General features: G+C 38.1%; 1 protein-coding gene and 1 non-coding gene across 6 annotated transcripts; one reads left to right on the top strand and one right to left on the bottom strand.

Annotated features, from left to right (window-relative positions):
* Positions 1–21,368: 21,368 nt before the first annotated feature.
* SPHKAP (SPHK1 interactor, AKAP domain containing) lies at positions 21,369–216,993 on the bottom strand. Of its 5 annotated transcripts, none has more exons than XM_063648026.1 (13): positions 216,685–216,993; positions 165,943–166,048; positions 146,007–146,067; positions 142,729–142,836; positions 68,066–68,125; positions 65,997–66,131; positions 62,396–62,651; positions 57,092–60,842; positions 37,089–37,268; positions 35,114–35,200; positions 32,852–32,904; positions 32,578–32,762; positions 21,510–23,432 (listed from the first exon to the last, which is right to left on the bottom strand). In XM_063648026.1, exons 1-13 carry the CDS (start codon positions 216,710–216,712, stop codon positions 23,289–23,291), a joined length of 5,154 nt encoding a protein of 1,717 aa, XP_063504096.1. In that variant the 5' UTR covers positions 216,713–216,993; the 3' UTR covers positions 21,510–23,288. The 5 variants fall into 5 exon arrangements, with proteins under 5 accessions (XP_054334436.1, XP_063504096.1, XP_063504097.1 ...); XM_063648027.1 differs by lacking the exon at positions 146,007–146,067 and adding an exon at positions 207,556–207,674 and having other exon boundaries at positions 21,516–23,432; positions 216,685–216,992; XM_054478460.2 differs by lacking the exon at positions 146,007–146,067 and having other exon boundaries at positions 21,516–23,432; positions 216,685–216,992.
* LOC129032354 (U6 spliceosomal RNA) lies at positions 204,881–204,983 on the top strand. Its single transcript, XR_008501344.1, has one exon. It is a non-coding gene; the product is annotated as a U6 spliceosomal RNA (small nuclear RNA).
* Positions 216,994–288,358: the final 71,365 nt, after the last annotated feature.

Consider the following 288,358-nt stretch of genomic DNA (forward strand, 5'->3'; position numbering starts at 1 on the left):
CTCTAGATTTGGTCATATGTTCGCCGTTAAATCAACCTCTTGGCCAAAGAAATACAATGCAGTGACTGGTTTAATCTAGGTACATATCTACCCCTCTAGGCTGGAAAGCCATTAGTTTCCCTCTTAAGCAAGCAGATACATAGATGAAAATTAGCAGTCATTGGGATGTGACAAATAGACGCGAGAAGAGTCACCTTCAAGTGTCCATGATAGGAGAAGGTGTATTCCAGGCAGAGAAACAGCTTATGTAAGGTTCTGCAAGATCATCAATCATTTGGGGGAAAATGGCAAGGAAGTGTTATGACTGGAGTAAATAATATCTAACATCCTTGGCCACTGAAATCACAGGAACCAGACTATAATTATGTCACACTAAAAGGAGATTACCTAATTGTTTCATTAACAACACTTTTTCAAAATAAACCAGAAACCTGTATTCTTATGGAACTGAGATAGGAGAAATCTCATAAATATTCTCTGGAAAAATATAGAGAATGAGAGGGTACAATGCAAACTTGTTATATAAAGGCTTAATTCTTAAAAACCTTATTTATGTTCTCTAAGATCTTAGTAACTTGGCTTCAAGCTAACGTTGACTCCCCTCAATTATAGACTCTATTCATGGGTCCATGAATCTGACACTTGAAAGCTTCCCTTGAAAATTACCTGTCAAAAATATGCTTTACCCAAGTGAAAACTAGGTTTATAAATACTTCAGCCTGTTTTTAACTCTGTCTCTGTAGACTAATAATATGGCATTTCTGAGCAGACATCATTTAGGGTGACCTTTTCAAAATAGAGTCAAGGGTTCAGGAATCACATTGGCTCTGCACCTTGCTGCTTACAAAGTGTGTTTGTGAATGTTGTTGTATTGATTACTTACAACAACCCTGTAATTGAGGTATACTGATACCCCTTTTACAGAAAGATAAACTGAGGCTCAGGAAGGTGAATAATTTTCTCAAAGATACACAGATGGTCAGTGACATATGAGAATCAAGGTCACACTTCTTACCCCAAGTGCAGCCCTCCTTTGGCAGGTGCTCTTTCCTGTCATCAGTAAAGCAGATGTTAGCCAGGCATGGTTGCTTACACTTGTAGTCCCCAGCACTTTGGGAGGCCGAGGCAGGTGGACTGCTTGAGACCAGGGGTTCGAGACCAGCCTGGGCAACATGGCAAACCCCATCTCTACAAAACATAGAAAAATTAGCTGGGTGTGGGAGTGCATGACTGTGGTCCCAGCTACTTGGGAGGCTGGGGCGGGAGGATCACTTGAGCCTAGGAGGCAGATGTTGCAGCGAGCTGAGATTGTGCCACTGTACTCCAGCCTGGGTGACAGAGTGAGACTCTGTCTCAAAAAATAAAATAAAATGAAATAAAATAAAGCAGACATCACTAGAACTTCTCATTTGTCAAAGTACAATTTGAATCACAGAACCCACATCATATATTAAGCTACTCTGTGTAACTGGAATTATGGCAATAGTTTGTCTATACCCAGAATACTAGAATAATAAAAAATATACATTACCTATTTTTATTGTATAATTGGCCCTTGAATAATTCAGGGGTCACCAGTGCTGACCCCCAGGACAGTCAAAAATCCATGTATAATTTTTGACTCCCCAAAAACATTACTAATAGCCTACTGTTGACCAGAAGCCTAACAATAACATAGTCGATAACACCTATTTTGCACAGTATATGTGTTATATATGGTATTCTCATAATAAAGTAAGCTAGGGAAAAGAGACTGTTATAAGATAATCATAAGGAGACTTCCCAGCCTTTAGAACTGTAAGAAATAAATCTCTGTTCTTTAAAAATTAAATAAAAAGAAAATTATAAGGAAGATAAAATACATTTACAGTATTGTGCCATACTTTTTGATACAATATGTTTATGCAATCTGTTTATAAGATGAATTGTCTGTCTGAAATAGTGGGCAACCACAGTTGTAGACCTCCATCTATGATACATATCAAGAAATTCAACTTTTTCTTGTAATGTCATGACTTTTCTCTACTTTTTGCAACCACTTCCAGCGTCACTAGTGGCACTTTATATGAGTCTCACGCCGTTAGTGAAGGTTTACAGTACTGAATTAAATACAATGAAAATCTAAGAGAGATCATTTTTTACTGTGCTATGCAATTTGCTGGAGAGATGAACTGCTCACACAGAGATGATTGGCATCACACGGCTTTTTAAGAGGCTACTTGCAACACTTGAGCTATCTCAATAACAGGAAGTGAACACAAAATTGTTATGGTAGCACAATAAATACTACAGTTATTTTTATGCAGTTATGATTCAATACTGCACGTTTATGTTTGTTTACATTTTTCTTGATGGTGAATGACATCACGTACAATCTGTGTGCGTAAGTTTTGATAAATTTTTTTATAATAGGTTTGTGTATATTTTATGCTAACAAATGATATAACGAACTAGTATTTATATATATTTTATGCATTCATAACATACCTGACTTCTTAATTGTGTCCATATTTCTAGGCTATGCAGTTTGCATGCTTTTTCAAATTGTCACAAAACTCCAAAATAAATATATTTTCCAATATTTTTATTGCATGGGTCCACATATAAGTGGACCTATGCAATTTGAACCTGTGTTATTTGAGTCAACTGTAATTTTTAGTTGAACACTAAAGTTTCAATAAAGAAAATTATCAAAACACATATACAAAGCAAAGCAAAACAAAAACCACACAAGTGTGAATAAAACACTGCATTGTATGGATGGATCCTACGTTCTTAGTTGTTTGTTCAAGGCTGCCTACATTTTGACTCCAAGCACTTCTGAATCATGAGTCCTCCCATTCTCCTACTCTCTGTGTCCCATATTGTCTCAGCTTTGAGTCCCCCTACTGTGGCCTACACTGTTTCTTTTGTATCTTCGCTACACCTCTTCCATTTCTGATTTCCTACATCTGACTTGAGCTTTCAGGCACAGTCTACATAGACTCTAACAGTCATTATTCCCCACTGATCCCTCAAACTATCTCACTGTAACTCTATTTATGTCTAATCTTTGTCTCAGAATGTATATGTGACGAGAGCAAGGCAGATGGCAGCTTCATGGTTTCTCTGGTGTAATTCATAAATTACCTTTTTATTTGTCTTCAAACCAAGCTTCTTGGCTTAGGTTGCAGAAGTAAGTCCAGCACTGCCAACTAGGCCAGATGGTTCTTAATTGGTTAAATGTAACTTTCTGTAAGAGGTATAAAGTTATTTGTGTACATATCTTAATAATGCTGCCAAAAATGTCCCCCAAAGCTTTAGCATTCTGCATTTCCATCAGCATTGCATGAGTACTTGTTTCCCTCTACCTTTGCTAGCACTGAATGTTATCAATGATTTAAATTGTTGCTAATCATATCTTAGTTTTATTTTTATTTGCATTTTCCTGATGGCTGAAGAAGCAGATAATTTTTCCATATGCTTTTTGGTCTTTGTCTTTCACTATTAAATTTATTAATTGTCATTATTATCTTCTGTCCACTTACTGTGGAGATTTTTTTATTTATCAATTTTAGGAGCGTTAAATGGCATGATTTGTTTTTGTACAATATGGTATACATTACAAATATAGTGTTTTGTTATACAGTTTATAACATTTTAACTAAATTTACCTACATATACAATTTAACTGAATTTATTTAGTTAAATATGTGCTTATTCTCTTGTCTCATTTAACAGGAGTACCTCTGACAACATAACTCAAATTTAAAAAATAACTTCCATTATTTTAAAGATATTTAAAATATTTACGTTTTATTAAATATTTTTCATTTTTTATGGATAACTGTGATTTGGTTATCAATTGCTAAGTAACATACTGTTTTACCCCCAAACTTACTGGCTTTAAATAACACCATTTATTTTTTCTCATGATTTGGTGGATGAGGAATTTGAGCAAGGCTCAACTGAATAGTTCTTCTGCTCCATGTGGCATCAGCTGGTCACTGTGTTGGCAGCATTCAGCTGACAACTGGGCTGGACTGGATGGAAGATACAAGAATGAGTCCCTCCCATATTTGTCACCTCGGTGCTCCTCCCCATGACCTCTTTTTTCACCTGTCCAGCTTGGGCTTCCTCACAGTATGGTGGTCTCAGGATAGTGATACTGTTACAGTAGGCAGTCAGACAGAAGCAGGGCAGGAGACAGGCCCCCTGCCCCCACCCGACAACTCCAAGGGATGTCAGGCAACCATCAGGTGATGGTCAGGTGGTCGTTAAACTGCCTCTCTGAAATAATAGTTGGGTCACAGCCGGTGCCAGGGAAAGGTAGTCTCCTAATAGATAGAAACACCAGGAACTGATGATCAGCAGCTTCCAGATAAGATCTCAGGAAATGGGTGAGTAGGCTCAAGCATATGCACTAAGAGACAAAATGGTGGAGTTTAACTGGTAACTGGTAACTTGACTGGTAAGGGAAAAATGCACGAGCACGTGCATAGCTTCAGCAAACACTGTGCACAAGGCCCCTCCCAAGTGCTAGAAGGCCACTGTGCATGTGGACAGCCCACCCTAAGGGGAGAGTCAGGGGAGAAGAGATGCAACCCCCTGCACCCATGCCAAGGTATAAACCACATGTCAAAAGTCAAACCATGCGCTTGATCTCTCAAGTTGCCTGCTTGGCCCTGTTCCAAGAATACTTTACTCCCTTTGATTCCTGCGCTAAAGCTTTTTAATAAACTTTCACTCCCACTTTAAAACTTGCCTTGGTCTCTCACTCTGCCTTATGCCCCTTGGTCAAATTCTTTCTTCTGAGATGGCAAGAATTAAGGTTGCTGCAGACTCGTGCAGATTCACCACTGCTAACATACTTTGGTGCTGCGTGACTTGGATACGTTTCCCTAGTGCTGACAATACTTATATTGCTGCTAGTTTTCCCCAAGAGAATATGAAGACTGGCAGGCCTTTTGCAGGCCACAACCAGAACTGTGTAGCATCATTTCCATTGAATTCAAAAAGTTACCTCACTGAACTGGTAAGCGAGGGACAAATAAACTTACATTGCTTTGAGGTTCATTTGTTAGAGTAGTTAGTGATACTAAAATATGTGTATTTCTACTTATAAAACAATAATGAAGACTTTTATGATTTTATATAGGTAGACATAGGGCAGCTGTGAGCAGGGTAAGTTGAGGGTTTAGATCTGATCCTCTGTAGCTTTCTCAGCAGTACCTGTCCCCAAATTTTCAGTCTTGACCCCATCTACATACACACTCATGCCCAGAGGAAATTGTTTAAAGGCATTTTGTTCTTTCTTGTCTTCCTTGTAGTTTGTAGATGAGCTGATAAATTATCTAAAATGTTATCACAAGTTGCATTTCTTAAATGTGGATATTGTCCTCAAACTGATTTCATGCATTTATAATTGGGTTTATTAAGCAATATGAAATCTGCAGGCTACAAACATACAAGTATTTAATTGTTGTCCATTTACTTTTCCAAACCAATTTTAAATACCTGTCTTACTGCCTCCTCTTATCACTCAGGTTTGATTATGCCCTGAAGGAACTATAAGGAGAAGAGGGCATGGTTTTATTTGTTCCTTTACTTTTCCGCAGGCTTCATGGGTGTGCCGCCCATGTAGCCACCTAGGCCCTACACTTTGTAAAATCATGCACTTGGTTTAATGCTCTGCTGTTGTCATCTTGAAATTCTTAATAATTTTAGAAAAAGGGGCCCTACACTTTCATTTTGTACTGGGGCTTGCTGATTATGTAGCTGTGCTGTTTTCTTGGTTTCAAATTTCTCCAACAGGTTGGAGGGAAAGGGAGGCAGAAGAAAAAAGAACAAAATTCTACTTATCTAGCCAATTTTGAAACACTCTGTGTCTTGGTTGTCACTGTTTCTCTGACCATTGAAAATCTTCTCTGAACATTGATCCTGTCGACCTAAGAAGGAAACTAAGACAAAATTAATATAAGTAGAGGGTTTATTTGGGCTAAATCTGAGGACCACAACACAGGAGAAACAGATTCAAATTGCCCTGAATATATTGTCCAATTAGCAGCAGTTACAAGTGGGTTTTTAAAGGAAAAAATAAGAGACAGTTCTCACATTGATTCATTAAAATAGCATAAGCTATTGATTGGCTATACATTGTTCTTTGTATCACAAATTTCAGGAACATGAAGATAATGGATGAGGGTCACTTTATGCAACTCTTAAGACAATAAACAACAAAATGCCTTTAAACAATTGACCCTAGGCATAGGTGTGTATGTGGAGGGGGTCGAGATTCAAGTCTCATACTTATGCCACTCTGGGCATGATACATTTTTCATACCTCATGTAGCTCAGACTGCTTTGAGCTAATTTTCTTTTCTTTCTTTTTAATTTATTATACTTTAAGTTCTAGGGTACATGTGCACAACATGTAGGTTTGTTACATAGATATACATGTGCCATGTTGGTTTGCTGCACTAATTAACTCATCATTTACATTAGGTATTTCTCCTAATGCTATCCCACACCCTGCTCCCACCCCACGACAGGCCCTGGGGTGTGACGTTCCCCGCCCTGTATCCAAGTGTTCTCATTGTTCAGTTCCCACCTATAAGTGAGAACATGTGGTGTTTGGTTTTCTGTCCTTGTGATGGTTTGCTCAGAATGCTGGTTTCCAGCTGCATCCATGTTGCCACAAAGGACATGAACTCAACCTTTTTTATGGCTGCATAGTATTCTATGGTGTATATGTGCCACATTTTCTTAATCCAATCTATCATTGATGGACATTTGAGTTGGTTCCAAGTCTTTGCTATTGTGAGTAGTGCCACAACAAACATATGTGTGCATGTGTCTTTATAGTAGCGTGATTTATAATCCTTCGGGTATATCCAGTAATGGGATCTCTGGGTCAAATGATGTTTCTAGTTCTAGATCCTTGAGGAATTGCCACACTGTCTTTCACAATGGTTGAACTAATTTACACTCCCACCGACAGTGTAAAAGCATTTCTGTTTCTCCACATCCTCTCCAGCATCTGTTGTTTTCTGACTTTTTAATGATTGCCATTCTAACTGGTGTGAGATGGTATCTCATCGTGGTTTTAATTTGCATTTCTCTGATGACCAGTGATGATGAGCATTTTTTCATGTGTCTGTTGGCTGCAAAAATGTCTTCTTTTGAGAAGTGTCTGTTCATATCCTTTGCCCACTTTTTGATGGGGTTATTTGTTTTTTTCTTGTAAATTTGTTTAAGTTCTTTGTAGATTCTGGATATTAGTCGTTTGTCAGATGAGTAGATTGCAAAAATTTTCTCCCATTCTGTAGGTTGCCTGTTCACTCTGATGGTAGTTTCTTTTGCTGTGCAGAAGCTCTTTAGTTTAATTAGATCCCATTTGTCAGTTTTGGCTTTTGTTGCCATTGCTTTTGGTGTTTTAGTCATGAAGTCCTTGCCCACGCCTATGTCCTGAATGGTATTGCCTAGGTTTTCTTCTAGGGTTTTTATGGTTTAGGTCTAACATTTAAGCCTTTAATCCATCTTGAATTAATTTTTTATAAGGTGTAAGGAAGGGATCCAGTTTTAGCTTTCTACATATGGCTAGCCAGTTTTCCCAGCACCATTTATTAAATAGGGGATCCTTTCCCCATTTCTTGTTTTGGTCAGGTATGTCAAAGATCAGATGGTTGTAGATGTGTGGTGTTATTTCTGAAGCCTCTGTTCTGTGCCATTGGTCTATATCTCTGTTTTGATACCAGTATCATGCTGTTTTGGTTACTGTAACCTGTAGTATAGTTTGAAGTCAGGTAGTGTGTTGCCTCCAGCTTTGTTCTTTGTGCTTGGGATTGTCTTGGCAATGCAGGCTCTTTTTTGTTCCATATGAATTTTAAAGTAGTTTTTTCCAATTCTGTGAAGAAAGTCATTGGTAGCTTGATGGGGATGGTATTGAATCTATAAATTACCTTGGGCAGTATGGCCATTTTCACAATATTGATTCTTCCTACCCATAAGCATGGAATGTTCTTCCATTTGTTTGTGTCCTCTTTTATTTCATTGAGCAGTGGTTTGTAGTTCTCCTTGAAGAGGTCCTTCACATCCCTTGTAAGTTGGATTCCTAGGTATTTTATTCTCTTTGTAGCAATTGTGAATGGGAGTTCACTAATGATTTGGCTGCCTGTTTGTCTGTTATTGGTGTATAGGAATACTTGTGATTTTTGCACATTGATTTTGTATCCTGAGACTTTTCTGAAGTTGCTTATCAGCTTAAGGAGATTTTGGGCTGAGACAATGGGGTTTTCTAACTATACAATCATGTCGTCTGCAAACAGGGACAATTCAATTTCCTCTTTTCCTAATTGAATACCCTTTATTTCTTTATCTTGCCTGATTGCCCTAGCCAGAACTTCCAATACTATGTTGAATAGCAGTGGAGAGAGAGGGCATCCTTGTCTTGTGCTGGTTTTCAAAGGGAATGCTTCCAGTTTTTGCCCATTCAGTAGGATATTGGCTGTCAGTTTGTCATAAAGAACTCTTATTATTTTGAGCTACGTTCCATGAATACCTACTTTATTGAGAGTTTTTAGCATGAAGCGCTGTTGAATTTTGTCGAAGTGGTTTTCTGCATCTATTGAGATAATCATGTGGTTTTTGTCATTGGTTCTGTTTATGTGATGGATTATGTTTATTGATTTGCATATGTTGGACCAGCCTTGCATCCCAGGGATGAAGGGGAGTTGATCGTGGTGGATAAGCTTTTTGATGTGCTGCTGGATTCAGTTTGCCAGTATTTTATTGAAGATTTTTGCATCGATGTTCATCAAGGATATGGGCCTAAAATTCTCTTTTTTTTTTGTTGTGTCTCTGCCCGGCTTTGGTATCAGGATGATGCTGGCCTCATAAAATGAGTTAGGGAGGCTTCTCTCTTTTTCTATTGATTGGAATAGTTTCAGAAGGAATGGTACCAGCTACTCTTTGTACCTCCGGTAGAATTCGGCTGTGAATCCATCTGCTCCTGGACTTTTTTTGGTTGGTAGGCTATTAATTATTGCCTTAATCTCAGAGCCTATTAGGAGATTCAGCTTCTTCCTGGTTTAGTCTTGGGAGGGTGTATGTGTCCAGGAATTTATCCATTTCTTCTAGATTTTCTAGTTTATTTGCTTAGGGGTGTTTATAGTATTCTCGAATGGTAGTTTGTATTTCTATGGGATCGGTGGTGATATCCCTTTTATCATTTTTTATTGTGTCTATTTTATTCTCTTTTTCTTCTTTTTAGTCTTGCTATTGGTCTATCAGTTTTGTTGATCTTTTAAAAAAAACTAGCTCCTGGATTCATTGATTTTTTTGAAGGGTTTTTTTGTGTCTCTATTTTCTTCAGTTCTGCTCTGATCTTAGTTATTTCTTGCCTTCTTCTAGCTTTTGAATGTGTTTGCTCTTGCTTCTCTAGTTCTTTTAATTGTGATGTTAGGGTGTCAATTTTAGATCTTTCCTGCTTTCTCTTGTGGGCATTTAGTGCTATAAATTTCCCTCTACACACTGCTTTAAATGTGTCCCAGAGATTCTGGTATGTTGTGTCTTTGTTCTCATTGGTTTCAAAGAACATCTTTATTTCTGCCTTCATTTTGTTATGTACCCAGTAGTCATTCAGGAGCAGGTTGTTCAATTTCTATGTAGTTGTGTGGTTTTGAGTAAGTTTCTTAATCCTGAGTTCTAATTTGATTGCACTGTCATCTGAGAGACAGTTTGTTAAGATTTCTGTTCTTTTACATTTGCTGAGGAGTACTTTACTTTCAACTATGTGGTCAATTTTGGAATAAGTGCGATGCGGTGCTGAGAAGAATGTATATTCTGTTGATTTGGTGGGGAGGGTTCTGTAGATGTCTATTAGGTCTGCTTGATGCAGAGGTGAGTTCAAGTCCTGGATATCCTTGTTAACTTTTCTGTCTCGTTGATCTGTCTAATGTTGACAGTGGGGTGTTAAAGTCTCCCATTATTATTGCGTGGGAGTCTAAGTCTCTTTGTAGATCTCTAAGGACCTGCTTTATGAATCCGGGTGCTCCTATATTGGGTGTATATATATTTAGGATAATTAGCTCTTCTTGTTGAATTGATCCCTTTACCATTATGTAATGGCCTTCTTTGTCTCTTTTGATCTTTGTTGGTTTAAAGTCTGTTTTCTCAGAGACTAGGATTGTAACTCCTGCTTTTTTTTGGTTTTCCATTTGCTTGGTAGATCTTCCTCCATCCCTTTATTTTGAGCCTATGTGTGTCTTTGCACGTGAGATGGGTCTCCTGAATACAGCACACTGATGGGTCTTGACTCTTCATCCAATTTGCCAGTCTGTGTCTTTTAATTGGAGCATTTAGCCCATTTACATTTAAGGTTTATATTGTTATGTGTAAATTTGATCCTGTCATTATGATGTTAGGTGGTTATTTTGCCCATTAGTTGATGCAGTTTCTTCCTAGTGTCAATAGTCTTTACAATTTGACATGTTTTTACAGTGGCTGGTACCGGTTGTTCCTTTCCATGTTTAGTGCTTCCTTCAGGAGCTCTTGTAAGGTAGGCCTGGTGGTGATGGAATCAGTCTAAAAAACATCTCAAAAAGCCAATCTTAGATTCTACAATAGTGATGTTATCTACAGGAACAACTGGGGAAGTTACAAATCATGTGACTAGAGCCACATGACTCCTGAGACTATAGAAACTATGCCTACATTTTAGCAGAATTCAGGGCCCTTCCATAAATCTAATATTGTGGCCTTTCACTAGTCTTACAAAAGCAATTCAGAACAGGCATGGTGGCTCACACCTGTAATCCCAGCGCTTTGGGAGACCAAGGCAGGAGGGACCACTTGAGCCTTGGAGTTCAAGACCAACCTAGGCAACACAGTAGGACCCTGTCTCTCCAAAAAGAAAAAAGAAAGCCAGTCATGGTGGCACACATCTGTAGTCCCAGCTACGTAGGAGGCTGAGGTGGGAGAATTGCTTGAGCCCAGGAGATCAAGGCTGCAGTGAGGTGTGATAGCATCACTCTACTCTGGCCTTTGTGACAGAGTGAGTCTCTGTCTCAAAAATAAATGCATGAAAAATAAAAATAAAGGTGATTTCAGCCCTGGAGAAGGGAGGTAATTTTTTTCTAGGGAAAGAGTTTATTATTCTTGCTTCAAAGTTATACTATAAATTCCTCCCAAAGTTAGCTGGGCCTATGACCAAGAATGACCAAGGACAGCTTGGTGGTCAGAAGCAAGATAGAGTCAGCTATGTCAGATTTGTCTGTCATAATTTTGCATAGGTGATTTCAAGAAGATGGATATCTTTCCCTTCCTTCACCTTTTTGTTCTATTCAGGCCCTCAAAGGATTGGGTGATGCCTGCTCACATTGGTGAGGTGGATCTTCATTATGCAGTCTGCTGATTACAATGCATATCTTTTCCAGAAACACTGTGGCAGACACATGAGAAATAATGTTTTTCCTATCTGCATATCCCTTAATCCAGTCAAACTGACACATAAAATTAACCATCACACTGTGCTTGAGAAGTTTTGTGTGTATCCTGCCCAAGAGGGCTGCCTATTGGGTGCTGGGGGAAATGAGAGATGGGGATTGCCGGGTCATCAGCTGCAGGGAGAAGGGGTAAAGCTGGAGTTGGGGTAGTGTCTCCCACATCAGAGAAATGGTAAAGAAGTGACCCCACAGGGCCCTCCACAAAATGCACACACATATTCCTGAGATGGCAGACATTTGGCTTTCTGTCCCAAGGAGAACATTGCCAGCAATTGTATTAACCAGGGAAGCAATAATGGCTATCAGAGAATTGCAGTTGCACTTCCAGATAAAGAGAGAAATATTTGCTCCATTTCCCTTCTGTCCCCCCAGTGCCCACTACTAGTGGAAATAGAACTAGAGAAGGCAGGAGAAGAACAAAACCACAGATACCGCCCCTCTTCCTATTTCGAGCTCCTCAGGCCAAAGCCAGCCAGGTGCTTAGGAAAGGGAGACGAGAGCGATAAGCTGCGTGTAAAAGCCAGGTCTATAAATTGGATTAGACTGACTGAAGATTTTAGTAATGCAAGTGACCAGAGGATATGGGATCTGCCATAGATTCATAATACAACGGCAGAAAAGAGATTTGACAGAATATGGTTGGCCTCATAGTTGGTGAAATTTAAAAATGCATCATATTTTTGTCTGCTTCACATAATTTGAGTTGTTTAATAAACCATTTACATTTGCAAGCTGACTGCTGAGGAAATGATTCCCTGTTCAATATTCCCAGGGAGTTGGAGCAAGAGGGGAAAGAGAGAGAAACAGAGAGAGAGAGAAAGAGTGAAAGAAACAGAGAGAGACAGAGAGAGAGGGAGAAAGAGCAAGAACCTTCTGTATGATTCCTTCCCTTCAGATTGGGACAATTTAGGTCCTATGCCTATTTCTGGGCTAAATGCTCTGATAAGGGAAGACTCTTGTGGGCTTGGTCCAGCCTGCATCCACCCTGGGAGCTGGGATAGAGTCAGCTTCTCTTGCATCGCATAGGTTATGTGCAGGAAGGTGGATACCTCCAAAAAAAAAAAAAAAAAAAGGTAAAAAGGAGAGAGAGAAGGCATGCTGCTGACTAGGGGACAAAAAGCCTCTACTACATGGTGTCACCATATGTGATAATCATCTGCTTCCATTTTGGCAATGACCCATGTAGCCCTTGGCAGTGTAACCAATTTTCTTTGGATTGCTTCATGCCAAAGATCCCCTCCATTACTCACAGTCACTATGAATGCCCAGATTGGGACAGGACAGTTGTCATTTTCAGTGTGTAATTAGTGACCAACAGGTCTGTGTACTGTGGTGATGTTGTAGATACCCTCTTTGCATTGGCCTGTCTAAAAGGAAGATTCCTCTAACTCCTAGACGTGTAATGAATTCACGTTGGCATTTGTTACTTTGAAAAATAACCTCCTGTTACTTTTTCTCTTTTCTCGCTGCCTCCTGGAGTCAAGTTCTAAAAAGAGAATTTGAAAGTCATCTCCCAGTGTGTTTAGGATTCGTGCATTCTTCCCATGCTGAGTGTTTGGCTTGTGCACGCTTCCTCTGCGATTCACTGAACAATTCTGCTTTTTGGTTTGCTGCTTAATTTTCCATGTTGAACAGATGAATGGCACAGCATTATTCATTGAGTATTTAAGATAATATAGCGTTTTAAAGGTTACATATAATATAACATTTTAAAAATACTTCTAAAAGCATTATGAGGGAAGCCAAACTTTTTTTTTTTTTTGGTGCCTTATGAAGAAACTTTTATTTTAAATTGTAAATTTCAAAGTTTTGGATAACATAACCTGGTGTTCTTCCAGATTGAGGGCATCTTTACATGTTGCAGTTAAATGCAGTGTTTGCCTGGAGGCAGCTTATATGAACGGTCTAGAAGTAGAGGCTGCTTCCCTAGTGGTGCTCTCAAACAGTCAACCCAACCATATAAATAGCCATGAGCTCCACTTTCCCAGCCTTAATTGTGCTCAATGTCAAGTAAGTAACACAGTTTTATTCACTGTTCTCTCTTCTTACTTTAGAAGAGTCATGGTGGCTGAGAAAATACATAATACAATCGAGAAAGAATGATTTGTGGGTTATGACTCTGCTTCTTTTTCTCTCTGCATTGTCCGTCCTCTGACCTCCCTTGCTTCTCATGCCTCCAACTTATGCCAGTTAACAACCTTGCAGCAGAAGCTAAGAGTGCAGCTTCTGAGGCTCATCTGCCTGGGATCAATCCTGCTTTGCCTGTTTCTGGCTCTGTGACCTTAAGCAAGCCACTTATTCTCTTTGTGCTCCAAGTTTTTCAATAACAAAATGATAATAATAATACCTATTTCAGGGAGTTATGGTGGAGAGTAAATCAGTCAATACACGTACAGCACTTCAAATCGTGTCTGGAACATGGAGCAAGTGCTCACATAAATGCTAGTTGTTGTCTCTGCTTCCTTGCTCAGGTCCTCTCAAATCTCTGCATCTTGATTTGCTTACCTATAAAATTACATTCAATTTTTTCCCCCACGTTCAAATAAGTACATGGACCTGAACAAGGAGCACAGAGGAAGAAATCTTTAATAAAACACTGGCTAATTAGCATCGGTAAGCTTCTTGTCAAGGCTGTCCTGCTTTCCAGAACTATTAGAAGTTGACTCTTCTCGGACTTCTGTGAGATACTCATTAGCGGATGTCACTATCTTAACTGAAGTGCTGGCCAAAACCTCCATGCTGAATCAGGAAACTTCATTTTCTTCCATGAATAAATTTATTTATTTATTTATTTATTATTATTTTTTTGAGATGCAGTTTTACTCTTGTTGCCTAGGCTGGAGTGCAATGGCGTGGATTCGGCTCACTGCAACCTCTGCCTCCCAGGTTCAAGTGATTCTCCTGCCTCAGCCTCCCCAGTAGCTGGGATTACAGGCACCCACCACCACGCCCAGCTAATTTTTGTATTTTTAGTAGAGACAGGGTTTTACCATGTTGGCCAGGCTGGTCTTGAACTCCTGACCTCAGGTGATCCACCTGCCTTGGCCTCCCAAAGGGCTGGGACTACAGAGTGAGCCACTGCGCCTGGCCAAATTTGTTTATTTTAAAATGATGTTTATTCATCAGTCAGGGGAGTTCCAGCGATGATGGTATTGCCCTTGACGTTCTGAAGGATGAGACCCCATGACTCAGGCAACCTGCGCTTCTGTGTCACCCACCCATGTGGCAGCGCAGGACAAACAAATGCAGCATTCAGGGACAGAAAGTGCTGGAGACAGCTGGAAAATGTTAGGAGAGAATAAAGGTGGGAAAAATATATCACCAAAGAGACATGGGGCTGAGAGGAAAAAGTGTCCAAAGAATAGAGATGTGTTGGCTCTGTGTACACTACTGTCCTTTGATATACAGTTTACTCTTTCATCCCCGCTTCCAGCATTGTTCTCATGGTTATAACAAGCAAGCACAGACCCTCTCAGTTGATGAAGTGCGGGCAATAGCTGGCTTTCTCACCACCACTTGGTACCAACAATCACATGCTGAGATTGACTAGCGAGTCAGTCCTCAGGGGCCATCTCAAGTGTCACTCTTTGACTTCTTCAAAAACTTTCAAATTTATTCAAAGGCCCTTGGAAACACTGAGGGGAGGCATGACCTAAATGAACACTTTTCACTATCCTTTAAACCTTACTCTGCTTTTAAATTGAACTTTTTTTTCCCAGCATTTTTTATTGTTGCTATACGCCCAACTAAGTTTTATATATTATTAATATATTATTGTTATGGCTCATCATTTATGTCCTTTACTAGAGTGAAAATTCTCAAATGTCAAAAACCCTCTCTGCTCTCCATTGCATTTCTTTGCGTCACCTAGAACAGTGCTCAGCATGCTTGGTGTTGAATAAGTACTGGTGGAATGAGTGGCTAATGAATGGAATGAGTTTTTCTCCACAACCTTGCCAGCATCTATTATTTTCTGACTTTTTTATTTTTATTTTTTTGAGATGGAGTCTCACCTTGTCACCCAGGCTAGAGTGCAGTGGTGCAATCTCAGCTCACTGCAACTTTTGTCTCCTGAGTTCAAGCAATTCTCCTGCCTCAGCCTCCCAAGTAGCTGGAATTACAGGCACGCTCCACCACACCCAGCTAATTTTTGTATTTTTAGTAGAAACAGTGTTTCACCATGTTGGCCAGGTTGGTCTTGAATTCCTGACCTCAAGTGATCTGCCTGCCTCAGCCTCCCAAAGTGCTGGGATTACAGGCCTGAGCCACCATGCCCAGCCCTGACTTTTTAATAATAGCCATTCTGACTGGTGGTATCTCATTGTGGTTTTAATTTGCATTTCTGTAATGATCTTGATGAGAACATGCTCTACACACACCAAAAAACAAAAACCTTTAAAATAGTATTACTTCCGGTCAGAATCTGAGTTTTGATCTGTCGTCCTCATAAATGAGGGTGGGGTTTCTTCAAACAAATAAGAATTGACGATAGGAACCAGAGGCAGGGTCTGGAAGGTGAAAGCAAATGAAGAAGACATGAGCCCTACTATTCAGAAACTAGAACCGAGTTATGTAGAAGGCTTGAACAGCACCCTGAAGTTCTACCAATAACCCCTAAATTTTGTGTATTTGCAGCTTTCCTCAGGTTTTCAAAAGAGCCTTGATATGGTTTGGCTGTGTCCCCTCCCAAATAATCTTGAATTATAGCTCCCATAATCCCCATGTGTTGTAGGAGGGACCTGGTGGGAGGTAATTGAATCATGGGGGCGGTTACCTCCATGCTGTTCTCATGATAGTGAGTGAGTTCTCACGAGATCTGATGGTTTTATAAAGGGCTTGTCCCCCCACTTCGCTCTACACATCTCCTTGCTGCCGCCATGTGAAGAAGGATGGTTTGCTTCCCCTTCCACCATGATTGTAAGTTTCTTGAGGCCTCCCCAGCCCTGCGGAACTGAGAGTAAAACTTCTTTCCTTTATAAATTACCCAGTCTCAGGTATGTCCTTATAGCAGCATGAGAAAGGACTAACACAAGCCTATGCCATAAAAATGTTAAGAATTATAGCTACATTTTTTCTTTGTCTCACTCAACACTCTCAGAGTTTTCCTCACCGCTTAGGGAATAGTTGTTCAAAATTTGATTTCTCTGCCTCTTGCCCGAGGCATTTAGAAAGCAAAGAAACAAACTGTTCCTGGATGTTTAGGAGCAAGCTTCTTCTAACCTTCACGTTGTTTAGACACCACACCCCAGACAATTGCTTTGCTCCTTCCTTGGTATCATCTCTCTGACAGACAGCAATGTATAAAATGTTCAGTTAGAAATGGCCTTATATATCAGATTATTCACAACTTTACTTGTTATATTAAAACATACATTAAAAAAATGAAGTATCAAAAACATTTGGTAAATATATTGGAGAGCCTAGAACTCTCCAATACTGTATACCTGCAATGAATATTTAAAATAAGATTCTGCTGTCAAAAATAGAGGGTAATGACTGATCTAATTCAGTGAGGTGGGTTTTTTTTTTGGCATTTCCGTGCATTTCATAAAAGGTCATCATGTGGTCTACTGCCTTGATTAGTAAAAATATTGCCAGGTTTAAAATAATTGTGTCCTGTTGCTTGACATAGTCGGCAGAGTATCCTTCACAAATGTCACACATGAGCCTGGAGAAGGATCCATGGCATTTAAAGCTAGAGGCTGCCTTGGTTTCATCCGCCTTTATTCTGTCTCAACAAACAGCCATTAATTCTGCTTTCCTCTGTAAGAACAAACTCTTGTTTCTGCTTTATCTGTCCTGCATGTTGTTGTTTGTGACATACTAAGAGAGAGACAGGTTGTGTGTGTATAAATATTTGGGCCAGATGTTCAGCCCAAGGACATCACAATTTGCCATAAAACAATCTTTTTACCTGGGTTTTGAGTGCTCAGAGCATCATTTTAAGATCCGGAGTCCCTGCCATGTTCTGGACCAGAAACTGGCAGAATGAAGGGTATAGTAATGGGATGGAGTTCAACAAAGTCATGGGAATCTTCCAAAAAGGAATAAAAACATGTTGATAATTGTTTAATGGAAGGCCATCTCCAAGGAACAGAAGGGCTTCCCTTAGCTTTTTGCAGAAAGAAGCGTGAACACTGAACAGAAGAATGAGAAATTAGAGGACTTTCAAGAGGGCATTTTTGAAGGAACTATTCAGGAAAAATTTAGTTGGTTAAAGGATCTCTGAAACAATAAAAATAGATTAACATTTTGTTTGTGCACAAACAAGTTTTGCTGGGAGCAAGGGAGGCTCAAAGGATGTTTTTCTTCCTCTGTTCATTTCATTAGAACCTGCCTGCACTTGATTGGATTCCAAGTTCTGCTGGTAATGTCCTGGATATCACTTAAATTCATTCTAATACCTCTAAAATATTCTCAGTTTTGTGGTATTAAAATATTTTACATCAAACATTCTTATACAATTCCAATAACATGCAAATGTTTGTGGAACGCTTCACTTGCCTGAATCCAAAAGTAATTTCATAAGAAATTCTGAGCAGCTTTATATGCCAGGTAGCAGTCTCTAATAAGCTAAGAAGAGCATAAAAATAAAACTGTAGTTTTAGAATTAATGGCTGAACTTTATCAGATATAAACCAAGGCCTCAGTTCCCCAAGGTCTATTAGTTTTCCAGGTCTACATAACATCTGCTATTGTGCTAGGGACTATGGCAGAATTCATAGATGAGTAAAATGTGGTTTCATCCTCCAGGAATTCACAATCATCAACGGAGACCACCTGTATGCAATGTGCCATGCTAGAAGGCAGATGGTGATAAGTGCTTGGGCAGGAAAAGGTTAACTCATGATGCCTGGGTTGTTCCAACCCTGCACATTCCCCAAAGAGGTCTATTTCCAGGATTTACTTTTGGCTGGTTCCTAAGAGCTAAGCACTGAGCCTTGGGAATGTTTTGCCTGGTAAGAGTGTTTTGTATGCCTGAGGCCTTGGGCCATGCTGTACCACTTTGGCCACATAATTTACTCTAATAATGGGATGTATCATAAACATCCATTTTTGGTGTGTAGTGGGGGCTGGAGTATGAGTAGCCGAGGTCAGTCACGTGGGTGCTGCATGCCTACATGACTGACCTCCAGTACCAAACCTGGACACTAAGGCTTCTCTGGTTGGTGACACTTCGCATGTGTTGCCATGTATCATTATTGGAGAGTTAAGTGCATCCTGTGCAACTCTACTGGGAAGGGACACCTGGAAGCTTGTATTTATTTCTCCTGGACTTTGCTCTATGTGCCCTTTCCCCTTGCTGAGTTTAATTCATTCCTTTTTGCTGTGATAAATCATAACCATGGATACATGGTTTCTGAGTCCTGTGGGTCCTTCCGGCATATCATTGAGTCTGAGGTTGGTCCTGGAGACCCCGATGCAGAGTGCTATAGGAGAAGAACAAATCATATCATAGAACTGTGGGGAACCCCTCTACCCATGAACATGCCCATGAACAAAACTGTCTTCCATGGCATTGTCTCAAATGTAAGATAAAACTCAGTGGCCCACACGTGTATTCACATATATAATTTTTCTTACATGTACATCTGATTTTCCATCTCCTTTGATTAAAAGGATTCATGCTCAAATAATACATTTTGGGACAAATAGAGTGGCTTATGCTTGTAGTCTCAGCACTTTGGGAGGCTAAGGCAGGAGGATTGCTTGAGGCCAGGTGTTTAAGACCAGCCTGGGCGACATAGCAAGACCCTGTCTCTATGGGGGAAAAAAAAGAAGAATATATTTTGGACTCCTTCGCATAGATGGAAAGCCTCTTAAAATGTGGCTTCGATTTCTATTCCCAGCTTCACACCTGGTGCCTCTCTCAGCTCATAGCTGTGTTACAATTGTATCAAATTTCCAGCGGTGTCTCAGGCTGCATATCCAGACTGCTGCTAATTATCTTTCTGCTCTGAATGTCTTCTCTTCAGCAGTTTGGGGTCTCTTCTCCCTACTTATTAAATGACTCCTTCATACCCCAAAAGCTGAGCTGAAATATTTTCTCCACCACATAGCAATGAATATTCCCCAGTGTTCCCTGCCTTGCCAGTCCATATAGAGTTGCATTATAGCCATTATTATGTTGTTTTGTGAGACTTTGATGTGTACATTTCCCCTATAGTCTGTGAGCTCCTAAGTGCCGTGCCGCGTGATTCAGCTCTTCATTCCAACTGTCTAGCATGGTGCCCAGCACCCAGTAGCTCCTAGGAAAATGTTTATTAAATGAAGGGACATGCGCTTACACTGTGAAAGGAAGACAATGGGCCCCAAGAAGATGTCAAGGACAGTGGTTTCCTAAGGACTATCTGCTGAGTCTTTGATATGGACAACTGAGATGCTGGTAAACAGCCATGGTTAGGGAAATTCCCCAACAAGTATGTTCCAGAAATAGCTTAGTGCAAGGAATCATCTTTCCACAGACGACTTAAGACTCGTGGATCACTCTCTGGTTTACTTCTAACAAGGCCAGACACAGACCCTCCAAATTTTCGTTTTTTGTCTCATAAAGAATTAGCCAAACTGTATCCACTGACCAACTGGAACAAATGCTTGTAACTAAACTTTAGTTAAGCTTCTCTCCCTTCCTTGGTTCCCTGAACTTTGGCCCCTTCTCAGTATAAGAAGAGACCCCTCCTGAGACCAGGCTGATCTCAGGATAAAACATTCTCTAATCGACTGTGTGATCACGCCACCTCACTGGCTCACCCTGTGCATCCCATGCCCGCACCTGGTTCATTGTAGCCTTATTTACTCCTCTAACAAAACAAACAAAAAACTCCTTTTTGCCTAACCCTTAACACATTTGCAGATCTTGTGGTTGGAGCATTCTTGTTATTGCACTAGTTCTATCCTCCATTGAAAGAGTCCCCCAACCCCGCTTGCCATAACAAGAGACCCCTCCTGAGACCAGGCTGATCTCAGGATAAAACATTCTGTAATCTACTGTGTGATCATGCCACCTCACTGGCCCACACCTGGTTCATTGTAGCCTTATTTACTCCTCTAACAAAACAAACAAACAAAAAACTCCTTTTTGCCTAACCCTTAACACATTTGCAGATCTTGTGGTTGGAGCATTCTTGTTATTGCAATAGTTCCATCCTCCATTGAAAGAGTCCCCAAACCCTGCTTGCCATAATCTGTTTAAATAAAGCCTCTCTTTGCCAATGTCCAGAGTTTGTTTTTATTTAATAATATCCCCTGGCTGACTGGAGAATTCAAAGCATGTTCATGCTTCCTTATTAGTGAATAAAACAAAGTGCCCATGATTCTCAATGTTCTATTTGCATATATTCTAATAGTTTATTAGTTTATTTGCTGAATTCAAAGAGCATCATCCACTTACCTCTAACCCTGATGAGTTTACTTTGAGTTTACTTGAGTCTATGTTGGTTTATCCCCAGGTTTGTAGACTCCTTGTCTGTCTTGTGCCTCTTTCTCCTATTCCCCAGATTTAAGGTAAAAGCCACACTCCATGGGCCTTGGGTAGGGAAATGCTCAGTTTTCAGGCTCCTTATGGGGATTCCCTAGGCAGCTGAAGGCACCTCCTCCTTTAACACCTCATAGAGACTCAGGCCCTGGTCCTTCAATGCATTCTTGACAACAGTGGTCCTCAACCAGTGATGATTTTGGCCTCCAGGGGAAATTTGGCAAGGCTGGGAATATTTCCGGTTATCACAACTGTGAGGGGGTAGTTACTAGCCTCTAGTGGGTAGAGGCCAGGGATGTTGCTAAACATCTCACAATATTCAGGATAACCCTCTGCAACCAAGAATGATGTCCCAAATGTCAATAGTGCCAGGTTTGAGAAACTGATTTCCATGAATCTTACTGATTTTAACAAATTAAGCCAAGAACATTTACTTTTTCAAAAAAATGAAAGCAGGACAACACAACTTTTCTAAGGGATATATAGGCCTTTATCCAATTGTACTGGGACTGTTTTTTCTATGAGGTGCTTAAAGCTCTTGCAGAAAAAATAATCGACAATCTGACAGAGATTTATTGATTAATTTGCAATGTTAGGTACAACATAGATAACTTCATCACATGGTTACAATCCAGTATTTGTGCTTTGTAAGATAAGTAAACATTTATTTGAGCACAACAAAAGTCTACACACAATATTCTGGGATTGTTTAAAAAATAAGTGTATTCTATTCCATTTGATAGCACAAAGAAGCACATTTCAGCGTGAATTGATGGATATATTTTAAAACTGGGCATTTGGTTAATGTGTCAAATTAAGCATAATAACCTAAATTTGGACTATTTGAATAACAAATGCCTAATGAGCACTGGGCAAGTATCCTAGGATGGGAGTGGGGAAGGAAGTATGGCTTACAAGGGAGCTTTCTTTGCATTTCAAAATGTGGATGATAGAGCAGGTGAGGCCAGCATTCATGGTGTGGGAACCTGTTCACATTTAAAATTACTTTGTGATCTTTAAAAATAGAGTAAAAGTATAGTATATCCAGAAATCCTTAATAAACACCTCTTTGATCAAGAAAATAAAAGTCCGTGTAGGTCATTTAGTTGGAAGGAAAGAAGATTTATTAGGGGGACATTAGATACCTTTATTTTTCAAAAGAGTAAATCTCTGTTATTAAAATAACTAAAATGTGACAAAGTCTTCTTTTCCCCCAATTCAAGGCTGATATCTACGAGTCAGGGAAAGTCTATGATCCTAACTGATCATGTCAAACACAAGACCATTACCCTGCTTCTGTCATTATAAATGTCACTGGAGCGGTGTGTCTGCTGTACAGGTAGCAGCACATACGTGATGAAACAGGCCACTGAGCTCAATGTCAATATGTGACTTTAGACAACAATCTCTTCATATTTTAGGAAGCTCGAAGCTAACTCAATATATTATTTAAGACAATAATCTCTTCATAATTTACAATAAAATAAAGTGAAAGTTTGTATTTCATATTATTCAAGACACAAGCAGATTTTATCTGAAAAGACTTTTTTTTTTTTAAATATGAAAGCTTTCTCTTAGGATAAGAATTATGTAATCATGTTACGCAAGTAATACAGTGATGGAAACAAGACAATCTTTTATCTTCTTCTTCTTCAGTTGAATGCCAATTGACAATAGTTTTCTGCTTAGCTGGGAGCCCACATACTATTTGGGAGAAGTGGGATATTTATCAGTGGCTGCAGGGAATAAATGAAATCACCTCAGTAGAGGACACTGCTATACTTTTATCAATGTCCACTGACATTGATTTGAAAGTGGAAATCTTTTGTATAAAAGCCTGGGGATTTCTCACCCATATCTTAAGGATTTCTCCAGGCTGGCAGCCCCTTAATATAATCAGAAAAGTAAAATATAGGTTACAGAATACTTTTAAAAATTATTCTGACCACTAAGTTTGTTTCTAGTTGATTCATCTAATTAGAGACATTACAAATCATTTTATGTGATTAAACATATGTGAGTGTTGTTTTCCTGGAGACTAGGTCTCATTATAAGCGTTCTAATTTGGGCCCCATTGAATTTTTTCTTTGTCCAGCCCTTCTAATCCAAGCTCTTTGGAACTCACCCACAAGTTGTATGAATTTGGACAGACCTATATTTTGCTTTTCCTCTGACTTATTCTGTATGCAGTGGATTTGAGTAGCAGATTTTTTTTTATAGTTCTGCTAATGTGATGTGATGTTTTGAGAATGTTTAGAGCATTTAGAACAAACCACTGTAATCTAACTTGGAATAAAGGGAAGGAATGATCTATAGGGCAGACTGTCTTATTATCCCAGTTCCAGGAGCCAGTCAAAGAGACTCAGTCTCCCATCCTTCTGCTCCTCATGCATTTTGCAGTACTGGACAACTGCATGGAAGATATCACCCACTTTCCAGGACTTCCGATGAACCAGCCGCACGACATCTAGAAACTAAAATAAAACAGAGAGTTAGGGCTCACAGAGTACAGGGGGTCCTCAAAGCTACCTCATTGAACCACTCTCACGAAGCCAATGGCTCTCCAGTCTCTATTTAAATGTCTCTAGTGTCAGAGGACTGTTTTCCAGGATAATCTATTTTCTTTTTAAAGATTTCAGATTGTTACTGAGCTTCATCAGTTGAATTTTTTTTTTTCACAGCAGTTTGCCATTCATTGATTGCAGAGGATTATGTGGAATGAGACTAATTCTTTTTTTTAAGAGCCAGTCTTTTAGATATTTAGTGTTTTCTCGGGTCTGCTTTTTTCTTGGTTAGACTTTCTGTAATAGGACTGTGTATTACAGCTCCCAGTCCCTTCTATTTCTATCACAAATAAGATCTCATTGGGTGTGTAAATTTAGACCAAATAAATCAAGTGGTAAACTTTGAAGCAGGACCACCTATTGGTTCTTCATTCCATCCTGAGAAGCAACTCCCTCACCCTGCAGGCTAAGATCAAGGATCAAGAAAGCCTGGCTTTCCACAGCCACAGGATCAGGAAAGATGGAGGAAACACCTTATCTTTGTCACCTGGTTATTGGTACCAGTTCTATCAGCCACAACCTAGAGAGAGAGTCTGGATTGCATGTGAAATTGAGGGCTTGAAGGGAGGAAAAATGGGGAAATAATTATAAATCATTCTCTTCATGGAACTGATGAAGTCCAGTGTGAAGGACTCTCTAACTCCTTAGGTACTTTTTTGAGGAAAGATGTAATGAAAGCCAGGAACTGTAGGAAATATTTTAACACATGTAATCTCATTCAATTCTGTCACAACTCTATGATGTGAGCATTTGCAATGAAAAAGATGTGGGCTTGAAAGATTAAAAATTGTCAGTAGGATCATGGTCTTCTAACACTTCCGTACAATGCTCTTTCTACCACCGTACCTTTCTGCATTTTGGTGTCAGAAGAACTATGAGCCTGCACATAGTAGGGGCTCCATGCATATTTGCTGAACGACAGAAGGGATGCAAGACCAAGTGCGAGTCAAATACATTCAAAGATCTCAAGGAGACTGTTTGGAATATGGATAAGTAAATTCTGTGTTCTTGATATTTACATGGGGCACTGGAAGAAAAAATAGGCTGGAAATTTGGCACTGTTTTATGAGGAAGAGAGCCTTATTTGCTAAAAAGATGAGGATTGTGGTTCAGTTACTATTTCTTCAATTTTTTTTCTAGGATTTTTTTTAATTAATTATTTTTATTTTTATTTTTTTTTGGTATTTGTTTGCTCAAACTTTAGAGATCAGCCAGGAACTGGAATGCTAATTTCTTTCCAGTTTGAGTATGTTAATTCATTTCAGTTACTGAGAAGTTGTCTCATAGAGATCCGCTGTTAAATGATGTTTCTTCTCCCAGCTGTGATGGTACCAACTATTTGCACAGTTACAGTAATCAGTGCTTTATTGTACTCACTTGGCTTGTATTGGCTGAATCAAAATAAAGCAATTTCCTAGGCTGGAAAACGACATCCTTAACTTTTAATACCTGGAAACATAAACATTGTCTTAAAGAGTGTTAGGATGTTGTGAAAAGGGAGACAGATAGGAGGCAGATGGCAACCATAGACAGCAATCTCCCAGCAGAAGGACATCTTAGCCATCTTTTCATATCTCGTGCCTGCACATAGTAGGCGGTGCATGCATATTTGCTGAATGACAGAAGGGATGCAAGACCAAGCGTGAGTCAAATACATTCAAAGATCTCAAGAAGACTGTCTGGAATATGGATAAACATTTAGCATCATTGAGGATGAACTTTCACTAAGTATTTATTCTTGAGTTTTAGGTAATGTATTTTCACATATATAATTTAAACATGCATATCTTGAGGATGTTGCTCAATAATTTTCTATTGCAGGAGTGCTCCTCAAAAATGAATGGAGGTTATAGATCTAGGAAAAGGCTGAACAGAGCCTGGAGTAGGAGAGTGGTGGGCAAGCAGCAAAATAAAAGCTGGTCATGGGGCACGTTTCTTATCACGTGGTGACTGAGTGGGAATTTATGTTGTGGGGGTGAGATGTGGGGCTGCTTCATGCTCATGGTAACAGCCACGGTGGGCCAGCTCATTCACTCCCATCAGTCTCAGTGTCAGAATTTCAGAGAGGCTGGGCGCGGTGGCTCACGCCTGTAATCCCAGCACTTTGGGAGGCTGAGGCGGGCTGATCACGAGGTCAGGAATTCGAGACCAGCCTGACCAATGTGGTGAAAACCACGTCTCTACTAAAAACACAAAAATTAACCGGGCGTCGTGGCGTGCACCTGTAATCACAGCTGCTCAGGAGGCTGAGGCAGGAGAATCGCTTGAACCTGGGAGGCGGAAGTTGCAGTGAGCTGAGATCTCACCACTGCACTTCAGCTTGGGTGACAGAGTGAGACTCCATCTCAAAAAAAAAAAAAAAAAAAAAGAAAGAAAGAAAAAAAATTTTTAAATTTTCAGAGAAAGTATTCATTGCCTGGGACCTCTCACCACCCTTCTTAGCTTCTTGTCTATCTGATTCTTGACATTTTAGGAACAGGCTAAAAACCCTTTAGGTTAAGGCTTTGCTAATGAGGAAAATACTCTTGGGAAGGGGAACATTTCAAGCAGCTATTAGTGATTTATGGAGATCCACAAAAATAATTTTGTGAGCTGTTACTTATATCTAAGAGTGTATGTAAGATCCAAGCCATGATTTTGATTGAACAAAGGAATGATGACATGCGGCTTCGGAATAGCGGTCTTGAAGGGAATAAAGGGGAGAAAGGCTAAAATGACAGCTTTTGTATGATTCCATTAAGCAGGCTTTTCCTCACTCTCCAGCTCTTACTGGAAATCTAGAAAGTAGAGTTCCTAGTGCAGAAGGCCTGGACATTGAGTTTCTGAGGTCTCACTGGGAGAGGCTCACAGGTTGTTGATTTGTTTCTCGAGACTTCTCTAAGGTATCCCCAGTAGTCTTGGCGCCTCCTTTCACTTAGCAAGTCTGTAAAGATTCCATTGATGGAAACATGACATTTGCCTTGGCTCCTTTCTGTAAACCATGGCTCACGGGACCACCTTATCCCCAACTTTTATCTCTCAGTCATTTTCTGGGTGGGGGAAGAATCAAAGCTCTGGAGCAGATGCCAATATTTGCTAAACTCTTCCCAGAATTCTCTCTGCCTTATACCTTTCTGGAAGCCCTAGCACCAGCTTTCTTCCAACTATTTGGGGCCTGGGAAGGAGAGTCTCTCCAAAGTTGTCAAAATAACCCACCAGCTAGGCCACTCTGTGTATAGTTTGTGGTGTGGTCACAAGCTGGAATCTGTCATAATTTCTAAGTCCAGGCTGATATCCCAATAAAGTGGCATTTAAAAATGGTCTGGCCCCACTAAAGAGAGCATGCTCTGAGGCTATGATGACTTAATCTTGGATATTGAGACCTGGAAACATCTTTGGGGCTGATGAGCAAGATCTCTTGTTTTCTTTTCTTCCATTAAAAAAAGGTAAGAATGAAAAAAGATTGTGAAGAAGTCAGAAAAGGACATTCTAGTTCTTTACTGGGCTTTTAAAACCACGTTTTATTTAGCAGCGAGTCCTAGAGCTCTCATTGTGCCTGTTCATGCTATTGCCTGGGTATTTTCACAATCAGCTTTAGCAAGTCAGGATCTGAGTTTTTCTTTCCACTGCATTGAAAAATAAAAATGAAAATAATTTCATTTTCTGCCATTTCACAATCAGTAATAATTAGGTTCCCTTCCCATAGATCATAGTTGGCATTTCTTTGAGCAAATATTTTGTCTTAAGAAACTATATGATGGTATATCATCTGTAGACTCATTTGAAGAAAAGTATAAGATAGGAGATAACTTTTATATTCTTAGGTGCATTTAGTAAATTAGATTAATTGTTTACAAAATTATATCATGAAATCTATGGGAGTTGTTGCAAGTTGTGCAATTTTTTGGAAACATTCAACTTAGATTTCTGAAAGCAACTACCTTCTTTTGCTCCAAGGCAGAATTAGATTGCATTAAGAGTAAGTGAGTTGGTCCGTATATTGCTCCTGCAATTAAGGCCTGTAGAGCTTACTAGCCTTAGCCTTGGCTGCACCCTGGAACCCCAGGCACCTTTACAAAACCCTGATGCCTGGGCAGCATCCCCGGAGAAGATTCTGACCTAATTGGTTGGAGCACTGGAGTCTGTAAAACCTCCCCCACGTGACTCTAACATGCACTAAATCTGACTAAAGGACTCAGTTCAAGGCACTTTCTTATGATTACAGATGAAGAGCCTCAGTATCGAATTCTTCTAATTTTCCCCTTCCTTTCCAATGAGTTTCTTCGAAACTGATAACCTTAACTGTAGTTTTTTTTGTCTTTGTATTTGCAAAGGTAAGTCAAAAGGCAATACCATCAAACTGGAGACTATTATTCTAAGTTAAGTAACTCAGGAATGGAAAACCTAACATCGTATGTTCTCACTCATAAGTGGGAGCTAAGCCATGAGAATGCAAAGGCATGTGAATGATACAATGGACTTTGGAGATTTAGGGGAAAGGGTTGGAGGCAGGTGAGGGATAAGAGACTACAAACTGGGTTCAATGTATACTGATCTGGTGATGGGTGCACCAAAGTCTCACAAATCACCACTAGGGAACTTACTCATATAACCAAATACCACTTGTTCCCCAAAAACCTATGGAAGTAAAACAAATTTTTAAAGTCAATACCATCAACATTTTCTCCTTCATTTTTCTTCCACCACTTTGTATGTAAAATAGAGTAAGAAATTAGAGGGGGGCACTCCTTTTCTGACGCCCACTTTCTTAGGAAGGTAAGCACATACCCCTTTCCTCCTTGGGCACATTCCTTTCTCTTCACTGCCCCCATAAAAAGGACATAATTCTCAATGCAGGCTCAAAGATGAGAAAAATACCAATTTACTGTGAGAGGCAAGTCATCGGCTACCCCAGCTCAGAGAAGCTCACTGAATTCAGAGAAGAGCTGGAGAGCAATGATCTTTGGATCTAAAAAACCGGGACCATTAGCCATGTGCGTGTCTTTTATTGGCCTTGGATTAATTAGATTAAAGTTAACTGATGTCAACGTTTACAAAGTGTTTTGGATTATCGGATGTTAGGATTTTCAGCAATCTTTCCCCTGGGATTTAGGATACTTTAAGGCCACCACAAATTCTGCCGCTTGTCTAAGATATTTCTCTGGAAGGAGGTCTCAAACTTTAGTGTTTATCAGAATCACATCACTTGTGGGAAGTTGTTAAAAATGCATATTTCTAGGCTACACTCCCAGAAAGTGACCAGGTCCTAGAAGGGGCCTAGCAATCCGATTTGTGAATAAATGTCTGTCCCACACAACTGTTTCATATCCACGTGGCTCATGGGAACAGTTTGAGAAACACTGTTCCCTGTGTGCTTCTTATTTCCCTTGTCCAGAACAAGTTCCCATCATATCTCAAGATTGCTGTTTACAATCTGAGCCTCTCTCCATTTATATTCTTCTTACCTTTGGTCTGTTCTAAATTGGAATGTAAAATCTAAGAGGGTAGGAAGTGATGTCTCTTGCTCACTGTATCTCCAGGGCATATAACAGTGCCTGGCATTTGTAGATGCTTAAGACCTGATGAATGTTCTGAATGTATGATTTTCAGGTGCATTTAGCTTTTTAATAATTAGATAAAACATAAGTGAAAGGGAAAATTTGAAAATGAAGTACCATTTGTCACGAGAGGAGTATATTAGGCACTCAGAATGTTTGGAATTTGCCTTTTAAGTTGAACAAAGGATGGAATTAGTGGTGAGTTGCCTTTAGGTGCCCTCCAACTCCAAGGCCAAGTTCCTGGGCAGTGGTGGGAAAGATGAGCTGTTTCATTATGAATTCCTGAGAACCTGTTCCCTAGCACATACCTCCCTTTTCACAAGGCAGGAAGGTTAGTAAATTGGGAACACCGTAAAATAAAACACATAGACTAATTAGCCCAAAAAAATTTTAGGATTCACACAAATAGGAACTCAGGGATTCATCTGTGAATATTGTCCAATACCCTAGTGACAGTGGGAAGATGACATTTTCTGGACTTTGTAGAGACGTTTCTTTAACCTTATCTAAGCGGATGAGAAACTAATGAGACACCGCTGTTCTCTTATGACACAGCCTCCATGGAAGACATGCTCTCTTTTGTACACCACTTGAAAATGGCCATTTAACTACCTGGCTAATGATATAACATCCAGAATAAGGTCCCCAAAAGTACTATTGATAAAAGAAAGATTATGAAAATGTTGCTTAAGGGTTTTTTTTCTTTAACTAGTCCAGTCACAGACAACAAATGGTACTTGTATTTGTGGAAAAGCCACTATTTGCAAAGAGTCTCAGATGACTCATAAGAAAAATTAGGAGACTTTGTTCCTAAAATTACATTATTTAGAATTAAGGTTCTTGAGCTGGTGCTAATTGAATAAGTGAAATATCATTTAATATCCTTCTTAATAACATTAGCAGAATGTCTATTTTCTCAGAAAAATAGTTATATCCAAAAACAAGCATTCTCTTTGAGAATCGAAAATCAGGTCGAGATAAATACCAAGTCAGGGCATGATTTGTGTAACTCAGGTATTTGTGAGTCACCTCTTACCCTTGTACCGAATGGGGATTTATGAGACATATATTCACATAACATTGTTTCTTCAAGAAGATACATTGTACAAACATCTATTCCATTCAGATACCACCTGAAAATCTACCATGTCATGCTCTTATTCAGGGAGTGGCAGGAGATAGAGTTGGAACCAGCTCCTCTTTCATTTTCCCGTGAGCCTGGGAATGTATTCCTGAGAATGTTTTTCCCTCCTCTACATAGCAAGGGGTCTTTGGGACAGTGTATGGCATGGGGGTAGGGTCACACGTGATTATGCTTTTTTATTGCACCCTTTGCTGCTGAGTTGTAAGGTCAGAGGAGAATTTATCAAATAGCGAACCGCTCAACACCTTGTAAATGAAAGTATGACAAGTATAGGAAGGTGCCTAGAATAATTTTGGGTAGAACAGCAGGCAGACATAGGCATGAAGGGAAGTGTTAATTACCAGTTGGAAAAAGGTTGAAGTGAGAAAGGGTATGAAAAATGAATTAGGTCTCCTTTTCAATTTTTCCTGTAGTCGATCCCATGGACTAGTGATGCAGAAATAGAGAAGCTGTTCTAACTACTGTAAGCAGGGGCAAGAAGGTAAAGAACATTTCATTTCAGGTTGCTAGATTTTGGCACTGAGAATTGAAATGCAATTACACAGTTAAAAAAATCCAGATTGTAAGCCCAAGGTCATTTAACTTGAGAAAGATCCTTTTAAAATAAAGAACTACTGAGAAGTATTTTATGGAGAAAACAGGGCACAGGGGCTTGGCCTGGGAAATCGTTCATGTACCCGATTTGCTCCTTAGTCAAAAAGCTTCAATAATATCTGTTCTGTTTTTTCACAGGCTTGTTGAGAAGCAAGTAGGATGAGGCACATGGAGGCACTTTGTGACAATAAGACATGAAAATCCTACCCGGTGGCTTGATAGGCAGGATCCTAAAACAGTACTCAAGGTTTTTCACCCTAATCCCTGGGACCATGAATAGGATGAGATATCATGCCCTTATTATGCTACCTTACATGGCAAAAAGGATTTATCAGTTACCTTTGAGTTAATCAGAAACCTATCAGGTGATTATAATCTAAAATCTAATCACACATATTCTTTCTTTTTTTTTTTTGAGACAAAGTCTCACTTTGCCACCCAGGATGGAGTGCAGTGGTGGAATCTCAGCTCACTGCAACTTCCACCTCCTGGGTTCAAGCGATTCTCCTGTCTCAGCCTCCCAAGTAGCTGGGATTACAGATGCCTGCCACCATGCCCTGCTAATTTTTTTTAAAGTAGAGATGGGGTTTCACTATGTTGGCCAGGCTGGTCTCAAACTCCTGACCTCAGGTGATCTGCCCACCTTGGCCTCCCAAAGGGCTGGGATTATAGGCATGAGCCACTGCACCTGGCCTAATAACACAAACTCTTTAAAGACAGAGCTTTTTCTGGCTGGTGGCTGAAGGTATCAGGGAGACTGACACCAAAAGGACATAAAGGAGCCATGTGACAGGGAATATGGGTGGCCTCTGGGAGCTGAGAGCGGCCCTCTGCTGACAGCCAGCAGGGAAACAGGACCTCAGTCCTACAACCACATGGAACTGAATTAGCACAACAACCTGAACGAGCTTGGACTCTTTCTCTTCCCTGGAACTTCTGGGTAAGTGCCCAGTCAGGCTAATGCCTTAATTTCCACCTTGTAAAACCTAAAGCAAAGATTACAGTCGAACTCACCCTAACTTCGGACCTACAGAGCTGAGTGCTGTTTTAAGCTGGTAAATTTGTGACAGTTTGTTACACAGCAATAGAAAACTGCTATGTTATTATTAACTTGAAATCTTTTAAAACGAGTCTACTTTTAAATTATGGAAAATTGAGCTTGAAGACATTGGGAGACAGATTCATGCCTTACTCTTAATAGCTAAGATTCTACCACAGTTAATGGTAGGTCTTAGAGATATGGAATTAGAGTGATAGTTACTATTAATTTTGATGTTGGCCAAGAATCTCTTCCCTAGCTTTATATTTCTGGTAGGTGAAGAATAACAAATAAAAGTCTTCCTAACATGAACCTGTTTGGAAGGGAATTAAAAATGCCTTCTCTTGGCCTGTTTTAGATGTCAGTGTGGCCTCACTTTGGTTTCTGTTATATATCAGGTTCTTCTTTCTTTCTTTTATTTAAAGGAGTACTGTCAAGAAGTTTGTCCCAGAGCAAGAAAACACCAAAAAACACCAGACTCTAAAAAAGTTCCCATCCCCTCAATTTACTTTTCTCATGACCACCTACTAACCAAGACAAAGTAAGGATCAAAGAAATGCTAAGTATATTATATTTACACAGGTGGAAGATTTCAGTGTTCTAGCCACAATTTTAAGATCAAGAACAGTCAGGATCAAACAATTCAAATGGAAATAGGTTAACTGAGCATTTACTGAGTTTCCAGTGGTGATAAAAACACAAAGCTTTACTGATACCCTACCCAAGCCTGGAACATGATACCTTTTCAATTCTGTTTTCCTGAGATTTCTTAAAGTAGATGGTGGGAATCCCAAGTTCGGAGGCAGCTATCCACTGCAGAGTGGCTCGGAGCTCGGCATCTGGACACTCTGGCTCCAGGTCAAAGTTGATCACCAGCAGGCTCCTCTGGGGGCTAGCTGTTCCCATAGGCAGTCCAGATGCAGGTGCTGAGAACAGACACAACCACAGCCTTATCCTTCTTTGCAAAGGGAGAGCCCAGGCAATTGTGTGTCAAAAGTATGGGAAGGTGGCTTACCCTCTATGCTTTCTGACTGTCCTTTAAGAATCTCCTTTTCTTCTACTAATTCACTTTGGGAGAAAACAACAGTATATGGTTGGTAATGTTTAGAAGAGTAAGCTGTAAATGAAAGATGAGGCGATGGGTCTTACTGATCTAAAAGCTTCTGAAGTTCATTCTGGATTTATTGTTTTTGTAGAGTGGAGTAATGCTGGGAAAATACCAATGTGGCTATTATGTAGGATCATTGGGTCTGCAATAAATGTCCTCTTCCAACAACAACAACAGGCCAGATAACTCAAGTTACTTTAGTTAGGAGAGCTGGTATGGGAGACTGAGAGATGCATCCTTCTCTTCAACCTCCTTACCATAAACCTTCGTAGGTTTAAACAATCAAAGAGAGATTTTGTGGGTAACTAGTTCTGATTTGGAGATTTATTCTTTTGCATTTTACTTTCATTTTAATGAATCACATGTTCCCATCTTGTCACAATGTTTTTCCTATACTACAATAGCAACATAGCTTTTATTTTATTTAAAAAATAATTTTACATGTATATGGTTCTTTGATCTGAAATAAGAAAAAAGACAACCAACAAACTGCAGAACTTAAATTTGACAGCAAAATATCACAATTAAAATTTTTCTTTTTCTTTCTTTTTATTGGGGAAGTGTCGTAGGCTGGGTGGTTTAGAATGAGGGACTCATAACTGAAGTATTTCATTAGATATGGTAGAGTTTAATATTGGAGGTGTTTTCATATGGTGTGTACTTGTTACAGAGCCTTGCATGTAGTGGGAGGACTTGGTAAATGTTACTAAAGTAAGAACATATGGCCAGCAGCTGAAAGGAAGTGGCTATCCTGGGAAGCCTATGGTTGTCCTATATTTTTGTCATGTCTAGAAATTAGAGTACAGGAGCCCTTAAAAATGTGTTGTTTGACGATAGATGATTCTCTCATTCTGCTACTGCTAAGATATGGCTGAAAAATTCCATTGTGTTCCTGATGTTGAGAGAAAGAGTATAGTAATTCTTTCATTCATACATATTTATTTGCAGAAATGCTAATTTTTCAAGGATCTGGATTTTCTTCTAGATCTCTATGCCAGTGACATAGGGGGTATGACAAATGGGAGGCACAGTTTCTGCTGTTTTGGAGCTGCAGGATGCTGACCATGGAGGTGATTTCTTGGCTTCCTCAGAATACAGATTTTCCCTGGGGTCATAGGGTCATAGGCTCATATTGCAGAGAAGGTTGGGAAAAGTAGCTAAATAAATGTTTCCTGAAAGAGAAAAATAAATTTACCCCAAGGTAGTTTTTGTTTGTTTCGGTTTTTGGTTTCTCCTTAAAACAAAAGAAAAGAAAAGAAAAGAAAACAAAAAAAACAAAATGTGTATGTTCATCTCTACTTGTGAATAATGGCTGTGTGGAGCAACAAAGGAGCCACTGTCACCCTCAATCACTGAGGAACACAACTGGTTAAATGGTGAAATAAAAGTGCTGTAGTTATAAATAGTGATTGAGAAAATAGGTCAGGGAACAACTTTAGCCTATACTTATTTATCATTGCTCTGAAATTTCAGAAATCTCCAAATCATAAGCTAAATCACAATGGTCAAAAATAGATTTCAATCATTTTAATTTTCCAGAATAACCACATATTCTAGAAGTAGTCCCGACCTCACGTTGCCCTCTCTTTTTGCGCCATATTTTAGGATGTATGTACTTCCTAAAAGTACTTGTCCTTCTCTAAGTCCTTTTTTCCTTTCGTCTTAAGGAAGTCCCCATATTGTGGAGAACATAGTCACTGGGTGGGAATGACACATATCCAGCATGACAACCATGTAATATTAGACACATTTAGTGGTGATAATCCCAGGTTTCTACTTGTAAAGGAAAAGCCATTCACATTTGATTTTATTGAAATGATTATGTTTTATAGTGAAGACTATTGAGTAGTCTTCTTTAGTTGGCATGGTATAATTTAAATGGATTCTCACTTCTGTTTCTAGGTAGGTAAAATGACATACACTTCAGATTATATTGATAAGTTTTATCTGAAATGATTATTCCACAGGGGGCAGATTTGAAACCCAGAAAGCAGGTGGTGGTAGGGCAGGGCCTATTCTAGGCTCGAGTTCTTGCTCCAGTGACATGGAACCACAGCAGTACAGACATGATAAGGTCAGGGGTTGGGCACAACCTGAATGATCAAAATGGATTGCCAGATGGAATTGGAGTAGTGGTCTCACAATCACTGCATCTCAGTGGCTACTTACTTAATCATGGGAGAAGATGGCATGCTTTCCTGATAAGTGTCCAGGTCCATAATGCCAAGACTGCTAGTGGCACTACTGTTGCCATTGCTGACAAAGCAAAAGTTTACATATTAATGCCCATCTCCACCCTCTAACATGCTGCTGACAGTGATGTTCCATTATTGCACAAGCTCCTTCCTTTGGTCCACAGAAAAATATTGCTTTGTGCCTAGGACACCTCAAGTCATATTTATTTCTGACCAAATTAACAGAAATCATAATGAGACATAAGCCTAACTGGCTCAGCAGATAATAATAATACTAATAATAATTTGTGAATAATAATAAGTTGTGATACCACTTTCTGAAGTGGTATCACACCTGGTAGATCACACCTGGGGGTAACAATCAGTCTGCCTCTTTTCTTCATTCTAGTTACAGTGAAGGTATTTATCTATCGGCAAGAGATTTCTTGCTGCTGGGGACACCTGCAGAGACGAAGGAACTTCTGAAAACATGGGCTGGCAGGAACCAGTTTTGACAGAAACCAGTGGACTCATGTTCTCCCTTTGACATTTGGGGGATTTTCTCAGGGACATTCCATAGGATTTCATAGGCTGAGCATCTGGCTTGTTATTTTCCCATGAGACTACAGAACCATAAGTACAAAGTTGGGCAATGTCAATGTTTTATCACTCCTTTATCTTACAATCTTCAAGAAAGAGCAACACCTGGTACCTTTTTTATTGTAGAGAAGGAGGACCGCAGATTGCATCATGTTCATAGGCTGCACAATCAACATATGGTCTAGTTACTAGCCTGGAACTTACTGACTGAAACACAGCAAAGTTGAGCCAATTTTTAGGCTCTGTTTGTGCTTGTGAAATGAAATATATCCAATTTTACCAAACCACTCAGTCTCCTCACACCTTCTCTGTTTCCAGTGACATCTCTTTCAAGCAAGGCTTTCAAAGGGCGAGTGGTGGTGCGTCGTGTAGTGGGACAGTTTTCTCCTGGATATACCAAGAGTAGATGGTACTCTAAAAGTAGAAAATATCAATTGGATGCCCTCAAATTTAAATTCTTGTCTTAGCTTTTGAGGGGGGCACCAGGCATATTCACGTATTGAAACCTGATGACTCAAAATTGCGCTGGAGTTAATCAACCCTATAAACCTTACTGTTGAGTCCAAAGATTCGAGTTCTCTTTACTTTTTGTTTCTATCTTGTAATACTTTCCACTAGTTTTAGAAGTTTTGACAAACTGTTTAACATTGTGAAATATTAAGTCTAAATAGACTAAACTCCCAGAAATAAAACTTTCCAAGAGTCATACATACACCCAGATGCTGATCCCATTTTCTAGTTGGCCTCTGTGCAAAGTTTGTGGTCCAGTACCAAATGAGATTTTGGGCAGAAATACAGGGAGTCTTTTTAGAAGTTCCACCTCAGTAAGGAATAGTTTTTAGTTAATGTCTCCTGACTGGCTTGAGCCCTTCCAAATCTGATGTCTCCTAATCTCCTCTCTAGCTTTGTGGGAGGAACAACACAGAGGGCAGGGGAGGTAGAGGGAGGAACAGTCAGGCCAAACAATACAACACAGTGTGGAAACACTTGCCTCGTGTAAACCCAGCCTGTGTTGCATCTGAAATACAAATGAACCAGAGACAGAGTATCAAACACACCAGGTGTAAAAGCAGCTCACCATTTAAAAACATTTACAGTTGTCATCATTGAATGTTCTAGCTGGGGCTTGCAGGGAAGGGAACATGGCTCATTCTTAATCACGGCCGAAGTAATTTAAGCCACAACTGGATATTAAGATACCTCTCAGCACAAATCATGACAGGCAGGCCCCTCGACATAGTGGGAGCTTTCCTTTTTTTGTTCTCTCCTTCTCTGTTTATTAGGGACCCTTTGCAGAGAACCATTAAAATGCATTTTTAGAATCTGTGTTGAGACCAATTTCCCTGGGAAGTCAAGGGAAGAGCAGGTACCTCATGGATCGCTCACTGAGCTGGAGAAAGCTACTTGTGTCATCCGGGTTGTCCTCCTCATTGGCAAGCTGGGTCCAGCTGCCTGTGCTCTCCTCGCTGCTGCTTGGAGGGTTGGGGGACTCATCGGGGGCTCTGGCTTCTGTGGAGGCTTCAGCCTCTGGTACATCTCTGGCATCAAGGCTGTCACCGTAGAGGAGAAGATATTATTACCAAGAGAGGCAGCACACACACACACAGAAACTTCACAGAGCCACTTTGTAGAGTCCCAATAAACAGGATGTCACTGGATACAGGCAGAGTCTCCCTGGGCTGATCCTTCTGCTGGTGCCCTAGGTCCCATTTGCCTTTTCAGGATTACTCTCCATCGGCCAGCTTTTCCATCTCTTCTATTAATCTCTTTCTACTGACTCCCTCCAATTATTTGAAAAACAGGTTGAATGTATGTAGCCTGGCCTACACACAAAAGAATTATCGAGGGACAATGATGTTTAAAAAGAAGATATACAAAGCATTCACCCGAGAGATTATGATTCAGTGTTTCTAGAAGGAGGTCCACAAATCTGCATTTTCATCAATCACTCCTGGTTGATTCTAGTGCAAGAGGATCATTAGAAAAATACCTACCCCGTTTCTGGTGCTTTTTACCAAGTCATTTTGCACTGACTTGGTAAAAAGCAAGATGCCTCTATATTTTGATATTCATGCCTCTGTATTTTGCACTTGCACTGTATTTTGTGCTGTATTTTACCCCATCTCCTCCCTCTGAAACCCCTGATTTATATCAGCACCACTCTTCTGGATGAGCACTTGCATTTTTAGACCAAGGAGCTCTCCAGAGCATTTAACCCTTGATCTGACAGGCCTTTGTTCTTGAAGCTTCTCCTCCCTGGCCTCCTGTGAATTTCTGTCTCTCTGGTCCCTTCTTGCCTGGAATGCAGTTCTCTGTTTTTCCTTTAAGTGTAGCTATAGCTGGCTCTGATTGATTTCCTGTCCTCTTTTCCACAGTCGGTTCCTAAGCAATCTCATCTACTTGCCTGTCTGTGAAAATAGCTTCCAAGTCTGGATCCCAGCCAGGACCCTTCTTCTGGATTCTGGGCTCTTTTATAAGCGGGTCTTCTGCATATCTCATTAACATCTCAAAATCAATACATCTAAAACGAATTCTAATTGCCTTCCCACCCTCTTCCCGGGCTTCTTATTTCCATTGACTTTTCTGTGTGCCTAGGCTTAAAATCTTGCAGCCTTCCAATTTCTCCTCTTTGCCCTTTACATTCAATAAATTTCTTTGTTTATTCAGTTCCAACTCTAAAGATTTTGCAATTACTTTTAATGGCAAAACCCTCAATTACTGTTACACCAACATAATACTTGAATTTGTCTTTCTAAATTGCTAGAATTCCACATTTGGAAGGAAGATTTCCTGTAGATGAAGATCCAGTGAGACTGGAGGGCTTATCCTGAAACAGGAGTTGGCACTAGGCATTTAGACCTTGTGTGCTTGCCTGGACTATATTGCACCAGCCTTCCAACGGTTGTGCCTCAACTAGTCATCCACTTTCAAAACCTTCTTAACCCTGGTGCCAGATTAAAGTTCCTAAAGCATATTGTTGGTTGCTCTTGTCAGGAGCCTTCAGGAACTTCCTGAAGCCAAACTATCCTTCATGGCCTTCCCTGCTTATCAAGTTTCATGTGCCTCAACCCTAATCACTACTTAACAAACAAAACTATCTACTGTATTTCAAAAATGCAGGGATTTCTTGTCTCCTAGCCTTTGCCTAGTTGAGTCCTCTGACCAAATGGTGAAGTGTGCTTTGAGCATACTTTCTGCCATCCACCTGCTGTAGATTCCTGTTCCACGACTTGTCACCTGTTCAAACTAAGTTAATAAATCTCTCCAAGAAAAGTAATAACATCTCATAAAGGTTTTTGGAAGACATAAATTAGAAAAAAATTCATTTAATGCATTTAGCTTAGTGCCTGTATATAAGTATCCAATAAGTATTCTTCTTTATTAATAAATTATATAATTCATTAAGTCTAATAACATGCTTTTGTTAAGAATCATGTCTAATAACACGCTGTTTTGATCTTTGCTTCTCACTACCCCTCAAGCCTCAGCCAAGACACCCCCACCTCCCCAAGGCCTTTCTTAATCTCCTTAGCTGGAGCTCTCTCCCTTGAATGGTTGAAGCAATCTATTTGTTTTTCTTTCTTTTTGGTGAAATGGAAGGCTTCCTGACTCACATTCTAGTACATATAGTTATTTGTGTATATAATCGTTATTAAGAATGTTTGCACTTTTTTGTATTTTAAGAACAGAGCTGTGAACACATTCTTCAGAGCTGTGAAACTATTCTTCAAATGAGTATGTTATTGCTAAAAGTGTCTAGTTTCATAAGCAGTGTCACACTCTCAGTCTAGAGAGCTCCACTTGTTAAGCTGTAAACTGTGAAAGATCTGAGATGTTGCACTACTTGCAAGCTGATAGTTTTTTGTTTGTTTGTTTGAGACAAAGTCTTGTTCTGTTGCCCAGGCTGAAGTGCAGTAGCATGATCTCGGCTCGCTGCAACCTCCATCTCCCAGATATAAGCAATTCCCCTGCCTCACTCTCCCAAGTAGCTGGGATTACAGGCATGTGTCACCACGCCTGGCTAATTTTTTTATTTTTAGTAGAGATAGGTTTTGCCATGTTGGCTGGGCTGGTCTCGAACTCAAGTGACCTGTGCTCCTGGGCCTCCCAAAGTGGTGGGATTACAGGAATGAGCCACCGCGCCCGGCCTTTAGGGTTAATATTCAATCACCCTTTAATTCAGGTATCAGTGCCCTTTGCTCAGAAAACTCTGATGTACAGAAATGTAAACATGTTCATGGAAATTTGTCTGCCGACTACTTACAGGGTCATCAAAAACTAACAGTATTTATGTTTTTGACATTAACAGACTTAAATGACTACAAACAAAAAGCAACAGCATATTTTGCTATTGACAGTAAAAATAGAGTCTCTTGATCTAGCAGATGTTGGAATGTTTTACTCCAGGCCATGGTATCCTGACTGTGGAGAACACAGGCTGCTGACTGTACACACTGGGAATTACCCTCAGTAAAGGAAGTGCCTTGCCAAGATTAGACCCTTTCCCAGTGAGGATCCTAATGTCTGGCCAATACAGAGATAAAAAAGCCCACTCCTTGCTTCCATTTGCATCAAAACTGACAGACCATCCCATCTTCGGGGTTTCCTGCAGGATGTGCCAAGGCCTCAGTTGCAAACACATTTGGGAAGGACCTCTCCTCTTGGCCAATCTTGCTTTTCCCACTTCCTTACATGTGTATGCATATCTTTCTGCAGAGAACTCCCTGACAAATTATCTGCCTGCAACTCTCCCTCTCAGAGTCTGTTCCCAGGGAATACAACCTAAGACAGTTGGCCTCTGTCATTTAAAGTAAAATATTGCCTCCAGAAAGGTCTCTGTAATTTTGCTCAATCTTAGAATTAGTACTGTTATCCCTTCTCTGAGAATGGTTATATTTTAAAAATTTAAAAAAGTTCTCATATAGAGAGTACAGTTTCAAATGTGTAGCTTTTTGAGTGTGTTTAAAAATCTCCTTTTTGATGTATGAACTTGTCACCTAAGGAATTTTACAAAAGGCTTTGGATGCTTGATCCTGACAGTCCTCACAGCATTCTGGGTAGGTTTGGCATTGAGGTGTGGTTACTTCTAGTATGCTATGCTGCTAACACTTTGTGAAAGAAGGTCCTTGCTTGGTTTTTCTTTTTGAAATATTGAGATTTTTCCAAATTGTGCAGGGAGGAAGGAGGAGAACGGTGCAGCCAAAGAGGCAGCATGGACTTAAATTCAAATGAAAGAAAAGTTCATTGATGACAAATGGAAATAATACACATATCCCCAACACAGTGCAAATGAGCCAAGGACCAGATACAAAGGAGAAGCTTCCCAAACCATTCACTTGCCTAGTTAAAAAGTCATTTCCTGGACCAATTTCTTATTAAGTTAGAATCTCATGTTATTAGAAACATTTATTCCAGGCTATTTCTTACTAAAGAAGTTAAATCTCAGTGATTGACATCCAACATCCTTATTAAAAAATGAATCTGTCAGTGTATTTTACTTTATCTCAATTTCACGCTCTATTTAAAGTAAATCTCACATTCCATGTCACATAACTAGGAGTTCAGAATGAATAATCATTATCCACAACACTAGTTTTCATTTTGAGAGAAATTTATAGTTCTGCTCATTTATTTATTAATAATGCACAGAGGTGTTGTGCGGATGCATGCAGATGGCTTCCCCCTTCTTATCTTACATGTCATCCACAGAGATTCAGAAGACTATGTCCTATCAAATTCCATCATAGAATCTAATCTCTCACTTGGCAGAGATTTTAGAGACCATCTAGCCTATAATTTCCGTTACGGTTCACTCTTGATGTTGCATGTTCTATAGGCTTTGACAAATGTATAATGACTAATATCATACAGTATAAGTTCACTGCCCCAAAAATCCTCTGTGCTCTACCTATTCAACCCTCCTGCCCTCTAACCTCTGACAACCACTGATCTTTTTATTGTCTCCATAGTTTTGCCTTTTTTGAGACTGTCATATAGTTGGAATCATATAGCATGTAGCGTTTTAAGATTGGCAACATTTGGCCAGGCACGGTGGCTCACGCCTGTAATCCCAGCACTTTGAGAGGCCAAGGCAGGTGGATCACCTGAGGTCAGGAGTTCAAGACCAGTCTAGCCAACATGGTGAAACACCGTCTCTACTAAAAATATAAAAATTAGTTGACCGGGCGTGGTGGCCCATGCCTGTAATCCCAGCACTTTGGGAGGCTGAGGCGGGTGGATCACGAGGTCAGGAGATGGAGACCATCGTGGCTAACACGGTGAAACCCCATCTCTACTAAATATACAAAAAATTAGCCAAACATGGTGGTGGGCACCTGTAGTCCCAGCTACTCGGGAGGCTGAGGCAGGAGAATCACTTGAACTCATGAGGTGGAGGTTGCAGTGAGCTAAGATAGCGCCACTGCACTCCAGCCTGGGAGACAGCAAGATTCCATCTAAAAAAAAATAATAATAAAAATAAAATAAAATAAAAGATTGACAACATTTAATAATATGCATTTAAGTTTCCTCTGTATCTTTTCATGGCTTGATAGTTCTTTTTTGTTAGTGCTGAATAAAATTCTATTGTTTGGATGTACCACAGTTTATCCATTTACCTACTGAAGAATCCCCTGTTGCTTTTAAGTTTTGGCAATTCTAACTAAAGCTACTATAAACATCTGTGTGCAGGTTTTTATGTGGGCATAAGTTTTCAACATATTTGGGTAAATATCAAGGAGCAGGATTGCTGGGTTGTATGGTAAGAGTATCTTTAGTTTTGTAAAACACTCCCTAAATGTCTTCAAAAGTGGCTGCTCCATTTTGCATTCCAATCAGTAATGAATGAGTTTCTGTTGCTCCACATCTTTGCCAGCATCTGGTTTTGTCAGTATTTTGAATTTTGGGATTCTAATACGTATGTGGTGGTATCTGATTGTTTTGATTTGCAAGTTCCTAATGACATAATGTTGAGTATCTTTTTATATGCTTATATGCTATCCATACATGTTCTTTGGTGAAGTATCTCTTCAGGTCTTTTGATCATTTTTCTTTTTTTATATATATATATATTTATTATACTTTAAGTTCTAGGGTACACGTGCACAATGTGCGGGTTTGTTACCTATGTATACATGTGCCATGTTGGTGTGCTGCACCCATTAACTCACCATTTACATTAGGTATATCTCCTAATGATATCCCTCCCCCCTCCCCCCACCCCACAACAGGCCCCAGTGTGTGATGTTCCCCTTCCTGTGTCCAAATGTTCTCATTGTTCAATTCCAACCTATAAGTGAGAACATGCAGTGTTTGGTTTTTTGTCCTTGCGATAGTTTGCTCAGAATAATGGTTTCCAGCTTCATCCATGTCCCTACAAAGGACATGAACTCATCATTTTTTATGGCTGCATAGTATTTCACGGTGTATATGTGCCACTTTTTCTTAATCCAGGCTATCATTGTTGGATATTTGGGTTGGTTCCAAGTCTATGCTATTGTGAGTAGTGCTGCAATAAACGTATGTGTGCATGTGTTTTTATAGCAGCATGATTTATATTCCTTTGGGTATATACCCAGAAATGGGATGGCTGGGTCAAATGGTATTTCTAGCTCTAGATCCCTGAGGAATCGCCGCACTGTCTTCCACAATGGTTGAACTAGTTTACAGTCCCACCAACAGTGTAAAAATGTTCCTATTTCTCCACATCTTCTCCAGCACCTGTTGTTTCCTGACTTTTTAATGATCACCATTCTAACTGGTATGAGATGATATCTCATTGTGGTTTTGATTTGCATTTCTCTGATGGCCAGTGATGATGAGCATTTTTTCATGTGTCTGTTGGCTGCAAAAATGTCTTCTTTTGAGAAGTGTCTGTTCATATCCTTCACCCACTTTTTGATGAGGTTGTTCGTTTTTTTCTTGTAAATTTATTTGAGTTCTTTGTAGATTCTGGATATTAGTCCTTTGTCAGATGAGTAGATTGCAAAAATTTTCTCCCATTCTGTAGGTTGCCTGTTCACTCTGATGGTAGTTTCTTTTGCTGTGCAGAAGCTCTTTAGTGTAATTAGATCCCTTTTGTCTATGTTGGCTTTTGTTGCCATTGTTTTTGGTATTTTAGACATGAAGTCCTTGCCCATGCCTATGTCCTGAATGGTATTGCCTAGGTTTTCTTCTAGGGTTTTTATGTTTTAGGTCTAACATTTAAGTCTTTAATCCATCTTGAATTAATTTTTGTATAAGGTATAAGGAAGGGATCCAGTTTCAGCTTTCTACATATGGCTAGCCAGTTTTCCCAGCACCATTTGTTAAATAGGGAATCCTTTCCTCATTTCTTGTTTTTGTCAGGTTTGTCAAAGATCAGATAGTTGTAAATGTGTGGTATTATTTCTGAGGGCTCTGTTCTGTTCCATTGATCTATATCTCTGTTTTGGTACCAGTACCATGCTGTTTTGATTACTGTAGCCTTGTAGTATAGTTTGAAGTCAGGCAGCATGATGCCTCCAGCTTTGTTCTTTTGGCTTAGGATTGACTTGGCAATGCAAGTTCTTTTTTGGTTCCATATGAACTTTAAAGTAGTTTTTTGCAATCTGTGAAGAAAGTCATTGGTAGCTTGATGGGGATGGCATTGAATCTATAAATTACCTTGGGCAGTATGGCCATTTTCACGATACTGATTCTTCCTACCCCATGAGCATGGAATGTTCTTCCATTTGTTTGTATCCTCTTTTATTTTGTTGAGCAGTGGTTTGTAATTCTCCTTGAAGAGGTCCTTCATATCCCTTGTAAGTTGGATTCCTAGGTATTTTATTGTCTTTGAAGCAATTGTGAATGGGAGTTCACTCATGATTTGGCCGTTTGTCTGTTATTGGTGTATAAGAATGCTTGTGATTTTTGCACATTGGTTTTGTATCCTGAGACTTTTCTGAAGTTGCTTATCAGCTTAAGGAGATTTTGGGCTGAGACGTTGGGGTTTTCTAGATATACAATCATGTCATCTGCAAACAGTGACAATTTGACTTCCTCTTTTCCTAATTGAATACCTTTATGTCTTTCCCCTGCCTGATTGCCCTTTCCAGAACTTCCAACACTGTGTTCAATAGGAGTGGTGAGAGAGGGCATCCCTGTCTTGTGCCAGTTTTCAAAGGGAATTCAGTATGATATTGGCTGTGGGTTTGTCATAAATAGCTCTTATTATTTTGAGATACGTCCCATCAATACCTAATTTATTAAGAGTTTTTAGCATGAAGGGCCGTTAAATTTTGTCAAAGGCCTTTTCTGCATCTATTGAGATAATCATGTGGTTTTTGTCTTTGGTTCTGTTTACATGCTTGATTACATTTATTGATTTGCTCATGTTGATCCAGCCTTGCATCCCAGGGATGAAGCTCACTTGATCATGGTGATAAGCTTTTTGATGTGCTGCTGGATTCGGTTTGCCAGTATTTTATTGAGGATTTTTGCATCAATGTTCATCAGGGATATTGGTCTAAAATTCTCTTTTTTGTATGTGTCTCTGCCAGGCTTTGTTATCAGGATGATGCTGGCCTCAAAAAATGAATTAGGGAGGATGCCCTCTTTTTCTATTGATTGGAATAGTTTCAAAAGGAATGGTACCAGCTCCTCGTTGTACCTCTGGTAGAATTCGGCTGTGAATCCGTCTGGTGCTGGGCTTTTTTTGGTTGGTAGGCTATTAACTATTGCCTCAATTTCAGAGCCTGTTATTGGCCTATTAAGAGATTCAGCTTCTTCCTGGTTTAGTCTTGAGAGGGTGTATGTGTCGAGGAATTTATCCATTTCTTCTAGATTTTCTAGTTTATTTGCGTAGAGGTGTTTATAGTATTCTCTGATGGTAGTTTGTATTTCTGTGGGATCGGTGGTGATATCACTTTTATCATTTTTTATTGCGTCTATTTGATTCTTCTCTCTTTTCTTCTTTATTAGTCTTGCTAGCAGTCTATCAATTTTGTTGATCTTTGCAAAAAACCAGCTCCTGGATTCATTGATTTTTTTTGAAGGGTTTTTTGTGTCTCTATCTCCTTCAGTTCTGCTCTGATTTTAGTTATTTCTTGCCTTCTGCTAGCTTTTGAATGTGTTTGCTCTTGCTTCTCTAGTTCTTTTAATTGTGATGTTAGGGTGTCAATTTTAGATCTTTCCTGCTTTCTCTTGTGGGCATTTAGTGCTATAAATTTCCCTCTACACACTGCTTTAAATATGTCCCAGAGATTCTGGTATGTTGTGTCTTTGTTCTCATTGGTTTCAAAGAACATCTTTATTTCTGCCTTCATTTTGTTATGTACCCAGTAGTCATTCAGGAGCAGGTTGTTCAGTTTCCATGTAGTTGAGTGGTTTTGAGTGAGTTTCTTAATCCTGAGTTCTAGTTTGATTGCACTGTGGTCTAAGAGACAGTTTGTTATGATTTCTGTTCTTTTACATTTGCTGAGGAGAGCTTTACTTTCAACTATGTGGTGAATTTTGGAATAGGTGTGGTGTGGTGCTGAGAAGAATGTATATTCTGTTGATTTGGGGTGGAGAGTTCTCTAGATGTCTATTAGGTCCACTTGGTGCAGAGCTGAATTCAATTCCTGGATATCCTTGTTAACTTTCTGTCTCGTCGATCTGTTTAATGTTGACAGTGGGGTGTTAAAGTCTCCCATTATTATTGTGCGGGAGTCTAAGTCTGTTTGTAGGTCTCTAAGGACTTGCTTTATGAATCTGGGTGCTCCTGTATTGGGTGCATATATATTTAGGATAGTTAGCTCTTCTTGTTGAATTGATCCCTTTACCATTATGTAATAGCCTTCTTTGTCTCTTTTGATCTTTGTTGGTTTAAAGTCTGCTTTATCAGAGACTAGGATTGCAACCCCTGCCTTTTTTTGTTTTCCATTTGCTTGGTAGATCTTCCTCCATCCTTTTATTTTGAGCCTATGTGTGTCTCTGCATGTGAGATGGGTTTCCTGAATACAGCACACTGATGGGTCTTGAGTCTTTATCCAATTTGCCAGTCTGTGTCTTTTAATTGGAGCATTTAGTCCATTTACATTTAAGGTTAATATTATTATGTGGGAATTTGATCCTGTCATTATAATGTTAGCTGGTTATTTTACTCATTAGTTGATGCAGTTTATTCCTAGCATTGATGGTCTTTACAATTTGGCATGTTTTTGCAGTGGCTGGTACTGGTTGTTTCTTTCCATGTTTAGTGCTTCCTTCAGGAGCTCTTGTAGTGCAGGCCTGGTGGTGACAAAATCTCTCAGCATTTGCTTGTCTGTAAAGTATTTTATTTTTCCTTCACTTATGAAGCTTAGTTTGGCTGGATATGAAATTCTGGGTTGAAAATTCTTTTCTTTAAGAATGTTGAATATTGGCCGCCACTCTCTTCTGGCTTGTAGAGTTTCTGCTGAGAGATCAGCTGTTAGTCTGATGGGCTTCCTTTTGTGGGTAACCTGACCTTTCTCTCTGGCTGCCGTTAACATTTTTTCCTTCATTTCAGCTTTGGTGAATCTGACAATTATGTGCCTTGGAGTTGCTCTTCTCGAGGAGTATCTTTGTGGCGTTCTCTGTATTTCCTGAATTTGAATGTTGGCCTGCCTTGCTAGTTTGGGGAAGTTTTCCTGGATAATATCCTGCAGAGTGTTTTCCAAGTTGGTTCCATTCTCCCCGTCACTTTCAGGTACACCAATCAGACGTAGATTTGGTCTTTTCACATAGTCCCATATTTCTTGGAGGCTTTGTTCATTTCTTTTTATTCTTTTTCCTCTAACCTTGTCTTCTCACTTCATTTCATTCATTTGATCTTCAATCACTGACACCCTTTCTTCCAGTTGATCGAATCAGCTACTGAAGCTTGTGCATTCATCATGTAGTTCTCGTGCCATGGTTTTCAGCTTCATCAGGTCCTTTAAAGACTTCTCTGCATTGGTTTTTCTAGTGAGCCATTTGTCTAATCTTTTTTCAACATTCTTAATTTCTTTGTCATGGGTTCGAACTTCCTCCTTTAGCTCAGAGAAGTTGTATCATCTGAAGCCTTCTTCTCTCATCTCGTCAAAGTCATTCTCCATCCAGCTTTGTTCTGTTGCTGGTGAGTAGGTGCGTTCCTTTGGAGGAGGAGAGGCACTCTGATTTTCAGAATTTTCAGTTTTTCTGTTCTGTTTTTTCCCCATCTCTGTGGTTTTATCTACGTTTGGTCTTTGATGATGGTGATGTACAGACGGGGTTTTGGTGTGGATGTCCTTTCTGTTTGTTAGTTTTCCTTTTAACAGTCAGGACCCTCAGCTGCAGGTCTGCTGGAGTTTGCTGGAGGTCCACTCCAGACCCTGTTTGCCTGGGTATAGCAGCAGAGGCTGCAAAACAGCGAATATTGCTGAACAGCAAATGTTGCTGTCTGATCGTTCCTCTGGAGGTTTCGTCTCAGAGGGGTACCCAGCCATGTGAGGTGTCAGTCTGCCCCTATTGGGGGGTGCCTCCCAGATAGGCTACTCGGGGGTCAGGGACCCACTTGAGGAGGCAGTCTGTCCATTCTCAGATCTCAAACTCCGTGCTGGAAGAACCACTATTCTCTTCAAAACTGAGTTGGAAATGCAGAAATCACCTGTCTTCTGCATCACTCACGCTGGGAGCTGCAGACTGGAGCTGTTCCTATTCGGCCATCTTGGAACCACTTTTGATCATTTTTCAAGTTTTGTATTATCTTTAATGGACAAATAATATCTATTTATGGGGTACCATACAATAATTTGATATATGTATACACTGTGGAATGATTAAATTGGGGTAATAAGAATATCCATCATGCCAAATATTTATTATTTATTTTTTATGAGAACATTTAAAACCTTCTCTTTTAGCTATTTTGAGACATATGATACATTATTATTAACTGTAGCCACCTTTCTGTGCAATAGAGCACCAGAACATGTTCTTTCTGTCTAACTATAGCTTTTTGCCTATTGACTAGAATCTTCCTTTCTCTGTCCACCTCCCCCAGTCCCCAGCCTCTGGAAATCATCATTTTACTCTCTCCTTCTATGAGTTTGACTTTTTACAATTCCATACGTGAGATCAGACTGTATTTGTCTCTCTGTGCTTGGCATATCTCATTTAACATAACATCCTCTAGGTTCACTCATGTTGTCACAAATGACGGAATTTCCTGATTTTAAAATATATTACAAAGCAATGGTAATTAAAACAGGATGGCAATGGCATAAAAACAGACACATTGACCAGTGTAATAGGATAGAGAGTCCAGAAATTAACCCACATATCTATGATCAACTGATTTTTGATGAAGGAGCCAAAAACACATAATGAGGAAAGGATAGTCTCTTCAATAAATGGTGTGGGAAAACTGGATATCCACATACAGAAGACTAAAATTGGACCCTTTTCTCACCTCTTATATAAAAATCAATTAAAAATGGATTAAATACTTAAAGGTAAGGACTAAAACTATAAAACTACTAGAAGAAAACATAGCTGAAAAACTCCATAACTTAAAAACTTTAAAAACTCATTTTTAAATCAGTTTATGTTGTTGAGTTTTAAGAGTTCTTTGTATATTTCAGGTAGTAGTCCTTTATTAGATATGTATTTTAGAAATATTTTCTCCCAACCTGTGGCTTATCTTCTCATTCTCTTGTGTCTTTCACAGAGCAAAAGTTTTTAATTTTAATAAAGTCTATCTTATCAAGCCTTTCTTTTATGGATTGTGCCTTTGGTGTATCTAAAATGTCATTGCCATACCCACGATCCGTCTAGATTTTTCTCCTACATTATCTTCTAGGAGTTTTTTTTGTTTGTTTGTTTCTGAGAGAGAGTCTTCCTCTGTCACCCAGGCTGGAGTGAAGTCATGCGATCTCAGCTCACTGCAACCTCTACCTCCCAGGTTCAAGAGATTCTCCTGTCTCAGCCTCTCGAGTAGCTGGGATTATAGGCACACCACCACACCCAACTAATTTTTGTATTTTTAGTAGAGACAGGGTTTCACCATGTTGGCCAGGCTGGTCTCAAACTCCTAACCTCAAGTGATTCACCCACCTTGGCTTCCCAAGGTGCTGGGATTATAGACTTGAGCCACCACACCCAGCCATTCGAGGCGTTATATAGCTTTGTATTTACATTTAGGTCTGTGATCCATTCGTGTTATTTTTTCAAAGGGTGTAATGTGTCTGGATTCATTTTTTTGGCATGTAAATGTCCAGTTGTTTCTGTACTGTTTGTTGAAGAAGCTATCTTTTCTTCAATATATTGCCTTTGTTTCTTTGTCAAAGATCCATTGACTGTATTTGTGGGTGTCTATTATTGGGCTCTCTGTTCTGTTCCATTGCTTGATTTATCTGTTCTTTTGCCAATACAACACTCTCTTGACTACTATAGCTGTAGAGTAAATCATCATGTCAGGTAGTCTCAATCCTCTAACTTTGTTCTTCCTCTTCAATCTTGTGTTCAATATTCTTGGTCTTTTGGTCTCCATACAAACTTTGGAATTAGTTTGTTGATGTCTGCAAAATAACTTGCTGGGATTTTGATTGGGATTGTAATGAATCTATAGATTCAACTGGGAGGAACTGACATCATGAAAATATTGAATCTGCCTATTAATGAATAGCCTTTATTTTTGAAGGAATTTTTGCTGGATAAAGTATACTAGGCTGACAGTTTTTTTCTCCTTCAGCATAATATAGTTGTCATACTTTGTCTTTTATCTTACATTGTTTCTAATAAGAAATCTGCAGTTTTTATTTGTGCTTCTTAGTATATAATGTTTCTTTTTCTCTGGGCTGCTTTTAAGACAATTTCTTTATGATTTGTTTTTAATAATTTGATTATCATGTGCCTTGATGTGATTTTCTTTCTGTTGATCCTGCTTAGAGTTCATTATATTTCTTAATTTGTGAGTTTATAACTTTCATCAAATCTTACATTCATGTGTGCATTTAAATCCTTTGGCATATTTATAAGAGATATTTAATCTCTTTATCATGTTTGTTTCCCTTCGCTCAAAGTCCTTGTCTGCTAATTTCATCTTCTCTGTAATTTCTGGATATGTTTCTTTTGATGATTATACTCCTTATTATGAGTGATATTTTTCTTCTTCTTTGTGTAGCAGTTTTTGCTTGGATGTTACATTGCAAGTTTATGTTGTTGAGTGCTAGATTTTCTTGTCTTTTCTTTAAACAATGTTGAACTTTATTCCAGATTAAATTAGTTTCAGTTCAGCTTGATCTTTTTGATGCTTGCTTTTAAGTTTTGTTAGAACAAGTGTAGATTAGCCTTTATTTTTAGGACTAGTTTAGCTTTAATTCTATGATGTGATCTTTTTAGGGTCTCTACTAAGTACTGTGTGTATGTAACATGGATTCTTCACTCTGGCTAGTTGGGACTAAACATCTTCCAGTACTATGTGAGCTTGTGGCATTGTCCAGCTTACAACTCTCTAGCGTCATGGGGCTGTACCTATAGATTCATGCCTCAGTGTCCAGCAACAGGTCAAGGGGCTTCCTGTGCAGATTCCTCTTCTTTCTCTGCATATCTCCCTCTAGTCTGTGTCTCCTCATCTCATTGTGCCCACTAAACTCTGCTCAGGATTTCCCTCTTGGCATTATTGTTGAAAAGGCAATCCAGATAGAAAGTGAGGGCAATTATAGGGCTAATCATGTTTGTTTCCCTTCGCTCAATGTGCTGCTTGTTGTACAATGTATGAAATCAGTTGTTTAATTCTGACCATTAAAAAAATTATTCATGGATGGGCCAGGCACAGTGGCTCATGCCTATAATCCCAGCATTTTGGGAGGCAGAGGCAGGTGGATCACTTGAGGTCAGGAGTTCGAGACCAGCCTGGCCAGCATGGTGAAACCCCATCTCTACTAAAAATACAAAAGAAAAATTAGCTGGGTGTGGTGGCATGTGCCTGTAGTCCCAGCTACTCAGGAGGCTGAGGCAGGGGAATCACTTGCAGCTGGGAGGCAGAGATTGCAGTGAGCCGAGATCACACCACTGCACTCTAGCCTGGGTGACAGGGCGAAACTCCATTTCAAAAACAAAAGAAAAAAATTATTCATGGATGGAGGGCAAGTTGAGTTTCAATAACTTCATTGTGAGTAGAAACAGAAGTCCTTTCACATTTATCTTTAAAGCTCTCTCTGTAGGTATGCCATTGTGGTTTTGATTTCGATAATTAATATGTTTTTCTATCTAGTGGTTTTTAATTTCATTATACTTTTCGTCTTTGTAGTAGTAGTTTATTGATTTTTATATCTACCTTATTCTATTCTGATGGTAGTTTGTTTCTTGGTCCTATTTTGTATGTCTCATTTTTTCCAAATATTAAACATAAGTACTTTACATTTTGTATTTAATAATTCCAGTGTCTGAGAACTTCGACAGGGCTAATTCTGCCTCTTCATGTTTGTGCTGAGTCTTTCTTACAGTGCCTTGATTCCTTGTGTGTCTTTCAGTTTAAGACTCTGAGCTTATACTTGATGGGGCTTTATTTGTTGAAATCCTTTAACACTGAGCTTAACTCTCCAGAGATTTTACTTTTGTCTCTGCCAAGCTCTCACAGGGTTGTTAACCTGAGATTGCTTTAAGGTAACTTACCAGCTTGGGATTTCCTGGACCACAAGTATAATGCAAATTAGAATGTCAAGAATGCATTAGGGTAAGCTGTGTTTATAAATTCTCAAAGGGATTGTTTTCTCCTCGTATCCAGAGCCTGAACCCTGAAAGATGCCTTTTTTTTTTTTTTTTTTTTTAATCAGTTCACTGTTCTGGTGGGTGAACTTTTTCCATAGTTCACACCTTTACTGAGGTTGTAACCCTTCAGGATGTGGAAGTCTGCCTCAGTTCCAAGTCTTCACCATTTGCAGACCCTCATTTCCTGGTTTCCACTAGCCTTTAGAAAAGGAATTTTTAGGCTACAGAGACTGGTAGATGCCCTCAAGGGCAAGCACAGAGTCAGCTTTAATTTACTACCTTTTCAAATTCTTTCTTTTTTTTAACCTCTGAAATTTCTATAATTACTATTATTAAGATTAGCCTTGCACATAAGGGTAAATAAAATAATTCCCGAGGATATAGAAATGAGGGTAAATCATAAATGTCAGACAGCATTGTATTTCCATCTCTCCAGATAAGAGTTCTTATCTGGAGACGGGGGTGCCAAACATCCAGATCCATGGGGAATATATCACACTTGCTTGTCAATTTTTTTAATTGACAGTAATAATTATATCTATTATATGGGGTATACTGTTATGTTTTCATATAGTTTTACCTTGTGGAATGATTAATCACGCTAATTAAAAAATCTAGCACCTCACATACTTTATATTTTGTTGTGGTGAAAACATTTAATATCTAATCTTTTAACAGTTTTGAAATATACAGGCCAGGCACAGTGGCTCACACCTGTACTACCAGCACTTTGGGAGGCTGAGGTGGCAGGATCACTTGAGCCCAGGAGTGTGAGACCAGCCTGGGCAACAGAGTGAGATCTCCATCTCCACAAAAAAAATAAAAAGTTGGGTGGGCATGGTGGTGCACACCTATAGTCCCAGCTGCTTGAAAGGCTGAGATGGGAGGATTGCTTGAGCCTGGGAGGTTGGGGCTGTGGTGAGCCATGGTTGCACCACAGCACTCCAGCCTGGATGACAGAGTGAGACTCTATCTAAATAAAAAACAAAAAAACAAAAAAGAAAGAAATATACAATGCATTGTTATTTATTATATTCACCATTCTGGGCAATAGATCACTAAAGCTTATTTGCTTGTCTTCCTTTAAAAAAAACGATCCGCTTCATACTTAAAAGGATGTTTATTATACTTAATCCAGGATTTCTAGGTGATTCATAGTGGGAACATTTTTCAGGCTGGCTAGATCACCATAATGCTTAAAATGCAAGTCTTTCACTCTAGTTCTTCTCACGGCTGGCAGCTTCTCTTCGTTTAGGTCTCATCTCAATGCCAACATCCTGTGTAAGTATCCACTTTCCCTACCAGTTATTTTCTAGCACATTGCTTTTTATTTTTTCTCTCATCACAATGTACAATAATATTTTTTCAAAAGGTTTTCCTATGTACTCTCCTTGTCTCTCCCACTAGTGTGTAAGAACTATGAGAGTAGATATCAAGTCTTTCTATTTTCTTCTGTGTTTTCAGCCCCAAGGCCAACTGCTTGTCAGAATAAGCACTCAAATATTTGTTGAATAATTTTTTTTCTTGAAGCAAATATAAATGGATACACAACCTAAAATATGTTTCTAAAACTTAAGATTATGTCAGTAAGTACAGCATGTGAATGCTCAGAATTGTCAGTTTGTTGTTTATACTTTGTGGTCTCAACTTATCAAGAAGTCCAATAAATTCTGAAGTTGTTATTCTTTTATCAAAAAAGTAAGAAAGTGATTTTTATTTCAGTATATTGAGCATAAATAACTTTTTTTAAAGTAAGAATCATGAAAACATGCCTAAAGAAAGTAGCCTAAAATTATTTTCAGGACATGACACCTCCCCATCTCCAAACGAAATTAAGAGTGCATATGCCACTTACCTTGTTTGTGTGTAAGGGAGTAGAACTGTTTCACAGAGAAGTGAGTTTTGTACTTAGCTATTTGACTAATCAAATCCCATAACATCTCTGAGCTTAGAAAATGTAATCTAAATATGGTTAATTTTCCCTCTAGCAAATCCTGGAAATCCTCTTGTTTTAATAAAATCTTCATAATGTTTATAAGATATTCCTTTTTCTTTTTTTTTTTTTTTGAGACAGAGTCTTGCCTTGTCACCTAGGCTGGAGTGCAGAGGCACGATCTTGGCTCACTGCAACCTCCACCTCCCAGGTTCAAGCAATTCTCTGCCTCAGCCCCCCAAGTAGCTGGGATTACAGGTGCCTGCCACTACACCTGGCTAATTTTTATATTTTTAGTAGAGACGGGGTTTCACCATCTTGGCCAGGCTGGTCTTGAACTCCTGACCTCATGATCCATCTGCTTGGCCTCCCAAAGTGCTGGGATTACAGGCGTGAGCCCCGCCCCCAGCTTTTAAGATACTTCTTTTGGAAAAAATTTCCTGGAATAAGGGTAATCATATACCCTAACTCCAAACAGCAATGACAACAACCAAAAAGCAAGCATTTATTACAACAGGTGAGGCCCTGTGTTGAGAGATTTATGTGCATTTCCTTATTAAAACCTTAAAGGTCCTCTTATAAGATAATTATTATTCCTACCTATAGCTGAGTAAACTTAGGTAAACAGAGAAGTTGCTCATAGTTACAAGGTTAGTGAAATCCATGTTCTTTAATAATTCTTTATATTGTTCCACAAAGAAAAACATTTTCAATATTTAGTCCTTATGTTTTGGAAGCAGATGTAGGTCTTGAATTTCTAGGGTGGATGACTCCACATTGTTTCTTGTTTTATTGGTGGAAAAACCAAACCAGAAATCATGATTTGAGAGGGTGTGTTCTTGGGTCATTCTATGTAATACAAACCTAAGTCATTTGGGGACTTTATTCATACATATTTCCAATATATTTTGGAAACAGCATTGAATTGTACCTATTTTAAGGATAATATCAGTGACATTTAAATCATAATTGTATAATGAATTTTATTCAACTTCAGTGACAATTGCTATTTGATCTCAGCCTACAACCATAAATCTTGTTGAACTACTATTTCATGAATGTTCCCTAACTAGTCACTCTTTGGTTAAAAATCTCAGCTGGGTTTAAGATATCTGTGTTGAAGAAGACTCCAAGTCAGGCATCTGGATTCTCTAAGAAGGGTTTTCCATTTTCTTGTATTTCAGGTTAAGGTAATTCTAAAGAATTACACATAAGCTAATTTGTTTCTTTAACTCTGATCACTTTAAAAAATTTGTAATTCTCCATACGACCTAGATAAAATTCTTTGATAAATATTGTCTACAGCTGGAGAACTACTAATGTATAAAAATGTATCTTCTTGATTAGCTCTGCCTACGTCATTTGATTTAGCTTTGTGTTCTTTTGCTTTTATGTTTTCATGCTTTCTCCTTATTCTTCCAGGATTTCATCCAATTGGAAAGTTAAGTTCTTAGTACTGAGTGGCTAAAAAAGAAATATTTAAATCCACTTAGACACTATGTACCAAATACACTCAACCATAACCACACCAGTAATGATGCCCTCTAATGGGGGAGCACTGGTACCTGAGGATGAATCCCTTCTCCTTCCCTGGTGGAAGGGGCAAAGTATCAAGGACTTTCAGAGAGCTGCTGAAATTTGATGAAGGCTATGTTCAATTTGTTGATTGCCACTAAACATTTAAAAATCACAAGCTCTTGGTAAATCATAAACAATATAGGCATATGTCTCTGAAAAGATTTCTTCAACTTAGGTTTTCCAAGGCCAGTAGCTTAATTTTTTATTTTGTTTTCCTGTTTTGTTTAACTACAAACCAAAGCTAAAGAAATGATACAATGGTCTCATATTCAAGAATCTTATAAATTTTCTACAGAAAATATAAGTTGTAAAAGGAATGGAGAATTCTTTAAGCAGCCTCAGAGAAATTATTACCTTGTGTCAAATTCAAAATGGATTGTCAACTACGTCATAATTTTCTGGAAAAAGCTGTTTAAATAACAATACTTCAGTATTGCTTTGCATTTACACTGCCAGAATTATACCAGGTATCTAAAGGGCAGCCCTTGTGGGACACAGTGTCCTTGGCGAGAGCTTTAGAAAAAGACAAAGAACAAAAACAGAAAGCAAAACTTGAAAGGAAAGACTCTATGGAGAAGAAAAATTAGAGGAGAGAAAAATGATGCCAAAATATTTAAAGTCAAATGCCAATACTAATATTTATTTAAATTCAACTGTTTTCAAATGAATAAGTTGCATCATTTATTATTAATATTATTGCATCATGTATTATTATTATTATTATTTGCTTAAAAATTGCCATGAATGAATTTTAAAAGGTAGGAAACCATAGGAGATTAATTTTAATGGGAGGAATGACATCTTACTTCTTTGGTTATATAGATGAGTCTAATTTGTTTTGGAGATTTTAAGAAGAAATTTACTTTCAACTCTATCATAAATGCATATTAACTTAGGAGGTTAATAAATTAAAAAATATATTTTTTATTATACTTTAAGTTTTAGGGTACATGCGCACAACATGCAGGTTTGTTACATATGTATACAGGTGCCATGTTGGTGTGCTGCACCCATTAACTCGTTGTTGTTTTTTTTTTTTTTTTGGTCTTGAAAATTTAGTTCTTTCACCAATCAAATTCTTTATGTCTAAAATTTAGACTAAACACTGATTAAGATGCAAACTCCAGTCACATGCACCCTATGTAGTCTAAGAGATGATTCACTCACCTATGGATTTGACAAGCGCTCACAGCTGTGTCTCCACCTCTCACCACATCTGGGATGTTTTTGTCATTCGAATGCTCTTCTGCTTCCTCTAGGAGGCTGCTTTTGGAAAGGAAGGGTTCAGGTTCCCCAGCGCAGGCTTCTCTCTGATCTGTTTCAATCTGAATCAAAGGTACTTCCCTCGAGCAAAGTGATCGTCTTTTGTGGTTTATTGGTACAGGGTCCTGGCACGAGGAAGTTTCTTTTTTAGAATCTGAAGGGCTGTGGTTTGTAAGAGAAGCAGTTTTGCTCAAAGATGACACTGCGGGCTGTTTACATTCGGTAACAGAATCTTTCCTCGGGTAATCGAGAGACTCCTGAACAAGCAGAGTTGGCCCACTGCACATCCTGCTCGCAGCTAATCTATTTGCACACTTCTCTGCTTGCGAGGGAGAGCCACCAGAAACAGGCTCAGTGTCAGCTTCCCCCGCATCATCCACAATGATTTTGTTCTTGCGCATGAGAGCCTCAATGGAGCTAGCCCACGTTTCGTGAATTAACATGTTCGTGATGTGGTCAGTCCCACCTCTCCGATACAAGCAAGAGTCAGATTTGCAGAGACCGGATGAGGACGCGCTACTGACCGGCTGCACGCTTAGGAAATCTTGTGGGCAGTTCTGAGCAAAGCCATCTAAAGAGTTGGCTTTGATGGGCACATTCACTGTCAGCCTGGAACATGGGGATCTGCTGTCTGGCATGGATGACTGTCTGTGGCACACTGGGGATCGCAGAGAAGGAGACAGCAGGCCGGCTGTCCAATCCTGGCTGCTCCGTCTGGAGGAGGCGCTTTCTCTGCTGTCTCTTTCGATGTCCCTCAGCATGTACCTGTAGAACTCCTCAGTGATGCTCTCTGTGCTGGACTGCTTAGAGGGACAGCTAGGCCTCACACTGAGGTGGTCACTTTTCCGGCACGCCTGTTGCATTGCTGAGTTCAGAATGCTGCTGGCATTCTTGCCAGCATAATAATCCAGCAGTAACTCAAATCCTCTCCCTTCGTTTTCCATCTGGTTCACCATGAACCTGGAAAACTCATCAGTGATGCTCTCACAGCTCGACTGCTTGGAGACAGAGCTGGCCCTGCTGACCGGCTGGCTCAGCGTGCTCATTAAGCCCAGGCTGTTGACATAGGCCCTGGCCTCGGAGTCTTCCTCAGGAATGCTTTCGCAGCTGGAGGTCTTCAGCCGGCTCCACCTGTCGCCACTCAGTAACCGATTCCGGGGATAGCCCTGCGCCTGCCACATGCCGTCCACCATAGAGAACTCCGTTAGGTTCATGATCTTGGCTGCCACTTCATTGGCAAAAAGACTGACAGAATCTGGGACATCTTCAAGGTTCATGGACTCATCCACAACTCTGTTCATCAGCTTTTCTTTAAGTTCAGGGTGCTCGTCCGTCTTCCTCTTGATCTCACTGAGCCGGGGTGGCTTGTGTTTCCTCAAGGCGGCCCCGCTCCCCTGGCTCTCTTTCTTCCTCTTCAAGGATCGGCAGGGTATGTTGGGTGTCATCAGAAACTCACTCCCTCTTTTCCATGCACAAAACCAGGGTTGTTTTCCACTGGAGTTGTCAAGGCAAATCGCTGCAATTTCAGTTGCCATGGAGACGACCGTGTCTGCTAATTCTTCCGCAAAGTCTGTAATGCAGTAGATGTCTGGATGCTTTGTTTGAAGCGTGGATTGAGCAGGAAGCAGCAAGTCATCCCCTAACAAGGACAGGTTGACTTGAACTTCATTGATGCGAGATGTGGCACAGTTGTACTTTTCTTGGATGTTTGGGTGGATACTGTCCTCAGCCTCCTGGGAACCACTTCCGGACTGGCCCACCGTCGGGGACCTTTGTCCTTCAGAAGAGGCTCCGCATTCATTCTCACTGTGATGAGGGCTTTTTGTATCCTCTCCTGCTGTTCCTTTCAGATATATTTCCTTGGAGGATGTTGTAGCAGTCGAAGAATCGGGCACTCTGTGACTACATGATAATTCTGACTGCAGCGTGGGGTTCTTGAAGAGGCCTGGCCTCACTCCACCCTTGTGTTGTTTTGAATACATGCCATCCACAAAATTGTTGATGACAAGACTCGTGTTGTGTGAATTGCTAAGTGGAGAGCTGCTGGAGGATTCAGTGGCTTTTGTCCAAGCTTGACTAGCACCCGGATCAGATGGCTGGCAGCTTGGTTCTGTCTCCCTCCTTCTGATGGTCTCCTTAGAAAGGACAGCAGGACATTCACCAAGCCGTACAATATGACTCATCTTCTTGAACGTGAAGCATATCACATCTAAAAGCAGTTGATTTGTACTTTCCATTAAGGTGTCCAGAATTTCAGATGAATGCCTGTTGTCATTGGGGTCGATTATCATATTTTTGTGGTGAACTTCGTCAATTGAATGCCTCAGGATAACATTGGACAGGGTATGTGCCAGTTCATTCCTGAGGACATTTTCTGAGCACAGGGTCTGAGACTTTGAAGCAGTTTCCATGATTCTCCTGTTCATGGAGTCCAGAAAGTCTCCAATGCTGCTGTAGGTATTAGGCCTTGTTAAAACCAGAGCAGCCTCCTTGAGCAATCCCTCGGCAATGGCTTCCTTGCCAAGCTCCATGCTTGCTAAACTACAAAGTGGGGGCATGGCTTCAGGAGCCTCAGCTGCAGGCGAGAGGCCACCACTTGGAGCCACTGAGCACATCACCTCTTCTCTTTCACCCAGACCACAGACAGCCACGGCACTGGCCACCTGAGTCATGCCACACAAAGCAGATGGAAAGGAGTACTCATTGATGGAAGGTTCCTTGAGTCCTTGGGGTGCTTGAGTTTGCAGTGCACCACTGCCCCCTAGGGGAAAGTTTGAGTCCACTTGCTCCATTTTGAGTCTTTCTGTGGCCTGCGGACTGGAAATGGTTCCAATCACAGTGGCTGCACAAGCTAACGCCACTTCTATAGCACTCTGGGGTTGTCTGCTGGAGTTCTCTCCAGAGAGGATGCTTGAGGTTTCAACAGAGACTTCCATCTCAGGCCATGAGGAGATGCCTGGCTGTGGGGCGGCATCACTGCCATCTGGACTCTGAACAACGACAATTTTGGGGAGCTCATTCCATGACCGAGAAACCACTGTATCTTTTGTGGAATAGCAACTGGGAAGCAGAGAACTTCCTACAGAAACACTGACAGCAGATTCCTGGGGTAATGTGGGCTGAGATTGAGATAATCTAATAAATGCATCCTGCAGCACGGATTCTGCTAAATTTGTAGCATACTTGCCAGTGGTGACTTCTCCATCTTGTATAGGAGGGAGAGCATTTCTTGTGTCTTCATGGTCTCCTGGGTTTAGGTTGCTTCTCTGCTCAGCCACAGCACATGCAGAAGGTACATCTTTATCCATCATGGAGAAATAAGCATCTTTTGGAATATACAGTGCCTGTGATTTTTCCATTTGACCTTTAAAAGCTTCTGAATAATAATAATGTGTGGCTTGTCTTTCATTCCCCACAGCTTCACTTTTCCACTGTGATGGCTTGGCTGAGGGATCTAGACTCTGCAAGGCTGTGTTCTTTGTTAGGTTTTCTGGAGATTGTTCTGTTTTAATCAATGGTGTGGGATATTTGTTGATGTATTTGTCTTCCAAACCATAAAGCCACTTTTCCTTGTTGCAATTCCATTCCGCCTGGGTGGCTCCCTTTAGCTGTTTACTTTCCAAAACATTGGCTGAGACATTTATATTTTCATAACCTAGTGAGGAGAAAATGAGGGGCACTATTACTTTTTGGATAGCAGGTTACCATAAGTCTTAAGTAATAATTACTTTCTAAAAATAAAGCATCAATAAAGACACATGCACACGTATGTTTATTGCGGCACTATTCACAATAGCAGAGACTTGGAACCGACCCAAATGTCCATCAATGATAGATTGGATTAAGAAAATGTGGCATATATACACCATGGAATACTATGCAGTCATAAAAAAGGATGAGTTCATGTCATTTGTAGGGACATGGATGAAGCTGGAAACCATTATTCTGAGCAAACTATCACAAGGACAGAAAACCAAACACCACATGTTCTCACTCATAGGTGGGAATTGAACAATGAGAACACTTGGATGCAGGGTGGGGAACATCACACACCGGGGCCTGTTGTTGGTGGGGGGAGTGGAGAGGGATAGCATTAGGAGATATACCTAATGTAAATGACAAGTTAATGGGTACAGCACACCAACATGGCACATGTATACATATGTAACAAACCTGCACGTTGTGCACATGTAGCCTAGAACTTAAGGTATAATAAAAAAAAAATAAATAAATAAAAATAAAGCATCAACTTTTTTTCCCCCTTCAAGAATAACAGTTTGAATGGTTTTCCTCAAGAAAAATGAATCTGAAAAGGCTTTCAAATTTCATGATAGAATGCCACCCAACAAAATGGCTTTCCATATGGGACACAAATGCAAGTAGGAGGTGTTTGAGGGCTGAGGGCTGCCACCATTTTTCAGGGGAAAGCAACCCAGACAGTTGCATCTTAGAGCTTCCCACTGGGTACAGGAGGAGAAGGGAGGATGTTTACAGCAACCTCAGTAGTGGGACTTGTTGCAAAGATTTGTTCTAAAGTTTGCATGAGACTTGTCCCAGGGACAGTGGCAACAACATCTGGGGTACCCCTTCCTCTGTGGCTAAAAGTGGGGAGGAGGAACGCATTGTTCTTTGAGCTCTGTGAATGGGTCAACAGGAAGAGCTGAAGAAATGGGTACTAAGAACTTTCCTGGATTATCTCTTTCTGTCTTCACAAAAGTCATTAGCTATAGGCACGATCATACTCCCAAATTAGACAAAGAAACTAGGCTAGGAAAGATTAGATAACTGGCGCCAGATCTCGCAGCCTCAATGTGGCAGTGCTGGGATTCAAATCCAGGCTGGTCCAACTTGGCTTCAACTAATATATGGCTTTTATGGAAATCTTAGGGAAGTTGACTTTCCTCCCAGTGATAGCCTCCATCTCTTGGCAGGCAGGAGGATTTTCCTTTAAAGTACACAAACTCCCTTCAGTATCCCTAAGGCATCTTTTGGGAGTCTGGATCCATCCAACCATTAAGGCTGCTAAGTGAGTTTGTCAGTATCTTCACCAGTGTTCTCGTATCCTCCTTCCTTCCTTCCTTAAAATTCAGCAAGTAAAGATTGTGATGTGTCAGCCAAACTGATGTGGCCTGGAACTTTTCTAAAATCTCACCCAGACATTTTTATATGGGGACTAATTTCAGGAGGCACTAATTGGAAAGTTCTCACCGTTCCTAGATTCGTCCACCTCGCTTTCCTCCTCCAAGTGCTCAGAAGCGGTGAGAAAGTCTTCCTCGATTGAGGATAAGGAACAGTTCGTGTCATCCTCCAGTTTCAAGATGTTTGTTTCCAGGTGGAGCTGTCGCTCCTGCACCAGTTCCAGACCAATCAGAAATTTGTTGATTTCAAAGATGATGCAATTGGTACTGTTTGGTCTGTTCCCTCTTGCACATTGGACCAAGCAGATATCTGGCAGCCAAGGGCACTAAAAGTGGAGAGAAAAGAAGGCATTTATTCAAAAGGGAAGATAAAAGACTATTGCCTCTGACCTTTCCTTTTCCACCAAGCTCTCCTGTTAAGAGGAGTGGGGACCTTTAAAATATTTGAAATGGCTTCTGGGATTATATTAATAAACTGCTTGAAAAAAATTCAAGTGATGTTTGGAACACAAGGTACCTAGGAGAAAGCCTGACTTAGGGGAAAATAGATCGGCTGTATCACACATTTTAGTTTCCCTTGGTCAAAGCAAAAATTCAACTGGGCAAAGTTAAACAGGCAAAGAAGATTTTTATTCGAGGCTATTAAAATAGGGAAGAGAGGCCAGAATTAAGTTGGACCACAACTCCACTGAAACAAAAGGCAATAGGGTTTTTAAGGGCTAGAGTGACGGGGGAGATCGTAGGTCATCTGTGTTTGATAATTGGCTTTACCCAAAGAAACAGTAAACTTTCTTGTATCTTTATGACAGGAGGTAGTTTTACAACCTGGAGCAAGATGCCCAGTGAAGTTAGGTTCTTATGCTCCCATAAAGACTGGGGACTTTAAGGGAACTATCTTCCTTGATGATTACATTTCAAAGAGACAGCTCCCAGGTCCTTGAGAAAGACATTTCTGGGTATAAAGCTGGCAAGAGGCTTTTACAAAAGGATTTACATCTCAAAAAGGCAGAGGAGGAATTTACAATTATAAATTTTCTAGATTAAATGCTCTAAGAAAAGGGAAGTCAGGGTCTAAAGTCAGGAAGGAGCCTGTCTAAATTTTGGTCAAGCTGAAGGGAATGTCAATGCTGTCTTGGTTACCTTTCTTGATTAAATTGAGTCCCAGTTTCTCAGATCAGTATCTTTCTCTGCCTTGAAGATACTCAGTAAAACCTCTACTAGTACTTCAGATGTACAGTAAGTGTTCTATCAACTACAGTTAGATTCTATAATTTGTATTGCTTATCTGAAGAAGCAGTCAACATGAAATTAAATGAAATCCATAGGAAGTGAACTAATTATCTCTAAAAGACCAGTGTATGGGAAAAACAGTGATAAAGAGGCCCAAATTATAGAATCATGTACTAGTCAGACCTGTTAATTCTGTTCAGTTCTAGGGTTACAAACCATATCCTCATTCTCCACTACACATTGTCACTATTCATATTATTTATTGCTCATTGGAATCATAATAAAAGGTTGCAATAATTCTAGGAGAGATGATTATAAAATGAAAAATTCAATCCTTCTCCAAGGGGTTTAGGAATCCCCTGGGGGCTCAAAAATAGAATTCCCCTAAATGCATATGTGATTAGGTCTATTTTTCAAAGAAGGTGGTCCATTGCCTTGCTTTTCTAAGTGTGGGTATGGACCTGCAGCCATGGCATCACCAGGGAGCTTGTTGGAAATATTTACTCTCAGGCCTCAACCCAGATCTACTCAATCAGAATCTGCATTTCCAAGGAATCTGTTGGAGATGCGTACATGCATTAGCATTTGAGACCCACTGGTCTATAGCTTTTATTGAATTCACAAAGTATCTGTGATCCCCCGAATGGAGAGGAACTGCTGTTGTAAAGTAAGCAGAAGTTGGCTTAATTTTCTTTCCACTGAGTTTAGACACACTACACTAAACTGAAACTTACCCGGTATTTTCCGAGTGCCTATTGTATGCAAATTACGCAAGGAGGTGCAAACATGAATCAGACAATTGCCCTGAGGAGAAGGGTACACTATACTATCAGTGAGTCAACCTCATCAGAGTCCAAGTGATTCACATGGAGTTGATTCACCTCCAGCTCCAGGGGTGATCATGTGACTCAACCCTGGCCAATCTGAACAATGCATTCCTTGGGTCATAGTGATTGGTTCAGAAATGGGCATGTGACATATGAGAGCCAATAGGATGCAATGAGACTTTTGCTGAAAACCACCTGGAAATGACGTCCCATTCACTCTTTCCCGACTTGAACCCAAAGAGATATTGCTTCCTTGTGGGAGGAGCTTGTCTGATAATGGGGCCAACGGAGAGAAAACAGGAAAGAGGCCACAAGAGAAAAATCCATGTCTTGATGACATTGTTTAAGTCTCTAATCTACTCCTGGATTTTTCTGGTTACATGAAACAATATGTTCTCTTTTTGCTTAAGCTAATTTTCTGCCATGTTAAATTAAGCATCCTAACTGGGATTAATCAGGGTCTAGTAAGTTAAACTCAAGGTCAAGTCCAATTAATGTCAATACCAATTTTCATAGAGATAGTGAAAGAAAGCTGGAATTTCTCAGTAATACCTGTACTTGCCAAAAACTAGGAAAAGTGTTCTATAATGCAGAGGCAGTTTTTAAAAAAAAAAAAAATCTGTGAATTCTAGAAAGAAAACGGGAATAAAGTCTTCACTCTCAAAGACATAATATACAATTATTTGACAAGCCACAAATTACCTAGGATTCATGTAAAACTTATAGGACACAAGACTTGTTAGTAGCTACAAAGTCAGGGAGATGTGATTACCTGGAAATAAAGCCTCCTCGTTTATTAATTGATTTATCACACTGTATTATGTTTCTCGAAATTTGGAGACTTTTGGGCTTTTTGAGATTTTGAAGAGTTGAAGGATAAAAGAAGACTTTAAAAATTGACAGTGAAATTAAAACCCAAGGAAGAACAATTTGTGGAAAACAAATGCTCATCATTTTAATCTGGAGCTGTTACATATCACTGTAATATACTTTATAGGTATTTTTCTTGTAAATTAATTAAACAATTTTACTTACGTATCTTTAAATAAATAATGTTATAGTGATTTATATAATAGGAGTGAACATAAGTGCACGGAATGATAATAGTAGTATTTTAGTTACTGTTTATTTTTAATAACGTTTGTTTTGGAGGAGGGATATTTTATTCATTGGGCCCAAGACACTCTCTTTCCATCCTTGAAGCTGCCATCCTGGATTTACTAGCTTGGCTAGTTTGGTACCTCCTAAGGAATACATAACATCTGAAAGATGATATTGTGGGATTCTGAAATCGAATTTTCGTACTGCTCCTAAAAGAGAAGACGATTCTGTTTTTGTTTATCCAGTAGATTTGTAGAAAACCAAGCTAAGTAACCAATGCCTACTCTATCTGCTCTAGTTCAAATACAACTTAGGAATTTGAGAAGATAATAGAAATTAGGAGTTGATGTAAGAAAAGCTCTGTCAAACTTTAAGTGGCAATATTTAAGAGAAATACAAATGCAGACTTTTCTCAAATGTAAAGACACTTTGATTCTGTTTGGGGTTTACACTGATCTGTGCTGAGCTAACTATAGATGTAAGTGAATGGTTTATCAAGAACTTATGTCTTACCTGTGAAACTTCAAAATCTGCCTGGAGATTTCCAGAGGCTAACCCACTTAGGACGACAATTTCATTTTCTTTTGGTTGTTGGACATTCATGGAACTGATAAGTTTTGGAAGATCTGGTGAAACGTTGACCAGTTTCTGTAAAGCAAGAATCTTTATTAGTTTAGCCAATTTCTTTTCACCGACTACTACTCACAAACTACTTTACTTTCAGAAATAATACTCATAACTGCTCATATATATAGATTGCTTAATCTACTAAGATTCTTACTAGAAGAAATTTTATAAAATGGAAGCATGCAAGTTTAGATTGAAAGAGAAAATATAAGCTTTAAAAACTCTTTAGTTCTACATTTTACAAAAGTAAACATTTTACAAAGTAAACATAAAGTAAACATTATGATAGTAATTACTATCATACCTCAGGTATAAATAGTAACTTGGAAAAATTTTCCCTTTTAAGACCTTGCATAAAACATTTTTTGTTTTAACTAATAATCTTCCGATACGGCTTGGCTCTGTGTCCCCATCCAAATCTCATCTTGTAGCTGCTATAATTCCCATGTGTTGTGGGAGGGACCTGGTGGGAGATGATTGAATCATGGGGGCGAGTCTCTCCCACACTGTTCTTGTGATAGTGAATGGGTCTCATGAGATCTGATGGTTTTAAAAAGTGGGAATTTTTCCGCACAGGCTCTCTCTTTGCCTGCTGCCATCCACATGAGATGTGACTTGCTCCTCCTTGCCTTCCATCATGATTGTGAGGTCTCCCCAGCCAGGTGGAACTGTAAATCCAATAAACCTCTTTCTTATGTAAATTTCCCAGTATCGGGTATGTGTTTATCAGCATCGTGAAAATGGACTAATACCTCTTCTTTTCTAATTTTGAATAATAATAATTATAATAAAATGATGACTAGCATTGATTTTACTCTATGTACTAAGCGCTATGCTAGAGCCTGTATATATGTTAAATCTGACTACATTTAATCTTCACAATAACCCTACAGGATTAGGTACCATTATTCCTTTCATGTTATACACAAGCAACCTCAGGACCAGGACCAGTAACTTGCACAGTTCATGTAGCTAAATCAGTGCCAAGGTGTCTGTATGCTCTTAGCCATAGCAGACGATTATTTCAAATCACTCACGTAAACTCTTCAAACATACTACTCTTAGATGCCAATTTGCTTTGGCCCTCCCTGCTCTCTCTTTGACGGACTCTGCACCATAATTCTATCAAATACAATTGTATGTGTAATTTCTTTTGAAAATCCCATAGTACTACACAGATGATAATATTTGGGGCTCGGTGAAAATTTGTAATATATTAGCTGTGTGGGAAACTGGGTTTGAGAAGCTTGAAGTGCAGCGTTGTCAATATGGGAATAACTGTCAATAACCGAGTAATTGCAGTTCTACTGTTCTGTGAAAATCAAGTGGCAAATCGTGTGCTGTTATACATTAAACAGTATTACACCAAATGGTAAATTCAAACCATTGTCAGGTTTTGGCATGGAATGGCAACCTTATTACAGCACTTAATTCTTCCCATTGTATCAGCAGGCTCTAGTTCCAGAGGACTGAATAGATCTTCAAGTCCTTGCATACTTTCAAGCATTTACATCAGGGCCCTCACTGCCTTGGATGTGCTTGGGGAATTTTAGCTGCAACAGGATGCAAAAAGTTCAAGCCAAGGGTACAGGTAAAACATTTGATGAAAGCAGCAGGAAAAAGCAAATCTGAGAGACAGAGGGGAGGGTTGGCTGGTATCAGCAGGTTTTGGAAAATTCTTAGAAAAGTCATCTACAAATAGTCATTTTAAGGCACTGATGGGCAAGAGGATGTGTGCCTGTTTGGACAGTTCTGCCTGCATGAGAGAGCAAGTTTCACAAATGTAAAAAGAGCAAATGATAGAGGGTAAGTGCTAGGGAAGGGGTCGGGGAAATGGCCTGTAATGAAACTATCTAACTGAAGAGTCTGCTACAAAATGAGCATTATTTACAGATGAAATCAAGTTGAATAGTCCTTGTAATGACCTCCCGGACAGCTTGAGTTTCAAATGTTACCTGTTGCAGGTGCTCTGTGCTGCATTCATCCTTGTTCACATCAAGATTCACAAAGCAGACCTGGGAAAGAGGGCAAAAATAGTACATTAAAGTCAAAAACCTGACTGTCTTTTTAGAAGGAAGAAAGCAGGAATCAGTTGGGGCAAATGCTTTGGGAGTCTTCCACATCTTAGACAGTTTGGCATAGAAATAGTCATTTCAGGGCTGGCGCAGTGGCTTATGCTTGTAATCCCAGCACTTTAGGAGGCCAAGGCGGGCAGATCACGAGGTCAGGAGATCGAGACCATCCTGGCCAACATGGTGAAACACTGTCTCTACTAAAAATACAAAAATTAGCTGGGTGTGTTGGCACGCGCCTGTAGTCACAGCTACTCAGGAGGCTGAGGCAGGAGAATTGCTTGAACCCGGGAGGTGGAGGTTGCAGTGAGCCGAGGTCGTGCCCACTCCAGCCTGGCGACAGAGTGAGACTGCATCTCAAAAGAAAAAAAGAAATAGTAATTTCACTTTTAAGCCTCTAAATAGCTCTTCAACACCCTGCTCAGCTTCCCACTGGTTACAACAAATGCCCACTTCCTTTCATGGCCCAACATACAAAAAAGTCTGCTTGTATTAGAGCCAACAGAACAGTTACAACAAAATCTTCAAGTTTATAAGGTGTTATCAGATCTCATGAAATATGAAAATAACTTTTTATGCTCTAAGTCTCTGTTTGTAATTGCAATAAATACTTTTCTCTATTTTCTCCTTTCCTCTTCTCATTTTTGCTCCTTTTCTCTACCCACTTTTAATGTAGTGCATAATAAGCCAGGACTCCTCTTTGCCACATTGTTTTAGTTCATTTTACTTTATGTAACCTTGTTATACAATTTGCCTCTTTGTTAGCTATGTTGGATAAACGTCTGAATGGGTTAGTCTAAAAACAATAGCCATAATATTAAACAATAAATCTGAACAACAATGAAACATTGTTATAAAGTCATATGTTGCATAATGAACAACATTTTGGTCAAGAACTGATCACATATACAACAGTGGTCCTTTAAGATTATAATACCGTATTTTTACTGTTTTTGCCTTTTCTATGTTTACATATGTTTAGATATACAAATACTTAATGATTGTGTTTCAGTTGCCTGCGGTATTTAGGATAGAAACATGCTGTACAGGTTTATAGCCTAGGAGTAATAGGTTATACCATATAACCTAGAGGTACAGTAGGCTATGTCATCTAGACTTGTCTAAGTACAGTCTATGATGTTCAAACAGTGACAAAATCACCTAATCATGCATTTCTCATAACATGTCCCCAACAGTAAATGACTCATGCCTGTAATTTAAATCCCAAATTATCACATAGTTAGAAAACTACTATGAGCATTCAGATGGGGTTGGAGAAAAGAAAGTTAAAGTTTTCAAAGAGGTTAGCTATGTTTTTGAAAGATAAAAAGACTTTTGTTGGGTAGGGAATGGGTGGGGACCATCACTAGTGGGTTGGACAGACAGCATGATTAATACTTTGAGGTGAGAAAGTGTAATGCTGTCAAGCCACAGGGAATAAGAGAATCTGACTGCAGGCAGGCCTAGAGGAAGGGAAGTATTGGTAATTAGGTCTAGTTAGGTTTGTGCTAAATGAGAAAATGCAAATGAGGTTCTCTAATACTTTGCTAGCAATCATCCAAAGGTTTTTATTTCTAACTAGGTGATTTGATGATACAAAACTGAGAACATTAATTACCTGGAATTTAGTTAGACATTTGAACTTTCAGATGCCTGCAAATATATGGGGCTTTCTGATCTTAGTTACTTTTTGAGATCATGGTTTCTTAGTCCATCTTTTTTCTTTTTGAGGTTAAAAAAAATAATGGAAAGGTTTTGAGAAAGATCTTAAAAACTGAAATAGAAGTGTAAAGATCACTACTGCTTTAGTCCCAAAGAATAAGAGATTTCTTCAAGTTTCATGGGCTCACAAGATCCTTGAAGTACAACCCTAGGATGCACCATCTGCCTGTTAAGAATAACTTGATGGGCAATAGGGGGAAGAAAGGGCATGAAAGGATCCACACTCCCATTCAGAAATTCTTTTTGCTCTGGGTTAATAAGATGGAAAAATAGGAAGAAATTGGCATGAGTCCCTTTGCAGACAGTGCAAATGGAAGCATAAATAGAAGATGCAGCTCAGAAGCAGTTCATGATCTAGGGAAGTTTGAGAATATTCATATAATAATTGAAACTTTGCCCTTGGAAAACTAGTTCAATATCCATCAGTACTCAGGGACTTTTAATAACATGTAGCTGGCACTGGAGGTATTGAATTGATGAGAAGATTTTACATTCACCTTAAAGAAAGGCCCATTACCTTGCCCCTGGGCATGACAAAGCTTTTATTATCGTGCATCACAGTGGGAGAGGGAAAAGCAGAGATTAGAGAGCAAAGAAAGGCCTCTATAGTAGCAATTTGTCTGCCCTCCAATATTTTCTTTAGTTCTCTGAGGGTGAACTCTCTTTTCACCCATTTTAGGCTACTATATGAAACTCTGCCTACACCTGGAGGACACTCTCCACATTTGCTAGCTGAACCAAGATAAAAACAAAGCAAGACACAAACCAACTTCTTGCTTATACTTCTCATGCACATCTTGCAATATCTTGGTAGTAGGGGATGATCCAGGCTTCTTAAGGCCTGATGTGCATGCAATGTGGAGAGGCCTTCTTTAAGAAATGGAATAACGGCTGGGTATGGTGGCTCACGCCTGTAATCCCAGCACTTTGGGAGGCCAAGGCAGGTGGATCAAGAGGTCAAGAGATTGAGACTCTCCTGGCCAATGTGGTGAAACACCCTCTCTACTAAAAATACAAAAATTAGCTGGGCGTGGTGGCGCAGGCCTGTAATCTCAGCTACTCAGGAGGCTGAGGCAGGAGAATTGCTTGAAGCCAGGAGGCGGAGGTTGCAGTGAGCCAAGATCACACCGCTGCACTCCAGCCTGGCAACAGAGCAAGACACTATCTCAAAAAAAAAAAAAAAAAAAAGACTAACAAAATTAAAATATTCTAAATTAGGTGTGAGAGTGAATATTTACTTATTTAGAAGGAAAAAAGGAATCACAAGAAAGCTAGAACTTAAAAGGGCTGGCAAATACTAAAAACACAAAAACTGCCAGGAATATGATATCTAATCGACTGCCCAATGCACCTCCATAATATATATATATATTTTTTACATTTTTGACTAACTACTCTTTGGTCACCTCTTCATGTGAAAGTAATATTGAAATATTGTCTTCTCTAGAGAAACTAGAAAAATAAGCTAGTTTTCCTCTGATATGGGTGACTGATTTTTTAACTTCCAAATTTTTATTGAAAATATGTTTTTCAGCTTATTGTCAAATTCAGTGGGAAACTACTGTACAGTTTCTTTCATATATGAGTTGTTATACTCACTCTTTGTAGTACCTTTACAGTTTTGTACTCTAAAGACATAATTTGGATTGATTCTCTTTGGTGTGATTTCCATGAAAAAAATGCATCATGCATTTCTGATTTTCAATGCTGTACTATCAAATGAATGCCCACAAGGAGGAAATTTCTGGTTGACTAGGCATCAAAGAGGACCCAATCTTGCACTTAAGTTTTACATGTCTGATGATTGGAAGAATTTTACACAGAATAGCTTCTGACATGTAAACCTTGTTTCCTCTCGCTGCCTACATATTTTTGGTATTGGAAACTGTAGGATATGCTCACACCATCCCTGACCTGGCACATTCATGTTGCAATGTCTGCTTGAGTTACCACTCTTGATGGGAGAAGCATTCCTGGAAGTCATTCCTATATGTGGATGGCTAGCAATCACTTAACTATATACAAAAGTGACCTGAAGCTACATAAATGTATCTCATGTCAACAGAATCCCCTTCAATTTCCCTTAAGCCAGAGCCCAATAACACCTGTGGTCACTCCAATGACTCTCAGTATGCAGGGAGATAAGAGGTAGTAGGAGTCAAAATGGAAAGAGATAAACGTAGTTAAAATATCTTACTTTGAATATTTTACAAAAACACGTAGCCATGTAAATACATTGATAGGCCCTGTCCCAAGGGCCTTGAAACTGGGGCCTATGCACATTAACAGCCCTGAAAACTAAATTTTGGTAGTTTTACAGTAAATCCACTTCTTGATGAAATGGACAATGTAACTGGATTGCTCTTAGCAAGTTTTCAATTTCTACAAGTTTGGGCTATTAATTGAGATTTAAGCAACCACTAATGCTGAAGTCCAAGTAGAGAATACAGGACCAGCCTCTGTCTAGTAGAGATGGGGAGTGGTGAGCCTGGATTAGGAGGCTTTGATGAGGAGATCGAATGTCTTCAAAGTGCCTGGTGTCAATGCTGGGTGCTGAGAAGACAAACAATACAAGGCATTGTTTTTGCTCTTGGGAGTTATGATCTGTCTGAAGGCAGGACATGTCCTTAAAGTGACAGAAACATCATGGGCCATGTGTGCTGGAGAAGGGAGTTGGGAGAACTGGATCAATCATGAATGGTATCCAGGAGAAGGCTGAATTCGAGGTGAGCTTGGAGGTCAGGAGACATGTTTACAGTGTTATTATAGGAGGAAACTTTTGGTAGTGGGAAGCTGAAATAAAGTTTTTATATTTTTTTGCAGGGGCAGTTAGGGTGAATGTTATGTGTGACTAAAATGATAAAACCTGGAAGATTCTGCGTTACGGTTGCATGAGCTGGAGAGAAACCTGTCGGTGGGGAGGCTAAGTCTGCATGCTGGAGCCACCAGCCAATGGAGAATAAGGCATAATTACTGTGATGTTATTGCATTATCTGTAAAATGCGTGCATGAGCAAATCCAAATATGCCAAATGACCTAGGAAAGGATTTTTTAAAGTATATATTTTTGCATAATTATCCTTTTTTCTTGAACATAAAAGTAGTTGATTTTCCTGCAGCCTTCACAACCTGTTAGTTCATGAGGGCAGGCCCTGTCCATCACTGGATTCCCAGTGCTCAGCATGGTGCCAGGCATCTGGTAGATGCTCAATAAATTCTTGTTGGTGAGTGCAGGTGACATGTGTACAAGAAAGGGACATTTGTAATAATCATTTCCCTTATTTAAAGAATGAATTCCAATGTAGTCAATAAACAGTTTTCTTCCCATAAAGGTATAGGGAATACGTAGAGAAGCTACAGGAGAATTAAATGAGCTAATAACCCAGCTATTGGCTACTATTTGCAGTACTTAGATTGGCTTCTTTTTCTCACAAAGAAGGATTTGCTAAAAAATAGAAAAAGACAAAATGTTGAGAATCATAATTGGTAATAAAGACACATAAAAGGTGCTAACATTTTTCTTGGGATGGCAGCTCCTTTCTCTTCACATAAACTACATTTCTTTTGTGTGTTTGTGCACGTGTCCTTACTGAGACCATCTGCAGACATACTCAGCTGAAGCAGATGGAAACACACATCATTCCAAAAGAACACAAGCATTTCTTCCCTTCTTCCTTAACAGAGCTAATCTTGTGGTTGTACTCTACCTTTTACACTCAAATGCTGCTCTTCTATCATTATTATGGGTTTTAAACAAATCATTGCAGGAATAAATGTCACTGAGAAGATGATGCCATCTTATGATTTTGACTTTTATATAACCTAATAAAATATTCCTCACAACTACTTATATAGAATAAAATTTGAATGTCTATAGGCAATATACTGTTTCTTTTTTTTAGTATTATGGGATATTAGCCAAGTAATCACAGTGATTACTCTTATTTATGACTCTCTTTTCATAAATGAAGTTCTATGTAGGTATTTGTAAAACTAAAATTTTGTTGTGAAATTTTATTAACTAGTGATATAAAATATATTTTTGTGAAAAGCTAATGTGAGGAAGAGGATGACATGAAAATCTAGTATTCAATACAAAACACAGTAATTTTTAAGTGGATTGTAATTCACAGCAACTTTTGCGAGGCAACTGTATTTCCTAAATAGTTTTATTTTGACACAAATAAAGTCAGACAAAATCAGTGCTTTTATATAAGATAAAAATGAGTTTGACTTTTTGAATTGAAAACACATAGAAAGAACTGATGATGACAATTGTTGGGATCAAATCCATATCATAAGTGCAGTTTTATGTTTTCATGTATTAATTTTAGTCAACATTTTAGACTATTCTGATAGTGAAATGTAATCATCAAGAAATGTCATTGTATTCTGCGTCCACTAGGGGCAAATCACTGTGCAAGAGGTCAGATGACAGCAGGGTTTTAGCCTAGGAGGTGAGCCCTTTGATTTCCTCTGCTTGATTTTTTTTCATTTTTCCTAAAGTTAGCTAACATCTACTAAGAAAACCTTTTGAGAAAATATTAGCCAAAAGCATGATGTTGAATTGCCTTAAAATCTAGGCATTTGAATGTTGAATATGACCAAATATATGCTAACAGTTTTTCTTAGAAGAAAACCAATTCCTTCTTTGAGCAGCTTCTAACAGTACAGCCATCTGGCCATGTGGGATATGACAGCATCTCTTAATTTGATGGCATCAAAATGCTGATCCACAAAGCATCTAAAGAAAACATTGCCTCCTTTCTTTTTCTAACAAAAAGGCTTCTGTTAGATTCAGAACCCTGGACCAAAATTACCTTCTAAAGAATATGACATTTTTTTCTGCCTAGTACTGTAGGCAAGTTTTTCATCAATGGTGTTATGCCCCCCATGCTGTGGATATTCTGGAATATATTTGACTGTTTGAGAAAATACTGCATTTATATCCAGTCATTGCTTTGAAGTGATTGCAACAATTACACAAAATGAAATATAAAGTTTTATTTACATTTAAGACTGTCCAGCTTCTCTCCTTTTTTTATTGTCAACATTAAAAATAATTTTGAACTGCAATTCTGGGGGAAGCTCTTCAAGCAGTTTGTGATAAGAGATACAGCAAAAGGAGTACAAATGTCTAAAATACTAGAGATCTTTTAACCAAACATACCTGAAGCCAATTGTATTGATAGCTTAAAAAATAAAATTAAAAAAATAAGTACGCACTCAAGATAATTATCTATTTTGCCATAAAAATTTAGTTACTGTCTTAGACATTTCATTTGAATCGAGGATACACTTATATGTAATGTCTGATGTACATTTACTAGATATGTAACACATTATATTTATTTTAGATTTCCATTTTAAAGATCTATTAGTAGCAAGTGTTTCCTTCCTGAAAGTAGGCCCTGAGTAATTATTTGGACCAGATGAAAACTAAAGAATCAGTAGAAAAATGTGTTTTTACACTTCACCTGCTTGGAAAAATGTGCTCTGGATTATGTAAAGTGGTAATAGAAAATTAGCATATTAAAAATACACAATACCATAAGATGTTTTCCTATATGATTTTTTAGGAATAGCTTTCTTGTGTTTTATCGGCCACTGGCAGTTTCTCTAGTGTGGCTATTCTCTGTTTTCCATCAATCAGCAATTTTTTGTTGAATTCTACTACATGCTAACACTAGACTCTAAGTTTAAGGCAGATATTCTAGGCACTAATTTTTTTCTCGGGGACAATCATTTTTACCTCCAAGGGCTCTTAGGAAACTTAAATCAGGATTCTCCAAGTATTTGTTCGGAAGACAGTTCTGGGCTGGGCACAGTGGCTCACACCTGTAGTCTCAGAACTTTGGGAGGCCGAGGCAGGCGGATCACATGAATTCAGGAGTTCAAGACCAGCCTGGCCAACATGGCGAAACCCCATCTCTACTAAAAATACAAAAATCACCCGGGCGTGGTGGCGCGTGCCTGTAGTCCAGCTACTCAGGAGGCTGAGGCAGGAGAATCGCTTGAACCCAGGAGGCGGAGGAGGTTGCAGTGAGCAAAGATCGTGTCACTGCACTCTAGCCTGGGTGACAGAGTCAGACTCTGTCTCAAAAAAAAAAAAGAAAACAGTTCTACATTTTCGGAAATCTTATGATCACTAGAGGGTATAACCTTGGCTTAGAGTAATTGTATTACTCTACGTAATACAGTGCAGATTTGCTGAATGAATCTAGGTGGTCATGAGGAGCGGAGGACACTGGCCGTGGGAGGGAATGTGCAGATGCCGACTCTGCTCTCAGCTCCTATGCTGTTGTGAGGAAAGGAGATGGGAGCCATGTCCCGTGGCTTGTGAATTGTCAGGTGAGTCTTAGAAACAGAGCAGCTAATCATTTTTACTAGTCGGCAGTCCTAAGGCTGAACCATAACTATGAGGACTACTCTTGTTTTCTGGAAAAGGGAGAAGAAAGTGAAAGTGGAAATTCAAGGGCCCAAGTAGGAGAGAGCAGAAGAAAAAGAAACAAACAAACAACAACAACATAAAAACAAGCAATCGTGCAAACAAACAAACCACCAATGGAGCATCACAGGTACCGGGTTACTCCTGGAAGGAGCTGCATTTAGGTCTGAAGACCAACTGGTTCTGTGAGTAGGAGCACTTAACCTGCCTGCATGGCACATCAGAATCATCTGGACGGAGTTCTTACACTTATATGTTCCTGAGCTCTGAACCACAACTATTTAATCAAAATCTCTTGGGTTGGGGCCTGAGGATATTTACTCAATTATTTATCAATTCTTACTATTATTATATATTTATTTTTTAAAGACAATGGCTTTATTCAGATCTAATTTACATATCATATGACGTATCCATTTAAAGTGTGTGATTCAATAACTTTTAGTATATTCATCATTTCTAAAAGAAGCTATATCCATTAGCAGTCATTCTCCATTTCCCCCAAATACCCTCTTCCCAGCCCCAGGCAACTATTAATCTACTTTATATTTCTATAGATTTGTTTGTTCTGGAAATTTAATATAAATAGAATAATATAATATGTGGTTTTTTGGTGGCTGAGATAGAATATTTATAAAGAACCGCCATTTCTGAGAACATAAAACAATTAAAATTTGGCTCCTTGCCTGTAATTATTTTTTCTGCCACCCAAATTCTATTTACTTGGCGTAAGTATTTATTTCTGTTTAATTATATAAATGTTATCTACTGACCTGAGACATTAAATTGCCTTTTCTAAACCTTTATTACTCATGTATAAGAACCGAATGTTATTTTGTTTTTCAGGGCTATGGAACATTTAATTAAGAAATGACTTCCATCTTATTCCCAGAGGCGTTTATGACTGAATGGATATAAGTGGATGCCAGCATTATGGGTGTTGCCTGTTATCATGTGTTATAATACCAGGGCATGATTGCAAGAAATGTGCAATAGGCATCCAACTACATACATGAAATTACAAAAAGACTGCAACTTAAAACGGAAATATAGACATGTTAAAAATATCAACCATTCCCTGGTCATTATTACTGATTAAATTTCAAATATGAATAATGCTGAGAGAACTTATAGCACTGCAGACAACAGATCATTTATTACTAGAGAAAAAAATATTGGATCAGAATGAGCAAATGCCAGCTTGTATGTGCCGATCAAATATGTGAATCCAAGGCGTAATTTCAATTTCTCAACACAATGTATGAAAGGATATATAGGTTAGCTTTATTTTAAACATTTAAAAGAGTTAGTTGAGGATGTACTTTTTCGTTTTGTTTTGTTTTGTTTTGTTTTGAGATGGAGTCTTGCTTTGTCACCCAGGCTGGAGTGCAGTGGCACGATCTCGGCTTATTGCAACCTCCGCCTTCCAGGTTCAAGCAATTCTCATGCCTCAGCCTCCCGAGTAGCTGGGACTACAGGCATGTGCCACCATGCCTGGCTAATTTTTGTATTTTTAGTAGAGACACGGTTTCACCATGTTGGTCAGGCTAGTCTTGAACTCCTGACCTCAAGTGATCCACCCATCTTGGCCTCCCAAAGTGCTGGGATTATGGGTGTGAGCCACTGCGCTTGGCCGAGGATGTAGTTTTCATTGATGTTAAAAAGCTAATCAAATAATTGACAAAAATCTTCCTCAGGTACAATGAGACAACCTAACTTTGACTATGGTGTAAGAAAAAATGCCATAGACATGATAAATTGAACATAAATATTGCATGCTTTACAATTTTGTAGAATTTTATGTTTTAACTCTTCCACTAAGCTTCCATTAAAGACTTTTTTCACCTTTAAAGTAATAAAACATAATAACATCTAGTGGTTGCTTTCTCCCTTTTCTGAAAGTCACACACATTTGCGCAGAGAAAATACGAAAAAAGAAAAGGTAGAAAGTCATGTTTGTAATCTGAACAGCTCAATTATTTTAGAATAGATAAAAGACAATGAATATACTTAGAATCATGGTGAATAAGTTATAGCGAACTTAATTTTAAAATGCAAATATTTTATCTAAACTAAACAGCTAACGTTCATCTCTCATATGTTTGACAACCAAACTACTAAATAGCTCTAAACTTTACCTCTCCAAGAAGCCTCAGGTATAATTGAGCAAACACTTTGTGCATCTTTAATAATTAACTATGCTGCAATCTCATTGGTTTAGGTAAAATTTATTAAAAATCCCAACAACTCAATAGCAATGACTAAAGGCACAACTTGAGTGACTCTACATAGGAAGTAGAAAAAATATTTAGAGGATTTAGTCCTAAAATATAGCTGCAAATGCAGGAGAGGTGCTTCTTTTTTTAACAGAACTATCCAGATTGAATATCTATATTAATAAAAGACATCAACTGGTTCTTAGTTTCACGGGTACTCTAAGAACCACTCTATTTGGCCTGCCCCAGGTTTGCATATGAAAACTTTAGCCCATGGTGTGTATCTGAATTACTATCCCTTTAGATTGGATGCTTTAGGGACTCATTAATTTAAATCTTCTAACAGACTGCCAAGTGTCGAGAGGTAACTCACTTTTAAAAAAAAATGACCATTAAATTCAAGCCTTTGAAAAATGGAATTCTGCGAACTATAGTTGACACATAATGAATAAATACATAGAAAAAATAATTAGAGAAAAACAAAACAAAATATGAGAGGGAACATCTATTACAGTGAGTAGGATAACAACTAGTTTTTCATATTTGTTTCCTTTGACAATGATGCTAATGAGTTATTAAAATAGAATCTGGAGAGTGAACAGGCAACCTACAGAATGGGAGAAAATTTTGGCAACCTACTCATCTGACAAAGGGCTAATATCCAAAATCTACAATGAACTCAAACAAATTTACAAGAAAAAAACAAACAACCTCATCAAAAAGTGGGCGAAGGATATGAACAGACACTTCTCAAAAGAAGACATTTATGCAGCCAAAAAACACATGAAAAAATGCTCGTCATCACTGGCCATCAGAGAAATGCAAATCAAAACCACAATGAGATACCATCTCACACCAGTTAGGATGGCGATCATTAAAAAGTCAGGAAACAACAGGTGCTGGAGAGGATGTGGAGAAATAGGAACACTTTTACACTGTTGGTGGGACTGTAAACTAGTTCAACCATTGTGGAAGTTGGTGTGGCGATTCCTCAGGGATCTAGAACCAGAAATACCATTTGATCCAGCCATCCCATTACTGGGTATATACCCAAAGGATTATAAATCATGCTGCTATAAAGACACATGCACACATACGTTTATTACGGCACTATTCACAATAGCAAAGACTTGGAACCAACCCAAATGTCCAACAATGATAGACTGGATTAAGAAAAGGTGGCACATATACACCACGGAATACTATGCAGCCATAAAAAAGGATGAGTTCATGTCCTTTGTAGGGACATGGATGAAGCTGGGAACCATCATTCTCAGCAAACTATGGCAAGGACAAAAAACCGAACACCGCATGTTCTCACTCATAGGTGGGAATTGAACAATGAGAACAGATGGACACAGGAAGGGGAGCGTCACACACCTGGGACTGTTGCGGGGTGGAGGGAGCGGGGAGGGATAGCATTAGGAGATATACCTAATGCTAAATGACGAGTTAATGGGTACAGCACACCAACATGGCACGTATATACGTATGTAACAAACCTGCACATTGTGCACACGTACCCTAAAACTTAAAGTATAATAATAATAAGAATAATAAAATAGAATCTGGAGGACATTATGCTAGATGAAATAAGCCAGGCACAGAAAGATAAGTACTGTATTAACTCACTTATACATGAAATCTAAAAAAGCCAAACTCACAGAAGCAGAGAGTAGAATGGTGATTGCATGGGGCTGGGGGATGAGAAAAATGGGGAGAAATTGGTCAAAGGGAATAAACTTTCAGTTTTAAGATGAATCAGTTCTGGGGAGCTAATGTGCAGCATGGCAACTATACTTAATTGTACTATATTGTTTACTTGAATTTTGATAAGAGAGCAGATTTTAATTGCCTTCACCCCACCCCCTACACACACACACACACACACATACGGTAATTATGGGTGGTGATGGCTGTGATAATTAGATTGCAGTAATCAGTACACAATGTATACATATGTCAAATCAAAATGTGTACCCTGAATATATGCAATTTTTGTTTGTTCATTAAATATTTCAAAGTAAACTAAAACAATAAAAATCTATGTTTCAAAACATTTTCTGCATGCTGAATACTGTTGTTATTCTTTTTTTTTTTGTCTCTGTTGGTAAAAACGATATATAACCTGATTTCTGTGTTCTTCGTCTAATTTACTCCTTGAACTTCACTTGTTTTAGGCAATGACTTTTAGAAAAATGGCCTTTATGATGCAAGCAGTAGCTTAAGTGAGCTCAGGCTGTTAAGTTGTGGTGAATAAATTTTGCACTTAAATTCCAGTTGTGGAACCAAGTACTAAAAATAAATAGGCGATTTGAAAAGCTTGCCAACACTTCATATTCTTTAATGCTACCAAAAATCATTGACAGCTACAGGACAGGAAACTGAGTTTTTTGTTTCTTTCATATTTCAATATTTCTGACTTTATTCCCTGAAGCACTCATTAATCTGGCTTTAGTATATTCGGAAAAAAACAACAACAAAAAGAACAAAGAAAAATTCTTTGCAATATCATTATATTTTCCGTCTGAGACTTAGAATTCCAGGAGGCAATTGAAGGATATGTGAACCCTCTATTGAGGACCTTCAGAAAAGCCTCAAAAAGACCCCCTCCTTGGGTAAGAAGAGACAACACTATCTGGGCAAGGGCAGCTGAGCATTGAAGTTTATCCTTTTGGCATTCCCCAACCTCATTATGATTCCACATGTTAACTTCTAGTTAACATTTTCCCACTTGAAAGCAGAATAAAAGCATAAAGAATATTCTTGGGCTTCAAATAGCTCTTGCCAAATACATTTTTAAATTTCACTATCAGTACATGAATGAGACAACAAACAAAAGTGGAATAACTCTCCAAAATATAAGTGAGTATATGTAGGAAAATGTGTTTCTTGTATTTTTATTTCAATATAAAATTTGAATTTTATATTGAATTTGAGAATTTGAGAACAAGAAGTGACTTTAAAAATTACCTGGTTCAGGCCAGGTGCAGTGGCTAATGCCTGTAATTTCAGCACTTCGGGAGGCTGAAGCGGGCGGATCACCTGAGGTCAGGAGTTTGAGATCAGCCTGGCCAACATTGCGAAACCCCATCTCTGCTAAAAATACAAAAATTAGCTGGGTGTGGTGGCGGGTGCCTGTAATCCCGGCTACTTGGGAGGCTGAGGCACAAGAATCACTTGAAGCCAGGAGGCAAAGGTTGCAGTGAGCCGAGATTGCACCATTGCACTCCAGCCTGGGCAACAAGAGCAAAACTCCATCTCAAAAAAAAAAAAAAAAAAAAAAAAAAAAAAAAAAACCTGGTTCAACTCTCTCATGTTATCTGTAAAGAAACTGAATTACAGATAAGTTAAGCCAAACATGCCAAGCCCCACAGCTACTTCATTCATTAATTTGTGTCCATTCATTCATTCATTCACTTTACTCACTCACTTATCCCTTTAACGAACACTTAAGGGCAGCCCCTCTATGCTCACAGAGCTAGGTGTGGCATGCAGTGATGAGATGAACGAGATGGTCATGGTTCCTTGTAGTTTGGTGGGCTAAACTAGTCTGTTTGATGATCTGAAACTTGAAATCAGACAGCTGTAAATGAAGACAGACTCCAGTGAGTGCTACAACAGAGGTACAAACTAAATTGATACTGAAGTCTGGACAAAAGAAAATGGGTGTGCTCTAAGATATGGAAATTCAGAAAGACCAGCCGGGGTTTTGAATGAGTTAATCTAGGATTCAACGTGGAAAGGAGAGTACACTGGGAGAGAAAGTTGGTAGGCGAAGTTTCCATTGTCTTGATAAGATTCTGTGCTTTCCATTTTAAATACTGGAGAGTGACAGAAGATTTACTTCTAAAGACAGCGAGGAGGAGAAATAAGTTGTATCTTATTTTTGCCTAATTGTCCGCTGGGGCTGAAGGGGACTCCATGCTCCTTGAAATCCCTTTTGATTACCTTTAATTCATCAGTTCGCTGCCATGAAATTGGAGCACCCTCGAAAGATTTCCACAAGGTTAACTTGCTTGCAGATCAACCCTGATGTAAAACTCAGTCACTTCTTTGGTTTACATAGAAAAACAAATCATTCATTTCAAGTCTTTGAGTTTAGCAGGTTATCTGAACACCTTTTGGTGAAAGAGTGGGGGTGGAGATGGGTGGGGAGTATTGACCTATTTACCATCACCCTTTGCTCTTTATTCTTTCACCTCCACCTCCTCTCTCATCTACTCCCTCCTGGCTAGTCCTTGACCTCTAAATTCTCTTCTCTTTATCATGTAGAACTGTTTCTTTGCTGAAGTACAGTCATGCAACTCATAATGACATTTCTGTCAACGACAGAATGCATATATGACTGTGTTCCCATAAAATTATAATACTGTACTTTTACTGTAATATTTTTAATGTTCGGGTATCTTTAGACTCACAAATACTTACAATTGTGTTACAATTGCCAACACTATTCAGAACAGTAATCTGCTGTACAGGTTTGTAGCCGAGGAGCAATGGGCTACAGCATATGGCCTAGGTGTGTAGTGGGCTATGAGGATTAGTAATGTTCATTTCTTCATATGTTTGTGTGCCACTTGTATGTGTTTTTTGAGAAGCGTCTGTTCATATCTTTTGCCCACTTTTTAATGGGGTTGTTTTTTCTTGTTGAGGTGTTGCGTTTCTTATAGATATGTGTAAGCGCACTCTATGTTTGCAGAATGACAAAATCACCTAATGACTCAATTCTCAGGATGCATTCCTGTTTATAAGCAACATGCGATTGCACTGACACCAACCCAGGCCAGGAAAGGGAGTGTGGGACAGTGCTTGAGAGCCCAGCTCCAATCTCAGCTCTGCTCCTATTGATTGTGTAAATCATACAACCATTAGGAGGCTCCATATCCTTGCCCATAAAATGGGGAAAACAACAGTACCTATCTCATAGGATTTTTGGAAGGGTTTTAACACATACAGCTTATAAAGTCTAAAACACAGGAAGTGCTCAATAAATACTTTTGTTGTGTTACTGTTACTTCTCCAAACACTTAGCAATGTATGTTTAAACATAATCAACTTTAAAAAATCTGTGCTATTTAAAATCTTTTAAATAACTATGCAAGTAATACACATGCACAGTTTGCCTCTTAATGAAAAATATCTGCCTTCTGCCCCACCCTTTCTAAAGTGTGATTCCCTTCCCAAACTAACTTCTCTTTCTTCCAGTATACTGTTGTTTATTGATCACAAATGTGAGACATTGCCGCATTATAAACAATGAGGTTTTTAGCATTTCAAATTATTTATGTATTTATTTACAATAATTTTGGCTTTTATTTCAGATTTAAGGAGTGCATGTGCACCCAGGCTTGTTACATGGGCTTACTGCATGACGCTGAGGTTTGGGGTATGAATGATCTTATCACCCAGGTGGTGAGCATAAGACCTAATAGGTAGCTTTTTGAGCCCTTGGACTCCCACCTCTCTCCCTGCTCTAGCAGTCCCCAGATCTTCCCATGTTTTATGTCCATATGTACCCAATGTTTCGCTCCTACCTGTAAGTGAGAACAAGTGGTATTTGGTTTTATGTTCCTGCCTTAATTCACATAGGATAATGACCTCCAGTTGCACCTATGTTGCTGCAAAAAATATAAGTTCATTGTTTTTTATGGTTGCATAGAATTCCATGGTATATATGTACCACATTTTCTTTATCCAGGGTAAACAGACAACCTACAGAATGGGAGAAAATCTTCACAAACTCCAACATCCAACGAAGGTCTGATATTCAATGTCTATAAGAAACTGCAATAACTCAACAAGAAAAAGCAAATAACCCCATTAAAAAGTGGGCAAAGGATATGAATAGACACTTCTCAAAAAAACACGTACAAGTGGCCAACAAACATATGAAGAAATGATCAACATTACTAATCCTCAGAGACATGCAAATCAAAACCACAATGAGATACCACCTCACATCAGTCAGAATAGCTATTATTAAAAGGCCAAAAAATAGCAGATGTCAGGGTTTGGAGAAAAGTAACACTTATAAACTGTTGGTGGGAAAAATACATTAATTCAGCCACTGTGAAAAGCAGTTTGGAGATTCTCAGATAATTTAAAACTACCATTCGACCCAGCAATCCCGTTGCTGAGTATAAACCCAAAGGAAAATAAGTCATTCTGCCACAAAGACACATGCGCTTGAATGTTCATAGCAGCACTATTCACAATATTTCCTTTACCTACAATTTGTTCTTATCAATTTAATTTTTACCATATGTGGATGGAATCACCCTAGGTGCTCATCAATGGTGGATTTGTTAAAAATTTATTTTTACTGATACATATTAGATGTGCCTGTGTTTAGGGTACATGTGATAATTCAATACATTCACATAATTAAATCAAAGTAATTGAAATATCTATCACCTTCAATATTTATATTTTCTTTATGCTAGAAACATTTGAAGTCTTTTCCTCTAGCGATTTTGAAATGTAGAATTGATTAATGTTAACTCTAGTCACCCTACTGATCTATTGAACACCAGGTCTTACTTCTTCTATCTAAGTGATCTAAGTGTATACTTTTTACTTATTAAGCAGCGTATTACATTCCCCCACTCCACCTTTATTTATTTATTTTTTTTGAGACAGGGTCTCATTCTGTTGCCTAGGCTGGAGTGCTGTGGTATAATCTTGGCTCACTGCAGCCTCAACTTCCTGGGCTCAGGTGGTCCTCCCACCTTAGCCTCCCCAGTAGCTGGGACTACACGTGCCACCAACACACCAGGTTAATTTTTGTATATTTTGTAGAGACAGGGTTTTGCTATGTTGCCCAGGCTGGTTTTGAACTCCTGGGCCCAAGTAATCCTCCACCTCGGCCTCCCAAAGTGCTGGGATTATAGGCATGAGCCACTGCACCTGGCCACCCATTCCACTTTCTTTACCTCTCCTCGGAATTGTTATATCACAATTTTGGGCAAATGAATATTTAGTGTTTGCCTTGTGGTGATCAGGTAATTATTGTTCAGTAGGGACTACATTGTATATTGTAATATTTCCTTTACCTAAAACTTGTTTTTATTGATTAAATTTTTGCCTTATGCAGCAGATTGACTTATTGTTCATTCAATATTCATTCTTTTCTATATCCATAGGAAGAAATCTACTTTTCTGCCCCTTAACTTTGAGTTTGGCTGCATGACTTGCTTTGGCTAAGGGGACGTTAGTCAATGAAATGCAAGCAAGAATTTGAAATATGCCTGTGTGGTAGACTTGTCCTTTTTGTGCTTATGCCTGCCATTGCCCTGATAAGAACATGCTCTGAGGCTAGACCACTGGTTCAAGTGGGGTTGAAAGACACACAGAACACCCAGATCCAGAAATGCCTGCCTAGCCTAGGTAAGCTGCTCCCCTGACCCCACTGTAAAACAACCTGAAGACCCAGGTGAAGTACACTGCTGGTCTACTGCTATTATTAAAACTCAATGGTTGATTCTTGTCTTAGTCTGTTCAGGCTGCTATAACACAATACCTTACACTGGGTAATATTTAAATAAAATAAATATATTTCTCAAAGTTCTGAAGGTTGGGAAGTCCAAAATCAGGACACTGTCAGATTTCCTGTGTGGCGAGGGCCTGGTCCTCATAAATGCCTTCTTGCTTCATCCTCACCTACTCACCTAGCAGCTCCCTTAGGTCTCTTTTGTACTGGCACAAATCCTATTGATGAGAGTTCAGCCTTCATGACCTAATCAACCCCCAAACGCCCCACCTTCTATCTCCACTGCCCTGGAGATTATTTTGACATATGAATTTTGGAGTTACACAAACATTTAGACCATACCAATTCTCACCAAACAAAAGCAAGCTCCAGTAAGTATTTTTCTCTATTTTCTGTTTCAATATAATAAAAGGTGGTGTGGATTTGAAGATTACGAGAGCCAAACATGTAAAATTTAATTGAAGTATTGGAAGATAAAGTCAAGGGGGATTTTCCAGAAAGAACAACAACAACAAAAAAAAACAACAAAAAAAGAGGAAATAATAAAAAATCTAAAGACCAATTCAAGAAATCCAACATCCAATCTATTTTCTGTTGGTGATGGTAGAGTTAGAACATTGGAAATGGAGGGGACAAAATGATTAAAACATAAGAAAATATTTCAGATCTGAAAAGTTTTGCTTAAAAGAGCTCACAAAATAGGCCAATGCTAATTCTTAGCATCATGAAATTCTAGAATACCAGGGATAAAGAGAGGATTATCATGGCTTCCAGTTTAAACAACAGCCACACAAACAAACAAAAGGAATCAGAACAATATAACTCTGTTCAATAGCAGTGCTGGAAGCCAAAAGACATCAGAGCAATATCATTGAATTTTGAGTAAAATAATTTTTGCAACCTGGAAGTCTATACGAGTCAACCTATCAATCAAAAGTGAGGGTTAGAATAAGACTCTTTTCAAATAAGCAATACCTAAAGCTGTCTCTCATCCACACTTTTTAAGAATGATAAACATTCTAGATATTTCTTTATTTGTGGAGAGGTTACTTTTTTCCCTAAAACTTTTTCTCTTTCTTTCTTTGGAGTCTTGATGTTTTGTTTTATTCCTTTTATGTTAGAGAGTTTAAAAACTCTGTCCTTTGTTATACATTTATATTTAAGAATGATGAACAGATTTGAGGCCCCTGAGTGGTGCTTGTTAACTAATGGATTTCTCTCTAGGTTGATTGGAAGGGACCCAGTCATATCCTTAGAAGACTTCTTACTATAGTTTGTATAGTAAGAGCTAATCTGTTCAGGCTGCCATACAAAATATAATATATTAGATGAGCGGCTTAAGCAACAGAAATTTATTTTCTCAATGTTGTGGAGGCTAGACGTCCTAGATCAGGATGCCTGCTGACTTGATTCCTGCTGAAGGCTCTCTTTCTGACTCGTAGACAGCCATCTTCTTGCTGTGTTATCACATGGTGGAAAGAGAGCTCTTATATCTCTTCCCCTTGGTGTCTCTTCTTCTTTTCGTAAGGGCACCCTCCCTATAAAATCAGGACCCCATTCTCATAACCTCATTTAACCTTTATCACCACCCAAAGCCCCTATCTCTGCACTTGATCTTAGACAAAAAGCTGAGAAGCAATAGGCCCTATTTCCAAATACAGTCATGTTGAGATTAGGGCTTTAGCATATTAATTTCACTGGAATGCAAGCATTCAGTCTACAATGTATAGGTTGTACTTCCTGCAACCAATCTGTTTCTCCAGAGAGGAATTCTTTAATTTATTGCCTGGGCATGGGTGTTAAAATCTGGCTTACAGCATTCTTGGATCTTGGTGGTACACAGGGGCTGGGGGGAGTGTCTTAGTGGATAGATTTTCACTTAAACTCATTTTTCAGGCCTATAATTTCCCCTACCTTTCTCTGGATGCTGGCTAGCATTACTGTGGAATAAACCTTTAGTCCCTCTGATTTATTGAAAAACTACTGGTTGAGTCCTGGTTATGTGCCTGCTACTTCACTAAGTCTAAAACCTATTTTCAAATTATTAGTTATTTCCTGGATTTTTAGATGTGAAATGACTTGGCATTTCCCTCTGAAGTCTTGTAATGTATTTAGCATTCTTATCTCTGTTATAATACATTTGGTTTCCATTTTCTGAAAATTTCACATCTCTCATCTATTGTCCCATTTTTTTTGTCCTTTGTGGTTTTATACATCGTTTGTTCTACTTTAAGTGTGGTTTCAGGAGGGAACAGAGATAAATTAATGTATTTAATCATCTATGTTTAATGCATCGCCTCAAACATTTCTTTCCATCAAAGACAAGATTTCTTCAGAATGGAATTCTGGTGCCAGCTCTTAAGCGAATACATTTTTCCTCATTTACTGCATTGAAATGATTGTCTTGGCAGTGATAGGGAAAAAGAGTACAAAGGAAATCATTGGATATAGGTAGTAGAAGTGGCCAAGGTAATACAACAGAAGAGAGTAAGCAGGCCTTTCAGAGACAACCTGGAGAGGATTTGATTATCACATGGTGGGAGAAAGGGAGGAGTGATCAAAAGGTTCTATGCATTTTTTTTTTTTTTTTTTTTTTTTTGAGATAGAGTCTCACTCTGTCACCTAGGCTGAAGTGCAATGGCACGATCTCGGCTCACTGCATTTTAAAAAATTCTGAATTGTTTGGATAATATTATTTCCCTTTAGATAAAATACATATGAGGGTGAGGGTAGGATATTTTCTTTGGTGGGAGAATGCATGTAGATGATAATGGAAGAGCAAAATTTAAGAAAATTGTAGGGTTTGGGCAAGAGACATTGTAATGGGTTGAGGAGTTGCCAGGAGAAAGTGTAGAATGGTACAGAATAGAAGTATAGAATAACATTTTGAGAAGTTTGGCAATAAATCACTTAATTACAGACTTGTGATCACATAACTTTAGGGAGTAAATAATTTAGTTGTCCTCAACTGGGGAAGGGAAGAGAGGAGATTCAGAATTCTCCAGGGAGATTCATAAAATACACACGTTTCATTCACTAACCTCCACAATCAGAATTTCTAAAAGTGGGACTTGGGCATGAGAGCAGCTTGGAAAAGGTCCCAGGTGACTCTGATGTGTATTTGGAGTTAAGAGCTTATCTGCTGATAGAAAAGCAAATGGAGGCTTTGAACTATTAAATGTCTTGCCCAAGATTCACTGAGTGTGGGGAGAGTTGGGGCGGTTAATTAGTATACTGACGTCTTACCACTCTATTCTAGATGGAGTGAAAACTTATGGTATAAAAAGCGTTTTGCCTGTAATCTCAGCACTTTGGGAGGCTGAGGTGGGCAGATCGCCTGAGGTCAGGAGTTCGAGACCAGCCTGGCTAACATGGTGAAACCCTGTTTCTACTAAAAATACAAAAAAATTAGCCAGGCGTGGTGGTGCATGCCTGTAATCCTAGCTACTCAGGAGGCTGAAGCAGGAGAATCACTTGAACCTGGGAGGCAGAGGTTGCAGTGAGCTGAGATCATGCCATCGCACTCCACCTTGGGCAAAAAGAGTGAAACTCCGCTCAAAAAAAAAAAAACAATGGTTTGAAAGATTGTAGGATCAAGGGACAGATAGAAGAGGATTGAAGATAAAGGAAATTTAAGCCTATTTGTTTCCTAGAATGATAATGTCAATGAGGAGAGAAAAATGGAGAAGATGAGAAAGGGGATAAATAAATGGTAGAGTAATAAGAGTAACAGATAATGAGCATATTAAAACTAATGGAAAACAAAGCAAAATGATAGCATGAGTCTGAAATGCCAAGTAATTAACAGCATCACCACCTTTCCCCCTCTCACTGGGGAAGGTTCATTCCCAGGTCCTTGGTTCATGCCATTACTTCTCTTATATCTGTACAGGAAGCCCTAAGCAATGAAGTGTCTGGTGGGGGAGGCTCCAAAAACTAACTGCTGCTTCTAACTGCACCTTGGAGATTCTTGCTCCTCCCTGCACTCACCATGACTATAGAAAGTATTAATAGTGATGACAACAGATTCTCAAGTGAGAGTTCCAGCTCAGAGGTTAAGGGGAGCTGGGGACCCCTTTCTTAGACAGTGCTATTGCATACTGATGACAGCTGATGGCGTTGGGATTTCCAGTGATGGCAGCTGAGGCTGCCATCTAAAATCTGCTACTCCCATGGAAACTGTGCTTAATGGCAAACGTCCTCCTGCAAATTCCGACAGTATTTTTAAGAACTTAAGCATGAATCTTCAAGACACCAGGATTCCGGATTGCTCCTCCAGTTTCATTGGGCATATTGCTGCTACTGTCTCCAGCAATCCAGAGATCCCAGGGGTGAGAAATGGCCAATGCCAGTTTGATGAGATAGTTCTGATGCTGCTGTCAGGATGGATTTTTGTGTTGTGCGCAACAGATCTTGCTCCATCTTCAATGACAGGATGAAGCTTAGAAACAGTGATGCATATATTCCTTCTCATCTTTCGGACCTTCTCTTAAGTGCTATCTCCTCAAAGTAACCTTTCCGAATCACTCTGCTACTATTGTCTCTCACAGCAGCTTGCGCCTCTCCTTCATCACCATTATCACAATTTATATAAACCATTGTTTAATTATTTCCTGCTTTTTCTCAGCTAGAAGGTGGACTCATGAAGAGAGGGGCCATGGTCTGTCACTATGGGCCCAGCACCTATCAAAGTCACGGCGCCCCAGTGATCAGTAAACAACTGCTGAATGAAGAATGGCCAGGTCACAGAGGAACATGTAGAGATACTGAAGTGGCCATATCAAATGTCCCATTTTGGCCCATGTCTGTGTTTTTGGGACCATCCCTTCTGGTTGTCTTTTGTTGGGAGCTATGTTACATTGAAGTCGTGGCATAACCTGGAGGTACCTGCTTTCCTAGGCACTCAGCTAGCAATACTCATTCTTTCTGACTTGAGAGGTTCTTAAGTGTTTCTTTTTCAGTTCAGAATCTGAACAAGGGGATAAAGTAAATGAGCAACAAAAAAAAAAAAAAAAAAAATGTATCTTTGCTCTCCAGGAAGTGTTACATAATGTATGAGCACGAGCCAGAGGAAATCACACTTCCACAGGGAGTAAATGCAGTCAATAAAAGCTTGTTTATAGAGGATTGGCAAATGCGCTTTTAAAGCAATTATCAGACAACTTTAAAGTATGGATAGATAGAATTACCTTTATACTCTTTGCAGCTTGTATTGGGAAGGTCTCTTTTCTTTTTTGGATGGTTGCACATGTATATATTCAGGCATAATTTAAAGTGGGTTGACCTACCAGTGTTCCTGAGAGTAGCCTGGATGGTCTCCACGTTTGGGAAAGGAAGAAAATCATGAATCACCAGTGCTCAAAAAAGGCACATCTGACTTGTTCAATGGACTGAGAAAATTGCATTAAATATCTGCATTCGACAACTTAAGTATGCACTCTCAAATGCCACTGCACAATAAGGAAGCAAGGCATGGCTGAAAGCAAAACCTGACTTGACATTATCCCTCACTTCTTTCTTTAAAGTTCTCTTCTATACCATGAATGAAGAAAATGTGATGTCCTCTAGAAGTATTCTATAATACCTTAAAAGAGCATAGCATTAAAACCAGATATTGTAAGTCATACTTTAGCTAATGATTATTAAATAGTTCTTTGTATTCATGTAACTCCTATCTGTTATGAACTGAAAATGCCCTGATGTAATATCATTGAAGGGATGATATTTTTATTGAGGATAGGAGGCAATAAAATATTCAAATGTGAAGCAAAACTCTATCCTTTCCTGGGGTTCTGTGTTTCTACATGATTATCTGCATCTCAAAACTCATGTGGTGTTTTATTCATCCCTTGGGAAAATATCTGAATGCCTATGAGAGCAATAACTGAGAAATCACAACTACAAGAGAGAGTCTTTACGGGGTGTGTGCCAGAGGACACTGAAGGCAAAAAAGAAGAGAGGAGAGGGAAGTTTGAGCACAGGTTTGAGGGTCTTGGAGGCAAGGTGGGGGCAAGGACTGGGAAATGCATGGGAAGCCCATAAGGTGGAGAGAGGTTTCCAGGTAGGGAACAAATAGCATTTGCCAAGGCTTTGTGGCAAGAGGGAGTATAGCGCATTTAAGAAATTGAAAGAAAGAGTGGTTGAGTGTAGGGACTGAGCAGAAGAATGGTGGATATTGAGGCCAGCAGGATGAACAGGTTTCAGATTTTGCTGGGAAATTTCCTACAAGGAAATTTTGAAGAGCTTGTCTTTATCTTGGAAGCAATAGGAAGCCAATGAGAAGAAGGCCCCATTGGTTGGAAGCCCTTATTTGGTTTGGAGCTTTGTTTTGATGAATAGTGACATAATCTGGTGGTACCTGCTTTCCCTAGGAAGGTTGACATATTGTGTGGGCAGTTTCTTTTCCCTCCACTCTACTCACGTCCCCATCCCCAACATCCCATTAATAATTGGTCTTATTTAGTCTCAGTTCCTTGTACATCTACAGAGCTGCTGAGATAGGAGGACTACATTTCCTTTTTGTTCCTGCTGACTGCTTAATTCAGAACTTCATTCTGTGACCAGAAACAAAAGCCTCCGGTTGACATCCACCACTCCAGCTACCCCATTCTAGCCTATTCTGCATCCTGCATCTCCCAGCCCGTCAAGCTTCCATTTTTTTGGTAATGTCTAGAGAAAACTTAGCAAAGTCTCTCTGCATGCTAAATGCTCATACGTACAATGTCTCATTATACACACATTAGGTTACATTTTGTATTTTTTAACCCTCATGTTCATTATGCCATTATACATGCATTATAACCCACATTATGCAATTGAATCCTCATCACTTCCAGTCAAGATAGGCATTAGCATTTTACTGTACTCTGCTTGTCAACCCTACACCTTAAATTATAGCCAAATCAGACCAACAGTGTTTCCTGAACACGCCCAGGGTTTTCTTTCCTCTGCACCCCGATCACGCTGTTAACATTGCTGGAGGGATCTGTTACCTGCGCCCCGCTCTCTGTTCACTAACCAGAACATGCATTAAGACATTAACCAATGTGCTAACACCTACGCACACAGATTTCCTAGCATTCTGTGCTCGCCTTTGCATTCTTTTAAAGAGTTTCTATGTAGCACTGTGGCAATAAATAGAAGACTCTTTTAAAAGTAGTTCATAAATTCCCAAATAGAAGAAAGGGCTTATTCACTTACAATGTTTTGTTTCATTTTGAATTTACATGTAGCATAGCTCACCTTTTTGGGCAAACAGTTCTACCAGGTTTTACACTTGTATAGATTCTTAAAACCACCACAGTATATGGAACAATACTAACTCTCCCAAGAATTCTCTGATGCTTGCCTTTTATAGGCAGACCCTCTCCCTACACTTAACCCCAGCAATCACTGATCTGTTCCCTGTTCCTATAGTTTTGTTTTTTCCAGAATGCCATAAGAGTGAGATTGTATGGTACGTAACTATTTTCATGCTGGGTTCTTTCACCCAGAAAAGTGCATTTGAGGTGTATTCATGTTGTGTGTATCAGTTGTTTATTCCCCTTTAGTGCTGTGTGGTGTTCTATTGTCTGGATGCACCATGGTTTGTTTATCCATTCACTCATTTGTCTAGTCATTGCATGCAGGTGTTTGCATGAGCATAAATTTTCATTCCACACGATTAAATACCTAGGAGTGGGATTGCTGGGTTGTATGCTAAGTACATATTCAACTTCTAAGAAGCTACCAAACCATTCACCAGAATGCCTATAACATTTTTCATTCCCTACTTACTCACTTTTGTTATTTTTTCAATGTACTTGTAAATAAAAGGACTCTCTATAAACATTTTCTGTATCAATTTCTACAAGTACTGAAGCTAAGCTGCAGTCATGGTCTTGCAGAGGATACTGCCTGGGTTGGCTGAATATGCCAGCCAGTGACTGCAAAGGCTGCTATACCAGGAGAGAGGGAGGGAAAGAAAGAAAATTTTTTCTCTGGAAAACAGAATCTTAAAGTGGACTAGGAGAAGTGGGTTTCTTTGCCACTTTATCCTCCAATTCTTGTCTTTAGGTAACATGAAACTTAAATACAGCAAAAAACATTCATTCAGATGCTACTATATGGAAGTGATGGTACATTTTATCTTACCAGTAAAGACTAATGTTTTCACAGATACAGAAGGCAGTCTGCTCAGTGTTACAGGGAGTACAAAGATGTAGAACATAGGATTCTTTCCTTCAGTGAGTTTGGTTGGCTTATCTTAGTGCCATCTGTGTTGATTATTATAGCAACAGTAGTAATAAGCTTCACAATTTATCGCACTCTATGCTAAGTGCTTGTACATAACTTAGCTCACTTAATCCTCATAACAACCAGATAAGCTTAACCCTGACCCTGTACTTATACACAGATGAGGACATTGAAGGGCAGATAAATTAATTCATTTCCCATGGCCACAAAATCAACAAACAGTAGAACTAAAAGTTTGAAGACAATTCTGATGCTATAGTCTGTTCTTTTAACCACTACATCACCATGCCTTGCCTAGGAGAAAGGGTCTGAAAAGCAAATGAACAGACTAAATAGGATAGAAGGGATAAGTCTACTGCTTGTTTGTGTAGAATAGACTGAATAAATTCTGTATTCAATACCGAGTTCATGGCTTTTTTTTCTGGAAAAACTGTAATGGGAAATTATTAAACATAAAGCAAAAAAAGCAACATTTCTTTTCACTCATGCTGGGAATTCACTCTTGGTTTGCTAAAATTATGGGGTCAGTGACAAAACTCATATTTAAGTTTAAAAAGAATAATCCCACGGGTTCTTTTTTGCATGATTGCAATAATTAAGCAGTGAAAGAACCATTACTTGGAAATGAGAAAACAAATTTTCATTTGAAGTGGACAAATCAATTTTGCTGAGTGAAAGAACCTAGTCTCAAATGGTTACAGTGTTTTTAATTTGATTAACAATTGGATACATTTTCAGCATGTCTTTTTCTGTAGCCAGACAAGGGTGTTTTTCTTTGTAACTATGACTTAGTGATAGGAAAGTGATATTTACTTCCATGGTTCTGATATATTTGTAGTCAAATCAATGATGTTTGTTGAGCAATGTTTATTCCATGAGGCATCTAATGTTGGGTTCAAATGGTGGTTTGGGAGAAAGCCACAAAGAGCCTGATGAGGGGCTGACATGGAGAGGCAGAGCTTGGAAGTGGTGTTCCCCAGAGAAAGGGAGAGAGGTGAGGTTTTTCTTAGGAGGAAGCAAAGTTCTCAGAAAGCTCTGTGAGTATAATGGGTGACTGAGAAAGGACCATGGAAATAGGTGATTGAGGAAGAGCAGCTCTTGAAAGGGGAAAGCGATGGCTTCATCTCTAAGAGAAGAACACAGGCCAAAGCTGCTGACAAAGGCTCCATGTATCTCACCGGATTTGGGGCCAAACTTGGAACTTTTGGGATGCTTTGAACTACTCCATTTCCATATGTGTGCTCCAGATGTAATATGTGTGGGTTTTCTTTTCTTAGTGTTAAACCTCCTCCACAGCATAGCATAGGAATTGGGGATAATAACAGCAGATGTGCTCTGTTGGTTCTAGACAAGTGTACGTGAGGGATGGCAGGATCGGGGATAAGAACTTAAGTCAATTCACTTTACTATTATTAACATTTTATTTATTTTTTATTTTTTTGAGATGGAGTCTTGCTCTGTCACCCAGGCTGGAGTGTGCAGTGGTGTGATCTCGGCTCACTGCAACCTCTGCCTCCTGGGTTCAAGTGATTCTCCTGCCTTAGTCTCCTGAGTAGCTAGAACTACTGGTGTGCCACCATGCCCAGCTAATTTTGTATGTATTTTTAGTAGAGACGGGATTTCATCATGTTGACTGGGCTGGTCTTGAACTCCTGACCTCAAATAATCTGCCTGTCTTGGCCTCCCAAAGTTCTAGGATTACAGGCATGAGCCACCGCGCCCAACCTAATTATTATTATTATTGGTCATTATTAGTTGGATTCTCAATTTTACCCATTACTGGGTAAATAGACTTTACGATATGGAATTCAAACAAAGATTTTTGCTTGACAATGGCTATAATATTTGGGCTGAGGTATTTATACTCTGAATATCCAGGAAATATATATATATGTACACACAAACACACACACACACATATGTATATATATATTTTGAAAATAACATTAGCTGTGACCATTAAAAAAAACAAAACCAAAACAAAATAAAACTATTTTCATTTAAAGACTAAGAGCTCTTCTAGCGACTGAATCCAGATTCTGGCTTTATTAGCCTGTGAGATAAGGAATATAACGCTATTCCTTTCAGAGGTTACAGACTGGTACGCTTAGTTTAAAATTAGCTGTTAACCAGCTTGGAAATATGTTTAGTGTGGAATAGGTTCTGCTTTAAGCAAAATCAAGGTAATATGAAACAATTGGATGATTTCATATAAAGAAACTCGGATTTTTGGCTCAAGAAAACCCAAAAACCAAAAACGACTCTGGGGACAATGAGCTTGCATTTCTGTAGGGCAACCACTCCCCTGACTTTTTTTTTTTTTTTTTTTTTTTAAATCTTGTCTCATTGCAACCTCTGCCTCCTGGGTTCAAACAATTCTCCTGCCTCAGCCTCCCAAGTAGCTGGGACTACAGGGGCGTGCCACCACACTTGGCTAATTTTTGTGTTTTTAGTAGAGACAGTATTTCACCATGTCAGCCAGGCTGGTCTCGAACTCCTGACCTCAGGTGATCCACCTGTCTCGGCCTCCCAAAGCGCTGGGATTACAGGTGTGAGCCACCACACCCGGCCTCCCCAGACCTCTTTAATGTTGCATGTACTCCTCTGTTCCCCCAGTCTCCACCATTTCCTATCACATCTTGCACACTTAAGTCTCATGGCAAATGCTCTTTGTCATTGTTCTTGAACAGTCATTTTTTTAAATAATAGAGAAATATGTCTCCATACCATGTCTCTATTAAAAATGGAAAAAAAATAAAATGCCAAAGCTGTGTATTTTTAAGAAATGGTAGAGAGCCTATTTTTTTGTGAAAGTAAGTCCTGGATCCACATATTGAATATGCAAAGTGTGTCTGTATTTAAAAGAAACAAAACAAAATCATAATATTAGAAATAATCCATCATGAAGAACCATATAGGTATAAAGAAAAGAAGCATAATGAATCAACTGGTGGTCTTACAAAAGAACTGAAATTTTCTAAGCATTTGTTTTGTATGTAAGTAAAATAACTGGTGCTATTGCAGAATTAGTTATGCATTAGGGAATTAGTAATGCATTAGAGAAAATAACTTGGTTGGTCAATTGCTTTTTACAGATGGTAGGTTTATTAAAGTCTATTGAGCACAGCGGAAATTATGCGTTCTGAACAGAAACAAGCTTTACAAATAAAGTTCTAGCTGGGAATACTGTTGCTTGGCATGTTAAGTTAGTGCTAAGATTTTACTATTTAATTTATATAGAAAAGTGATTTGTGGCATCTGCTGAAAGCATAGATAGATCCCTATCTATCTATCATCTATCTATCTACCTATCTACCTATCTATCTATCTATCTATCTATCTATCTATCTATCTACCTATCTATCTACCTGTCTACCTGTGTATCTACCTGTCTATCTACCTACCTATCTGCCATTCTACTACTGCCTGTTAATTATATTTGTTTTTGGTGTTGATGTCAACTTTGATTTAACCCAGGAACTTTTGGATATAACACTTTCGATTACATAATATCATGAAATGACTTATTTTGCATAAGGAGACAGGGTGAATAGTTTACTGTAGACTGGTCAAATTAGTAAGACAGTGTTGATGCTATGGTTGGTGTTAAAGTCTGATTTACTAACAAACTATACAGTGGCAACATTTTGCAACAGTGTAGAATTTTAGCTCATGTAGCACATTATGAACTAGTTTTTATCTTTTTTGTTAAAAAGTTGTAACTGGACAATATTATGAACACAGCAATGAACTCCGTGAGCTCACTATGCTTCTATAACTTTCCTCAAGATGATATTGCTGAATAAACTGGATGTGAAACACTATGCAGAGTTTAGGTGGCTTTGTTATGACAAAGTGTTGTAGAGAGTTTTAGCTGTTGAAAGACACTGACTTATTCATGCATCTGTGGTGGCAGAGATTACATTAATGATTTGACCAATTTAATTGCCAGTATGACTGGTCTAACCACTGAATAGTTACAGGAGTGCATTGTTTCAGTGGTCCATTCATCCTGAAATTATGTATTTTGAGATGTCATTTGGGAAGACATAAATTGGTCAGTCTTTAAACGCTAATATTAGTTACCCAAATGAAACTGATCTACATTCTCCATACTATGGTTTTGAAGGCTGATCTTTAACAGCATCACTCTGGTCAATGTTAAAGTTCAAGTAAAAGTAGCTGATATTGCTCAGTTCAATTTCTCTCTTAATATTTAAATTGGGAAGGAAGAACTACCAATAGAGATTACTTAAAGTCAGAATCATAAGTAGTAGAATCTAAAAATGATAACATTGGAATACCAGAATTCTATCACTCTCCTAGGCATAGCTACCCTAAATGAAAAAACATATTAAGGCTTGGCAGTTCTTGTGTTTGGGACCAGCTGTTTCCTTAATGGAAAATAGTAAAAGTAAACATCACAACCAGGCAGAGGAATCACGACTCAACTTGGTATTTATTGCACATTGTAAATAGAAATATTAAACCTGCCATTAACATCGTGTGTAGAATAAAAAGTTTCAGATCAAGTTTTAGTAACTTATAATGTAACCATTTAATAATGTGATGTTTCTATTTTTTAGAGTCTGTAATTTTAAATATTTGATTTGAAAATGTTATTTTCAGTATCACACATGTTTGTATTATGTTAAGTATTTTCATTTCTGTTCAGTAAAAATAACAGCTGAGGATTATATTTCCGTCAGTCTAGCTTTATTCCTGGGGTCTATCAGTCATTTACATTACCTTTCTTGCCCCTGTTGGTATTTGGGTTTATATTTCCTGATATAGATGCTAATTAAAGCATGAAATCTTGATGGGAAAGAGTATTTAAGGAAGAGAGGAGAGGCTAATGCAGGACTCTTTAAATGGTGACATAAAGGCAGAGTAAGAGAACTGATAAAGAACACAAGTAGCCACAGAAGTTGCCAAAAAACCAGGAAAGTGTGGCACTACAGTAGATGATGAAAGACACTGTTGGAAGGGGCAAACTGCCATGAGCCTTGAGCATCACTGGATGGCCTTGGGTCTGCCAAAAATTTCACATCTTGACTGCTTATTATCAGGGCCATTTCTCAGCATGGTGTTTGAAGCAAGTAACCTTGAAGGATGGGGTACATTATTTTCCCAGCTTCCCAAACAAAAAGCCGGCTCATTTATGGCTTGCTGTAAATGCAGTGATTTCTCCAAGCTCGGGATTTCCTGGCTGTGGTGCCAATTTAACTGTGAGTGTGACATATAGTTGGGAACCAGCTATGTCACTGCTGTGCTCTTTGGGAGGCAAGAGAAACCAACACAACCAAGCTAGGTCTCAGGCTACTGTGTGCTGTGAGTAATAGAGTCCTTGGGTCCTTTTTCTCTGGCTCAGGAGTCTCATGTCTTTTTCCAACACACATGAAACAGCCACAGACTAGTTTATTAGCTTGAAAGTAGAGCAAAATCTCAGCTCCTTCACAGTCCTTGACAGAAAGGAGGTACCAGCATTGCCATGAGGTCAAGTAAGGCAAGGATTGAAAAAAAGTCTATTGGTTCTTGATAAACTTGGCAAAGAGCAGTTTCTATGGACTGCTGAGAGCTGAAGCTTAATTGCAGTGGGTTTAGTTGCTGCAGTGGAGACAGTAAGTCTAAACTATTTCAAAAAGTTTGGCTATAAAAGGGGGCACTGAGAGTAATCTCTAAAAGAAGAAATGGGTTCAAATTCTATTTTTGACAGTCATTTTCTAGCCATTTCATTGTGCCTGGTCCCCTTAGGCTTTTGAGTTTGTGATTCCTGATTTAAGGCTACTACTGCTGATGGTTGTGCAAAGTGTGGGCTGCGGAACTCTGGCTAGCACCATTTATTTTCTAGTCATGGAAGAATGGCAGGGTCATTAGAATAATTTTCTAGAGAGAGACAGTGCATTGATTTGAGGGAAGGCTGCTTTTTGGGTCTGTGGCAAGGCTGCCTCTGGACACTTAAGATGAATCCTCCACTGAGCAAACCAGCCCCAGGCTATTGAGATGAAAACCCTGCCTGCACTCAACAAAATTATCGTGAGTCAACTATACACCAGAAATGGTACTAGGTAATGATGGTGCAGCTGTGCAAAAACCTGTCAGAACAATACAAGTGTGAGAAGCTAAGGAGCAATGGGATGAAGCTTCAAATGGCATCCTTTATTCTGGGGGCAGGGGGGCTCTGGTTTAGCTTTGAAGGATATGGCTCATGGTGGAATTTAATTATGTCCTTAGAGACTAAGAACCAAGCAAAACCCTGTAGAGTTACTAGAAAGAAGAGAGGTTCAGTTATCTTTTTCTAATAATTATACAATGGAAGAAGTGTCAGAGAGGCCCCAAATGGTTCTTTTTCATTTTTTAATGTTTTCCCTGTACTTTGTGTCCAACAGATTTTCCAACAAAACACGGTTCATTCTACTGTTGAAATAAGTCTGTGTTCTGAAACTTGAAAGAATTGTGATCCCAGTGCTCATGAACGTCTGACTTCATTGTCAGCCACAGGTCACATTCTTTTTGTACCTTCCAGCCTTGTCTCTCTCTCCCTTGGGTCTCACCTTGACACAAGGTAATTCATTTTCTAGAAAATGGTAATTTGTGTCTATTTGAAGTTTATCCTCTTTTAAAAAGGTTATTCAATTACCCTCTGTCCCCTTTCACAGTCAAGCTGTTAGAATCTGCAGATGCAAAGTTCCCCTTCACCTTCCAGAAAGAACAGCCAGAGTCCCCTGAGCCCCCGGCTGTGTGGGGGCAGTGGAGCCAGAGCCCAGGGCTGTAATGAGCACAAAGCTTCTTGGTTGCATATTGCTCAACAGTGACAAATCATGCTCATTTCAGTTTCCATGCAAAAGGGAACACTTTTCTTAGCTAGTAGAGCTGTTTGGAGCAAAAGGAATATCCATTCTTCCATGATAAATTTTCATTACAGCACAAATTTATAGGATCACATAATCTCTTCCAATTTGCCTGTTGTTTTTAGCATTCATTTAAACTAAGCTAGTAAATGTAAGGGTAATGCTTCAGAAACTGTAAATGTATCTTTGATGTACTGTTCAATTTGTTAACCTTCTCTTCATTTCTTTATTCACGCATCCTGTTTCATTATGTTTACTCCTTAATGTAAAACAGATCCAGAATTGTCTTTCCTCACCTAGTTTGAAAATTCAGCTCCACCGACATGACTAAAAAAGTGCAGATCCCAAGAATATATGTTGAAAGACTCAACGACCTTGGTTTTTTGTGTTGTCGTTGCATGGTGACATCAGGGCAGAAAGCCATTCTACTTCTCTGTTTCAGCACAGAAGTAAAAAGAACTGAGAAATGACAGGAACATTTGCATCTTCTGTCTGAACACTGCAGAAGTCCCAATTATTTGAATTCTATTGACTCTCTGATAACTGCTGAAAACATTGATGGCTGCTCTCAATTGCAACATAAATAGATCTATTTAAAAAAAAATATGCAATGAAAGAAAACTAATAAAAGCTCAATATCAAGCGAACAGTTTACAAAATATAAAATTCAATATAGGCTACCTATACTGAGCTAGGAATCTGAAAAGGTGGGTACTTCATTTCATATGCTCTATTACGATCAACTTGACTTGTAAATTGATAGGCTTTCCGAAGGGCTGAACCAGAAACAGCCAGCCATCAGCAACAAGATCAGAGACATCTGTCATGTAACTAGGGGCCTCTGGTTTAGAGCTGTGAGTGAATTTGATTCCAATCAGGGCTCTCAGCTTTCAAATGAGCACTTATGCATGTCTCTGTTTTCTCTTTTTTATATTGAGCAGGTACCGGTAAGTTTTTTTTTAGGAAAGTGTTCTGTTGCTAGAGGAAAAAATGACACTGATCCAGGGCGTAATCAGAGTTTTATATGAATTGTTTACAAACATACATGCATAATCACTAAACATAAATTATTAAATATACAGTTGGTCTTCTGTATCTGTGGGTCCCTATCACGTATTTGGTCAAACATGGGTTGAAAATTTAAAAAGAGTCCTAGCCAAAGCAACTAGAAAAGAGAAAGAAATCAAGGGCATCCAAACAGGAAAGGAAAAAGTCAAATTATTCTTGTTTGCTGATGATATGATCTTATATTTATAAAAACCTAAAGACTCCACCAAAAACTATTAGAATTGATAAATTCAGTAAAGTTGCAGGACACAAAATCAACACACAAAAATCAGTAGCAATTCTATATGCCAACAGTGAACAATCTGAAAAAGAAGCTGAGAAAGCAATCCTGTTTACAATAGCTACAAATAAAATTAAATACCAAGGAATAAACTTAACCAAAGAAGTGAAAGATCTCTACAATGAAGGTATAAAACATAAATGAAAGAAATTATAAAGGACACACTAAAAATAAAAAGCCAGTTCATGTTCTTGAATTGGAGGAATCAATATTGTTAAAATGTCCATACCATCCAAGGCAATCTACAAACTCATAGCAGTCCCTGTTGAAATACTGACATTCTCCACAGAAATAGAAAAAAAACCTTAAAATTTATATGGAACCACAAAAGACCCAGAAGAACAAAAGCCATCCTGAACCAAAAGAACAAAACTGGAGACATCATATTACCTGGCTTCAAATTATACTACAAAGCTATAGTAATCAAAATAGCATGATAGTGGCCTAAAAACAGATACACTGACCATTTGCAGTCAACTCGTTTTCAACAAAGGTGCCAAGAACGTGCATTGGGGAAAGGAGAGTCTCTTTAATAAATGGTGCTGAGAAAATTGGATATCCACATGCAGAAGAATAAAACTAGACCCCTATCTCTCACTACATACAAAAATAAAATCAAAATGGATTGGAGACTTAAATCTAAGACTGGAAAGTATGATGTGCTTTTATTTTCTAAAGTTAGAGGTTTGGAATTATTTCTTTTGTTTTAGCTCCCAGACTACAAAATTGAATCTCCATAGCAAACGCCCTTCATGCAGCTCATTTCCTGAAATATTTAGTTTTAAAATAATGGTTTTCAGTTTTAAGGATTCACTTTTGTGTGGTGAGTAGGTTTTTCTAAGTGTTTTCTACTGTCCAAGCCTGGCCAGTCTGGAAGCCCCAGCGTCTCCCTCACCCAAAAGAGGCAGTTGGGCTGGGGTTAAAACTGGGCAAAGATCCCAGCACTTTCGGAGGCCGAGGCAGGTGGATCACTTGAAGTCAGGAGTTCAAGACCAGCCTGGCTAACATGGCAAAACCCCGTCTCTATTAAAAATACAAAAATTAGCTGGATGTGGTGGCGGGTGCCTGTGATCCCAGCTACTTGGGAGGCTGACATGGGAGAATCGCTTGAACCCAGGGGGCGGAAGTTGCAGTGAGCCGAGATCGTGCCATTGCACTCCAGCCTGGGCGATAAGAGCGAAACTCTGTCTCAAAACAACAACAACAACAACAACTGGGCAAAGACATGATGTAGGACTCCTGAAGCCACCTTCCAGAAATATTCTGACTTTTATTTATCATTAGTTTGTCCACTCCTTGCACTGTACCTTGTATACAGAAAGTGCCCTATTGACATTTACTAAATTTCTTTTTTTTCCTCTTTTTTCTTTCTTTCTTTTTTTTTTTTTTTGTAGAGATGGGGGTCTCACTCTGTTGCTCAGGCTGGTCTTGAACTCCTGGGCTTGAAGAGATTCTTCTGCTTCAGCCTCTCAAAGTACTGGGACTACAGGCATGGGCCACTCTACTGGCCTCTTTATTTAAAAGAAGTTTTTTTTTTTCTAAAAAAAACATTTAATTACTAGAACCATCAAGGCTCTTGTTTGTAAACAACTGAAATGAACTCTGGCTAACACTAACAGCAAATAAATTTAATGCACAGATAAGGGGTAACATAGAACCAGATGAGGGAAGCCTGAGGAATCAAGCTTGGAAAACAGGAGCCACAAGAAGCTATTATAAATGGCTGGATCAAATGTGGATTAGGCCATAGGAAGACTCTGATTAGGTCCTACTGCCATTGTCACACTGGTAGTTGTGACTTGCATTACTGCCATTCAATACATCGTGGTGTTGCCAGCACAGAGTAAGTTTTGTGCTGCCCCCACCTCACTGTGTCCCAGCTGGGATCAGGAATACGTGATTGGAAAAGCTTAGGTCAGATGCCTATGCACTAGCTGGAAAAGGGGGACTTATCTGTCCATTTCAACTTCTAAAGGAAGTACAGTTGACCCTTGAATAATGTGGGTTAGGGATGTCAACCCCCGTGCAGTAAAAAATCCACATATAACTTTTGACTCTCCTGAAACTTAACTACTAATAGCTTACTGTTAACCAAAAGCCTTACTGATAACATAAACGGTGGATTGACACATATTTTTATGTTATATATATTACATAATTATTCATATAATAAAATAAGCTAGAGACATAATTGTCATCTTCATGTCGAATAGGCTGAGGAGGAGGAGGAAGAGGAAGTGTTGGTCCTACTGCCTCAAGGGCATTAAAGGTGGACGAGGTAGAGGAGGAGGAAGGGGAGGCAGGAGGAGCAGGCATAGTTGGTGTAACTTTGTGGAAATGCATAGTCAATTCTGTCTGACTTATTCACTTTTTCATTTCTGTAAAAATGTTTTGAAATGATACCAATTCTTCTTCCACAGTCTGTCTTAGTCTCAGTGCCTCTATCCTAGAGGGGTCCACGTCGTAAAAGAAGTCAAGAGCAGTCTTGAAGAATAGGAACCCTCCTGCCAGATTGTCTAACGCCAATTTGTTTTCTGGCACTGTTTCTTTTATAATACATCTGCTTTCTCATCATCTGGCACTGGTTCAGAAGCACTCATTTCTGTTAAGTCATCTTTGGGCTCAATGGCTTTTACAGCTTTTCCAATAACAACGATGGCATCTTCAATGGCGCAATCATTCCTGATTTTCATGAAGTTCTTTTTATCAGGATTCTCTTCCATAGCATTGACAATCCTTTCCATCGCATATGGTGTGTAATGAACCTCAAAGTTCCTTATGACACCCTGATTTACAAACTGAGTTAGAGACATTATGTTTGGGAACAAATAGACCACTTTGATTCCTTCAGTGTTGAACTCATGGGGTTCTGGGTGGCCCTGGGCATTGTTCAATATCAAAAGAGTTGATATTGTCCCTTACTGGCAAGGTACATGATAATTTCAGGGACAGAGCATTGATGAAACTAATCCAGAAGAAGGGATCTCATTGACTACACCTTCTTCTTGTACAACCAAAAGACTGGAAGCTGGTGTCTATATTTTTTATCCTTCAAGGCTTAGGGGTTAGCAGCTTTACAGTATGAGTAGTCCTGGTCAGAAACTCAACTGCACTTGCATGAAACAGTAGTTTGCCTATCCCTTCCTGCCTTAAATCTTGGTGCTTGCTTCTTTTCCTTACTAATAAATATCCTTTGTGACATGTTTTCCCCCACAATAGGGCACTTTCATCTATATCAAAAACCTGTTCATGCAAATATTTTTTGTCAATGATTTTCTTAATGGCATCTGGGAACTTGTCAGCCGCTTCTTGGTCTGCAGGAACTGCTTCTTCTGTTATCTTGACATTTTTTAAGCCAAACCTCTGTCCAAAATTCTCAAACCATTCTTTGCTGGCACTAAGTTCTCCGGCTTTACACTCTTTGGCTTCCCTTTGCTTTAAGTTGTCATATAATGACTTCACTTTTTCTCGAGTCATACCAGTCTATAGTATTCCTTTCTTATAAAAGTTGCATTTTCAATACGAAATAAAGAGATATTTCACAAAAAGTGCAAGGTTTTCTTTTTTTTGTCTGGTGGCATAGCTGCAGTGATGGCTTCACAAATTTCCTTTTCTTTTTAATAATGGTCCTTACATTGGATTTATTTACCTTGGAGTGGTGGGCAACTGCAGCTACAGACCTCTATCTATGGTACATATCAAGCAATTCAACCTTTTTTTTTTTTTTTTTTTGTAATGTCAGGAAGGGGTTTCATATGCCAGTTAGCTAAAGAATCCCCAACAGCAGTGTGATGGTTGGTTTTATGCATCAACTTAACTGGGCCACTGGATGCCCAGATAGCTGGTTAAACATTATTTCTGGATGACTGCCTTCTACGGAACCTATCTGTGTCTGTGAGGTGTTTCTGGAAGAGACTAGCCTTTGAATTAGGAAACTGAGCAGGACGGATTGGCCTCCTCAATGTGGGTGGGCATTATCTAATTCACTGAGGACCCTAACAGAATAAAAAAGTGGAGGAAGGGTGAATCTGCTCTCTGACTGAAACCGAAGAGCTGAAACATTGATCTCCTACTTTTTGTCACTCCTTGTTCTCACGTCTTCACACTTGAACTGGAATCTATACCACCAGCTCTCAGGCCTTTGAATTACACTACTGGCTTTCCTGGGTCTACAGCCTGCAGATCATGAAACTTCTCAGTCTCCAGAATCACATGAATTCATTGAATAAGCAGTTATCTATAATTGTCTACTGTAAGTGTCTACTAATCATGCTTTTATCTAGCACCATAACTTTTTTTTAATACTAAAAATTCAAGAAGGTGGGAACCATGGAAGACTAGTTTTATTCGTGCTAGACCAAACACATTGAGAAGTTACTTTTGCATGATGTGACACTGCATTTTCCAGAGGAGATGACCCCAGTGTATATCACCCCAAATCCATGTTTTACAATGTACTATTGACATGTGTCTATCAGGAGGTGTGGTCAGGGTTCCTTCCCCTTTTCTCTGAGTGGGCTGTGTCTCTCCTGTAAATAGCCCTAGTGACTTCTGAAGATAGGCCATAAAATATAACATAGCTTCTAGCTGGCTCTTGGAACATGTACCTTGAGAATCCTGAGCCAACATGTATGAATTCTGGCTCCACTGAAGATGCAGTGCTGGAAAGAACACTTGAAGAGGCCACAAAGAGACAGAGAGAGATGCCTAGGGATGCCCAGCTATTTGAAGTCTCAGTTTTCCAGCCCAGGTGTCAGACATGTGAAAGAGTAAGCTTCCAGTTGGTTCAGCCCGCAGCCTTCTAGCCAACACAGCTGATGCCCTGTGGAGCCAGGCTTTGAGTCTCCCAGCTGAGTTTCAGACAGTATGAAGTAGGAACAAGCCACCTGCCCTGTTCCCTGGCTGAATTCCTGATCCACAAACTGTGTGAGCATAATGAGAGGTTGCTTTATGCTACTAAATTTTGGGTTAATTTGTTGTTCAGCCATACTAACTGGAACAGATAATCAGAGATGGAAAGAAACTTTGAAAACATCTAGTCAAAGCAGTGTATTTTACAAATGAGGAAATTAGCTGAGAGGGGCAGAATAATTGACCTGAAATCTAACAGCTCATTAGTGGCAGATCAAATATTCTTTCCCTCCTGATGATGTGAAGAGGGTGCTGGTCTGGCATGGAATGCCACACATGAATTACAGAATTAGGATAACAGCTTCGAATTGAATGAGTGTTTGTTCATACAATTCCAGATACTTGATGAATACAGTCAGGGCCAAAGAGCTCTGAGGTCACTAAGAAACACTGCCTGCCTGAAAATACACTAGGCAGAAACGGTCAGAAAAACAGTAATTATATGGATATGTGCAAATATGTGGGTGTTAGGCAGGGGATAGAAGACGGAGGAATCTTTCCAACTCTGATTCTGCCAGAAGTATTAAGTGGGTAGTCTTGAAAAAAATTCATCCTTAATGTACTGCCTGCCTCTAAGGAAGGGCTAAAAGACTATAACATAAACAGAGCCTGACACTTCAGGAATCTTGATGTCTGAATGTATCGCTCAGATTTTAAACTGTGCTGCAACCCTTTCCAAATTAAATCAACACATCAATAATCACAGACTTTCAAAGCAGAATGTTCTGGTGAACCCTTAAACCATTGTTACATGGTCACTCCACTTTATCTGCTAACGAACAAACCTGCTGCCCTCAGAACCACATGGACTGAGAGTTTACAAGCATCAGGCCCTCTGCAAGTGATTTTGATTATATTACATTTATTTCTATCATCATTTAACATCTGTTCTTTAAAAGCATAAAATCAGTAATTTTTGATCTAATTGTGTTACAGTGTCACGGGGAGGACCAAAGAAAAACTCCCAATGACCTATCAATAGTTAGGAGAGAACCGCTCTGTGAAATATCAGAGACAATGTAGAAAACAATAAATTGAAGCAGGTTCAACATTCGGTTTTCAAAAGTCACCATATAGGTGGATAAGGATAAACTGCTGCAGACTTAACCTCAAGGTCAAAGTTTCCATAATGTACTCCAAGTAATTGTCTGCATTAAGGCAGATTGTATTTTTGATAATTTAAAAAGAAGTGTTTGCAATGCAAAAAATTACTGTAAGCATATACTGTGATTACAATTTGTGTTCAAGTACACAAAATATACAATGGTTATACATTGACATAATTCCAGATCCATGATCTGTACTTTATATTAATGCCCACGTATTAGCCTGTTTTCACACTGCTAATACAGATATACCTGAGACTGGTTAATTTATAAAGGAAAGAGGTTTAATTGACTCACAGTTCCACATGACTGGGGAGGCCTCACAATTATGGCAGAAGGTGAAGGGGAAGCAAGACACATCTTACGTGGCAGCAGGCAAGAGAGAGAGAATGAGTGCCGGCAGGGGGAAATGCCAGACGCTTATAAAATCAGATCTTGTGAGAACCACTCACTATCACGAGAACAGTATGGAGGAAAACACCCCCATGATTCAATTAACTCCACCTGGCCTCACCCTTGACACGTGGGGATTATTACAATTCAAGGTGGGGTGGGGACACAGAGGCAAACCATATCAGCCCACAAGAAAATTAATCTTGAATTATTTGAAGTCTTCTGAAGTACACCCTTCATAGTCTGTAACTCTTTTATTTCCTTTGAGTCTGCTTTTCTATTCTCCTTCCCTTCTGCCCTCCTTCCTTTCATCTTTCTTCTTTTTTTCTTCCTTCCTTCCCTTCTTTTCTTCCTTCTCTCTTTCTTTCTCTCCTCTTTCCCCTAGTCCTTTTTTCTCACTCTCTCATTACTTGACAACATGTATTCCTGCCAATCAAGTCTCAATACAGCATGAGATACCCAATGTTATAAAAAAGAAGGAAGAAGAGGAGGAGGAGGAGGAGGAAAAAAAGGAGGAGGGGAAGGAAGAAGAGGGCATTCTATTACAAGCCAAGAAAATTTTGGTTCTGAGATGGCAGAGGGTATGTTTATCTTAGTCACCATGGTAGCTCCAGGGAGTAGCACAATGCCTATTAAAGTAGGAAGAACATAATAATGAAAATAAATACAAATTATAGAATATCATCCCCAAAATGGACCTCAAAGATGAGAGGGTTTTTATAATAACTGCATTATTTCTGTTGTGCCACAAATGTAGTAACATTTTAGCACATTGTCTTTTGGTATATACAGATGTGTTTGTTTCTCAAAATGAGTAACACCTTAGTTAAGCTCAGGTGTATATGTATCTGCCCTTGTTAACTTATATCCTGAAATCTGAGGCCCAGCAATAGGGAAATGTATACTCTGTTTACCCTTTCTTTGAATTACCAAGGGCTTGCTTCTTTTTTTTTTTTCAAAGGCTGACCAGTGTTTGGTCCTTTCTCAGAATTGCAAACCATGCATTGAATCTTTTGAGTAGATTTTGAAATTTCTAGTAGGTTGTAACAGGCTACAGTAAAATGGGATGGCAAATTAGGGCTTATAGGACTAAAAATACTGTTAGTAATTATAGCTTAGAGGAAAAAAAAGCTAGCTAGATTTATGCAGGAACCAGTATCATTCTTGAAAATGATGCCAGATCACCCTTCAGAAGGAAAAGAAAAAGCAATGTTTCTCTCTCATTCTCAGATGTAAGTCATGCGGAAATGCTGCAAAACATGTAATTTCTTAGGACACTTTGAGTAGTTAAATTAGAAGAAGCTAATAGATGAAGGAAAGAAAGCCTTTATTAAAGTGAAACTACAATAGGAGGATATTCAGAAAATTGTTATGAAAAGGTTGTTTTGATAAAAATTTCAAAACAAATCATACATTTAAGTAATGGGAATCAGAAATGACATGGTTTGGCTGTGCCCTCACCCAAACCTCATCTTGAATTGTAACTCCCACAATTCCCTCGTGTTGTGGGAGGAACCCAGTGGGAGGTGATTGAATTATGGGGGTAGGTCTTTCCTGCATGTTCTCGTGATAGTGAATGAGTCTCACGAGGTCTGATAATTCTAAAAATGGGAGTTTCCCTGCACAAGCCCTCTTTGCCTGCTGCCATCCACATAAGATGTGACTTGCTTCTCCTTGCCTTCTGCCATGATTGTGAGGCCTCCCCCACCACTGGAACTGTAAGTTCAATAAACCCTTTTTCCTGTATAAATTACCCAGTCTCAGGTGTGTCTTTATCAGCAGTGTGAATATGGACGAATACGGTAAATTGGTACCAGTAGAGTGAAGTGCTGCTGAAAAGATATCTGAGAATGTGGAAGCGACTTTGGAACTGGGTAACAGGCAGAGGTTGGAACAGTTTGGAAGGCTCAGAAGAAGACAGGAAAATTTGGGAAAGTTTGGAACTCCCTAGAGACTTGTTGAATGACTTTGACCAAAATGCTGATAATGACATGGACAATGAAATCCAGGCTGAGGTGGTTACAGGTGGAGATGAGGAACTTGTTGGGAATTGGAGCAAAGGTGACTCTTGTGTTATTTTAGCAAAGAGACTGGGGACATTTTGCCCTGCCCTAGAGATTGGTGGAACTTTGAACTTGAGGGAGATGATTTAGGGTATCTGGTGGAAGAAATTTCTAAGCAGCAAAGCCCTGAAGAGGTGACTTGGGTACTGTTAAAGGCATTCAGTGCCAAAAGAGAAACAGAGCATAAAAGTTTGGAAAATTCACAGCCTGACAATGCAATAGAAAAGAAAATCCCATTTTCTGAGAAGAAATTCAGCTGGCTGCAGAAATTTGCATAAGTAACAAGAAGCCAAATGTTAATCACCAAGACGATGGGGAAAATGTCTCCAGGGCATGTCAGAGACCTATGCAGCAGCCCCTCCTATCGCAGACCCTGAGGCCTAGAAGGAAAAAGTGGTTTTGTGGGACTGGCTCAGGGTCTCCCTGCTATGTGCAGCCTAGGGTCTTGGTGCCCTGCATCCCAGCTGCTCTAGCTGTGGCTGAAAGGGGCCAATGTAGGGCTCAGTTCGTTGCTTCAGAGGGTGCAAGCCTCAAGCCTTGGCAGCTTCCACATGGTGTTGAGTCTGCGAGTGCACAGTAGTCAAGAATTGAGGTTTGGGAACCTCCGCTTAGATTTCAGATGTATGTTTGCTGTAGGGGTGAGATCCTCATGGGGAACCTCTGCTAGGGCAGTGTGGAAGAGAAATGTGGGGTCAGAGCCTCCCGCACCCCACAGAGTCCCTACAGGGGCACCACTTAGTGGAGCTGTGAGAAGTGGGCCACCGTCTTCCAGACCCCACTGTCCACAGGCAGCTTGCACTGTGCACCTGGAAAAGCCACAGACACTCAATGCCAGCACATGAAAGCAGCCAGGAGGGAGGCTGTACCCCACAAAGCCACAGGGGAAGAGCTGCCCAAGACCATAGGAACCCACCTCTTGCATCAGTGTGACCTGGATGTGAGACATGGAGTCAAAGGAGACCATATTGGAACTTGAAGATTTGACTGCCCTGCTGGATTTCGGACTTGCATGGGGCCTGTAGCCCCTTTGTTTTGGCCAATTTCTCCTGTTTGGAATGGCTGTATTTACCCAGTGGCTGTACCTTCATTGTATATAGGAAGTAACTAACTTGCTTTTGATTTTACAGGCCCATAGGTGGAGGGGATTTGCCCTGTCTCAGATGAGACTTTGGACTGTGGACTTTTGAGTTAGTGCTGAAATGAGTTAAGGTTTTGGGGGACTGTTGGGAAGGCATGATTGGTTTTGAAATGTGAGGACATGAGATTTGGGAGGGACCAGGGGCAGAATGATATAGTTTGGCTGTGTCCCCACCCAAATCTCATCTTGAATTTTGACTCCTACAATTCCCACGTGTTGTGGGAGGAACCCAGTGGGAGGTGATTGAATTATGGGAGCGGGTCTTTCCTGCACTGTTCTCGTGTCAGTGAATGAGTCTCACAAGATCTGATGGTTTTAAAAATGGGAGTTTCCCTGCACAAGTCCTCTTTGCCTGCTGCCATCCACATAAGGTGTGACTTGCCCCTCCTTGCCTTCTGCCATGATTATGAGGCCTCTCCAGCCACTGGAACTGTAAGTCCAGTAAATGCTTTTTCCTACATAAATTACCCAGTCTCAGGTATGTCTGTATCAGCAGCATGAAAATGGACTAATAAAAGAGACCAGCCAATTAAAGTCTCAATGACTGTGAGTGAAGTACTTCAAACACTTGATGCAAAAAGGACCTGAGATTCCTCAGATTTAGCAGGAATAGTCTTGTGCTTGTCCATACCAAACCATCAACACAGAGAAGTAGTATTTATCTTTCAAAGTGTTGGCTATTTGCTCTAGAACAGATATTGGCAGACTTTTTTTTTTTTTTTTTTTGTAAGGGGCCATGTAGTAAGTATTTTCAACATACACACCATAAGGTCTCCGGTGCATTTACTCAACTCTTCTGTGGTGGTGGTGTAGGAGTCATAGACAATAAGTAAATGAGTGGCGTGACTGTGTCTCAATAAAACTTTATTAACAAACAGATGCCAATAAGATGGTGGAATAGGACTCTTTAGCACTCCTACACCTACAGAAGCATCAAGTCAAACAACTTTCCACACACAAAAATACCTTCACAAGAGCTACGGAGACCAGGTGAGAGATTACAGCATCCCCATGTAGCACAGAAATAAGAAATAAGAAAAGACATGGAACAGTGTAGGAAGGACAGTGTGACATTACTCACATCACCCAACTCCAGGCAGCATAGAATGGAGAGAGATACCCACTGAGTAGGAGAATGAGAGGGAAGTGAGCACCAGCCTTTGCCTCAGACCTCAAAACCAGGCCCCTCCAAGTAAAACCCCCACAGCCCCAGACTCTAGGCCAGTATCCATGAACGGAGCCTCTAGGCACCCTCCAGAACCCAGCAGGATCCCCCAGCCCCAGGCGTTAGGCCTATGTCACAGACTCAGTGTTTGGGCCTCTGCATTGCCAGGCTGACCGTAATGGCCACAGCAGTGATCCCCAACCTTTTTGGCACCAGGGACTGGTTTTGTGAAAAATAATTTTTTCATGGAAGGTCAAGGGGAGGTGGGGTTTAGGGGTGGGGTGGGAAATGGATTCAGGATGAAACTGTTCCACCTCAAATCATCAGGCATTAGATTCTCATGAAGACTGCGCAATCTAGATCCCTCGCATATGCAGTGTGATCCTCTAAGAATCGAATGCTGCTGCTGATCTGACAGGAGGCGGAGCTCAGGTGGTAATGCTCGCTTGCCTGCCACTCACCTCCTGTTTTATGGCCTGGTTCCTAACAGGCCACCAATTGGTATGGGTCCATGGCTCTGGGGTTGGGGATCCCTGGCCCACGGCACTAGGCTGGCCCCTATGGCCCCAGGCTTCAGGTCTGCTCCAGTAGACCCTAGTAGCAGGCTGGATCCCATGGACTGAGGTTCCAAGACCACTCCTGCAGGATCCAGGCTCCAAGCCTAGGCCTATCCCCAGGGACTCAAGCTCCAGGTCTTTCCCATCACTGGGCCACCCTTTGTGAATTCAAGCTCTAGGACTACCCCAGTGGATGCATGTGCCAGGGCCATTCCAGTGCCTGACCAGCCCCTGCAGACTCAGGCTCAAGGCCCACCAGCTCCAGGTCAGCCCCTGTGGACCTAGGGTTCAGCAAGTCCCCTTGAATATAGGCTGCAGGCCCATCTTCGTATACCCAGGCTCCAAACCCATCTGCACAAACCTAATCATCAGGTCCACCCCAGTGGATCCTGGCCTCTGGCCCATCCTTATGGACCCAGGCTCAAGGCCTACCTGCCTGCTGATTCAGGCACAGGGCAGCCAGCCCCTGAACGCTAGCAGCAAGGCCTCCCTCAAACTGCACCATGTGCATATCCACAGGCAGAATAATGAAATTAGACCCTTATCTCACACCATAGACAAAACTAAACTCAAAATGGATTAAAGATTAAAATGTAAGACCTAAAACTGTAAAACTACTTGAAGTAAACAAAAGCATTGTTCCTTGAAGTAACAATGATTTTTTTTTATATGAACCCAAGAGCATACGTAACAAAAGCAAAAATAGACAAATAGAATTACATCAAACTAAAAAGCTTCTGCACAGCCAAGGAAACAATCAACAGAGTGAAGAGACAACATATGGAGTGGGAGAACACATTTGCAAATCATACGTCTAATGGGGTTAATACCCAAAATATACAAAGAACTCAAACAATTCAATAGTAAGAAAACAAATAACCCAATTAAAAAATTGACAAATAATATAAATAGATATTTGTCAAAATAAGACATACAAATGGCCAACAGGTATATGAACAAAAAATGCTTAACATTCCTAATAATCAGAGAAATACATTAAAACCACAATGATGGCCAGGTGTGGTGGCTCACACCTGTAGTCCCAGCATTTTGGGAGGCCAAGGTGGGTGGATCAGCTGAGGTTAAGTGTTTGAGACCAGCGTGGCCAACATGGCGAAACCCCATGTCTACTAAAAGTACAAAAAATTAGCTGGGCATGTTGGTGGGCACTTGTAATCCCAGCTACTCTGGAGGCTGAGGCAGGAGAATGACTTAAACTCGGGAGGCAGAGGTTGCAGTGAGCCGTGATGACTCCATTGCACTCCAGCTTGGCCAAAAAGAGTGAAACTCCGTCTCAAAATAAAGTAAAATAAAATAAAACCACAATGATGTATCATCTCACACCTGTTAGAATGGCTATTATCAAAAAGAGAAAAGATAGCAAGTGTTGGAGAGGATGTGGAGAAATTAGAACCCTTATACACAGTTGTTGGGAATGTACAGCTATTATGGAAAACAGTATGGAGGTTCCTAAAAAAATTAAAAATAGAATTACCATATGATCCAAAAATCTTACTACTGGGTATGTATCCTCGGAAAGGAAGATAAAAACTCAGGACCCTACTTCACTCTGCCAAAAGGAAAAAAAATATTAAGCTGAAAGCTGAGTCATGCAAGAAGCTGCCTTTCCTTTTGTTCCTAAGCCAACAGCTTCAGAGAAAAGGTTATATATCTCCACAGGTAGCTACCCTATGTTCACCTTATCTTATGTAAAATGCTGAGTGCAAAAAATACACAATTGACTATTCCCCCACCTGCTCCTTTTCTCTTGCAACATGTGGATTATTGTACCCTCTCTCTTTCCCCTCCAGCCTGCTTTTCCCCTTTAAATACTGAAGCCCTCAAAATCATCTTTGGAGAAACGCAGAGACCACAGACCATTTCTTTGATTCCATGTTCTTTTCTTCTAGGCATGTCCTTAACCTTGTCAAAATATATGTGTAAACTGATAGAGATCTGTTTCATATACTTTTCGTTCACAATCCAAAGGGTATGAAATAAGTACATCAAAGAGATACCTGCAATTCCATGTTTATTACAGTATTATTCATGATAGCTAAGAAATGGAATTACCCTAAGTGTCTATCAATGAATGAATGGATAAAGAAAATGTGGTATATATACTCAATGGAATACTACTGAGCCTTAAAGAAAGGAGGAAATACTCTCATCTGGGGCAACATGGATGAACCTGGAGGATATTAAATATAAATAAGCCAGGCATAGAAAGACAAACACCACTTAATTTCACTGATGTGTAGAGTTTTAAAACGTTAAATTTATGTAAGTAGGGATTAGAATGGTGGTTACCAGGGGCTGAGAATGAGGGTGGGGTTGAGAAGATGTTGGTCAAACAACACAAAATTTTAGTTACAAAGAAGGAATAAGTTCAAGAAATCTATTGTAGAAGATGATGACTGTAGTTAATAACAATGTGTCATATTCCTGAAAATTGCTAAGAAAGTAAATTTCAAGTGTTCTCACTACCAAAAAAAACCCACAATGTGAGGTAATGTGTATATTAATAGCTTAATTTAGCCTTTCCACAATGTAGACATATATCAAAACAGCACGTTGTACATGATGAATAAGTACAATTTTTATTTACCAATTTAAAAAACAAATAAATACTCTATTTACAAAACAGGCAGTGGCCCAGATTTGGTTCAAGGACTGTATTTTGCCAGCTGCTTTTCTAGAAAATCAAGGATATGAAATCATAAGATTTCATTTTCCCAATTAATCCATTAGTTGGCAGGTGACATGGCCGGGAGGAGATTGCTTGGCATTTGTAACTGGAAGACCTGAGTTCAGGCTCAGATTCCATCGCTTTATAATCCTGGACAAGCATTTAACCTTTCAACAACCATGCACATTTCTTCACTTACAATATGTATTCCAGCTACTTCATGGGGTTGCTGTAAAAACTTAGGGAGAAATATTAGTCAAAGTACTTTGTAAACTAAAGCATTATGTAAGTGGATAAAGTTGTTATTAACAGGTGATAAGTGGGCAGAAAAATTCTCAGGAAGGCATCTAAAATGGTAGCAATAAAAAGCATGTACATTTGTGAAATCGCTAAACAGTCACTTTTATAATTAAGGGATCCTCTGTCTTTGTATAAAAAGGAACAAGCATATTGTTCAGTCACCACGAAGTCACAGGGCTAAAAATGGGTATAAATGGCATGAAGACAGTGCAAGAAGGGCTGGGACACTGGACCACTGGGTGGATTATTCTTGGCTCCACTATTTACCAGCTGTGTGACTCAGTTGCATCATTCAAGTTAGCCTTCCCAGGAGAAAATGATACTCCTTACTCCTCAGAGATGCTGTCGGAATTAATGAATCCACCCAATGTGCTTAGAGGAGATTCTGGCAGACCGGAAGTATTAAGTAAATATCAACTCTTTTTTTTAATTGAAATGATTCATGAAGTCACATAAATTAGGAGTGGAAGATTCCACAGAAGTCATTTAGTGTACCACCCTCCACTAGATGTGGGAATCACCTCTGTGATATCATGGCTCTGTGTTCACTCTGCCTCTGTTTGAACACTTTCTTTATTAGGAAGCTCATTACTTCATAAGGAACTTCTCAGTACAGATAATCTATTCACTATTTCACTTGTTAATATAGGAAAGTTATTTCCTCAAAGAAAAAATAAACCTCTCAACCCAAGAAAGCATATTGAAAAACAAAATAAGAAAGAAAAAAAGAAAGCAATAGATGGGGTATATTACCTACTTTCACTCTTCCTACACATTTCTAAGCCTGAGTAAAACAATGGGCAGTGTCTTGCACTTTAAGAAATGATGCCAGAATGGCTGAACTAATTTATATTCCCACCAACAGTGTACAAGTGTTCCTATTTCTCCACAGTCTCACCAGCATCTATTGTTTCCTGGCTTTTTAATAATTGCCATTCTGACTGGCGTGAGATGGTATCTCTTTATGATTTTGATTTGCATTTCTCTGATGACCGGTGTTGATGAGCTTTTTTTCATATGTTTTTTGGCCGCATAAATGTCTTCTTTTGACAAGTGTCTGTTCATATCCTTTGCCCACTTTTTGATGGTCATCTAGGATCTAGAACCAGAAATACCATTTGACCCAGCAATCCCATTACTGAGTATATACCCAGAGGATTATAAATCATTCTACTATAAAGACACATGCACACATATGTTTATTGTAGCACTATTTACAATAGCAAAGACTTGGAACCAACACAAATGCCCATCAGTGATAGACTGGATAAAGAAAATGTGGCACATATACACCATGGAATACTATACAGCCATGAAAAAAATGAGATCATGTCCTTTGCAGGGACATGGATGAAGCTGGAAGCCATCATTCTCAGCAAACTAACACAGGAATAGAAAACCAAACACCACATGTTCTCACACATAAGTGGGAGTTGAACAATGAGAACACATGGACACAGGGAGGGGGATATCACACACCGGGGCCTGTCGTGAGGTGCAGGGCAAGGGGAGGGAGGGCATTAGGACAAATATCTACTGGATGCGGGTTTTAAACCCAGATGACGGGTTGATATGGGCAGCAAACCGCCATGGCACACGTATACCTATGTAACAAACCTGCACATTCTGCACATGTACTGCCCAGAACTTAAAGTAAAAAAAAATTGAAAAAAAAAAAAAGAAATGATGCCTACTAGAGGAGGCTTCTAGAATGCAATGGTGTTGAAAAAACCTTCTGTCGTCTGCCTCTCAAAGGAGTGACTAGCAAATTCAAGCCCATTTCATCTTTCATAGGCAGTGCATGTTCATAATGTCCTCCTGACATTAATAATTAGTATTAAAAAGTTATATTCCAAATATTACTATAGTTAATAATGGTTATATCAACAGTAGAGCATGACTACAAACCGAAAGGTCATCTCTGCACAACTGAAAATCGCTAAGTCTAAAGGCTGCATAAATTTTTCCTACAATTATTACAAACTAAGAAAATAGATCCATTCAATTCATGTTTTTATACATTTATATATAAATATTATTTATTATAAATTGGTATAAGTTTTGTTTTGTTTTCAAACAAATGATGTGATGTAAATTTTCATGCACCACAGGAATCCATTAATTTTGTATCACCTTAAATGTCCTGTGGAGCTTTGTTTTAGGCCATCTCTGAAATGTTCACCATTGATTAATTTTGAGAAGTGCTTTCATATGCTAAAAGCCAAAGTGAACTTTCCCTAAGCAAATTAATTTCTTCTTTTGTTTCCAGGCACATGAACAAGGCTTGAGTCCAGTTTTTTGGCCATTCCTTGTTCTTCAGATCAAAGGGATCTCTGCTTAGGTGAAGAATGAGAAAGGGCTGGATTCAACAGAGGAAAAATGCATCTTTGCAGACAAATTTACCAAAGGAAGAAAAATAGTCAATAAAATTGAGTTGTCATAAGAGTGGTTTGAAGCCTGTGGCATTGATTGATGAATTTCCTTTGCTGTTACTGAGATAAACCAAAAATACACCTCTAGTTCTTTTGCCTCTTAGGTAATTCAACAGAATGTGTTTTCACAGACTAAGTGCCAGAACAGCAGCGATCTGCTGAGTTAACAGAACACCATGCTGAAGGTCAGTGTAAAATGTATATATAAAGGCAGAAAAATCATGCTGTTCTCATTAATTAAGCAAAATATCACTTTCTTCTGATACTGCACTGTCAAGAACAATGAATAAGCATTTGGAAAGGGTCTTAAAATTTTGAGATCACATAGTAAAGTCACTTGGGAATTTGTGGTAATAAATATCACTGTTAACTTTAATATCAGGTTTATTTTCGTTTGCCTGTACCTACCTCACATGACTTATCATTGTTATTAGACAAAAATTGCAGTAAATTTTCTTTGATACAGATATATTCATCCATGGATTTCTGGTTGAAAATATGTAAACATTCTGATGACTTCAAGGATATAGGACTAAGCTCTCTTGTAGGCCAATGACATGATTATGTTGGAAAAAATGAATAGCATCAATAGACAATTTGGTCTCCTGTCCAGTTGGTACTACAGAGAATGACTCAATTTTAGCTATTCAACATTTAACACCCTTTGACAATTCTCCTTTAATGTCTAAGTAGCTTTTAGCTGACAATTGTATCACAGGTCAACACATGTCATATTAAGGGGAACATTTTATAAACAATTTATTTCATGGGCTTATCTTGAAATTGCATTTTTAAAGTTAAACAATCAATGCTGTTGAAAAGGGCTTTTAATGGCTGCTCTGGACATTAAGTGACCTCCATTACAGATTTTCAGAATAAGACTAACAAAAGCATCTTTTGAAGTTGGACTCCATGTATTATAAGGAACCCTGAGGTTTTTTTTTCTGAGAAAAATCTTGCCTCTTTTCACAAATATTCGCTCGTCAACTTTATGCAAAAATGAGATGTTCTTCCTCATTGACATTAGATGCCTTAACTTTCATGAGAGAGGTCAGCTATACCCTCAATGAGGCTAAATACTAAAGGATATTACACTACCTCTAACAGAAGACATGAAACTGCGGACTCTATATTTACAAATCCTGCCTCAGTTATAAACTCAAACATCTCCAAAGGCCAGGCATGTAATATAAAGTGAAAATAATTGGAAATGGAGAAAGTAGTGAGTTTCAGGTCTGGAGTGACAGTGTGAAGAGCTCTGAGGACTAGCTTCCCAGTGAAACAAAAAAAAAATTGGCAAAAATTATGAAAACAAACATTATAATTACCTAGAAATTTCACTAAGGGCATATAGAAAATGAAGAAATATTTATTCAAGAAAATCTGCTAGAACTCCGCTAGAAGAGAAAGTCTGTGAAAGTTAACCCACAACCCACTCCCTTCTTTCCCCTGCCTCCCTTCTTCCCAGCACAACTTGACAGAAGCTCCATTTGGGCATCTAAGAAGATGGTACTTTCTCTCCTCTCAGCTCCCAACCAAGAATTACTGTATCTCACTGGGAAGCAGAGGCTACTCACATTTCTCATCCCTTTTAACTCCAAATTGAAGATACTAAATTCTTAGTTAGTGAAGCCAAGAAGCTGGGGACTCCTTTTTTTCATCTAGGTCCTACCCATAAGATTGAGGTACCACCCAAGATATGTCAGGGTAAGAATGCCATGACCACCCTCACTCAAATTTGCTCAAGGGAAGAGGTTCCGGTCAAACTGGACACCAGAGGATACCAGTCTACCTTGTGCCCAGAGTAGTGGTTCAGAGTTTGCCCAGGAGGAAAGATAGTCTGTGAAAGAGATCTCTGAAGCTCTCCTCAAAGGAACTAAGTGTGTTTGAAACTGAGTCTGGGAAAATTCAAGCCTAAGGGTTCTCTCAAAAACAGTAGCCCCAGTTAATTAAGAGCAGCAAATTAAGCCATTGGCCAGCTAGTGCCCTAGGGAGAACCAGGGAATGAGACAGCTAAGAAGAGCCCTCAGGGGGTCAGAACAAAACTCAAAGGCTAGCTCCAAAAGTAACCCCTGCTGAAATTTAATTGGATCAGACTGCTGAGCAATTTATACCCCAGGGCATTGTTGAAAACAATGATAGCACAATCACCTGGCAAATAGTGAGGTCAAACATTCAGGGACATAATACCAAATGAACTAGACAGCCAAAAAGAAAGATGGAGGAAAGACACAGTCAAAGAGACCCATGCTAAGACCAGCGTCATCCTAGGTGGCTGTACAAAGTTTCAAGGCTATGTCCTCTGAGGAATGATACCAAAGGCTTCACACTGCATTGGGGAAATAGACTTCACTAAAATAACCTAGCCAAATTACAAAGCAAATGAAAAATTAAGGAACAACAAAGCAAGCCCTAGAAAGAAGGGAATGGAGTCAGTACCCAGAGTTGTTAGATAAAGACAATATGTTATCTAAGATGTTCAGTTTTCAACCAAAAAAATTATGACACATGCAAAGAAACAGGAACACGTGACCCATATGCAAGAAAAAATAGCAGGCAACAGAAGCTGACTGTGAGATGTCAGCTTTAACAGACAAGGACTTCAAAATAGCTGCTACAAATATGTTCAAAGAACTAAAGGAAATGGTGCTTAAAGAAAAAAAGGTAAGTATGAGGGCAATGTTTCATCAGATAAAGAATATATAAATAAAAAGAGAGAAATTATTTAAAAGAGCCATGTGAAAATTCTGGAATTGAAAAGTATAATAAAATGAAAAATTTAATAGGAGAGCTCAACAGTAGATTTGAACTGGCAGAAGAAATAATCAGTGAACTTAAAGAGAGATTGATAGGGATATGCAACCTGTAAAACAGAGAAAAAATAGAATGAACAGAGACTTTGAGAAATGTGGCACACTTTAAGTTCACCAACTACATACAATGGGAATATCAGAGAGAGAGGAGAAAGAGAGAGGAGCAGCAAATATTTGAAAGAAATAATATCTAAAAACTACAGACTTATTGAAAAATGCATAGTTTTTCTTTTCTTAGCTGTTTCAAAAAGCAATATTTTAAAAAGAATATGCATAAGTTGTATTCTTAGACCTATAACATATACATTTCTATTGTACATTTCATATTACATTTCTATGTAATACATTTGACAAAAACATCACAAAGAAAGGGGATAGAACTGAGTTGTATTGCAGTGAAGAAAATGAGACCAGGTAAAATAAAATCACAAGAAAAGTGAAAGAGACTCACAAATTGTAAATATAAAAAATTCTATAAATATATACTTCCTCTCTATTCTTTTCTTGGATTCTTTAATAGGCATAAAATTATAATAATGTACTGTTGAATTTGGAATATATATAGATGTAGTATTAATAACATTAAAAACACATAAATGAGAAGTGACATTTCTATCTTCCTAGAAATAAGTTTGTATGTATCTAAAGTGTTATGTATACCATGTATTCTGGGGTGTTAAATTGTAAATGGTAAGTATTACAGCAACCACTAAGAAAATATTTTAAAAATACAGTAAAAATTGCTCTAGAAACTAAAATGTTACACTAGAAAATATTCACTTCACACAAAAGAAAGAAGTTAAGCAGGAGTACAGGAACAAACATAATATGAGACATATAAAAAACAAGAAGTACTAAGCAATACAGTTTGGATGTTTATCCTCTCCAAATCTCATGGTGAAATGTAATTTCCAATGTTGGAGACTAAGCCTTGTTGGAGGTGTTTGGGTCATGGAGGTGGATCCCTCATGAATGGCTAAGCACCATCTGCTTAGTGATGAGTGAGTTTTCAGTTAGTTTATATGAGATCTGGTTGTTTAAAAGAGCATGGCACCTCCCTCTTCTCTCTTGCCATGTGATGTACTGGCTCCCTTTTACCTTCTGCCATGATTGTAAGCTTCTTAAGGCCTCACCAAAAGCTGAACATATACCAGGGCCATGCTTCCTGTACAGCCTACAGAAATATGATCCAATTAAAACCTCTCTTCTTTATAAATTACCTAGTCTCAAGTATTCTTTTATGGCAACACAAAGGGACTGACACAGAAAATTGGCACTGAGGAGTGGGGCACTGCTATAAAGATACCTGAAAATGTGGAAGCATTTTTGGAACTTGGTAACGGGAACAGGTGGGAAAAATTGAGAGGGCTCAGAAGAAGACAGGAAAATGAGTTTGGAAAGTTTGGAAGTTCTTAGAGAACTGTTGAGTTGTTGTGACCAAAATACTGATAGAAATATGGACAGAGAAGCCCAGGCTGAGGAGGCCTCAGATGCAAATAAGAAAGTTATTGGGAAATGGAGCAAAGGTCACACTTGTTATGCCCTAGCAAAGAACTTGGCTGCATTGTGTCCATGCTCTAGGGATTTGTGAAAGTATGAACTTAAGAGTGATGATGTAGGGTATCTGACAAAAGAAATTTCTAAGGAGCAAAGTGTTCAAGTGGCAGCATGACTGCTTCTAACAGCCTACAGTTAGATGCAGGGGCAAAGGAATGACTTAAAGTTGAAACTCATATTTAAAAGGGAAGCAGAGCAGAAAAGTTTGGAAAATTTGCAGACTGACCCAGTGGTACAGAAGGAATCCAAGCAGGCTGTGGAAGAACCACCTGCTAAAGAGATTAGCATGACAAAAAGGAAGCCAAATGCTAATATCCAAGGAAAAAATGCCTTGAAGCAATTTTAGAAATCTTTGAGGAAGCTCCTCCCATCACAGGCCCAGAGGCCTAGGAGGAAAGAAAGGTTTCAGGGGCCAGGCACAGGGCACCACTGCCCTGCTCAGCCTTAGAACATTGCTCCCTACATCCCTGCCTTTCTGCCCCAGCCACATCAAAGGGCCCCAGGTACATCTCTGGTTGCTGCTTTGGAGAATGTAAGCTGCTGTAAGCCTTGGAAGCTTCCATGTTGTGTTAAGCCTGCAGGTGCACAGAATGCAACAGTGAAGGAGGGTTGCCATCTTCCACCTAGATTCCAGAGGATGTATGGGAAAGCCTGGATGCCCAGAGGCAGAAGGCCTTACCAGAAGCACCCAGAGAAACTCTACTTGGGAAGTGCTGAAGGGAAATGTAGGATTGAAGTCACCAGAGTCCCCACCAAGGAACTGTCTAATGGAACTGTGGGAAGGGGGTTGCTGTCCTCCAGACTCAAGAATGGTAGAGTCACTAGCATCTTGTAACCTCAGCATGGAAAAACTGTAGGCACTCAACTATAACCTGTGAGAGTAGCCATGGGGGCTGCACCCTGCAAAGCCACAGGAGTGGAGCTGCCAAAGGCCATAAGAGCCCACCCCTTGCAGCAGGACATAAAATCAAGGATTATGTTGGAATCTTAAGACTTAATGCCTGCCCTGCTGGGATTCAGACTTACATGAGGCCTATTACCCCCTTCTTTTGGCCAATTTCGCCTTTTTGGCATAGGAATATTTACCCAATGCCTGTATCTCCATTGTATCTTGGAAGTAAATAACTTGTTTTTGATTTTACAGGCTCATAGCTGGAAACAATTTGGCCTTGAGTCTCAGAAGAGACTTTGGACACTGGACTTCGAGTTGTTGCTGAAATGAGTTGAGACTTTTGGGGACTATTGAGAAGTGATGATTGCATTTTTCAATGTGAGAAGGATATGAGATTTTGGGGGATAGGGGCAGAATGATATAGTTTGGATGTTTATCCCTTCCAAATCTCATGTTGAAATGTAATTCCCAATGTTGGAGGTAGAGTGTTGTGGGAGGTGTTTTGGTTTGGGGGCAGATTCTTCATCAATGGCTTAGTGCCAACTCCTTGATGATGAGTGAGTTCGAGTTCTCACTCAGTTCATGTGAGATCTTTTTTTTTTTTTTTTTTCAAAGGATGAGCACCCCCCACCTTGTTCTCTCTCTTATCATGCAGTGTGCTGGCTCCCTCTTTGCCTTCTGCCATGATTGTAAGCTACCTGAGGCCTCACCTGAAGGGGAGCAGATGCCAGCACCATGCTTCCTATTTAGCCTGCAGAACTGTGAGCCAATTAAATCTCTCTTCTTAATAAATTACCGAGTCTCAGGTATTCCTTTATAATGACAGAAGAGCAGACTAATACATATGGCAGCTGTAATTCATCTATATTAAAAATAGTAGTAACATGCAGCTAGAGTAAACAGTCCAATCAAAAGTGAGAGTTTGCAATACTGGATAAAAAGCAATATCCTATTATGTGGTGTGAATAAGAGACACAGTGGAGTTTGAAGGATATAAATAGGTTGAAAGTAAAAGGATAAAAACAGATTAAAAATAAAAAACATGCAAAAAGCAAGAATTAGAAAGCTGGAGTGACTATACTAATATCAAGCAAAATAAACTTTAAAACAAAAAATGGAGGTCAACTCAAGATGGATTAAGGACTTAAAACTAAGACCTCGAACTATGAAAATTCTAGAAGATAACATTGGAAAAACCTTTCTAGACATTGGCTTAGGCAAAGACCTCATGACTAACAACCCAAAAGCAAATGCAATGGAAACAAAAATAAATAGGTGTGACTTAGTTAAACTAAAGTACTTCTGCACAGCAAAAGGAATAGTCAGCAGAATAAACAGACAACCCACAAAGTGGGAGAAAATCTTCACAATCTATACACCTGACAAAGACTAATATCCAGAATCTACAAGGAACTCGAACAAAATTAGCAAGAAAAAAACAAACAATCCCATTGAAAAGTGGGCTAAGGACATAAATAGTCAATTCTGAAAAGGAGATATACAAATGGCCAAGAAACATTTTAAAAAAATGCTCAACATCACTAATGATCAGGGAAATGCAAATCAAAACCACAATGTGATACCACCTTACTCCTGCAAGAATGGCCATAATCAAAAAATAAAAAAAAATAGATGTTGGCATAAATTTAGTGAAAAGGGAACACTTCTACACTGCTAGTGAGAATGTGAACTAGTACAACCACTATTGAAAACAGTGTGGAAAGTCCTTAAAGAACTAAAAGTAGAGCTACCATTTGATCCAGCAATCCCACTACTGGTTATCTACCCAGAGGAAAAGAAGTCATCATACAAAAATGATACTTGAACACGCATGTTTATAGCAGCACAATTCTCAGTTGCAAAAATACGAAACCAGCCCAAATGCCCATCAATCAATAAGTGGATAAAGAAATTGTGTTTTTTATATATATATATATTTATATATATATTTATATATATATTTATATATTTATATATATTTATATATTTATATATATTTATATATTTATATATATATTTATATATTTATATATATATTTATATATATTTATATATATATATATAAAAAAACACAATTGCACTCCAGCCTGGGTGACAGGGCAAGGCTTCGTATCAAAAAAAAAAAATAGACAAATCTATTGGGACAAGAAGTAGATTAGTATTTATATATATTTATATATATATATATAAAAAACACTACTCAGCCATAAAAAGACACAAATTAATGGCATTCACAGCAACCTGGATGGAACTGGAGACCATTTTTTGAAGTCAAGTAACTCAGAAATGGAAAACCAAACATCATATGTTCTCACTCATAAGTGGGAGCTAAGCTATGAGGATGCGAAGGCATGAGAACAATACAGTATTCTTTGGGGACTCAGGGGAAAGGGTGGGAACAGGTTGAGGGATAAGAGACTACAAACTGGGTTCAGTGTATACTGCTCAGGTAATGGGTGCACCAAAATCTCACAAATCACCACTAAAGAACTTACTTGTGTAACCAAATACCACCTGTTCCCCAAAACCTAGGGAAATTAAAAAAAATAAAAAAGCACAGTGAGTTACTTCACTCACTAGGAAGGCTGTAAGCCAAAAGACAGATAATAACAAGTTTTGGTGAAGAAGTAGGGAAATTGAAACCTTCCTATACCACTAGTAGGAATGTAAAATGGTGCAGCTGCTTTGGAAAACAGTTTGGCAGTCCCTCAAACAGTTACATATAGAGTTACCATATGATCCAGCAATTCTACTTCTGGGTTTATACCAAAGAATAATAAAATTGTATGTCCACACAAAACTTGTATGCAAATATTTATAACAGTATTATTCATAACAGTCAAAAAGTAGAAACAATGCAAAACTTCCTCAACTCATGAATGAATAAACAAAACCCACACAGTGCATTACTTAGCAATAAAAAGAAATACAATACTGATAGATAATATGATATGAATCACCTTGAAAATATGCTAAGTGAAAGAATCCAGACACAACAGGCCACCTATTGTATGATTCCATTTTTATGAGTAAACAAATTTGTGGAAAGAGAAAATAGCCAGGTGTGGTGGCTCATGCCTGTAATCATAGCACTTTGGGAGGCTGAGGCGGGGGACCACTAGGTCAGGATTTCAAGACCAGCCTGGCCAACATGGTGAAACCCCGTCTCTACTAAAAATAGAAAAATTAGCTGAGAGTGGTGGCAGGTGCCTGTAATCTCAGCTACTCAAGAGGCTGAGGCAGGAGAATTGTTTGAACCCAGGAGGTGGAGGTTGCAGTGAGCCAAAATCACTCCATTGCACTCCAGCCTGGGCGACAGGGCAAGGCTCTGTATCAAAAAAAAAAAAAAAAAAAAAAAAAAAAATAGACAAATCTACTGGGACAAGAAGTAGATTAGTAGTTGCCTAGGCCTAAGGAGGATGGTATGCTTGGGAAGTGATGACCAAGCAAAGTGGAGTTTCTTTTGAGGTAATAAAAATGTTCTAAAATTGATACAAATGTGACAATCTTCAGTGTATTGAGAATAACCAACTATCTAAATATCTAGGTACTTTTGTGTAATACTAATTTTAGGTTTTCAGCATGGATTAATAATGCAAATATCTTAAGCCTCAAATAAACATAATCTTATAATGAATAAATTGTATCTTATGAAACATTTTCTTAAAATTATAATATTTGGAGGGGGGAACCAACCGGAATATTTTAAAACTGATGTATTCACTGCTAAGAGCTAGTGGATTTAAGCTTCAGGCCTGGCTTTACTACTAATTTACTCTGTGGCCTTAAGAAATCTCTTTTCTTCATTGCTGTTTTGTTTTCTCACCTGAAAAATGAGTAGAATGGGCAATATATCTTCTCAGGTTTATCATAGCTCTTGGGTTCTGCGATTTCACAAATGGAGGCTTAGTCACTTAGTTTGGCAGAATAGAAAAACACTTGTACATTCTATTTGTTTAGCATATGGTGCAAATACATTCACCAGTTGATATTTTATTTTGGTCCTATCACTAGGATTTGACAGATGATTATTGTAAGAGTGTTTCCAATGTCAAAATGTGCCAATGTCAAAGTGTTTTTCATTGGCCTGGCATTTTGCATGCCATTTAAAAAATTAGGATGAAGATGGTGAATCAGCTCCTTTGGAATTAACATCCAGTTCAACTAAAAAGTAAGAGCCATGGTCTTGAATTAGATACTGGATTGACTCAGCAGCCCCTGGAGGAATTATGTGATGCTAAGGGTGGCAGCTGGGAACTAGGAATGCAGTTATTCATACCACACTAACCTTAAAATATATCTCGGAATTAGGTGCTGCAGAGAATTTTGGGAGAAAAACATACCAGCGACTTTTGGAGGTTGCTGGGTCTTTTTGCTTTTCTCTGTGTTTGTTTGCTTTTGATTTTTGCATTTTAAATATTGAGAAGAAATATGTGGGTCTTTAAGCAACAAAATAGTGACACGGGGGCTGAAAAGACATAGCCAGAATTGCAAAATCAAAACAGCTTTGATAATCAATTTAAGATGAAGGGTGAGGGAGAAAGTGTGTTTCTCAGGATTATAGATTGGAAAAACGTGTAGATTCCAAAACTGTCAATAGAAACAGGAAATTGGAAAGACAGAGCATATTTTTGGACATTTACCTTTAGTCATGTTGAAATAGGACATTTTGGCCATGTGCAGATGGCCACTAACAGGCACTTGGGCATCAAGTCTACAGTTCAGAGATGGTGGTTATGAATAAATAGCCGTGGCTGAAACCAGGGGATATGGAGTGAGGGGAGTGAGTGAGAAGCAACCAGGCTTTTGGACAGATTTGGGAAACATCACATTAAAGTGCCTGGTGGGGAAAACAGAAGATCAGGTTGGAGACAAAAAAGTAATGATCCCAAAGGCAGGAGAAGAATAAAAGAGAGACTAGTGTTTTTAAAGCCCTGGAGAAAATAGCTAATTTTCAGAAGCTGTGTGGGGGTGTGAGTTCAGTTCTACCAAGAGCTAAGTAATATAAGCAGTGAAAACATGTCAGTAGATTTGGTGACACTAATAAGAGAAATTTCAGCAAAATGGTAAGAAACATGAGCTAGAGAGTAGAGATAGTATACTTTTTAATTTTTTTTTTAATTTGGTTGTAAAAGAAGAAGGGACATAGTGGCAGTTTGACAGGGAGTGAAGGTCAAAAACAATATTATTTATTTTGTTTTTTGCTTTTTAAAGGGCAGTTGGAGAAACGTAAGTATTTACAGGATGGAGAACTATATGCAAGAATATAAGAGTGTAGTGGTGAATAGCACTTTCATTAACAGTGATGACCATTTGTTGTCTTTTATGACAGAGCAATTTTGAAGGAACATGATATTAAAGTAATTGAGAAACCAGCTGTCAGTTCCCAATAAAGTAAGGGCAGGAAATTACAGTAAGTTTCCAGGAATTAATCTGAATTTAAAAATTTGGTATGTGTCTCACTGAATTGTCCTGAAGAAGAAATGCTTTAAAGTGTTAAGTAATGTTTAAAAATTTTGCATGAACATGGGTGGATTGAAAACATCAGCAAGAACTTATGGGGCAGCAAGTGGGTACCAGGGGACTTCAGACTAATAAAACGTGGGCAAAGGAACACAGATGTTTGAAGAATGGCAAGCATTCTAATGAAACCGGGAAAAGGGCAGTGACTGAGAGTGAGGGCTAATCAGGAGGCAAAGTGTGGAAAGGGCAGATGTAGAGGGCTTTGAATTGGATACTTGGGTGCAAATATACCTACTGGATTAATTTTTATCTTTTGAATCCCTCTCTTGGTTGAGTTTTCATGAGGTAAACTGCTTGCTTCTGAGAATCACAGTTTCAACAGAAATATACACCAGTCCCTCAGTGTACGTTGGAGACTGGTTCCAGAGCAAAACCACCACCCCCGCAAGCCCCTCTCCCCGCCCTTGAGCACGCTAATATCTCCTGCATATTCAGGTCCCACAGTCGGCCTGGGAGGAACTTGCCCATACGAAAACTGCATCCCATGAATACTTTATTTTCCATCTGAGTTTGGTTGAAAGAAATTCACTCGTAAGTGGGTCTGTTCAATTCAAACCCATGTTGTTCAGGGGTCAACTGTGTGTGTGTGTGTGTGTGTGTGTGTCTGTGTGTGTGTCCACCAACATTACAGATGCTGTGGTGCTGCTGGGTGCCGTCTGGAATATGAAATGAAAGCAGTCTCTGGTCTATAAAGAAGTGTAATATTAAGTTTGCAAAGACAGAAATTTTGCTTCTGCTTTTAGCACTTTCTCATTTCCTAACAAACCACTAGAGTGAGCTTGTCTTATTTTTACAAAAGAAAGAAATCATACTCTGGAGTCTCTAAACTAAAAAAAACATACATCCTGGGGGTGTCACTAGTCAGATCCAACTTTAATTACTTCTATTTTAAAAATTTACCCTGAGAATCTAGGTGTTTTTCTTTTTTAAGCTATCACTTCTAACTAGTTTTCCTAAGATTTTGGAAGAACTGATTAAGACAGACAGGTTAATCCAAACAAATAATTTTGCTGAAGAGAAATAGAAAATTATGTAGTCAGTATCCTCGAAGTTTAAAGGTATTTTAATGAGAAACATTGTTTATTATTGTTTTTCTTGATTGACAGGCTTTCCTCTCAGGGGATAATTGCTATAATCACAGGAATTGTATAAAATTTGAAACTTGAAGCTATTCTGAGCTATTTTAATAATGTACTCTTTTGTCAAAATGAATTAAAAAATAGTTGAGAAATGGTATAAAAACCCAAGTTTTAAAAACACACTTCGATTTATTCATCTAATTGTATTTTTAGCGGCAAAAATGTCCAGATACATAAAACATTTCATTATATATTTGAAACTAAGGCTTACATCTCTTGCTATTTTGGGGACCCTGGGACATGCAGATTATTGACTGAACACTTCTTTTTTATTTCGGTGAAATGCATCATTTATTTTTTTTCAACTTTTATTTTAGGCTCAGTGGGCACATGTGAAGGTTTGTTACACGGGTAAATTGTGTCTCATTGAAATTTGGTGTGAGAATAATCCCATGACCCAGGTATTGAGCATAGTACCTGACAAGTAGTTTTCCAACTCTTGCCCCTTCCCACACTCCATCTCTAGCAGTCTCCAGTGTCTGTTGTTCTCATCTTTATGTCCATGTGTACCCAATGTTTAGCTCCCACTTCTAAGTGAGAACATGTGGTAGTTAGCTCAGGGCAAAGGCCTCCAGCTATATCTGTATCTGCAAAGAACATGATTTTATTCCTTTTATAGCTGTGTAGTATTCCGTGGTGTATATACACCACATTTTCTTTACCCAGTCCACCATAGATGGGAATCTGGGTTAATTCCAGATCTTTGATATTGTGAATAGTGCTGTGATGAAGAGATGAGTACATGTGTCTTTTTGTCAGAATGATCTATATTCCTTTGTGTATATACCCAGTAATGGGATTGCTGGATTAAATAGCAGTTCTGTTTTAATTTATTTGAGAAATCTCTAAACTGCTTTCCACAGTGGCTGAACTAATTTGCATTCCCACCAGCAGTGTATAAGTTTTCCCTTTTTTTCTGCAACGTTGCCAACATATTTTTTTTTTAATCTTAACAAATGGCCATTCTGACTAGTGTGATATGGTATCTTATTGTGGTCTTGATTTGCATTTCTCTGATAATTACTGATGTTGAGCATTTTTTCATATATTTGTTGGCCACATATATGTCTTCTTTTAAGAAGTGTCTGTTCCACATGCACACATATGTTTATTGTGGCACTATTCACAATAGCAAAGACTTGGAACCAACCCAAATGTCCAACAATGATTGACTGGATTAAGAAAATGTGGCACATATACACCATGGAATACTATGAAGCCATAAAAAATGATGAGTTCATGTCCTCAGTAGGGACATGGATGAAGCTAGAAACCGTCATTCTCAGCAAACTATCACAAGGACAAAAAACCAAACACTGCATGTTCTCACTCATAGGTGGGAATTGAACAATGAGAACACATGGACACAGGAAGGGGAACATCACACACCAGGGCCTGTTGTGGGGTGGGGGGAGGGGGGAGGGATAGCATTAGGAGATATACCTAATGCTAAATGACGTGTTAATGGGTGCAGCACACCAACATGGCACATGTATACATGTGTAACTAACCTGCACATTGTGCACATGTACCCTAAACCTTAAAGTATAAAAAAAAAAAAAAAAAGAAATGTCTGTTCATGGCCTTTGCCCATTTTTTAATGGGGTTGTTTTTTGCTTGTTGATTTTTTAACAGGGTGGTTTTTTGCTTGTTTACTTTTTAATGTCGTCATTTTTTTTTGCTTTTTGATTTCTTTAAGTTCCTTATAGATTCTGAATATTAGATCTTTGTTGGATGTATTGTTTGTGAATATTCTCTCCCATTCTGTAGGTTGTCTGTTTACTTTGTTTATAGTCTCTTTTTCTGTGCAGAAGCCCTTTAGTTTAACCAGGTCCCACTTGTCAATTTTTGTTTTTGTTGCAATTGCTTTTGGGGGCTTAGACAAAAATTCTTTGCCAAGGATGATGTCCAGAATGATATTTCCTAGGTTTTCTTCTAGGATGTTTATATTTTTAGGTCATATATTTAAATATTTAATCCATCTTGAGTTAATTTGTATATATGGTAAAACATAGGGGTCTAGTTTCTTTCTTCTGCGTATGGCTAGTCAGTTACCCTGCATCATTTATTGAACAGGAAGTCCTTTCCTCATTGTTTGTTGTTTTTGTTGAAGACCAGATGGTGCTAGATGTGCAGCTTTATTCCTGGGTTCTCTATTCTGTTCCATTGGTCTGTGTCTGTCTTTATACCAGTACCATCCTGTTTTGGCTACTGTGGCCTTGTAGTATAGTTTGGAGTTGGGTAATATGATGCCTCTAGCTTTGTTATTTTTGCTTAGAATTTATCTGGCTATTCAGCCTCTTTTTTGGTTCCATATTAATTTTATAATAGTTTTTTTCTAATTGTGTGAAAAATGACATTGATAATTTGATAAGAGTAACACTGAATCTATAGACTGCTTTGGGCAGTACGGCCATTTGAATGATATTGATTCTTCTAATCCATGAGCATAGGATGATTTTCCCATTTGTTTGTGTCATCTATAATTTATTTCAGCAGTATTACGTAGTTCTCTTTGTAGAGATCTTTCACCTCTTTGGTTAGATGTAATCCTAAAATGTGTGTGTGTTTGTGTGTGTGTGTTGTGTTATTTGGCTCTCATCTTGAGTGTTATTGGTGTATAGAAATGCTACTGATTTTTTATACATTGATTTTGTATCCTGAAACTTTATTAAAGTTGTTTATCAGCTCTAGGAGCCTTTTTGTGGAGTCTTTAGAATTTTCTAAGTATAGAATCATATCATCAGTGAAGAAAAATAGTTTGACTTCTTTTTTTACTATCTGGATGCCTTTTATTTCTTTCTCTTGCCTGATTGCTTTGGCTAGGACATCCAGTACCATGTTGAATGGGAGTGGTGAGATTGGACATCCTTGTCTTGTTTGTCTTGTTCCAGTTCTTAAGGGGAACGCTTCCAGCTTTTGTTCTTTTAGTATAATGTTGACTGTGGGTTTGTCAGAGATGGCTTTTATTATTTTGAGGTATGTTCCTTTGATGCCTGTTTGTTGAGGGTTTTTATCAGGAAGGGATGTCGTATTTTATGAAAAGCTTTTTCTGCATCTATTGAGATGATAGTATGGTTTTCTTTTTAATTCTGTTTATGTGGTGAATCACATTAATTGATTTGTATATGTTCAACCAGCCCTGCATCTGAAAATTAAAGCCTACTTGATAGTAGTGAATCAATTTTTTGGTGTGCTGTTGGATTCAGTTTGCTAATATTTTGTTGGGGTTTTTTTTGCATCTATGTTTATCAGCGATGTTGGCATGCAGTTTGTTGTTGTTGTTGTTGTGTGCTTGCCAGATTTTGGTATCACAGTGATGCTGGCTACATAGAAAGAGTTAGGAAGGAGTCCCTACTCCTTTATTTTTTGGAGTAGTTTCAGCAGGATTTTGGCACCAGCTCTTCATTGTACCTCTGAGAGAATGGCCCAGCACTTTTTATAAGAGTGACCCAGAGCTCAGCCCAAGTTGCTTTTTCTATCTGCATGCTCTCCCTGGTTGGCTGATCTTTACTTTCTGATGGTCACTCTGAAGACCCTCAAATGTCTATCTCTTGCCCCGATATTGCCAATAACTCCAACTTAACACTCAACTGTTTTCTTGACTTCTCCATTTGAATGACTAAAGGACATCCAGCATCATCCCCACTTCTTAGCTCCAGCCCATTCTTCCCCTCCTTAGTCTTCCCCTTCCATACACTAGAAGCATCCATACACCTAGGAACTCAAGCCATAATCATTGTAGTTATTCCTGATTTCTCTCTTTTCTTCACGTAATTCATTAACATATGCTGTTTAACATATATGTACAATTTTGTAGCCTACTTTTTATATACAGTTACATTATTGGCCTTAATTTCCGTGTGCTTAAATATTTCTTGCAAATCTAGTTTATGAACGATGCATGTAGATGTCCAAAGTTTATTTCACCATTCCCATACTGCTGGGCATGTAAATTCTCTCTTAAGTCTTGCCATCACCTGCTGTTAAGTATATTGAATACTTATCTGATGCTCACTGTGTGTAGGCTCTCTTCTAGCATTTTACCAGTGATAACATACTTAATCCTTGAATCTATGAGGTAAATACAATTATTATCCCTATTTTGCAGATAAGGAACCTGAGGCAGAGAAAGACTAAACTCACTTAATATTACATAGCAGGAAAGGGGAGCCTATGGGGTTCAAACCAGTGGTCTGACTCCAGTCTAAAGTGAACCATTCTGTTTGCTGAGACATACCATCTTGTACCATAACCATATTTTATACCAGTCTGCATGCAACTCTGGTCATTTCTTTAAAATATGTCTCTAGAAGTGGATCAGTAGTCATACATTTAAAATGCTTTGTGTGAAACATATTACAAAATTATCCTCCAGAAAGGTTATACAACTTTATCAATTTATACTCCCCCTGTCAGTTGCTGAGTGTCCTCTGTACTGTGCTTACATTAACATTGGGTGTAATAATTTCAAAACTCTTGAGCAATTTACTCAAAATAAATGGTATAATAGTTATAGTTGCATCTCTTTGATTACCAGAGAAGCTTATTTTTCTCATGTGTATGCTAACAATTGTATCTTTCCATATGCCTTTTGCAAACTTTGCTACTGGAATTTTCATTTTTTCATATTGTAGTACAGAAACTCATTATGTATTGAGATTAATACTTGAGTTTGTCAAATACATTGCTTACCTTTTTTTTAAACACAATTGTCATTTGGTTTTTAAATTATGTTTATGTCATTTACTGAAGTATAGACATTTTAAAATTTGTTTCTGCAGCTGCATGATACTTAAATAGTCATAGAGACAATCACCTATATTTCACTATAAATTACTTTTCATCCTATTAATTATTGGGAGTCTCACTCTACTTACTTAATACTTAGATATATATTGTAATTCTTTGAGCAAGTAAAACAAAGTCAATGATCTTAATTTCACTATGTAGAATTCTACCTACAACCATAAGATCTAATTCGGAGTCCATTTTAAATAAAAATAAATTTGTAAAAACTTTTTCTTTAATAGTTTCAGGATCCAAGATGTTGATAAATGTATGGAGTAAGTCTAAAGCCTGCACTCCATACAGTATTTACTGAATATACTCTAAATTAATGCTGCATTGTTTGGCAATCCACTTCAAGTTTAGCCTTCAAGTTGTTTACTAAAAGTTCCTCAAATTTTGTTTGTTTGTTTGTTTTGAAACAGGGTCTCACTCTGTCACCCCGGTTGGAGTGCAATGGTGTGATCATAGCTCACTGCTGCCTCGAACTCCTGGGCTCCAATGATCTCTCACCCCAACCTCCCAAATAGCTGGGACTGCAGGTACTTGCCACCACATCCAACTAATTTTTAAAATATTTTGTAGAGATGGGGCACTCGTTTCTTTTGCCCAGGCTGGCCTCGAACTCCTGGGCTCAGGAGATCCTTCCACCTCGGCCTCCCAAAGTGCTACAAGTACAGGTGTGAGCCACCGCACCAGGCCCCACTCTTCAGTTTCATGTTTCACTTTTCTTGGTTTCTGTTTCTTCCACACAACCTTCACGGATGTTGAGTCACCTGGCTGCTGTGATGAGTGACTCTTTTCTCCACCGGTGTTCTGTGTCATGCTTTTTCCCCAACCCCCCAGAGAAACCTAGTTCATTGTCTTCAAGAGGCTTGATAAAGTTTAGTAGAAATTTCATTTGACTGAAAGTCAGAAAATTTCCTCTGGGCCTGCTGGATTTGCTGAGGTGCCTCAGGAACTGCTGCAAAGGGGAAGCCACACAGATGGACTTGGGGTTTCCCACTCTGCCTCACTCAGCTGCCTTGCTTTATCTGTTTTCTCTAGAGCTGGATTAAGAAGCAAGCCTCCCAAGCAGGTCCCTTCTGCACCCACCTGAGGGGGATGGACATGAAAATTCTTGAAAATATGTTAAAATGGAAGAAACAGAACTTATCCAAGGGTCTCTCTCAGAGTGTGGTACTGGCTGAAGTTGGCAGAAATAAGCCCTCCATGGTGGGGGCTGGGAGCTGCCTCTCACTCTGCCCTCCACAGCCTGCTGCTTGCTGAGGTAACTCTTGATGCTTAAACTGATTCCCAAAGTGAGTGGGTCCAGCCGAATATAGGACCTTTATTTTGCTCAGAGGCTGGATGACTTCTGCCATTAGCATTTGATAGGTTCTTACTTTTCTACAGGCAGCATTAACTCCTCCTTAAAAACTGTTAAATAAGTATTTAAAGAATTAATTCAGTACCCACTGTACAATGGGTACTGAACTAAGATTCCTGCAGGTCTGGGTTCAGTCCTGGTTTTATGTATTTACATTCTACACTGAAGTGTGTAGAAATTAAGGGGCATCATGTCTGCAATCCATTCTCTGGTGTTTCCATTAAAAAAATTATATATGTACATTTTCACAGAAACACATGTACATGCAGAGAAAAGGATAAAGCAAACGTGGAAAAATGTTAAAATTTGAGGAGTCTGGGGATCCTTTGCACTCATTGCAATTTTTCAGTAGTCTAAAATTAAAGAAGTAATAATTTTGAAACTTGATTTTTAAAGAAAAAAACACTAAAGGCTTCTTGAAAACTTTGTAACTATCTGCACTAGATAATTTAAAATGTCCTTTCATAGTTCTATAATTATTATATAATATATTATATAATGATTATATATTGTTATATCATTATATTATATATTATATAATGATTATATATTATATGTTATATCATATTATATATTATATATTATATAATATATCATTATATTATATATAATATATCATTATATATATCATTATATTATATAATATATCATTATATTATATATCATTATATTATATATAATATATCATTATATTATATATAATATATCATTATATTATATATCATTATATTATATTATATTATATTATATATCATTATATTATATTATATATCATTATATATTATATATAATATATCATTATATTATATATAATATATCATTATATTATATATATCATTATATTATATATAATATATCATTATATTATATATATCATTATATTATATATAATATATCATTATATTATATATAATATATCATTATGTTATATTATATATAATATATCATTCAAATTATTCAAATTATAATATATTGTAATATTGCTTTGATCACGTGAGTCTAGATTCTTCCATAGAACAACTTATCAACTGTGGTGTTTGTCAAATAGGGCTTAGGTATATTTGGAGAAATAATATAAAATACGAATTATATGAGATGTCATTTGTCATTGTTTCCACTGGATTGCATTAGCACAGAAGACTCACAGAGCAGCTATAAAACATCTCAGTTTTGCAATATCACGTGAGGAATGTTGAAGGCTGCTTGAGAGCTTTATCTGCTTGTTTACAAATTTAAGGCAGATACAACACATTTTTAAATACAGTGATTCATCAATTAAAGTGCACGCTAGAAAAAAGGTATAATTTGTTTGGAGGATGATAGCTGGTAGTCTTCAAATAACCAATACGAAAACAGCCTGACAGTAACTATGAATAGAAATAATGTGAATGGTCAAGGTAATGTTAATGAAGGATTAAACCAAAAGATGTTTTCTGAAAAGTCAAAAATTAAATTCTAGTAAACATGAAAAAGCAGTAGAAGATTTTTAAAGAACTAATTTTGCTTTCTTTCTTTTCTTTTCTTTCTTTCTTTTTCTTTTTTTTGAAACAGGGTCACACTCTGTTACTCAGACTGGAGTGCGGTAGTGGGATCATAGCTAACTGCAGCCTTGAACTCCTGAACTCAAGCAATTCTTCTGCCTCAGCCTCCTGAACAGCTGGGACTACAGACGTGCACCACTATGCCCAGCTAAGTTTTAAATTGTATGTAGAGATGGGATCTCACTATGTTACCAAAGCTGCTCTTGAACTCTTGCCTTAAGAAATTCTCCTGCCTCAGCCTCCCAAAGTGCTGTGATTATTGGCGTGAGCCACAATGCCTGGCCTAATTTAACTTTTAATTAAAAAAAAAAAAAGTCAAGAGTACTTACAAGTTCAGTTCCTACCACTTATGTGAAGGACCTCTATCAAGATAATGTCTCAGCTGTTGGGTTTTGGAGATTGGCTTCCAATTCCATGATCCTACCCCTCATTTCTTTTCTTTTAAATAATGAGGTTTAAAAAATGCCATGAAGGTTAGTATATGAGTATATTTTTTCAGAATAGCAAATTAGAAAAAGAAATAAAATTATATTGGTTGATAGGAGACTTTAATTAGAAACACATAAGCACAGTTTTCATATTTGATGCTGATATGGTTTGTCTGTGTCCCCAGCCAAATCTCATTTTGAATTGTAGCTCCCATAATTCCCATGTGTTGTGAGAGGGACCCAGTGGGAGATAATTGAATCATGGGGGTGGTTTCCCCCATACCGTTCCGGTGGTGGTGACTAAGTCTCACGAGATCTGATGTATTTATAAGGGATTTTCCCTTTTGCTTGGTTCTCATTTTCTCTTGCCTGCCACCATATGAGTTGTGCCTTTTGCCTTCCACCATGATTGTGAGGCCTCCCCAGCCACATGGAACTGTGAGTTCATTAAACCTCTTTTTCTTTATAAATTACCAAGTCTTGGGTATTTCTTTATCAGCAGCATGTAAACAGACTAATACACATAGCTTTTGAAAAACTATTGAAGATGTCTTCAGGGGGCTTCTGAGCCAGACTTCCTGGATAGTGGTTCCTGTTCTGCATGCCTATCATATTTCTAGCTTCTCCAAACTGCTCTTCACTAAGACTTCTTATATTAACTGTGAAATGAGTGTAGTTTCCCACTGAAGAAATGACTATAACTCATCATTTGATACTTGAGAACAAACAGGGGTACTGAAATATGCACACAACACTCTGAATATTTTCCAAGTCTGAGATTGCCCCTCAATAAAAATATTATGTGGACATCTTGAATTCAGGAAACTTTGCTACCTCTGACATACTGAGATCAAAGAAACCACACATCTAAACACTAGAAGTTCATTACAGTGAATACCAAACCAATCACAACTGGATATGAAAATGTTGGCTACTAATTTTGGTCAGGTTGAAATAAGTTAAAGAAGCAAGAATAACCTGGAGTTGGGTCCCCCCAGAGTTATGAACCGGTTACAAAGCAATAATAACTGAATTACTACAGGTTCCTCAGATTATCTTGTGATTATATGTAAAGACATTTAAGTTTGGGATGATTTTATAAAACTGTTCTTAAAATTAAACTTTAATAAGAATATTATTTTAAAATATAATCTATTTTCCGTCTTTAAATTATACTTTCGTTTGCATGCTGGTGTTGAGAACTGGTTTTGAAAAGGAATTAAGTCCTTATTCCTTGACGATTTTGGTCACTGCTTCTGTGTAGCTGTTTTGCTCATGAATTCCTTGTCCTAGTCCATCACCTCTGTGGTTTACTTCTATTTCTTCTGTAGGTAATAATTTCCCTCAGGAATGTGCAACTCTGGACATCGAAGTTTCTTCTACCCATCCTAGAAATATGTGCCAAGTCAGAAAGACAGGGGATTTGGAAATTAAGAAAAGCAACTACAGGACACTTTTGAGAGATTACGGTTAGTTTTTCATAGGGACCCTGAAATTTCCTTTAGGCTTAGAGTCCTGGATACTTTTTAAAAATGCTTTAAGTTTTAAATTGACAAATAAAATTGAATATACTTATTGTGTACAACAAGCTATTTTGAAATACACAGTGTATACATTCTGGAATGGCTAAATTGAACTAATGAACATATGAATTAACTCACATAGTTATCTTTTTTTTTTTGGCTGAGAACACTTAAAATCCATTCTTTTGGCATTTTTCAAGAATACAACGTATTGCTTCTAGTTATAGTCACCATGTTCTACCATAGACCTCTTAAACTTATCCCTTCAATCTAAATTAAATTTTGTATCCTTTGACTAACATCTTCTCAACCTTCCCTGAATCCATTATCTCAGCCCCTGGTAACCACCATTCTACTCTCTACTTTTATGAGTTCAACTTTTTAAATTCAATTTTTCATTTTTGTGGAAGTTTCAATTATTACAAACTATTGGGAGCAAATGATTCTTCCAATATGCCTGTTACTTGTGTATAGGTTTTTCCCATTTTGGAAGGAATAGGGAGAATCATAAAGGCAGGATAAACCAGCTGAACCACACTAATACCATCTGACACTATAAAGGGACTAAAAATTTAAAGTTAGCATTCTAATTGTAGCTCTGAAATCCAGACCCCCAACATTTACTCTTTGCCCTTCACTACACAATTTTTAGTGCCTCAACTTTAGTGAGTTATCCTGAGAGACTTTTTATGAGGAGCTGTTCAAATGACAACTTTGACCAAAGCGTGTCTGCTGATAGCTTTTCCTCTCCATTTTACAATTTATGGCTGTGTAACTAGAGATCTGTAGCCACAAATGCCTGAATTTTCCAACTCATCTCAGAACTGAATTTGCAAAGAAGATATCACTTAAATTTTTGCCACTTACTTCTTTGTGTTTTCCCCAAAGAATCCTAGCCAGCAACTAATTTTCTGGACAAGAGATCAAAAGTACTAAAAGTAGCAGAATCATAAACTTTTGCCTAAACGAAGGGATTGACTTCAGTCTATTGAATGGACTGCATTTCTTGTGCAGTGTGAAATGTTTAACATCCTCTGTCTGCCAGTTCTAGTTCTTTAGTTCTGCTCATCATATATAAAAAGCCTCCTTATCCCATATTCAGCTTCCTTTTTTGTTTCTTTTAACAGAAATGCTGGCATGCAACTTACCTCCAGGAATAGCTCAGAGCTGATGCTCTCAATTTAGTCATGCGAATTATATTACATTTTTCTCCTCTTTGGAAACACTCTCCCCCAATCTCTGTAATCATGACCCCATTAGAGCTAGGTGATTTCAATCAAAATGAAACATATAGTTTTCTCTAACATATAGGAAGGAACATATTCTACAATAATATCTAATCACATTCCAAGCTAAAAGAATTATATTGTTTATCTGGAAGAATATCTTTTCCCTTGGAAAAGAAAGTTTTGTATGTAAGGCTCAGCTTCAATATATTAAAATGTATGCCTGTTTATTTTTTTAGGTTGAAAAGTTTTTTTCAAGGTTTTCAAATAATGACTGTAACATATAAGAATGATGGAACATTTGTAGACACTTTTCATATTAGAAAATATCTACTAGCAGGTGATATAAAATATACTGAAAAGAATACAAGAAAATTGTTGAATGGCTTTTTACTTCTCATCATACAATTCTATTTCTGAGTCTTTTTCCCAGTCATTTTTGAAAATATAAACATTTTTTCTATTAGATAACTTACCTGTTAAAATGAGCAAAATGGGGATACAAACATTAGCTCTGCATGCTATTTTGTTAACAGTCCATATAAACCAGCTATGTATTTTCAAAGGAATATTTTCTCAACTTGGTATTTAATGAATTATGAAACTTTTGGCCCTAAATATGGGTACATGTGCCCGCTTCCCTGCTTTATCAGACAACATCCCAAGAATTCTGTGTACTTACAGAAGCACAGTTTTCAGACTTGTCTTCTACAAAACCAATTTGGCAGGGCATCCTCTGATTCTGCAACCAGTAGTCTGTTGACTCCAGCAGGCTATTGCTGCGAAGAACCTGGGGGAACCCAGAAAAACTCAGTTCTTATTCGGCAATGCTTTCTATCTAAACAGCAGCTCTTTTTTTTTTTTTCTTATAAAAAAATCCTGTAGGTGTTTTCTTTTCCTCAGAACTTCTGGGTGTTAGAAAAAAACTTGCAGGATGATAGCACCTCTAAAATGTATAAAATATCCAACCTAGAATTAGCTTGAGAGAAATACATTAATGTTAACACAGATGTTCTCTCATCAAATCCAACACCTGGAAATGTCAATTGTGTAGCTTTTGCATAATTTGCAATCAAATGATTGTTTTGGGGGTATGGCTCTGTGGGCAATGGGGATCAAATTTCATTTAGTGCTAGTGTTCTTTCACACTCCATAAGTATTTTCAATTAACAAAATATGGGGTTTTTCATTGACGGAATATTGATTCTTCACTTCTTTGGTTCTGCTAACATAGCTTTGAACTAGTGTACAATTTTTCTAGAATGCCTAAGGTACTATGTTAAGTTTAAAAGTTGTTAGAAATAACTTATAAACAAATTGCATTAAATACCATTTGCCATTTAGAAATAGCATGGTATGGCAAAAATAATTGGAATACATGAATTAACAAAACCAAATATGACTTACAAATATCTTATTTCTGGGCTTGGATTCTTAAAGCAAGGAAGAACAAGCATATTTTGGAGCTGAGATATTTTGAAGATGAAATATTATCAATAACTGCTAATGTCTTTAAATTATCCAAATATTAGCTGGGCGCGGTGGCTCACACCTGTAATCCTAGCACTTTGGGAGGCCGAGGTGGGTGGATCACCTGAGGTCAGGAGTTCGAGACCAGCCTGACTAACATGGTGGGACCTCGTTTCTACTAAACATACAAAAAGTTGGCCAGGCGTGGTGGCGCGCCCCTGTAATCCCAGCTACTGAGACAGGAGAATCACTTGAACCCAGGAAGCGGAGGTTGCAGTGAGCTGAGATCACACCATTGCACTCCAGCTTGGGCAACAAGAGTGAAACTCTGTCTCAAAAAAAAAAAAAAAAAAGCCAAATATTGTATAACATTTTCTTCATCTTTTTAAAGATTCCCAGTGCTTTTCTGGTACCCTCTATTTTATTAGGGTATATGTCTGCTAATACTTGACTACTACTTTCACTTAAGCAACATAACAGATTTAATCAGTTTGGTTAATGCCACTAAAATAGGATAGTACTTCAATTACATTTCATTCGTACAACAAAAGATTGTCTTCTCTTTTTCTGTAAAGATAGAAATACATTACTTTTAGTCTCTGAATACAGTTAACTAAATCTAATTCTGACACATTTTAGATAAGTAATATTACTCATCTAAAAATAATGAAAATGTATTAATGATAAATGTTATCATTTATAATAATATAAAATATAATCGTATATCAAAATATCATTTATTGTATTAGTGATAAATTTTCATTAATAAATTTTCATCATTCTTTCCCAGAACAGTACAAAGAGACCCTTTGTGGATGAGCAAGTAATTGAATGATAAACTTGGATTATTACTGTAGACTGACGTTGGCTAGGGAACTTCTCAGTTCTCTTAAATATTTTACCTAAACTGGTTCTTAAAGCGTGGGCTAGGACCTCTTAGGGTCCCTGAAATCTTTCAGAGAGTGCAGCAATCAGACTACTTTGATAATGATACTAAGATGTTATTTGTTCTTTTTGCTCTTGTTGTCTCATGTATATTCTGTGGAGTTTTCCAGAGGCTACATGATGTGTGACAGCACAACAGACTGAATGCAGAGGCAGCTAGGACAGCTCAGCTGTCTTGTATCAAGTCAGACATTAAGGAGATTTGCAAACATGTGAATTGAAATCACTCTTCTCGCTAAAGGGTTTTGTTTTGTTTTGGAAAACAAATATTTTTCTTAAAAATATGTTATATAGGATAATGTGTTTATTATTATTTTAAAATTATTTTGTCAAATAATAAATTCTTATTTATTTAATTTAAATTCTGTTTTATCATTTTAAAATAAAATAAATAAAACATTTTCTTAGCTTTAATTTGTAATATGGAAATTAGCAATAAGTATAATCTATATAAACAAGAGTTTCTTGAGGTCCCTAATATTTTTCTTATAGTGCAAAAGAATTTTGAGTGCAAAAGAATTTTCAGTTAAAAACATTGAAAACCATTGACCTAGATGAATTTTATTTAAAGCAGAAAAAGGCTCTAAATCCACTTCACTTTATGCCATTCACATGCCTTTCCCTTGTACTTCCAGCACAGAATAGAGTTTAACAGCATCAACATTAGTGGTCTAACTGGGTTGAAATCCCAACTTGGTCATTAGTAGCAGGATGACCTCAAACAGATGACTTAAACCCTCAATTTCAGTTTGCACATCTGTGAATGCAGATACTACTCATCTGGTGGGATCACTGAGGGTATTCAGTGAGATGATATATGTGAAACACTGTGCCATGGAGATGGTAAGCTATTCTCTCAGAACTTGGGTTTTACTGTTACTATTTGAAGGTAGCTGAAAAGGATAATAGAACATTGGATGCCTTCTGTCTGAAATGACAGGACTGAAAATATTTCAGATGTGTGATGGCAAATTTTCTTTAGCAAATATTCTGGTCTAAGGTGTAATTTTAGTTATGCATTTTGTAGTATTAATAGTTACAGCTACTATTTTTGCATGCTTAGAATATGTTGAAGTTGTGCTAAAATTTTCCTATATATATATTTTCACTTTTTCATTTAATCTTTTTTGCAATGCTGTATGGTAGGAATTATTTTAAAGATACAAATCTTTACAGAAATTTTCAGGTTGAAAATGAAGACCTTGAGTCTCAGAGAGATATGAATTTCTGCCCCAAATTGTTCAGAGCCTGACTTTGGATGTGAAATTACTGAAGAGGGCTGTCTTATATATCCATACAAATGGGTATGATTTGGGGTAGGTTTCCAAAAACTTATCTGCACCTATTTTTTTTTTGTAAATAAAACTACATTTTCTTATGGACTTCCATTTTAAAGTTAGTTTTCCATTAATGAAATTCTGAGGTGACAATTTTCTTGAAAGAGAGGAAACTTTTTGTGATGTAAATTATAAAATGTAATTAATCTACTTGGCAAGTATTATCAGTATTTTAATTTCTCAAAGGAAAAGATGCTTTTACACCTACTTCAGTTATCTTTACGCCAACTGATGTTATCATGCTTCTGCTCCTTGCCTTTCTGTGATCCCTAGATTTTGGAACACCCATCAATAAAACAAAGCACTCGTTAACTCTGCGTTATAAGAACATTAAAGATTTAAGATGCAGGCATCATCACTTCTTGGCCTTTTGGCTAAGATCAAGTGTAAAATAAAGGCATCAAATGAATATACTAGTTAATAATGTGTTACAATGCAGTTTAACAAACATTCTGACTAAGAATCACTTCTTAGTCATTCTAGAACTCACTACTCAAAATTATATCCTGCACCTTGTCTACATTCTAAGATATTTAGGACACGTAATACCATGGTTACAACAAAATATTTCAACAGAGAAAAGCAACTGTCACTTATCGGTATCAGCCTTAGGAAGGTGACAGAGTTCAAAACACAATTCACTTGGTGCTTTCAGAAAGTTGGTGTGCTGGGTGGGTACATTTTCCTGGTGAAGCACAGACAGGCAGAGGGGGACTTGCCAAAAGTCATCAGTCTGAAACCTCGCACTGCGAAGATTCCAGAGCTATGAAAGGGGCTGTCTGAAGATGAGGCTAGTTGGGAGAAGAGCTGGCTACCTGTGGGATTTCACCTGCACTTACTTCTCTAACAGAGAAATGTGCACAGACAGATTAATCTGCCGAGTCCTCAGCAGATATTTTAAAGATATTAATTTTTTTGAACCTATTTTAAAAATAAATAACTAAAAATATGCAAAGATCTTACTCTGTCCTATCCTAGAAGTGAGGAAAATGTGAAGTGCTTTAGAGACCTGCTCATTCAATGAAAAATTCTAGAAAGATTTCTCATTTGACTCTTTCATTTCCCTGGGATTCTGTGCATCTTTCCTAAAGCACATCTTTGCTTTAGAAGAAACAGAAACAGCGGAATAAGGAACTGGAATTTAAAATAAAACCTAAATCTTGCCGTGCTTAAGAAGAAATGTTTGGACGAGAGCTTCTTTGTTTGGTGAGAATATTCATTCGCCACATACATGCAAATTTAAAATTTTAATTTTATCATCATTAAAAATTAGTTCATCTGATTATATCAGTAATTAAAATAAGATATATTTTTCCATAAATTTCATTAACATTTAGATGATTCATTATTAAATATTTATATTCTTTAATTATTGACCAAATAATAGGACATTTATTGAGAATTCTCTGGGCTAACACCCTAACCTACACTATTATCTGAATTAAATTTCTAGACTTGCGAGGTAAATTCTCAAGGCTAACATTGATAAGGTTCTTAAAACAGTGCCTGGTGCATCCTAAGTGCCCAATAGGCATTAGCTATCATCACAGTTACTATTTCCTTTGCCCAGGCTTAGAGGGATCAATAATTTATCTAGTTTTTGCAGAACTAGAATTTCAGTCAGGCTCCCAGACATTAGAGCCTCCACTAAGGCAGTGTTCCATTGAAATTATATAGCTTCTCATTTTCAGGTTCTACCAAATCCCAGTCTATGCATTTACCCATCTCTCTCTCTCTCTCTCTCTCTCTCTCTCTCTCTCTCTCTCTCTGAGCTCAGATGTGTTCAGGAGATTTGAATTCCAGTCCCCACTTCTTGTTAACTGTGTAGTTAAGTCCACTAGCTCCCGGCCTCCCTTTGCCTTTGGTAAACAATTAAAGCAAATGATCTGAAGGCCACTTCTATGCCAAATATCACGTAAGTCTCCTCCTCCCTTCCTCTTTTGCTCCTCCTCCCTCTCCCTTTCTCAAATAGTATGCATTGAGAGCCAAATAAGCAAAAGAGAATAAAAATGCAGACTCCAGTAAACCACTTAGCATCATATGTAAAGCAATTCTAGTCTGTGAAAAGCTTTTAGTTTCATGGCTTGGACAAATCATTAGGAAAAGAAGAATGCTTGAAGGAAGAATATGTGCTTGAGAATTCAACAATTTTGAAGCTTTATGAATATATTCTCTCTGCTGAGAGAGTCACTTTCTGAGAAGGAAAAGAGAAAAACTCACCAGGCTCTCAATGGCTCATTTATTTGTCTGCTATTTTTAGTTATGGACTTACTTATTTTAGATGAAGAGCTAATAATGAATGTTTTGTGTGTTCACAAATTTGAAATAATAATGGCACATTTTCTTTTCAAATTTCATGAGTTCAGTAAATAAGGTTAGGAAGATCCTCTTGCTCTATATTACAGTTATGTTTCTTTTTATATAGAGAATCAAGTTGAAGAAATTTAGTATTGATTAGACTGAGAGGGAGACATAGACTCTGCACACAGCCCCAAAAATCACTGAGCAATGTCTTAATATTTTTTAAGTAATTTAAATTGGAGAAGACAGTGACTGATGGTTAATCTTGGAGGTTTGGAGGCAGAACTGAAATTAAATCCCATTTCATCTTACTGAATGAGCTTGGGCAAGTCATTTAACTTCTGTGGGACTTAGTTTTTACATCTATTACATGAAGATAATTAAAGACATTTCAGAAGTTTATTCTAAGGGTGAAATGAGAACATGCTTGTAAAGGGCTAGCCTCAACAGAGTATGCAATTGATATATGGTTGCTATTAGTATCAGAAATGCAGGAAAATTTAGACAATATCTGTTTCATCGAACATTTTCTTGGCCTCTTCACAACATTTGACAATTCCTCTTCTTTTATTTATTATTTGTGATGCGCCATTCTCATTTTTCTCCTCCTACTTCTCTACTCTCCTTCAGTCAATATCAGTCAACCAATACTCATTGAGCTCTTTTGATGTCAGCACTGAGAATATTAAGAGTGATAACTCTTCTAGAGATATCTGACTCTGATATCTGACTGTGATAAAGGAAATCTGGTGCTTTGATCCATGACAATCCAGGTCAGCTATCACCAAGGATGGACTGGTCAGTTCTCCCTCAGGGAAGGGATGGCAAAGGGCTTTGCCCTTGACTAGAGCGTTGAAAGGTGGATCTGTGTTGTCTGGATATATCAGAGCAGGTGGAGATGACATGTCTCTCTTTTTAGCTAGTTTTTCCTCCCCAGGTGCCATAAATATAAGTATTCCTTATAGTTTGGTCGTCAATGTGTTGGTCTTTCTACTCCCATCAATCATCTTCCATATCTCCTTATCATTCATGGAGTCTCAAGGAATTAATTACCACCTGGAGGGATGACTCGCTGATCTGTAGCTCCAGGTTTAACCTTTCTGTAAAGCTTGGCTTTTCGCACTCCTGTTAGTTATTACTTTTGGATTTCTTGCTGTCACCTTGGACTATTCATGTCTACATACATACTCCCTCCTTCCCCACTTCAGTGCCTGAAAGAAACCTGACTTCCTGACTTCCCTATTTGCAGTTGATGTCAGGACAATTCTCCCAGTTACCCTGGCTTGAAAATTTGGTGCTATCTGGAACATCTCTTTATCTATTTCCTGTCTTATAGTCTGCTCTCCAAAGTTTAATTTGGAGAGCAAATTACTTAACAATCAGTAATTACTTGAGTTCTTTCAATTACTTAAAAAATAGCAATTTTTTAGTGCATACCACGGATTACTCTGCAGGTAACACAACAGTGAGTAATACATAACTGGTCTCCGTATTTATGGAACTTAATATCTGGCATGGGAGCCAAACAGAAAATAAAGGAGCATTGAAGTACACACTTAATTACACACTGTGGTGGGTATCATGAAGAAATAAACATAGTGCAGTGATAGGGAATAAATGGGATGGGGATTGTTACAGTCTGAATGTGTCCTCCTCTCTCCCCACCCCGCCCCACCAACTCATAGGTTAAAATCGAATCCCCATTGTGTTAGCATTAAGAGGTAAGGCCTTTGGGAGGTGATTAAGTTAAAAGGGCTCTGCCCTCATGCATGGAATTGGTGCCCTTATAAAAAAAGGCTTGAAAGCTTTTTGCACTTCTCCCATGTGAGGACATGGCAAAAAGGCACCATCTATGGAGAATGAGCCTTCATCAGACACTGAATCTGCTGTTGCCTTGATCTTGAAATTTCCAGCCTCTAGAACTGTGAGCAATAAATTCCTGTTGTTTGCAAATTACACAGTTTAGAGTATTTTGTAATAGCAGCTCTCACAAACTAAAACAGAGATGATACTTGAGAAAGGAAGTTAGGGAAGGCTGGACACACACAAAGGTCCTATGTATTCGTATTGTAATTCTCTCATCTCTCTATCTTCCTTATCTCTGAAATCCATCTAGCTCACTAAAACCAAAATAAAGAATAAAAATGTAAGCTTTGAAGACAAATCTGGTTTCAAATTCCAATTCTTCCATTATTTAACTGTTCAACCCAAGGCGAGTCACTTAACTTCTTTGAGACTCAATTTTCCCAAAAATGAGTGTGGTATTTCTTCTATTCACAATGAGGAATCTTTTGTAGACATTAGAAATAATGAATGCACATAGTATCTGATTATTTCAAGTGCTCACAAAGAGTAGCTATTGTTATTACTAATATTATTACTGAGGTTATATAATTCTCTCATAAGACTTTAACTTCAATTGACTAACTGATCCAATAAATACGACTGAGGACCTTCTAATCCTGTCAGAAACTAAGCTAGGTTTTGCAAAACAAGACAGAAGGACAATATTTGCTGTGGGTGAGCCCAAAGTTTTATGGGCTTTTTGCCAAACAATAGGCTAGCATTCAAGACAGAACAGATTCTAATTCAGCTCTCTCTTGCTAATCTTTTGATGAACAGTGACTAAACTCTAATGTTTAAGATACTGCATTTTGCCCAATTTAGACATTTCCTAGGCTTTGTCTCAGATTATGTCCCTCCGTAAATGCTTTGCTATAATCCACGGGTTTAATAAACAGCTCTACCATATAGCCTTTATGATGCACACATTTTTTTTTTCATATAATTCCACCTGCTCCCTGAAGTTTTCATCAACGTTCTTCCCCAACCCTCAAGATATAACTGAAACAGCCTGCCCCAATATAAATACTTCTCTGTTCTTGTAAAGTCTTTGTAATACAAACAAAATTTCTTCCTCAGAATATTGGAAGGTGCATGCTTCCCAGTATATATGAGTATTATATAAGTATATACGTATTCAATTTGTGTCCCACACTTTTCTCCCCACATGCCATTGGTACAGGGCAGCTGCTTGCTGTTAGACATCAAAATCTCTTATCAACATATCTTGAATACATTTATTAGGCTCTACACTTGATGATAACTTTGGACAGTGTGATGTTAACTTTCGAATGAGACACAAAGTATTAATGAATGTGTGCTGGAGATGTGGAGAGAAAAAGCAAGAGGAGCAGTAAAATAAAGGGAGCCAGAGAAGCCCATTGGAAGAGGCATGAGCATCACTCAGAGGAGACTCTCCAGGCTCCTGTTGCAGTTCTAGGCTCTTTCTAGGGCACTCAGTTACATTTTCTTACACAAGAAGACTGCGATGTGAGTGGCTGATTGGATTTGAATAGTGAATGGTGAAGATGGAGAAGAGATGATTGGAATGAAGGCAAGTACTAAGACACTTTGACCTATTTGCTTGGCAATATAATGACATCTTTACTCCAGGTAACATTTTCTTGATAGAGATACCGCATTCCTACAGAATTCACTTTTTATGTGTAAAGTTCAACAAGTTTTGAAAAATGCACGATTGTGTAACCAGCAGCCAAATCAAGATACAGAACAGTTTCATCACCTTCCTCAAATCCATCCTTCTCCTTTTAGTTAAATGTATCCTAAGTCCCAGCCCCTGGCAACAACTGATCTGATTTCTTTCCTTTCCTTCTTTTTTTTTTTCTGTAGAAGGTGAATAAAGAAAATTGCAAAATTTTATTGGTGCGTTGAAAAGAGGACCTGAATAAGTGAAAAATCGTGACAAATTAAGAGAAAAAATTGTGACATACTAAGAGATAAAAAGACAATATTTTAGCTTTGTTCTAATTTATTGATCTGATTTGTATCCCTACACAATATTATAGCTTTATTCTAATTTATTGATTTGATTTGTATCCCTAAAATGTTGCCTTTTCTAAAATGTTATGCAGATGGAGTCCTATAATATGTAGCCTTTTATGATGTGTTTCTTTCTCTTAGCATAATGAGTTTGAGATTCATCTATATTATCGTATGCATGAGTAGTCATTTGTTTTCTTTTGTTGCTGAGTAGCATTCCATTCTATGGAGATACACAGAGTTTTTTTTTAAAGCCATTCATTAGCTGAAGGAAATTTGGGTTGTTTCAGTTTGGGGCAAATATAAACAAAGCTGCTATAAACATTTTCCTACAGGTTTATGTCTAAATTTAAGGTTTTACTTTTCTTGGGTAAGTACCCAAGAATGAAATTACTAAGTCATATGGTAAATTTATAAGAAACTGAAAACATGTCCTTTAAAGTGGGTTTACCATTTTCCATTTCCACCAGCAAGGTATGAGAGTCCAACTTGTCCCTATCCTTGTCAGCACTCAGTGTTGTCAATTTTTGCTTTTACATTTATTTTAGTAATTCTAACAGATGATAGTGGTATTTCTTGTGGTTTGTTTTCCTTTCCATTTTAAGATATCTTTTTTCAAGATACTTTTAAAATAAAAAACTAAGCATGGATTCCATATTGGCTCATATCATATTCAAAAGTATTAGACTCTATATTTAATGTTAGCTTTGGAATACTATTATAAAACGAGGATAATGCCATCCATATTAAGTTTTCATTCGTTCTTTCATTCGACTACTTGTTGAGCACCTGCTGTCTGTACTAGGTGCTGTTTATTTAACTGGAGCATTGGTGAACAAAACAAGAATAACAACAACAAAAAAACCATTTTCCTTTTCATTCTGTTGTAGGAGGACACGTCATAATCACATAAATTATAAATAAGCATATATGTCAGATAATAAAAACTACTATGAAAATAAATAAAGCCAGACAAACATATAAGGAAATAAGGGATGCTATTTTGGAAAGTATATCTTGGCAGGCCTTTCTAAGGATGACATTGAGCAGAGATCTGAATGAAGTGAGAAGCCAGCCACACTCCCATCTGAGGGCAGAGCAGCCTCCCAGGCAGAGATTACCGGGGAAAGCAAATGTTCATAGCAGGAGTGTGCCTGGTGTGTTTGAAGGACAGTAAATGGCTGGTGCAGAATGAGTGGTGGAGGAAGTGATGGGAAATGAAGGTTCCCAGTAGTGGGAAAAGAATCTTTTATCCTTCATTGAAAAGAAATTCATTGCTGAGCTGGGCCAGATATTCTTTAATGTCTTGAAGCATTCTAAGAGTCTACAAAACATTTTTAGTATAATTTTGCAAAGTTTAGTCACTGGCTTAATTAATGCTTAATTGCCGACTTAAATATTTTATAATAGTTTAAAAGCCTAGTATACACACACACACACACACACACACACACACACACACACTCATGCTAGACTAGAAGTCAGGAGGTTTCATGTAATTTTATACATTTAACTTCATGCTGATTTAGCTTATGGCATAGCAAACTTTCTGAGAATTCTATAGTCTTTTGTTTTCTACTCTGGGATATAAATACTTTTCCATTATTTCACAGGGAAACTGTGAAATGCCTATTTAAAGCACACTGAACTACTAAGAAGAAACAACAAAAGAAAATGGAAATAAAATTATTGTGTGGAAGAAAAAATTTGGCATCAGAAACTGAGTGAGTTAGTCTCCATTTCTCAGAAGGTTTAATTAAATGTTAGGATAACATTTTTCTCTTAATTATGATTTTATTGGATGACTGCCTGAGTCCTTGTGTATTAGCCTCCTTTGACAAAAAGGAGAAATTGCTTCCAAAGTGTGAATATTATTTTATTATTCATATGACATATTCCGTAATTCTATTTGGTTGGATGTAAAGCATTCATGCATTATACCATTGACACCTAAGAAAATTTAGAAATTTTGTAACTGATTATTTTAAAAGTACTGTAAAATAATGGAGTTCTTTTAGCTCTTGAAACAAAATCATTCTCCGTTATCAAAAAGAATTTACCAGATCAAAGGTATGATTGGTTAGAAGGGTTGGGAAGGAAATGGTTATTAGTGAGCCTACCATTCATTCTGTCCTTTTACTGTGAAGGGGGGGTAGGAGGGAAGACTACCAGAGAAGAGAAAAGGTAAAATTGTCATCTCATGATAAACATACAAATGAGTGACCTTCAGATAAACTAATTGTGTTTTTCTAGTAGGAAAGTCCTTATCTATGAAATACTTTTTGCAATATATACCCGGTCTAAGTTTGCTTCTGGTAAATAAATATGGATTACACTGTTTTATGGAGCATTTATCTCTGACAAATATCACATAAGGATGTAATTTGAGCATAAAATGGAGATGCTTTATGAACAAAAGCCCTCCTTTCTTTGGAATTTATGTCCCCATATATGTAATTTAGAGACTTTGTATGTTACCCTGGGCCAGAAAGCATCCTAAGATGGCAAGAAATGACCTGCATAGCTTCCGTACAGTCTCAGATATCTCCCTATTTTTCTTGTGCCACACAATTACTCATATTCTGGAAGCTACATTGTATCTTAATGTTGTCAAAAGAATAAGAGTACAGAGGACTAGTTAGAGCTTGGGAACTGATGAGGACTGGAAGAGAAGTATCAAGCCACACTGCTTCTGTCATATCACACAGATGTCAGCTGGCTGAAGAAGGCTTTGAAAGTTGATCAGAGCTTTATCCACATGAATGCAGTAACTGAGTTTGAGTCTCAAGTATAAAATGCAAGAGTTACAAAAACAGATACACTCAGGAAATGCAAATATAGTATAATTTATGAATGATCAGCAATAGTTTAAGCAGAATCAAGTTAGACACATAAATAGAGGACAGCTGATTAATTGTTATTTAGAGTCAGCATAATGCTATAATATTTATACTATCAGTGAAGGGAATGTGATTTTAATGCTAAGTGAAGGAAAATATAAGAAACACACATGTAGGAAAATATATGAAGTGCATGAAAGCCTTCCATTGACTTTGGATTATTTTGTATTGGTATGCAAAGTACAGGTAGTGCAGAATTTGCCACTAGACAAAGGGACAATAAATTTAATGGCCACATATCTCTTGAGTATTGGTGCATGCCTTTGGACTGTGGCAATTAAAATACAAGTGATATGGCTGGCTGCAGTGACTCCTGCCTGTAATCTCAGCACTTTGACAGGCCGAGGCAGGAGGATGACTTGAGGCCAGGAGTTCAAGACCAACCTGAGCAATATTGTGAAACCCTGTCCCTACAAAATAATAAAAACAAAAAATTAGCCAGGCATGGTGCCTTGCACCTATAGTCCAAGCTACTCAGGAGGCTGAGGTGGGAGGATCACTTGAGCCCAGGAGTTTGAGGTCACCGTAAGCCATGATGACACTACTGCATTCCAGGCTGGGTGACAGAGCAAGACAAAATAAAATAATAAAATAAAATAAAAAAGAGACAGTTCTCTTTTCTCTGACTCTTCTCTTCTTGGGAAAAAGCTACAGGAAACAACTGCCTTTTAAGATTCATGCAGATGGGCACATAATCTGTGAAGGGATACATCTGTTTCTTGGATGCTTTCCATCCTGGAGAGTATGAGCCCTAATATGAGTCTTTCAGAGTGAGTTCACTTCTCAAGAGGCGGAGATGTGCCTAGTGAATGTTAGCGGGCAAAGGAGAGGGCTCATTGTAAGGGATCATGAGGCAGAAGGTCCCATGTAGAGACAGGTTCCAATTTATCTGAGCCATGTTATTTCTTCCTACTTTGAAACTGGCAGGACTGAAAACTGGCACTTTAATCAGAAGGGTGAGTCTGGCAGGATATGAGAAAGACGGATGCTATGAGGACGGGTGGGGAATGCAGTGTCTACTCCAGGCTACTATGCTGGGAACTTTTCTTAGAAGAGGGACTGAAAGAAAACAGAGGAGACCTTGAGGCTAGTGATAGGGAGCAGGGCTGGCTAGTCTTTTTTTAAGTACCCAAAGATAGAAAGGAGAATTTTTAATGCCAGATTAGATATATTCAATGTCAACCTGTTGTATTTCTGGAGAGATATTTAATACATAATATACAGAAGTCTTAGGGTAATGACCACAGAAATTCAGAAAAACAGATCACTTGCTGCAGTGCAGCATCAGCCTCAACTCCACAAAATGTTCTAAGCTATTTTAAGTTTTCAGAGTCACCCTTTTTGATTTTTTTTTTTTTTTTAAAAAGTAAAAGCATGCAGGTTCCTTCCAGGGGCTCTTCACACACAGCGAAAAGGATGCTCAAGGAACTGAGCTATAGAGAACAGAACAAGGCTGGCATGTTGGACTGTCACCACTGTACAGAAAAAATTGCTGGAGGCAACGAGAAGTGGGGGGAGTTCAGAGTCCAGAAGAGAAGTCCTCAAACAGACTGACTTCGGAATAAGAAGCTGAATTGTATTCAAACTGCAAAACAACCATAATTGATGGCTTAAAATTTTCCCACCTAGGGTCACCACACGGACGTCTTCTAGAGGATAAGCTCTCCATGCAACACAGGCAGTCCCACCTCTCTCTTTCTGTGTGGACCTGGTTGCCTTTAAGGCAATAGAAGCCATTCTTGACCTGCTTTTGCTGAAGGAAGAGAAAATGAGCCCTTCATCAAAGGTTTTATTACTTGCATTCTGTCCTCAGTACAACCCTGATGTTGATGTGGCTCAGGGCATACAGAAGTTTCCTTAGATGGTGAATGAAATTGCCTCCAGAGGGAATGTTGTGTCTGGCTCTTTAGATGCAACTGGGCTGAATCTGAACTCATGGCTTCTCCTCTCTGTCTCCCAGTGCCCCCTTCCCAATGGTCTCAGATGTACCACCACTCATAAACATCTTAGCCTAAGTAGTCATTCTCCTGTTCAGCCCTTATGGCCAATGAGTCCTCCTGATCTTGACTGCCAAAGGTATCTCACCCAGGTTTCTTTGTCTCTCCATCCACTACCCCTACACTGGTTCCACCTCCCCTCCCCTCTGCTATCCCCATCCCCATCCAGTATTCCCCTCCTGAGATCCCAGATTGCAAGCTGTCTTTGTTTTAAGGAATTCTCTTGAAAACGATCAGATTAGCTTTCTTTAAATGTCACTTTTAGTAGGATAATTCTCTACTTCTTTTCTTAAAAATATCCCCCCATTTCTTCAATGCTTCTGATTACTCTTGCAGAATGGTGATAAAACAGAACATCTAGCTGTTTTGCAAAAATTGGCTAGGCCATTCTCTGCTCTGGTATCAGAAACCAGCCTGAAGACCACTGACAGGCTGCTAGATCAGAAGAGAGTGTTTGAGATTTGAGAGTGGTTTATACTCCAGGGGGAAATTCTTGTGTCTTCCTTCTATAGAGATGTGAATAAGCTCAATAATGCTGATCTTTCTTTAATTTTATTTATTTATACTTAAAGTCCTTGCTTCTTTGAGAAAAACAGCTTCTACAAATACAGAATATTATATCTATTTTCCATCACGTGATTATGTAGCTTTGAAACACAGTGAAAGTACTTCTTAGCTTCTCAGAAGTATTGGTGGGGCTCTCGTCTAAAAGCAATAAAACCCTGACTAATAAAAATGTCTCTGTAAGTTGCCTGTTCACTCTGATGGTAGTTTCTTTTGCTGTGCAGAAGCTCTTTAGTTTAATTAGATCCCATTTGTCAATTTTGGCTTTTGTTGCCATTGCTTTTGGTATTTTAGACATGAAGTCCTAAAGGGAGAAAATTTTTGCAATCTACTCATCTGACAAAGGGCTAATATCCAGAATCTACAAAGAACTCAAACAAATTTACAAGAAAAAAACAACTCCATTAAAAAGTAGGCAAAGGATATGAACAGACACTGATCAAAAGAAGACATTAATGCAGCCAAAAGACACATGAAAAAATGCTCATCATCACTGGCCATCAGACAAATGCAAAGCAAAACCACAATGAGATACCATCTCGCACCAGTTAGAATGGCAATCATTAAAAAGTCAGGAAACAACAGGTGCTGGAGAGGATGTGGAGAAATAGGAACACTTTTACACTGTTGGTGGGACTGTAAACTAGTTCAACCATTGTGGAAGACAGTGTGGCGATTCCTCAGGGATCTAGAACTAGAAATACCATTTGACCCAGCCATTCCATTACTGGGTATATACCCAAAAGATTATAAATCATGCTGCTATAAAGACACATGCACATGTATGTTTACTGTGGCACTATTCACAATAGCAAAGACTTGGAACCAACCCAAATGTCCAACACTGATAGACTGGATTAAGAAAATGTGGCACATATACACCATGGAATACTATGCAGCCATAAAAATGATGAGTTCATGTCCTTTGTAGGGACATGGATGAAGCTGGAAATCATCATCCTCAGCAAACTATCGCAAGAACAAAAAACCAAACACCGCAGGTTCTCACTCATAGGTGGTAATTGAACAATCAGAACACTTGGACACAGGAAGGGGAACATCACACACTGGGGCCTGTTGTGGGGTGGGGGGAGGGGGGAGGGATAGTATTAGGAGATATACCTAATGTAAATGATGAGTTAATGGGTGCAGCACACCAACATGGCACATGTGTACATATGTAACAAACCTGCACGTTGTGCACATGTACCCTAAAACTTAAAGTATAATAAAAAAACATAAAATAAATAAAAATGTCTCTAGAGATATGGATCAGACTGAAAAAGCCTTTCGATTTGTATGCCTGTGCCTGAACACATTAATTAAATTGCTTCATTAATTACATCTTATCAAAAAGATATGAACTTAGATGAAAGTGTATTTTGCAGAATAAAATGAAATATCCAGGGACATCCATCCTGTCATTCTTCAGATATAGCTTTGCCACTGTTTACGGCAAATTTAAGTCCGTTTAAAGTGGGGGATCATGGCCAAGAATGCTCTTGAAACTTCATAAAGCTGTTCAGATGTCATATTAAGATCAAACTCTGCCTCTGGGAACCTGAAGTGTTTTCAGTTTGCCGCCTTTGATAAGTCCAAGTTTAAGGTGGATTTAATTAACATGACATGAAAAGAGAAGGATATTCCAGGTGTTGATTTTTCTCCAACAAGTTTTTCCTCACATGACTCTTATGCAGAGACTCGGTTTCACTATATCCCAAATAGCAAACCTTCAGTCTAAGTAAAGCGTAGATTGAAAATGCCCAGCTATTGTAGAAATATGACATTGAATATAATGCTTTCAGAGGAAAGGAAAATCTAACAGATATTCAGTATAATGGAGGCACATTGCATGCTACATTTACATCTATTTTAAAATTTCATTTAAAGAAAGATTTCCCTTGTCTAAAAGATTATTTGTTTAGAACAAACTAATATTCATTGAGCATCAACTATGTGCCAAGGGCATACACAAACCTTTTTGTATGTAAGTATCACATTAACCTTAGAGAATCTGAGTCAAACAGGTTACATCACTGGCCTAAGCACATACAGTAAGAAGAGAAACCTGGGATCTAATTCAGGTCTCTCAATTCCAAGTCCAGGTTTGATACACAATATCCCACTGCTGCCCTGGAGATAACCGTTTTTTTATTTATTATAAAGAGACTAGGAAGAATTTTCACCTAGTTTTAAACAAATATAGAAGAATGACACTTGTAATCATTTAGCTCATTTAGTGTAAAATCCCTAAGATTCAGTTTAGTAATGGTGGTTGTATTTGGCTTATAAGAAGGAGTGGTTGGGCTGGGCATGGTGGCTCATGCCTGTAATCCCAGCACTCTGGGAGGCCGAGGCGGGTGGCCCATTTGAGGTCAGAAGTTGGAGACCAGCCTGGCCAACATGATGAAACCACATCTCTACTAAAAATACAAAAAAAATTAACTAGGTGTCATGGCGTACACCTGTAATCTCAGCTACTCGGAAGGCTGAGGCAGGAGAAACGCTTGAACCCAGGAAGTGGAGGTTGCAGTGAGCTGAGATCGTGCCACTGCACACCAACCTGGGAGACAGAGTGATATGCCTCAGCAACAACAAAAACAAACAAAAACAACAACAATAACAACAAAAAGAAGGAGTGGTTGTATGAGATGGGGGCATCAGACAATGCTTATGTTAAATATAATTCAAGGGATTCTAACGGGAAGAACTTTAGGGCTCCCTACCCAGCAGCTCTTTTCCATTTTTTCTTGTAATATTTTGTAATTCTATCATTTTAAATGCATTATTTTGGGAAATCATGTTGCATACATTAAAACTGCCCCTGTGTCTCAGTGCACATTAATTAGGGTGACATAGAGGTTAGCTCACTTTCCAACCTGGATGGATTGAAAGTGTCTGTTTAGAGCTTTGTAATAAGTAGAATTCTGAGGTCATGTACAGGTTCAATAGGCTCAATTATCAATGTCAGTTAAGGGAGGGGGTAATAGTAGTAGCAAACACAATTTATTTGTCACCACTCCATTAAGCAATCACTAAAACCTCAGTGTGAATTTATCTAACTTTCCTAGCTCTTAAAAAAGAGAGAGGGAGAGAAAAGATAATTCTGAAGTCAGAGATGGGATGACCATATAAGTTATTTTGCATACCAAAGCACTTTTGAGAGCAAACGGGGGTCTATTAACAAAATACCAGGATGATATATGAAAATTGTCACTGTATGGTATGGTCATCTTAGCTCTGGGGAAAGGCCAACTCTCACTACCAAAAATATATATTGAAGAGTTCCTCCTTCGAATAAGCACACCAAAGTCTCTTTCCTGACGCTATGGCTTTTTCAGAGCTGCAGCTTCCAGGGACCATATTTCTCCAACACTACAGAGGAAATCTGAGGAACACAAGCAATTGTGTCTGGGTAGGATTCCTGAAACCCTTAGAGATTCATTATGAAACATGTGAAAGAAATTCAGTCAACTTGCAATTTTTTTCGGAGGCTGATTATCCAACTAATGCATTGTCTTGTGGACCCTTGTTTTACTTCTCCCACCAGTTAATTTAGCAATATGTCAGTTCTAATAAAAAGATTTGATGAGGAAAAAGATGACACGATTACATGAAATGAGTTTGGGGAATTACCGATAGATTTCAATTATCCATGTTACTCTCAGTGAAGGCTGATTGACTGTGAAGAGTGGTGATTTATCAGGACAGCTTTGCTACTTCTCAGATGTAATTGTCCTTGTTCTTTTTGCCTTTTTTGTACAGAACATACATTGCATGTGCATTTAACACATGGACCTTCACTTTCTCTGTTCTGTAATCTTTGCAAGAATCTTTACAAGATTGTAAAGAATTAGCTTGCAATATTATTTAATAATAAAATGATCAATAAAGGCATAAAACCATTCAATATTAAATGTCTTTTTATTGGGTGCTTTTGTTCTGGATACAAAGAAGAAGAAAACATCGGTGAACTACTCTTTTTAAGAGAAGGTAAGCAATGACAGCCCCACAGTGGCATATACAGTTACTAAATTGTCTTTTAAAAGCAATTATTATGTAAGCTTGACAGAATATTTGAAATGAAAGGAATGTGTTATAAATATTAAAAAATATATTACCAGGAAGGGTACTGACTTCTTCATTAATTTGCAGCAGCCCTTTCCAAGTTTGGGTGTATATTCTCTTTCCCAATTCAAATCTTGATCATCCTTCTGAGTACCTTCTGCTGAACTTGCTGATGTCTATTGCAGATCTAAGGACGATCTTGGCTTGTAGCTTTTAATGAAAACAATATCTTTTTTCTATGGATTTATATAGGCACATCTCAGAGATACTGTGGATTCAGTCGCAGACCCCCACAACAGATCAAATATCACGATAAAGGGACACACAAAATTTTTGGTTTCCCAATGCACATAAAAGTTATGTCTATACTCTATTAAGTGTGAAATAGCATTATAACCAAAAAAGTATGTAGCTTAATTAAAAATACTTTGTAGCTAAAAAAATGCTAGCAATCATCTGAGCCTTCAGTGAGTTGTAATCTTTTTGCTGGTGAATGATCTTGTCTCCAGGTTGATGGCTACTAATTGATCAAGGTGTTCGATGTTGAAGGTTGCAGTAGCTGTTGCAATTTCTTAAAATAAGACAACAAAGAACGTTGCCACATTGATGAACTCTATTTTCACGAAATATTTCTCTGGAGCATGCAATGCTATTCGATAGCATTAAACCCACAGGAGAACTTTCAAAATTGGAGTTAATCCTCTCAAAACTTGCTGTTGTGTTATCAATTACATTTATGTAATATTCTAAATCCTTTGTTGTCATTTCAAAAACGTTCACAGCATCTTCACCAGGAGTAGAGTCCGTCTCAAGAAACCACTTTCTTTCCATAAGAAATAATTCCTCATTCCTTCAAGATTTATCAGGAGATTGCGGCAATTCAGCCATTCTTCAGGCTCTACTTCCAATTCAAGTTTTCTTGTTATTTCAACCACGTGCATTGAACCCTTCAGTCATTCATGAGAGTTGGAATCAGCTTTCAAACTCATGTTTATGTTAATATTTTGACCTTCTTCCATGAACCATAAATGTTCTTAATAGCATCTAGGATGGTAAATCTTGTCTAGAAGACTTTCTATCTACTTTGCCCAGATCTATCAAAGGAATTATTATCTATGACAGTTATAGCCTTATTAAATGCAGTTCTTAAACATTAACACTTGAAAATCAAAATTACTCCTTGATTCATGGGCTGCAGAATGGATGTTGTGTTAGCAGGTATGAAAACATTATTAATTTCCATGTGTATCTCCACCAGAGATCTCAAGTGACCAGATTCATTGTCAATGAGCAGTAATATATTTTGATAGGAATCTTTTTTTTCTGAGCAGTAGGCTTCAACAGGGGGCTTAAAATATTCAGTAAACCATGCTGTAAACAGATGTGCTGTAATCCAGGCTTTGTTATTCCATTTATAGAACCCAGGTAGTAGATTTAGCATAATACATAGGGGCCCTAGGATTTTTGGAATAGTAAATGAGCATTGGCCGTCACTTAAAGTTACCAGCTGCATTAGCCTCTAACAAGATGGCATGTCCTTGGAGCAGTCAGAGCACACACATTTATTGATTAAGCTCAACATCTTATTTGGGTACAGTTCCTGGCTTCTAAAACAATTATCATAGTAACATCGAAGATCACTGGTAACAGAGCACCACAACAGATATATTAATGAAAAGTTTGAAATATTGAGAGAATTACCAAAATGTGACATAGAGTCACTAAGTGAGCATGTTCTGTTGGAAAAGTGGTTCCAATGGACTTGTTGGATGCAGGATTGACATAAACCTTCATTTTATAAAAAATGCATTATCTGCTAAGTCCAATAATGTGAAGTAGGGTAAAACAAGCATGCCTGTTGTTATCTTGCATAATAGTTTAACTTATGAATTATTATATGACTTTTTACAAGAGAAACCAGTATTATATCCCAAACCGTGCTGTGCATTCATTAAGGGTGAGGGTCATTTATGATCTATCTTTGTATTTCTCCCCAAGATCTAACAGAGTTTTGAATGTATTTAGGTTGTGCCATAAAAAATTGCCTATATTTGATCATTTGTGATCTGTAAAAAAGACAATTCAATATGGTTCAATTTCCCAGTAGTTATTCCAGAAATAATTGTGAAATGAGTCAGATTATGTTAAAATTTTACATTCTTATTTGTAAATGTATATATTTATGTATACATATACACATTTAAACATATGTATACACACACAGATATATATATATATGCTAATGAAGTCATTTAGAATTAAAGATTAGCTTTAGTTTTATTTATTTTCTTTTTTTTTTGAGACAGAGTCTCACTCTGCCACCCAGGCTGGAGTACAATGGCGTGATCTTGGCTCACTGCAACCTTCACCTCCCGAGTTCAAGCAATTCTCTTGTCTCAGCCTCCCGAGTAGCTGTGACTACAGGCACCTGCCACCACATCCAGCTAACTTTTGTATTTTAGTAGAGACGGGGTTTCACCATATTGGTGAGGCTGGTCTCGAACTCCTGATCTCAGGTAATCCGCCCGCCTCATACCCCTGAAGTGCTGGGATTACAGGCGTGAGCCACCATGCCCAGCACCAGTTTTAATTTTTTAAGTAGACATCCAGGCACAAATAGCCCTTTCAGTTCAGTAGCTTCTAGATGGGATTTTTTTTTTTTAAAGAAATAAATGTGACCACCTCTTTTCCAGGGAAATAACTGTAGCTGAGATAACAGATCATAAATCCCTAACTCTCTAGGAATGGTAATACCTATATGGAATTATTTTCTGTGACTGTATGCTTCTGATAATATTCTTCTGTAGAGTAATATTAGTGATAGAGATCTTTATTTTGAGTGCATGAAGTGTAACAGGCACTGCTGTAAATATTTCACATCTATTAATTCATTGAGTCCTTGCTTCAATCTTATAGAATAGATAATACTATTTTCTTCATTTTTCACATGAGGAAATTGAGACACGAAGTAAAGTCATTTGCTCAAGATCATACAAGTAATGATGAGACTGGCTGTTAAATTCAGGCAGTCTGGATTCAATTCTTCTTTTAAATACCACACAATCTTATCAATAAACATATACGTATTTTAAAAAATTAGAATAAGTTAGAAAGTTATTTAGCCCTGTAAAATGTACAGCATATGATGAAGCATTTATAATTTGGAGTTATAGAGTTCAACAGAGTATACCTAAGGCTTGGAGACCTCTTTTATAAATAGTTTTATAAATTATTAGCTCTTTTATGAATAACTTGAAATCATTTTGAATTATAGTGCCTTAGTTCCCTGCATTAAAAAGTGGAATTTATAGCACCAATTCCTTTGTAGGAATTTATAAGAGGAGAAAGAATAATAGATCATACAACATGTGTTAATAAGCATCCTTAATTAATTAGACAGTTTTTTCACATTTGGTTATGAATGAATGGATGGAAATACTTTTGTAAAATTATGTTTAATTCTACCTTTCTGTAATAAGTATATTTTTCAGTACAGATTAATTTCTCCGATACTTGAAAACTAGAAACTTATACACAAGTCACACAGGCAGAGAATTATTAATGCTGCTTAACTGGGTATACATATATATATATATACATACACATACATATATGCATATATATATGCATGTATATAATGTATATTACATATACACATAATACATACACATAACAATATGCTTAGTAACAGCATTTGTGTCAATTTACATCTACAAGATTTTTTATAATTCAATATTTTTGCAATAAATGAAATAACTCTGTGTGATTGCTTCTGAATTGGGATGAGAAGAAACATATACTTCCCTGGAATTCAGCATCAAATAGTGACAAAAACATTAGATGGGGAACCAGGATCATGGGCATTCTACTTCAAGTTTTGGGGCCTTAGTTTTGATTGGCTGGGAAAATGAGCTAGTTAAATTCTATGATTTTATGTTGTTCAAGGGTTTTTGCAAGTATCTTAGAGCATAGTTTTTTTTTGTTGTTGTTATATCAGCCCTTAAGTCTATGTTCTAGAAAATACAATTCTGTTTTCCTTAATAAAATAAACCCAGCATACCCTTTGTTTTATGGAAATATCAAAAGCAAAACAGCCTTAAAGTTTTCTTAGATGCAGATTTAGTAACTTAATATAATACGTTGAGTCATTCGAAATGCATGAACATTTTTCTGAAAGGAGATGCAAGAAACTGTTATTCGTGGCTAAGTTTAAGAAGAAGTACTGGTGAAAAGTCTTGGGTTGAGGTAGTATGGCAGTAGAGGCTTGTAATTTTCTATGCCTGAATTTTCTCATCATTTCCATGAATTAAAATTTTAATGTTATCAAGGCTTACTTGGGAAAGCAAACCGTAAGCCATTTTGTTGTTTGTTTTTATTGTTGTTTCTACTTTAGGAAGAGTGCTTAAAATTTCAAATTAAATGAATGTTCAAGTTCAACTGGCGAGAAGAAAGTGGTGTAAGGCAAGGTTACCTTCTTACAGGCTGTGATGGAGTTCCCCGGACCGCTTCCTGAGCTGCCACAGCCTCTGCCCTGCTGCGGTTCCAAAACGTCATACATCCGTGATGACTCCAAGTTGCTGTTTGTGACCCAAAACACAAAAACACATTCCAGTGAGTCATATCTATATTTGGAAATAAATAATAAATAAATCACAACGTGGTGTATCAAAAATCATCTTTTTCAGATTGCAATAAACTGCAAATCCCTCTGCTGAAATGGACATTTCTTTGTTGCATACACTTTTGTAACTGGCAGAACCACTACAGATGATCCTACTGTGACCATAAAAGCGCAGCCCAATGCCTTCCACAGTGTTTTGATGGACATCATTGCATCTGTCTGACTACTAGCCTTGTTAGCATCTTCTCTTAAGCAAGCAGCTTTAAAACCCAAATAAATTTTTCTCAATTGCCACATTAATTCAGCTCTGAAAACACCAACACATAACAAAATATTCATTTTATTTTTTTAAAAATGGAGGTAAAATATAATTTTAATCTGGACTCAGAATAGTACCGTTAAAAAGAAACGTGGACTTCAGAAAATGCAGGTAACGTCTTTACCATCCCTGTGGCTGGAGATAGCTCCTCAAATTCTCTGTCTCCAAAATTACAGACTTATATCCCTCCCCCTATCTCTGTCAAATCTTAATGGGCTTGACTATGTACAGAGCTGTATAAATATTTTTAAAATATTTAAAATTGGCTGAGCATGGTGGCTCATGCCTGTAATCGCAGCACTTTGGGAAGCTGAGGCAGGCGGATCATTTGAGATCAGGAATTCGAGACCAGCCTGGCCAACACAGTGAAACCCTGTTTCTACTAAAAATACAAAAAAAAAAAATGAGCCAGGTGCGGTGGTATGTGCCAGTAATCCCAGCTACAAAGGAGGCTGAGGTATGAGAATCGTTTGAACCTGGGAGGTGGAGGTTGCAGTGAGCTGAGATCCTGCTACTGCATTCCAGTCTGGGTGAGACCCTGTCTCAAAAAAACAAAAAACAAACAAACAAAAAAGGCTGGGCGTGGTGGCCCACGCCTGTAATACCAGCACTTTTGGAGGCCAAGGCCGGTGGATTGCCTGAGCTCAGGAGTATGAGATCAGCCCGGGCAACACGGTGAAACTCCATCTCTCCTAAAATACAAAAAATTAGCCGGGCATGGTGGTGCACGTCTGTAGTCCCAGCTACTTGGGAGGCTGAGGCAGGAGAATAGATCGAACCCAGGAGGCGGAGGTTGCAATGAACTGAGATGGTGCCACTGTACTCCAGCCTGGGCCACAGAGTGAGACTCCATCTCAGATAAATAAATAAATACATAAATAAATTACTTCTACATTTTTAACACGTGATAAAAATGAAAATTATTATCAAACTTTTAAAATAATGTGACTGGAAACTCAAAATTAAACCATGTAAATATAAAAAATTATCTAAATGTTATATGCATTTCTAAATATTCTTCTTCTGAAAATATAATAATTTGGACTTTTAAAATGTACTGATAGCTTAAGTCTATAGGTTTAATTTTTGTTGTTGTTGACCACATAGAACATGCACAATTCACTAACATGTACTTTTGGAATATAATCTGATAGTTCTGTATAAAATTTTCAATGCGACATGTAGATGTTTTCTCTTAAAACAAGTGCTAAATAAAAGATCAGTTAAATAAACAATTTATTTCTAACTAACCTATAACTCTCATGTTTCAAGCACTAAATTAATCAATTTTCAATTAGCCATAAGTCAAACACGGCATTAGTGTAGTCTTTTGGCATTTCCATTACTATGGAATGACATTTTGAAAAATGACCACTGACTGTGCTGTGTAACAAATCATAGATGTGTTACTGTGCAGGCAAAATCTGCACAGAGTAATTCGAATAAAATCTGTTTTGTTAAAATTTTTTATATATTACTTTTTGAGCAATTGTCACTTGAGGGCTAGAGTGAACCTAATGTACATGAAAGGATAACACCCATATTATCTTTGCTTAGCTGAGGAAAGATTAAAAAAAAAGGAAGGAAAGAAGGAAGAGAGGAAGGAAGGAAAGAAAAAGAGAAAGAGAGAAAGAAGAAAGAAATAAAGAAAGGAAGGAAGGGAGAGAGAGAGAGATAAAGAGAAAGAAAGAGGGAGAAAAAGAAGGAAGAGAAGGGAGGGAGAAAGATGGAAGGAAGGAGGGAGGGAGAGAGGAAGGAAGGAAGGGAAAGAGGGAGGGAGGAAGGAAGGAAGGAAAGAAAGAAAGAAGAAACAGAGGAAGAAAGCAAGAAAAAGAAATTAGCTCCATTTCCTGGCTGCCAATCCTGATCTATTCTGCCACCTAACCTTTCTGAGTCTTAGCCTCATCATTTATAAATGACACGTTTGGACTAAAGTCTGTGGTTGCCTCATAGCTCTGGAAGTCACTTGGCGAAATATCAGAGGTGATCTAAGTTTTCAGCCCCTATCTTTACAGGTTTCCTACAATGTGGGCCTATAACTTTTTAGGCTGCCACTTACTTCAAACCCAAGCGTGGACATCTCTTTGAATGCTTTCTTGTCCACAGGACAGTTTGGCTTTTACCAAAAGGCCAAACAGCTATTATTGTTAGGTTCCAAATAGTTTACATGTGGAAGATAAGGCCGTGCACCCAGCTAGTTTTGAATCTGACCTCTAAGTCAAGTTATATGACTCCTTCTAGGAGCCAGCCAAGGCCCTGTGTGCAGTTCAGGGAGACAGGATGTAGGGTCCCACAGCTCTGTGTCCTGTTGCTACTGTGTCCTCCGGGCAGCTCTGATGGGCTAGTAGATCCCTTCCATGCAGGCCATCCCTGGACTTATGCCCAGCACTAAGACATCTCCTGTGACTTTTCGCAGGACTGGAGACTGCAGGAGTAGGAAATGGGCAAACTGAGAAGTAAGGCTGACACAGACCTCAGGCTGCTCCTCCAGGTATGAAACGTCGTAGAAAGACCACTTCAAGGCCGGGTGCAGTGGCTCACGCCTGTAATCCCAGCACTTTGGGAGGCTGAGGTGGGTGGATCACCTGAGGTCAGGAGTTCGAGACCAGCCTAACCAACATGGAGAAACCCCATCTCTACTAAAAATACAAAATTAGCCGGGCATGGTGGTGCATGCCTGTAATCCCAGCTACTCAGGAGGCTGAGGCAGGAGAATCACTTCAACCCAGGAGGCAGAGGTTGTGGTGGGCCGAGATCGTGCCATTGCACTCCAGTCTGGGCAACAAGAGTGAAACTCTGTCTCAAAAAAAAAAAAAAAAAAAAAAAAAAAAAAGCAAAAAAGCACTTCAACAGCCTCTGGTCAGTCTAGAAGGAAATCACATCTAAATTGGGCAGAGATGGTTAGGTCCAAAATTGGGGTGATGTTAAAATAGAGAAAACTAAAAGGTCAGCCTTGAAAACTACTTATTTGCCCATGAAGCACTTTTATTTATGGCTTTAGATAGACAATCTGCTACAGTACTTTTTATGCACCCAGAAGTTTAAGAACTGCTGAGCTCATCTAACAGAAGGAAGTAATGACAAGTCTACCTAGATATCTTGGTATGAAAGTTTTTCTGCCTCTAAGGTGACTGGACAATCCTAGTTGAAAACGAAGGTATGGAAGGGAATTAGAAAGTTTTTTTGCTTGCCTGCAAGGCTGATGCTATTTGTTCTAATGCTAAGCCTGTATAGCATTAATAAATAAATTTAACTATATATATGCACATATATAGTTGTTCATCGTTGTGAGTATTAAATTAGGAAGTTGAGTCACATGGTGGGGCAAAAGTTAATGCATCACTAGATGACAAGTGTAATGCAACTCCACTGCACCCATATTTAAAGCAAATGCATCTTCTGAAACACATTGTATATCATCTTAATGTTGCCTAATATCAAAGAAAATGTAGGTAGGCTTATGTTTTAAAGCATGTAACGTGAGCATGCATTTCCAATAGGTAACTTTACAACATGGCCCTCTGTTCCCATACCTTTTGGATGGAGAAAGAATTTTTAGAGTATTTACAATGATGCTGTCCTTGATCTCTAGAGAAGCAGAACATTTGCTGTTACAGGATGAGGCAGAGATGGCAGTGATATGAAACTCATACATTTATTAAAATGAGCTGAAATTGACATTAAAAGAATTGCTGTCAAGATACAGTACAGCTTTATAACTTGCTCCTAATGGGTAAGGCGGCAAATTCTTCCCTGGGAGATTTTCCTTTGATTTTGACAAGTGTTGACAATATTTATTAAGCACAAACTTTCAAACTGGTTTCATGCTGAAACCGTTGAGTGTGTTTCAATGAGGATGTAGATAAACATGGGAAAGAAGGCACAAAACCGAATTTGAAGTAGTGATTTTAAACCAGATTTCCATTAAGCAGCTTTCTTTATAGAACAATTTCATATATTAATAAATGAGACGCTACGTTGCCACTGTACTGCTACCACTGCAGTGACTTATGCAGTATGAAGAAGTAGGTCACATCAATAGTGAAAACAGCCTAGGGAATATCCAGTTATTTCCCTAGAGAGAGATGTATCCAGTTACTGGAAACTGAGCTGTCTATATATTGCGAGGCAAAGTTTGGTCCACGGACCAGCAGCATTGGTGTCACTTGGGAGCTTGTTAGACAACCCAGAAACTCAGAACTACTAAATCAGAATCTGCATATTGACATTAAACTCAGGTAATTTATACATCCATTAGAGTTTGAGAAACACTTACGCAATATATTAAATTGAATTCACCTTCCATTTGCCTGTGGGACACCATTCTGATACTGAGAAAAATAGATCAGAGTAAAAGAGACTGGGCAAACAGATAAAGAGGCTTGGGTGTAATATCCTTATGATATTACTTCATTTAGGAATATTCTACCTAGTCCCCACCTTCCCTTCTTGATAATTCCTACTCTATCCTTTGGGTCTCAGCTTATAAATTACCTCTGGTACCTCCCTTCTCTCTTCCCCCTGCCAAGGAGGCCACTTCTCCTCTCCCACACACCTCCAGTGCCCCATGCACACACAAACACACTTATGCTCCTGCCTCGTTCCCACCCACATATTCCCACCCCACTCCAACCCAGGAAGTGAGAGAGACACTCTTCTTGTGTATTCCAACAGCACTCTGAGCCATATCTTGTTTTAGCACTTGTCCAAAAGGCATACAATTTTGTAATATTTGTCTCTTTCCAGTTTAGGCTGTAAGTTCTAAAAGGGCAGGGGATCACTTAGGACACAGGACAGTGCCAGTCAGTGGCAGATGCCCAACAAGCACTTATTGAGGTTGTTTGTTCTTATCTTTCTGAGCATCCTGGTTAACCTCAAAAATTAGGCACAAACAAGCGTTTGAATTTAATGCTAAATTTTCTGCAGTGCTGACAGATGGTGAGATAAGCCACATCTGAGAAGATAATTTAAAGAATTTCCCAGGATAGTTCTAATGAAAAGAGATTCTGCTGTTATGCTTGCTAAAATGTCAAGTAAACACAGTGTAAAGTTAAACCATTTTAACAGATTCTAAAAGATAAGATTTGCTCTTGTCTTCTCCCTCCTTAAAGAATGCTCTTGGTGAAATGTAGTAATTATAATTCATTTGATTGTCTCAACCCTATTAGGGATATCTACTCTTGAGCTTTATATTAAATCTTTTAATCCCAACACTAGAAAAAAAATATTAAAACTCAGAGCTACCAGAAGAGATCTTGAGCAAGGAATTGAGATGTTGTCATTAAAATCAATTTAACAACATATGACAACCAAAAATTGAGAGGATTTTAAAATATGCCTTCACACAGTTCAAAATGAAAGTTTTCTCAAGTGAATGTTCTTATTTTACCCTCTTAAATTACCCAAAGTAATTTACCTGTTACACCAAGCCCAGAGGTTTAGGTCAATTTTTCAAAAACTGACTTGTTTTAAACATCACGTGAGGTGTTAGTGTCTCCTATCTTCCTCTTCTAACCAATTTTGACAAAGACTCTTTTCTTGACCAAACTTTAGTCAAGCTCCTTTGAGACATCTCCTCAGCTAGGCCTGGACCTTGGCCTGCTGAGCCCAGCTGTAGAGAAGAATCCTGCTAAGTCAGTTTAGAAAGAATTCTCACATCCAAATATCTGATCAACTTCCTCATCCACCCACTTTTGATACTTAAGTCCTTGGCCTGTTTAGTAAGCACCCCGTTAGGACAGTTTAGCAAGAATCCCCTGCTGTTGACATCCCCTTTTAGAAATTTTCTGTTCACTGACCCCTTCACTCTGCCTGTGGGGTATAAATTCCCACTCATCCCTGCTGTATTAGGAGTTAACCTCAGTTCTGCACCGACAGCTCTCTCTCCTACTGCAATAACTTGCATAAAATCTGTTTTAACAATTTAAATATGTATCCAGTACAAAATTTTTCATTTACTGCTGTGTACATTTTTCTGGTTTCATCTCCTAGGTAAGAAGTTTATGCTTTTTTTCTTTCTTTCCTAGGTCGGACATGTCATGTCATTCATGCAAATTAAATATGTCACCAACTCATTGGTAGCTGAAAGACCTACAATATCCTCATTTATTCTGTAGGATTTTAGAAAATGTGTCATAGGAAACTATTACCAAACCTTGAAAATATTTAGAAGACATCATTGTATGTCCTGTTTCAATACTTAAAGGTGGCTCCATAGCTGTAAAACAAATTCCAGACTTCTTAATCTCCTAGACCAGTAAAATAAAAATAACCATGACAGTAATAATGTTATTAAGGGCCCAGCCTTTTATTTTCCCAAATAAACTTCAAGGAAACCCCTTATATTTCTGCTTTAACCATCATTCTTCAAATAAAGGGCTTTGTAATGGTGTAGCAAGAAACTGTGATGTATTATCCAAGAATGAAGGATATTTCTTTTCAAGAAAAGATGGATGAGAACATTTTATTACAGTTTTTGTCTTCAGATTGGTGAAAATGTTGCAGACTTGAGTTTGGGTTTCACTTTTTGAGGTATTGGTAAGTGGCAATAAAGAAAATATAAACCGGTCATTCATTATTAATCATAAAACAAGTGTCCCATTCTTAGAAGAAAGAATGGCCTCAAATTTAGCTATCCTCTAATTCAATCTTGATTATTAAAAGAAGATGAAAAGTGAAGACACTATTTAGTATTGTTATTTCATTTGAGATGTAATTTGTAAATAACAACAGCGGATAAATTCCCTGTTTTCAATTCTGAAATCTTTTCTCAACAATAGCCAATATAATGTTTTCTCTAAAACACTATGTTGAATATTGTTCAATTAATGTTTTTTTATTTAGGCAACTCTAAATCTATCAGACATATGCAGTAAAATGTGAAATCTCATTTTGAACAGATACTATATAAAATATCTGGATTACAGTAGAAAAGACAAATAGTAAACTTCCTAATGTAAGAAAACAGCTGTACTTCCAAACAGAATATTATTGGAGATTATATAACAATATAAAATAACACTTATTGAACAATCTGTGCTTTGTAAGTTGACATATTAGCTCTCATTAAGGAGACAATAACAAGTTATTTCCTATGGTTTGACCACTACTGTATAGATTTACTAGTTTTATATCTTTAAAAGCTGTTTCACAATCTCAGGCTTTCCCAAGACCCCAACTATAATCCCTGATTCCGAAAAAGGATCAAGCAAGTGAGCATGATGACTTAGCCTTTTTCTCTTTTCTCTTTCATTTTTTAATGAAGGCTATGGGGGAATTTTTTCAAAATGTGTGTCCTACAAATAATGTATATAAAAACATTATTTTAATGTAAGATAGAAAGTACACATTTCTGCTGCTAAGTTAATTTTGCATGAATATGTGCATATTTATACATGAATACCACTAGATGGTTACTATAGAAATATTTATCCCTAGAGTTCTTTATTTCTTTATTTTTCTTTCTTTCTTTTCTTTTCTTTTTTCTTTTTCTTTTGAGATAGAGTCTTGCTCTTTTGCCCAGGCTGGAGTGCAGTGGCATGACCTCAGCTCACTGCAACCTCCACCTCCTGGGTTCAAGTGATTCTCCTGACTCAGCCTCCCGAGTAGCTGAAATCATAGGCGCCCACCACCATGTCCGGCTAATTTTTGTATTTTGTATTGAAACATGGGGTTTCACCATGTTGGCCAGGCTGGTCCCGATTTCCTGACCTCAGGTGATGTGCCTGTCTTGGCCTCTCGAAATGTTGGGATTACAGGCATGAGCCACCGCACCCGGCCTAGAGTTATTTATTTCTAAAAAAAAAAAAAAAAAAAAAAAAAAAAAAAAAAAAAAAGATGAGGTATATATTTTTCAGATAGTCAAAGCACACTATGTGTATCACTGCATTCTGCTAAATCTAGACTGTAGTTCAGGGACATTCAGAATGTATGTTACCATAATTGCTTCATATTCCCATGTTCTTCCATCAAACCACTTGGGCAGGTGCCTCACTCTGATATATGATCTCCTTCATACTACTTCTAACAGAATTTACCCTCATTGAATGCACAGCAGGTACTGAGCACTCTATAGTGTACTTTACATACAATTCCATTATACCCATTTTATAGAGGAGAAACTGAGGATTGATGAGGTTAACACATAATCCAAGTGATATAGTTTGGATATGTGTCCCCTCCCAAATCTCACATTGAATTATAATCCCCAGTATTAGAAGTGGGGCGTGGTGGGAAGTGATTGGATATTGGGGGTGGATTTCTCATGAATGGCTTAGCACCATCTCCTTGGTGCTGTCCTCACAATAGTGAGTGACTTCTTGTGAGACCTGGCTGTTTAAAAGTGGATGACACCCCACTCTCGCTCTCTTCTGCTTTTGCCATGTGACATGCCCACTCCCGCTTTGTCTCCCACCATGATTATAAGCTTCCAGAGGCCTCCCCAGAAGCAGATGCCAGTGTTATGCTTCTTGTACAGCCTGCAGAACCATGAGCCAATTAAACCTCTCTTCTGATAAATTTCCCAGTCTCAGGTATTTCTTTATAGCAAAAAAACAGCCTAATACGACAAGATTATATTGCTGCCAAATAACAGACCTAAGATTTCAGTTGCTGCTCTCGACACCATACGATGTTATTTTTCACTGTAATCTCTAACACTCCTTTAAATTCTTTGCTTCTGTGACCATGTCATCTAAATGAGTCTAAATAAAGCCAGTTCCTAGTGTGTTGGCATTCAAGAATCTAAGGGCAAATTCCATTTCTACCAGTTACTAGAGAGATGGAGTTGGATCTGTTACTCAACCCTCTCTAAACCTTAGTTTTCTCATCTGTAAAATGCAGATAATAATAGAAGCTTTGTCATGAGACTGTTGTGGTTTCATGGTGCTATTTCCTGTAAAGGAGTCATGTAGCACCTAGCACAGGTAAGTACTCAATATGAAACTGAGAAATAATACCACATGAAGCCCTGTAAATCTATTTACTCTTAAGAGTCTCCTTGATAGGTTTTCAGCACATTTTGATATTCAACATTAATATATGCACATTTTTGAATAAGTTGCAGAAATATTTATTATAGTGACACTTTTCTTAGAGCTAGGATTTCAAAATATATACAATGAGAGATTTCTATTCTTCTGCTGACTATTAACTATTATCATTAGATTATAAAATGAAGAACAACAAAGGCTTCTTTTTAAATCCAAGAGAACACAGAATTTAATCAATTATTCTAAGACAATACAAAGATGCAGCCTGTTCATGTGTACAATTTTATATCAATTATCATGGAAAAATATTGAGATCATTAAAGCGAAGCTCCAAAGCTTACAGAAGACTAATCTGATATTAGTGAAAAACATGACTTGAAAGTGTTTCCAGAGAAAAGTAGTTGTATTGCAAAAATGTTAGTTTTATTGGAAAAAATTTAATGATTACATTAAAAATATATAATAACTATTTGTATTTAATGTATATTTTTCTTTTTCTGTTTGCCTTCTTAATTTGATTGGCAAATCCTTCCCTCTAGGGATTCTGGTAGTTATGGTTCTGTGGAGGCCCTGCTTCACTTATCACAAACACCACCAAATGGAACTGAATTAAGGAAATGTTACTGAAGGTTAGACAGGGAATGGGACTCTGGCTTGAGACGTTCATGTTGATCATTTACAGTTAAAGGCAGTCATATGAAATGATATAATGAAGTGAAGGGGAGTAAAAGAGGAGAGAGAAGAAACGTAGTTTCATGTGAAGAACATGAGCATACACCATTCTGTTGTGCCCAGGGACTGCCGGGCAGAGTGTACACTTTAAGAAATCTTTGTTGATAAATAAGTGAAAGGATGAATTTTGTCGCTCTCTGAAATTAAGAAAACATATAGTATTCTGTTAATCAAAATAATGTGTTACTGGACGGGAGGCTGAGGCAGGAGAATGGCGTGAACCTGGGAGGCAGAGCTTGCAGTGAGCCAAGATGGCGCCACTGCACTCCAGCCTGGGCGGCAGAGCGAGACTCCATCTCAAAAAAAAAAAAAAAAAAAAAAAAAAAAAAAAAAAAAAGATTATGTGTTACTGGAATATTATCAGCCATAAAACATAAAAAATAACAAGATCATGTTTTTTGTGAGAACATGGATGGAACTGGAGGCTATTATCCTTAGCAAACTAACCCAGGAAGAGAAAACCAAATACTGCACTTTACCACTTTTAAGTGGGAGCTAAATGACAAGAACATATGGACACCTAGATGAGGACAACACACACTGGGGCCTTTTGGAGGGTGGAGGGTGGGAGGAGGGAGAGGACAAGGAAAAATAGCTACTGAGTACTGGGCTTCATATCTGAGTGATGAATAATCTGTACAACAAACCCCCATGACATGAGTTTATCTATATAACAAACCTTCACATGTATCCCGTAACCTAAAATAAAAGTTAAAAAAGAGTGTTGCTTTCCATATTGCTTCTGGGAGTACACATTCATATGACATTTTTGAAAACCACCTGCCTATACTTTGCACAGCTCTTATCCATGCATGCCTGTTAGTCCGCAATACTTTCCACGAGGAATCTATTTTAGATGATAGACACCAAACGAAAGACTTACACACTGAGATATTCCATTTGTTATTCTTAATTGAAAAAAAAACCTAAACATTAGATATACATTCACCAATAAGTACATTGATAAGGTTAGTAGGCAGACATGAAGATGATGCCCCTTTGCCCTCAAAAATGTCATGGGAAAATGTTCCTATGTTAACTGAACACAGTTGAGTGTAAAATATTACACTATGTAACTATTGATATGGGTGTGTTATTTTAAAATATAAGACTGGGCCAGGTGCAGTGGCTCACGCCTGTAATCTCAGTGCTTTGGGAGGCCAAGGCAAGAGGATAGCTTGAGGCCAGGAGTTCAAGACCAACCTGGGCAACATAATGAGACCCTGTCTCTATAAAAAAAGCTGGTGTGGTCCCAGCTACTCATGAGGCTGAGGTGTGAGGATCACATGAGCCCAGGAGTTTGAGGCTGCAGTGAGCCATGATCATACTACTGCACCCCAACCTGGGTGACAGGGCTGGATCCTGTCTCTAAAATAATAATAATGACAATAAAAATATAAGTCCATTCAGGTCATTTCTTTCTTTTTAAATTTTTTTTAATTTTTAATTTTAATTTTAATTTTTGGGATGGGGGTCTCACTCTGTCACCCAGGCTGAAGCGCAGTGGCGTGATCTTGGTTCACGGCAACCTCCGCCTCCCAGGTTCAAGCAATTCTCCTGCGTCAGCCTCCCAAGTAGCTGGGATTACAGGTGCATGCCAAGCCAAAACACCTGGCTTTTTTTTTTTTTTTTTGTAGAGACGAGGGTTTCACCATGTTGGCCAGGCTAATCTCGAACTCCTGACTTCAGATGATCTGCCCGCCTTAGCCTCCCAAAGTGTTGGGATTACAGGTGTGAGCCACCATGCCCAGCCATTCAGGTCATTTCTGTTCTTAAGATCTTGCAGAAGCTCTGCATTTTACTTCAAGCAAAATTGTAAGTCCTTGCCATGGACTACCAAGTCCTGCGTGCATGGACCCTCTGTTACCTCTGTGACCTTGTCTTTATGCCTTCTCCCTCTATCAAATCACTCTGGCCACACTGGCCTCTCTGCTGTTCCTAAAACAGGCCAGGCACAGTTGCTGTCTTAGGGCCTTCCCTAACTGTTGCCTCTGCTGGAAATGCTCTGTGCCTTGAGATCTGCACATCTCACTTCATCATTTCTTTCAGGTCTTTCTCAAATGTCACCTTCTCAATGAGACTTCCTCTGACTCCCCTAACTAGAATTTCCACACAGGCCTCTTTATCTCTGTTTGCCCACTCTCTCCTACCCTGGTCTATTTTTCTCAGTATCAGTATGATGTTTCAATATTCTATAGAATGTATTTTTTTCCTGTGTTTATTATTTATTTTGTGTGCCTCTCCTTGTCTGCTCCCACCCCATGCCCTACAGATTATAAATTTCATGAATGCACTTATCTTTTTTGGTTTTCCACGATGTAGTTCCAGTCCAAGAATAATGCCTGGCATATCGTAGATGCTCAGGAAATGTTTGTTGAATCAATGAGTTCATTAAAACACATACATAGTTTCATATACATAGAAACATGAAATTGTTAATAGCAGCTATCTTTGGATAATGTAGCTATTTGTGATATTTTTTCTTGCCCCTTTCTATATTTTTTATATATTTAATATATACTATTTTGTGACTAGAGAAAGTTCTTTATTTTAAAATGGCTGAGATAAAGATATTTTGAAATCTAGGGCCTATAAACAAATAGGCATGTGAAATGAACAAACAGGAAATGTGAAATTCTATTACACTTAAGAGTTCTGAGGAAATTTTCTGATTATTAAATAATGCTTTCCTTTCAAATCAAATGAAATTTTCGATCTTAATACATAGGTTACTGCTTTGAGGATGAGTTGTCATGGGTCCCACCGAAGATAACAGATAATTTAGCTGCCACAGTAAAGGGGACTGATGTGATTGGAAAAAGTGACAAAACCAATAAAGCCAGCAAATACTCCTTAAAGCCAAAGATAACATCCCATGGTGAAAGCTTTAGTCCTGCCTGAGAAGGATCCTTTATCACAGATAATTGTTTATGAGTCTATTTCTTTATTATTATTATTATTATTATTATTATACTTTAGGTTTTATGGTACATGTGTGCAATGTGCAGGTAAGTTACATATGTATACATTTGCCATGCTGGTGTGCTGCACCCACTAACTCGTCATCTAGCATTAGGTATATCTCCCAATGCTATCCCTCCCGCCTCCCCCCACCCCACAACAGTCCCCGAAGTGTGATGTTCCCCTTCCTGTGTCCATGTGTTCTCATTGTTCAATTCCCACCTATGAGTGAGAATATGCGGTGTTTGGTTTTTTGTTCTTGCGATAGTTTACTGAGAATGATGATTTCCAATTTCATCCATGTCCCTACAAAGGACATGAACTCATCATTTTTTATGGCTGCATAGTATTCCATGGTGTATATGTGCCACATTTTCTGAATCCAGTCTATCATTGTTGGACATTTGGGTTGGTTCCAAGTCTTTGCTATTGTGAATAATGCCATGATAAACATACATGTGCATGTGTCTTTATAGCAGCATGATTTATAGTCCTTTGGGTATATACCCAGTAATAGGATGGCTGGGTCGAATGGAATTTCTAGTTCTAGATCCCTGAGGATATATCTTGCCTCCCCCATATCTCTGAGGGATGAGGCTGTCAAATGATTTCTAGTTGTATATGCAGATAGGTGGTGAAATGAAATCAAACTTGGACAATCCTATGGAGCACTTCACTGATTCTGGATAATGAGACTTAAACCAAGAGCCAAACCTCTTGGAGTTGGCTGGATAGAGTTTCTGACACAGTTTATAACAACATCATCACACCACAAAAAGGAATGCTCTTAAAAGCAGTATCTTCTAATCTCCTAATGTGTAAGAATGGCCAATACTACTGGTTTCATTTTTCTTTAACTACCTTAGTGGACTCCAGGATTTATTGAGCCCTTTATTGGATTTATTGTCTCTTTCTATATTTTCTATATATTTAGTATATATTATTGGGAGTATTTAGAAAATATCCAAAGCCTGTAGAAAAATTTTTAAAGAAGAACCAAACACTCAGCATGTTGAAATGGGATGAAAGAGTATTCCTTAAGAAAGGGCTGGGAGGATAACCTTGCCCAGGTGATTTTGGCTCTCATTTTGGCAGGCATATTAGGATTCAGTGAATGGCTCTCCAGAATGTACCTGGAGTTTCTATTATTATAATTATAGATTATTTCCACTTAATTTAGATAACTTAATTCCCATCATGAATGCATTTTCCTTTTAGGACTTTAAAAAGTACAGCTTGTTAGATATTAAAAAATTATAAATAAAAATATAGTAAACTTAAAATAGAAGTAGTTTTATATCAAAAACATTTAGCAATGAGAGTTTAAACAGAACTGAGAAGGCGGGAGCCATGTTGGCCTGCACAGTATTAAATATTTTAAATTAGCTGCCAACAATTGAAGACTGAAAGAATGTACCTAAAAAAGACGGAGTTTCTGTCTTCTCTGGAAAATGTGGTACATGGGGCTACAGTGGGCAGTAATTGGCAGACTTGGGACCCCTCTAAAGTGTGGTTTGTGAGGCTACTTCTTTTCATTACAATCATTGGCCTGGAAAATATTTAATTACGTGATCCCTGGATAACAAACATCCCGGACATATTTTTCATCTTAGGTTTTCTCCCCTCAGATTTTTTTGCTTTTGTTTTTGCCTTTCGCATTAGAGAAATTGTTTGGTTTTCTTTTTTTTCAAAACTATGTTTAGAGCAATTTTAGGTTCACAGCAAATTTAACAGGAAGGTCCAGAGAGTTCCCATGTACCCCCTGCTCCTCCACACACATCCTTCCCATTGTCAATATCCCCAACCAGAGTGGTACATTTGTTATAACAGATGAATCCCCATTGACACATCGTAATCACCCAACACCCACAGTTCACATTAGTGCTCACTTTTGGCCTTGTGTATTCTATAGGTTTGGAAAAGTGACACATATATCCACCATTATAGTATTAAACAGAGTGAGAGTATTTTCACTGTCCTAAAAATCCTCTAGCAAGCCACTTATTACTATTTTTTTAACTTTTATTTTAGGTTTGGGGTTACATGTGAAGGTTTGTTACATAGGTAAACTCGTGTCATGGGAGTTTGTGTACAGATTATTTCATCACCCAGGTATTAAGCCCGGTACCCAATAGTCATTTTTTCTGCTCCTTTTCCTCCTCCACCCTTAAATTAACACCATTGGCTGTTGTTTCCTTCTTTGTGTGCATGTGTTCTCATCATTGATAAGTGAGAACATGCAGTATTTGGTTTTCTGTTCCTGTATTAGTTTGCTAAGGATAATAGCCTCCAGTTCCATCTGTGTTCCTGCAAAAGACATGACCTTGTTCTTTGTTAATGACTGCATAATATTCCATGGTGTATATGTACCACATTTTCTTTAACCAATCTGTCATGGATGGGCATATAGGTTCGTTCCATGTCTTAGCTATTGTGAATAGTGCCAGCAAGCTACTTATGCATCTGACAAAGAATTGGATATTTTCTTCCTCTTGGAGACAATATCTATGAAAATAAAATTCAGTAATTATATCTTCACTCCTCAATGTTAATATGTACCAATCTCCATCTTAAGACACATTTGCATTTTAGATTGAAGGAAGGGGGATTTTCCAATTTAGGTGGAGTTGAATTAAAATTGCCATATTTTATTTCTAAATTTGTTATTTAGTTCTTGCAATGAAAAGAATATCTGATTCACTATTGAACTCCACAATATACTTAGTGCAATGCCTGACAATTAGTCAGTGCTCCATAAATGTGTTATGGTCAATAATGGCACCACTTAAAAAATCTTGTGATTTATCTTTAAGTAAGTTAATAAAGATGATCTTTTAATTATAACTCCATGATTTTGTCTGTGAGAGTCTATAGTCCTGAAATACCAATGTTAGTGAATCTATCAGATAAGTAGAAATCATACATATAAACCATGAGTGGAAATCTCATAATTTCTGTTTTTTAAAAGTCAATACAAGATGCATATAGTTTACAATTGCAATATTTAAAACCAGTAGAATTAATGAGGCAATGTATAACAGTATCTACACATTAAATACATATGCCACCTGAGAAGACTGGCAATTAATATAAATATGTCAAAGTTTGAAAATTTCTTATGCCATAAGGTGTGGTGAAGATACTACTATGCAGAAGTCAGAAGACTGGAACTTGGGTCCCGACTATCGCTTTTATGAGTTTGACCTTGGGAAAATTCCTTAATCTCCCTGAGCTTCAGGTTCCTCATCTGTTAAATGGGACTCATATGATTCACTTTACAAGATTTGTTGTTACCGAAGGGAGATAACTTCAGTCAATGGTAATAAACATACTTTATAGAGCACCTATTTTGCCCCAGTCATTGTGACAGGATTTTTATATTTGCCACTTTAAATCCTCACAGCATCACAAGAGGGGAGGTGCTATTCGACTATTACATTTCTAAGGAGACTGAGACTCAGGCTTAGCATTTACTCAGTTGCACCTTATCAAGTGCAACGTGATTTACTCAGGTGCACTTAATCAAGTGCAATTTGATTTACTCAGTTGCATTTAATCAAGAGGCTTAATTTGAAATCCGAACCTAGACAAAACCGACTCCAGCCTGTGCTCTTTCCTGGACGCCCTGTTGTCCTCACAGAATACAACATGCTTTTGTCCCATACTAACTGTCTTTAGAACTGTTTGTCTTTGGGGTGCTCTGGTTTTATTGAGATACTGGAGCCCAGAGAAGAGCAAGGCAGACACGAGTGAGGGTTAGCATAAGAAGCTGCCTCTCTGGCTGCACCAGGTTGTACGGCTACTCTTGTTGAGAGAAGAGGGGTACTTGGGTCATTGAGGGGTATCCCCCAAACACACTGCCAGTCCTAGGTTTCCATGCAAGTAGAAAACCAACCTGCTTTTGACATTTGAGGAATGAGGAATGCTCTGCCTAACTAAAAATGTCTGCCACCTGTCTAGTCTTGTGCTGAAATCCCTAATTCCTTACAGTTATCTAAGCTAGAAGAAGGTAGCAGCAACGAGAACTGGCCACAGAATGGGTAAAATTTGATGGCCAAGAAGAGGGAAGGTGTGCAGCACAGTTTGCTGTCTGGCTGAAGTACCCTAAACAAGGAAGCTTGCAAGGGCAGGGCCAAAACCTGAGACCCGGGATCCCAGAGGGCTCATGGGATGCTGGAATGGAAGAGGAGGCCCTGATAACGACTTGGCTTTATAATCTCCTGGACCCCACACCCCACAACCAACCTGGATTCCTGGGAGCTTCTCCTGGTGGGCAAGTCAGGAGAGAGGCAGGTAGGTGAGTTTGGTTCAACTACTCACATGGCTGACAGAGAGGACCACACCCACAATAAGGGAGTTACAAACACCAGCAGATTTAGAGATGAAGCAAGAGAGGAGAGGGTAGGGGGGAAAAAAAGAAACAGAAGTTTTAGTATTATTTAAGAGGAAAGATGCAGACCTCACCAGGCTGTTTTAAAAAGAACACAAGTAGCTAGATGGTGAGGATGTAATCATTTTGTTAAAACTCAGGAAAGAGTTGAAAGTTTGCAGATATATTTCCAGATAACATCTGTCTTGGGTAATAAGCTGGATTTGTGTCTGATTGAGCTTCATATAATTGATGCATTAAAGAGGTAATTTACACCATGTGGATAAAACTTTCAGGACCTTCCAATTTGTTTTATGAATATCTGGGTAAGAAACACACTTCGTGTTTCTCAGGCTTAATATTCTAATAGAGAGAATTTTAAGACCGCATAGTTTATGAACATTTATTTCAGCTTTTTTGTATGACTTGTTTACTTTAGCTAAGTCTCTACACAATGCTCACCTGTAAGGCATGCTCTAGTTCTTTTTTGCAATGCAAATCATGCGGATCAATAGGATATTACTTCAAATCTCAAAAGCTAAAAAGTCATTATAATTATGAAAAAATCAATAATATCAATGTATATAGAAGCAAGAAGTGAATAAGATGTTGTCAGTGAAATTATCTTTACATCTCATTGCCTGATAGTCACTGGTAAATCATTAGAATTCAATATGATTTTACTGTGTGAATGAGAATGCCAGAGAAGAACTAAGGTAGTAAAATATCAAGAGACATAAAGGCAGGATACTTGCCTTGTGTGGAGGGATTGGGGAAGAGAGCATTAGGGATGAAGGAGCAACCATCTGTAGTCACAGAAGACGATCTCCAATCTAAGCCACTTATAATTCTCTCCGGAAAGGTCTTGCATGCTTTTTTTAGATTTACTCCTAGAAATTTCACATTTATTGATAACATTATAAATGGTTTCCTTTTTAAAATTTTCCCTTTTTGTTTGTGACTCATGAAAAAATATTATTTATGTAAATTTTCTGATTTATATTCAGCAAACGTCCTAAATTTATTTATTCAGTCTAATAATGCATAATTTATCTGCAGATTATTTTTTATTTTCTATGTACACAATCAAATAAACTGGAATGCTCAGATTTGGTTTCTTCCTTTCTAAATGTTTTACTGTTTGTTTCTCATTTTTGCTTTACTGCTTGGGCTAGGACCTTCAGGAAATGTTGAATAGAGTAATGCAAAAATCCTTAAAGTTACACCACCATGTATTATGCTTGCTATAGGTTTCTGTAGATACTGTTTATTAAGTTAAGGAAGTTCTTGTCTGTTTGTGGTTTTCTGGTGCTTTAATTTTATTTGTTAATTTGACTGATTATAATAGTCGATTTTCTAATGTTAAACCGGGCTTGAATTCCTGAGATAAACTCAGTTTTATAACAATATTATCTTTTTCATACTTTGTGGAACCCAACTTTCTAATATTTTGGTTGGGCAGCTATTCCTCTGATCATGAATGAGACTTGCTATATTTCCTTTGTTCTCCTGTCAAGTTAATTCAGCATATTTCTCTTTTTCTACTTGCTGGGATAGTTTGTGTACTATTGGAATTACTTATTTATCAAATATTTGTCAGAATTCTCCTGCAAAGCTAACTGGGAGTAGAAATTTTCTGTTGGAAGGTTTTTGACCCCAGAATCAAATTAATGTCTATAGACTATTCGTGGTTTCCATTTCTTCTTGAGTTACTTTAGTAAGTTATATTTGTACTCAAAATTGCCTGTTTTATCTAAATCTTATTTTTATGTATCAACATAACATTTTAATGTTATATTATTAATAATACTTTTGTCTGTAATATCTATAATGATGTTTACTTTTTTTTCATTTTTATCATTGTTTTATGGGCTTCTCCCTCTCTATTAAAATTAAGGATACCAGGCATTTGTCAATTTGATTTGCATTTTCAAAGAACCAACTTTTGATTCATTTATTCTCCATAGCCTGTGTTTCTTTTTTTGGAGACAGGGTCTCATTCTGTCGCCCAGGCTGGAGTGCAGTGGTGCCATCATGGCTCATCACAGCCTTGATCTCCTTGGCTCAAGCGATCCTCATACCTCAGCCTCCCAGTAGTTGGCACTACAGGTAAGCACCACCATGCATAGATAGTTTAAAAAATTTTTTTGTAGTGATGCAACCTGTTGCAAGGCTGGTTATTTTTTCTTGTATGAATTTCAGGTATTATTATCATTTCCTTTCTTTACTTTCTTTGGAGTTATTTTGTTGTTTAAAATCTCAGATGATAGGTGCTTATTATATTTAGTATTACAGTTAGCCTTTTTTTAAAAAAGTACACTTTTAAGGCTATATGCTTTTCCCTTAAAATGGCTTTATCTTCATTCTACAGGTTTTGAAATGTGGAATTTTTATTATCCTTAAATTCAAATTACTTTCTACTTTTCATAACAGTTTTGTAGCTCTGTATGCTAGTGAAAGGGTATTTTACATTTTTTATCCATTTAGAAATTTTCAATTTGTCTTTATTTCTAGTTGAATTGTATTGTACTCAGATAATATGTTTCACATGACATTAATCCTTGGTATTTGTTGAGAATTGCTTTACTCTCCACTATGCATGGCCAATTTCTGTAAATGTTACATACTTCTAAAGGTTTTGGTTGTAGTATTCTATATAGGTACATTAAGTTAAGCTGGTTGTGATATACAAATCTTCAAAGTTCTTACTAAATTTTTGAATAATTTCTTCTTGTAATTCTGTTTGATTTTGCTATTTTATTTTTGAGGCAATTTTATTAGGTGAATAGAAACTTAAAATAACATATCTTGCTGGCAATGTAGGTCTTTACCATTATACTTTATTTCTAGCAATGTCTTTCTGTTTTAAAGTTCCTTTTGCCCAGCCGCATGATTTCTTTGGTTAGCCATTGGATGATATATATTTTTCCATACTTATTAGTATTTCATGTTTTAAATACGTCTTACTTTGTTTAATTTTTTTTAAATCCAGTTGATAATCTTTGTATTTTATTTGCTGCATTTAGTTCATTTACTGTTAATGTAACTGCTGATATATTTGGGTCCATTTAATGTCTGTTTCCTACAATCCCATCTCTTCTTTATATTCTTTCTTCAGTTGCATTAGTCAAGTTTTATTATTTTTTGGCCTAGTGTGGAAGTTATACCTTCTTTTTTTTCTTTTAGTAGTTATCCTAAAAATATAATATGTTTACTTACCTTATCATGTTCTAAAACTAATTAACATTTTTATCCTCCTCCTGGTAAATGCAAGGATCTTAGAACATTTTAACTCTCCTAATATGGTTTGGCTGTGTCCCCACCCAAATCTCATCTTGAATTGTAGCTCCCATAATTCCCATGTCTCTGGTGGGGGGACCCAGTGGAAGATAATTGACTCATGGAGGGAGTTTCCCCTATAACTGTTCTCGTGGTAGTAAGTCTCACGAGATCTGATGGTTTTATAAGGGGTTTCCCCATTCACTTGGCTCTCATTCTCTCTTGTCTGCTGCCATGTAAGATGTGCCTTTCATCTTCCACCATGCTTGTGAGGCCTCCCCAGCCACATGGAACTGTGAGTCAATTAAACCTCTTTTTCTTTATAAATTACTCAGTCTCAGGTGTGTCTTTATCAGCAGTGTGAAAACAGACTAATGCACCCTCCTAACTTACATTATTGCCTACATTTTTATTATTTTTGACCCCATAGGTTATTATTAATATTGTTTTATACAATCATTATTTGCTTAGATTTGCTGAATATTTAAAACTTTCTTCATTCTTTATTTCTTTTTGCATTTCAGACATCATATCTGAGATTGTCTTTCTTTGGCTTGAAGTAAATCCTGTGTAATATTCTTCAGTGGGAAGTAACTTTCTCAGATTTTGTCTATATAAAAATATCTTTAGTTATTCTTGCAAGATCTCTTCACTGATATGGAATTCTAAACTGCAATTATTTTCCTTCAGCATGTTGAAAGTATCACTTTATTTCCTGACTTTTTAATGATTGCCATTCTAACTGGTGTGAGATGGTATCTCATTGTGGTTTTGATTTGCATTTCTCTGATGGCCAGTAATGGTGAGCATTTTTTCATGAGTTTTTTTGGCTGCATAAATGTCTTCTTTTAAGAAGTGTCTGTTCATGTCCTTTGCCCACTTTTTGATGGGGTTGTTTGTTTTTTTCTTTTAAATTTGTCGGAGTTCATTGTAGATTCTGGATATTAGCCCTTTGTCAGATGAGTAGGTTGCGAAAATTTTCTACCATTTTGTAGGTTGCCTGTTCACTCTGATGGTAATTTCTTTTGCTGTGCAGAAGTTCTTTAGTTTAATTAGATCCCATTTGTCAATTTTGGCTTCTGTTGCCATTGCTTTTGGTGTTTTAGACATGAAGTCCTTGCCCTTGCCTATGTCCTGAATGGTAGTGCCTAGGTTTTCTTCTAGGGTTTTTATGGTTTTAGGTCTAACGTTTAAACAGGTGCGGGAGAGGATGTGGAGAAATAGGAACACTTTTACACTGTTGGTGGGACTGTCAACTAGTTCAACCCTTGTGGAAGTCAGTGTGGCGATTCCTCAGGGATCTAGAACTAGAAATACCATTTGACCCAGCCATCCCATTACCGGGTAGATACCCAAAGACTATAAATCATGCTGCTATAAAGACACATGCACACATGTTTATTGCAGCACTATTCGCAATAGCAAAGACTTGGAACCAACCCAAATGTCCAACAATGATAGACTGGATTAAGAAAATGTGGCACATATACACCGTGGAATACTATGCAGCCATAAAAAAGGATGAGTTCATGTCCTTTGTAGGGACATTGATGAAATTGGAAATCATCATTCTCAGTAAACTATCGCAAGAACAAAAAACCAAACACCGCAGGTTCTCACTCATAGGTGGGAATTGAACAATGAGAACATGTGCAGGTTCTCACTCATAGGTGGGAATTGAACAATGAGAACACGTGGACCCAGGAAGGGGAACATCACACTCTGGGGACTGTTGTGGGGTGGGGGGAGTGGGGAGGGATAGCTTTAGGAGATATACCTAATGCTAAATGACGAGTTAATGGGTGCAGTGCACCAGCATGGCACATGTATACATATGTAACTAACCTGCACATTGTGCACATGTACCCTAAAACTTAAAGTATAATAATAATAAAATTAAAAAAAAGAAAGTATCACTTTATTATCTTTGGAATTCCATTGTTGTTTTTGTGAAGTCAAGTATCAGTTTAGTTATTTTTTAAAAAGGTCATGTATCTTTTATTCTGGCTGATATTTAAGATTTTCTGTTTATCTTTGGTGGTCTGATGATATTTAGCCAGTAATTCCTTATTTTCTTATCAACTTTTCAATACTTTTAAAATTTAAATTTTTTTTTTTTGCGATTTTAGTCATTTTCAGCAAGAGGACTGGTGAATAATTTTGTCATATTTCTGGAACAGAAATTCACAGGCATTTAACATTTATCTGACAGTGTTGGGAAAAACACAGAGAAGGATAGCACCAGTGGGCTTAAAGAAAAATGTGGATAGCATAAGAAAGACTTAATAATATTTGTGAGCAGAAAAGACTAAATTAGACAGAACTGGCCTATTGCCTGAAAAGCTTCCCAGAAAGAATCAGAAGTAGTTGGATAGAGAAGGGTGGCAAATAGGATGTCAATCTTTGATGACTTCTCACTCTCGCTCAGTTAAAAAAGCAACTTAAAAATGATCAGGTTTTAGAATGAGATGCAAAAATGAAAAATAGAACCAACCATCTACTTTCTCTTTTCTCACATAAATTCACTCAACCAAAAATAAAAATAAATAAATAAATAATAAAACGACACACAAAATGCAAATCTTCATGTAAGTCCTAAACTGTAATGTTTAAAGACATTGCGCTTACAAGGGGAAAATATACCTGCTTTTTCCATTTCATGAAAAAAAGTATGTGAGCCAAATCAACGTTTAAAACATTCTTAACTTGTAAAGAATATTAGGGAGATTTTATAGGATTCCCATTAGTTTTTATATTTGAAGAAAAAAAATTAGTTAAAAATGGTAGTTTAAATTTGGACAGCACTTTAGAAATTAGAATAGTCAATATTACTTATTAAATTCTATTTTTGTATAATTTGTAAATAAACTATATATATAAACTATAAATATATATAAACTATAAATATATATATAAACTATAAATATATATATATAAACTATAAATATATATATATATATATATTTTTTTTTTGAGATGGAGTCTCACTCTGTCACCCAGGCTGGAGTGCAGTGGCGCGATCTAGGCTCACTGTAAGCTCTGCCTCCCAGGTTCATGCCATTCTCCTGCCTCAGCCTCCCAAGTAGCTGGGACTACAGGCGCCTGCCACCACGCCCGGCTAATTTTTTTTTTTTTTTTTTTTTTGTATTTTTAGTAGAGACGGGGTTTCACCATGTTAGCCAGGATGGCCTCGATCTCCTGACCTCGTGATCCGCCTGCCTCGGCCTCCGAAAGTGCTGGGATTACAGGCTTGAGCCACCTTGCCCAGCTGTAAATAAACTATTTTTAAGCCCATTACCCATTCACAAGGGTTATTATTTGACTCACCCAAGAACACCATTTTTAAAAAATGTTATAGCAACATTCCTCCTTTTTGTGTAAATTATATTTCTAATTACAATGCATTTCCCAGGTGCCATTAGGCATTACCAAGGTGTTTAATTATACTTTTTCATCCAAGTTAACCTTAATTATTGTGGTTTCACTGAAAGTTTTCTTATTTAGTTCCTAGCTGTAACTTTGCCCAATTCATTTTCTTTCAGAAGATGAAATCAATACCTGAGATGGGACCAGTACGTCTGTTTAATGGTTAACAATGATTAACCTTTTTATTCATTCAGCAGTTATCATTGTTCATTTTTTTTTTGGGTGAGACAAAAGTTCATGGAGTAAGAATTATTTGCTTTCTAAAGGTAGATCATTAATAAAGTAATTGAGTAATAAAATAATTGAAATGGAGATAATTAAACAGCCATAACCTATATGCAACTATTATTAATGGCAACCTTAAGCATTATGCTCCATATAAATCATAAAAACAGAAAAAGTTTACTCACTAAAAAGACCATAAACTGAATATGATATAAGTACGTGTTTCAGGTTTTATAACTCCATATATTTCCAAATAGCCAAGGTTCAAGAAACTTTGCCTTGTTCCTGGAAACCACATTTCATCTTTTCTGGAGGAAGCAGAGCATGAAATTTTCCTGAGGCTGAGCGGATGAGGTGTTTCATCATTATTAGGACAATATAGCCATTGGCACAGCAGGTTTATGCTGTTGCCTCATTAGATGCCACTGAGAAAACTGAATTAAGAGCAAAAAGTGAGCAAGTCCAACTACGGTGATTATGTAAAGAGACTTCCAGACGTTTTAGTACTTTAAAACAATGATTCTCTTATTCCTAAAATGTCCAAAAGTGCTATACATAGATCTCTGAGAGAAATCCTATAAATGTAATATTTATTGCAAATTATAGTTGCAAACAGGCAAGAGAGCTTCTGTGTGATGCAAGCAAAGAGGACAAAGCAAAACCTCAAAATTTAGGAGGTGGTGTTTGTTGTAGCTCAGGGAGAAAGCTCAGCAGGTCATCCTGTTTATTAGCCAGCTTCTAGGCAGAGTGGAACGGAATGTGTCCTATATAGAAAAGCATTGTGGTTAGAAATGTCTTCCCTTGTGAAGGATTTAAACTAAAATGTGCCAACCAAGAGAACAAGACTCTTATTTTTCCCTCAAGACCTACTTTGTAATAAGATCTTTTATATATTCTTTTAGTGTTTACATCGTAATTGCCCCCCAAATCCGACATATATGTTTCACATGTAATTACATTCCAATTGTGATAGAATAGACACAGGAACTGAGAGGATGCTTTATTTTTATTAGTGTTCCTAATGTACTGGCTCAATTCTTCTCCACTGTAGATGGAATGAAGTTTATTGCTTTAAGCAAAATTACCAGTGCAGCAATAAATTGTCATGGTTATATGTCCCGGGCCTTCTTGTCACTGATTCAAATTTACTTCTGAGCTCCTCATTTTCTAAGGTAAAGTCTTCTATAAATAGACAAGCATTTCATTTCTCCTTAAACACTCAATCAAAATGGGATGTCTTTCTAATGATTTGTTAACAGTTCCATAAACAACTTAAAAGTACAACAATCAGAAAGAACATAATCCTTTCTAAGCAATTGTAAAACCAAGTAGAAATCTGTGTGCATGTTCATTCTTTTATTCTTTCGACAAATAGCTACTGATATGGTTTGACTGTGTCCCCACCCAAATCTCATCTTGAATTGTAGCTCCCATAATTCCCATGTGTTGTGGGAGGGACCCTGTGAGAGGTAATTGAATCATGGGAGTGGGTCTTTTCTGTACTGTTCTTGTGATAGCGACTAAGTCTCACGAGGTCTGATGGCTTTATAAAGGGGAGGTCCCTTGCAAATGCCCTCTTTGCTTGTCACCATGTAAGACGTGGCTTTGCTCCTCTTTGCCTTCTGCCATGATTGTGAGGCCTCCCCAGCCATATGGAACTGTGAGTCAATTAAACCTCTTTCCTTTATAAATTCCCCAGTCTTAGGTATGTCTTTATTAGCTGCTTGAGAACAGATTAATACAGCTACTGGGCAGCAAGCACTGTGCAAGGAGCTCAAGATACTGCAGTAAATAAAGCAGACAAACATCCCTACCTTCATGGAGTTTATGTTGTACTGGAGAAGAGAGACAGAAAAGCAATAAAATAAATAAAAGTAAAATATGTAAGATATGAAGGAAAATAACATTTGAATATTAATCTTGTAAAGTAAATATTTTCACATAAGTTGATAGTTTTCTTTGTACACAAATAATAAGAATCAGGTCAGGAAACATTAATAAACACATTCAGCATAGTCAACTAATTTTGCCAAAGTCACATAGTAGGTCATAGAATATGATCTTAAAACCCAGGTCTTTCAATTTCATGCCGTGGGATTTTTCCATTACAAAATACTGCCTACACAGCACCAAAAGTAAATTACATGTTTCCAGAGAGCTGTATATTGAATATCATGGAAATAAAAATTCAGTTGATCTGAAAGATTGAATGTATATCTGAATATTCCAAGGTTTTCTACTCATAGCCTCAAAAAAGAAAAAGGCAGGACCCAATTAATAAGAATGGAATGGAGCAGCTGGATAATTAGCAATAGACCACCTGTTATTCCTCCTTTTTAGTTGTTGTTTTTTTAATAGACTTTTCTTTCAGAGGGATTCTATTTGTCTCATTGCAGACACTTCTACGACTTTGGTTTATGAGTATGGGGGTAAAGGAGTTTTCATTTTGCGGGGAAGCTTACGGAAGAAAGCTAAGGGGTAGTACATGAGTCCGTTTTACAATTGCAGGAAATGCCTTCATTGGAGAGTTTTAGAAGTAAAACACGGAGGGCAAAATATTTTCAGATTGTTTAGGTGGCCACAGAGGTGTAGTAGTTGTTTTGTTTAAGTTGGATAATTATGAGTCTTAAAAGAAAAAAAAGTCACCAAGAAAACAAGGCACCAAGTTTTAGATAGTTATACTTTTTATTAAGCCATGGTTATTAGCCTGCTGTAGAATGCATGAGACCAATGTGGAAATGCCAGGGGCACAACAGCATGTCAAGCTTAATGAAGCTCACTGTGACTGACACACTTGGAAAAGGTCAAGAAGTGTGCAGCAGAATGGACAACACACAGATTCATTTCTTCCATGACTGTGCACTCAAGCAAAGCAGCATGGAGAATTGAGCCATTATTCAGTGAAATTCATCAGCATTCTGTTCAATGTTGACCATACATTCAAGCAACTCCAATTTATTGCCCAGATTGTCCACTATCTGCATTCTTTACCCACTTTGCTCTTTTTAAGACCAGAGAGGCTGTGTGAAAATACAATACACATATATAATTGTAACTGTAATTTACTTATTTCTTTTTTTTTTTTTAGCATAGTCTATGTGATTTTACCCCTTACAGTAGTGCCAAGAGAACAATTACATCCCAGCTCCAGTATGAAAGTGGTTAAAGTAGCCAGGAGTGGGAAGAAACAGAGACAAGTTTAAATTGTGTCCTTGGGAGTATGAAAGGTCAAAGTCTGAGACACTGAATTCTCTGGCTAATTCTATGGAGTGAACTTAGGGCCCACTGGGAAAATAAGAAAAATATAAAAAGATTCAAAATTCAATAAGAATAAAATTGGGAATGAAAAAGGGAGAGCTATTCTTAACCAGTTCACCCAAGTGATCTCATACCTTTAAGATTTTCAGTCTAGATTTATATTCTCCCTGCAGATCTTTTCCCCTGAGCTTCAGATTTGAATACCCAATGGCCTGTTGGATGTCTACATCTACATATTTCACATCTATTTCAAATACAACTTATTTCAGTCTGCTTTGCCTTTCCCTAGGACTTTGCTGCTCAGTTTTTGGCATTACAATTAGCCCAAATTATCTGAACTAAAGAAAAATTGAATTTACCCTTGAATCTCTTTTCCCTCACCCCAGTCAAATACCAAATACTTCCAATTTTGCTCTCCAAATATGTTTTGCATTCCATCTCCTTCTTTCTGTTCTTAATATCACTGAATGGATTCAGTCCCTCCTTATGTGGCAGAGATGAAGAAACCAAGACTGAGGGATGAAGTAATTTACCAATGGGCAGTGATGGAGTCAGGGTTCCAGTCTGGACTGTAGGGTCCATCCTCTACCCAGTCTGAGCTCTCCCCTGCTGTCCCACCCTGCCTTTACTAATTCAGACACAGTCCAGGTTCCTAAATATGGTGTGAAGGCAAAAATTGCACCAAAGTTAAATAGATAAGAAAGACTTTATTCGAGGCTATTGCAATGGAGGAGAACTCCATTTCTTAAATAGGAAATGGAACTCATTTCTGCTTAAACAAAGAGCAGGGGAGTTTTTAAGAGCAGGGTTGGGGTGAGAATGAAAACCATAGGCCATCTGTGTTTGTTAACTGGCCTTATCTAAAGGAAAAGTAAACTTTCTCGTATCTTCATGAGAGGACGGGCTTGCAAAACTACAACTGGAAACAACGCACCCACAGAAGTTAGGCTCCTACCCTCCCGCAGAAACTGGGAGATGGGGTGCTATCTCCCTGCATGTTTGCATTTCAAGGAGGTGGCTCCTGGGTCTTTAAAGAAAGACATTCCTGGGTTATAAAATTGAAAAGAGGCTTTTAAAAGGATTTATGTCACAAAGGTTAAAGAAATAACTTACAATTACACATTTTCTAGAGAAACTGCTTTAAGAAAATGGAGGTCTGGGCCTAGAGTCAGGAAGCATATGTGAAGTTTGGCCAAACTGAGGGACATATTAAGGTCATCTTCTATAGACTACAGGGGGCTTCAATCATCAAGCCCTTCTCTTCCTCTCTGCTCTAGTTTCTCACCACAGAGAACTATGTATTTTGCCTCTGTGTCACCATCACTATGTCTGTGGAACTAATTTTTATGTAAGGGCATCTTTGCAATCTCCCTCCAGACCAATCTGTGGTTTGTTGACTGCTACTAGGAATCTGGTCTGGGGCTAGGAGCCTGGAGCCAAGAGCTTCTTGTTCATTTGGAGAGGAAGTCAAGGGAACCTGACATTCCCTACCCTCAGCTGCCAAACAAGGTCTTTAACAGAAAAACCTCCATCACTTTGAAGAAGACAGAAACCAGCCAAAATACAAATTAGAGTGGAGGAAGTTCAGCTTAATTTGGTGTTTTTAATGAACCTGAGAATTGATGCTGTCAGTGGAATCTGGCATGGAAGCAGGGGAGGTAGAATATTGTACCAATCATGTCCATCTTCCCCATGATTATAAAATTTAAATGTTCTTTAGCTAGATCTATGAGTACCTTCTGAACGAAGTACTTTAATATATTTACTTGGTTAGGGGTAAACTTTTATATACCAATTGTATTAGTCTGTTCTCACACTGCTATAAAAAAACTGTCTGAGACTGGGTAATTTATAAAGGAAAGGGGTTTAATTGACTCACAGTTCCAAATGACTGAAGAAGTCCTCAGGAAACTTACAATCATGGCAGAAGGGGAAGGAAACATGTCCTTCTTCACATGATGGCAGGATGGAGAAGTGCTGAGCAAAGAGGGAATAGCCCCTTATAAAACCATCAGACCTTGTGAGAACTCACTCACTATCATGAGAACAGCAGCATGGGGGATAACCGCCCCTATGATTTAATTACCTCCCACCAAATCCCTCCCATGATACTTGGAGATTATGGGAACTACAATTCAAGATGAGATTTGGGTGGGGACAAAGCTAAATCATATCACCAATCAAAGATACTTGATGGGACAGTGACTACTTTTAGGTGAACTTTTTCAACATATTTTAAAGCTCTGCATATTTGTGAGTTAATAAATACTTATTTTCAGTGCCCTGGACTCAGTGCCCCTTTCCTTATACTGACTTTCTTGGCCTTCCAAATAAGATATTAGCATCTAATTTCTCTGCGCTCACAGGTAAACTTGGCCCAGATAACATTTATGTTTCATTTATTTGTTTAACAAACATTTGTCAGATCTGACATTGTGTAAAATGCGATGAGGCAATGTAGATGCAAGAGTAACAAAACTTAGATGAATCTTCCTTTCAACCAGCTCACAGTGAGTGGCTAAGGCAGGTGTTAAACAAATAATCACATAAAGAAGTACAAATGTATAACTGTCATGAAGCGTGAGGCACTGATACTTAGCAGGGATTTGACTTAGTAAAGGAAGTCCAGGGAAAGCTTCACTGGGAATCTAGCTTATAAAGGATGAATAGGAATTAGCTAGGTGAAGAGACCCAATAGGTAGGAATGGCTAAAAGTAGGTCAGTCTAGCTACTGTGTAGACAGTGAGAGAATGTGAAAGTCAGGAAAAGCCTGGATAGGAAGACAGGGTGAGCTCATATGAGACCTTTGAGGCGTTCAGAGTAGATGTAAGTGGGAGGCTACTGAGTTGGCCCAATCTAGAAACAATGATATTTTCATTTGCTGCATGAGTTTCAGCCATCAGTGAAGAAAAAAGGTTCATAAGATATTTGCTCAGGAAACAGAAAACCAAACACTGCATATTCTCGCTTAAAAGTGGGAGCTTAATAATAAGAACACATGGACACAGGGAGGGGCACAATACACACTGTCAGAGGGGTGGGGGAGGGAGAGCATCAGGAAAAATAGTTAATGCATGCTGGGCTTAATACCTAGGTGGTGGGTTGATAGGTGCAGCAAACCACCATGGCACACGTTTACGTATGTAACAAACCTGCGTGTCCTGCACATGCATCTTGGAACTAAAAATAAAACAGAACAAAATAAAATAAAATAAAATACATGTTTGCTTAGAAGTACAAATCCACATTGCATCTAATCCACTCTTACAAATTGCCCTTGATTGAAATGTTTGTTTGTTTTTGCCACCTTAGACTCCAAGCTTTTATGTCCTATGAAGTATGTGGTAATCAGTTGAAATGCCTTGTTTATAGGATTGCCAGTACTATATTCAGAAATATTCCTAGGCTTTCTATCTATTGTGTTGTTAAATAAGAGCATGGTTCAAGTTCATATTCCTTCAGAAGTACAATTTATTAACAAAATAATCATGGCCCAGAGGAAGGAGTCAATAGAAAATAGAAGGCATTTACCTATTACTAGGAATTTGCTTTGTTTTTATTTTTGATAGATGTTGGTGTAACCTATATATATTCTTTGCTAAGAAATAACACTTGAGCCATGTAGAGTCAGCAGTTCGGCCCCTTCAGAGGCTGAGGTTTGCTGCTTCTGTGTACTTTCCTTCCAAACAAATGAGGTTGGAGAAACAGGTTGATCTCCAGAATGAGAAACTCTTCAGATGCTTCCTGCCTTTTTATATCTGCATTTCAGAATCAAAAGAGCTAAATTAGAGAATTTATTAATAGTTAAATTTCAGGTATCAATTCTGATATAAGTAATATCTTGTGGAAATGTCTCTTATATTTGAAATATTCTAATTGGCCAAATCAAGTGGATCCTTCCCCTTAATTACTGATTGGTAAGCTTTATCTTAGTTTAAACTTGAACAAGACCAGTGGTTTGGCCATTTTAAATAAATTATATTCATTCACCTATTCAAAAGTTGTCAACATACAATGAAAAGAGTTCACTGAAATTAGTTGTTAATACTGACAACAGGGATTGTGTAGCACACATACATTATATATTGCTATATTAATCTGACTTTGAGAGGTAACAGGATGGGAGGGACAAAGAGGTTGGCAGAATACATAGGAGAGGAAACAAAGTCCTTCTTTTTTTTTTTTTTTTTTTTTTTTTTTTTTTTTTTTAAACGGAGTTTCACTCTTGTTGCCCAGGTTGGAGTGCAATGGCGTGAGCTTGGCTCACTGCAACCTCCGCCTCCCGAGTTCAAGTGATTCTCCTGCCTCAGTCTCCCAAGTAGCTGGGATTATAGGCACGTGCCACCACGCCTGGCTAATTTTGTATTTTTAGTAGAGACGGGGTTTCACCATGTTGGTCAGGCTGGTCTCAAACTCCTGACCTCAGTTGATCCACCCGGCTCAGCCTCCCAAAGTGCTGTGATTACAGGTGTGAGTCACGCGCCTGGCCACAAAGCCCTTCTTAAAGCCAGTGCCATGAGGAGGTAGCAAAACTGGGAGGAACAGCTTTGTTGCAGCCACAGAAACGGAATCATTAAGCACTGGGGCTCTCAGACAAAATCTTGCTGTCCCACTTTTAAAGCGAGCAGAAAGCAATTGCATGTCAATGAGCAACTGGATATCAGCAGCAACAATGACAGGCTGGGGATTACCAATACAACCTAATGTTTTTCTGGTAAGTTTTAGATTTTTGCACTACCCCAGTGAATGACTGCAATTATTAAGCCAACTGAGTGGCATGGGGATCCAGGGAGACAGAGAGATGAGAGAGAGAAAGAGAGAAAGATAGATAGATAGAGAGAGATTTAATTAGAATAAAAAAATAATATTTATTATACATGTATCAAATGCTAGGGGCAAAAATTCTTTGATTGAATTCCAATAGCTTTTATGCTCACTATGCAAGATGCAGACAAAGGTACTAAGTGACCCACTACTGGCTCCTCCTCCTCATCCCATCTACAGATTCTCTCTCTCTTTTACTTGTTCTTATTTTATCCCACTCCATCCTTTCCTCCGTAATATTGAAGAGCAGCAATTGTACCTATTTATAATGTACACAGGTCAACATGGGTGTTTGCAGGTGTGGGCAGTATTTCCACCTCCCTTGCTATGTGCTGTTGAGAACACGGTAATATAGCAAAATATATTATGAAGAAGCCATTTGGGATACTCTGGGTTGCCTTCTTATTTGCATGACATATGACCAACCTGTTGGGTGACCGTTTCCAGATGTCCTTGAAACATTTAAAAAGATGCTTTTAAAATGTCATCTTAATGACAGCTGCCACTTTTGAATAACCCTATTCTGGTGATCCTATAATCTTAGTTCTCCCTGGGAATGCCCCTGTGATGGTTAATATTAGCTGTCAACTTGATAGGATTGAAAGATGCCTCAATGGCTGGTAGAGTATTATTCTTGGGTGTGCCCGTGAGGGTGTTGCCAGAGGGGATTGACATTTGGGTCAGTGGACTGGGAGAGGAAGACCCACTCGCAGTGTGGGTGGGCACCATCCAATTGGCTTGCCAGCACAGCAAAAACAAAGCAGGCAGAAGAAAATGGGATAACTTTGCTTCCTGAGTCTTCTGGTTTCCTTCTTTCTCCTGGGCTGGATGCTTCCTTCTGCCCTTGGACATCAGACTGCAGATTCTTCAGCCTTTGGACTCTTGGACTTACACCAGTGGTTTTCCAGGGCCTCTCAGGCCTTCAACCACAGGCTGAAGGCTGCACTGTTGGCTTCTCTGGTCTGGAGACTTTCAGAGTTTGACTGAGCCACTACTGGCTTCTTTCTTCCTCAGCTTGCAGATGGCCTATCGTGGGCCTTCGCCTTGTGATCGTGTGAGCCAGTTCTCCCTAATAAACTCCCTCTCATGTATACATATGTCTTATTAATGCTGTCTCTCTGGAAAGCCCTGACTGATACAGCCCCCAAACATTGTGGTATTGAAATTATAGTTTCAACAGTGATTATCACAATAGTAACAATTTCTGTTTATGAAGCATTTACAATATGCCACACACTGGGCTACAACCTTTGTATGAATTAGGGCTTCCAGCCACTTCTACACTGAAAACCATCAATGACATTTCATTTTTTTTAGGAGGAATACCCAATGGTCCCCAAGGCTTAACCTATTCTGGCCCCTGCCTTTCGGGTCTCATTGTCACTCGTCTCTTCCTCATTTCCTGTACTTCAGGCACACACTTGGAGCTCTTTAAATGCTCAATTGCTCTCCTGCCTCTGGACTCTTCCAACTGCTGGTCCGGCTGCCAGAGCACTCTTCCTCATGAGAATGCACTCTGCCTTGCTCTCCTGCTTAAGTCTTGTTCATTGTCATATGTTCTTAAAGACCATGTTCCTTTTCCTTGGCGCACACATGTCAGTTTGCTGTATGTCCACTGATGTCATTGTCTTTCTCTCCATTGGTACCACGAGAAGGGGGTGGACTCTACTTGTGTTCATTATTGCATATCAGCTGATATCTGATATACAATAAAGGATCAATATGAGTACTGAATAAATAAAAGAATGAATGGATTCTGTTTTGCCAAGGCTTATATCTATTTTACATTAGACCTTAAGAGACTTGCTTCTGTGGCAGCATTTTTTTTTACCCATCTCACAGGCATTTGGAACCCACTATAGGGGTCAATGAGTGACTCGGTAACTCTGAGAGACTAGACATGTATCCATTTCCCCAAAGTCCTGGTCACCTCAAATACTGTTAGAAGTCCCACTACACAGTTCTAATCCAATTGATCTATGTGCTGTCTTTTAGACTTTGAATAACACTGTGGTCTTATCCTAAGGGAAAAGAAGGGTATTGATATTTATCAAGGGCCTACTTTCTTCCTGGAACACCATTTGGTGCCTTTCATACATTCAGTTGAAATAACTACCAGTGCATTAAAAATAGAATAATAATTGTAAGGTATTTTGGAAACATAAAGACCTCTGTAATATTAACTATGTTAGAACATTTCTTAGAGGATTGAGTTTTTGAAATATTCAATTGCACCTGCATTGCTTAGTGAGATAACTCACTCCTCTACAGATAACCTTTGTGAAAATAAAAATGATTTTTGGCAATGTCATTCCCTGGAGAAAATCTGATAAACTTAAAGTGATTGCAAATTGTCCCCCAAAAGATCAGGTGTCCTTGTTATTGTTAAGCCAGTCTCTGCAATTACAAGATTGTGTAAGAAAGCAAAAGTTGTCTTAACTAATGTACTGAACATTTAACAATTAGTTTCTAGTAAAGTTCTTACCCCACCTACCTTGAATGTCTCTCTGTCCATTGCATCAACATATTTTGTGGTTCTTGCCTGTTGATACTTTAAGAGGTTGTGACTTTTATTTAAGAAAAATGCTAATCAACTGGAATGGCAAACTTTGAGGAAGATGAAGGATTTCCAAAAAAAGAAGAAAGTAATGTTAGAGAACTCTTTAATCACATGTCAAACTACCACCAAATGAGTCTGGCAGAGTGAGAACAGTTAACGTCAGAAGAGGAGAAAATCCATGAGGACTATGACATGATAGGTGCCTCAAAGAGACAGATCTGAGAATCAAAGAATTAAAGGGAGTGCTGGCAAAATTGATGAGGCTGTTTATGACGTGCTTATGATCTTGTGACACAAAGGGCCATGTTTACATACAATTTTAAAGGGAAAATTATGATCTATTAATCAACATCTGATTCATTATTTGTTTATTACATAATTCATATTTACTTAAAAACTATTGACAAAAGGAACTAATTTCCCTTATATTATTTTGAAAGAGAAATGCCCAAACATATTCACTTTGTTCACCATTTAATATGATACCTAGACCTCCTTGTAGTAAATTTACTTTACGTGCCTTTTTCCAGGTTCTATGTACCATCACATAATGAAGACTACATTCAAGTCACTAGGTTTTATCTCTTTCTTTCAAATAAGTTAAGTAAGTTGTTCCCCTGATTTTTTGCCCACTCTCAATCATCCATACCAGTCCTATATAATTAATTTTCAAGGTTAAAACTTGGATCATATCTTCTCTTTTCCTGCCTCATTCTTTATATATGTTCTTATTTATCCTGTGGAAAATGTCTTTGACACAATAGAAATACTGAGGAAAATGTTATCATTAATATTTTCACGCATTTCTTCTGCATGATGAATGACTATGATCTATAAGAGCTGAGTGTTATTATGGTTATTGTATCATTCTTGCATTGCTACGAAGAAATACCTGAGACCCAGTGATTTATAAAGAAAGCAGGTTTAATTGGCTCACATTTCTGCGGGGTGTACAGGAAGCATAGAACTGGCATGTGCTTCTAGGGAGGTTTCTGGAAGCTTACAGTCATGGCAGAAAGCAAAGTGGGAGCTAGCACATCACATGGTGAGAGCAGGATCCAGAGAGAGAGGGGAGGGTGCCATACACTTTCGCACAACCAGATTTTGGGAGAACTCACTATCACGAGGACAGCACCAAGAGGATGGTGCTAAACCATTCATGAAAAATCCGGCCCCATGATCCAATCACTTCCCACCAGGCCCCACCTCCAACACTGAGGGTTAAATTTCAGCAGGAGGTTTAGGTGGGGACGTACATCCAAACTATATCAATTGTGATAACAACTTCTCTAGTTAGGATGTTCTCTGAATAGTGAATCTCTTTCTTGGATACTTTTTATAATGATCCATGTGATGAAACTGCAGCTAATTTTCTATATTACCTGATTCTCATGAAGTCACCACATTTTTTTCACCTTTGCAAAGACAGAAATACTAATAGTGTAACAGAATGCCAGATCAGATCACCGATCTACTTATAATTAACACAAGTGAAGTCAATATACCTTTTTAATCACTATATTGAAGCACTGTTGATTCATTTATTTAAAAAGTTGAAGTAAAAATTAAAAATATTCAGGTATATTAAATCCACGAGTCAGCAATGAACACATTATATGGGGCCAAGAATTTGCTTAGAGAAAAATGACTTCAATGGGTTCTTAATTTATTTTTATCTGAGTTTTATTTTTGGTTTGAATTACCCAGATAAATTCTTTAATGTATTTGTCTATGTAAATTAAGTGGAAGAATTATGTACTCAAGTGAAAATAAGTGGGTAAGTCTATTCGTATATGCAGTCTGCCAAAAGTAATTTACTGAATTCTTTTTATGTTCTTAGTTCAAAATTATAGGCTTGTAGGACAAAAAGAAATAAGGTATGTTATGTAACTTATATTAACACTGAAGTATATAGAAAAGAAATCATCAATTCTCTTAGTGTCTTTGGAAGCAGTATTAGATATTTTAAAGTTTCTACCATATTATTTAATTCATTGTAATATCTGAGAAAAATACACTAAAGTATAAAATGTACAAACTGAAAAAGACATGCTCATACATTAATACCTTTAGTATACACTGATATATACGCACACATATTTAAAATGTATATGTAATATTATGCTTAATGAATAATTTAGGAAAATATCCAACAAAACTTTAGCATTCTATCTTATTATATATTTATTTTAAAACAGTTGATTTACTTTAATGCACTAATCATTTCAAAGAAACTACTTAAACTTTTTATATACAGTTTATCATTAAAGTCAGATTAAATATGAATAGACCATAATTTTTATGAGCTTCAACTTGCCACAAGAAAATTATTTTTTCTGTTTTAAAGAAAATGATTGATCTATAGACTGATTTAATAGTGGATATAGACAGACCTCATTTTACTGTACTTTACTATGCTCTGCAGATACTGTGTTATAAATGGAAGGTTTGTGGAAATTGTGCATCCAGTAATCCCATTGGCATCATTTTTCCAAACAGCATGTGTTGCCTTAATGTCTCTGTGTCACATTTTGAAAATTCTTGCAATATTTTAAAATTTGTCATTATTAGTATTACAGCTATTATGGTGATCTGTGATTAGTGATCTTTGATGTTACTATTGTAATTATTTTGGGGCACCACACACCATGGCTATACAGGAAGGTGAACTTAATCGACAAATGGTGGTCTGATTGTTGTTCCACTGACTGGAAGTTACCCCTTCTCTCTTCCTCTCCTTGGGTCTTTCTATTCCCCAAGACAAAATAGTATTGATGTCAGGCCAATTAATGACTCTAAAATGGCCTGTAGGTCTTCAAATGAAAGGAAAAGTCACACATATCTCACCTTACATCTAAAACTGGGTATGATGAAGTGAGGAAGGGATATTGAAAGCTGAGACAGGCCAAAAGCTAGGCCTCTTGCATCAAGCAGTTAGCCACATTGTGAATGCAAAGGGAAAAGTGCTTGAAGGAAATTAAAAGTGTTAATCCAGGGAATACACGAACGATAAGAAAAAGAAACAGCCTAATTGCTGATATGGAGAAAGTCTGAGTGTTCTGGACATACAATCAAGCCAACCACAACATTCCCTTAAGGCAAAGCCTAATCCAGAGCAAGGCCCTCACTCTCTTCAATTCTATGAAGGTTGGAAGAGGTGAGGAAACTGCAGAAGAAAAGTTTGAAGCTAGCAGAGGTTGGTTCATGAGGTTTAAGGAAAGAAACTGTCTCCATATATAAAAGTGCAAAGTCAAGCAGAAAGTGCTGATGGAAAAGGTGCAGAAAATTATCCAGAATATTTAGCAAAGATTATTGATGAAGGTGGATTCAATAAACAACAGACTTTCAATGTAAATGAAAAATCCTTACATTAGAACAAGATGCCATCTAGGACTTTCATAGCTAGAGAGGAGAAGTCAATGCCTGGCTTCAAAGCTTCAGAAGCCAAGCTGACTCACTTTTTAAGTGCTAATGCAGCTGGTGACTTTAAGTGGAAGCTGATGCTCATTTACTATTCCAAAAATCCTAGGGCCCTTAAGATTTATGATAAATCTACTCTGCCTGTGCTCTGTAAATGGAACAAAGCCTGGATGATAGCACGTCTGTTTACAGGACGATTTGCTGTTTATTTTAAGCCCACTAAGACCTGTTACTTAGAAAAATATTTCTTGCAAAATGTTACTGCTCATTGACAATGTACCTTGTCACCCAAGAGCTCTGATGAAGTTGTACAAGAAAATTAATGTTGTTTTCATGCCTGCTTACATAACATCCATTCTGTAGTCCAAGGATCAAGGAGTAATTTTGATTTTCAAGTCTTATGATCTAAAAAGTACACTTTGTGCTTGCTTACACAGCATGTTTATTAAAATTAGAATGATACAGAGAAGATTAGCATGGACCCAGCACAAGAATGACATGAAAATTCTTGAAGAATTCCATATTTTTGAAAATTAAAAAAAATTACAAGGGTATAGTTGCCATACATAGTGATTCCTATGATGGATCTGGGCAAAGTAAATTAAAAATCTTCTGGAAATAACTCAGCATTCTAGATGCTATTATGAACATTCATGATTCATGAGGAGGCCGAAATATCAACATTAATGAGAGTCTAGAAGATGTTGATTTCAACTTTCATGGATGACATTGAGGGGTTCAAGGCTTCAGTGGCTAAAGTAATTGCAATTTTGATAGAAATAGTAAGAACTAGAATTAAAAATGGAGTCTGAAGATATGACTAAATTACTGCAATCTCATGATAGAACTTGAACGAATGAGGAAGGGCTTCTTATGGATGAGCAAATAAATTGTTTTTTTTTGCGATGGAAACTACTCCTGGTGAAGATGCTGTGAACATTGTTGAAATGACCACAAAGAGTTTAGAAAACTTAATTTGATAAGGTATTCTAAATGCATAAACTTAACTGATAAAGCAGTGACAGAGATTGTGAGGATTGATTCTAATTTTGAAAGTTCTACTATGGGCAAAATGCTATCAAACAGCATAGTATGCTACAGAGGAGCTTTTCATGAAAAGCAGAGTCAATCGATGGAGCAAGCATTTTTGTTTTCCTATTTTAAGAAATTTGCACAGCCACCCCAATCTTCAGCAACAATCACCCTGATTAGTTGGCAGCCATCAACATCAAGGCAAGACCCACCACTAGCAAAAAGATCAGAACTCTCTGAAGGCTCAGATTATCATTACCACTTTTTTAATATAGTTTTTTAAAATTAAGATATGTACATTATGGTTTTACACATAATACTATCACACACTTTATATACTACGCTATAAAGTACACATAACTTTTGTATCCCCTGGAAAACCAAAAAAATGTCGTGCCTTAGTTCATTATGATATTTACTTTATTGTATTGTTCTGGAACCAAGCCTACCATATCGCTGGGGTATGTCTCCTTTCCATCTTGTTTCTCTAGGAATTTGTGATATTTAACAGAAAAGATATATATATATAAATATATATATTTCACAGAAAAGATATATAAAGTGGAAAAACACAAGTTAGAACTCAGGGTTAAGAATACTAGAAATTATAATAAGAGGTCAATATCATGGTTAACAACAACACAGATATTCAGGTCATAAACTTCTACACTTTTTATAATTGAGCTTTGAATTTGTTTCTAGGACTTCTGGCAGCTGAAGTGAAATAAGGAGGTGAGAAATTGTATAGACATTATTTTTTCTTATGGAAAAGTAAAGACGGTATTTAGACGTGGATGATAGACATGTTTTTCTGTACCAGAAAATTTCAAGTGCTTCCAATTTTGTTTCGGAGATTTATTATTATTATTTTAAGTAAATCCAGTGCAGTCTTAAGTACAATCTGTTGCATATCATTTTATTCTTGGCTTAACTTCTAAATATTTGTGTGATTTGAGTAATTCATTTAACTTTTCTTGACTTTGGTTTCTTCATCTGTAAAGGAAGGGGACTGGGCAAGATGACCTGCACTCAAGTCCTTTGTAATTCTAATATCCCACATCCAATGGGTTCCCATTTTCCCAACATAGAGAATAGCACTTGCTATTTAAAAAGCCAAGTTTGCCTTTTTATAAGTTTGCCTATATTGTATAGGTGAGTCTCTTCTTAGGAAGAAATAGTTTTAAGTTAGGGGTCACCTGTCAATTATGTTGAATGCTCCTAAGAATTAAATAAGAGAAGGACTGATCAGTTTGGTTCATTTGCGAGAGATCACTCAAGAAATGAAAAGTTAATTTCAGAATGGAATGAGTATCAACTTCCTGGTGTACTGGGTATCTACTTCCTAGCATGTCTCTTTACATTCTTTGATTTGTGGCCCCAGCTGTGCTCACTGTGTAATTGGACCCACACACTGTTAATGTAAGGAAGGCAGGAACTGGGTCTTTCTTACTCCATTGAGAGTCTTGAAGGTGTCAGGAGAGAGTGTCTGCTCAATAAATGTTGACTGACAATTGACTCCTGAATCTTCTTCTTACTCCTATTGACATGCTACCAAAATCAATGTTTTGTCAACCCCTGTGCAGCACAGATGCATCTAACATGAGATTTATCATCTAATGTCATTGTTTACCTTGAAAATTTTTGGAGCCAAAATAACCTTTGAAAATCTCTGAAGAGGCTTATAAATTATGGTATGTTGGATTTTGTGAAAAAATCTTATAAAGTTCTGTGTGTGTGTATATCCTATATAAGAATGTATAATATATAATAAATGTACCAGTTAAATATATTTACTATATTTTTAGTCATATGAGGATGAAAGAGAAATGAAAGAATAAAAAAAGGAAAATGATAATGTCACACCGTATTTGCAAGAGTTAAAAGCATATATGATACAACACCATTCCATCCATAAATAGCAGCAGCTAGCTTGTGGACTATGAAATGGGCAATGTGTGAATTGATAACAGGGTAAGTATGATTCCCAGTTCACACTCCATGTCTCTAGGAGAAGCCTACAGGCCATGGTATTTATTGTTATTATCTGGAGCTGGTCCATAGGACATACCTCTTGACTACTTGCACAACTGGTCAGGGTGAGACTCATTTCTCCCTTTTTCCAACTTCATCCTCATATCAATGCACCCAGGAGTATGTTGTTAGGTAGTGATAAGGGTCTTTGGAATTCTAGAGCAAAAAGAGTTCTGTGAGATCCTTTGGAAATCTTCATAAGCCAATGTAAAGCCCATCTGATCACCTACCATTTCAACCCTGAGGGTAGCCGAGTCAGGCAGGATGGGTTAGGTTATAATACAATATCACACAATTCCAAAACCCCAGGGGATTAAGACCACAAAGTCTTATTTATATTTCTTACTCATGCTACATGTCCATCATGGACTGGCTTGGGGCTCTGCTCCAATTCAACCTCATTCTGAAACTCAGGCTGTTGGAACAGCCACAACCTGAAATCTGTTAGTCACCATGGCAGAAAGTAAGAGAAATGAAGCAAGTCACACATGAGATCTTTAACACTTACATTGGAAGAGACACGTATCCCTTCTGTGCACTTTGCATTGGCCAAGTCATATTATGTCACTATGTCTTATATCAAGGAGAAGAGCAAGTACAATCCTGCCCTATGCTTAGGAGTACAACTGGAAAACTTGCTGAATAGCATTAATGACCACTGCAATAAACATGCTCCAAAGAGTGAATTTGGTAGGGTTTCCAGGTCCATCCTGATCTGGTTTTATGTTCTTGAATAATCTTTAGTTGTTTCAGCTCAGGCACACTGAATGACTCGCGTATCGAAGACGAGGAACAAATAGTCTTGTCCCTCTTCCCTTTTATTTAATAAAGAAAGAAAGAAGGAAACAAGGAGAAAGAAACAAGAAAGAAATTAGTCTTAGCAGAATTTCATGTGTCATTTGATGACCAGAATGATCAGTTTTTTGTTCAGTTAATGCCTGTGGTAGACTGAATAATGAACTCCCTCAAAGATGTCCGTATCTTAATTCCTGAAACTTGTAGTATATGTGATATTGTATGACAAAGCGAAATCAAGGTTCAAGATGGAATTAAGTTTACTAGCCAGCCGATCTTAATATAGAAAGATTATGCTGGATTATCCAGGTGACCCGATGTAATCACAAGGTTTATTAAAAGTGAAGGGGGTAGGCAGAAGAGGAGGTCAGAAGTCAGTTGGTGTGATGGGAGAAAAGGACTCAACCGTCCATTGCTAGCTTTGTAGATGGAGAAAGGTAGTCATGAGGCAAGCAATATAAGCAGCCTACGGAAGCTGGAAATGGCAATAAGACCATTTCTCCCACGAAACCTCCAGAAAGGAATGCAGCCCTGGCCTCACCTTGATTTTATCCCAGTGAGATTCATGTCAGACTTCTGACCTACAGAACTGTGAGATGATAAATGTATTGTTTTAAGCCACTCATTTTCTGACAATTTTAAAAAGCAATAGAAAAGCAATACAATGCCTTTATGTTTTTTTAACTAACTTGTACTTCAAAAACCATGGCTACTCTAACAAGTTCATACGCTATTTCAATAATTTGGCTCTGTAATATGTCGTTAAAAGGAATAAAAGGAGGCACATTGGTTTGCATATTATTGTTATTTTCTTTGGAGAAAAACTCTGTTAAACCATGTGGCAGAATTTGTCACCTCTTCTACCTTAAGGAGAAATGTGGCTTGGCATGCAGGTAGAGGCTTTAGTGTCTGAATTCTTAGCTCTATTGGGAACAGATACAAACTTTCTAATTCACATGCTAAACTTTGTTGGCTGTCACTCCCTGTGTTTCCATTGCTTCCTGTGGCTCTGTCAAAGCCTCTTATAGCATCCACCCATCTTTGTAGCTGCTTTTGATTCAGAGACCATATTTTGAGAAAGACTGAATCAAAAGACATTCAGAAAGAAGGTGATATCTTGAGATTACATAGTAAGATAATCACAGGCAGGAACTTCTTTTTTTTTTTTCCTCATATGCTTCAATGACGTTCTCAGAATTTGGAGTGAAAAATGTCTGAAATAAACAAAGCTATGTGGCATGAGAAGGTCTTGAAGGACTCCAGAGTGGAAATGTATTGGCATTAGAAAACTGAGAGGAACAGTGATAGAGTTAACATTAGACTTTGAGTTTGAAATCCTAGAGATCAAGTTCTGGCTCGGTCACTCACTACATGAGTAACCTTTGACAAGTCGTTTAACTTGTCTCAGTCTTCATTCCTCATCTTTAACATGGGAATATGACGCTGACTTCCAGTTTCCATTTGGAGATACTATTATTTTACACATGATTTTTGGCTTTCAACAAAAAATTACCAGCCCTATTGAAAAGCAAGGAAAAAAGAAAAACACTTCCAAGGGATGAAGCAACCAACAGAACCAGACCTAGGTATGGCACAGATGTTGGAACTATTTGGCAGGGAATTACAAATCATGATTATAATTTAAATGGTTCTGATGGAAAATGCAGACGGCATGCAAGCTCGCATGAGTAGTTACAGCAGAGAGATAAGAACTATAAGGTAAAACTAAATGCTAAATGGAAATGCTAAAAATGTAAAACATGGTAACCAGATGAAGAATGCCTTTGATAAATATATAAGTAGAATGAACTCAACCAAGGAAAGAATCAATGAACTTAAAGATAGGTCAGTACAAATTACCCATCTGAAAAAAAAAAAGGAAAAATAAAGGAAACAAAAACAAAATTATAAGATAACATCCAAGAGCTGTATTCTAATATATGTGCAATTAAAATTCTAGAAGGAAAAGAAAAAAGCAGAACAGGATAGGAAAACCATGTTAAGAAATTATGGCTGAATTTTTTTTGAGAATTAATAATAAGCATGAAGTCACAGATCCAAGAAGCTCTTTGGACAGAAGAGAGTTTAATACCAGGCAGAAACTTTGATCTATGCAAATGAAACATCAGAAATGGAATAAATGAAGGGTTTTTTTTCATATTTCTAATTATTCTAAAAATATCTGATGATTTAAAGCAAAATATGTATTATGTTTATGACATTTGTAAAAATAAAATATGTGATGATATTAGCACAAAAGATCAGAGGAGATAATTTGGAATGTATACTTGTAAAAACCTCACACTGGATGTGAAGTGGTATGTTAAAATTTGAAGGTAGATTCTGCTTAATAAAAAACATCTTCTAAATCCTGGAACAACCACATACTTTTTAACAAAAGATAAATAATGAATCAATAAAGAAAGTAAAACAGAATCACAAAAAAGTTCTCATTTAACCCAAGCAGAGCAGAAATTTTAAAAAAGAATAAAAAATATATGACACAAATAGAAAATAGTGAGTTAATTTATCCCTATCTACAATCTTAACAAATGCGAATGGTCTTAACACATCAATTAAAAAAAAGAGATTTTTTAGATGAGATAAAAAGGTAAGATACAATACCCTATCTATAAGAAACAACTTAAATTTGAAGAGAGAGATTTAAAAAAAAAGATAGAAAAAAATAAGCCAAAAGGAAGAAAGGGTATCTATGCTAATATCAGATAAAGTCAACTTTCTATCTGAGTTATTAACTTTATTAACTTTAAAAATCTGTCATGAAACCATCATATTTAGAGGAGTTCATTCAGTATGATGGGAAGCAATCGCTAAAGACTCACTATTTCTTGTACTGCATAATACTGTCTCAAGCCTCACATCCTTTTCAAATATTTGAAATAGTTTTCGCATTTCCCAGACGATGAAAATAAATCACAGAGTAGGTAAGCATTTTGTCCCAGAGTGGATAACCAATCACTAATATATGACAGAACCAGGATCTTAATTACCGTGCTGTCTTCTTTACAAAAGAGTTTCTGTAAGTATAATGCTGCTTTCCACCTCTGGGGGAACATTAAAAACAATAAAGCCCAATTCTCGAAGACAAGCTTTCTTTTGGATGGGTGTATGTTGCTTCAGTTCTTTTAAATGCCTTGATTTCACCCACCACTTTCAAGAGAGTAAGACATTTATCCATATCATTCCCAAGGGAGAGTACCTGCTACAATACAGATTGTGGCATTATAGAAGACTAAAGTAAGAGGGACATAGAAGATAAGTATATCCAAGATACACGTCAGCACATCCAGGAGGCGGCAGAGAAGCAACAGGTCAGGTAACTTGCCCAGACAGTCTCAGCCATTAATTTCAGAACAGGACTAAGCACCAGGTCTCCAAATATCAAATACAGAGTTGGGCGCGTGACTCACGCCTGTAATCCCAGCACTTCCGGAGGCCGGGGCGGGTGGATCACCTGAGATCAGTTTGGGACTAGCCTGACCAACATGGTGAAATCCCGTCTCTACTGAAAATACAAAATTAGCCGGGCGTGGTGGCACATGCCAGTAATCCCAGCTACTTGGGAGGCTGAGGCGGGAGAATCTCTTGAATCCCGGAGGGAGGTGGAGGTTGCAGTGAGCGGAGATCGCGCCATTGCACTCCAGCCTGGGTAACAAGAGCAAAACTCTGTCTCAAAAACAAAAAACAAAACAAACAAACAAAAAACAACAAAACAAAAAAACAAATATAATACATCACTGTTTCCTCTTCCCCTCCTTACAATTATTTGTAGCTGTAACTCTGTAACACCAAGAAAAAACTCAATTCAAATGAGTAGCACTAGCCAAAGGAGGCCACTTGTAAAACAAAATATATCCTAATCATTCATTTATGAGATGATTGTAAGGGCCCATTTACTAGATGATGGAGCAAGTGCCCATAAAACTTGCCAGTATCTGAAGTGTAGTTTTAATGTTGGTCTTTTAAGCCTTTTTTTTTCTATTGGGAATTGCCTTCAGAATTCCAGTCTCTTAACCAACTATCCACAACCCAGCAACAACGTGGACTCTCAGAGTTTGAGGCACCAGGACTTTCAAATTCCCAGATCCTTTCTCTATAGGAAATTGTACCTCTTGGGCAGTGTTACCCTGAAAAGAGAGTGAGACTTGGGGAATATGCCCACAGCTCAGTGCTGGCCTTGAGGACAGTGTGCATTCCAAGACAGAGAATGAAGTTAAGTGTACTCTTAAGGCAGTATTTTGTATTTGTCCCTGTTCCTCCACTTAAGAGTAATGGATTAATCTTTTCTGAAAGTTTTTCACAAATAGGACAAAGAAATTTAAATATACTTTTAAATTTCTCCTTTTGTGCAAATCTAAAATCAGTTAACCTTTCTGTAAAAACTTGGTGATGGAAGATCATAGTCCAGTATACAGTATTGGGTTGTTTGTTCCATTTTAAAAAATCAATTTTATTTTTGCTGGAACTAACATACTGAGAGGTGAAATCTTGAGATTCTGATGAGTTTTAGTGAAATGTGTCTGCGTTAAACTTCGGATTGGTTAAAACAAAATGACAGGAAGCCTATATACATTATTACACATGGAGAAAATCAATCTAAATTGTTTTTTCAAAAGTTTACATTTGATGAGTTTTGATCTTATCATTTGAAGTGCCATATAAAAATTTTATTATTAAAATAGAATCCAGTAAACCAAGCAAAAAGAACAAAACAATACAGTATAACAATGCAAATGTTTAGAAAACAGGGAACTCTCTTAACATTTAAATTCAAGCTTAGATATGGTCAAGGTGACAAACTATTTCTGTTTGCTAAAAAAGATTATTTTAGCACTTGTTGGCTTTAAAAGATGGTCTCCTTGCTTTTAGGCTGCCCCCATGTGTTCTGATGGTATCAGTATTTGTCCAAATTGTGTACCAGGAATTCTTTTTCCTTCCATTTAAAATAAAGTATGGATTTTCAATCAGTACACAAGAGAAAACTGGACTTGAAGGCAGAAAAATTTTGTGGATGACCTAGCTCTGCTACATACGATTTATATGGATTTTTTAATACAATTATTTCCTTTATTTAATTTCCTTTTGCTTCAGAGTTTTCAGCTAGGAAATGGAGATGATAATATCTGTCATGATTGACTCACAAGGATGTGATGATCAAATAATTTAATATATTAGATAACACTTGACAACACCTTACTATACACACACTAGTTACCAATATAAAAGTGAGACTGATTTTTTTTCTTTAAGTGGAAACTACTGCATTGTAATACAGTGTACTATAGAACACATTGGATGGAAGTACTTTGATTCTTTTTTTGTTTTTCTAATGTCTAATTTTGCAACTTAGCAAATCAAATCAATTTTCCATAAAATAGATGACTAAAGAACCTCTATCAAAGCTTTTAGATTTAAAAAAAAAATCCCTCTTAAATTTTTTTTTTCTTGAATTGGGATACTAGTCAGAAAACACTTGGATTCCGGGTCTATAATGCAACTAACATGGAAACATTTAATCTCTGCACAGCTTGGTTTCCTTATGGAAGATATCTTCCAGCTTTGATAACAAGTGATTTTAAGAAATCTGTGATGCAATCCACATAATTTACCGCACCTTTAAAAATGAAAATATTCATAGTAAAAATAAATTAGAGTTTTCACAGAAGAAAGGGAATACAGTTTAATAACTCAAAGAACCCAAAACATTGCCTTTAAAAAAAAAAACATGTTTTACAGTTTCTGAAGTATATGAGTCAAATTAAGTTTTAATATCAATCATCACAGAATATTGCTTGATTGAAATTTCAGTAATTTATATTTGTGTTTAATTGAAAATTCTAAGAAAATGGAAAAGCCAACATAAAAATATATTCTATAATTAACTCAATGTTATTAAATCATTTTGTTTTCTCTAATTATTAAGTAGAATGTCTTAAATTGTTTTCTAATTCTTAAGAGAAACAGTGATTTATAACCACCAACTTAATTTTGTTAGATACCAAAAATGTTTTCAGATTTGGACATCACAAACCTTGACAATAACAATTTGATATTTGCTGATCATTGTTGCTTTCTTCGAAAAGCTTACGTGGAATAGTCAATAATCAATTCTTTAAAATGCAATGTTTTGTGAACAAGTAGCGTGACTAACACATGATTTGTCTACACCATTAAAAATTTTAATTTACCTTTTGCATCCCAATCCCTATGGCTTTCAATTAAGTCTTACAGAAAAGGAATGGTGTTTCTTGTGTACAATGAAATAGAGGATTGAATCAACTCATGTACAGGAGTTAATTTACATGATTAAGAATGCTAGTAAAATACCCGAAATTACTACACTGATTTGTGGATTAAGAAGGCTAATAAAATACCTGAAATTACTACACTGATTTGTGGAAACTGGTGAATAAAAAGTCAGGTTCAAAAAGTTTACTTTGCTGCAGCTGATATTAAGCCTATGTTAACATTTTGATAGGCTACTACAAGATACAGAGCAATATCATCGGAGTTGCTTTGCTCTTTATAAGGTCATTTTATAGTACTGAGACAGAAATAATTTTAATAAATTACTGGCACAATGTGTTTCTGGTAATTTAGAAAATGTTCCAGTATTTGAATAGAAATATAGTCAGGATTCAGGCACAGCTATATTGGTCTGTAAAACCGGATTAAAGCAATCAATCTGTTATCAAAAATCTCTATTGGAAGATTATTAGGATCACCCAATTCACCGTTTCAATTCTAATGACCATTTGCCCTAGACAGTAGAATGGATAGGTGGAGAAAGTGAGCTTCCAATTTACATGACTTTCCAAACACCTTAATGCCTTCGCTTAAATATCACTGGCAATTTTTTTTTTAAGTTGAAAAAAATCGGCAAAATGGAAAGACAGTGGTGGTCGTTTGACCGTGTTCCGCTGGGGCAGGGATCCGGAGGGTGGGGATTGAGACTTCACTTAAGAGCTGCTTCAAGGGGTACACAGAAACCACAGCGGGCCTTTTCTGAATCATTTGCTACCCCCGCGGCGAAGGGACGCTTAAGGAGGAAGTGCCTGTGGAGCTGAGAAAGCGTTATTTCATCGCGGAATACAAATAATTCAGGTCTCTAGATGGCAGCCTTCAATTATGCCTTTGGAAAGCAGTCTCTCTCCTCCTCCGCCACCCCCACCTCCCCTCCCACCGCATCTCGGCTCCTTGGCAATGTAGTATCACTCCATGTGTGCCCTGGCCAGTGGATATTTGGTTTTGCTACTCTCCAAGAATCCGAACTTAAAGTGTTTATTCTAGGGCCTGGTGCTCTCCTCTGGAAGCTACCTACCTGTTTGCTTGGGGAAAAGAGGGAGTAGGGATGGCACGAAGAGCCACGCTGAGCCGCTGCCGAGGAGAGGTGGGGCTGCGCCGCAGCCAGGGCACCCTCTCCCTGGGAGCAACAGCATCCTCGGCTCCCGGCGCGAACGCTCCGCGCCCAGCGAGCGCAAAGAGCGCAAAGGCCACCTGCCCGGCTGGGGGAGCAGGACCAGCACCACCGCCCCTATTTACACAGACGTTTATGGGAAAGACATAAAAATCTCAGGTTCTTAATTTCGCAAAGGACTGAGTTAGAAGGAGTGAGGAAGAGGGGCAAAAAAGAGACAGGAGAAAGAAACACACCCCGAAAAACACGTTACTCGCACCCGGCAGCTCCTGGGGTGGCGTCCGTGACCTACCCCGGTGTGGGGGACGAGCAAAGCCAAAGGTGTTAAAGAAGGAACTCGCAGACTGGCAGGGGGTGTGGGGACGGTGGAGAACTGTGGGACTGCAGGGGACTTAGGTCTTTTCTGCCCTGTCTTAAGATCTCACTTTGGGGGCAGTCTAGGTGTCGGTGGGGGTGAGGGAAAATCTTCCCCACCCCAGCAGCCCCAGACACCCACTCAGGTCCAGGTGGAAGGAAAGCGGGGGTACTTTGCCCTAGCCCGGCTCCCTCCTGTTTTAGACCTTGGAATCTGTCTCCCCACAAGGTGTGAAACCTCTCCAAGCTGTGTCCGCGGAAAGTCCGGCTCCTGGCCCCACCCAGGGCAGAGCAGATCTCCGTCCCTGGGCCTTAGAGGCGGGCACGGGGCTGACCCCCAACCCGTGCCACTCCAGTGCACAGGCCCCACTCAGCATCGCGCCCTGTGGGGCAGTTGACAGGGACCCCTGTAGCTCCAGCGAGGCTGGGCCGGACTTATTTACAAGTGCGGTGACCCCTGTCTCCTCCCTGGGAGCCCCGTGCAAACCGAAGCGCTCTGGGGCAAGTTGGTGAGCGACTCACAACGCGGAACGGAGTTTGATCGACATGGTATTGGGCATAGAAAGAAGCGGGTCTTACCTTGGTACCGAGAGCAGGGAGTTGCCATCCATTGTTGGTGGGCGCCCAGAGAAGAAAGACGGAAAGTGCAGGCGAAGGATAAGTCTGTGGTGCTAGGACCCAGCTCCCAGAGTGCCAGACTGGCGCGCGCCAGGAGAGAGGCGCGCAGGATGGGGCGGCGGCGGCGCCCACGGAGACTCGCTCCTCCCTGGCCAGCAAGCTCTGTGCGCTGCGACCGCCCGCTGTCCCCTCCCACCGTCCTCTCTGATCTTGCAGGAGCGCTTGGCCAACGCTCCCACCTTTCTGCCTGGCTCCTGCCTCCTGCAGGCGGGCCCCAGTCTCAGTTGCTCGAGGATCCTGCTCTATCGCTCATTCGTGCCCAGAAGCATAGGTGACTCCGACAAAATTCCTGTCTCCCCAACCACCGTCGTCTCCCCTCCCTTTCTCGCTGGCGTACAGCAGGTCTGAGCCCTGAAGTTGTTCACCCACTTTCCCACATTCACGCCCTCACTCCTGGCAATGCCCACACTCCCCACGGGTTGCGCGCCACTCCTCTGGCTTCCTGTCTCGATTTCATTTTTGTTTATGCTCTACCATGTTATGGTCGATCAGTCAGAACGATGCTGTCTTTGACCTCCTAAGTCTTTTCCCTTTATTTGGACTTTCTCTCTTGGTTTTGGTTTTCACGTTTCTTTAATTCATTTTACTTAACTGTGACTTAGTCTTCTCTTTCTTCTGTTGGAACCGTGTACGCACATAGAAATCTCAAAACCTACGAGAGCGGCCATCCATCCGAGGACAGCACTCAGAACCTGGGAGGGAGAGCTGTCACAAACTTCCCCAGTTGACGGCTGGGTATCTCCCTGAGCAAAAAGGACAGTTGTCTTAAGAAAAAAGACACTGATAGTAGCAAATATCTGCTAAAATGAGGGCGCTGTTGAATCTGCTTCTTTTTCCAATTAAAAAACAAATTAAAAATAAAATTTGGGACTTCCACAAATGGGAAGGTTGAGCCAATGTACTTTTAGCTATTCCTCCTAATAAGTACAACTAAATCCCCCGGAGATTATCTATGAAACAGGCATGAGAAAAAGGTGGACAGAAGAATGCAGACCAGCTAGAGATCCTGGGACTCAAGGCATGGCATGATGATGGGTTCCTGAGGTTCTCCCAGACTTTGGCTGAAGAAGATGACAGCCCGGAAATGTCAAGGGGCAGAGACAGGAAAAGCCTTGACAAAGGACTCCTCTTTCTAGCCCAAGGATCAGGAGAGAGGCAGCTCAGCAAGATGGAAAATTTACACACAATAATAGCTCCACTGTGGCCAAACACCATGAGAAAAAACCTGTGGCCCTTTTTCAACTACACCTTCAAAGGCCAAGCAGGGACCCCACATTTCACCATTTGTAGGCTCTATGGATGTAAGTCAGTCCCCTGGGCCAGGTGGTGTCAGAGAAGACTAAGTAGGGACCAGGACTTTCATCCCCTCCAAACACTGGCTGCACTCTCCTTTTCGTGTCTCGTTTCCACCATCATGGTTGCAAGAAGAGCTTGAACTTCCACATCTACACAGAAATAATGAAGTCCCTTTCCCATTCCACACATACAGATGGCATTAAGGCAAAGTAGGGAGCCAGGACTTTTTAAAAAATATTTTTAATTTCCATAGATTTTTGGGGAGCAGGTGGTATTTTGTTACTTGAGTAAGTTCTTTAGTGGTGATTTGTGAGATTTTGGTGCACCCATTACCTGAGCAGTATACCCTGAACCCAGTTTGCAGTCTTTTATCACTTACCCCCCTCCCACACTTTCCCCTGAGTCCCCAAAGTCTATTGTATCATTCTTGTGTCTTTGCCTCTTCACAGCTTAGCTCCCACTTATGAGCGAGAACATATGTTTGGTTTTCCATTCCTGAGTTACTTCACATAGAATAATAGTCTCGTGTTCCATCCAAATTGCTAAATTGCCATTAATTCATTCCTTTTTATGACTGAGTAGTATTCCATCGTATATATGTATAGCACAATTTCTTTATCCACTTGTTGATTGATGGGCATTTGGGCTGGTTCCATGGGATCCAGGACTTTTAATCCTAACAAGGAGTAGCAGCACCACTTCTTCACCTTGGTATCAGTGGAGCTTGTACTTTCACATCCACAGAGCGGTAACCGGCACACCCCCCCCCACCCCACTTCCACTCTACACTGAGGCAGTGTCAGAGGAATTGTTGTGGAGAATCAAAAACCATAGTTCATAGGTAACAAGGCCCTGTGTGTGTTCCCTGCCCCCGACTCCCAATCACAGAAGGCCACATGGGAAGCAGGAACTAGGTACTCCTACCACTCTTAGCCAGAGAGATATCAGTGCAGGCCTAGTGAGGACCCTGAACTCCCACCCACCCTTGCTTCACAGTAATGAATACCACTACCTGTTTTTCAAGTGTCAGCAAAAGCCAAGTGAGGAGCCCAGACTTCCACCCCCACTTGGTAGTGATGAGGCAGTGCTGCCCTTATTTTCCTTGCCGTACAGGAGAAGTGTCAAGAGAATCCATCTAAAACAGCTCTTTAAATAAAATTCAGAATGTTCTAACATAATGCCCCAAATAGGCAGGCTTTAATAGAAAATTATTTGTCATATTAAGAACCAGATCTGAATGAGAATCAACACAAAACAAAACAATCAATCGATACTATTAATAACATGGAAATGACAGGGATGTTAAATGTATCTGTCAAAGATTTTAAAGCAGCCATGATAAAAATAATTTAATAAGTAATATAAAAAACTAAAAAATAGAAAGTCAGCCCCTAAAATATCTAAGCAAATATAAGTAGAAGATGTAAAGAAAAACTAAATGGAGATTTTAGAAGTGAAAAATACAGTAACCAAAATAAAACACAAACTGTTTTATTAGTTGGAGAGAAACATCACTTTATCCATAAGGGAAATATAGTTCAAAAACAGTGGATTTCCCACTAGAAGCCATGGAGGACTGAAGTAATTGACAACATTTTTCAAGTGTGGAGGAAGACAACTATGAACACAGAATCTTATGTCTAATAAAAATACTCATTAGAAATGAAGATGAAAATGGTATAGGATTCCAGCAGAGCTCTCCTAAAAGAATGATTAAAGGAAATTCTCTAGACACCAATGAAACTGTCTTTACAGTTTCAGGCATCTTAGAATATCAGGAAAGAAGAAAACAGTAAGAAAAATTTGAAAGATAAAACAGAATTTCTTCTTTTGAGTTTCCTAGACTATATTTGAAAATCAAAGGAAAGATTATGACTTTGATATGCTTCTAAATATAGATAGAGAAAACATTTAAGACAATTATATTAAAGGGAGATGGGTAAAGGGTGTAAGACAAGTAAAGTTTACACATTTTGCTCAAACTGGTAAATTGACAACACCAATAAACTATAAATTTTTATATACATATACATATACATACATATATACACATACATACATACACATATATATAACATGTATAGAAATTATAAAGCTATGCACATAGATATACTCAAAAATAATATAGGTTAAATCAATAAAATTGGTTTTATTGATTTAAAAAATTTTTTATTTTAATCATTTTAAATGATTTTTGTCATTTTAAAATTTTAAAAAGTGTTTAACCCATAGTAAAGGAGGAAAAAGGAAACAAAAACCAAAAAGGGAGAAAACAAACAGAAACAACAAAATAAAACCAAAAAAGGAGAAAATAAACAGAAACAACAAAATAAAACCCTGTCAATTTTGAGCTTAATGTACCAATGATTACATTAAATGTAAAGGGTCTAAATAGAATGATTTAAAGACAGAGATTGGCAGTGTGGATTAAAAATACGACCCAATTATGTGCTCTCTGTAACAAACAAAAGCCCTATAGGAAAATTGAAAGTAAAAGTGTGATAAAAGATATATTATGCAAACATTATTTAAAAGAAAGCACATGTGGCTATATTTGTATAACATACAATAGACCACAGAGCAAGGAAAATTACCAGAGACAGAGAGGGAGATTATTTAATAATAAGAGGGTCAATCTACCAAGTAGACACAGCAACTTTAAATGTATACACAGAAACAGCAGAGCTGCAAAACATATAAAACAACAGAATAATAGAACTAAAAAGAGACAAATCCAAAATTATATCTGAAGACTTTAACCACTTTTTCTCAACAGTTGATAAAACAACTAGTCAGAAAATTATTGAGAATATTGAAAGACTCAGCAACACCATCACCCAAAAGGATCAAATTGACATTTATAGAATATGCCACCTAAAAATAGAAAACACTTTTTTTTCAGGTGTCCATTGACCATACACCAAGATAAACCATATTTGGGGGCAAAAAGGAAATGTCAATAAATTAAAAATGATTGAAATCATGTATGTAGTGTGTCCTCCAACTACAATGGGAACAAAAAGGACATCAAGAACAGAAAGATAAGAGGAATATATTCAAACACTTGGAAACTAAACAACACCCATTTAAATAATCAAAGAGGGAACCTCAAAGAAAATTTTAAAAATACAACTAATTCAATGAAGATGAAGATACAATATATCAAAATTTCTGGGACATTATTACGCTACATACTAAGAGGAAACTTCTGGAAATTAAATACTTGACAAAAGACTAGCATCTAGAATATATTTTAAAAGCCTCTCAAAACTCAACTGTAAAAAAAAAAAATGCCGGGCATAGTGGCTCATGCCTGTAATCCCAGCACTTTGGGAGGCCAAGGAGGGCGGATCACGAGGTCAAGAGATTGCAACCATCCTGGCTAACATGGTGAAATCCCGTCTCTACTAAAAAAAAAAAAAAAATACAAAAAAATCAGCTGGGTGTGGTGGTGGGCGCCTGTAGTCCCAGCTACCCGGGAGGCTGAGGCAGGCGAATGCCGTGAACCCAGGAGGCGGAGCTTGCAGTGAGCGGAGATCGAGCCACTGTACTCCAGCCTGGGCAACTGAGCGAGATTCTGTTTCAAAAAACAAACAAACAAACAAACATCCAACTAGAACATGAGCTAAAGATATAAACAGGCATTTCATTAAGAGGTTTTACAGATGGCAAATAAGCACAGGAAAAGATGTTCAACATTACTATTAGATAAGTTTTAATTTTGTGTTGTTTCTTGTTAGAACAACAATGACATTTCATTTTACACTCTTCAAAATGGCTAAAATTAAAAATATTTACACAACCAAATGTTGACAAAGTTGTGGGAAAAATTGAGTCACTCATCCATTACTAGTGAGAATATAAAATATTAAAATCACTGAAGTAGTTCAGCAATTTCATAAAAAAACTAAACATGCTAGAAGAATACGACCACACAATTGCACTCCTGAGCATTTATCTCAGAGAAATTAAGCCTGTCCGCGAAATAATTCTTACTCCAATGTTTATAGCCATTTTACTTGTAATAATCAAAACCTAGAAACAACAAAGACATCCCTCATTGGCAAATAGTTAAACAAATTGGTGTAGCCATTCCTTGGAATATTACTCAGCAATTAAAAACAACAACAACAAACTATTGATACATGAAATAACATGGATGAATCTCCAGAAAATTATGCTGAGTGAAAATAGTAATCCAGGTGGTTATATGATTGTAAATATATAATAACATATATAAATATATGTATATATTATGTAAATAAATAATATATAATATATGTATATACAAAGTAAATATATAATATATCTATATATTATGTAAATATATAATATATAATATTTGTATATATTATGTAAATATAATATATGTATATATATTTTACATATATATAACATTTGTAGAAAACAAAATTTTAGAAATGGAGAGCAGATTAATGATTGCTGGAAACTAAGGAGAGGTGGGGAAGAAGGGAAGTGGATGTAGATATAAAATGGCAACATGATTGATAGATCTTTGTGGTTATGGAAATATTGTATATGCTAACTGTATTAATGTCAATATCCTAGGTGTAATATTATACTATAGCTTTTGCAACGTGCTACCATTGGAGTAAACTGAGTAAAGGGTATATAAGGTTGCTTTTCTTATTTCTTACAACTGCATGCGAAACAATAGTAATTTCAAGTAAAAATTGAATTAAAAAACAGAAAGAAAATATTGCTTTTATATTGTCAACTAGTATATTACATAGATTAAGTGCACAGCCTATACAAAAATTTAAAGATTTTTCTCTAGATTATGCTGTCTTCACTAAAGAAAGAAAATGATTGCCTTCCAAGTACCCACAATCAATGGGAATTTAGAGATAAGTAGAAAGGGAACACACACACACACACACACACACAGACTGATGCAAAGCCCTCTTAGCCACAGTGGAATAAAGAGATGTTGTAGCATAACTGCTGCTAATGAAACAATCATCAATATTTTAAAATGCTTTCAGTGCTTTAAAATCAATCCTGAATAGAATAATAGAATAAAATCAATCCTGACTATAATAATAATAGAACTGCTCCATTTTGTTGGAGCAGTTCTCTGAAAGATCAGCGCCATTGTTAAGTTGAACACTAAACGATCCAGATCTGTTTCTTTCTTTTTTTTCTTTTTTTTCCTAAGAGACATCTTGGCAGCAGAGGGGTGGAGTGAGGTGCTAAGTATACACACTGCACCATATGGGGACACTGGTTGTACTTACATTTCATTCTACTATATTTTTCTGATCTAAGGCTTTTGTGATCAGTGTATTCATTTTCTATTACTGTTATATAAAAAATTATCGCAAATTTAGTGGCTTAAAATAACAAAGTTTATCATCTTACATTTCTAGAGGTCAGTTAATTATGGTTCTCATCAGACTATTACAAATTATCACAAATGTAGTGGCTTAAAACAACATAAAATTTATAATCCTACAGTTCTGGAGGTCAGTTCATTATTGTTCTCATCAGGCTAAAATCAAGGTATCAACAGGTTATGTTGCTTTGGAGTCTTTAGGGAAGAATCCATTTCCTGGTCATTCAGAGGGTTGACAGAACTCAGCTCCTTGTAGCTGTAGGACCAAGGTCCTCATTTTCTTGCTGGCTGTAAACTTGGGGCCACTTCCTGCCTCTAAAGTCAGCCGCATTTCTTGGCTCCTAGCGCTCTCTCTCTCTGCACTTGCATAGACAGCAATAGTGGGTGAAGTCTTTCATACACACTATATCTTGGGCTCACTTTTCTGCCTTTCTCTTCCACTTTTAATGGCTCACATGATTAGATTGGGCCACTTGGATAATCCTGGATAATCTCATCTCAAAATCCTTAACCTAATCACATCACCAAAGCCCCTTTGCTCACATAAGGTAACATATTCACAGGTTTTGGAGACTGAGGCATGACTCTCTGACTGTCTTTTGGGTTCTGTTATTCTGCCTACCATGATCAGCCATTTTGGTGGGCTGGCGTGGTGGGTAGGGAAGGGAGGCCGTATGTCTCAATTGCACAGCCATGCCAGGATTGTTGTTTCTTAGACGTGCCCTGCTTTGCAATTATTCCCAGGTTGTCTCTGGGCCCACATCTCCCTGTTTTGGAGATTCTAAAGGATTGCACTTGTCTATTTCTTTCACTCCTTTCCTTGGTCTATTCATGTTTTCATTATTCAACAATGAATACTCACTGTCTTACTCCATTTAGGTGGCTGCAAAAAAATACAATAGACCAGGTGGTTTACAAATGATAGACATTTGTTTCTCACAGTTCTAGTGGTTCAGAAGTCCAAGATCAAGGTGCTGGCAGATACAGTATCTAGTGAGGGCCTGCTTTCCATTTACAATGATACCTTCATTCTGCATCCTCACATTGGTGGAAGGGATAAAGCATCTCTCTGGGACCTCTTTTATAAGGGCACTAATTCTATTTATGAGGAATGACCTTATTACCTCCCAAGGCCCCACTTTCTAATACTAATTATATTGGTGATTGGGTTTCAGCATATGAATTGTGTGTAGGGGTGAGGAGGGAACAAATATTCAGACCAGAATACTCACTGAGTGTGTTCCATGGTTCGGGTACTATTGTAGGTGGTGTGCATACTGAGAGGTATTAATAACAGGAGTGGCCAAGTCCTTGCCTGTGCCCACAGAGCTTAGTTTCTTTCTTTCTTTCTTTTTCTTTCTTTCTTTTTCTTTTTCTTTTTCTTCCTTCCTTCCTTTCTTTCTTTCTCTTTCTTTCTTTCTCTTTTTTCTTTTCTTTCTTTCTTTCTTTCTTTCTTCCTTTCTTTCTTTCTTTCTTTTTTCTTTTCTTTCTCTTTCTTTCTTTCTCTCTCTTTCTTTTTCTTTTTTTTGCTTTTCTTTTTCTTTTTCTTTTTTGTGGAGTTTTGCTCTCATTGCCCAGGCTGGAGTGCAATGGCGTGATCTCAGCTCACTGCAACCTCTGCCTCCCGGGTTTAGGTGATTTTCCTGCCTCAGTCTCCCCAGTAGCTGAGATTACAAGCACCCACCACCATGCCCGGCTAATTTTTGGATTTCTAGTAGAGACGGGGTTTCACCATATTGGCGAGGCTGGTCTGGAACTTCTGACCTCAGATGATCTGCTCGCTTCAGCCTCCCAAAGTGCTTGGATTACAGGCATGAGCCACTGCGCCTGGCCAGAGCTTAGTTTCTGAAGGAGAGGGCAGAGTAAATGGGAGACTTTTAGATAGTGATGTACAGTATAAATTACAGACAGCAGGGTAACTGTGGATTGGCTGGTGGGGAATATATTTCTCAAAAGGGAACATTTACACTCATTCCAGACAAAAAAAGCAAGATGTACACAAGTCTAGAGGGAAGAATGTGGCCAATAGGCAGAGGAAACAAATGGTTACTGGAATAATTTCTGAATCAGGCCTAACTTGAGGATGAACTTGATGTCTTGGCATGTACAAAGAAGGCTGGTGCATATTGTCTTTTTTTGTGATGGATTCCCTCTTCCACATGTAGGATTTGGCCAGCTAAAGCTTGCACTTCACAATCCATTCTGAGGTTGAGTACAAATCTGAGAAGTAAGCATCATAGTATTCTTCTCATTTTCTCCCCATCATTCTCCATAAGTCTCATGGCATCCTCATGACTATCTCAAATAATAGTGCTGATCACTGACTAACACTGAGGTTTTTCTCCCAAGATATCTGACGGGTATAGTATATACTTCTTCACTTAAAAATAAAGAAAAGAGAAAGAAAAAAAAGTATCAGGAGAGAAATCACAGTTGTAGGGAAGTTGTTCAGTCTGTAATTTACATGTCACACATTAGAGTATAGTCCTTACCAAGAGACAAGGAAAATGTCTATGTACATTCCAAGTCCTAAAAAATTTTTAATTACTGAGATTCAGAGCCTTACTTTACAAAACAAAATAGAACATTCTTGTGTTTCACAATTGCAATGATCACTGCACCTGCCAAAACAACTAAGCAATGAGGTTCAAACAAACTAACGGGAGATAGTTGCAATTTTTTGTGCAACATGTTAAACAGTTGGAAAATTTATTTTTTTAAAAAAGCAAATGGAGAATAGGGTGTCATGGAACTCTTCAAATCATCAGTTTGACTGAATTCTTTCTTTCCAGTTTCTCAGCTTTGCAAAGTTCTCAAATAGTCCCTGTGGCACTGCTCTCCAAAATGTAAGCTTCTACCAATTCTGAGAGCAGGAAGGGGTGGTGCAATTAGCCTGATCATTCTGGTTGGCAGCTGTCAGAATTTGAGCATCTCAAGGTTTGGGAGGGCGGCAGGTGCTGTTCTCTTAGTGTGGTCTCAAAACAGAGTCAGAAGTCAGTAGATTTCATTCTGATTTCTGGAAGAGGTCTGAGGAGCTAGAATGTAAGAATTCTGAAGTTTCATATCAAAGATTCAATGATAGTCATAAAACTTGAAGGGATTACTGTACAGGGCCTGAACAGTTTCTAAGAGTAGGTGAAAATGACTAAGATTTACCTGTGTGGGCATAAGGAATTGCCCTACTTAGCTTTAAGGATATAGGCATAGAGAAGAAACAAGTGAGATGTGATATTTATTTAGCAGCTTAAGGTGCCAGTATGCTCAGAGTCAGCAGTGAAATGAGAAGAAGCCCTTACATAGTCTAGTTATGGCTACTCTTGTCCATTCGGCCTCCTAATATCCCTCCCCAGTGTCTGTAGACTTGATGACGCTAATCAAGTCAACAGAACACATCTGAATATGATCAACTTAGTGATCAACATTTAGCTTTAACAGTAAGCACCTGAATATGTTAACGTACACTTTGGAAGATGGCTTTTGAGCATGGCTGAACCATGTTCTTTGGGTCAATGGGTCTCAACCCTGTCTATAGATCCATACTTAAGCCCTGCAAAGACTGACTGAGTTAGAACTTTTAGAGATAGTGCCCAGGCATCTGTATTTGATAAAGGTTTCTGAGGAAAGTCTAATGTGCGAAGTCTATATGAACCTTTACTAAGTCTACAGAAGACCTTGAAATGATATTTTTTCAAATATTTTATTTTATAGAACAGATCACAGGCCTAGGGAAAAGACAACTTGCTTAAGATGTTATGCAGTGCTGGGCCTAGAATAGAAATATTCTAAATCTTGCCATTTGGAGGAGGCCATGGCCGTTCAAGTGAAGGTGCCAGGTCATATAGGGCAAATATAATTTTGCTTTTACAAGTCTTTAAGGCGTTACTTTATACATCCTTATATTTCCTAGCAAACTTTATAGGTTTTCACAATGTTCAATAATTTATTCAGCCCACACATACTTATAGAGCTCCTTTTCAATAGCTGATCTTTTTTTAGGTACTTGGATTCCATTAGTGAATAAAACATTCACAGACCCTTGCCCTCCTGTTTTTTCTATATGTTCTCCTAGGAGAAGGCAGACAATCAACAACACACATAGAAGTACATGAATTGGTTTAATGGAAGGTGATACGTACTTTTAAGAAGGAAAAGTTAAGCAGAGGAGTTGAGAGTACTGGGTACTTTTAGCATTAAGCAGAATGGTGGGGTTTGGCCCTACTGGGATGGTGATCACTGAGGAAAGGATGGTGAGAGTGAATACCTGGGGAAGATTTTTCCAGGCAGAGGGAATAGAGAGAATGGTTCCAAGGGAAAGTAGCAGGATAGGAAGGAGGGTGGGGAGGAGCAAATCATAAAAGCCCTTGTAGACCATTTAAGGACTCTGATTTTATTCTCAATGAAATGGGGAGCCTTTGGAGGGTTTTGAGCAGAGAAGTGAAATGTGATTGATGTTGTCAAAAGATTAGCTTGGCTGTGATATGGGAATAGAGTCCACAGAAACAAGAGAGAAGATAAGTGCTCCATCTATGGGGGCATCAGGGCAGGGGTGAGAACTAGGAACATTCTGAAGATATTTTGTTGTTTGTTTAAAGGTACATTTTAAAATTTGTTTAAAAACATTTACGCACAGTAGAATTCACTTTCTTTTGAGTGTGTAGAGTTCTGGGTGTTTTGACAAACTTATCAAGTCAGGTAACCACCACCTAATCAGAATACAAGATCATTCCTTCTTCTCCCCCAAAATTCCCCTATACTATACCTTTGTAGTCCTTCAACCATCTTCAACCACCCCTCACCCCTGGCAACTACTGATTTATTCTCCATTCCAAAATTTGTTGTTGTTGGTTTTTTCCCTCAGAATGTCACATAAATATAAGTATGCAGTATGAAATCATTCGTATGGTTTCTTTTTCTTAGCACAATGCACTTGAAATTTATCCAGGTTGTTGTATGCCATGGTTTGAATGTATGCGTCTCTCTAAAATTTTTATGTTGGAACATAAACCTCGAGGTGATGGTATTAAGAGGTGGGCTTTTTTTATTTTTAAAGGAAGTGATTAAATCATGAGGGCTTTGTCCTCATAATAGATTTGTGCTCTCGTAAAAGAGTTTGAATGGAGTGTTCTAGTGCATTTTGCCCTTCCATCCCTTCTGCCATGTGAGAACACAATATTCTTTCCTTTTTGCCCTCTTCTGCCATGTGAGGACTTAGCAAGAAGGCACAATGTTGGAAGCAGTGAGCAGTACCCACCAGACATCAAATCTGCTAATGCCTTGATCTTGGAATTCCCACCTTCCAGAACAGTGAGAAATAAATTTCTATTGTTTGGACATTACCTAGTTTAAGGTATTTTACTATAGCAGCAGAAGCAGACTAAGACATTGTGTCTAACAATGATTCACATTTTTTAATTGCAGAATTGTATTTTGTTGTATGAATGCACCTCAGTTTATCCATTTACTTACTGAAGAACATTTGGTATATTTCCAGTTTTCTGACAATTAAGAATTTGCTGTTATAAAACCAAGGTGGAAGTTTTTGTGTGAATACACACTTTCATTTCTCTAAAGTAAATATGTAGGAGTGGAATTTCTGGGTCATATGATAAGTTTATGGTTTAATTTTATAGGAAACTGCCAAACTATTTTCCATAGTGACTGTACCATTTTGAATTCTTACCAGCAACTTAGGAGAGTTCTATTGCTCTACATTCCCATCAATATTGGATAGTATCAATTTTATTTTAATTTAATCATTCTAATGAGTGTGTAGTGGTATGCCAACATAGTTTCAATTTGCATTTAACTAATGATTACTGATGTTTCACGTCTTTTCTGTGCTTCTTTTCCATCTACACATCTTCTGTAATGATTTGTCTGTTCAAAGTTTTACCCATTTTTCCTTTTTTTAAAAAAATTGAAACATTGTTGAGTTTTGAGGTTTTACACTCATTCACACACACATTCTAAATATAATGCCAAATTTTTCAGATACATAATTAATAGATATTTTATTTCCAGTTTGTAGGTTATGTTTCTATTCTCTTAACAGGCTTTCATAGTAACAAAGTTTTTCATTTTGTTGAAGTCTAATTTGTCAATTTTTTTCTTTGATGAAGCATGATTTTGGTGTCATTTTCAAGAATCCTTTCCTTAGCCTAATTTTCTTATTTTTCTAAAGGTTTCATTATTTTGCATTTTGCATTTAAGTTTATAGTCCATTTTGTATTAATTTTTGTATAAAGGATAAGATATTTGTTGATGTTATCTTTTTCATGTGAATGTTTCATTGTTCCAAAACAGTTTGTTAGAATATTCTTTGTCCCTTAAATTGTCTTTGTAACTTAGTCAACAGTCAGTTGACCATATTTGTGTATGTCTATTTCTGGACTTTCTGTTCTGCTGTACTCATCTGTGCGTTTATCCATTTGTCACTACTATGACAGTCTTCATTACTGTAGCCTTATAGTGAACCTTAAAATCAGTTAGTGTGAGCCCTCCAATTTTGTTCTTCATTATCAAAGTTCTTTCAGCTATTCTAGTTCTTTCAACAAAAAATTTTAGAGATAGCTGATTGATATTGTATTAGTCTGCTCAGGCAGCCACAGCCAAATACCATAGACTAGGCGGCTTAAACAACAGAAATTTACTTCTCACAGTTCTGAGAGAGTCTAAGATCAAGGTGCCGTCTGATTTGGTTTTTGGTGAGGGCTCCCTTCCTGGCTTACAGAAAGCTCCTTCTCACTGTGACCTCACACGTTAGAGAGAGAGAGAAAGCTCTGTGGTGTCCCTTCTAATAAGGACAACAATTCTACTGGATCAGGGCCTCATCCTTATGATCTCGTTTAACATTAGATATCCCCATAAAGGCCATGACTCCAAATATAGTCACATTGCTAGTTGGGGCTTTAACACATGCATTTTGGAGGTATTTAACACATGAATTTTGAAGAAACACAAATATTCAGTTCTTAACAGATCTCTATGGGAAAGCCTGCTGGTATGATTTAGGATTGCACTGAATTTATATATTAATTTGGGAATTGTGGTTTTGAATTATTCATTCTCATAAGAAAGATATTATATCTTTAGCATTTGGAATATTACATTGTTTTATGAGATGAAATGCACTTTGAATGTTTAATTGTATCAACTTCTAATTATTAGAAACACATATACATGTGCAATAGCTAAGGATATATCTGGTAGTGAGGAAAAAAGCCCTCTTATCTGTGAAGTAATTTCCATAAAATATTGTAGCTCCAGATGGAAAAACTATGTAGGTGTGATATTGATATATACAGAAAAGATAGTGAAAATATTTATATATTTATGTAATTGTTATCATTTCTTATTTATGCAGAATAATTAAAATAGATGTATTGAAAGTTCACTGATGAACACTTGATGCCATTTGTTTCCTCTTTCTTTGTTAGCTTTAATTTACTATTTTACAGATGTTTCATATGTCGTGAAAAATGGCTTTTGTTGATTTTTAAAATCCTCCTTAAAAAGATTATTTGAAATAAAATGATGCATTCTATTTATATCATACACAAAATCAACTCAAAGTGGATTACAGACTTAAATTTAAGTCTTAAAACTGTAAAACTTCTAAAAGAAAGTGAGAAAATCTTCATGACATTGGTCTTGGCAATGATGTCATGGCTATGACACCAAAAGCATCAACAACAGAAACAAAAATAAACCAGTGAGATAATATCAAACTAAAAACCTTCCGCACAATAAAGGAACCAACGGAATGAAAGGCAACCTGTGTAATAGGAGAAATATTTACACATCATATATCTGATAAGGGGTTAATCTGCTCATTATGTAAGGAACTGCTATAATTCAATAGCAAAAAATGAATAACTCAGTTAAAAATGGGGAGATTACTTGAATAGACATTTCTCTAAAGAAGACATGCAAACAGCCAAGAGGTATATGAAAAAATGTTCAATGTTACTTGTCATCAGGGAAATTGAAGTCAAAATCACTATGAAATATCCTCTCACATCTGTCAGGACAGCTCCTAAAAGTAAATAAATAAATAAATAAAAGACAACAAGTGTTGGCAAGAATGTGGAGAAACTGGGACGCTTGCACGCTGTTGGTGGGAATATAAAATGGTTCAACTATTATGGAAAATAGTACAGAGGTTTTTCAAAAATATGAAGATAAAACTACCACATGATGTAGCAATTCCTCTTCTGAATATTTATCCGAAAGAATTAAAATCAAGATACTGAGGAGATGTTAGGACTTCCATGCTTGTTACAGCACTATCTGCAATAGGAGAGATATGGAGATAACCTAAATGTCCATTGACAGATGAGTAGATAAAGAAAATGTGTAATACACATGCAATGGAATACAATTCAGCCTTTAAAAGATGGAGATTCTCACGCCTGTAATCACAGCACTTTCGGAGGCTGAGGTGGGTGGATCACCTGAGGTGAGGAGTTCGAGACCAGCCTGACCAACATGGTGAAACCCCTGTCTCTACTAAAAATACAAAAAAAAAAAATTAGCCAGGCATGGTGGCGGGCGCCTGTAATCACAGCTGCCTGGGAGGCTGAGGCAGGAGAACGGCTTGAACCCGGGTGGCAGAAGTTGCAGTGAGCCAAGATCATGCCATTGCGCTCCAGCCTGGGAGACAAGAACGAAACTCCATTTCCAAAAAAAAAAAAAAAAAAAAAGATGGAGATTCTGAAGTATGGAAATAAGCAATAACATGGATGAAACTTGAAGACATTATGCTAAGTAAAATAAGCTAGTCATGGAAAGAAAAATACTGCAAGATTCCACTTATGTAGGGTATCTAAGATAGTCGTATTCATATAATCAGAGTAGAATGGTGGCTGCTAGAAACTGGGTGGAGGGAGAAAAAAGGAATTCCTAATCAACACGCAGTAAGTTTCAGGTAAGCAAGATGAATAATGTCCAAAGAGCTGCCGTACAACAATGTACCTGTAATCAACAATAATGTACGTTTACAAATCTATTACAAGGTGAATGTCATGTTAAATGTTCTTACCACAGTAAAATAGCATCAAAAGAAAAATAAAATAGATGAGGTGAATTATGGAAGAGTAAATGATGTAGGAAAAGCACAAAAGCAGGAACCAAGAGATTAGAAGCTGGGAGACTTTTCCTCTCCATATACGGCGTGCTGAATAACACTATGCAAGTCCACCTCCCATACAGACACGCCCATAACACTTGTGGGACTTTACTATAAAGTTACAGTAATCAAGACTCTTATGTACTAACAAATAGATAAACACACAGATGAGTACAGCAGAATAGAAAGTCCAGAAAGAGACATACACAAATATGGTCAACTGACTGTTGGCAAAGTTACAAAGACAATTTAATGGAGAAAGGATATTCTTTCTAACAAACTGTTCTGGAACAAAGAAACATTCATATGAAAAAAATAACCTCAGCCAATATCTTATTCCTTATACAAAAATTAACACAAAATGGATTATAAACTTAAATGTAAAATGCAAAATTATAAAACCTTTACAAAAATAAGAAAATTAGGCTAAGGAAAGAGTTCTTGAATATGACACCAAAATCATGCTTCATCAAAGAAAAACAAACATCAATACTGTAACAATGGAAACACACAGGCCTTCTGTCCCAATGGCAAGCTACTTAGGAAGCTGTTAAATAAAGCACGGTTGTCACTGTTGTTGTTTGCTTGTTTTTTTGTTTTTTGTTTGTTTTGTTTTTGAGACGGAGTCTCGCTCTGTCACCAGGCTGGAGTGCAGTGGTGTGATCTCGTCTCACTCCAACCTCCGCCTCCCGGGTTCAAGCCATTCTCCTGCCTCAGCCTCCAGAGTATCTGGGATTACAGATGTGCGCCACCACACCCAGCTAGTTTTTGTATTTTTAGTAGAGACGGGGTTTCACCATGTTGGCGAGGCTTGTCTCGATCCCTTGACCTCGTGATCTGCCAGGCTCGGCCTACCAAAGTGCTGCTATTACAGGTGCGAGCCACAGTGCCTGGCCAATAAAGCACGTTTTATCTCCTTATTTGATTAACATACTTTCATAAGGTCAGAGAGGCCAGATTCTTGTCTTCCTAGAAGGTTCATAAGCAACCTTGGCAGACGAAGGGAGAGCTGGCGCTGTCCCGTAGACTCTGGCCCCTTCCTCAGCCCACTCTCCTTGCTGGAGAGCCCATCGTTTTCAAAATCCTGTAATGCTGCCTTGTGTGTACTGTGCGGGCTGATTTGCCAGAGGGCTTTACTCAGCGCCTTTCCACCTTCGCATTTGCTTCTTCCCTTGGTGCTGTGCTTCTCACTGGATGTCTCTGTGCTCTTACAGCTATCCTAGTGCCATTCCGCTGCTACTTTATACTCTACACGTTGTTATTTCGGTGGTGCAAGACAGGGAAGGAGGACATTCTCTTAATTCTGATAAAGTCTCAGTCTCGGGCAAGTACTGTACTCCTGGGTAAGACTTTCTCGTTGCTCCCTACCCCGGCTGTAGTCCCGATCCCATCACGGCATTCCTGCTCTCTCTCCAGGGGAAAACATTTGTTCTGCTTACTTTCCCAGCTGGGATGGGTTTTACCCAGTGCCCTGAAGATGATAGTGCCCTCCCCCAGCCCCGATATTAAGGCTTTGTTTCTTTTTTTTTTTTATACTTTAAGTTTTAGGGTACATATGCACAACGTGCAGGTTTGTTACATATGTATACATGTGCCATGTTGGTGTGCTGCACCCATTAACTCGTCATTTACATTAGGTATATCTCCTAATGCTATCCCTCCTCCCTCCCCCCACTCCACAACAGGCCCTGGTGTGTGATGTTCCCCTTCCTGTATCCGAGTGTTCTCAATGTTCAATTCCCACCTATGAGTGAGAACATGCGGTGTTCGGTTTTTTGTCCTTGCCATAGTTTGCTGAGAATGATGGTTTCCAGCTTCATCCATGTGCCTACAAAGGACATGAACTCATCATTTTTTATGGCTGCATAGTATTCCATGGTGTATATGTGCCACATTTTCTTAACCCAGTCTATCATTATTGGACATTTGAGTTGGTTCCAAGCCTTTGCTATTGTGAATAGTGCCGCAGTAAACATACTTGTGCATGTGTCTTTATAGCAGCATGATTTATAATCCTTTGGGTATATACCCATTAATGGGATGGCTGGGTCAAATGGTATTTCTAGTTCTAGATCCCTAAGGAATTTCCACACTGACTTCCACAATGGTTGAACTAGTTTATAGTCCCACCACAGTATAAAAGTGTTCCTATTTCTCCACATCCTCTCCAGCACCTGTTGTTTCCTGACTTTTTAATGATCGTTATTCTAACTGGTGTGAGATGGTATCTCATTGTGGTTTTGATTTGCATTTCTCTGATGGCCAGTGATGATGAGCATTTTTTCATGTGTCTTTTGGCTGCATAAGTGTCTTCTTTTGAGAAGTGTCTGTTCATATCCTTTGCCCACTTGTTGATGGGGTTGTTTTGTTTCTTACAGTAGACAGGGAGAAGTGTGTAGGTGGGTTTTATGCACCTAAAGTTGCAGCTGCTGTTCTTCTCCTCCAGGACTGCATATAATGGAAGCTTTTTCAGGACTCTTACCAAACATTTTTAAGGGATCCACGATAAAAGCATGCAAGAGGATGAGAATTTTCTATATATTTGTGTTTCCAGAGGGTGTACACTCACTCTCTTGCCAGACTTTACTTAGCCTCCACCAATGCCACAACTATCTAGCTGAACTTTTCCTGTCTGGCAGCTTCTGGTCCAGGTCAGCAAATACTCTCTCCCTGTCTCTCTCTCAGGCAGTTGTCTCTTAGGTTTCAGACCAGTTGTTGATCCACTGATCTCAGATCTCCGAGGGGTTCAAAGAAAGCCATAAACATACTGTTTGTCTGCTTTGTTGTTGATAGAATGGATATGAGGCTCTTTTCAGCTTGCTATATCCTAAGTGAAAAAAAATTTGCAGATCAAATATCTGATAAGGGGTTAATCTCACAAATATGTAAGTAACTCCTATAATTCAGTAGCAACAAAATTAAAGAACTCAATTAAAAGATGAGCAAATGACCTGAATAGACATTTCTATAAAGAAGACATACAAATGGCCAACGAGTATGCTGCTATTAGTCTCTAAAGAAAAATAAGTCTAAAATCAACACTGATTTATATAAAAATGTTATATAACAATAAAAATATTACATCACTACAGTTATTCCCTGGTAATAAGATTATAGGGAACCTATTTTCTTCTTTTTGTCTATCTGTACATTCTGATTTTTTTCTTACAAAAATTTTCTCAATCAGAAAAGGATTATTAATATTATTTTCCTGCAAAAATAAAGAAAACAACAAATGTGGATTTATTTTATACGATGAGTCAAATTTCTGCTCCCCAGACATACTGGCTAACAAACCATACAGTTTCGTTTTGAAACTGAACAGTTGTCTGATCCCTAGTGCAAGGCTAGTGTTTGCCACACGTTGGAAGCATGGGTTGTTCCCAGGCTGGGGTCAGCGATCTCCTCCTCAGTGAGGTGTGTGAAGCTGTGGAGGCCAACTGGGAAAGAGCAACCTGGGGAGATGTTGATCAACAAGCACAGCAAACCAAGATCACACAAGATAAAGAGTGGCTGGTAATTTCTTCTCCCACCTTCATACCCATCCCCTCTTCCATTTGATTTTGCCATGTCTCACTGCTGTCTCAGATGCAATGTCCCAGGAATGCCTTCTCTATGCTCCCATATATAAGCAAGTTGCTCCTCTTGTGTCCTCTGCTGTCCTTGTCTTCTAGGGCTAATGTGGCACTCATCACTTTATCATATTCTAGTGTAGACCTCTTTGTCTACTTATAAGGCGATAAGTTTCATGGGAACCAAAGCAAAACCCTTTCATTTTAGCATACCCCCAGTTGCTGGCATGATACATATTAGTTGATTGAATTCAATACAATATTTATTTATTTATTTATTTATCTGTTTGAGACAGAGTCTCTCTCTGTCACCTAGGTTGGAGTATAGTGGTGTGATCTCTGCTCACAATGGCCTCAACCTCCCGGGTTTAAGCTGTTCTCCCACCTCAGCCTCCCAAGTAGCTGGGACCACTGGAATGCACCAGCATGCCTCGCTAATTTTTCTATTTTTTGTAGAGACAGGGGTCTCCCTATGTTACCCCGGCTGGTCTCGAACTGCTGGGCTCAAGGAATCCGCCTGCCTCAGCCTCCCAAAGTGCTGGGATTACAGGCATGGGCCACTGCGCCCAGCCTAAAAATTCATTTTTTAAAGTTGACTTTCGTGTTCCTTTTAACCTGATACAACACACATATGTTTTTTGCCTGCCTCATGTATATGCTCATGTCAATATATAGATAGATGGACACATCCTTATCTCCTCCACTATACATTCAGTACAAGTGACAACTGGGAAAAATTTTTAAAACAAATTATATGTAAATGTTTAGAATGGTCATTATTTTTAAAAACACTTTTCCCAGTCACAAAAATGCTTGATCAAATATAAGTAATCAATTACATTTTTCTGCATTTCAGCTCTAAAACCTGAAGTAATTGTAGAGTCTTCTTTTGTAGATACAATTTATTCCTCTAATGGGGGTTATGATTTCAAGAGCATACTGGAAAAAAATTCCGTGGAATAATTACATAACCCACATATTTAAATTTAGATATTAAATATTCATTTTTATTCCATAATTATAAATTAAATTTTAAAATAATAAATTTTCCTCTATCTTAAAGTGTTTTTTGTTTTACATTTTTTAATATTTCAGTTACAAAACTACCAGCTGTGCGACTGTATACTTTGTGTTCCCAAAGCACCTTGTAGGTCCTCTAGGATAGCTTGACAGTTACTGCTGATATTTTAGTATTATTGCTTATTTGATGTCTGTCGTCGTTGTTACATTGTAAGCCCCCATGAAGGCAGCATACAAAGCTATAATATCTTGTTCATCCAGATACCCCCAGTGCTTAGTCAGGCTTTGGAATGCAGTAATCATTAATGAGTATTCAGTGAATGAATTAATATTAATGGTGACTTAATTTAAAATATTTTTATTTCCATTTATTTCTTAAACTATTATATCTATATTTGGACTTTAAGAGGAGCTCCTTTAAAAATAACTGCTGTGTTTATTACGTTCTTACTCTGGCTTTGGTGCTATTTTTGACAACAGCAAAGTAATAGCTGATTGATTTATGGGGGAGATAATGGCCATCATTGGTGATGTTCTGTAAAACATCTTCTGAAGTGTCATTCAACAGAAGAGGTTGCATGGGCAGTAAATAACTCTATTATCTAAGATTTTAGTCACAGGATCAATTACATCTTATGTCTCTCATACAAATATTATCTTTGATGAAGTAAATAGCCCACAGAGTAGCCCAGACATTGCCAATGGTGCTATTTCAACTTTGAAAGCCTCTAAGACAAGGCTGTCAGTTTTCATGTGCAAAGTGCGATCTGTGCTGTGGATTTTTATAAGAGATGTAGATACATTGTCTTCCTGGGAAAGAAATTTTTGTAATTAACCACAAAAAAAATGGTTTTTGATGTAAAGTGATTTGTCACAGAATCTGTATGTTGGTGAATGATTTTAGGTTTGGAAGCATACACTGGCATAATTATATTGATTTGGTTTGTTTTACTCCAAAGTTATTCTCGATGGTCTAGTCACTTAGATTTAGTCCTTTAACTGATTTTCTGTGTTTGACTTTTGGCATCAAACCTCAAACTAGATCATAGAATGAACAAGAAAAATAATCAGAGGCAGCTTCTTTAGGCATTAAACCTTAACCTAAATATTTGGCAAACTACTGCCTTCGCTATGACTCCAAGCTAGATTTGTGCTAGTTATGTATTTTTTTTCTTCATTGCAGAGAGTAGGATGGGATGTGGCATGTTGGTGAAAAGGCACACACAGTCTCTTAATAGATGTATTTAATATGTTATTAATTTATTATTAATTAGTAAACCATTAAAATTAACATATATAATTAATATGTATCATAATTTGAATAGCAACTTTTATATACTAATTTGCAATAAAATAAGTATCAGGAATAAAATATCCCCTTAAAAAAGTTATTCCATAGTTTCTTTTTTTTTTGTTTTTAGGTCAAGTTTGTTTATAAAGAAAAAAGCTGCATAGTGCTAATATATGATAGCAGTTTTTATCCTTCCTCATGTACTGCAGCTTGTTTAGTGTTTTTTATTCAACTTTATGTATTGGCCTAGTAAATTAGTAAATTGAGTTCCATAAGCACTAACTCACTTGCGGATGCAGTAACCAAGAATCTCTCAACCCGTAAGAAGCCCTTGATTAAATGCATTCAGATTACAATCATATCTACATCATTCCTTCCTACACTTTTTGTACAAATTGTGTAATTGATAGAAATGAGAGGTTTAAGTTTGAAGCAAAGGCAGGAGTCATAAAAAATGATTTATCATCAATACAATGGCTAGTGGAAGCCCACCTTTTACCAGTGAACCCTTCTTTTTATTCTTCTCAATTGTTTGCCTCCATTTATTAATGGAGGAGATAAGTATGTGTGGGATATTGATGTGGAGAAAACAGTGTCTGCTTACAGGCATAAACATAACTTCATTCCTTACTCTATTAGTTTCTAACTGGATCACCTTGGAAAAACTCATAATGTTTTTGAGCTTGTTTCTTCACCTCAATAATAGGAAATACAACCCTGGTAACAATACTGTGAGCTTTAAAAAGTGGGGGTTGCTTGTTACATAACTTACTGCATGCTTTCAAGGAGTAATTCTGAACATATTCTGTGAAGTGTTGGGAAGCCCCTGCAATGTGTAAAATAATTTACATGCTGAGAAATATACAATGGCTGCAACTTGTGAAGGATTCAATTATTATTATTTTTTTATTTTTGGCTGTTGGCAACAATAAAACACTATTGCTATAGCTTAAAAGTTATTGGCTGTTAGTACTAATGGATGTATTTTTTTTCAGGTTTTCACAGAGGCCTTTGTGGAGAAGTATCTTCTAGACTAGGATTCTAGGAGTCTAGACTAGGAATCTAGAAGATACTTCTTTCTCTTTACAAAAGTAAAGAGAAACATCATTTGTGGGAGGGTAAATACATGGTTTAATATATTTAAAAATATATGTTTTTATATTTTGAAATACTTGCTGTGTTTCAAGTGGAATAGGAGCTTAGAAGTTATTAGCTCAGATCTCTAATTTCCCAAGGGAAAAAGACAGAGACAGATGACTTTTAAATGTTCCCACAGCTAGACAGTGTCAGGATATGGCTAAAATACTAGTGAATGCTCTTATGAACTTTGGTAGGCAGAATAATGACCCCCTAAAGGTGTCTATGTTCTAATCCCTGGAAACTGAATATGTTACTGTATTAGTCTGTTCTCACGCTGCTAGCAAAGACAAACTTGAGACTGGGTAATTTATAAAGGAAAGAGGTTTAATTGACTCACAGTTCAGCCTGGCTGGGGAGGCCTCACAATCATGGTGGAAGGTGAAGGAGGAGCAAAGGCCTGTCTTACATTGGCAGCAGGCAAAAGAGAGTGTGCAGGGGAACTGGCCTTTATAAAACCATCAGATCTCATGAGACTTATTCACTATCATAAGAACAGCACGGGGAAAAACTTGCCCTCATGATTCAATTACCTCCCACTGGGGTCCCTCCCATGACATGCAGGGATTATGGGAGCTGCAATTCAGAATGAGATTTGGGTATGGACACAGCCAAATCATATCAGTTATCTTATACAGCACAGAGAAATTAAGGTTCTTGGTGAGATTAAAGCTGCTAATCAGCTGACCTTGAGATGGCAATATTATCCTGGACTATCTCCAAGATCTAATGGAATCACATAGATTTTTATCAGTATAAGAACCAGGTGAAAGAGAGAAAGAGTCAGAGGGACATCTGAAGACACTAAGATTCTGCCTTTGAGGTTGGAGAAAGGGGTCATGAGCCAAGGAATTCAGATTCCCTGTAAAAGGCAAGGAAGTAGACTCTTAAGTCTCCAGAAGGAACGCAACCCTGCCAACAACTTCATTTTAGCCCAGTGAGACCCATGTTGGATTTCTGATCCCCAGAACTGTATAATACATTTTTGTTGTTTTCAGCCACTAAGTTTGTGGTGATTTGTTACAGCAGCAATAGAAATCAAATCTACCAATATATCAAATTATTTCCTGGAACATTTCAGTTCAGGAGCTTGAGTCTTTAAAAGTTAATATGATCTGGCAAGCTGGATGTACTTCCCTTTTAGACACAACCACCCAAGATAGGCTTGTTGTTTCAGTCAAATTTTAAATGCCATTCCAAGGATGTGTATAATACAATTATAGAAGATGTAAGTACTGTTAAAAAAAAAAAAGAAATTAAACAATGGAAAAAGTTAAAGGCAGACTGAGTGATCAAAGATATATTTGGAAGACATTCTTAGGAAAACAGTACCAAGCAGGAGCTAAAAAATTACCTTCTTAGCATCATAGAATAAGGATTAGAAGACAAGGCAAAGACAGAGAAAATCTGAAATCCCCCTAGGAAAGTTTCACTGTTGAGACACTGTCACTGCTGTGAAGCAAGTTTTTACTGTTAGAGAGTTACTGACTGAATGAACCCACAGCTCAGTTCAGGATGGCTACATGGTTCACGGATTAGCAAGAAGTAGAAACAAGTGACACAAAATCTCAGAAAGTGGGCTGATGGAGCCGAGAGAGGGCAATTTTGCATCAAGGGTGAAAAGGGAATGAACAACAGTCTGCAAGTTGGCCGGGTGTGGTGCCTCATGTGTGTAATCCAAGCACTTCGGGAGGCCGAGGTGGGCCGATCACTTGAGGCCAGGAGTTTGAGACCAGGCTGGCCAATATGGCGAAACTGCACCTCTACTAAAAATACACAAAAAATTAACTGGGCCTGGTGGTACATGCCTGTAGCCCCAGCTACTCAGGAAGCTGAGGCAGTAGAATTGTTTGTACCCGGGAGGTAGAGGTTGCAGAGAGCAAGATCATACCACGGCACTCCAGCCTGGGTGACAGAGCAAGACTGTCTTAAAATAAAAAAATAAAAAAAAAAGAAGAAGAAAGAGTCTGCAAGTTATGTTAGAAGTGTATTAGTTGCCTATGGCTATTATAATAAATTACCACAAACTTAGTGGTTTAATACAACACAAATTTATTCCTTTACAATTTTGAAGGTCAGAAGTTTGCTATTAATCTCATGAGGCTAAAATCAAGGTGTTAGCAGGGCTTGTCCTTTCCAGGGGCTTTAGGGGAGACTCTGAATTGATTCCTTGCCTGTTGTAGGTATTAGAGATGGCTGTGGTCACATGACTGTAGTCTCCGGTTCTGTTGTCACATCACTTTTTCCTTCCTTTGACCTTTTACCTGTTTCCTAAGAACCCTGTGTTTATACATTGAGCCCACTCAGATAATCTAGGATAATCTTTCCGTCTCAACATCCTTTACTTAATTATATTAGCAAAGCCCCTTTTGCCACACAAGATAACATATTCACAAATCCTAGGGATTAGGATGAGAACATATTCTGGGAGGCATTATTCGAAAGCCCACCACAGAAATGTAGTCACATGGAATTTCCTGTAATTTAGACATATAACTAAACTTGGGTTAAGAAGTTTTTTTGGTCATATTTCAAGTACTTCTTGAAGTCCTGGAAGAGGGGAATATGGAACCTGGAAACAGTCCATGTATTATCTGGAAGAATTCAGAATCTATTACATGAATTTACTGTGAGGACTGGATTTCCTCTAGATGCACGTACTTCACATGGCAACATAGAAGCATTGCTGCAGATGCTATCGGCATCTAGAACAAAACCCTCACGCTCACTGGTGAAGTTGCTATGTAAAGCACCTGTGTCTACAGGAAATGCAGCCCATGCAATTCAACATACATGAGCAAAAGATGCTGCCACCGGCCGGGCACAGTGGCTCATGCTTGTAATCCCAGCACTTTGGGAGGCTGAGGTGGGCTGATCATGAGGTCAGAAGATCGAGACCATCCTGGCTAACACAGTGAAATCCCATCTCTACTAAAAATACAAAAAAATTAGCCGGGCATGGTGGCACATGCCTATAGTCCCAGCTACTTGGGAGGCTGAGGCAGGAGAATCGCTTGAACCTGGGAGGCAGAGGTTGCAGTGAGCTGAGATCATGCCACTGCACTCCAACCTGGGCAACAGAGAGAGACCCCGTCTCAAAAAAAGAAAAAAAAAAAAGATACTGCCACCATCAGGGTTCTTGCCATTTGCTGTCCTGTTGTTCTCTATAACTGCAGTCACTGCCTCACTGTACTTTCTGAAGCCACGTGTATGAAGTAGGAGTTTAAATTGCTCTAGCCATCAAGCAATTTATCAGCCTTACTGTTCATTTGCATGTAAGCACATGTATATCTGTGCATGTGTAAAGGAAACCATAGAAAATAATAACTTTGTCATCTAGAATGAACTTCTTAAATTTGAATGTTAATTTCAGTGATGACAGTTTACTGACGATTAGTATTTAAAATGATCCATAACCCAATTCATTTTTGATAAGTATTTCATATTTATTATAAAATTTGATAGCTGAAGTTATTTTATTTTTTCATTCAATGTAAATTTGTCAATATCTAGTACGTGCAAATACTCATTTACTCATCGATTGCAATTGCATTGCACCTCGTACTGTGGATACATCAGTGAACAAAGAAGTTATAATTCATTTTCCTATGGAACTTTTGTCCTAGTTTGGAAGGCAGACAAATCAAAACAAACCGGTCAAATAAATGTCTGTATATACAAATAAATATGTTGAAAAAAGTCATAGTATTAAAACTCATTTCCCATATGCTCTCAGATAAAGAAAATTTTAAGTTTCTATGATTATTGGAGGCATTAAAATTCAGCATGTAATTCTTGTTTTTATTCAGTAAGTATGAAATTAAATCTTGTTGTAAATGTCCATTCTTGGAAAATACCTGTCTTAACTTTTCCCTCAGTTTTTGGTGTTTCTGTTTTTAAAAGAAGGCTGTTGGCACTAACAGATTTCCATCCCCCAAGCAGCTACTTCTCCAGTCTTCCACCTCTTAGAAAATGTTATCACAGTTACCCAATACTTCAAGCAAACAAACTGATTGTTACCCTTGATCTCTCCCATTTTTATCCTTTATCAACATAGATAGAGGGTGGTCAGTGAGCAAGGAGGCTCCAGCTGGGGAGAGATGATGAAGAGTTGATCATTCCAATGCTATTTTCATAATTTCTTACAGCTCTGGTATGAATGTGCTTGGAATCTTTAAGATGACTATGAGAGCTGTAAAGGTAGAAACATTCTATGTGTTTTTTATTCTGAGCAATTGCAACAGATGAGTAAGCAGGAAATTGAACCAAGATCAAAGACTTCAAGGAGACAAACCAACGCAGGTGTCTAGAAAGACTTAAAGGCATTGACGGAAAGGAGGTTTCAGCTAGAGGCAAATGGGGCTAGAAAGACTGAATGCGGTATCAGTGGATACCATGGGGTAATTTAGCAGAGGCATCAAAGCAGAGTGGCTAAAGAAACACAGACTTTGAAGTAAAGAGGTACTGCATTCAAATATTAAGTTTTCCACTTGAGATTTATCTCTTATAGTCTCATTTTCCTCATCCTAATGTGTGGATTATAATACCATTTATCTTAAAGACTTGTTGTTTCGGTATTAAATGAAGTTTTAGATAAGATAATGTATGCAGAGCACTTAGTATGTTGCTGGCATCCAGTTGTCACCAGAGGTGGAGTCACTGTGATGCTAGCAAATCGGAAGCTTCAGTGCCCCTCTCATTAGTGGTCTGTTCCATATCTGTGCAGAAGTCCTAGTAATGTGCTCATGTGGCCATCTTTTGGACAATATTTGTGAAAATAAAATATTTTGACTTCAATTTATTAAGTGTGTTACCTCTTTTCACTCTGACTACTTTTCTGTTATATTACCCCTTTGTTTCAGAGGGAGAAAGAGGGATCCACGTGACTGCAGAAAAGAATTTGAAAAATAAATAAAAGAAAGTAAACCATTTCAGAAATACAAGACTCAAAAAATAGATTACATAGAAAGTTTAAGAGCATACAGAGACTCATAAAATAGATAACATGGAAAATGTAATAAGATACATGGAAAATGTAATAAGACACATGGAGAGAAAATAGAATAATAGCCAGGAGAATGAAAATTAGATAAAAGAAAAAGTAATATGAGTGAGAGTAAAAGTGGTTCAAATGGAAGCCAGAAAATGATGTTTCAACATACATGAAATTGGGGTCTTTGAAGAATAAAAACAAGAAAACCATTTAAAAAAACAGATAATTAAAATAAATAAGAGAGTATAACTGGATCACTTAAAACACAAAGGATAAATGCTTGAGGTGATGGATACCCTATGTACCCTGATGTGATTATTATGCTTTGAATTCATGTATCAAAATATCTCATATAACCCGTAAATATATACACTTATTATGTACCCACAAAAATTAAAAAAATAAAAGAGAACTAATATTGAAAACTAAAATCCAATAAAATCTTTTTGGAAATAAAAAAATGAAACTTCTAAAATTCTTACTAAAAGAGTTCATCTCAAAAAACTGATTTGACAATAAACTGAAATCTTTCTTAGTAAAGTTGTTAGTCTTTCAGGACAAAGAAAAAAATCCACAGGGCCTTCAGGCAAAGAGATCAAAGTACCTTATAAAGGTAAGAAAATTAGGCTGGCATTTGACTCTTCAGGAACTGAATGTAAAGGCAGTGTACTATAGAGCTGCATTTTAAAAAAACACAAAGATAGCATGACCCAAGAATATAATTTCCAGCCAAGCTGTCCTTGAAATATCAAGACTATAGAAAAAAACAGTTTTAAATATGTAACTACAAAGGAAATCCTAAATACATCAACCACTCCCCAAAATTCAAGTATATGGTGAGTTTCATCCTTCCAGGAGACAACTGGAGAAACTTCAGCCAGAAGACTGGTGGTGAACATTTAATATATTTAGTTGTAAAATTATGACTAAACCGAGAATGGTGACATGGATGGGAGAAGCCAAGGAAACATTATACGTTCTAAAAAGGTGGAAGGAATACAATTTTAAAAATAGGAAGAAAAGGGAGAGTGAATGGGGAATGTTGCATAAGATCATTGAGTTTTACTGGTAGCAAGTGAAAATCAAAGGAACTAGCCAGAACAGACAAACCAGATTGTAAAAGATTAAGTAAGTTAAAAGAAGATTAACAATAGTATAAAAGGTTTGAATACAAAGATTTCTACTAAAATCAAAATAGAAATCTTCCTAAATGCTAAAAGACATTTTGAAACATAACAAAGATGATACACCATTTAGAGAGAGACTTAGTAAATATTACACAATACACATAGTGACTGTATCTTAATATGATAGGAGGATAGCTTCTGGTTCAGATGAAGAGTATTGCAATAGAATGTGCTATCAGTCAAAGAATCAGAACAAGTTGGATGATGTATTAGTCTGTTCTCACATTGCTATGAAGAACTACTGGAGACTGGGTAATTTATAAAGAAAAATGGTTTAATTGGTTCACAGTTCCACAGGCTGTACAGGAAGCATGGCTGGGGAGGCCTCAGGAAGCATACAGTCATGACAGAAGGCAAAGGGGAAACAAGCATGTCCTACAAGACTGGAGCAGGAGGAAGAGAACGCAGGGGAAAATGCTACACGCTTTCAAACAACTAGATTTCGTAAGAACTCACTCATTATCATGAGAACAGCAAGGAGGAAATCCACCCCCATGATCCAATCACCTCCCATCAGGCCCCTCTTCCAACACTGGGGTTTACAATTCAACATGACATTTGGGCAGGGACAGAAATCTAAACCACATTAGGTGAGCTATATAATCATATGTTTTTCAAACTCCCAAAATCATTGAGGACACAAGAAAATCTAAATGAACTTAACTTTAGAAATTAAGATGATCTTAACAATAGAGAAGAAAAAAATAGTTATCTTATGACTGAAGGAGTGTGAAGAAGGAAAATCCACCATTAGAAGGATGAGAAAACCAGCCTAATCCTTAACACACTTTTAACAGTTGCATTGGAGCTGGAATGACAGTTTGACATTTCATGACAGGTCTAAGAATGGCCACTGCAATATCTCTTAGAGAATGTGATGGCTAATTTTATGTGTCCACTTGACTGGGCTAAGGGATGCCTAGGTAGCTAGTAAGGTATATTTTTGTGTGTGTATTCCAGTGAGGAAATTTCTGGAAGAGATTGACATTTAAATCAGTAGGTTGAATAAGGAATATCTGCCCTCATCAATGTAGGTGGCTGCCATCCAACCTGTTGAGGGCCCAAATTGAACAAAAAGGTAAAAGAAGGATAAATTATCTCTTCTTGTGCTGAGACATCCATCTTCTCCTGCCCTCAGACATTGGAGCTCCAGGTTTGGACTTGGACTAAATTACTAGTGGGACCTCTCAACCTCCATAATCATGTGAGCGAATTGTCATAATGTAATATAATAGAAAATAGCTATCTATCTATCTGCCTATCTGCCTATCTATCTATCTATCCATCCATCCATCCATTTATCAATTGTCTTTCCTATTGGTTCTGTTTCACTAAAGAACCCTAACTAATACAGAGAGCAAGAAACTTCTATGAAGTACTTTTTCCTTCTAGCCTGATAACTGCCATTGTTAGTTAATCTTTTAATTGTTCAGTGGAAAATGGGGTGATCTTGCTTCATTATAATGTGTGTGTAATGCTTTTGTCAAATCAGCTGGTTTTATTGCTTTAATGACACAAAGCTTATTCTCTTTCCTATTTTTTCTAGTCATAGTTTCCTATTGCCAGCCTCTTGACACAAGTTTTACTTTGCCTGTGGCTGTTTCATAGGAGTGCTGTAAAGATGAAATGAGATAATGCATGAAAAGAGTTTCCCACAGTTTTTGACATATAGCAAGTGATAACTACAGCAATAATTATTATTAGAGATAATTTTTTTTTCCAAGTAGGAGCAGAAAGGAATATTCTTTAAGCTCATTCACCTCCTCTTCAAAACCTACATTTTAAGTTCATGTAATTGGAGCTTCCCTGAGGCAGGAAGCTTTCTGACTGCTGGAGAGAAAAACTGTCACCAGCAATTCACTGATTTTCCTTAAACCCCACAAAGCAAGGGCCTGTTTGCTGGATCTCAACTCAGTGTGGGGGAAGTACTTGGGCCGAACTAGAAACAATTGATTTAATTAGGACTGGAACATTTTATGTCAATAAATGACAACAGGAAGATCAGGATTGCTTAAGAGGAATGAGTTATGAGTGTTTTGTTTGGTTTGCTAAAAAGTGTATTGATGGTTTAACTACTTTATAAAGATATATAGCCTAAATCATATTATTGCAGTAAAGACCTTCATATCAGCCCAGTGGAAATTGTGAGTAGGCCATGTTTGGTGTTCCCATTTCTTGCCTCTCATTCTTACTCTTTATACCATATCTCTAGCTATTCTGAATTCAATTTTATAAGCCTCTATCCTTAGCTATCACTGTTGTTTGAGTGTTCCTGTGGCAACATTGGGAGGTGGAATCTTTGAGAGGTGGGGCCTAATCGGAGGTGTTTGAGTCATGGAGGCTCTGCTCAGGTAGTTTGGTGCTGCTCTTCTGAGATTAGATTAGTTCTGTCAGGAATGGACTAGTTTCAGTGAGAGTGGGTTGTTATAAAGTGAGGTTGCCTCTCATGTTTGTCCTTACTGGCATGCACCCACTTCCCATTTCCGCTTCTTCACCGTGTTGTGACAGAGCATGAGGCCCTCCCCAGAAGCCAAGCAGATACTGGTGCCATGCTTTTTGGACTTCCCAGCCTCCAGAATCACAAGCCAAGTAAGCTTTTTTTCCTTATTACTCAGTCTTGAGTATTCTGTTATAGCAACATAAAATGGACCAAGACAACTGCCTTCTATCCTCCCTCTAAAGAGCTGGCTGATAAAGTTTTAGAATTGTTAATCATCTCAGTTACATTTGAACTGACATATTTATAAAACAAAATGAAAAAGACAACTTTTCAGTTCTGGGTTCCAGAAGGACACCATTAACACACTTGGTTTACACATAATTTTTTTCTCTTTATTTTCCCCAGAAAACTAAACACAACATCTAGGAATTTATATGTAGTTTACAGTAATTCATAACATGTCTCAGTCACATTAGAAAAGGTAATTAAATATAGACGTATGAACTCAAGCAAGTCTCTTACTTTCTTGAGACCATAGATTAATTCTTTGTAAAATGAATTAATGTCACAAAGTGACATTGAAGGCCACTCACATCCAATATCCTCTAATGAGATGGTCCTTAAAGATTCACCGTCTTTAGATGACTATTTGATATATGCCAGAAAGATAGATAATTTTAAATGCAAAACTTTTTTTAATGGAGAAAGAGAGAGAGAGGTTGCGGGTGTGTGTGTGTGTATGTGTGTGTGTGTGTGTGTATGAGATATGGTAAGTCATGAGGCCTGTGTGGTGTTGCTCTTACTGATGAAGAATCTTGCCTCTCATAGCCAGGTTCTTGCCAGCTTCAGCATCTATGTATAAAATATCTAATGGCAAGTGGAAAGCTTTCTTAACATGACTTCTTAAGAATGAATCAAACCAAATTCTGGAACAAGAGCTACATACATGAATATGTGCAACTCTAAATGTGATATTATTTAATATTGTCTTAATTTCCTTCTTAACTTGGACCAGGTTTTCCCTTAGTGTAACTAAGGGGATAGTCTGGATATTCTCTGTCTCTTGAGAAAGTTCTAGAGTATTTAAACTTTTAGGACAAAAAGACTCTTTCCTGCCTGGAGACCAAGGTGAAAATGATTCTGCTATTCCATGAAGTGGCAATTTGGGACTTCAATGTTTAACCATTTCGTGCCCACATGCTTGGAGGCTGCTCTTGCTTCAGGGTGTGTAAAGTCCTCTACGTAGAAGACCGGGTGACTTAAGCATCTGGAAGCATTGGTTTGATACCTCAGATGGTTTATATCTATTTCAGGATCACTACAACTATAAGAATCCCCCAGATCTTTGAATCCCGTGACAATTCCCCACTCCTGAGACTAGATCCAGCATTGCTAAGAGCCTCTTTCTTGATCTGACCTTTACACTTTAGCCTCTTGCTTGCCATCTCTCTCCCTTTATGTTCCTAGTTTCTAAACTCTCTGTTGGACTTATCTTTCAGTGCTTACTTTTATTTTTCAGCTACTGGCTTGGTATCTTTCTCACTCATTAACATTTCCTTTCCCTACTTACTTCAGAATGAGTTAAAGTCACAGAGATGAATGATTCCTTGCACCTGAGACCCTCAGTTCCAGATATAACGTTTTCTGCTTTTAGCAGGGGTCTGTGACTTTCCTTCTGGGACAGGACCCTGCTGCAAACTCTCAATTCCTAGTAGCTAAAAGTTTAGGTTTCGGGTCCTTATTCTTAGCTTTTATTGGATTTATTTTATTGCTCTTTTTAATGGATTATGTCCCCCCAACCAAACCCCTGTACTCATATTGAAACATTATTTAGAAATAAAGTCATTGCAGGGAAAGGATTCCCTATTTAATAAATGGGGCTGGGAAACCTGGCTAGCAATATGTAGAAAGCTGAAACTGGATCCCTTCCTTACACCTTATACAAAAATTAACTCAAGGTGGATTAAAGACTTAAACGTAAGACCTAAAACCATAAAAATCCTAGAAGAAAACCTAGGCGATACTATTCAGGACATAGGCATGGGCAAAGACTTCATGACTAAAACACCAAAAGCAATGGCAACAAAAGCCAGAATTGACAAATGGAATCTAATTAAACTAAAGAGCTTCTGCACAGCAAAATAAACTATCATCAGAGTGAACAGGCAACCTACAGAATCGGAAAAAATTTTTGCAATCTACCCATCTGACAAAGGGTTAATATCTGGAATCTACAAAGAACTTAAACAAATTTACAAGAAAGAAAAAACAACCCCATCAAAAAGTGGGCAAAGGATATGAACAGACACTTCTCAAAAGAAGACATTTATGCAGCCAACAGACATATGAAAAAATGCTCATCATCACTGGTCATCAGATAAATGCAAATCAAAACCGCAATGAGATACCATCTCACTCCAGTTAGAATGCCAATCATTAAAAAGTCAGGAAACAACAGATGCTGCAGAGGATGTGGAGAAACAGGAAAGCTTTTACACTGTTGGTGGGAGTGTAAATTAGTTCAACCATTGTGGAAGATGGTATGGCAATTCCTCAAGGATCTAGAACTGGAAATACCGTTAGACCCAGCCATCCCATTACTGGGTATATACCTAAGGGATTATACATCATGCTGCTATAAAGACACATTCACACGTATGTTTATTGCAGCACTATTCACAATAGCAAAGACTTGGAACCAACCCAAATGTCCAACGATGATAGACTGGATCAAGAAAATGTGGCACATATACACCATGGAATACTATGCAGCCATAAAAAAGGATGAGTTCATGTCCTTTGTAGGGACATGGATGAAGCTGGAAACCATCACTTCTCAGCAAACTATCACAAGGACAGAAAACCAAACACCACATGTTCTTACTCATAAGTGGGAGCTGAACAATGAGAACACATGGACACAGGGAGGGGAATATCACACACTGGGGCCTGTGCGGGGGTGGGGGGCTGGGGGAGGGATAGCATTAGGAGAAATACCTAATGTAAATGATGAGTTGATGGGTGCGGCATCCATCATGGCACTTGTATACCCGTGTAACAAACCTGCATGTTGTGCACATGTAGCCTAGAACTTAAAGTATAATAAAAAAAGAAAATGTAAAAAATAAAAAATAAAAAATAAAAATAAGAAATAAGAAATAAAGTCATGGTAGATATAATTAGTTAAGTTATGATGAGCTCATACTGAAGTGGGGTGTGCCCTTAATTAGGTATGACTCGTATTTGCCTAAGACAACATCATACAGATATGTGCAGAGATCACACCATGTGAAAAAGGAGGCAGAGATTGGAGTGATGCATCTACAAACCAAGGAATGCCAAGAATCACTGGCCATCACCAGAAGCGAAGAGATAGCCTTTGTCATGGACTGAATGTTGTCCCTCCTCCTGCAAATTCATATATTGAAGTCTTAACCCCCCAATGTCTCAGAATATAATTTTATTTGGAGATAGGACATTTAAATAGATAATTAAAATGAGGCCATTAGGATGTGCCCTAATCCAATTGACTGGTGTCCTAATAAGAAGAAGAGATTAGGACACAGAGAGGGATACCAGGGATGTGTACACATGAGAGAATGACCACATGAAGAGGCAGCAAGAAGGTGACAATCTATCATCCAAGTAGAGAGACTGCAGAGGAAATCAACCCTACAGACACCTTGATCTTGGAATTCCAGCCTCCAGAACTTTGAGAAAATAAATTTCTGTTATTAAAGTCACCTGGTTCGTGGTGTTTGGTTATGCCCACAGCCCTAAGAAACTAATACATGCATGAAATAGCTTCTTAGGTCTCAGAGCCCCCAGAAGTAATCGCCTCAGCTAGTACCTTGATTTCAGACTTCTGGCCTCTGGAACTGTGAGAGAATAAATTTCTGTTGTTTAAGCTGGCATGAAACCATCCTCTTGCCATTTTTATCACCCTCTTCTTGACCCACATCTGTTGTCAGTCCATTCCATAATTTATTTGGCAAGTATTTAATGACCTCACATATTATTTGGTGACCACTGTGTCTGTCTTTAGCAGGATATTTGAGACTAGACGAATAATGATTAGTAAGATTCTGTTTGTATTAGCTATCCATTTTTTGAAAGTCCTGTATAACAAACAACCCCAAAATTCATGTCTTAAAACAAGAAGCATTTATTTTTCTTTGAAACGATTAGTGAGTGCACTTGATAATGAAAGAAGATAAAGTACCATTGGAAGGATTTGAGTTTGCTTGCACTAGCATGAAGATTGCCTTAGTAAGAATATTCCTTCTGCTATGAATAGCTGAAACAGCCTAATGTGATATCGTGAAAGGATTGAATGTTTAAAATTTCTATCTATTGTCAAAGCAAATTGATTTTCTAAAGCTTGCACATTTCTGCAATTCAATTCCAATTTCTTAGAATACAGGAAACGGTGACAGAATATAAAATTATAAGGCTTTCTCTAGAAGAATTCAAACTCAAGAGTATAAAACAAAACAAAAAACAGTAGCATAAATATCAAATACTTGAATGGTATTTTGTTGTTGTTGTTGTTGTTGTTGTTTTTTAATTTGAGAGAGTCTCACTTTGTTGCCCATGCTACAGTGCGGTGGAGCAATCTCGGCTCACTGCCACCTCCACCTCCCAGGCTCAAGTGATCCTCCTGCCTCAGGCTCCCAAGTATTGGGGCTACAGGTGTGCACCACTATGTTCAGCTAAGTTTTGCTTTTCTTTTTTTTTTTTTTTTTTTTTTTGTAGAGATGGGATTTTTCTATGTTGCCCAGGCTGGTCTCAAACTTCTGGACTCAAGTGATCTGCCCACCTGGTCCTCCCAGAGTGCTGGGATTATAGGCATGAGCCACCACACCCTGCTTGAACGGTGCTTTTCAACTGTGAATGAGAATTTTCATGAATGGCTTCAAAGTCTAATTGTGCTTTTTAATAAAGACACAGCAAATTGAGATGAAAAGGAGAATGATAATTAGAAACTTTTTTTTTTCTGATACATTTGTATAAAGAGTTGTTTCTAAAGTCCATAAAGTAAATAAAAGATTTTAGAATGATGGGATCTCTCTATATTCTTGAGGTGTTAGGAAAAACCACATGTGTTTACAAAGGCAGAGATGGTGAAATAGTTTTAACACAGAAGTCCAAATGAGTATGAAATATATCTTCATTGTTGATATGCTTATAGATACAAAGAAGTATATGATATATTATAGAAAAAGTAAGCCCAAGTCCCATCTCTAAGAGTTTGTAATAAAAATAATAGTAGGTTTATATTTCCCGATCTTGTATCTCAAAATTGAAGAACTGGGGCTTTAGGATTTCCTGCCAAAGCTTCCATTAGATGGATACCTTGGTAACAAGATTTGTGTAATTTTTTTAATCTCCTAAAGCCCTGCATTTGGAATTTACTCCTTATCTAAAATATTTGATAAAACAAATGGAAAGAAAAGAAAGCAATGGTTTAACACATCAAAGCAGGCAATTTTAGCCTTTCTCTTTCCTGGGGAAAATACATGGGGTCCTGTCTTATTATTAGTGATATTAAATCAGCAACGGTGTTTTTGGTATGAAGCGTTTGACAGCTCACAATTTGCCCACTGACACCAAACATAGCAGAGGAGGAAGAACCCACCAGAACTTTCAGTTCTGCTCAGTATGAGGGCATGTCAGATACCCTGGCACTTTTAGTGACCTATTCGGGTCCAACAAAGATAAAATTGAATTTAAAATCAATTATTACTCATTGTAAGGTAGAGATGAAGACAAGAGAATTTATCTGTGTCCATTTTCTGTGAACATCTTCAGAAAGGAATGTGGAATTCTTGGTAGCCACTCTGAGATTTGGAAAGTGCTGTTAAATACAGAAGTCACTGATTGGGCCCAATAACAGGAGCCAGATTGTGGGCTGTACTATTCAGAAGCCTTTCATTTTGGGGTTAGTGACAAAATGCACCATGATAACTTATGAGTCAAATCATCTCTGTGCTAATAAATAAAACATTACTCCTTATTACTTTCCCATTTCCTTCTCTTGCCCGTGAGCATTTTGAAATACTTGGATTCTTCCAACATATTAAACTAGAAATTTGTTTTGATTGAAATGTATTAGCCATTTAGTTCACACAAATATTATCTAAAATTAAAATGTATTGCTCAATAATGCAGACAGGGGATTTGGATAATGAATACATATAAATATAATTATTTTTCTGCGCTCCTGATTGAAAATTGATTTTATACTCATTACTGATTTTTAACTATGCTTTCATAAAGACTTTCTCTATTTATCCTGACCCTTAAAATATTGTAGAACATATAAAACATGCTATAAAGAAAGTACACAGCAATAAAATAGAAATGATTTATAATCTCAACAACTGGAATTAGTAGTAAAAGTGTAAATCCTGTCCTGGACTAAAAGTGAAAATCAGCTTGGACTGAGAAAGAAAACAGTAGTCCATGAATCAGGACAGACATAAAGCCCACTGCAATGTTAAAAGGAAACATGGTTGTTCCTGGGTCAGGCAGCAGCTATGAAATGCCAAAATAATTCCTTCTTTCAGTTTTTTTGAGTGACTACTACTTTCTTAACAATGACACCCCTCACCTGCCTTGCTTTCTCATCATTATACGATACCATTGCTAAACTACCCTTATCTCATGTGGGCATCCACTTCCTAATGGCTATGGTCTGAATATTTGTGTTTTCCGAAAATTTATATTTTGAAATCCTAACACTTAAGGTGATAATATTAGGATTTGGGACTTTGGGGAGGGGGGGTTAGATGAGGAAGGCACAGCACTCGTGAATGGGAATAGTGCCTTTATACAGGAAGCCAGAGAGAAGCCTTTCATCCCTTCTGCCATGTAAGGTTACGGTGAAAAGGTGGCTGTGTATTAATCAGAAAGTAAGTCTTCGCCAGAGCCTGAATTCGCCTGTGCCTGGATATTGGACTTCCTAGCTTCCGAAACTATGAAAAACAAACTTCTGTTGTTTACAAGCCACCAGTTTATGGCATTTTGTTACAGCAGCCTGAATGAACAAAGGCACTAGTTAGCCCCTACTTCTAACCCTACTTCACAAACAGCAGCCTCTCCAAAGTGGATTCTATTCCTTAGACCCACTGCTGAATCTTTGAGTTGGAACCCTGATGCGGTTTGCCTGTGTCCCTACCCAAATCTGTCTCAAATTGTAATCCGAACTGTATCCCCACATGTTGAGGGAGGGACCTGGTGAGAGGTGATTTGCTCATGGGGGCGTTTTCCCCAATGTGATTTTCATAGTAGTGAGTAAGTTCTCACAAGATCTGATGGTTTTATAAGGGGCCTTCTCCACTTTGTTCTCTCTCTCTCCTCCCACCTTGTGAAGAAGTTGCCTGCTTCCCCTTCACCTTCCACCATGATTGTAAGTTTCCTGAGGCTTCCCAAGCAGTGTGGGAACTGAGTCAATTAAACCCTCTTTCTTTATAAATTACTCAGTCTCAGAGGAGTTCTTTATAGCAGTGTGAAAACGGACTCGTACAAACCCATATGTGACAAAAATCACCTTCTTCTCCCTCTTCTTTAGTGGCATTTGCAGTTATCCTGGAGTTCCCTTTCTCACTGCATTAAGGCAAAACAATCTGCTTTTGCATTCTTTTCTTCTTCTGTGCAATGGATTCCAGGCTGATCTTCTATGACAAGATATAAATGACATAAATGACTGAAAGTTTATTGGGAATGTAAGGTAGATTCTTGACTTCACCATTAGGATGGTTTCTAGATAAAAAGAAATTATACTTGATTTTTAAATAATGCAGCAAAGTAAGACCTCATTAAAATATCAAACAGTGCAACATATGAGAGATGCATATTTCTCTCAATGAAAAATATACGGTTGATCTTGTTATAAGCAAAGCAGTTAACAGGAAGGAATAACAAGAAATAGTATTACAGAGTGAGGACAAAGTCTATAGGATTGCTCAAGCCTGGATGTGAGTCACAAATAGGGAACTCATTAACTGCATGATTTTGGGTTCAGTTTCCCTTTAGGTAATATCTGCTTCTCAGGATGGATTGTGAAGCAGAGACTATAATGCCAGTCAACCATTAGGGAATTGATGAATGGTAGACGCTATTGTTTCTTCTGTTGGAACCACCAGGTTAGCAATCATATGTGCACAATTACACACATCCCTATGTGCATTCACATATATACATCCTCAGACATTTGTTCTTGTTGATATCCTTAACTCAGCACACACACCCATGTTCATATCTTCTAACCGACATTTGAGGATATTCTCATTTTTATAAAAGTTAACCTTTATGAGAACCCAGTTACGTTAAAAAGCAGAGAGATATGAAATAGAACATTCTGTTATATAGACTTTTGGGCTTCACCTATGTAATGATGTAAACTATATGTAATAAGTCAAAAATCCCAGATGGTGCTGGGATCTCTATTTTTGGACTTGTTTTAGCACCTGGAAACCTACTCTACTTGCATAATTATTTCCCTTTAACTAAGAACTCAACTTGCAATAACAGTAGCATTGTAAATAAATATTTTTAACTAGATATGATCATATATTAATTATACATCAATTGCATGTAGTCTTCACATTTCATATCCTGTTGACAATCTTTTAGTTTCTGTGAACAAATGTCTCAAAGTAAGTTTGTCTTTAGTCATAGGTGAATAGATACAATTCTCAGGGTGTGTGAGGAAGCATCTGTCTACTTCTCAGCATTGAAAATTCTTTTGCTCACTCCATATACCTGGTGCCTACAAAAAATTTGCTCATTTCCTTTAGAGTGTTGGGCCCTTTTAAAATGGAAATGTTTTTGGGAAGGTAACTCTATAATATGTTGGAAATTCTTTATACATACTCTTAATTTGATATTGGAGGGTAAGCTTTAATTGGAGAAAAGGAGAATTAATGTGTGAAGATACTGGATATCAGAGAAAGGTGAACTAGTTCTCCAAATGGTAAAAGAAAAATTTTACCAAATCAGTATAGTAGTAGCCCTGGAGTACAATCTTGACTATGTCATAATTTACTGGTGAAATATTGCTTCCACCCAATCAACACAGGCCTTGGATTTGCCTGTATGGCATACATATGTATTGCCTAATACAAGTGAATAGTGATTGTCTGTGTGCAATGCTACAATTGGTCCTCAGACACCAGCCTACGTTGATTTTCATTGTTTAAAACTTCTACCAACATCATCATACTTACAAACAATATTTATTCAGTGTTTACTATGTTACAGCGATTATAATCACCATGATATGTATCTTTTCTCAATTAAACTACTTCCCAACAGTTCAATGAGGAAGGTGTATGTTGCTCTTATTTTACAGGTGTAGAACCAAATGCAGAACATTTATATAGCTTCCCATTATTATTAGGGCTACTAAGTGGCAGAACTAACCCAGTTGTGTCTGAATCCATAGCTTATGCTTTTTACCACTTTAATGTACTGCTTTACCCACTCAGATGACTTCCTTCAATTTGATCTCATCTGTTTTAACCTAAAGGTGTTTCTCAGAGTCTGTGCATGGGAGTTGGGGTCTGGAAGTCTATTGTTACCATGCAATCATGCTAGGAAGTCTACTTCATTCTTTTCATGACATAATACTCTCAGACTTACAAGGTACTTATTTGCATAAATGTTTTGCTTTCTAAATGAACAGTGGCAGGGACTGAGTGTTGTTCAAATGTATATTTCATCTAGAAAGAAGACTTGAATATAGAAGATGCTACAGAAATTCATTTCTATTTATTCATACATATTCATGTAAACTCCAATGACAAATGGATCTAGGTAAGCCTGAAATTTTACCCAGACTGAGGACACTACAAACATACAAAACCTTAAGCTAAATAAGTAACTTGATTACGCTCATCTTCCCTCAGGGAAAGTCCCCTAAATAGGATTAATGGGACTTGCATATAAGTAGACATAAAACAATAAATTATTTTAAGGTCCTTTTTGAGGGTAAGCCCAGAAACTGACAGTGAATTACTTTCAATTGAACTAACCAGCCTTTTACAGAATGTATTAACATTTTATTCCGGTAAAACTCAGAGTAATCAGTTGTTCTTAAGTGATTGCTAGAAAATTAAAGAACAAAGTATGCAGCGACTTTGCTAAGAACAATCTGTTAAAACAGTCTTTGAACAAAACATAGTTTGTGAGTGATATATCAGTGTAAAGAATATCATGAATATATTAGTTTGGCTTACAATGTGTCAAAAATTCTAAAAAAATGATACAGGAGTTTTCTCTTTATATATTCACATGTCTTTACACATGTAATAATTTTATAGATAATAGATGAAAGCAATTTGAATTGAAGAACTGGAAAAAAACAGTTACTGTGATCTCTTGATTTTCAGGTGAGAAACTGAAGTCTTTAGAGTTCAAAGACGGGACCAAGGTCATATAATTACTTATGGACAGAATTAGCATAACAAATCACAATTTCTGACCTCAAATTCCTTGTGCTTTTGGCCATAGCAAATCAAAGAGAAAATATTATGAAAGAAATGTTTTTACTTGTAGTTTTACTTTACTTTGCCTGTAATACATTTTAACTGTATATGCCATTAGAGTACTAATCTTATTTGTGGATAATTACTGAGTTTTCCCTTCATTTTGAATATTTCTTGAAAATGTGCTATTTACCTCTGGGTTTTAAAATCTGGCTTTTTCTTTGTGAGCTCACTAAAACATTTTTTGTAATAACTAATTATAATATTTTGCATTTTAATAATGCTTTTGGCCTTACAAAAATGCTTGTGCACAATATAACACTTGAGCAAGCAATGGTCCTGTTGGGGAGGTATGTCTTTTGATAAAGACCAACCTTGATTTTGTTACCTTCCCATTTAAAATGATTTAGATACTGTTCCAGCCCCAGTATCAGATTATGTGAAGAAGCCAGGGACTGACCAAGCTTCCCCCTGACCCATCTCTCCATCTCTCTCTTTCTTTCTTCCCATGGATTTTCCACATGACTGGCTCTGGGTTTCCTCATAAATGGTAGCCTCAGGGTAGTTGGATTTCTTACAAGGTGGACTCAGGATTCCACAGACAGATGTTCTAAGAGACAGAAACTGGAAGCCACCAGACTTTTGAAGCCTGTGCATTGGATCTAGCACCACATCTGTTGTATTCTATTGGTCAAACGATCGCAAAGCCTACCCAGTTTCAAGGGAAGGGAAATCAACTCCACTCTGCAATGGAGGAAAGAGTTGAGCACACGGGGAGGTAAAAAATCGATGATGGTCACCTTGGCTAAAACAATTTGTTTGAGTCACCATTTTATCATTAGTGTCTAAGAGCACCATACCTGGCCTGGAGTAAATACTCAATGAATATTTGCTTACTAAATTAATGAACAAATGAATAAATAAGAAAACTGAATATTAGAGCAGTTATGTGAACTGCACACCTGGCAAATGGTAGGGAGAGGAAAATCAGCTTTTTTCCTTTAAGTCTAGTGCTATTTCCATGACAACAAATTGTATAGCAAAGGAGTCAAAGACATTAAGATAATCTAAAATAATTTTTAAGTATTTTTCAGAGATAAAAGGTGGGACTGGGATTTACCTTAGACTGCCCAGCACAAGAAGAATAGACTAGAAAGAGGCCTGGAGAAAACTCGAGTTTCAGAGGACACTCAGCACAGTAGTAATTCCTTACCTTCCCCCGTCTTTCACCAAAATTAGTGTGATAGTTACTACTCTCAAGTTCCTCTAGATGATTTCCTATTCAAAGGAAATTAGTGAGATGTTATCTATAAAACAGTTCAAGTCTTCACACTGGAACCCAGAGTGAAGACATTGTTCTCCACCACTCTAGGTAAAAGGATGTGTTACCCACTCTCAAATTCATATAGTAAGCTGTAAGCACACTTGGATTCCAGAGGGAAGGAAAGAGTATAATATGCTCTTCTTATATGTGATGCATGAACTTAAGAGCTGTCTTTGCAGATTTTCCCAATTCCTTCAAATCTGGAAGTGTAAGAAACCTTTCCAAATATCCTGTCACTGAAAGATTTCCAGCCTAATTTGTAAAAAGCACTTCATTTTGTGAAGTTTTCAGCTTCATGAACATTTAACCAAATCGAATTTTCTCCCAGGAGATTATCTTGTGGCCAATAAGGGTTCATTTTTCTCATGATGTCTTTTGTTGGGGTCAGGGGAGGTGTGGATAGCAGACCTTAAGTGAACAGTGCTTGTAAATCACCACACTTGACACCTTGAAACATCCTCTGACTAATCATGCCAGAATTATTTACAAGATGCCAAAGTCAGTCTCTGTGAGCAGCAGAGTTACATGGCAATAGAGGTCCAGAGAAGTTGCTCTAATTCACTCAAGCAGAAACTCTTATTAGTCTAAGCATTGACTGGGGAGCATTTTAACTAAGGCTTTTATGTTTACTGAAGACGTACAGACCCACCCATGGGAGATCACAAAGCCCAGTGTCTCCGCTTGGGACTACAAAGACCAATGGTAGCTCTAGCATCTTTGTAAACTACTTTCTTTCTTCAATTCACAAACCAGTTTTACTTCAGAGAACAACCAGTTAAATCCTGGATTTAGATTCTTTCCTGGCAAAGAAATAAACACCAGGGCATCAAACTGTCTTTTGTGGCTAAAGAACAAGAAGAAGACACAGGAGATTGATTTCCATGAGGCAGGTGGATCCTAGACTAAAGGACACTTCCTCAACTTGCATGCAGTTTCTGATTTTCAATAGCTGTCTGAGATATTTCTAATATTTGTAGTGACATGAATAGGTTGTATCGGGAACACTCTGCTGAACAATATACATAACTTTCCACACAGATGGTAGTCTATTGGGCCAACAGTGGTAAAGCTTTTTACCTTGCAGTCCATTGTTAAGAGACCAGCATGTAAACATTTATGCTCCAAATAGGCAGTCTTGCTCCTGTCACAGCTAGGCATGGGGATGCCTTCAAGATTATGTCTTGATAGGGACATTTTTGAGTTTACATAGCAAAAAAGGAGAGGAAATGAATGAATGTTTTCACTGGTTTATAGAAACAGCATTTGATCGATATGATGCAAACTTTAACATACAGTTTTATACATTTTTCAAAGGCAGATGTAACTAAGGGGTTCCTTTAAATCATATTCCGTGGTGAAGATGTGGAGAAAACAGAGGTTGGCTTTTGCAAATGTTGAAAAGACACAGCAACTTCATTAAATGTTTTTGAAAGTAAGTTCAGCACTGAAACACCCACTGGGCATGAATAGCCAGGTCTCGTAATTGGCTGCACCAAATAATAGAGCATGAGCGGTTGGCCTGGATGCTGTATTTAAAGTGATTGTGATACTTTTGCAAGCCTGTGAAAGGTTTGTGTAAAATCACTAAGTACAGGAGCTGATGGACTCCTGGAATTTTGTTACTGTGAGTGGGAGCCCTCTTCAGTGGCTTCAAGACCCAGGCACATCCCTCGTCAGAAACCCAACTGGCAGCATCAAGGAAGCCATTCTCCAAACTCAATGTCCCAGTTGCAGTGGACTTTGAGAGCAGCAGTGGCTTCAGTTTTGAAGTGACAATGCTCAGCTCTCACTCCTTAGCCAGAATGCTCAACATTTGGACAACTTTAATAAGGAAGAGGCATTGCTCTGATTTGCAGAGGTTCTTCTTACTTCTTTTCTAGGAAAGGAGGTACATATTTGTTTTCTAATGGAAATGAAAGATAACTTCTAGAGGTGTTATTTGTAAAAACAAACAAACAAACAAAAAACTTAGTGACGGTATTCATTTGAGATTTGAAGAGACCCTGAGGTATCATAAAATTTTTAAGGCAATAATTTACTAATACTTTTCCAGATAACTTTTCTTTTCCCTGCTCATGTTCCTCAGCATTATTTAGAAATACACAGAAAATAAGTTTCTCTGTATGTATTTGTGTGCATTTGTGGTGAGAGAGAAAGAGATATTTCTATTTCTGCTTAGTGTTGAATGAATGGCCCCTTCTGGTCTTTATAATCAATTTTCATTTTGGACAACTGAATCTTCACTGCTATTTTTTCTTGCCCTTTTTCTCTAAAGATGAAAAAGATTGGCCAAGGAAGGTCCAATTATTTTCCCCCATGCTCATCCTTTTCCTTATCCAAGTGCATTTCTTTCAGGGACAAATCACCTTGTTAAGTCTATGTGCATGTGTTATCTGCTCGAGTAGAATCTTGATCTGATTAATGTGTGTATTTGCTCTGTGCCTACCATATTCCTTGGCAATAGCTGGTACTCATTTTATATCTCTTTAACTTACTTAGTCAACAAATATTTATTGAATACTTAGTATATGCTGACTCTGTTATGAGAGTTGCTGGAGGCTACAATGTGAATAAGATAAAGCTTCAGACAAGACAGGGTTTATAGACTAATTAGACCACTAAATGTGTTATAAATTTAAAGTTGAACATTGATGAAGTACTTTATAAAGTTGTTTCATGTATATTATTTCTTGTGATATTCACAACTACCTTGTAATGTTAGTAAAACAGATACAATTCTCATTTTATGGATGAGGAAAGAGTCAGAGATTAACTTCACTTGTGATGTCAGAACTGGAATGAAGATTTAGTTTTTCTTTTTGTCTAAAAATTTCCTCTACAAGTTTTTTGTTGTTATTGTTGTTGTTTTATTTTTTTTGACGGAGTCTTGTACTGTTTCCTGGGCTGGAGTGCAGCAGCATAATCTTGGCTCACTGAAACCTCTGCCTCCCGGGTTTAAGCGATTCTCCTGCCTCAGCCTCCCAAGTAGCTGGGATTACAGGCAACTGCCACCACGCCCGGCTAATTTTTTGTGTGTTTCTAGTAGAGATGGGGGTTTCACCATGTTGGCCAGGCTGGCCTAGAACTCCTGATCTCAAGTTATCTGCCCACCTCAGTCTCCCACAGTGCTGGGATTACAGGTGTGAGACACTGCAGCCAGCTCCCATCTTAATCCCCTACATTCCCATTACCCTTCCAGGCCTCTGATAACTTTCATTCTATTCTCTATCTCCATGAGTTCTTTTTTTTTTTTTTTTTTTTTTTTTTTTTTTTTAAGCTCCCACATATAAATGAGAACATATTTGTCTTTCTGTGCTTGGTTAATTTCACTTGAGATCTTCCAGTTCCATCTATGTTGTTGCGAATGACAGGACTTGATTCTTTCTGTGGCTGAATGATATTCCATTATGTATACATATACCACATTTTCTGAATCCATTCATTTGTTGATGGACATAGGTTGATTCTGAGTCTTTCCTATTGTAACAGAGCTGCAATAAGCATGGGAGTGCAGATATCTCTTCTGTATATTGGATTTACTTCTTTTGGGTATGTACCTAGCAGTGGGATTGCTGGATCTTATGGCAGTTCTATGGTTAGTTTTTGGAGGAACCTCTGTACCATTTTCCATAGTGGCTATATTAATTTACATCCACACAATGTATAAGAATTTTCCTTTCTTCACATCCTTGCCAGCATTTGTCTTTTCGGTAACAGCCAATCTAACTGGGATGAGATGATAGCTCAGTGTAGTTTTGATTTGCATTTGTCTGGTGATTAATGATGTGGAAGAGTTTTTCACATACCTGTTGCCCTCTGTAGGTCATCTTTTGAGATCTTTTGCCTATTTTTAAATCAGATTATTTGTTTTTTACCTACCAACTTGTTTGACCTCCTTATATATTCTGGTTATTAATCCCTTGTCAGATGAGTAGTTTGCACATATTTTCTCTTGTTCTGTGGGGTTTCTTTTCACCTTGTTGATATTAGTTATTTTAATTACCAGAAAAGATAATGATATTACCTATAGAGGTTATATAGAGAATATACTTTTTCAGACATAGTTATTTAAAATAACTTCTATTTTAAAGGTAAACTAATATCATAATAAAAATTTATAAAATAGCATTGTATCACAAGCATATTCCTTAAAATTTGTCATCTTTATAGCTAAAAGTTTTAAAATTATTTTTTGAAATTACCTTCATTAAAGTCTAATACACAAATAATAAAACTCACTCCTTTACAGGGTACAATCCCACGAGTCTTGACAAACGTGTACACCCATCTAACCATATCTCAAATCAATGTATAAAACATTGGAAACAGATTTTAATCTTTGAGTTTTTTCACTATACTCACTTAGACTTTAACTCAGTCCTTGAATGTAGGATTATGGGGACCCTATGGAACCATGGAGTGGGGAGTGGTGGTTGACTCCCTGCAGCCAGGCTGACCCAATTTCACTCTGGCACTTCCCTTTCAAACTGCCCATAGGCCAAGCCCCGCTACCCCAAAGCCCATTGGATAGATGTGACAAGGCACTCTAGTAGAAGGGCAGGATGCCATTTTTATCCTCAGTGCTTCCAGGCAAGCAGTGCCTTCATTAATCTTTTCTTGGTGCATGGTACATCTCTGGTTTCCTTCTTTCTTAGTTTCTCACTCTTTCACATACTATCAACTAGGCAAAGCATCTCTTTTATCTGAATAAACGGCTGGTTATTTATTGCTTAAAGGAAGGTGAGCTCTCTTGTTTTTATCTTTTTCTGTTTCAAGATACATATTACATATAATTTTAGAAGGGGAACATTTGTGTGGGGTGGGGGAAGGGGGGAGGGATGGCATTAGGAGACATACCTAATGTAAATGATGAGTTAATGGGTGCAGCACACCAACATGGCACATGTATACATATGTAACAAACCTGCATGTTGTGCACATGTACTCTAGAACTTAAAGTACAATAAAAAATATATTAAAAAATTAAAAAAATAATAATAATTTTAGAAGGGGAAACCACAGGTAATTGGGATATTTCTGCCAAATGTAAAAGAAAGTATACCTGTAGGCAGAAGGTTTAGAATATAAATGCTGACCTACCATTAGGAAACTGTTCAGAAAATTATTCCTCTGTGAAAATGGGAATTATAGCCCTTTACAAGAGATGTCAAACAAAAGTAATGTGCAATTCAGATTAGATGACTCATAAAGAAAAATTTTCTGCAAACCAAAGGAAGTCAACCAGGAACAAATAGCATTTCTATAATAGTAGTATTTGTCACTTAAGGAAGCAATGTGAAAGTTTTCTGTGTCCTTCCCTCTGTGTGAAAGTAAGATATTTCTGTTTTTGAAAATATCCAGAGCTGGATGTTGATGAAAAGCAAATGAGGAAAACACTGAATGTCATGAACATTCACAACACAGCACAGAAAGTGATTGTTATTTATTGTGAAACTGGGCATGGAAAATTCACACATGAAGCATGAAAATAAAAGGCCTTTTGCTCTTTTATAAAATATAGTAAGCCCTCCAAGGAATCATTTCCAAAGATATGTCAAGCTGTGGACTGAGCAATTGGAAAGAGAATTAGGAGACTAAAAATAGCAGAAGCAATGTGCTATATTTAAGAGACATCATGATGTTTTCTGTAAATACCTCTGAGGCAGTAGGGAGAAAGATCTATTTGAAAATCGATCATTGCTACTTGAAAAAAATAGAATTTTTCCTTTCAATTATCTACCCAAGATATATTTAACTTATTGTTTTGAAGCTATGTGATAGGCTCTATTGAAAACTTTAATTTTTATTTATTTACCTGTTTAAATTAACAGACACAATTGCACATGTTTACCATATGTGACATATTGTTTTGAAGTATATACACATTGTAGAGTGACTGAATCTAGTTAGTTAACATATGCATTACTTTCTATAGTTATTTTTGTGGTAAGAACACTTTACATTGACTCAGCATTTTTTAAAAGTACAATACATTATTAGTTATGGTAACCATGTTGTACTATAGATCTCTTGAATTTATTCCTCCTAACTAAAATTTTGTATTCTTTCAGAAACATCTTCCCAAACCTCCCTTTCAACCACCCAAACCACCACAGCCCCTAGTAACACCCATTATTCTCTCTACCTCCATGAGATCAACTGTTTAAGATTCCACATATAAGTGAGATCACGCAATGTCTTTCTGTACCAGGCTTCCTTCATTTTACATAATATCCTCCAGATTTATCCATGTTTTCTCAAATGACAAGGTTTCCTCCTATTTTTGAAAGGCTGTATAGTATTCTATTGTGTATACAAAACACATTTTCTTTATTCATTTATTTACTGATGGATACTTAGCTTGATTCCGTGTCTTGGCTGTTGCAAATAATGCAGCAATAAACATGGCAGTACAGATCTCTCTTTTCATACTTATTTCATTTAGTTTGGATATATATCCCATAGTAGGATTGGTAAATCATATGATAGATCTGCTTGTAAAAAAAAATTTTTGTTTTTTTTGAGACAGTCTTGCTCTGCCACCAAGGCTGGGGTGCAGTGCACAAACTCAGCTCACTACAACCTTTGCCTCCTTGCTTTAAACAATTCTCCCACCTCAGCCTCCTGAGTAGCTTGGATTACAGGCACCCACCACCACACCCAGACAATTTTTGTATTTTTAGCAGAGATGAGGTTTCACCATATTGGCCAGGCTGGTGTCAAACTTCCGACCTCAGGTGATCAGCTTGCCTCGGCCCCCTAAAGTGCTGGTATTACAGGTGTGAGCCACCATGCCCGGCCTGCTTGTAATTTTTTGAGAAACCTCTGTGCTGTTGTTCATATGGCTGTGCTGATTTACATTCTCCTCCACAGTGTGTTAGGCTTCCCTTTTCTCCACATCCTCCGCAGCACTTGTTATCTTTTGTCTTTTTGATAATAGCCATTCTAACAGGGTGAAGTGATATCTCATTATGGTTTTAATCTGCATTTTTTCATATATCTGTTGGTCGTTTGTATGTCATCTTTTGAGAAATGTACTTCACCCATTTTAAAAATTGGGTTGTTTTCTTGCTGTTTAGTTGTTTGCATTCCTTACATATTTTGGATATTAAACCCTTATTAGATGTAGAGTTTGCAAATATTTTCTCCCATTCTGTATTTTTTCTCTTCACTCTGTTGATTCCTTTGCTGTGAAGAAGCATTTTAGTTTGATGTAATTCCATTTGTCTATTTTTGCTTTTGTTACCTGTGGTTTTGGGGTCATATCCAAAAACAAAAATCATTGCCCAGACCAATGTCATAGTGATAGCTTTAACTTTTATATGCAGCATAGGAAAATCATAGATATGTATATATATATTTATATATGTGTATATATATACACACACAAACACATAAGTATATGTATACATACACATGTATAAGTGTATAAATGTATATATATACACACATATAAATATATAAACATATATAGAGAGAAAGAAAGAGGTCTAAGAAGCCATTATTGACAGAAATAGGATGCTTGTGTTGTTGAAAATGAGCACTATATCTTCATTTCATTATTCTTAGTATCTCCTTTTCCATTTTTCTAATTTCAAAAACATAGTGTCAGCCAGATGTGATGGCTCATGCCTATAATCCTGCCACTTTGGGAGGCCGAGGCAGGTGGATCACTTGAGGCCAGGAGTTTGAGACCAGCCTGGCAAACATGGTGAAACCCCGTCTCTACTAAAAATACAAAAATTAGTGGGTCGTGGTGGCATGTGCCTGTAACCCCAGCTATTCGGGAGGCTGAGGCAGGAGAATCACTTGAACTTGGGAGACAGAGGTTGCAGTGAGCAGAGAATGTGTCACTGCACTCTAGCCTAGGTGACAGAGTGAGACTCTGTCTCAAAAAAAAAAAAAAAATGTAGTGTCTGTGGATAATTTGGGTTAACAATCTAAAGAATCCCGTGTATCTAAACACACACTTAGCCCATCTAAGGTTATATTATTGGGTAATCGACGTTGATCTTGTTGGCCCTCCAGCCTGTGCACTCCCTCCTGTTTTGGTACTATTTTGCACAGAGAGTAGGGGCTCAACAGTGTACATAATTTGATGTGTTCTTCTATATTAACTTGCTTTCCCAGTCTTTATAGATCTTTACAAAAGCATTTTTCAATATTTCTCCACTATCTTTAAACTTACTACTTCTTCCCATCGCTTTTTGTAGAGATAGACGATCTCATTTTTCATTTCACAGAGAAAACAGAAATCACAAAACTGGAACTCCCTCTATTCTTGCTTAAAAATTCTAAAAGCTTTCCTGAATCCACACCTGCCTGACAGTTACCACCACTCCCATTCCAATAAGTGAGGCCTCCCTCTTCTCTCTACTGAGATCTGAGGTACCCAAACTAAATATAATCAGGTGAGAAATTCTTCTTCATTTTAAAATTAGCATATAAGAGCTCACCTTACAGCATAGTAAGACTTAATCAAAGTAACTCTGAGACCTTCACCACCCAACTGGCCTAACCAGTAGAGCTAACCACTAGAGAACACATGGCCTAGTGAGTGAACCTCAAGGAAACCACAGAGCAAGACTGAGATTGTGAGCAAGCATGGGAAAGTGGCATGATTATAATACTACTGGCTAGAAACTTGTGCTGCACAAAATCAGCCCATTTGGGGCTGCCATGGGCAGACTGTTGTGTGTGTGGAATTTTGGGGGCACCTCATAGGTGCATCCTGCAGTTGGGACATGCATAAAGATCAAGACAGGTGCCTGCTGCTCTGGAGCATTCCGTAAGCAGGACAAGAAGAACAGGTAACATGTAGGCAGCCTTTGATCCTGTTGTTTGGGATGGCTAGGATTCATGGGTTTCCCTTGGGTCCGGTCGACACAGTAAAACACAGCTGGTTCCTTCCCCCAAGAGGATGGTCTGCCAGCATAAGGAGAACTCAGCATGGAAGGCCATGGGGTGTACTTCCAAATAACATCAACTAAGGTGGGGGAATGACAGAATAGTGTAAAACAATCACATCCGCCACATCAAGGAATTGTACAGGGGAGAGCGTCTAAAGGGCTTCCCAAGGAAACAATCCCGGAGGCCTGAAAAAGCAAGCCTTTGAACACCTTTCCCAAAGGAAAATCAAGCATGCACCATAGACTCTAACATCTGGACAAGTAAGCAGAAAAGGAACTCCTCTTTCTTATCCTTTGGAGGAGATAGAAGTAGAAGAACTAAAGAATAAAGATAGAGGGAGAAGGAATTCTTCACAGAAGTACATACACCTGACTGTGATTTAAGTAGCATATGGACACCTGAACCAGATCACTCTTTAACACCATCTTCCACGTGAAAAGATATTTTTGGTAACAATCTTGAAAAAAATTGTTATAGCAAGAAAATGAATGCAGACTATTACAATTTTCTTTTATTGAACTTCATATATAAAATCATGCCAACAAAAACAAAACAAACTACTTATAGGGTTCTATGCTCAATACCAGGGTGATAAGAGTCATACTCCAAACCTCAGCATTGTGCAATATTCCCATGTAACAAATCTGCACATGTACCCTTGTATCTAAAATAAAACTTAAAATTTTATAAAATTAAATAAATTTTAAATTAATAATAAGGTACAAAAAAGAAAAAAGTAATGAGTTCTTTTAATTACATTGCTATATTTTTTAAAAGCCCTATGCTAATATAGTAGTCTATCAGAGTACTGAATAATAATATTACAGTTTCTATTTTATCCAAATTTGTCAATAATTGTTAAAATTGTTTGTTGCATATCTATGCTTATATCTGGTTGATGCACACATTTTAATCATTTTAATTATGAAATGTTTCTTTCACATGAAGTGACAGATCTAAAAATAGTTAACAAAAGTCTTAATTATAAGGGTAAGTTTGGCAGAAATTCATAAAAATTTCATTTCATAATAAGGTCCAGAAATAGCATGCTATTTAGGTCTTTATTTCTTTAGAGTTGATTCTAGAGGCAATCAAATATCTCTGTAGTTAAAACATTTCCACTAAAGTATCTTCACCAGAAAATTCATCATGCACTTCTGTTTCATTTGGAAAAAACTTCTAAATTTTCTTTCTTCTGTAGAAATCAGAGAAAATGCCTGAATGATTGGTAACATTGAGTTTACTTGATTCATTGACTTAGAACATGTCCAGTTCTTTGTGAAAATGACCAAGGCATTCGAATGCTGACTTTCTGAAATCTCTGGCAAGGCAAGAACATCATCTTTTGTCTTTTCTCCTGTCAGTCTTTTTTAAGTTAGATATTTTTTCTCTATATAAATCACATTTCATTACATTTTTTGTTGCATAATCAATGGCATTCTTCACAAGGAACCATTTTAAAGACCAGCGTATTACTACACATTGTTCACATTTGATTCTGGCTGTTTGCAAATTTGTGTCTGATTAGTCTCATCTAAAACTTCACATTAAAAAGAAAACTCAGAAAAGAAAAATTGCAAACATCTATCACTGTTTATTCTGAATATCCTATTTTTACCCAAGAATATGTAGGGATTGACAACATGAACTGTGCTTAAACAAGCTCCAGCTTTACTAACTTTACTAACTCCTTTTTGAAGTGAATGTGTATAATAGGCTGTGTATGGTGGGGTAGACTCTATAACTGAAAGTTTCCCAAATAAGCTTCTGTGTAGAATACATGTTTATTAAAGGGAAAGGAAGAAAACTGTACTTATGTGGAGCTCACATGTATATACTAAAACTCAGCAATAACCCTAGTAGTTGTTTAAAAGACGGAGCCACAGAAGGTTTTTCAGAGGCAGGAGTATTTCCTGGATGACGTTTAAAATTTCCTATTTATGGTGATAATAATAATAATAAAAAACAAATTTAAGTTTCATCGCTATTCAATACAATGGTTACAAACACCATGCTATTTTCTAGAGATGCAAAATATTTTCTAATCTGATATCAATTATCCTTTACTCACAAAGTATAAAATAATGCCAAATATTAAAATACATAAATAATGTTGAGCCAAAGGTTAGTCTCCTCATTTTAATTCCATGCTATTAAATCATGATATTGTTTTCTATTAAGAAGATAAAAAGCTTTATAGTTCTTTAGGGTCAGAATTAAAAATAAAAGGGAAAAGTAAGTTCTGTGTCTGTCATTGACTGAGTGTGTATTTTTAAATAATGGATCATATGATTTGTGCATGTACCTGACAGAGAAAAGAGAGAAGAAGCAAGCTTAGTTTACCAATTGATTGATTTACAGGTAAATATTATACATTTTTATAATAGTTACCAAATAAAAAATCCCTAACCATGGCCAGTTAAAAGATGGCTGTGCTTTTTACTGTCCATTTTCTGTCCCTTGTTCCCAACATTCCGATCCTGCTCAATGCCCCAAGGAGACTGACCCCTAAGAACCACCTTATCAAGATCCCCTGCTCCCTGCGTCCTATTGTGGGCAACAAATGGAAGATGCTGGCAGGAGATCGAAGTGCAGGAGTGGGAGAGTTTGGAGTGCACCATCTGCCTTCTGCGGTGGCGGTGTCTCTCTCTGACTGTTCCAACACCTGTCAGGCAGCTTGCTCTTTGTTAGAGTTTTCTCTCCTACCTCCTCCTCAGGCCTATGGCTGGAAAGGGCTCCCTGCCCTTGTGAGTGCTGGAGAAGCTCAGCATCTCTTGTTGCTTTTCTTGTCCTTGCACACAACTCTGTCAATATTCTTTTCATTAAGTTTGAGTCAATCTCAGCTGAAAGCGTCTTCTGTCTCCTGTTGGGACTCAGTAATGAATGCAATACCTTTGTCACCCTTTCGGAGACCCCTCTGGGAAGCTCCTGATCTACATGGTTATGGGTCTCCCAGTCACAGTTATTCTGTCTGCCCCTCAATCAGCTACATTTCTATCTGGGTCCTTGGACATGATAAACTTTGAACTTCAATTTTCTTGTCTGTGCAGTGGAAAAAGTGACATGTATTCAGCAACAAAGATTAAATGAGATAATGCGTGTAGACACATCTATCAGAGTGCCTGGTATATCACAGGCACTGAAGAAAACCTGGCTAGTCTTATTACCATAGAGAATCCAGAAGAACCATCCTCATTATGTCATATTGTCCTCAGTTTGAAATCGCCTACTTTATTTCTCTGTTTAGAGTCTAAGCAACCACTGCCCCTACAGGGACCACACTTTTTATACCTTGTTCTTACCTCTTTGGAATTGAGGTACACAGAATTGGTTTACCTATAAATTACACGGTCATGACAGTCTCTTCATTTGGTGAAAACATGGTCCTTTTTTATTTACTCACTCAGTTATATTTAATAGTATAACAAACACCCTCAAGCCCACCACTCAAATAAAAACTAAGTTTTTGATGTAACCTACCAAATCTTCTAATCCGTCTGCCTCCATCCATCTGATACAAACATCATTTTAAATTTTATTCCTTTGCTTCCATTTTTGTCTAGTTTAATTACATCTATAGGTATTTCTTAAAATGTAAGTATATTTTTATTTTAGTTGTTTTTAATTTGTAAAGTGGTATGTGGTATGTAATTTTTGATCTTTTGATATCCATGTTTTCAACAATTATTTTTCTAAGATTTCCTCATGTTGTTCCAGGTTGTTAATAGTTCATTCAATTTGGCCATTATCTAGTATTCTACTGTGTGAATAGTTTAATTCGTTCACTCTGTTTTGATAGACACTTGGTAGGTCTCCAGGTTTTTGCTGTAGTGAACAATGCTGATACTGATGTTCTTCTGTTGATTTCTATTGATTTTCAGCAGGTTTCTCTTTGGTTATTCCTAGGAGTGAAATTGTTGAGCCTTAGGTATATGAAAGTTGAACTTTAGGAGATAATGCCATATTGTTTTTCTAAGTGTCTTCTAATAGCAATGCATAATAGATTTTTGTGGTTCAGAATTCTATTCAACTTTGGTTTTACTAGACTTAAAATTTGCCAATTGAATGGTACCAACTTATATCTCATAAAATGATGACCCATCATTGCAGTTGTAATGTCCTTTTTAACTTAAGGTATTAAATGTCTTTTTACTTTTTTCTTAGCCTAGTAGGACTTTTTTCTGGGTATGCAATTATTTTCTTGTCTATCTTTCCCCTTTTTTTACTGGGTTATCTATGGTATTTAAACTGTATTAAACTTCCGGGAGCGGGAAGGCACCGCGAACGGCAGGGGACCCGCGCCTGCGGCTCTGGGGTCCGGCCCCCTGCCCTCCCAGGCTGGAGCCGGGCTCCTGGCGGGGCGGCGGCGAGGCGGAAGCGGTGGGATGCTGCTGCCCGGCGTGCAGTAGGGGCGGACTGTTTTTGGAATTCTCTATATATTCATTTTAAACAATTCTATAATAATAATTATATTTTTCGATTTATTTTAGATTCAGGAATTACATATGCAAGTTTTTTACATAGGTACATCACGTGACACTGTGGTTTGGGATATGAATGATCCCATCACTTAGATAGTGAGCCAATACCCAACAGTTTGCCTTTCTAACCCTTGCTCTCATCCCTCTTTCTTTGCCCGGTAGTCCCTAGTGTCTATTGTTGCCATCTTTATGTCCATGAGTATCCAATGCTGTGCTCTCACTTATAAGAGAGAACATCAAGTATTTGGTTTCCTGCATTAATTCCTTTAAGATCATGGCCTTCAGCTGCATCCATGTTGCTGTAAAGGACATGATTTCATTCTTTTTATGGCTGTGTAGTATTCCACATGTATATGTAACACATTTTCCATATCCAATTCAATGTTGATGGGCATCTAGATTGATTCCATGTCTTTGTTATTGTGAGTAGTGCTGCAATGAACACGTGTGTGCATGTGTCTTTTTGGTAGATTGACTTATTTTCTTTTGGATATATACCCAGTAATGGGATTGCTGGATTGAATGGTAGGTAGTTCTGTTTTAAGTTCTTTGAGAAATCTCCAAACTGCTTTCCACAGTGGATGAACTAACTTACATTCTCACCAATGGTGTATAAGCATTCCCTTTTCTCCATAGCCTTGCCAATATTTGTTGTTTTTTAACTTTTTATTAACAGCCATTCTGATTGGTGTGACATGGTATCTCATTGTGCTTTTAATTTGCATTTTTCTGATGGTTAGTGATATTGAGCATTTCTTATATGTTTGTTGGTCACATGTATGTCTTCTTTTGAGAAGTGTCTGTTCATGTCTTTGTCCACTTTTTAATGGAGCTATTTGTTTTTTGTTTGTTGAATTGTTAAAGTTTCTTGCAGATTCTGGATATTAGGCATTTGTCAGATGCACAGTTTTGAATACTTTTTCTATTCTGTAGATTTTCTGTTTAATCTGTTGATAGTTTCTTTTGTTTTGAAGAAGCTCTTTCATTTAATTAGGTCATATTTGTCAGTTTCTGTTTTTTGTTGCAATTACTTTTGAGGACTCAATCATAAATTATTTCCTAAGGCTGATGTCCAGAGTGGTATTTCCTAGGTTTTCTTCTAGGATTCTGATAGTGTGAGGTTGTACATCTAAATCTTCAATGTATCCTGAGTTATTTTTTGTGTACGGTGAAAGGTAGGGGTCCAGTTTCTTTCTTCTGCATATTGCTAGCCTGTTATTTCAACATCATTTATAGAATAGGGAGTCCTTTTCCTATTGCTTATTTTTGTTCACTTTGTCAAAGAGTAGATGGTTGTAGGGATGCACCTTTATTTGGGAGTTCTCTGTTCTGTTCCATTAGCCTATATTTTTGTATCGGGTTGTCAGTACCATTCCCTTTTTATTACTGTAAGCTTTTGTATACTTTGAAGCCAGGTAATGTGATGCCACCAGATTTGTTCTTTTTCCTTGGGATTGCTTTGGTTATTCAAGCTCTTGTTTGGTTCCATATGAACTTTGCAGTATTTTTTTTCTAATTCTGTGAAAAATGATATTGATAGTTTGATGGGCATGGCATTGAATCTGTAGGTTTCTTTGAGCATTATGGTCATTTTCATGATATTGATGCTTCCAATTCATTAGCATGGAATATTTTTCTATTTGTTTGTGTCATTTATGATTTCTTTCAACAGTGTTTTGTAATTTTTCTTGTGAAGATCTTTCATCCCCTTGGCTTGATGTTTCCCTAGGTATTTTATTCTTCTTGTGGCTATTGTGAATGGGATTGTGTTCTTGATTTGGCTTTCAGCTTGAACATTATTGTTGTATAGAAATACTACTAATTTTTGTATATCAGTTTTGTATCCTGAAATTTACTGCCATTTATTAGTTCCAACAGCCTTTTGGTGGAATCTTTAGATTTTCATTTCTGGGATAAAAGGTTGGTCCAACATATGCAAATCAATAAATGTGGCCACCACATAAACAAACAGTATTTAAAACAAATACCCTATGATTATCTCAATAGATGTAAAAAAAACCCTCCTATAACATTCAACATTTCTTCATGATAAAAACCCTCGCCAAAGTAGGCATTGAAGAGACATATCTCAAAATAATAGTAGCCAACTATGACAAACCCACAACCAATATCATACTGAATGAGTAAAATCTGTAAGTATTCCCCTTGAGTACCAGAATAAGACAAGGATGTCCGCTCTTCCCACTCCTATTCAACATAGTACTGGACTTCCTAGCCAGAGCAATCAGGCAAGAGAAAGAAATCAAAGGCACACAAATAGGAAAATAAGTCAAACCATCACTCTTTGCTGACCTTACCTGACTAACTTGTGTGTGTGTGTTTGTATGCATATATATATATGTATAATTTGTTTTTTTATTTTGTTTTGTAGAGACAGGGTCTTGCCATGTTGCCCAGGCTGGTCTCGAACTCCTGGGCTCAAGTGAACCACCCATCTTGCCCTACCAAAGTGTTGGAAGTACAAGTGTGAACCACCACACAAGCAGAAAATTCTTTTCTTGAAGAATGGTGAATATGGCCCTCAATCTCTTCTGGCTTATAGGGTTTCTGCTGAAAGATCCACTGTTAGCCCGATATGGTTCCCTTTCTAGGTGATCTGTCCATTGTCTTTCGCCCCCTTTAACCTTTTTTCTTACATTTTGACCTTGGAGAATCTGACATCTATGTCTTGGGGATGGTCTTATTGTGCCCTATTTGCAGGGGTTCTCTGCGTTTCCTGAATTTTAAAGTTGGTCTGTCTAGTGAGGCTGGGGAAATTTTCAGATGGTATTCTGAAATATGTCTTCCAAGTTGCTTGCTTTCTCTTTCTGTATTTCAGGGATGCCAATGAGTCATAGATTTTGTCTCAACATAATCCCATATTTCTCATAGGTTTTCTTCATTCTTTTTAATTGTTTTTTCTTTAATTTTGTCTGACTGAGTTATTTCAGAGATCCAGCATATTAGTCCATTTACACACTGCTGATAAAGACATACCCAAGACTGGGTGATTTATAAAAGAAAGAGAGGTTTAATAGACTTAGAGTTCCACATGGTTGGGGAGGCCTCACAATCATGATAGAAGGCAAGCAGTAGCAAGTCAAGTCTTACATGGATGGCAGCAGGCAAAGAGAGAGCTTGTGTGGGGAAACTCCCCCTTATAAAACCATCATATCTCATGAGACTTATTCACTATCATGAGAACAGTATGGGAAAGATCTGCCCCATGATTCAGTTTCCTCCCACCAGGTCCCTCCCACAACACATGGGAATTCAAGATGAGATTTGGGTGGAGACACAGTCAAACCATATCAACTGGTCTTTGAATTCTGAGATTCTTTCCTCAGTTTGATAGATTCTGCTGTTAATACTTGCTATTGTATTCTGAAATTCTTGAAGTGAGTTTTGCAACTCCATTATCTCTTTCTTAAAATGTCCCTTTTATCTTTTATCTTGCATACCATTTTATTTTATTCCTTAGACTCCTTGCATTGAGTTTTAAATTTCTTCTGAGTGTCCATGGTCTTTGTTCCGATCCATATTGTGAATTCTATTTCTGTCACTTCAGCCATTTCAGCCTGATTGACAAGCATTACCTGGGAACTAGTGTGGTCATTTGGAGGTAAGAAGGCACTGGATTCTTGAGTTGCCAGAGTTTTTGCACTGATTAATGCCCATTTGTGTGGGCTGATGTTCCTTCAATCTTTGAAGTCACTGTTCTTTAGAATTTTTTTCCTTTTATTTTCTTTTATGTCCTTGGGGGTTTGGTTGTGTTATAAGGTGGGTTCAGTAGACTGGCTTCATTTCTGGTAGATTTTTTGGGGAACTGACGTTCAGCTCAGCGCTCCTGAGCTGTGTGGTCCAACTCTGAGAGGCTGGTATCCTGCCTCTGGCTTTTTTCTCTGGCCCTTCAAGATTGAGAACCTTTTGCACTAGAGCGGCCGAGGTGTTCCTAGACCATTGGCCACGAAACTCTGAAGGGCAGTGCCAGCCAAGGAGCTTTGTTGGGTGATGACAGTGGGATCTGTGCTCATTTGCACATGCCAGCAGCAGTGGCAGTGGGGTGGGGTGTACACTTGTCAGCTGGCATGGGGCACCAGCAGGCCCAGGGCTGTTGGTCTCCATATGGGCATTGGCAATGGCAGCAGTGGTGGTGTGAGGGGAAAAGGAGCTAAAGGGAAGAGGGCTGCTGGGGTCCATGTGTGCATTCACACCCATGGTGGTGTCAGTGTGAGGGCAGAGTACTGGTAGGCACAGGGGTCATCACCTCCATATGTAGGTTCATACCAGAGGAGGTGTTGTTGCAGAGTGGGAGGTGGGGCCGTTGTTATCTCTGCATGCGTTCACCCTTATGGCAGTGGCAGCATATGGTGGGGAAAGGTAATGCTTGTGTCTTTATGTGTGTTTGCACCAGCAATGGCAGTGCAGTGGGATGGTGGGCGCCCCCATACAACAGTTGGGGAAGAGGTGGTAAGGTTCACCAATGCACATGTGTGCTGGTAAAGCAATGGGTGGGTGGTCACGGGTGTGTGCGTGCCCTCAAAGTGGCAAGGGGGAAGCTGCCATGGGGAAACGGTGCTGGTAGGTGGTGTGTTTCAGTGGGGGGCTGCTCTTCTGGAGCTTTCTGATGGTCAGGCGTGGTCTGCCACTGCAGAAGCTATGATGCAGGCCACCAGGAGTCATCCCAGTTGAGCATCTGAGACTGCACTTCCAGCAGGAATGGCCAGGCTGGGGCCCAGGGAAAGGCCAGCAGATGAAAGTATGCTCAGGTCAGACTGGTCGTGTCTTATGAGCAAGATCGCCTTGTTTTGTTCAGATCCAACAGTTCCCTTAAGGCTGGAGTCTCCTAGAGGAACATGGTGAGTCTTGGGGGATGTGTGTCACTGGCCATGTTCACCTGCAGACGTTCCTGCACCAAACCCTGTGGGCTCTGCACAGGCTGAAGTCCTGCCTCTACCATCCCTCTAAGTAGCTCTCCCTTCCAGCTCAATTTTCCATGGAAGCTGTGGAATCTCCTTCTGCCAGGATTCCAGAGGTCCAAAGCAACAGTGGGTCACTCATCATCTGCTCAACTTACCTTTTTACCAGGAGTCACTGGGGACCAGGAATGAGTCCTTGTGCATGGTAGCCCATGCAGGGTTTTAGCCCAGCATCTGTATCCTTCCTCCATCCACCCTCAATGCCTACTTTCTGTTCACAGTGTGCCAATCTTCCCAGTGTTCCAGTCTCTCAATAGCAGGTGTTCCTTCTGCCTGTGTCTGGTTACACATCTTGCCTCCTTTTTCAGATATGAAATTATTGGTTGGAATTTTTCTATAAGAGTGCTGAAAATAGGCTCCCAATCCTTCTTGGCTTATAAAGCTTCTCCTGAGAAGCCTGATGTTAGCCTGTTGAGGTTTCTTATGTATATGATTCCATCTTTTTCTCTAGCTGCTTTTAAGACTTTTTTAGTGTTGACCTTGGGCAGTCTGGTGGCTATACGCCTTGGTGACATTTGTTTTGAATATTATCTCACAGTTTTTCTTTGGATTTCTTGTATCTGGATGTCTGCCTTTCTAGCAATATTAAGAAAATTTTCTTGAGTTATTCCCTCAAATATGTTTTCCAGGTTGTTTACTTTTTTCCTTCTCTTTCAAAAATGCCAATAATTCATAGGTTTGGTCACTTTACATAATCACATATTTCTTGAAGACTTTGTTCATGTTTTAAATTCTTTTTCTTTATTTTTGTCTGACTGGGTCAGTTTGAAAGACCAGTCATCAAGCTCTGAAATTCTTTCTTCTGCTTGGTTTGGTCTATTTATAAAGCTGTCAATTGGTGAAAGTCTTTGAGTGAGTTTTTCAGTTCCAGAAGCTCTGATTGATTTCTTCTTCTTATGTTTATTTCTTTTTTCATTTTGTGGATTGATTTAGAAGTTACTTTGTGTTGATTTTCAACTTTGTCTTGGATTTCCTTGAGCTTCCTTGCTTTGAATTATTTATCTGTCATTTCTGAGTTTCCATTATGTTTCGGAATCGGTGGTGTCACTACATTCAGATTTGTCATGGTACCAGAATTCTTGCACTGGTTTCTTCCCATCTGGAGACTCTGGCATTTTAATTAATTATTTTCATGTGGGTAGAGTTTTTTCTTTTATTTTTCTTTCACTGTATTATTATTATTATTTTCCCATCCCCTGCCAGATGTCCTTATGGTAGAGGATGCTGGATAGTGACTTTTGGCTTTGCTTCTATAGCCCTATATACTTCTTTCAACAGGTTTTATATTGGGCTGTGTGGTTTGATCTACAAGGTAGTAGATGGCCCTTACGCATAACAGCTGGGTGTGGCCAACATGGCTGTGTATGTATTTGATCCTTGTTTACCGAGAGAAGCTCTCTGTTGCTTCAGGCAATGGGCTAATCCATAGAGTGCACAGTGGTCTGAGCTCCCTGCCCAACCCCTGTGGGGTGGAGGGCAAGATGGTTGGGGCCAGACCAGACAGGCCCACCTACAGGTTTTCTAGTGGCAGGCACACATACACCAGCACCAAGGCATAACTGAGTCGGCAGCCAGAAAGCACCCAGAGGCATGGAGTTGGGAAACCTTGGCCCCAAGTTCTCTGCACAGCAGCAGTGATGGCCTAAACTAATCCATGAGAGTGGATGTTCCAGATGTCTGGTGATCTGCCTGGGTGTGTAGAGTGTAGAGGGCCCTGCTATATCACATCTGGGCACAGGAAGGGTGGGGCAACTCAGGCTGGTAATTCAACAAATAGTCTGACTCCCTGGAGATATGCCTGGGTGTGGAACAGAGAGGGCCCTACTTCACCGCAATCTCTGAACAGGAAGAGTAGGGCAGTTTGGGCTGCAGATCCAGGTGAGTTGGTGCTCCTACTGCCTGGAGATCTGCTTTGACATGGAGCAGAGAACAGAGAAGGCCCTGCTGCACCACATTCTGTGTATAAGAACTGTGGGGCACCTTAGGTTACTGATCCAGGCAAACCAGTGCTCCCAATACCTGGAGATATGCCTGGCCATGGAGCAGAGGGGGCCCTGATGCACCATGATCTCTCTGCAGGAAGGGTGGGACAGGTCAGGCTGCCAATTTGGAACACCTGGTTGGCAAGTGCTCCAAATGCCTGGATATCTGCCTGGGCATTGAATGCAGAGGGTTCCCCTGCACCAGGACCTCTGAATAGAAGTGAGATGACTCAGGCTGCTGAACCAGGCAAGCAGTTGCACTGAATGCCTGGAGATCTGCCTGGAACTGAAGCAAAGAAAGCCTTTGCACCAAGATTTCTGCCCAAGAAAGGGTTGGGAAGCTCAGGCTGCTGACCCAGGTAAGCCTATGCTTCAGATGCCTACAGGTCTGCCTGGGTGTGGAGGGGAGAGGGTCCCACAGCACTACCATCTCAGGAGCAGGCTGGCCAGTGCTAGATGGCCCTGGCTGCAAGTCTCATTGTCTAGCAGAAACTGCAGCTATAGCAGCTCCTCCTCCTGCCTCAGGCCTGCAACAGAGGAGAGCACAATTCCAGTACTTACCACTGTGGTGCTTTCCACAGTTCTAACTGTGGAGGTCCTTAACCTGCTCCAGAGCAAGTGCTCCAATCTCTGACCTGAGATAGCAATGCCTGCATGGGTGCACTGTCCGATCGCCAAAGAATGGCTGACTTTGTATGTGCCTGGATTAAAAATGGCATCCTACTGTTGATCCTGGGTCTGGAAAAATGTCTGCAGCTTTTCCCAGTGGCTTTCCCTTTCAGTGCCTGCGATCTTCTCCCCAAGTTAGCTCCAGGAATTGGGAGAAACAAAGTGCTCTCTCTTGGCTTGGTTTGCCTGGATCCCCTGTGGAAAAGACTCCCCTGAGTCAGAGAGAGAGGCTCTCTGCCCAATTCACATACTGGGACTTCATTCACTTTTTTTATGCTGTCATGGAGGCTATTTGCCCAAGTTCTTCTCTCCTGGATCTGGGGCGTCCTTCACAATTCCAGTGGATTCCCATTTTCTTCTTGAATTAAAGCCCACAGCGTTGATCTTTACATATTATCTTGCTATTGACAGATGGTGGAGGCATGCTAAAAGCATGAATATCCTTTTTCCTGTTCTTGGATGATGATAAGCATTTGTCCAAATATTTTACAAAAGATTTTGAAGATTTGTTGAAATACAGTCATATGCTTCTGGATTTTCCTACGACTATTATACATTTTATTCGCAACAACCTAATGTTAGACTGATCTCATTTCAGCTCCTCTTTCACTCAGCAAATGCTTATTGAGTACCAATTCTGTGTTATCACAGTTCCATTAAAAGTCCATTTAACCTTGTCTCATGGTTAATTAATACACCCGTGTTTGGAATAATCTATTATTGTATGAAAAAAGAAATTTATTTTATACATTTTCAAAAGTAAAATACAAAAAGGGTTTCTTTATGCTGAAGCCAAACACGTTTGAACAGATTTTTGGGGAATCAGAAAACGATTATCTATCTTTCACTCTGTTTTCCTCACCGCTTGTCTCCTTTCCTTCCTTTTTAGCTTATAGCTTTCTGGAACCTATTTCAGCTGCCTTTTATAGTTGTAAGTTTGACATACACAAAAACATGCTCTTGTATAATTGCCTCAATATTTTTTCATCTTGCTGAAGGTGATTATTTTAAACTGCTGTGAGACATGATGAATCAACAATTATATTACATACACAGATATATGCAGAGCATTTGCTTAGGAAACTTGATTTCTAAGGCAGAGCATTCTTTATCATGAGAATTCACTAGATCCAGTGACTGTGCTGAATTCTGAGATAGTTTTGAAATTTTACTAAAAAACAAAACAAACATAATTGTATTTCATTATGATATATTTAATATTTTTGAAGTCAGATAGTTTTTTTGTGTGTGTGTGACAGAGTCTTTCTCTGTTGCTCAGGCTGGAGTACAGTGGCATGATCTCAGCTCACTGCAACTTCCGCCTCCCGGGTTCAAGTGATTCCCCTGCCTCAGCCTCCCGAGTAGCTGGGACTACAGGCTGCCACCACCACACCTGGCTAATTTTTATATTTTTAGTTGACATGGAGTTTCATCATATTGGCCAGGCTGGTCTCGAACTCCTGACCTTGTGATCCACCCACCTCGGCCTCCTAAATTGCTGGGATTATAGGCATAAGCCACCGCGCCCTGCCAAATAGATTTTTTTAATGCCAAAAATGGCATGGGTGATAATATAGTTTATACTATGGGTGAAACTCCTGGAGATTAAATATACTTATTCATCCTTTCTTCAGAACCTGTGCTGACAAAGGATGTGGCTTATAATGACAATGGAATAGGGAGGGGTAGCAGGAAATGAAAAAGACCTTAAAAACCCAGATAGCCCTCAGACTGCTATTCACGATGCTGTAAGGAATCAATCTCTATACGTCATTGGATGCAGAACATCTAGAATGCTTTTAATTTCCAGACCCAGAATAACACATAACAAATTTAAAGTAGCTTTGAGTATTGCTACTTAATAGTCAATAAATATTCAATAAATAATAATGAATATTCAGTGACGTGCCATTTTAAATTAGTTTTATTCTAACACTGTAAAAGGGTTTAGGTCACAAGTGAATGAAAATTCAACAGCTATTTAAGCTTCAGGTATGAAGTAATGAGACACCCCTACATCTAATTCTCTATAATCCTCTCAGCTTTGCTTTTGTTTGGCTGACTTAACTTTTCATAGCCAAATGGCTGCAGCAGCTCCAGACATCACCTCTTCACCCTAACCTTAGAGTGGGGTTTTTCATAATGTGTTGATAACCCATCAGCCAATCTATAAACAATATAGTCCATCATGACCAGCCTTTAAATAAACTAATGTAAGGGAAAATAATAGAATAGAATGGAATCTGAAAATATCAGAATGAATTACATGTAGTAAAGATAGATACCTTTTATACAACTTTTGTCATATGTAGACGATGTGTGCACGGAGCTGTGATGTGAAATTTATGTATTTCTGTGGTTCATCATGAAACATTTAGAGAAAGAGAAAAAGAGACAACTTCTTCCTGCCTTGAAAACTGCAGTGATACCTTTTTCTGGCCCATTGATTCAAATGGGCTCCTAAATATTTCTGAAACAATTACTGCTGGGTGCACATTCAAGTGTTGTGGAATCCAAAGCTGTATTATTTGGGTTGGGGGAGGGCTCTTTAAGAAAAAGAATTTGGAATTGCCTGTATAACATTAGGTATAAATATTAATGTAAAGCAAGGATAGAAAAATTACACATTTTAACAAGCTAACAAATGCTACAATTAAAAATACACATTTAAAAAAGCTATATTAAATACTTTAATTGTTCCAAGCACTTAATTGTTCTTTCTTAATAACAGTATTTTTCTTAATTAAATGCTTGGAACAATTCTACAATTTTTTTTTAAAGACAGAAGCCTTAACCAATTGTTGTTAAAATAACTTTTGCCAATGTTGCAAAAATATTTGCCAGATGAGCTCATTACTAGTTCCCACCAGAGCTTTGGAAGGAGCTCTTGCAAAGGAGGAGCTCTGAGGCTTATGAAATTTGCCATAATGCACCCCTTCCATTCTAGAGCCAGGGTAAAGTCAGTGTCCCTTAGGCCCATAGGCTTGCTGGCATTAATATAGCTTCAGGATGGAGACTAAGAGTGGATGCTGAGAAGCCTGCCAGTCAGGGTTCCTACCTGCTTAGTGATCCAGAAGCTGACTTTCCATGAATACACAGAAAAGTTGTTTCTTGAAAAGGTGGTGGTTTTCTGCTTCTGATGACAGAAAACTAGAAAATACAGATTGTGATAGCTAGTTTTATATGTCAACTTGCCTAGCTATGCTGTCTATTTTTTAACTAAACATTGTCTAGCTGTTGCTGTGGAGGCATTGGTAGATGTGGTTAACATCTACAATCAGCTGACTTTAAGTAGATTATCTTTGATAATGTAGTGGGCCTCATCCAATCAGTTGAAGGACCTTGAGAGCAAAACTGAGGTTTCTCTGAGAAAGAAAATCCTTCCTCAAGACTGCAGTGTCAGTTCCTCCCTGAGAGTTCTCTGGAAGTTTTTGACTTGCCAGTTTCCTCATAATCATATAAGACAATTCCTTGAAAGAAATCTCTTAATGTGTGCATGTGTGTTTTTGTGTCTGTGTACATATGTGTGTGTGTGTGTGTGTGTGTGTGTGTTTATATATATATGTATTCTTATTATTCTTTTTTGGAGAACTCTAATTGGTACAGTGATTAACCCTCTGGATGAAGACAATGGAAAGATAAATAGAACAAATTTAGAACTGCAAACTACAGCAACCAAAATTCTGGTCTTCAAGTATGAGTTTACTCATAGACTAGACACAACTGCAGAGTGTATTATTTTCTTCTTACTTTATTTATTCTACTTCTTATTATGCCAGTTCACCATCTAAAATGAGGCACGATGAGACAAGGGGATGGAAAATTGCAAAGACAGGATGAGAGAACCACATGATACTGTGAGAAAGCTTTTTTTTTTTTTTAACCTGGAATGGCAGAAGGAACAGAGACGAAATGAGTTAGAAAATGCATTTAAAGAAATAATGAGTAAATGTTTTAAAAAATAGTTTAAAGACATAAATTCTACATTCAGACCCCAGTCAATCCCACAAGAAAAATAAAAATAATTTCTCGTGTAGGTTCATCCTAGAGAAACTGCAGAGAAACAATAAGAAAGCCAAAATTTTAAGGACAACCAGAATTTTAAAACATCAGATTACATACAAAAATGTATACACTATACTGAATAGAAACAATGAGTGTCCTTACGTGGATTGAAAGGATATAAGAGCCCATCAAGAATTCACATTATTAAAAGGTTAAATTAAAGTATTTTAAGATAAGGCAGAGATTTGTCACTTCCAAATAGAGCCTAAAATAGAGAAGAAGGTGCGTTCTTCAAGGAGAATAAAAATGATCTGAGAATGAAGCTTGGAGATAGAAGAATGAAAAGATATAGAAGATAAATATACATACATATTTAAATATACATTTATTGTCTAAAACATCAATAATGTGTTATGTGGTTTAAAATACATGGAGAATAAAATATGTAACAATAGCATATTATTTAAATTAATGTAAAATTTTTCTAAGATTCTTGACTTATTTAGGAGGAGTGTCAAAGAATCAGTTAATATTAGACATTGATAAGTCAAGAATGTATGTTTTATTTTTCAGGTAAGCACTAAATAACATAATTTCTTAATTCAGAGAAGAGAGAGAAATAAAATACTAAAAATTTAATCAGTTCATGGAAGGCAAAAAAGAAGAGAAAAAGGAAAATTCAATAGTTGGTCAAAAATAAAGGACATAGTAAATTGATAGATTTATACCACAAGATATTATAAATTAAATTTAATGGAAGTTGAATACATGTAAAAGTTAAAAGACAAAAGTTGCCATAATGGATTAAAAATTAAAGAAAATTACCTGAAAGTTTACAATCCAGAAAGGTTGAATAAAAAATAATTGAAAAGGCTGGGCACAGTGGCTCATGCCTGTAATTCCAGCACTTTGGAAGGCCAAGGTGGGCGGACCACCTGAGGTCAGAAGTTTGAGACCAGCCTGACCAACATGGAGAAACTTCATCTGTGCTAAAAATACAAAAATTAGCAGGGAGGCTGAGGCAGGAGAATCACTTGAACCCGGGAGGGGAGGCTGCGGTGAGCTGAGATCATGCCATTGCAATCCAGCCTGGGCAACAAGAGCGAAACTCCATCAAACACACACAAAAAAGTAATAATAATTGAAAAAAGCCATACAATGCAAACACTAACTGATATAACATGATGCAGGTATGTTAATATCAGGAAAAATCTACTTGAAGGTAAAAAACTTTGCAGGAGTGAAAGTGGTTCCTTCTTCATCGCAACAATGTTTATTTAACAAATATGCGATGCTTCTAAATTTTTATGAACCTAATAACAAGGTTCAAACTGCAGAAAGATGTCAGAAGCTACACGCAGAAACAAAATCCCCATAATCATAATGGGCAATTTTAAAACACTTTGAGTGAATTATACAATGAGTCATCAAACATAAAGAGGGTAAAACCAATTTGAACAGCATGATTTGCAATTTGGACTTAATTTATATAAATAAAACATTGCACCGAACAAAAGTGTAATACACATTTTTTCTCAATCACACAGAAAACATTTCCCAAAGTGACCACAGTTAAAGCCCAAGTAAATTCATAGGGTTGAAACCGTATGTATTATAGTATACATTTTCTCACCCCATCTCTGCATTTCCTTGTTCCTTTATTATGTTATAATCATTTTCTTCCCTCTGGTGCTTTTTTGTAGCACACACTATAAGCCACTTTTCCATTTTGTGAGTGTCAATTTAGTAACAATACTATCAGTAAATCAACTTAACTGAGCACTGGGTAAACTCCAATAACTTGAAATGCCTAGCCAGTGGATGAGCCAGCCTGTTACCTTGTAACTGATAGCTGGGTGACACCCCTTTCTCTCTTAGGAGATCTTGCTTACCACAGGTGACTAAGCGAGGGTGCCAGTGTTGGTCTGTACACTAAATATTAGAATACACTAGTTTGTTTCTTATTATATTAGATAAATAGTAGAGAAAACTTTTAATTTTTTCTGTTAGTGATGGATTGAGGGTCCCAAATGAAAAAAATATTAAAAAGTTATAATTTTCTTCTTCCTGCGTCTCATTAGACTGATATTTTTTGCACACTTTATTTCAGATGTCATTATCTGTATTGCAGTGGTTTCTGGTACTGTAGCACACATGGCTCATAGCTCCCTCCATATCCCCTTGGCCACCTGTAGCTGCCACTCCTGGCATGGACAGATGCCTACCTTGGGTACCTCCCTTGTTCTCTGCCTGAGAACTTCCTTGTTCCACTGGGAGCAGGGAGAGTTAACAGCCCGGGGGCAACCATTAACCAACAGAGGGTGAGCCAGGGAATAACCCCCTCCCCTCCACTTTCCTCTCTTCTAGTTGCCAATTCTGAGATATGTTCCACCTGGTTTCTGGAGAGTTCTAACTATAAAGAAGCCCCGGTTAGTTACAGCAGAAACCTGTGTATTAATTTATTCCTTATTGGTTTTTCTTCCTTCCCTCTCCTACTTCCTACATTTCCTCACTTGTGTTCTCTGGAATGAACCATACCCACATCCTTGTTTTAGACTCTGTTTTGAGGGTAATCAAAATAAAGATTGGCAGCGATAGTTTTAACTGTATAGTACACGTTTCCATTTCCATCTACTTTTGATAAGAACAGCCACTTTCTGTAGGGAAGTCACTCATCATCCATTCATGTTACTGTGAAGGGATGATCAATTACAGTACTTTAAGTTTCTATTTGTTTAGGTGTGAGCATGCTACCCAGGCCTGCTTAAGCATGGTATTCAATCCTCCTACATGCAGTGATGAAATCAAACAGACCCAGACAGTCTATCCGTGCATTTGATGCATAGTTGCTGAGATGCAGACTTTCTCTACTTTTTGCTAAGATGCAGATCTTGACCTTCAAGGAAACAAAAGCCTGACTGAAACAGGCATGACTAATGCCAACAAGTGAAGCCAAGCAAACGCAAGAAGAAATTGAGAAACAGAAAGGAAATGGGTAGAAAGCTCAAAATATAATATTTGAGCCCCTGGATCTAGCTGGGTCTCACATCCACACTTCGGATTTTCTGGTTGCATGTGCATTTCAACCTCAACTTCACACCTTTTTTCTGTTAAACCAGTTTAAGATGGATTTTGATGACTGAAAACTCAGGGTCCCAATTACCATACATACTCTTTCCTCAAGTACATCTGTCTCTTAGTGAACATTTACAAAAATATCATGAAATGCATGGCGTGCCATTTTGTTGTATGCTTGTTGTTTAATTTTATTTGAACCCTGAATGTGTTTGTTTTGGGATTATTTCATTTGCCTATA

Source organism: Pongo pygmaeus, chromosome 11 (genome assembly GCF_028885625.2).
Source record: "Pongo pygmaeus isolate AG05252 chromosome 11, NHGRI_mPonPyg2-v2.0_pri, whole genome shotgun sequence".
Classification (NCBI taxonomy): Eukaryota; Metazoa; Chordata; class Mammalia; order Primates; family Hominidae; genus Pongo; species Pongo pygmaeus.

What these genes read in the sequence shown, in the direction of transcription:
- SPHKAP (XM_063648026.1), bottom strand. Translation starts at nt 216,712, where the DNA reads ATGGCAACTCCCTGCTCTCGGTACCAAG. An exon ending in CCATCACAGCCTGTAAGAAG is followed by an intron (nt 146,068 to 165,942) that starts GTAACCTTGCCT and finishes TCCAAAATCTAG; the next exon opens with GGATCACAGAAAGGCAAGGA. An exon ending in CTCAGTGAGCGATCCATGAG is followed by an intron (nt 35,201 to 37,088) that starts GTACCTGCTCTT and finishes TTGCTTTGTCAG; the next exon opens with CAATGGCAACAGTAGTGCCA.